At 44.2% G+C, this 288,358-nt stretch overlaps 1 protein-coding gene across 1 annotated transcript; it reads left to right on the plus strand.

The window, feature by feature from the left end:
• The first annotated feature begins 18,085 nt into the window (after positions 1-18,085).
• UQCC1 (ubiquinol-cytochrome c reductase complex assembly factor 1) lies at positions 18,086-168,764 on the plus strand. The gene is made up of 10 exons (XM_073683536.1): positions 18,086-18,232; positions 22,340-22,441; positions 45,211-45,312; positions 61,461-61,568; positions 66,349-66,421; positions 67,476-67,533; positions 88,690-88,798; positions 145,429-145,506; positions 148,345-148,458; positions 167,591-168,764. Exons 1-10 carry the CDS (start codon positions 18,119-18,121, stop codon positions 167,723-167,725), a joined length of 993 nt encoding a protein of 330 aa, XP_073539637.1. The 5' UTR covers positions 18,086-18,118; the 3' UTR covers positions 167,726-168,764.
• The last annotated feature ends 119,594 nt before the right edge of the window (positions 168,765-288,358 follow it).

The raw sequence follows: 288,358 nt of genomic DNA on the forward strand, positions 1-288,358 counted from the left end.
CCTCCGTGGGGCGTACAACCTGGTCCGTATCCGTCAAGGGGATGAATGGAAGACTGCATTCAACACCCGGGACGGCCACTATGAATATCTGGTAATGCCCTTTGGTCTCTGTAACGCTCCTGCCGTCTTTCAAGAGTTGGTCAATGACATCTTCCGGGACCTTCTCTACTCCTGCGTAGTGGTGTACCTGGACGACATCTTGGTCTTCTCTCCGGATCTCCAGACTCACCGGAGGGACGTTCGTCAGGTCCTGCTCAGGCTCAGGCAGAACCACCTCTTCGCTAAATATGAGAAGTGCCTCTTTGAGCAGACCTCGCTTTCGTTTTTGGGCTACATTATTTCTCAGACTGGCCTACGTATGGATGCAGAGAAACTGTCTGCCATCGAGAAATGGCCCCAACCGGAGGGGTTGAAGGCCATTCAGCGGTTCCTGGGCTTCGCCAACTACTACCGCCTCTTCATACCGCACTTCTCTTCCCGGACTGCCCCAATTTCCGCGCTCACCCATAAGGGTACTAATCCCAAAGAGTGGCCGCCCGAAGCAGAGGAGGCCTTTCTTTCCTTAAAACAGGCCTTCTCTTCCGCCCCGGTGCTGCATCGTCCGGACGGCAACAAGCAGTTCTTTCTGGAGGTTGACGCCTCCTCCTCTGGAGCCGGAGCTGTACTTACTCAAAAATCTTCTTCCGGGAGGATGGTAACTTGCGGCTTCTTCTCCAAACTCTTCTCCTCTTCTGAGCGCAATTATTCCATAGGAGACCGAGAGTTATTGGCCATCAAGCTGGCATTGGAGGAGTGGCGTTACCTACTCGAGGGGGCTCTTCATCCGGTAATAATTTACACTGACCACAAGAACTTGGCTTATCTCCAGCATGCCCAGAGACTTAATCCGCGCCAAGCCCGGTGGTCCTTGTTTTTTGCTCGCTTTGATTTTGTTCTACATTTTCGCCCGGCTGACAAGAACATCAAAGCAGACGCCTTGTCCCGATCCTTTCTGGTATCTGATCTCGAGGAAGAACCTAAACATATCATCGATCCCGCCAGAGTAATGCAGGTGGCTCCCGTGAGTCTAAATCGTCTCCCTCCCGGTAAGACGTTCGTATCGGTACCTGATCGGGAGAAGATCCTACACTGGGGTCATTCGTCTAAACTAGCTGGCCACGCCGGTCAGAAAAAGACCCTCCAGCTTATTTCCCGGCACTACTGGTGGCCTAACCTGCGCAAGGATGTAATAGACTTTGTTTCTGCCTGTGTGTCCTGTGCCCGCAACAAAGTTCCGAGACACCTGCCAGCCGGTCGCCTTCTTCCTCTGCCAGTACCTGCTGCCCCCTGGCAGCATATATCGATGGACTTCATAACTGATCTTCCCGTCTCTACCGGTTGTACGGTCATTGACCGCTTTTCCAAGATGGCTCACTTCATTCCCCTGCCAGGCCTCCCGTCTGCACCCGAGCTGGCTAAAGACTTTATCCGCCACATCTTCCGTCTTCATGGCCTGCCCCGTCACATCGTGTCGGATCGTGGGGTACAGTTCACTTCTCGTTTCTGGAGAGCCACTTGTAAATTGCTAGACGTCACCCTGGACTTCTCCTCCGCTTACCACCCACAGTCTAATGGTCAAGTGGAGCGGATCAATCAGATCCTGACCTGTTACCTCCGGCACTTCGTTAATGCCCACCATTCTGACTGGGTGGATCTCCTGCCATGGGCCGAATTCTCGTACAACAATCACGAGAGCGAATCTTCCTCCAAATCCCCGTTTTTTGTAGTCTTCGGTCAGCATCCTCGGATCCCGTTTCCCGTCTCCACCTCGGTGGACAATCCGGCTGCGGAATCTCTTGTTAACAAATTTTCCTCCACATGGGAGAGTACCCGGTCCGCACTCCTTCTGTCATCCGAGCGTATGAAAAGACATGCTGACAAAAAACGTCTGGATCCTCCTCAATTCCGTCCAGGGGATAAGGTCTGGCTCTCGTCCAAGTATGTCCGGCTCAAGATTCCTTCCTATAAGTTAGGGCCTCGGTTCATCGGTCCTCTGGAGGTCATCAGTCAGATCAACCCGGTGGCCTATAAATTGAAACTCCCGGCCAACTTGCGGATCCCTAACTCCTTCCATGTATCTCTCCTCAAACCTGTGGTACTTAACTCTTTTTCCAAGTCTACAGGCACGCCTCCTGCTCCGGTTTCCGCTGTAAACGAATTTGAGGTAGAGAACATTCTGGCCACCAAAAGGGTAAGAGGGAGGACCTTTTTTCTAGTAGATTGGAAGGGGTTTGGTCCTGAAGAGAGAACGTGGGAGCCCCGGGAGAACATCCATGCCCCGCTCATCCTTGCTAAATTTCTGTCTGGCCTAAAAAAGGGGGGGCCTAAAGGGGGGGTACTGTAGCGTCGGCGTCCCTGCCCTCTGCTAGGCAGGGACGCTGTTCCCCTCACCTCTCTGCTCCGAGCCCGGCGTCCTCCGCCCGCTCTGCTGGCAGCTCCTTCCCGGCCACTGTGCTTAGGGCGCGCGCGCTCCCTCCCTCTTAAAGGGGCCGCGCGCGCCGTCCTAAGGAGTCCCCGGCCAATGGCCGGAGGACTTCACCATATATAAGGCACCTCCTCCAAAATGGAGGTGCCCGAGCAATGTTGTTGCACTGTTCACTACTCTGCTTCAGCCCTCAGGTCCCGTTGCCAGTTACCTGCCTGATTCCTGCCAGTTTGCTGTCTGTTTCCTGCCTGATATTCCTGCTACTGCTTGCTAGCCTGAGGTCCGACGGTCTGCCTTCCTACTCCTGTCAGTCTGTCTATGGACCAGCTTGGCCGCTCACCTGGGAGCGCACATCTGCTACCTGCCTGCTAGCCTTCCTGGAGGCTCTGCCGTCACGTGCTGTGACCACCTGCTATTCCAGAGACTCCTGCCCGCTCACCTGGGAGCGCACATCTGCTACCTGCCTGCTAGCCTTCCTGGAGGCTCCGCCGTCACGTGCTGTGACCACCTGCTATTCCAGAGACTCTTGCCCGCTCACCTGGGAGCGCTCATCTGCTACCTGTCTGTTGGACTTCCTGGAGGCTCCGCCGTCACATGCTGTGACCACCCGATTATCCAGAGACCCTCGCCTGCTCACCTGGGAGCTCACGTCTATCATCTGCCGCCACAGGTCGTACCAATCCTTTACTCAGAGACTGCCCCGGTCACTTGCCGTGACCTCCTGCCCGTTCATCCAGAGACTGCCCCGGTCACTTGCCGTGACCTCCTGCCCGTTCATCCAGAGACTGCCCCGGTCACTTGCCGTGACCTCCTGCCCGTTCATCCAGAGACTGCCCCGGTCACTTGCCGTGACCTCCTGCCCGTTCATCCAGAGACTGCCCCAGTCACTTGCCGTGACCTCCTGCCCGTTCATCCAGAGACTGCCCCGGTCACTTGCCGTGACCTCCTGTCCGTTCATTCAGAGACTGTCCCGGTCACCTGCTGTGACTGCCTGCCCGTCTACCCTGGTCGCCACCCGCTCCCTTACAAGGACCGCCCCCTTGTATAGTAGCTCAGAGGTTCCGCCTCCCAGACCCGTTACACAAGGCTTCATCTGTTCCGGGTAGCACAGTGAAGTCTCACCGAACACCAGTCCTTCGGTGTTGCTCTCTGGCTTCAACCAACACAGCCTGGAGACTTCCCTCTCCAGACCACACACTCCAGAAACAAACAGTTACTGAGAATTTAAACTCGCTCAGTCACACGGAGCCTGCCGTGTGCTGCAAGAGTTGTGCTGTGTGTGGAGAGAGCTCCTGGGAAGGGAGGAGAGCCAGGCGGAGGTGACCGAGCGGACCGGGAGGACCAGTAGGAGGCGACCGGAGGGACGAGCGCAAGAGAGCGCTGTGGCAGCGTGCAGTGCTGGCCGGCGGAGGGTGCCAGGTGGTGGTGACCAGGAGGTGATCAGGAGGACCGGTAAGAGGCGACCGGAGGGTCGAGCGCGCTGTGATAGCGAGCAGCGTCCCTAGAGGAGGTGAGTGAGGGGCAGGAGGCCGCGATTAGCGGCCCTACTGAACCCAAGTGTGTACTGTACTGTATTGTATTTGTATCTGTATTGTAATTGTATTGTATTCCCTAGTCCATATTTAATTGATTACCCCCCCGTCCATATTTAATTGATCACCCCCGTCCATATTTAAATTGATTCCCCTGAACACCCCCGCCCATATTTAACTGATCCCTCTGACCACATTAAATTGACCCCCCGTCCTCATTTAATTGATCCCCGACCACCCCCCGTCCATATTAAAGTGATCCCCCTGACCACATTTAAATGATTGACCCCCCAGCCCATAATTGATTGATCCCCCTTCTCCTATTTAATAGATTCCCCTTGTCCACTTTTACTCATCCCCAGTCCCTATCTATTTGCCTTATCCCCCACCATATTTAATTAACCCCTGTCCATAATTAATTGATTGATTCCCCAGACCACAATTAATTATTTCCCCAGTCCATATTTATTGATATTATTGATACTTATTGATCCCCAGTCCTTAGTTAATTGACCCACCGTCCATACCTATTTATTTGCTTTACCCCCCATCCTATTTAATTAAACCCCCTGTCCATAATTAATTGATTGATTCCCTAGTCCACAATTAATTATTTCCCCAGTCCATACTTATTGATCCCAGTCCATAGTTAATTGACACACCGTCCATACTTAATTAATCCACCTGACCCACTCAGCTGATCCCCCGTCCACACTTAATTGATACTTAATTAATCCCCCGTCCATACTTAACGGATCCCGCGTCGATATCTAATCGATACACTTGCACATCCCTAATTGATCCCCGTCCATACACCTATATATAAATAATTGTGTTTTGTACTTGTACATATATACTGACTGTATCCCCATATTTAGAATGACGTCCATGTTGGCCGGAGCCGTGCAGTGTACATCTTGCGCAATGTATGCATTCCCTGAGCTACCGCTCAGGGATCCATACTGCTGCGAGAGATGTGAGCATATCGTGCACTTGGAAGCCCAAATCCTGGATCTAAGTGCTCAGATAGCGGTACTGAGGAGCATCGACAACAGGGAACGGAGTTTGCTGCTCACCGAGCAGACACTCAATGGGTCAACAATGGGGGTGGAGCTTAGTGGGGAAGCGCAGGCTGAACAGGCAGGGAGCTGGGTAACAGTTAGAAGGGATAGAGGGAAGAAGTATAGGAAGGCTGGTTCAGAACCGGCATTATTGGAGCACGACAGATCCTCTGACCGCCGGGGGAGTGTATGCTCCAGTAATGAGGGGGAGGGGGGAAGTGTAGGGCAGGCTAGACAGGTCCTGGTAGTGGGTGACTTTATTATTAGGGGGACAGACAGGGCAATCTGTCACAAAGACCGGGATCGCCGAACGGTGTGCTGCCTCCCTGGCGCTCGAGTACGGTACATCGCGGATCGGGTTGACAGGTTACTGGGTGGGGCTGGCGAAGACCCAGCGGTCATGGTCCACATTGGCACCAATGACAAAGTGAGTGGTAGATGGAGGGTCCTTAAAAATGATTTCAGGGATCTAGGTAGGAAGCTTAGGGCAAGGACCTCCAAGGTAGTTTTCTCAGAAATATTACCAATCCCGCGAGCCACACAGGAGCGCCAACGGGAGGTTAGGGAGGTGAATAAGTGGCTAAAGAGTTGGTGCAAGGCAGAAGGGTTTGGGTTCATGGAGAACTGGGCCGACTTCGCTGTCGGCTACAGGCTCTACCGTAGGGACGGGCTGCACCTCAATGGGGAGGGTGCAGCGGTGCTGGGGAAGAAGATGGCTAATAGGTTGGAGGAGTTTTTAAACTAGAGACGGGGGGGGGAAACCAAGGAAATAGGTGGGATGTGAGGCAAGCAAGGGGGAAGGGGAGAAGTGAATATAATGAGGGTGGAGAGGGGGGTGGGGATAGTACAGTTAGATCGTTAGAGAAGAATAGGATGCTAAATAACCCCAAAGTTTTATCTTGCATGCTGACCAACGCAAGAAGCCTGACCAATAAGGCGGATGAGCTGCAGGCGCTTTTATCGGAGGAGAGGTATGACATCGTAGGTATAACAGAGACTTGGCTAGATGATAGCTACGACTGGGCGGTAAATTTAACAGATTATAGTTTATTTAGAAGGGACCGGAAACAGGGGAAGGGCGGAGGAGTCTGCTTATATGTAAAGTCACGTCTAAAGCCCAGACTAAGGGAAGATATAGGAGAGGGAGAAGAGGGGGTCGAGTCCATGTGGGTAGAGATAGAGGGGGCAAAAAATAATAATAAAATATTACTGGGGGTCTGCTATAAGCCACCCAATATAACAGAGGAGAATGAGAAACTGCTATTAGGACAAATAGACAAAGTAGCAAAACATAATGAGGTGATTGTAATGGGGGACTTCAACTACCCGGATATTGACTGGGAAACAGAAACCTGTAGATCGCAGAAAGGAAAAAGGTTCTTGACAAATATCAAGGATAATTATCTCTCCCAACTAGTGCAGGAACCAACGAGAGGGAAGGCCGTGTTGGACTTAATATTGACTAATAGGCCTGATAGAATAACTGAGGTACAGATAGGGGGGCACCTAGGTAATAGCGATCATAATATTATCAATTTCAAAATGCCCTTCAGTAGGGTTATCAATAAGGGAACAACTAAAACATTAAACTTTAGGAGGGCGAAGTTTGATCAGCTGAAAGAAAACCTTCAACTTATAGACTGGGACAAAGTTCTTAATCAAAGGAATACGAATAGTAAATGGGAAACCTTCAAAATAATTCTGAATACTCAGTGCGAGAGGTATATACCGTATGGGAATAAAAGGGCCAGAAATAAGAGGAAACCAATATGGTTGAACAAGAACGTAAAAGGGGCGTTAAATAGCAAAAAAGAGGCATTCAAGAGATTAAAACAGGAAAACAGTAAGGAGGCACTAATGTGTTACAAGGAAAAAACGAGAACCTGCAAAAAACAAATAAAAATAGCGAAGGAGGAAACAGAGAGACGTATTGCTAGGGAAAGTAGATCAAATCCCAAACTGTTCTTTACGTATATAAATAGTAAAAGGATTAAATCGGATAATATTGGACCGATAAAAAGTGATGAAGGCAAAATCATAGAGAAAGATGAGGATAAAGCTAATCTATTAAATAAATTTTTTTCGTCAACTTTCACAAAGGAAAAAGAACTAACAGGAGAAATGAGAAGTGACAAGCTTAATCCTCCACTAAGTATGACAAATCTAACCCAAGCTGGGGTACAGAAACGCCTCAGTAACATTAAAATAAACAAATCACCAGGACCTGATGGCATACACCCACGGGTACTAAGGGAACTAAGTAATGTGATAGACAGACCGTTATATCTTATATTTAAGGACTCTGTTGAGACTGGGTCTGTACCACTTGATTGGCGACAGGCGAATGTAGTGCCAATATTCAAAAAGGGAGCGAAAAGTGACGCCGGAAACTATCGGCCGGTGAGTCTGACGTCCGTTGTGGGCAAAATTTTTGAAGGCTTTATTAAGAGGCAATCATGGAGCATCTTGATGCTAATAATCTATTAACCCCGAACCAACATGGATTCATGAGGAATCGCTCCTGCCAAACAAACCTGATTGACTTCTACGAGGAGGTTAGCTCTCGAGTAGATCAGGGGGAACCAGTGGATGTCGTGTATCTCGACTGCTCAAAAGCGTTCGATAGCGTGCCATATAATAGGTTGGTATACAAAATGAGAATGATGGGGCTAGGGGAAAATGTCTGCAAGTGGGTAGCTAACTGGCTAAAGGATAGAAGGCAGAGGGTGGTTATAAATGGAATATACTCAGATTGGGTAAGCGTCACTAGTGGGGTACCACAGGGGTCTGTACTAGGCCCAATGTTATTTAATATCTTTATTAACGACATAGTCAACGGGATAAATAGTAAAATATCAATATTTGCAGATGACACAAAGTTATGTAAAACAATTAATACAAAAGAGGACAGTGCAGACCTACAGAGGGATTTGGATAAGCTGGGTAGGTGGAGCATTAAATGGCAAATGAGGTTTAACGAGGAGAAATGTAAGGTCATACATATGGGAAGGAAAAATGGAAGTCACCAGTACTCACTGAATGGGAAATCATTGGGGAATTCAGAGATGGAGAAGGACTTGGGCATCTTGATTGATAGCAAACTAAATTGGAGTGCCCAAAGTCAGGCGGCTGCTGTAAGGGCAAACAGGGTAATGGGATGTATCAGAAGAGGTATAGCTGCAAAGGATGAGAACATTGTTCTTCCACTGTACAAAGCACTGGTCAGACCACACTTGGAATACTGTGCTCAGTTATGGGCCCCAATATATAGAAAGGATAGAAATGAGCTTGAAAAGGTACAAAGGAGGGCAACAAAATTAATAAAGGGAATGGAGGGACTGCAATACCCAGAGAGGTTGGCAAAACTAGGACTATTCAGCCTGGAAAAGAGAAGGTTGAGGGGAGACATAATAAATGTGTACAAATATGTTAAGGGACAGTATAGAGACCTTGCCCGGGATTTGTTCAAAAGGAGGAATATTACGGTAACAAGAGGGCACTCACTAAGACTGGAAGAGAAAAGGTTTCAGCACCAGCATAGGAAGGGGTTCTTTACGGTAAGAGCAGTGAGAATATGGAATTCACTGAGTGAGGAGACGGTAATGTCGGATTCACTACACCAGTTCAAGCGGGGACTGGATGCATTTCTAGATACCAGGCAGATTTCAGCATATACTTAAAAATAAAATAAAATAGTAGGTTGATACAGGGATTTATTCTGACTGCTGGTTTCAGAGTCGGGAGGGAATTTTTCCTCAGGTGAAGATTGGCCAAATCATTTGGGGTTTTTGCCCTCCTCTGGATCAACTTTAGCAATTACAGAACTAACAGGTCGAACTTGATGGACGCAAGTCTTTATTCGGCTTTACTAACTATGTAATACCCTGAGGGGAGGTAGTGTGAATGGCTTCCCACCCTCTTTGCCATTCACAAAAAACTACACCCATTAAGTGAGTTAACCCCCAGCATATAACATGCTGGCAGAAAGTTTGTAGATTTCAGTTCACACAGGCTAGCAGCCGGTGTGACACATACCTCCCCTCATATATAACACCAGTGACTCTGTCACATATCCCCCCCCTCTGCCCAAAGCCACGGGTTTGGGCACCTTCAGATACCAGACAAGGAATTCTAGAGAGGGTATCAGTGTTTCCGTGTAACTTCCCTGGCCTATGCTCCACGTGAAAGTTAAAGTCCTGAAGACCTAGGAACCTTCTAGTTACCCTGGCATTTTTACCCCTCTTTTCCCTCACCCATCTCAAAGGGGCACGGTCTGACACCAATTTAAACTTCCGGCCTAGTAGTTAAGATTTTAGTGTATCTATGGTCCACTTTATGGCTAAACACTCTTTTTCTACTATTGTGTAGGTCTTCTCGCAGGACAAAAGCTTCCGGCTCAGATAGAGAATGGGATGTTCTTCCCCATTTATCTCTTGAGAGAGTACGGCTCCTAGACCAACCTCTGAAGCGTCTATGTGGACCACAAACTCTTTCTCAAAATTTGGTGCGACCAGGACCGGCTGCTTACACAGTGCTAGCTTCAACTGTTAAAACGCGGACTCTGTTTCCTCCGTCCACTTCACCATGGTTGATCTGGTGCCTTTCAGTAGATCCATCTGTGGCGTGGCCATCATGGAAAAATTTGGGATAAACCGCTGGTAATATCCCACCATTCCCAGGAACACTCTCACCTGCTTCTTGGAGAGCGGTTGCAGCCAAATCTGGATTGCCTCCACTTTATTGACTTGTGGCTTTATTTCGCCTCTCCCAACAACAAAGCCCAAGTACTTGGCCTCCACTTTTCCAATGGCACATTTCTTCAGATTTATAGTAAATCCCGCCTTCCTCAGAGCATCCAGAACGGCCTGTAGTTTAGGTAGATGACTAGCCCAGTCTGGGCTAAAGACTACAATGTCGTCAAGGTAGGCTGCAGCATACTTCTTATGTGGGGCTAGGATCCGATCCATAGACCTCTGGAAGGTGGATAGGGCCCTCTGTAGTCCGAAAGGCATCCGAGTGTCTTGAAAGCACCCATCAGGTGTCGAGAAAGCCGTCTTCTCCTTGGCTGTCTGGGAAATGGGGATCTGCCAATAGCCCTTCGTCAGGTCAAGGGTGGTGATATACCTCGCTGGTATATGAGCTAGTCGACTCGGGGCATCGGGTATGTGTCGCACTTGGACACCTCATTCAGCCGGCAATAGTTGTTACAAAACCTCCACTCTCCGTTGGGTTGTGGCACGAGGACGATTGGGCTCGACCAGCCACTCTTTGACTCCTCTATCACACCGAGGTCTAAAATCATCTTTCACCTTGTCCGAGATCACTTCCCGGCATGCTTCGGGAATCCGGTAAGGCTTCAGATTCACTCTTACATGTGGCTCTGTTAGCACGTCATGCTCTACCACCTGAGTATGTCCCGGCAACTCTGAGAACAGGTCACGATTCTGCTCTAGCAGTTCTTGACACTGTTGCTTCTGGGCCGGAGATAGAGTCTCTGCTATAGTGACCTCTTCCACCTTGCCTTCGGGAGCGGCTCCCAGACAAGGAGTTTGCACAGGTTCGAGGTCCCGCCACGGCTTGAGCAAGTTCACATGGTACACTTGGTGCGGATTTCTTCGGCCAGCCTGGTGGACTTTATAATTAATTTTGCTGACTTTCTCCACCACCTCGTACGGACCTTGCCATTTGGCCAGGAACTTGCTCTCGACGGTAGGGATTAGCACCAAAACATGGTCCCCAGGCTGGAACTGCCTCAGCCTCGCTGATCGGTTATAGACCCTTGCCTGAGCTTCCTGCGCCTGGAGGAGATGCGTTTTAATGATCGGCATCACTTTCGCTATTCTTTCCTGCATCAGGGCGCCATGTTCAATGATGCTCCAGTGTGGCGTAACCTCGGATTCCCAGGTTTCCTTAGCAATATCCAGGAGCCCTCGCGGATGTCGTCCATAATATAGCTCAAACGGAGAAAAGCCCGTAGAGGCTTGTGGGACCTCCCTTACCAAGAAGTGCAGGAATGGCAGAAGGTAGTCCCATTCACATCCATCCTTCTCTACGACCTTCTTGAGCATCGCTTTCAGGGTCTTATTAAAGCGCTCTAATAGGCCGTCTGTCTGCGGATGGTAAACAGAGGTTCAAAGCTGGGTGATCAGGAGGACCTTGCACTGCTCCTTCATTACCTTGCTCATGAACGGGGTCCCTTGATCCATTAGGATTTCCTTCGGCAGACCGGTCCTGGCAAATATATGGACAAGATCCCTGGCTATGCATTTGCTCGATGAGTTCCTTAGCGGTACCGCTTCCGGATACCGGGTCGCATAGTCCATGATCACCAGAATGTATTGGTGGCCTCGGGCTGATTTGACTAAGGGCCCTACTAGGTCCATAGCAATCCTCTCAAAGGGGACCTCTATCACCAGTAGTGGAACTAATGGACTACGAAAGTGGGAAGAGAGAGCGGTTATTTGGCAGGTGGGGCAGGACCTACAATAGTCTAGAATTTCTCGGTAACACCCTGGCCAATAAAACCTTCTCAATATCCTCTCCAGTTTTCTCGACCCCTAGGTGTCCCCCCAGAACATGTGAATGGGCCATATCTAGTACCTTCCGTCTGTATGGCCCCGGCACTAGCAGCTGTTCCACTATCTCACCGCCCCTTAGTTTGGCCACCCGATATAACAACTCCCCCTGAACTGCAAAGTAGGGGAACCTGGTGTCAGCCCCCGGCTCTTGAGCAACCCTATTACATACGGTGACCTGGTCAAACGCCCCCTTTAAGGACAGGTCTCAAACTTGAGCAGTCCGAAAGTTCTCTCCGGACACATCTAACTCAGGAAGGTCAGCCTCCTCGGTCATCGTCTCACCCTCATCGCCGGCTAGGACGCACAGAGGGAACTCATCCACTTGAGACTGCATTGGGGGTTCTTCCCCAGGGACCTGGCTTTTTGCCACGCTACTTAGTCCGGATCCCTTTCCCCACAAGTCCCAAAACAAAGCAAAATCATGGCCCAGTATGACGGGATGAATCAGGTCCTTAACCACCCCGACCTCGTGGGACTGGGCACCACAGTCTGTTCCACTGTCACTGTGGCCATGGGGTAGTCCTTGGCGTCCCCATAGATGCACTGAACGCCCACAGTTTTGTAAGGGACCAACTGGTGGGGAAGGGTAGCTCTGATGAAGGTCACCAGACTCCCAGAGTCTAACAGTCCAAGCACCCTTACTCCATTAATGGAGACGGCACACGCTTTCGGCCCCTCACTGGGTCGACAGTCCACACTGCTGGCTGGATAAGCAAAATAGGAACACCGTCTGCCTAGACTGCAGTCCATGGGCTCAAGAGACATATGACACCGGGCGGCTACGTGTCCAGGGTTGTGACACCGCCATCAAACTACACTGTGTGCAGAATTATTAGGCAAGTTGTATTTTAGTGGATTATTTTTATTATTGATCAACAACTATGTTCTCAATCAACCCAAAAGACTCATAAATATCCAAGCTTAATATTTTTGGAAGTTGGAGTGTTTTTTTTTTTAGATTTGGCTATCTTAGGAGGATATCTGTTTGTGCAGGTAACTATTACTGTGCTAAATTATTAGGCAACTTAATAAAAACCAAATATAATCCCATCTCCCTTGTTTATTTTCACCAGGTAAACCAATATCAGTGCACAAAATTTAGAAATAAACATTTCTGACATGCAAAAACAAAAACCAAAAAAATTAGTGATCAATATAGCCACCTTTCTTTATGATGACACTCAACAGCCTTACATCCATAGATTCTGTCAGTTGCTTGATGTGTTTTCGATCAACATTGCGTGCAGCAGCCACCACAGCCTCCAAGACACTGTTCCGAGAGGTGTACTATTTTCCCTCCCTGTAGATCTCACATTTTATGATGGACCACAGGTTCTCTATGGGGTTCAGATCAGGTGAACAAGGGGGTCATGTCATTATTTTTTCTTCCTTTAGACCTTAACTGGCCAGCCACGCTGTGGAGTAGTTGGATGCATGTGATGGAGCATTGTCCTGCATGAAAATCATGTTTTTCTTGAACGATACCGACTTCTTCCCGTACCACTGCTTGAAGAAGTTGTCTTCCAGAAACTGGCAGTAGGTCTGGGAGTTGAGCTTCACTCCTTCCTCAACCCAAAAAGGTCCCACAAGTTCATCTTTGATGATACCAGCCCATACCAGTACCCCACCTCCACCTTGCTGGCTTCTGAGTCGGAGTGGAGCTCTCTGCCCTTTACTGATCCAGCCTCTGGCCCATCTGGCCCCACAAGAGTCACTCTCATTTCATCAGTCCATAAAACCTTTGAAAAATCAGTCTTAAGATATTTCTTGGCCCATTCTTGACGTTTTATTTTATGTTTCTTGTTCAAAGGTGGTCATTTTTCAGCCTTCCTTACCTTGGCCATGTCCCTGAGTATTGCACACCTTGTGCTTTTTGATACTCCAGTAACGTTGCAGCTCTGAAATATGGCAAAACTGGTAGCAAATGGCATCTTGGCAGCTTCACGCTTGATTTTCCTCAATTCATGGGCAGTTATTTTGCGCCTTTTTTGGCCAACACGCTTCTTGCGACCCTGTTGGCTATTTGCATGAAACGCTTGATTGTTTGGTGATCACGCTTCAAAAGTTTGGAAATTTCAAGACTGCTGCATCCCTCTGCAAGACATCTCACAATTTTATTAGTTGCCTAATAATTAAGCACACCTTATATAGGGTGTTGATGTCATTAGTCAACATCCCTCCTCATTACAGAGATGCACATCACCAGATTTACTTAATTGGTAGTTGGCTCTCAAGCCTATGAAGCTTGGAGTAGGACAACATGTATAAAAAGCATCATGTGATCAAAATACTCATTTGCCTAATAATTCGGCACACAGTGTATATCCTTAACAACAGTCCTTGCAGCACCTTCAGTGGAAGTGGGACGCCCCCCAGTTATGGCTCTAAACCCCTTCCGCGGTGAACCTGCCCCCTTTTGGGTATCCCAGTATGGGGAAGTAACTATATCCGGTTTCTCCAGGGATTTCTCAACCACCTGGTACCTCTCTATCAGGCCGATGAAGTCGTCTACATTCTGGGGATCGTCCTGGGCAACCCAAGTCTGTACCGACTTGGGAAGGGAGTGCATGAATCTATCAATCACCACCCGCTCAACCATCTGGGCCAGAGTGGAGGACTCTGGCTGCAACCACTTCTGAACGAGATGCAGTAGGTCAAACATCTGCGAACGAGGGGATTTGTCACCGGCATACGCCCAGTGGTGGACTCGTTGGGCTCTCAACTCCATATTCACTCCTAGGCATGCCAAGATATGTTTTTAGTTTGGCATATTCCTTGGCATCCTGCAGAGCCATAATGCCAGTCATAATATGCCTTTTGGGGTTCACCCGACAAATATGGAGCTAGAACTTCTGCCCACTGTTCTCTCCCGATCAGCCACCCTCTCAAAGACTGTCAGAAAGGCTTCAACATCATCCCCGGGGGTCATCTTCAGCATGGCCCGTCATACTGCCTTCCTGACGTGTGAGTCATCAGTCGGCCCTGGGGGTGAGGCGGTTGCTCTGCCCTAGATGGCGTCCGCTAGAATCTGCATCTGCTGTTGCTGCTCCTGCTGGTGCGCCTTTTGCTGCAACTGGATCTATTGCAGCAAAAGTTTGGTTGTTTCCTGATGCGGCTGCTGCATGCTCGGCTGACTCTGAAAGTGTTGTTGGTGCTGCGCTTGTTGGCTTTCAAGCAGGTGTTTGAGGAGCTCCTCCATGCTGCAGGACATCTCTGGCTGGCTGACGGCCTTCACCCAGGACACCAACTGTTCTCTGTAGCAGGTACATGTGTTCCTGGAATCTTGCCAGCACTCTCACACCAACTGTGGTAAAGCGACTTGCTCGGCTCTCGCAGAGGCAGACACAGGACACACGTCTCGGGTTAACTTCCTGCTGGTTTATTTAAACGGGATAAGCTCCAGCAGAGTTCCACAAAAATAAACAGGCCATCTCCGGGGTAATGGAAAACAAAAAGATAAAGTATAACAGAGTCAATTAGCGAGCGAGGCTTCGCCCGGTTAGCACAATGAAGTCTCGCCGAAAACCAGTCCTTCGGTGTTGCTCTCTGGCTTCAACCAACACAGCCTGGAGACTTCCCTCTCCAAACCACACACTCCAGAAACAAACAGTGACTGAGCATTTAAACTCGCTCAGCCACACCCTGAGGGGAGGTAGTGTGAATGGCTTCCCACCCTCTTTGCCATTCACAAAAAAACACCCCTTTAAGTGAGTTAGCCCCAGCATATAACATGCTATCAGAAAGTTTGTAGGTTTCAATTCACACAGGCTAGCAGCCGGAGTGACACATACCTCCCCTCCTATATAACACCAGTGACGCTGTCACAGTACATATAGCACTTTATTGACAAGTCCAGCAATACCATTACATGGCCAGTGTGTTTGTTCTGTACAGAGAAATCAGCAATTGAATTGATATGCAAATGAGGCTGTAGATCTGAAGCCTCTGTCACTCCAGCTCTATCACCTGCCTCCTCCAGCTTGACTAAAAGCCTCTAAACTGGGCTGTAAATAGAGCTGGAGTGACAGAGGCTTCAGATCTACAGCCTCATTTGCATATCAATTCAAATGCTGATTTCTCAGTAACCGAGAAATGGACTGGCCATGTAAAGGTATTACTGGACTTGTCTTTGAAAAAGTTACATCTGCATATAGTTTGGGATGTGTATTAAGAGATTTGTCTTAATACTTTCTAAGGGGAGGCACTAAGGTTCCATTATTTGTTTGAATGGGGAAATATTACTGGGTTAAGGGTTGCAATACTTGCTATGCCCCAGGTAACCCATGCTACGCCACTGTCCTGGAGCTGTCATGATGCCATTGCAGCAATCATTGTTAAAGGGAAGCTGTCAGCAGGTTTTTGCTACCTCATACGAGAGCAGCCTGATATAGGCAAAAATACCCTGAATCCAACAATGTATCATTTAGATTATTGGGTGCAGCCGTTCTCATATAATCAGAGCTTTTAGATTTAGAGTGAAGCAGAGCTGAGAAAGCTAACCCCGCCCACACCAGGCTCTCTGTATGTAAAAGGTCTATAAACAGTGAGCTGCTTATCACAGGAGGGGGTGTGTCGAACCAGAGCTCACTCAGCAGCTAGTCACAGCGATGATAAGCTACTGGTGCTAAAACAATCATTGCAAGCAAACAAATTATCGGAGCTTGATGAGAGGCATCGCTGAAATCTACGTTTTAACCCCTACAGCATGCTGTCTTCAGATTACATAGCAAAAACCTGCTGACAGATTTCCTTTAAAGCACACATCAAACTCTGGCCTGCAGGGTGAGAATATTTGGCCCATGAAGCCAGGCGGGGCCATTCTTATTTATCGAGAAGTATGTGGGGCCATTATACTGTATGGAGCACTATGTGGGGCCATTATACTGTATGGAAGGCAATGCAGGGCCCATTATACTCTATAGATGAGAGGGGACATTATACTGTATAGAAGACAATGCAGGGCCCATTATACTATATGGAGGACTCTTTGGTGCCCATTATACTGTATGGAGGACTTTGTGGGGTCCATTATACTATATGGAGGACTATGTGGGACCCATTATTCTGTATGGAAGAATATGTGTGGCCCATTATACTGTATGGAGGACTTTGTGGGGTCCATTATACTGTATGGAGGGCTGTGTGGGGATTACAGTTGGAGAATCATACTGTCATGGGGTAACCATACTTTGCCAGGTGGTTGGTGGGGGTACACTAGGGTCATCACACTGTGCGTGTGGAGTGTACTGTGGGAGAATTCATTGTGGGAGTGTCTTACGTTGTTTGGGGGGCATTTTTGTTGGCATCATACTTTATTATCTGTATTATTCAAGGTTTTTTAGCCTTTATTATTAGTTATTTAAATTAGGCCATATGCTTTTTACTGCTCTTGCATAACAAATTATATTATTCCAATATGCTAAGATCTATTAATTAAAATGTACTTTGTTAGTGGGACAACCCCTTTACGTTTATTTCCATATGAAAAGGTTCATCATATTTGATGATAAGGAAAAACATCATCAATTGTAGACATTTTTTAATAAACATCAAGGTTGGCCTGCGACTTTGTATAAATTTTTAATTTTGTCCCTTTGTTTATTCGAATTTAACATTCCTGCTTTAAAGAGTTTGTCCCTCTTTGGACAAAAGTCTGCAGTCTCTCTATGTGACAGCAGACTCTTGACAGCATGCAGTGCTCACACTGTTACGATTCCCTGATATTCCTGATGTGAGCGAGCGGTTATATGGCCTCTTCTTTGCGGTTTGCATACTGGCGGTCACATGGCCTCTTTTTTTGCGGTTTGCATACTGGCGGTCACATGGCCTCTTCTTTGCGGTTTGCATACTGGCGGTCACATGACCTCTTCTTTGCGGTTTGCATACTGGCGGTCACTTGACCTCTTGTTTGCGGTTTGCATACTGGCGGTCACATGACCTCTTGTTTGCGGTTTTCATACTGGCGGTCACATGCCAAATTGTGTCACCCGGCTTCTCTCAATAGAAGAGGACAAAGAGTAGCACTGGAGACAAGTGGTCACAAGTATGCAAATCGCATTCACCTGGTCACGTGACCGCTCGCTTGCAGTGGGAATACCAGGGAAGTGTGACAGTGTGAGCACTAACACTATTCTGCATTTCCATAGAGAGAATGAAAATGTTTGTCCAATGCCTGAAATGCTATCCAAAGCCTGGACAACCCCTTTAAGGAAATGCCATGCATTAGGGGAATGACACTGTTAAGGGCTACAAAAAGGGAAGTGTGCCCGCAAACAGCACAAGCTGCTCCCTATATATTATGATTGTACTTGTTTCAGTCAGGGCAAACATCGAATAGCATTACCTCAGTCACTACCATGTCCAGCAGCTGCAGTCTCACATTGTATTCACATACTACCAGCAGCTCCTATGTCAAACACATTGCCAACCACAAGATGGCGGCCGCAGTCTCGTCCTCAACCTACACCACAGAGGTGGAGGCGGATGCAGCGCAGCTCACCTCGGAAGTGTTTAGATTCAGCATGGAATGAAGAGACCGGGGCTGTAGCCACAAGTAAACTCCCTGTTGTCACTATGGCAGCGCTCGTCAGATTAGGAGTAAGTAGTTGTGTGCTGAATACCCCCCAGCGGGGTTACTGAGTGGTATAGTCTGCTATATCTGCAGTGCTGTTAGTCGGGGCATATTAGACAAGACGGGGGTGGTCTGGTGCACATATAGAGATTTAAAGGTAGAGTGTGACACAAGGTGACCTCGTGCTCCTGTGTCCATCAGTCAGCTCTGAGATTCTACACTGGATATCTTATCTATCCTATCAAGCTGCTACTTGTAGTAATAGAATATGATATTATATAACATCTTATGTAACATACACTATAATCTACAGTTACATAATACAGGACGGACATTATTATATATGTTGTGTGTTTCTGTTTCCAAACCTTGCTAGACAGTGTTATATTCTCCTCCCCTAGATGCACGTTTCTTAGATATGCTCTGTATGGTCGCTGTCACCTCTCATTGTCCTTTTATATTCTGTGGACGTTTAGTCGTGCACGCAGGCATATTACGGGGTCCGTCCCGCATGCAGGCACAACACGGCTGCCATATTGTGCCTTTTAGATTGATACATAATTTTTCTTTCCACAGTCCGTTCTGGTCAGTGACTGATCAGGAAGTTTTCTGTTCTGCTGTACAATAATCTTTATTTTTATATAGCAGCAACATATTCTGCAGCGCTTTACATACATTGTCATGGCTGTCCCCATTGGGGCTCACAATCTAAATTCCCTATCAGTATGTCTTTGTAGTGTGGGAGGAAACCAGAGAAAACCCCCGCAAACACGGGAAGAACATACAAACTCCTTGCAGATGTCCTTGGTGGGATTTGAACCCAGGACCCCAGCGCTGCTAGGTTGCAGTACTAACCACTGAGCCACTGTGCTGCCCATGCCACTATATTGTGGCCCGTCGCTTTGGCGTATGTGACTAGCGCCCTACACAAACCTTATCTGTGTGCAGTTATAATACTGGGCAACCACCCCCTCCATGAGTGGTTGATGTGCGAGTGGTTGTTTCATCACTATTTTCCTCCTGTGTTGCTCCCTCCTCCACCTCGCTTTTTGGGCCGTCTGTGGCTGGCCCGCCGCTTTGGGGAATTACCTTTCTGCAGTATACGTAGTACTTTCACAACTTGCGCTGACATCTGCATTTCTACCATTATTACAATTCATAGCTTTTTCTTTTCATTTAACTTGAGAGGTGTGAAGATTTTTTGATGTTTCTAAGAAAAATGTTAATGGTATGACATCTTACTTAGAGCTATACTGCTAAAGGGCAAGTGTCCTGCATGATCTTGAGCCAAGATATGGAAACAATAGTGTTATTCTTTAAGCACAATTACGTAGTACTTAAAACTGTTAAAGGAGTTGTCCAGTACTTACATTAGTGGCCTATCCTTAGAATAGGTAATCAATATCTGATTTGTGAGGGTGCTGTTCCTGGTGCCGACCAGAAGCTCTCAGTTGGGGGGCTGCACAGCACAGCTCTGTTAACTGAACAGTGGTCCCGGCCAGGTACTGCACCTCTGCCCACTACTATGAAGGTGACGGAACTGTGCTGTTCAACTCCCCAACTGAGAGCTTTTGGTCGGCATCGGGAACAGCTGATTGGCGGGGGTGCTGGGTGTGGTACACTCACTGATCAGTTTTGGTGATCTATCCTAAGGGCACAGTCAGAAGGCTGTATAAATCGGACTGCAATGCACAGACTGGCCGGTGGCTCTACCTACCCGAGTGTGACGGCGTCATATATTTTTATGCAGCTGTCACACTTGGGTTGGGAGAGCTGCGGCCAGTCTAAGCATTTCGGTCCGATCTTGGTCTGATATATGTGGTCTTCTGACTACGCACTAAAGATATGCCATCAATGTAATAGTCCAGGACACCCACTCTAAGTTTAAGCTTGGGTTTAGGGGGTTTACAGAGTATTCTGCTCTACTATCAAACCAGTCTCCAGTGGGCCCCTAATGATTGGTGCTGAAAGTCATCATTACCATCATTTAAAAGGTTTTTTTTTTTAGGGAAAGAAAAAGGATCAAAGGGAGAAATTACATAAGTTAATAAAAGACGCATCACTGCCCTGATAAATCTTTTGGCATGCAGCGCCACTATTCCGGTGCTACCACCAGTTTTTGGTTACTGAAGTGCCATGATGCGTTCCCGGACCACCCGTGTGACCACTACAGGAACATTGGCCTCAGTGATGGGGTAGTGATGAGTACATATGTTCCCGAAGAGTCTTTCTTTTCTTAACATTGAATTTTTAAAAAAAAAAAACTCTTTAAAGCCACATGACATGAGGTTCTCATTCATCTAAATTGTACATGTTGCGTTTTTTTTTTTTTTAATAAAAGGATTCTGTGTAGCATTAGTGATGTGTTAATAAAATAATGAAAAGCTTTTATGCCTCGATGATCTCCGAATGCACATAAAGACTTGTCCAGGCTTCTACATGAATATAAGAAGAGCCTTGGGCCCTAATGTGACACTTCGATTGTTGGTTTATTAACACGCCATTTATGCATGATTGCTCAATAAAGAAAAGAACAGAGCGGCACGTATCAGAAGAGAGCAGTGCAAGAACTGGGACGTGAAGCCATCGAACTGTATATTTTTTGCCTTGATCACATATATGAGCGGATACAAAAACTGCCTATTTTGTGGAGCTGTTAATCTTGGCAATTTACTTAGGTGACTTGCACAGGGGTTTTCACCCAGCTCTCAGCACATCGCCCTGATCTTCTGTCTTAGCAGCTACATAACTCCACAGTTTTGTGCCATGAGCTTCCTGCGGTCCATCAGCTGGTGTAAGGCTATGTTCATAAAGATTTTTGAGGGACTTTTTTTGTAGCAGATTGTCTCCAAAATCCTCCTCAAAAACTGCTTCAATACCTCTAGGAAAACTGTTTCAATTCATTTTTATAACAAACTCACTTTACTGTTCATATAACGACTTTTTCTTTGGTTCTTTTTTTCTGAAGAGGTTTTGAAAACTCCTGCTGGGGGAAAAAAGTTTATCACTTCTTTGAAGTGGATTCCGAGGGAAACTTGGCAGTGTAAGTGTTCTCTGTCTGGTAGGCCTTAGGTAGCGTTCACACAGGCAATGCAGTTTTGGTTCAAACACATGCAGTTTTATTGCTTTCCACAGGTTGCTCAGCACCAAAACCAAATCATAAACATAAAACCCTGGCCATGGCCAGGCTCTAATTAACAGAACAGACCCTGGCTACTCATACAAGGATGAGCTAGCCCTGATACTGGCGATTCTCTGCATTTGGCCTGTGCATTTAATCATGATCACTTGTGTCAGTGCGGGCTCACCCGAACAGACAGTCCTTTCTCCCGGAGCAGACTTCATACACAATCTCACCATTTGCTATATCTCCTTCAACCTGAGCTCCGACAGCTTCCAGCGCCAAATAGAAGTGTTCAACTCCGGGCTAAGTTCACATTTTGGCTGATCACTCACCAGCAGCAAACTTAACTGCTTCATCCAGCAGACTGACACACCTCAGGAGACTGGCACTCCAAGACGCTACTTCATGCTTCTTAGAAAAATCCTGCAGGTGCATCTAATCAAGACACTGCAGAGCTGGGATTTAACCCTGTCCTTCCCAGCTATGCTACAGCAGTGTCTAATAAAAGGAGTGCATAAAACACCTAAAAGGCACCTGATAGCTGATGCATTCTGATCCATACTCTGAAACGCTGTGATGGTTCAGAGAGGAAATACTTTACAAACTACACGGGAGACTAGTTAGTTATACAGGTGGGTCCCTGGCAGCATCTCCTCATTTGCTCCCTTTGAGTGACAAGTCTCTCCCTGTATGTTTGTATAGGGAGAGACATGTCAGTTATTGGGAGAAGCCAACAGGGACCCGCTTGTCCTACTTGTCCCTCATGTGGCTCGGTCAATCATACAGAGCTGAAATCATGCAGCCATATATCAGCTGTCAGGTTCTCTTTTAGTGTTTTATGCAGCCTTTTGATTGTGTAGTGCATAGTTTCTCTCTCGAGCCTCTTCAAAGAAGTGACAAGTACTTTCTTTTTTTTTTGCTAAACTTTACCATAAGTAGATAAAACTCATAAACTTCTCATTTTTAGAAAACCGTCTATTTACCTTTTTATTTTTGTGTGTTTTTCTAGAACTTACAGGTACGAATATGTTCCCAGATTGCGGCTTGCAGTGCACTACAACACAGCGCAATACAAAATCTGTGGCCCAGATCATGTCCCAACACAAAAAAGGTGAGTGCATGGAAGAGTGCAAGACTGTTTGTTTGAAACACCTAGCAGTAGACTCCATGGGAATACCTTTGATTTCTCTTATAAATAAATGTTCTTATATTAAGCAAACAGAAATATTTTTTATTTATTTTAAACTCTTTGAACACCATTTTATAGTTTAAGTAAAAATGGTAAGGCTGTCCTATAAACAAGACCTGTGTTCTGCTCGAAACGCGTAGGTAATTTTTTTCACACATTTTCGGGTCTGTACCCACGATGCGTTTTTCAAGCATTTTTGCTGCGGAATTTTTGCAGCGTAAACGCTTGTAAAACGCTTGGTAATCCTTCTCCCATGGTCCCCAATGTAAATCCACGGAATTTTCCGCAGTGTTTTTGATGTGCTGAAAATTCCGCAGCATGTCCATTATTTGTGCGTTTACGCATGCGGAATTGCCTTCTCAATGCATTAGCAAACGCAAGGCAATTCCGCATGTGCAAAACGCTTCAAAAACGCGTGTCAAATTCCGCACGCGTTTTTCCGGGCAAGGACATGCAGACATGAAGCGGAAATTTCCCGCTTCATTTCTGCATCGTGGGCACATAGCTTTAAAGTTTGCCAATTTATGTGTCTTCGGAAGATGTAAATAAAGTATTGGAAGCTTTTAATCTCAAGTGCTGGGCTTTTGCTTCTCTAAGGCCTTGTGCAGATTAACATCAAGTGTTCGCAACTGTCCAGAAATTCATGGACAGTCTGTAAAAATTTTTTTTCTTTTTTTGAGTCTGATATTGAGCAGGTAAAAAATGAATGTAATTATCATTTTTCAGCTTACAGTGAATACAGGTAATACGCTCTTAATATCATTGTATTAATCTAGATACATGTGTTACTTAGAATCTTGATCATTCATTATGGCTTTTCAGTAGGTGTGAAAAAAAACAAAACGTCTGTCCGTGATTTGTTGCCCAAAAACGAGAACACTTTAGGTTGACAAATCTGCTTCCATCGTGAACAGAAGCAATGCCTGTTGGACAACATATTTAAGTAGCGTCCAGAGGACTATATTGGCTTATATTAGGGTTTGTCTTAGCTCCGTTGCGACTTCTTTAGTGTTGACATAAATAATAACTCTCTACGCTGCTCTTTTTTTTGTCGACAAAACTGTCAGAACCCCAGAAGGAAGGTCCCCATGGCACTGTCACCAGAGCACAACGCTGTAAACTGTTACTCCTATTTGACTTGAAGTCTATTAAGTTGTATAGTTAGTGGTCCTCCGAATTTGCATTCACAGTTATGCAGACTGCTGAGCTCATGTGCCGCTGAATCCCTTGCTTTTTAGTGCCCCTACATATATTCTGTTGGTGATTCACATTCTGAATAGTGTAGGCACTGTAGAGTTATTTTATGTAGAAAGACTTAAATATTCCAGAATACATCGTATACACTAAATAAAAACATTCAAAATTCACCAGATTGCACAAATACTGAGTACATACATAACAAATAGATCTCTTAGATCTGATTAGACTGGTGTACTTACTTTGAAAGTTCATGTCAGAATGGCATTATTATCCTTATATGAAAGTGTTCATTTAATGAGTCCATGTGTATTCAATTTCCATCAACTCCTCCTGACTGGCAGCTGCAGCTTGTGTTGAACAGTGTGAGATCTCAGCAGCCAGAGGGACACCGAGGAGCTTTCAATCGGGCTAGCTGGGCCGAGATTAAAAGTATTATATAGCTATGGAATTTCTGGAAATTCCATGGCTATATAATCCTGGAATCTCAAGTTAAGTTCACTAGTGTCAACATATCTAAGAGAATTTATACATATACTCTAAAATCTGGTAATGGACCCACTTTAAATTGTACGAGGTATGTCTCTTGATAAGCTTGTTGAGTTATTCTAGTATTGTCCCTCAGAAATCTGAATGGGGCTGTGAACTATTTTAAAAGCAGTTATTTGAGATAAGTAATGCAAAGTATATAAATTTGAATATTTAATTTTTTTATGTTAACATGTCTTCTTACATACTTTAAAGAATAATATATAAGGACATTTTGATAAATGGTACATGTCATAAAGTGATGCAACAGCACTAGGATAGGCAATCGCTGCATTTTCGGTGGGCTTCAAACGTCAGGAACTTCTACCAATTTTGAGAAAGTATGGGTCTTAGCATTGATTCATCACTGCAATCCCTTCACAGTTTTTTTCTCTGCACATTTTATGCGGGCAACTTGACAATTAGATGTACTTGTGCTGCTGTTCCCCTGTACTGTAGGTGGCCTTGCACCACTGTACAGGAAATGACTGCGGGCCTTTCATTTTCATGGTCCCATTAGGTAAGGTCCTCACCAATCAAGGGATCATTTTGAAATTGGACTACCCCTATATTTAATATCCCACAAGTCTAGTGGGTCCATAGATGCTGTTAAGAGAAAACAGGCTGACGGTCATCAGTGGAATACAGGTTGCCATTTCAAAGCCCACTTCTGAATATTGAATCATGTACTACTTTGCAGGTTATTATTATCCTGTAGTCATTCATGGTATTTTTCTCAAGGTTGTAAACTTGCTGTCACCCGTTCCCAAAATACACTGATCTCAAATGTCTCAGTATGGTGCTTCTTGCATATATGCCCTCTTTAACTAGGCATCTTTACTTGCCCAATGTGCCAGCTCTTTTACTTAATAAGACACTCTGATACATGCGATCGTATAGAAAATGGCAAGAGATTCCCAGCTGTGTTTATTGTAGAGCACTAGCTGAGATCCTGGTGGAAGTATGGCTGTGGCATAATGCCTCAATGATCCCCAGATGTTTTTCAAATGACACTTAATCAGCCAAAGGTACATAAATACAGGAGAAAATGTTTCATAAATCACTGTAAAAGTCAGCTGCAAAATTTCAGCATTGAAGTTATTTTAGAGGAAATTCCAGTCCCCGTTGTTTATAAAATTATCCTATGTTAGTAATGTAAATTATCTCCAAAAGTGCAGGAGCGTAATGCAAGTGAGCCATCGAAGCATGAAAATTCCGAGAGTGCACAATACACGCAGCATGGTGCAATCAGTGCTTGCCAACGTTCTGGCACTTGAAGCCAGCGCAGACAGTAATGTAGTGGACGGTGACCTATATATCATGGGTTGCTGTGCTGCGAGCTTACCAGGTACCCACAGAGAGTGTTTTGATATTGAAAGGCTTGTTGGCAGCAGTTGGGGCACGGCATGCAACTATGGAACAGTCTACCATTGTGGCAGCTATTCATTTTTTACAGACGCTGTCTTCCACATTTAAACCACAGACCGTAAAGAGACCTGGCAGCGAGGATACTGGCTGGATCTCTGCTATTTCAATGTACCGTCTGTGGTTCACAAAGCAGATATGGATTTGCTACTTTTAATATTTGATGCCCTTATTTTTCTGTCTTGCACATTGCTCACAGAGATGGGGAAACCATGGCCTTTTATCTATTTATTCTCAGTTTCCAGAGCTTCACTGGATTGTTAGCTGAAAAGAAGCAAATTCTTACATGCATGAGCCATAGTCCGTTAATTAAGCCCTTCCCTTTTGTGATGCCATGAATTTTATGGTGCATTTTTTTTACCTACTAGTTTGTAAAGTGGGCATATGGATTAAGATTTTGAAAAAGTGGGCACGTGAATGTAGGAGACAAAATTAAAAAATAAAAATCCTGGAAGAACAGTGGTGAGATGTGAGTGTTTGCACGGTCAGACACAGCCATTATACAGTAGACAGCAGGGACACATTTTTATTTAAACACATCCAATTGTGAAAGTTATTATTATTTCAAGATTTAATTATTAAAATTTACTTTTGTTTGTGGGAAAACCCCTTTAACTATGAAAATTTTTGTAAAATTATGTGTAGAGAGACCCTGTGGTGAGGGAGTCGTCTGAGAAATCAGAAGAATTGTGGAAATTTAGTGTATGACCACCTTCTGCCATCTTCTATTCGCCAAGCAGGATGCGGCAGACCCCCATGATAAAGGCGGGGGCAACACAGGTGCTCGCAACCCACGCCAAGGGTCATCATAATTTGAGAGTCCCTACGCTAAAATTAAAAACATCTCACAGAAATGCACCACACCTATCTGTGTGACTCGCATATCTGCCAATTCATGGAGGCGGTGGCTGTCACATCAGTATTTCGCTTCTGTGCAGCCCCTGCCTTTATCATGGGGGTCTGCCACATCCTGCTTGTGCTTTGGTAATCTGACCTGGTGTTGGTAAGGCTGTTCTTTTCTGTGATGTTTTTTTGAATTCTTGACCTTTTCTGTGAGATGTTTTTAATTTTAGCGTAGGGACTCTCAAGTTATGACGACCCTTGGCGTGGGTTGCAAGCTTGTATATTTTGGCCAAAATATCAACCAATACCTCATGTAATATATTTATCTTATACATTATTTTTCATCATTTTATTGCACATTTTCCATTTTTTGCAAGATGCGGCCAGGCCCTTTATTGTTGGTTGGGTGAAGTGGGGTGCATATATATAGTGCCGTGCAGCCCGCTCAATTTAAAATTATGGGCGTCATTAATAGGCTGTAAGCCAGACACTGTGCACCACACCTATCTGTGTGACCGGTGTCCGATACAAGCTGCAGTTGTGTGCATTATAATACTACACAGCCACTCACATATCTGCCAATTAATGGAGGGGGGTGGCTGTCGCATCAGTATTTTGCACCTGTGCTGCCCCTCCTTTATTATGGGGGTCTGCTGCATCCTGCTTGTGCTTTGGTAATCAGACCTGGTGTTTGGGAAGGCTGTTTTTTTCTGTGATTTTTTTTTTTTTTTTTTTAATTCTTGCCCTTCTCTGTGAGACATCTTTTATTGGCCAGTGGTAATATAGAGCGGGGAGGCGGATTAGACTGTTCTTCTCTACTAGTAGGCAATCATTTCAGACCACTGCTATCACATATGTTCATTAAATGGACAGGGGCAGTGGCTAATAAACTGTACCCGTCCATGTGTTAATAGGGATGGGCATTCATTTGACTGGCTGTATGTAATGCTACATCTTTTCTGTAGTACCTGCTGCAGGGTAAATGGTCAGCCAGCAGCTAAGGAGCTGTGGTGACACCTAAGGAGCTGTGGTGACACCTAAGGAGCTGTGGTGACACCTTTGCTATCCTCACATTCATTCTGTGCTCTACGCTGAGCATGTGCTTCTAACTTTCTGTCTAAATCCACAGAAAATCGAATTCATTTGGCCTTCATTCTAGTCGTGTCTGTATTTTAGGCGTACATAAAAGCATAACCTACAACGCTGTTCTGTCCACCTAAAAAATCTGCCTCATTGTACTGAATGGTTTAATCTGAATCCCATTTTTTAGATTTAGATGGAAACTCAGATGCAATGCTCAGTAAAGAGCACTACAGTGCCTTGAAAAAGTATCCATACCTCGTGAACTTTTCCACATTTTGCTTTGTTACAAATGTAAGTGGATTTTATGTGATATACCAACACTAAGCAGCAAGTATTTGTGAAGTGTAAGGGAAATGATGCATGGTTTTCTAAATATTTTAAAAATATAAACCTGAAAATTGTAACGTGCATTTGTATTCAGCCCCCCCCCCAATACTTTCTCTGCAATTACTGATGAAAATCTTTTGAGGTAAGTCTCTACCTGCTTTGCACATCTGTAAGCTGAAATTTTTGCCCATTATTCATTCCACACTAGCTCTAGCTTGGTGAGATTGGATGGAGGCATCTTTGAACAACAATTTTCTGAGTCATTCACACACATAAATATGCTTTAATCTAAACCATTCCATTGTAGCTTTTGCAGTATGTTTATGTCGGTGTCCTGCTTGAAGGTGAACCTATGCCCCAGATTTTCTTCTAGGATTGCCCTGTGTTTAGCTCCATCTATCTTCCCATTATCTCTGACCAGCTTCCCTGTCTCTTCTGAAGAAAAGCATCCTGACAGCATGATGCTACCACCACCATGTTTGACTGTGGGGACGGTGTTTTCAGGGTGATGTGCAGTGTTTTCTGCAACACGTAGCACCTGAAGAATGAGCATGTCCCTTCTCTTAACAAGTTCAGGGTTTCAAATGCTTAAGTGGTTAAAAGAAGTGACATAAGACAGAGCATCAGCACATCAATGTAATTTTGACATTGCTGTGCACAATGTTCATATTATGGTCTGCTGTTGCAGAGCTTTTTCATGTGGATTCTTGGCAGAATCTGCCTGAAAAAGACAACATGTGCACATAGCCTAAATGAGAATGAAATGGCTTGGATTTTTGTCTTTCTGTATGTGCCATTAATGCTCCACTGAATGCATTACATGTTAACCCAAATGGAAGCACATGCAGATTTTGGTGAGAAATTATTCAAATTTGTAGGGATCTTTTGTTTATAAACAGAGCTTCAGTCCATTAATTTTTTTATATTATTTGTGATCTCAGCTGTCAATCATTTTATTAGTCCTGTGACTAATAAAAGCATTGATCACCACATCTGTTATTGGAAAACCTACATAGTGCAGACACTACAAAAAAAGTTTGCACTTACACATCGTAAATGGGTTGTCCAGAATTAGAAATACAGCACCACACTTGACCTGTTTGTTTTTGTCTGATATTGCTACTGAGCTGCAATGCCGCATACAACCTAAGCAAAACCGAAATCATGGGCCAGCATACATGCTAGTATAAGTGCAATTTGTAGGTGGACATTCACACCTTGGCCATTAACAGACAAAACCTAGAATAAAAAACAATGAATAGCTATCCTACAGTAAGTAAATAAATAGTAGTACTAGTACAAACACAAACAGGGTATAAGTTGACACTATTTTGATCAAAAGAGTGTAAAATCCATCCCTCCATGACAAGGCGTACCCAATCAGGATAGTCCCTACTCTAGTTACTCGCCTTGCTATGTGCCAGCAGGCCTCAACATAGATGAGGGCAGAGCAGGGCCTAGAATTGACCATTTTACACCTACCTGTCTATTTTGAGGCCTAGTGGAACATAGAGAGGTAAGTTACTAGAGTAGTGACTATCCTGATTGGGTACACCTTGTCACAGTGGGATGGCTTTTACGCTCTTTTGATCAAAATGGTGTCAACTAAGTACCCTATGTTTTTTTTTTCACATGTATTACCTTGGTGTAAGTAAATAAGTAGTAGTATCTGTTCATTGTTTTTTTTCTATCTTTTGCCACTCACAACCAGCAAATGAGGCACTGTTTGGGGAAGAAAGCAGCCATGTTTCTCTAATTCTGTATAACCCCTTTAAGGTGCCAAGATTCTCTTTCAGGCCTTATCCTGATAAAGGTTCAAGAATCTATAAATGGATACATGACAGCCTAACTAATTGAAAAGGGAAATTTCATATTGCTAGCTTGTGCCCATGGGTCGACTGAAGTTTTGCTAAAGCACACAACTCAAAAAATGTGTTTTGCACGTTCAGTAAAATGAAATTCAATGGTTGGCCTTCGGTAGACAAAAAGGAATCATGATAGACTGAATGCATGTCAAATAAAAGGAAAAACCTTAAAGTAAATTTTGCTGAAGAACCTGTGCCAAGTAAGACTTGGCAACCTTCTTTTCGGTAAAGGAAGTCAAACCATAAACAGAAATGCAGAAATTGATTTATCCTGTATCACTGAGTCAATAAACACCTCCGACTTGATAGTCGACCAGCTGCCTGTAGCACTAACATAGTCTGCTTCTGTTACAATATTCCTTATTCACTTGCTTCTTGCAGTTTGGAAGACTTTTTTTTTACAGTCATATGAAAAAGTTTGGGCACCCCTATTAATCTTAAGCTTAATGTTTTATAAAAATTGGTGTTTTTGCAACAGCTATTTCAGTTTGATATATGTAATAACTGTTGGACACAGTAATGTTTCTGCCTTGAAATGAGGTTTATTGTGCTAACAGAAAATGTGCAATCTGCATTCAAACAAAATTTCACAGGTGCATAAGTATGGGCACCCTTATCATTTTCTTGTTTTAAATACTCCTACCTAGTTTTTACTGACTTACTAAAGCACTTTTTTTGGTTTTGTAACCTCATTGAGCTTTGAACTTCATAGCCAGGTGTATGCAATCATGAGAAAAGCTACTTAAAGTGGCCACTTGCAAGTTGTTCTCCTGTTTGAATCTCCTCTGAAGAGTGGCATGATGGGCTCCTCAAAACAACTGTCAAATGATCTGAAAACAAAGATTATTCAACATAGTTGTTCAGGGGAAGGATACAAAAAGCTGTCTCAGAGATTTAACCTGTCAGTTTCCACTGTGAGGAACATAGTAAGGAAATGGAAGAACACAGGGACAGTTCTTGTTAAGGCCAGAAGTGGCAGGCCAAGAAAAACATCAGAAAGGCAGAGAAGAAGAATGGTGAGATCAGTCAAGGACAATCCTCAGACCACCTCCAGAGAGCTGCAGCATCAACTTGCTGCAGATGGTGTCACTGTGCATCGGTCAACTATACAACGCACTTTGCACAAGGAGAAGCTGTATGGGAGAGTGATGCGAAAGAAGCCGTTTCTGCAAGCACGCCACAAACAGAGTCGGCTGAGGTATGCAAAAGCACATTTGGAGAAGCCAATTTATTTTTGGAAGAAGGTCCTGTGTACTGATGAAACCAAGATTGAGTTGTTTGGTCATACAAAAAGGCGTTATGCATGGCGGCAAAAAAAAACAGCATTCCAAGAAAAACACTTGCTACCCACAGTAAAATTTGGTGGAGGTTCCATCATGCTTTGGGGCTGTGTGGCCAATGCCGGCACTGGGAATCTTGTTAAAGTTGAGGGACGCATGGATTCCACTCAGTATCAGCAGATTCTTGACAATAATGTTCAAGAATCAGTGATAAAGTTGAAGTTACGCAGGGGATGGATCTTTCAGCAAGACAATGATCCAAAACACTGCTCCAAATCTACTCAGGCATTCATGCAGAGGAACAATTACAATGTTCTGGAATGGCCATCCCAGTCCCCAGACCTGAATATCATTGAACATCTGTGGGATCATTTGAAGAGGGCTGTCCATGCTCGGCGACCATCAAACTTAACTGAACTGGAATTGTTTTGTAAAGAGGAATGGTCAAAAATACCTTCATCCAGGATCCAGGAACTCATTAAAAGCTACAGGAAGCGACTAGAGGCTGTTATTTTTGCAAAAGGAGGATCTACTAAATATTAATGTCACTTTTCTGGTGAGGTGCCCATACTTATGCACCTGTCAAATTTTGTTTGAATGCAGATTGCACATTTTCTGTTAGTACAATAAACCTCATTTCAAGGCAGAAACATTACTGTGTCCAACAGTTATTACATATATCAAACTGAAATAGCTGTTGCAAAAACACCAATTTTTATAAAACATTAAGCTTAAGATTAATAGGGGTGCCCAAACTTTTTCATATGACTGTATATGGCAAGTAAAATTAAAAAATGCCATACACTATAGGGCATCCATAGTACATTTATAGACCAGTTATACCATGTACCCGACTCATCTTTTTATTTTTTATTGCCAACTGATACCCAGCTTTCAGTTGAGCTTTTCTCCTGTTGTTGACTTTCTAAGTGCAACAATGGTTCCTACATTATATTTTTAAAGGAGATGTGCAGTGAAAACAAGTTAATCACCTTTCTGCAGGATAAGTGAAAATGTGCTGATCAGTGGGGTTCCAACCGCTGGGACCTACACCGATCAGCAGTGTGGGGAATTTCTATCCCTCATGGGGCACTTTTATCCATGTTCCAATATGGAGTGGCAGGTCAGATGCCCGATCACCGCTCCATTTATTCTCTTGTGCTACTGGAAAAAGCAGGGCTCAGCTGTTCCTTTAGGAATGACTGGAGATGCGGTTGAGTATGCGCACTGGCACTCATTTTAACAGGGGTAAAAGTGCCACATAATACCGATTGGTGGGGGTCTTAATGGTCGGACCCCCACTGATCAACAAGACAGTCCATTTAAGCTTTGGATAGATTGGTTCAAAATATGGAAAACCATTCTTTTTCAGTTTGTAAATATAGCCTGTGACAATAAACCACATGACTAGTGAGATCTGCAAGAGGTGAGATTAGGACTTTGTGATTTTCACCAGCATGTTTCGGTAGCATCTTAAGATTACCATGACAATGTCCATGTCATTTTAGGGGGGTTTAACGCACACAAAAAATGCATAAAGGTTATGGACACTTTGCCAAGGCAACAATCGTTTTCAGACCGCCTGATATGCAGTTTGCAGCCTGATCAAATTCAAGTTTAAAATGTTTCTCTTTTGGGAGTGTCCCTCCCAGTAATATAGGCTGGATGTGAGGTCTTTGTTTATCCAGAATACAGCTGTTTTCACTGCTCATATATCAGCACAGATCCACAACCTCACCTCACAACCTCCCCCCTACTCACCTTCTCATCCCTGTCCTCCTCACCTGACACCCATGTCCAGCAAATGGTACACCCCCGCAGAAACCTTGCACATCTAGACACCCACACACTCTCTGACTCTATTCTACCACTGACATCCATATCTTCACTCCACAACACAGACAGCGCCACTGCTTTCTACAATGACACTCTTGCATCATCTATTGACTCGGTCGCCCCTCTTGTGCATGGCAGAACGCGGCGAGTCAATAGGCAACCCTGGCACAACAACCTCACTAAACAGCTTCGACAAGCGTCCAGGGTTGCGGAGCAGCGTTGAAAGAAAACACATTCTCAAGATGACTTCACTGCGTTCAAACAAGCAACACTCACATTCAAATCAGCCCTCACCTCTGCTAAACAGGCCTACTTCACAACCCTCATATCTTTCCTATCCTACAACCCCAAACAGCTATTCAACACTTTTAACTCTCTCCTCCGCCCTCCACTGCCCCCTCCGACCTCCGTCCTCTCTGCTGAGGAATTTGCCACACACTTCAAAAACAAGATTGACCAAATAAGGCAAGTCTTTACTGTCTGACCACCACAAATCCTTTGTTTTCCAGACCATTGCCCTTCCCCCATAACCTCCCTTCCCAACATCACGGAAAGAGACCTTACTCGTCTCCTCTCAAAATCACACCTCACCACTGTGCACTCGACCCCACACTCATCCCATCCCTAACCCATCTCTTCAACCTATCACTAACTTCTGGTACCTTCCCCTTCTTCTTGACCTGTCCTCTGCTTTCGACACAGTTGACCACTGCCTCCTACTACAGATCCTCTCTTCCTTTGGCATCAAAAACCTTGCCCTATCTTGGATCTCCTTATACCTTTCTAACCGCACATTTAGCGTCTCCCACTCCCACACTACCTCCTCACCCCGCCCCTCTCTGTTGGAGTTCCTCAAGGCTCTGTCCTAGGACCCCTACTCTTCTCAATCTATACCCTTGGCCTGGGACAGCTCATAAAATCCAATGGCTTCCAGTACCATCTGTACGCTGATGACACCCAGATCTACCTCTCTAGCCCAGACGTCACCTCTCTGCTGTCCAGAATCCCAGCATGTCTAGCAGCCATATCCCCCTTCTTCTCCTCCCGCTTCCTCAAGCTCAATGTGGACAAAACTGAACTCATCATCTTTCCCCCATCTCGCATATCTTCCCCACCTGATCTTTCTATCACAATAAATGACATCACACTTTCCCCTGTACCGGCAATCCGCTGCCTTGGAGTAACCCTTGACTCTGCCCTGTCCTTCAAACCCTACATTCTAAGCTCTCACCACCTCCTGTCGCCTCCACCTCAAAAATATTTCCAGAATCCATCCTTTCCTCAACCCTCACTCTACTAAACTGCTTGTGCATGTCCTCATCATCTCCCGCCTCGACTACTGCAACATCCTCCTCTTTGGTATACCAGCTAACACTCTCGCACCCCTCCAGTCCATCCTTAACTCTGCTGCCCGACTGGTTCATCGCTTGCCACGCTACTTCTCTGCTACCCCCCTTTGCAAATCCCTCCACTGGCTCCCAATTGCCCAGCGTATCCAGTTCAAACTACTAACACTGACCTACAAAACCGTCCATAACCTCTCTACTCCGTACATCTCTGAGCTAATCTCCCGATACATTCCCTTACGTAATCTCTGGTCCTCCCAAGACCTCCTTCTCTCCTTTATACTTATTCGTTTCTCACCCAATCGCCTCCAAGATTTCTCCCGAATATCCCCCATCCTATGGTATTCTGTGCCTCAACATGTCCGATTATCCGCCACATTTGGATCCTTCAGACGGAACCTGAAAACCCATCTCTTCAAACGAGCTTACAGCCTGCCATGACCTTGCTTGCTGCCACCTCAACAACAATGGAGCTACTGCAATCCCCCCAACCTACTGTCTCCTTCCCCGTTTATGTAAAATGTAAACCCGCAAGGGCAGGGTCCTCTTCCCTCTGTACCAGCCTATCATTGTTAGTTCATTTACTGTAAGTGATATCTGTATTTGGTATGTAACCCCTTCTTATGTACAGCACCATGGAATCAATGGCGCTATATAAATAAATAATAATAATTCAATACATAAGCACATTTCTTCTTCAGAAATTTTCTCGTTTTTTTTGTAGAATCTTTTCTTGGCCCTACCTGAGATCCTTTTTCACCTCTCCTCTGCAGATCTGTATTCAACCCCTTCCCTCCTGCTATTTCTAACACTGAGGAAAGGGAGAGGAGAGAGAGCAATGAGAATTGATCAGGTACTCTGATGGATTTGTGACATTTTTGGCGATCACTACGCTAGGTAAAGGACTTACAGACACTCTGCAGTAACAAGATGGTAGAAAAGTTTTTAATGAAGACTACTTTGCTTAACTTTTGTATTTGGGAAGAAAATAATTAAAAAAATAAAATTATATGCAAAGATGTACATAACCTTTCAAATAGCACTAAATAAAAAAACAATATTTTCTGCATTCTCTTGATTCTACGCTGTTTCCGGCAATTCAGTGTAAATTCAGTAAACCTGAGAACACAAGTTTCAATATCGACCCTTTAACGAGCCTTGCCATGTGTTATCCTAAGTCAAGGCTCGTTAAACGGTTGATATTGAATTTTATGATTGATACTTCCAATAGGTGGCACTAGAGCTCAAGTCATCTTCTTTCTGAAGAGGAAATTTTCATATTTAATTTCCCAGAGGAACATGCAAGGCGTATAAGTCTCCTCACTCTGACTTGCCAGGCCTGGCTTGTCACTCTCCACAAGGAGAAACATTACCCCTTAGATCTGTGTCCTGTATAATACATTCCGTAAAGAAGTGGTCACCTTATGAGTCTGTATACTAGTATGTCCTGTATACTACATGCAGTGGTTATCTTATGAGTCTGCGCCCCGTATACTACATGCAATAAGGAGGTGGTCATCTCATGTCTCTGTGTCTTGTATACTACATCACTAATATAATACAGAGGGCAGTTATAAATGGTATTCCCATCTTAGTAAGTGATGGCATTTTGCTAAGCTATGCCATCACTTAATGAATTATCAGGGCCTGACCTTCGGGACTCTCAATGATTCTGTACATGAAATGGTTAAGCTCCGATTGTCCCCAAGCACTGTGTATGGAAAAGCTGTAAAGGGGATGCACCATTGAAAGAGCACTGCACCCCTTTATTCTCAGGATCAGTGACATTCCCAGAAATCAACTCCTCAGACATCATTAATTGATGGGATATCCTAGCCATACTGAGACAAGAATACGTTATCAGATAAGAAAACCCCTTTAAGTAAACTTAATTAGGAATCTGTTACTTGTGGGGTACCACAGGGGTCTGTACAAAGATGTATTATTTTTGAATACACAGTATGTGACACATTTTGTACAGGGATTGCACAGATAAAGGGTTTTTTCCTATAATCGTAAGATATCTCCTATCCATGGCATAGGGTATAACTTGTGAATCACTGGAACCTCCCTGCAATCTTGAGTTTGAGGCTCTGGAACCTCAGGAACGGTATTCTGCTGCACTGTCTTAATGTAGTGGCGGTGTGCATGCTCGGCTATGGGACTGTATTTCCTGCAGTCCCATAGGCAATGCATGGAGCAGAGGCCAAGTATGTGCACTTCTCCTATGTTCAAGACAGTGTAGAACAGGGGTCCTCAAACTTTTTAAACAGGGGGCCAGTTCATGGTCCCTCAGACCATTGGAGGGCCGGAATATAGTTTTTTAAAAAAACTATGAACAAATTACTATGCACACTGCACATATCTTATTTTGTAGTAAAAAAAGCAATACAGGAACAAATACAATATTTAAAATGAAGAACAAGTAAAGTTAAATCAACCAGTATTTCAATAGGTAGGTAACTGTACCCAATAGGCAGCATAGGTCCTCAATAGGCAGGTAAATGTTCCCAATAGGCAGGCTGTTTCCCCCTTATAATGCCATATGCAGGCGGTTCCACCCCTTATAATGCCCCATGCAGGCTGTTCCCCCCCCTTATAATGCCCCATGCAGCATGTCACCCCCCCTTTATAATGCCCCATGCAGCATGTCACCACCCCCATATAATGCCCCATGCAGCATGTCACCCCCCCTTTATAATGCCCCATGCAGCATGTCACCACCCCCATATAATGCCCCATGCAGCATGTCACCCCCCCATATAATGCCCCATGCAGCATGTCACCCCCCCCATATAATGCCCCATGCAGCATGTCACCCCCCCCCCATATAATGCCCCATGCAGGATGTCACCCCCCCATATTATGCACCATGCAGCATGTCACCCCCCCCCATATAATGCCCCATGCAGGATGTCACCCCCCATATAATGCCCCATGCAGGATGTCACCCCCCATATAATGCCCCATGCAGGATGTCACCCCCCCATATAATGCCCCATGCAGGATGTCACCCCCCCATATAATGCCCCATGCAGGATGTCACCCCCCATATAATGCCCCATGCAGGATATCACTCCCCTGTCTTTATAATGCCCCATGCAGGATATCACTCCCCTGTCTTTATAATGCCCCATGCAGCATGTCACCCCCCCCATATAATGCCCCATGCAGCATGTCACCCCCCCATATAATGCCACATGCAGCATGTCACCCCCCATATAATGCCACATGCAGCATGTCACCCCCCATATAATGCCACATGCAGCATGTCACCCCCCCCATATAATGCCCCATGCAGCATGTCACCCCCCCATATAATGCCCCATGCAGCATGTCACCCCCCCATATAATGCCCCATGCAGCATGTCACCCCCCCATATAATGCCCCATGCAGCATGTCACCCCCCCATATAATGCCCCATGCAGCATGTCACCCCCCCATATAATGCCCCATGCAGCATGTCACCCCCCCCCCATATAATGCCCCATGCAGCATGTCACCCCCCCCCCCATATTATACCCCTTGCAGGATGTCACCCCCCCATATAATGACCTATGCCTCCATACATTAAAAAAAAAAAAATCCAATACTCACCTCACTCCTCCTCACCTGCTGCCGCTGCTCTACTCTGGTCTGGACTCCAGCGTCACGGCGGCGTTGTCCTGCTCTGCGCTGCCTGTGACGGCACTCGGGAGGGCACGGTGTAAAGACGTCACCGCACCCTCTGACCTGAGACGTCACAGGAAGCGCAGAGCAGGAAGACAGCGGATCTGTAGAGGCACGGGGAGAGGTAAGTATCCGCCTCCCGGGGCCCTGAGCAAGCGGGGGAGAAGGGCGGGCGCTGACACCGCTCCCCTCTGCTCCGCCCATAGCCTGGCGGGCCGGATAAAAGTCCTCGGCGGGCCGCATGTGGCCCGCGGGCCGTAGTTTGAGGACCCCTGGTGTAGAAGAGCCCTGTTCTCAGGGTTTCAGATGTCGCAATATCGGGATCATTGGGGGTCCCAGCAGTTGGACCCTAATATATTAACAAGTTATGCCCTATGCCATGGATAGGGGCTCATTTGTGCTTGAAAATAACTCTTTTTAAAGATTAATTTTGCATATGATATATAACCATGTAAAATAAGTCACAAAAAAGACTACAGTATTTTGTCACAAATTGATCTGGTTTTGTTGGAGGTTTGGAGAAAAAGTGTCAAATGAGGTTTAAACTGGTAAATGTAGGGTCAGTCAGATAAGAAAATACATGCCAAGACTACATACCTAAAGAGGTTGTCTACTACTCGGACAACCTCTTCTCAATTGCTGCACTACATTGACGCTGGGTTTCCCGGTACATCGTCACGTGAGCCTTGCAGCAAATCAGTGGCCGCTTCACTCTTCCTTCAGACGAAACGGTCACCCAGCAGAAGTGAAAACTGCTGCTGCTTTCTCATTTCCTCCGGATGTCAGTTACCTTCATTGTTATGCCGCGTCAGCCCTGCAGCCAACGTCACGGGAGACCCGGCACTGACAGCGCAGGAATGGCATCGGGGGTGAGTACAGGCTGTTTTTACTTTTTACAGGGGAATAAAGCCATTGAGAAGAGTTTTTCCGAATAGAGGAAAACACTTTAATGAAAAATCTCTGTGTTAAGTCGACTAAATTAATTTTAGTGACATAGTATGGTTGAAATAAAAGCACATATCCATCATGTTCACGGAGGGGTGGTAAGGGGTTTGGGTACATTCATAATGCATGAAGCAGTCTACTCTAAAGGTTTTTCCTTCCTGATCCCAAGTGTCAATCGACTAAATCAACATTCAGAACAAAAATTTTATACATTTCTTTAGTAATAGTTTTTTTTTTTTTTTCTTCTAAAAACATCCAAGCCTGGGGGGGCGTGGCCTAGCTCTTGATGTGAGAGGTCGGGTGGCAGTGCCTCTCCACCACCATTAGCTTCAATTATCCTGCACAGAGCCCGAACCAGCCAAATCCCTTATCAGGAACTACTGTCTGAGGGTCCCGGGAGTCAGAGGCGAGCTTCTGCCAGACTCAGAGAGTCCAACATGGGCCGCAAAAGGCAGAAGGATGCCGGGGCCTGCAGCAGTGCCTCAGCCCAAGATGGCACCGAGACAGAGGAAGAGGCGGGAAGGAGGAACACAGCCTATGCACGGAGGCTGGAGGCTTCAGCACGGCTGCACAGGTATGCGAGGGGCATGAAGGCAGATGAAGAAGGAAGTGAAGGCAGTGAGAAGCATGGAGATGAGGAGGAAGATGGTGAGGAGATGCCTGTGCCGGTGCTACATAATGAACAGCAGGAGGAGGGGGATGGTGACACTGTGCTGGCAGCTGAAAGTTCAGATGAGGCAGAGCCGACTCTGCGAGATGTATTCCAGGCTGTCTTATACTGCAAGACTGCTTTAACTGCTCTGACAAAGCAGGTGAATGGTCTGAAAGCCGACATGGGAGGCATTGAGGCTTCTATGCAGAAAGTTACAGCCAGATTGACTGAGGTGGAGGGCAGAGTTGGTGTAACAGAAGATCATTTAACCTCAGTGCAAAAGACGCAGCAACAGCACACTCAGAGGATCACGGTAGTGGCTAACAAAAACGATGACCTGGAAAACCGGTCACGCAGGAACAATTTGCGTATTGTGGGCATCCCTGAAAGAGCTGAGGGTGCTGACCCCACGACCTTTGTTGAAACCTGGCTGCTGGGAAAGTTTGGGTCTAATATCCTGTCGAGGGTGTTTGCTGTGGAGCGTGCCCATCGAGTGCCCATGAGACCCCCAGTGCCTGGAGAGTGCCCTCGTACGATGTTAGCCAGAATCCTGAACTGCAGAGACCGGGACACTATCTTACGTAAGGCCAGAAAATTGACAGATCTTACCCTGGAGGGCAAACGCATTGAAATATACCCGGATTACTCGGCTGAGGTGCAAAAGCTGCGGCTACGGTATGGTGAAGTGAAGAAACAGCTCCGCTCTTTGAATGTGAAATACTCTACAATTTATCCTGCCAAATTAAGAGTGGAAGCCTTTGGAAAGGTCAATTTTTTCCCGTCACCGGTAGAGGCCGCCTCGTGGTTGGAGCGGAACCGAAGCAAATTGAGAGAAGCTGAGGACTCGGCACGGTGAATGCACGACCCTGCTATCCTGACCACTGGACAGGGTTGTGTCTCTGCATTGCTCTGCGAAACCGCAGAGGAGGGGGAGAAACCCCCGCTGGGATCTACGTTTTATAGTTTTATAGTTAATTTGTTTGATTAATGGTTCGGGACTATGCATACTATTGATTATGTGGTGGAGAGACTGCCAATGCTGGAGGAGGACACGGCGCATGTTGATATGCGGTATACTACGATGTTGCTCAGGTTCTTTGAGCTCCCACTCTCACGTTGGGAAGAGAGTGACAAGAGAAGGGTGGGGGGGGGGTGGATGGGTTGGATTTGCGGGAAAATGGGGTTGCTTATGCTGTTTGACCTGGTATGCTTGGGAACAAAATGGAAAGATGTTACTTGATGATGGTGGATTGTTTTTTCTAATGCACAATGAGTAACCGTACGGTTCGGATTTTAAGTTGGAATGTACGTGGTATATCTGACAGGATTAAGAGGGCAGCAGTTCTGAATCACATCAGATCTTGTGATCCTATGATTGCGTGCTTACAGGAGACCCATCTCACTAGAGATACTAGGCACTGGCTATCGAGAGGGTGGATGTTAAAGACATATCATTCCACTTATTCCTTGTACTCCAGGGGGGTGTCAGTCCTAATACACAAAAACGCACATTATGAAGAGCTGGCAGTGCAAGTAGACAGTGAAGGGCAGTATGTATGGATTGCGTGCAGATTGTATGGATACAAAATGATTTTAGTGGCTTTATATATCCCTCCGCCTTATTCTAAAAAGGAACTTCAAGCAGTAACGGACTTGACGGCCAGATGGGGGGAGGCTCCGATGTTGATTATGGGAGATGTTAACAACACCATGAATGATTACTGGGATAAAGTACGTCCGGCAGGTATGGAAGCTGGACGGGACGGAATGACTGCATTTGGCACCTACGTGGGGGAGCTGGGGCTGGTGGATCTGTGGAGAGTACGAAATGAGGGTAAGAGGACCTTCTCGTGTCACTCGGCTACACACGGAACACTGTCAAGGATAGACCTGGCTTTTGGGGATACTGCTATGGATGGGATGGTTGGGGAGGTGGAATACCTACAGAGGACTCTATCGGATCATAGTCCTATGGTTGTCACGCTTCTAGTGGGATCTGCTCAGGGTCAGAGGGGAGGTTGGCGTCTTCACCCGACGTGGCTTAAAGTGGTGGATATGGGTGGCATAACCAAAGAACTAGAGCACTTCTTCCAAGTGAATGAAGGGAGTGCTGAGGCCACAGTGGTGTGGGAGGCTATGAAGGCATTTACGAGGGGACTCTTTATAAGTGAGATCTCACGGTGTAAGACCAAAACTAAATTGGCAGATCAACAAATAAAGGATGACTTGACAAGGGCAGAGGCAGACATGATTTTGGCGCCAACGAGTGTAGCTCACAATAGACTAAAATTGGCACAGGAGGCAGTTAATAAACTGCACATGATGCAAGCTGAGAGGAAAAGGGCATTTCAGCAAGCCCAATTCTTTGAGGAAGGAGAGAGAGTGGGTCACTTGTTGGCGGTGATATCTGCGGCACAGAGGGAGTCTTCCAGGGTGTACAGGTTGAGAGACCAAACGGGGACGACTCTGACAGACACAAAGGACATATTGGAGGTCTTCAAGGAATATTACATGGCACTGTACAATTCAAGAGTACGGGACACGGAGGGGGCCGTAGAGGAACTTTTGGAAGGCATCTCACTGTCTAAATTGTCTGAGGAAGATAGGATGAGGTTGGATGAACCTGTGAGTGTGGAGGAGGTGGAATGTGCAATTCTGTCTATGCCCAATAACAAATCACCGGGTTCTGATGGTCTACCTGGGGAGGTGTACAGGGAGCTGGTGGAACTGCTAGCTCCAAAATTGAAATCTGTGTTTGATGAGGCTTTGGTGAAGGGGGCGTTACCGAGATCAATGGAGGAAGCGGTGATAGTGGTTCTGCCAAAGGAGGGGAAAGATCCCATGGATGCGGAGTCATATAGGCCCATATCGTTGTTGACAACGGATGTCAAAATACTCGCTAAGATCCTGGCCACCCGGCTCACCGGGGTTGCGCATACTGTTATTCACGAGGACCAGTCGGGCTTTATGCCCAAACGCTCCACGGCTGTTAACTTGAGAAGATTATTTCTTAATATGCAGCTGCCTGCTGATAATGGTGGCGGGAGAATAGTGATGTCATTGGACGCTAGAAAAGCATTTGATAGCGTGGAATGGAAATATTTATGGAAAATCATGGAAATAATGGGATTTGGCCCCGCATTCATGGCCTGGGTGAAGTTATTGTACTCATCCCCAAGGGCGGTAGTTAAGGTGAATGGTGAACGGTCCGGGATGTTTGACTTACATAGGGGCACAAGGCAGGGGTGCCCGCTGTCCCCGCTATTGTTTGCGGTGGCAGTGGAGCCCCTGGCGGCCAAAATAAGAGCTGAGAGAGGAGTGGTCGGATTTAAATTTGGGAGGCTGGAAGAAAAAATATCACTGTATGCCGATGACATCCTGTTATTTCTGGAAAATGCAGGAGAGACATTGGGGTGCACGATGGATGTAATTAAACACTTTGGGAGCATTTCGGGACTGGAGATAAACTGGCACAAGTCTTATGTCATGGCTGTAGATAGACCAATAAAAGCGGAGGAGATAGATGAGAGGGGGAAGCAGCTCCAGCTGGTTTCACAATTTAAATACCTTGGGATATGGGTGGCGCTTCCATTGACACGATTCACGGATCTGAATTTAGTTCCTCTGCTAGAGAAATTTAAAAAGAAAATAGGCGCATGGTGCCAATTGGCTTTGACGGTGACGGGTAGAACTAACCTGATTAAGATGGTCCTTATGCCACAACTAATGTACGTTTTGCACAACTCACCGATATGGCTACCAAAAAAACGGTTTCAGGGTATTGATTCTATCTTCAGATCCTTGATATGGGGCAAGAGGCAGGCAAGGTTATAATTGGGAACGCTGCAAAATGGGAAGGAGGAGGGAGGATTGGCCGCACCCAATCCCTGGGTCTATTTCTTGGCAGTACAGGGCCAGCATGTCAGGGGATGGAGAGAACCCGATTGTGGAGGGGCAGCTTGCCGGGTGCTGGTACATGTGTCGGGGAGACGCCCACTGGCCCAGGCGTTAGAGGATGGTACCTTTAAGAAATTGGGAGCAATATATCCTACCTTAGGCTTGACTCAGAAGGTATGGGACACTATTAAAAAGATCAGGGGGGTGGACGGGCTGACTAAGTACTCACCGGTGTTGGGCAATGAACATCTGCCGGAACTTAATAAGCTGTGTCAAATGGGCAATTGGAAGGCGCAAGGAGTGAGATATGTGTGCCAGCTGCAGAGTGGAACGGACCTGAAGACCTTTGAGAAATTGAGAGAAGAATTTGATTTGCCTTTGGTATGGGGATTTCAATACTATAGGCTTCGACATGCTTGGAGGGCACAGTGTGGATTGGGAGCCATGACGGTTCAGGGTGACATTGTACTAGACTCTGTGTGTATGAAGGGAGGGACGAGGGGAGTCATATCGAACTTATATCATGACCTACTGCACTCCTATCTGGGGGGAAATCACTTCATTGCAAAGAGTAAATGGGAAAGGGAGGTGGGTACCCTCACAACAGAACAATGGGAGGCAATTCTAGAATATGTCCCGAAGATCTCTCTAAGCGAGCAGGCACGGATCTCCCAATTATACATAATACATAGGACATACAAAACACCGCTGCGCCTGTACAAGGCGGGCTTGAGGGGAGATTCCAGTTGCCCTAGATGTGGCACGGACCAGGCCGGACTGCTACACATGCTATGGTCATGCCCGCGGCTAGTGGCTTATTGGTTGGTCGTTGTTAGCAAAATTGAGAGGGCTTATACATGTACAATTGACAGAAACCCGGTGCTGTGTGTTTTGGGGGAGGTGGATGGAATACCTGTCTCAGAACATTACAAAGTGGCGATAGCGCGATTGCTATATGTGGCACGCAAACTAATAGCACGAAAATGGACAGATTCGGAACCCCCCACTTGGAGGGAATTTATTGCTCAGACACGTACGGTAATGCATTTAGAGGAAAGCATTTACAGGCGGAGGCATGGAGAGAGAACTTTTGGGAAAATATGGTCCGCATGGATGGCGGTAATATGATTGTCAATGTTCCCAGGTATGCCCGGCATAAGGAGTATTGGCGGGAGGGGGGAGAGGGTTTTGACTGTATTACTACACGTTATGTGAATTGTTATATGTATATTGATAACTGTTTGCTGTAAATTTTTGAAACCTAAATAAAAATAATTGGTTTAAAAAACATCCAAGCCTATTTTGAACTTTTCAACAGTTCCCGCTGTGACCACCTCCTGAGGTAGACTATTCCACAGATCAATAGATCTCATGGTAAAGAAGCCGTGTCTCCTCTGGAGAGTGAACCTTTTTTTCTTCAAGTGAAGGGAATGCCTTTTCAGGAGGTTTTGCATGAATCAGCTTTTTGATTGCATTTTTTGGATTGGCCATTTAAGTTTATCATGTCCCCCTCCTTAGTTGTCATTCTGTTAAGACTATATAAACTGTAAACTGTGTCAGGCAGCTGCTGTCAAAGCAATTAAGTTCATGTTCATGGGGTACATCAAAAGGAGGGAGGCACCTCATCCCTCTTTGCTATATTTGTTTCATACGGTAAGATGGTTCTCCTTGAACCATCTTACCATGGACTATTGGTTCTCAATGGTCAACATTGGTATGATGTGTGATCAGTCATCTTGGGAGTATGGATAGAAAAAAGTTTTTCATGCTGATTTTTTTTTTTTTTCCTCCTTTTAGAATCTTTGTACTTTTACCACGGGACTGAAGGGTGAACACAAAGGACTACTGCAGACGATTGCTGGGAAACAAATATGGAAGACCATGCACACAACACAAAGCGTAAGACCCAAGTTATTGTGCTCCTCAACATGACTATAATATAATCATATATAATCAAATACTGTATATAATTTTCCAAAGACCTGTAAAGAGATTTTTTTTTCTAAATGTTACAATGTTATCATGTGAGTAGTATTGTCACATCACACTACTTGGAGGATACAAACATAATTGCTAGTACACTATTTGGGAAGAGGACCTGTTACTAGGTCAAACTGACCAGTTTTCATTTGTCGTTCCTTTTTTATTTTCGGTGCTCCCCTGAGTATTCCCTGCTGTTTTATTTTTTTTTAATCTGCCATATAGTTTATTATTTTTGTGCTACTTTTTTGTGCTACTTTTTAAGGTCTTTTCCAGGAGGGTGGTGGTCATAGAGTAAATATGCAAAGGATCCTAAACACACCCCCATCTTTCCTTACCCGGGAATCCGGTGAACAAAACCCCGTAGGTAAAGACCATAAAAATTAGCCTATCCCTATCTCTGGAACTGTTTTGATATAAAAAAAAAAAATACAAGAACTGCATTAGAAACCGGATGTACCCCATTGATTTAACAATATCCATGAAATCCTTCATTCTGAGAATAGGGAAGTTTCCCGGTATTCCGAACTTAACCAGTAAGCGATGCCATACCCCATGAATATGCCCTTAGTTAGTATGGGGCTAAACCCCTTTAAGTGCATGTTCTTTCAGGTGGCCAAAAAGTCAATTTTTCAAGTGGAATACCTCTGCCAGATGTTTTGGGTGCTTTTCTACCATTTTTTAGGCTTCTTTTGTACAGGCTTTTTCTGGAGGTTTTTTTAAACTGCGTTCAACACTAGCGGGTTTTTTTTGAAGCAAGAACACTGACAAAACGCTGAAAAAGATGCCTGGACTTTGTCATTGTGTCTTTTGAGCCTTCCTATTGACTTGTATTATAAAATATAGAGCGTCTTCACAGCAGAAGATACCTGAAGAATGGTTGCTCACTTCTTTTAACCGCTTGGGATCTTTTGAAACCTGAAGCAGTTAAACGCTGAAAAGACTGAACTTATGAACAAGTCGTTTTTACATAGAAATGTACTGTATGTGTTCGTTTTTTTGATCATTTTTTTAGCTATTTTTCAAGCGTTTTTTGGAGTGGAAAAAAAAAATGTGTGTGAACATACCCTAGTGGCTTATCCAACTGGAAAATGATTTTGGATCTTTGTATGACTCCGGGATAATTTGCTCTGACTGCTCCTCTTTGCATGGGGCACGCATGCTATGTGGCGTTGATGCGAAACGTTAGACCTACAAGTACATATGGCATCTAGAGATTATATACACATGTTGCCTAGAAAGGCCCCTTGTTGTCAGTATAGACGTCTTTATTTCACCCTGCTTTTGGATTCATGTAATAAAACATTGTGGTTTACCTCTGATATTAGAATATTTAGCCAGGGCACGTGCCAATGTTGCCTGTTTATTTTCTGATCTTCTTCTGTAACTATATATAAAGAGGTTTGTTGACCCATCTGCTTCGCCCCCGGTCTTTATAGCTACTTCTGTAAAGAGCCTGCAACCTCCAAACCCCAAGACTCTAAGACAAACACACTGCGGTGTAGTTGTGGTGATATTTATGCCAAACTGAAGTGTTTAGTCAGTTTATGTGACGTGAAAAACATTATTAAAAAAATATACGGGATTAAATAAAGATAATGAAACAACTTTAATGTTTTTAGAGTTTTTGTTAATTGATGAAACTATAAGAAAATATGTCATTAGCAAATTAGATGATTTCCCTCAGTATTAGGGCGCAGTCAGGCAGCCGTATAAATCAAACGGAGATCGGAACGCAGTGCATGGACTGGCCGGCGGTTCTCCCCACCCAAGCATGACAGCTTCATGTATTTCTATGCAGCTGACACGCTCAGGTCGGGAGAGCCGCTGGCCAGTCCGTGCACTGCATTGCAATCTTGTTCCAATTTATACGGCTGTCTGACTTCGCCCTTAAATAGATAAAGGTTTTACTTTATTTTACAAAAGTGAGCCTAAAATCTGTTGAGATTCCCATTTCTGGGAGTTATATAGTAAGTAAATGGAGTCTTGTACTCACATCTAGTCAGCGATCGAGTGAACACATCAATTCACCTGTTTCGCAGACTCACTTGTCCATAGAATACTGTAGAATAATCGATTCACCTACAGTAGTACTTGAAAGTTTGCGAACCCGTCAGAATTTTCCATATTTCTGCATAGATCTGACCGAACACTTCATCGAATCCTAAAAGTAGGGAAGAGAACCAAATCTAACAAATGGGTCAAAAATATTAGATTTGTTTGTTTTTTTTACTGAGGAAAATGATCCAATAATCCATGTCTATGAGTTGAAAAAAATAAGTGAACCCTTGCTTTCAGTTCTTGTGTGACCCCCCCCCCCCCTCCCCCCTTGTGCAGCAATAACTGCATGTAATATTTCTGGTAATTGTTGATTAGTCCTGCAATTCGGCTTAGAGGAATTTTAGCCTATTGCTCCCTGCACAACAGTGTATTCTATGTTATATTGGTGGTTTTCTCCCATGAACTGCTTGCTTCAGGTCCTTCCACAACAATTTTATGGGATTAAGGTCATGATTTTGACTTGGAAATTCCTAAACTTCTAAATGTATTCTTTTCTAACTATTCTTTTGTTAAACGACATTGTGTGCTTTGGGTTGTTTTCTGCATTAGCCACGTTCTCTTGATATTCAGCTCATGGATAGATGTCCTGACATTTTTCTGTAGAATATGTTGGTATAATTCATAATTCATCAGTGATGGCAAGCCGTCCTGGTCAACATACATCAAAACGGGTCCAAATCATGATACTACCACCATTGTGTTTCACAGATGGTGTGAGATTTTTTTTATGTTGTAATGCAGTGTTTTTCTTCCTCCAAACATAACTCTTATTTAAATAAAAAGCTCTATTTTAATCTTGTCCATCTACAAAAAAAATTCTAATATCTTTCTGGCTTGTCCAGGTAATCTTTAGCAAACCACCAATGGCCAGGAGTGCCTTTCTTCTTGCAATCCTAACATGCACACCATTGTTGTTTGGTGGCCTTCTGATGGTGGAATCATTAACATTAGCTATTGTGAGACAGGCCCTTAGTTTCCTAGAGGTTACCTTTGGTTCCTTTGTAACTTTGTGAACTATTATACACCTTGCTGTTGGAGTGATCTTTGTTTTTTGACCACTGGTTGGGAGGCTAACCATTTGTACAGTCTGTCTGACTGGATTGGTGGGAGTCCAAGGTCTTTAGCAATCTTTTTCAGCCTAATGAGCATCTATAACTTTTCTGAGGCCTTCAGAAAACGCTCATTTTCATGGTATTGTACACTTATGCAAAAGGATTGGATTTTGATAGATACATGTTCTTCAAATAAAGCAGGTCACCAGCTCATAGCTGATTGTCATCCCATTGAAAAGACCAGTCTCTAATTTCACCTTCAGATTATCTGCTAATACTAAAGGTTCACGTACATTTGACACTCAGATGGGAGGGCTGGGCCGGAGGGCAGAGGGTCAAATGCCTCTTCCCCCGGCCGGTCCTCCTGCAGCTGTTTTAGGCTGCCCGGCCATCTGCTTCTTCAGAAGACAGATGCCTGCACTGCACTTTAGAGTTGTACAAGTGCCGGCCCTGACATCCCAGTATTTCAGACACTCCCACACTGCACGATGTGTGGGTGGGCATGTCTGCTGATCTCGCATGCGCACCGATAGGGTGCCTCCATGGAGAGGAGCTTCTGAGAGAAAGTCAGCACTGCAGAGCAGTGTGCGCCAGGGGGCCGGGACAGGAGGTTTCTGACCTGGTCGGCTATTGTCTTGTTGTCGTGTCTGCATTCGCTCTGAGGCACAGTGAGATTATTTATTGCCCAGCTTGAACCTTGACACAGATAAGGTTGCGCTGTCAGTGGGAGTCATCTGCTCCAGTAGACCCAAACTACAAAAGTTCAAGATGCAGCAATAACTCACAGTGCGCCTCTGAGCGCCTGCAGACACTGGTATACAGAATTTTACACTGACTGCTCCTGAGCCTGACTCCAGGACATCATACATTACATATCAGATATAATCAGGGCCAAATTTGCCACAAGTCACCTGAGAGCGGGTGCCTAGGGAGGCAAGTTGAGGGGGGCTGAGTAAAATAACAAAAAAATATATATATTATTTTTTAAAATTTGCTTCCTCTTCTTTGATGGACAAAGTGTCAATACCGCCATTTTAATTTTGGCGATGGAAGGGGTAAGATGATTGAGGTTCAAGAGCTGAGTACTGCATGGGCAGAGAAGTAATCAAATCTCTGACGGAAGATGTTGAATCCTAAAGGGGAAGGTCCTGTGACATCATGCCCATGTAACTCGTATGGGAGGAGCCATCCTAGAGATTACAGGAAGTGAAGTGTTTTCCCAGCAGGAAGCAGCAGCTGGAGAAAATGGAGGTACTCATGGTACAGGCTTACATGGGGAGCATTCTGTATATAGGGGGGTGCAATCTGTATATGGAGGTACGCAGATTGTATGTGGGGGTGCAGTCTGTATATGAGAGGGGTGCAGGATGTATAAGGGGGTGTAGTCTTCATCTAGGGGATTCATGGGGTACAGGCTGCATATTGAGAGGCATAGAGGTTGTTTATAGGGTGCAAGCTTTATGGGGTACATGGGGTGAAGGCTTTGTGTGATAGGGTGCAACAAAGGAGGGGAAGGTAAGGGCTTTTTAGTGGAATTGAAGATTCAGTAACGGCACATTTTGGGAGGCAGTATACAAAAGGAGAAGCATTGTGTAGGTACAATATGGATGTAGTACAGTGTGGGGAGGGGCACTGAAAATGGGGACAGTGTGGAGGCTAGAGTTCATAACTTAGGTGCAGTGTGTAGGAGGTACTAGATTATCGGCCAGTGTAAATGCACCTTAAAGAGTAATTAAACTGATGGAAGATTTTTTTAAAAAGGTTTAGGAACTTTAATTCGGAGCAGATCGGTTGGGAACCCGGTCCTGAGACCCCTACCAATCACTCAAAAGGTGTGTTAAAAGTGTGCAGTTCAGTAGACAAGAGCACACTTACCTAGCGGAGTACAGATGCAGTAGAAAGTCAGGCTTCTGAGTCCTAAGCTTCACATTTCTAAGAGGTTTTTTGAGCAATTGGTGGGGGTCTCCGGACCCAGACCCCACCAATCTGCTCAGAATTAAAGTTTAAAACATGAAAAAAATCTACCAAAATTTAAGTTACTCTTTAAATGTTTAATAGTGCTACCAGAGGCAGATTAAGAGTAGCCTGGACCCCCAGGCAGTTTAGAGAGCGTGGGCTCCCACACCACCTGATGTATTACATGACATGTCACATGATATCCTTTGAGAGATCGTGTGATAGGTCACGTGATTAACACACAGGTGCTCTGGTGCACATCTGAAGGTGCAAAATGACAGAGACAGTTTTTTACCCTTATGTACAGAACAAATAACCTATCACTATACATAATAGAGGATACTATTTAATAAGTAATGGTGCTATATAATACAGGGGAGGTCCAAAACTAAATTTTATGTTTATCCTAAACCTTTTTTAATGTCATGATCTAATCTTTTTTTTTATGTACTTTTAATTAAAAATTCCCTATCCATCTTTCAGTACACTAGCTAACTGCTTCACTTTTTTCTGCTACTTCCTTTTGATGATTTGTTTGAGAATGCCAGTGCATGCTGGAATACTCAAAGAGTCGTCAGGGGCAGAGGCTGCTGTCACTGCCGCAGCCTCTGCCCCCTCCCTGGAACGAAGCATCATCAGTGACCTCTGTTTCAGGGGCTGGGCTAGTTCCTGCTCTACTAAGCATGCGTCCCTTGTCAATTCCGATGTATGCTCAGTAGATTCCTGTCACTGTGCTTCTCTGTGCACAGTGACAGTGCGCTCTCTCACCGGCTCTGATAAGAAGTCACGAGCCGACAGCAAAGCACACAGTTTAAGTAAAGGAATGAGCAGAGACCAGCCCTGTCCCCGCAAGAGACATCACTTCTGATCAGAGCTTGCGAGAGAGCGGACTGTCACTGTGCATATTGCACAGTGAGAGGAATCTACTGAGCATCCTTTGGAATTGACAACCTGCACATGTTCAGTACAACAGGGGCTAGCCCCACTGCTGTGCACTTCCTACTCCCCAAATTCATTGTAATTACATGCTGTGAAGAATATTCAAGATAATTCCATGTTGTGAAGAATATTCAAGATAATTCCATGTCTATCATTGTGCCCTCTTTGGCGGGGGATTATAGAGTCCTACAAATGCAAAACTGAAACCTGACAATTCAGCAGCAAGAAGGGAGGAGGCTGAGAGATACAGTGAGTGCCAAAACCCCCCACCCTCAGCTGTGGAGCTGCCACAGGAAGACCCCCTGTGGCTTCCAAGCCATGAGGCATGTTCTTTGTGTCAGATATTATAATTCAACAACGAGTTATGGGAATATGATACATCCCAGTGATGCACCAAATAGATTTTTGGAAACGCAAGGGAATGGGGTATGTCACCCTGGCTTTCAGCACAGTCCAGCGCGTAGGGAAAGGGAGATACACGGCACAGCCTTGAGGGGGCCCCTAGGGCACCGGTGCTTGGTATCCACGTGTAGCAGGGGCCTGGCTGGATTCGGTAACACCAGATCCAGCTCCCTAGGACCGTCCATTAAGGAAGTATAGCCCATTCTAGTTTTGGAGTTTTTAGCTGAGAGGCCATAGGTGGAGAGTTAGGTTCAGCCAGGAGGCCGGAGGGGAATTTACCCAAAGGGGTTAAGAGCTCCAGCAGCCGCTGGCTCAGTGTCTTTTTCCCTGAGAGGTTGCGAGGTTACATCGTGTGGGAGAAGTCCTGCAACAAAGAGAGCCCCACAAGCCTCCCATGTGGCAGCCCCTACCCCACAAGCCAGGCCTTCCATCTGACTGGTAACTGACTCTTAATAACTGCTTTATATCTTTTGTACCACTACTATTGTGTTTGCATCTCTGACCATTATGTATGTATAACTCTTACGTATATAGTGTAATGTCTAATGTGCCCTTACGGCTATTAAATATATAATTTAACCTTGGGCTGCTGTATTATCTCGATCCACGAAGCCACACGTCCGTTGTTCGGCTTAATCCTTATGCTACCAGGGCGGGTTTCTGGCCTGATATAATTCCCGTTAACCGACCGGGGACTTATATCTAATAGAAGCACGTGGCTGCTCTCCCAGACTGACAAAGTTCTGTTTGACTGGTGCTAGTGAAGGGGCCTCTCGGTCTGTCAGGGGTGTGAGCGAGTGTGGTGCCATGTCAGTGACTGAGTGGACCACCTCTTCTCACTCCCAGTGCCTTCCCGTACCCTTGTGGACACCGGGTGTCTGTGTAGAACTGTACCGATCTGGCCTTACGCGTCCCCGAGGGGGTGTGGAACGTCGCGTTGGTGCAAAGGGCAGATCTGTATCACGTGATCCGTCTGACGTAATTGTGATGTCAGACGGGTGGCGAGGTGTGGATTCACCACAAGTGGTGGCAGCGGTGGGATTCTGTGGGGTCTTTCTGCTGCAATTGTGCACATTAGTGGCACCGGTGGGATTCTGCGGGATCTCTCTGCTGCCATTTCTTCACATTGGTGGCAGCGGTGGGATTCTGTGGTGTCTCTTTGCTGCTATTTCTTTACATTCATCAGTTGCGACATGACCCGGGTCCGCCGGTCGGTGAGCATTTCCTGGGGAAAACCCACTCGAGAGAAAATCTCCAGTAAGGCGGTGGCCACCTTGTCTTCCCGAATGGACGACAAGGCTACCGGTACTGGGTGGCATAGTCTACTACCGTCAGTATGAAGCGTTTCCCGGAGCTGCTGAGAGTGGCCATCGGGCCAACCAAATCCACAACCACTCTCCTGAAAGACTCTTCAATGATGGACAGAGTTAGCAATGGGGCTTTGAGGTGCCGCCCCGCCTTCCCCACCCTCTGACAGGTGTCACTCGACCGGCAGTAGGCAGTCACCTCGTCCCCATCCTTGGCCAATATAAATGCTGCGCAAGCCTTGCCTTGGTCTTAGTGATCCCTAGATGTCTGGCCATCGGAATCTCGTGCACCATCCGCAACATCTCTGCCCTGAATGGATAGGGTACCACTAACTGTCGGTCCCTGGCCACACCTCCAGTGAACCTCGCTGGACCGTTACCTGGTACAGCCGTCCTTGGTCCCAGACCACCCGCTCGAGATCTGAGTCCAAGGGAGGCTGTGCTGCTTGCTCCTTGAGAGCTTTCAAGCTGTCGTCAGTCTCCAACACCGCTTGAAACCCTTGGCTGGACATGTCCAGAATAGACGAAACTGCCACTTCTTCTGTCAGTTTCCCGGGACCTGACTCCTGGCCTCCGTTTGACCCGGCAGCCACTTGGTCGGAAAGGGAGATGCCGTCTTACTCCCTAGGGGCCCAGGTGCCACCACTGCACGTGACAGCGGCCACCGGCGCTGTGACCACGGGTAGTGCCCGCTTCTCCTCTGTTTCTGAGCAAGCCTGCAGTCTAAAAGGACTACCCTGGCCCTCTGACATCCCGGTTGTGGAGGAACCCTGCCATGCGATCTCACCTGGGAGCCCTACCTCTCCTGGGACTGCCCTTCCCCGTCTGGCTCCTCTGTGACAATCTCACAGGACAAACTGTTCCAGCCTGCCAACTGGCCACACTCTAAGGCCTTATCACAGCTGACTTGATTGCTCTCCTCCCCCCTGAGGGGAGAGGGACACAGTACATCACCCACCCCCACATTCCCATAAGTAGGCATGTTAATAACATTGGCATCAATAGGGGTAGACATGACGTTGTCTGGAGAGTCAGGCCTCGGGGGTTTTGTGGCCACATAGTGGGACACTAGTCGCCCCAAGTCTGTCTCAAGTAAAACACTCAAGGGAATGTTTGGAGTTACCCCCACCTCCCTCCCCTCCCGATGCTTCAGTCCAAATATACCTTGGCGATGGGCAGCGCCGGCTCGACGCCTCCAATCCCGGAGACCGCTAGAGTTTTCCCAGGTATCAACTCCTGGGACAACACCAGTTCAAGCCTCACAAGAGTCATCTCAGCGCCGGTGTCTCGCAGACCCATGGTCCTGGCGTGGCCTATGATGAGTGTCTGTCTGACGGTTGTCAAGGGACCTCCCACCACCCCCACTCACCCACAAAACAGTGGACGGTTTCTGGGACGGGGACGGGACCTTCTGGCGCTGGGGACACGTGGCTTTGAAGTGGCCCGGCTGTCTGCAAAGGTGACACAGTCGGGGTTTCCCTACCGGCGTGGAGAGGAAAGCATGGGTGGGTGGCCCCTTGGGCCTGGGGGCAGGGACAGCTTGCACTGCTTTTGTCTTACTCCCTCTCCAGCCAGCAAGTTTCTTGGCCTCTGGAGTCCTGTTGTTGGAGTACTCGTCAACAAGTGTTGCTGTTGCAGAGGCCCGCTTTGGCTTCTGGTCATGGAGGTACTGTTGGAGGTCCACCGGGCAGTTCCATAGAAACTGCTCAGTCACAATGAGCTTCTTCAGCTGCTTAGATGGTGGTGAGGTCCAGGCCTGTGGTCCATTGATCAACAGCTCTCAGTAGGGCTCGCATGTGATCGACCCAGCTGTCTGCAGGACCCCTCTGTATACCCCGGAGCTTCTTCCAGTGCGTCTCAGGGGTCAAGTTGTACAGCCAGACCAGAGCCTGCTTGATGTCCTCATAGCTCAGGGTGGTCTGACTGGGCAGGTACCCAAAGATTTCCACTTCCTTACCCCTAAGGCGAGAGATTAAGAACCGGTCCCACTGGTCCTCAGGCAGATGGTACTGACGGCAGGTTTTTTCAAATGCCAGCAAGAACATGTCCAAGTTCCCTCCTTTATCCAGCAGGGGGAAGTCCTCCACCTGTAGCTTTGGGACTTGGATCTTAGGGGGCTCTGGACTGGCTGGGTCATGCAGCCGGAGCTGGAGCCGCAGTGTATTTTCCTGGTGCTCGCGCATCCACTGACGTTCTGCTGCGGCTGTTGCCTCGCGACGTGTGGCTGCTGGCCAGGGCAGTTTGCACAAGTTCATCCAAGCCTGCCTGGCTGGGGGGGTGGGCAGGTGGTGGGTGGCCCACTGCGGGACCGACCGCCGGCGACTCTCTCTCTGTACTCCCCTTCCTCTGGAGCGACATCGTCTTCATCCTCCTCCCTACCATCCAGAGCATTGGACATCTCCTTGGTTCTGCCCCTGGTGCCACTGGCCATCCTTGTACTCTATGGTCACTGACCCCAAACTGCAACCTGATGCACCAACACACCTTACAAGTATTTGCACTCTGACTGTCTATTGCTGAGCTGATCTTAAGACCCCAGCAGCAAAAGCTACTACTGGCAGTCCTTGGTGTCTGTGAGTATGCGTTCCACACTCGCACACTATTATCTCGATCCCACATCGCTTGCCACCAATGGGAAGAAATGCAGCAGAGAGACCCCGCAGAATCCCACCGCTGCAACCACTTGTGATGAATCCACACCTCGCCACCCGCCTGACATCACAATTACGTCAGACGGATCACGTGATACAGATCTGCCCTTTGCACCAACGTGACGTTCCACACCCTCTCGGGGACGCGTAAGGTCGGATTGGTACAGTTCTACACAGACACCCTGTTCGTGGATCGAGATAAAAGAGCAGCCCAAGGTTAAATTATATATTTAATTGCCAAAGGGCACACTAGACATCATACTATATACGTAAGGGTTATACATACATAATGGTCAGAGATGCAAACACAATAGTACAAATGATATAAAGCAGTTATTAAGAGTCAATTACCAGTCAGATGGAAGGCCTGGCTTGTGGGGTAGGGGCTGCCACATGGGAGGCTTGTGGGGCTCTCTCTTTGTTGCAGGACTTCTCCCACACGATGTATCCTCACGACCTCCCAGGGAAAAAGACACTGAGCTAGCTGCTGCTGGAGCTCTTAATCCCTCTGGGTCACTTCCCCTCCGGCCTCCTGGCTGAACCTAACTCTCCACCCCTGGCCTCTCTCAGCTAAAAACTCCAAAACTAGAATGGGCTATACTTCCTTAATGGATGGTCCTAGGGAGCCGGTGTCATAAGATCCAGCTGGGCCCCTGCTACGCATGGATACCAAGCACCAGGCCCTAGGGGCCCCCTTCAAGGCTGTGCCATGTATCTTCCTTTCCCTATGCGCTGGACTGTGCTGAAAGCCAGGGTGACATTCCCCATTCCCTTGGGTTTCCAAAAATCTATTTGGTGCATCACTGGGATGTATCGTATTCCCATAACTCGTTGAATTATAATATCTGACACAAAGAACATGCCTCATGGTTTGGAAGCCACAGGGGGTTTTCCTGTGGCAGCTCCACAGCAGAGGGTGGAGAGTTTTGTCACTCACTGTGTCTCTCAGCCCCCTCCCTTCTTTTTGCTGCTGAATTGTCAGGTTTCAATTTTGCCTTTGTAGACCTCTAGAATGCCCCACCAAACAGGGCACATTGATAGACATGGGATTATCTTGAATATTCTTCACACATTTCATTATATCATGTCCCCCCCCCACCACCACCACCACCACCCTCAATTCACCATATTTATCAGTGTAAAAGTATAATAGAAACTAGTCCACCTGCATTTTTCACCCACTCCTGATTTTGGCTTACAAATACTGAGGTTAAATAATAAATACTGAACATGTGGTTTTAGTCTGACTCGCCAGTAGGGGGCGTGACCACTTGAAAGTGTCTAGGGCAGTATGAGTGCCATACATTATACATGTCCTATAGCCAGGTCCAGGAGTGATCAGTCGGTGTACAAGAGAATATGTCACTGACATATCCTATACTATATATACACACATCATATTTCATACACAAGACACTCTGTAATCATAGTATAATGTGTATCATCACATATTATCTTGTGTATGACATCGGATGTCTATACACATAGTATAGGATATGTTAGTGATATAATTTACTGTGTGCACTGGCATCCAATGTTATATACAGGATACTCTGTGACTTGTGTACTATCTGATGTCTGTCTCACAGTGTAATATATACTATAACCTATTATCCAGTATGTAACACTTAATGTCTGTGCATAGCATAATATGCTGTATATCAGTCACATATTCTCCTGTATACTGTATATAATATACTATGTACATAGACATCAGATGTTATATGCAGTATAATATGTAACCGGTATATTATATACTGTGCCTACAGACATTAGATGTTAAACTAAGAGTACAGAACATCAGATTTTATATCATCACGTTACTCTGTATATGACATATGTTGTCTGTATACATAGTATATGATGTATCAGTGACAGATACTCCTGTATACTGTATGTAATATACTATGTGCACAGACATCCAATGTTATATACAGGATAATAGCTGATGTTCTATAGTCACAGTATATCCTATACGAGTCATGTATTCTTCTGTATACTTTATGTAATATACTGTGTGCACAGACATCAGATGGTATATATGGCACAGAATAATATGTCACTGATAGAACATATACCACTCACATATTATCCTGTCTTCATATTTCTAAATGTAACCAGGTCTACTACAAAGAAATGATATAACTAGATGTCACTTATATTCTGCTTTAAAGAAGCATTCCTTTAACTTTTTTCCCTTAATCCTGTGTTCGTGTAGTGTCAATGAGATAACATACTCGCCTACCGCCGCCTTCTTTGGGATCCATCACTTTTCTGCTCCTCTTCTCAGTGACGTCACCACTCTTCAGACTCTCCGGATCACATTGCGCTCTGAGTGTCCTGGAAGTCTCTTTTACAATGTAAATCTATAGAATCTCATTTTAACGCTCCATAAACTTACATTATAAAAGCCACTTCTGGATCACATAGAGCGCAGTGTGACCCAGAGACTCTGAATATCCATCAGGTGACTCCGAAGAGGAGCGGAACGGAGCAGGATACCCGAGAAGACTCCGATCAGTGAGTATATTTACACACTGACACAACACGACACTAGCATTTCCAAACCTTTAGAGAAAAAAATGTTAATGGGGGCTCCATTAGATGGACTGTTTCATCTATTTTTCAATGGAGGCGAGTATATATAAATCAATTCTAAAAGGACAACATGCAATTTACAAGCCACACACTCTTTTTTTCTCCCCCCCCCCCCCCAACATTGTTTTCCAGGGTCTAGACAAATTTCTGTAGTCGCGCCCTCACTGCAGACTGATGAATTGTGATAGAGCGCTATGCACACACTGTCACGATTCCTCTGTATTTCCAGCTTAGTGATCGCAAGTATGTGATTTGCATAGTTATGGTCATGTGTCGACTAGAGTCAGACGCCTCTCTCAGTAGCTCCTCACTGATAGAAGGGGATGAGAATCTAGTCTGCATTTGGCCACAATTATCCTGTTATTACTCCGGCTTTATCTTTTTAGGCTGTGTGCACACTGTACATTTTTGGTGCGTTTTCACTACTTTTTTTCCGCGCGGAAAAGGGAATCCTTCTGCCACCTAATGAAATGAGAATCCTAAAATGCTATGCACATTATCAGGAATTTTCCTGTCAGGATTTGCTTTGCATTTAAATCTGCAGCATGTCAATTCTTTATGCGTTTTTTGCTGCGTTTTTCATCCAATGACTTCAATTGAGTCAGTCAAATTCGCAGCAAAAACACAGGTTTAAAAATATTTGCGGATTTGCTGCGGATTTTTGCTGCTTATTTGACTGACTCAATTGAAGTCAATGGATCAAAAACGCACAAAGAATTGACCGCAGGTCACAGGCATCGGCTGACGAGAGACTACTCCTCCCATCAGCCTATGGCTGCTGCCGCTAATAGCAGGCGCCGCTGATGGGAGCTGTCATCAGCTGGCGCCTGTGCTCACAGTGAAAAAAAAAAGTTAAAATCGATATTAAAATAAAAAACGCATTATACTCACCTATCCGCCGTAATCGTGAGTGTCCCACGGCGAACGGATCACCCAGCAACACTCTATACACTGACAGGAGTGTGATCGCTCCCCGCAGTGTATAGTGCTGAGCTGCCGGGAGAGAGGTCACATAAGTTCATCAGTTGATGAGCTCCGGTGACCTCACTTACTGCACCGCTGCATGAGAATTTTCTCACGCAGCGGTGGTGCAGTAAGTGAGGTCACCAGAGCTCATCAGCTGATGAACTCTGGTGACCTCTTTCTTGGCAGCTCAGTGGTATGCACTGACAAAGGAGTGATTACACTCCTGTGTCAGTGTGTAGCCTGCTGTCCTCTAGAGCAGTCACACCAATGATTGCTGATGTGACTTCTCTAGAAGTGAGCCAGATCTTCGTAGGACACTGTGGATTATATCATCACGGTGGACAAATGAGGGATATGGTTGTTTTTTATTTTTGTTTCTTTTACAGGTAACAATGGCTTCAGTGGATTAGGCGTTAAATGAGTATACTGTTTTTTAATCATTTATTTAAAAATAAAAACTGTGTGGACTTTTATTTCAAATAAAGGATTTTTTTTCAGGCTGTGTGTTTATTTAAAAACCTTTACTATTCATCTTATAGACGCTCTCCATTACTAACCTGGGCTTCATGTCAGCTGTCAATACAAGGCTGACATAAACCCTAACCCTATTACCCCACTTCCCATCGCACCAGGGCAAGTGCGAAGAGCGAGGCGAAGTGCCAGATTTGATGCATTTATGGATGTGCCATTTCTGGGGTAGCTGAGGACTGATATTATTAGCCTCAGAGGGGGCCAGCATCCATGACCCTTTTCCTGGCTATTAATATCAGCTCACAGCTGTCTGTTTAGCCTTTGCTGGTTAGATTTTATAGGGGGACCCTACTTCAATTTTTTTCAGGGGTCCCCCTGTAATCTAACCAGTAAACGCTAAGCAAACAGCTGTGGGCTATTAATAGCCAGGGAACATTTTTGGCTAATGGCCCCTTCCCCGGCTAGTAATATCAGCCCCCAGTGTTGACTTTCCCTCTGCTGGTTATGAAAATGACGCGGGAGCCCACGCCATTTTTTTTAATTCTTCATTTTATTTCATAAACTCACCCACAGATTTTGACCAATTGAAATGTCATTACATGCAGTGGATCCACATGTACTGACAAAACAAGTGCGACATTAGGAGTAATGGGATTAGGGGTAATGGGTTAAGGGTGTCTGACACCAAGCCATAGCTTTAGTATGGAAGAGGTGTCAGCCAGATACCCTCATTACTAAATGGAGAATGAGCCTGCACCACCTCCTAAATGCATAATGACCGCACCTGAATCTTAACGGCAAATACACATCGTATAAACTTGCGTTGCTAGCTTTAAAATGCAGAAACAATAGTCCAATAGAGAGAAGATGATGAAAAGCTGCACTCACCGTTTAGGTAAAAATAAGAATCCTTTTATTTCATATTCAAATAAAATGAATGGAAAGCAGGGAATGCGGGGAGGAGGTGGACGACAGCTGTTTCACGCTCCGACTAGCGCTTCTGCAGGTACATCTGCATGGACCCGCAGATGGACCCACTGCCCAGATAGAAATGGAATATATAGTTGCTTCTTAAGGGTTAATCTAAGCGGAGGAAATGGCTCCTTTTTAAGGGGTAATCCACTAGAAGGAAATATGTGCTTGTAAACCTATTAATCGACTATTGAGGAACAGCGCTGCTTCTAAAGGGTAATTTATAGTCTCTCGCCACATAAACAGAGAACCCACAGCCACAACACACTGAAGAGACGCTGTATCAGGTTATATCTCTATAGCTGTTTCTCCTAGTCTCCTTCTGGTACTGCTCTGTAATACACAGGAATCCATCTTACATTGCTTTATAGATCACTCAGCATGAACAGCAGCACAAATTTCCCTTGTTTTTACATAGTGCAATATCTTCCCCTACACAGCGGTATGTTCCAGCTCAGAGGCAGGAAGTCTCACATAGCTGTCAAGATGGTGAGACAGCAGAGCGCTCAACTTCATTCAGTCTCTTCTATAAATGGGCCAGAGCTTTTATACTAAATTAATGACGACGTTTTTTTTTTGTTTTTTTTTTACTTTTCCTAATTACATATATTTGAGAAACCATTATATTGTGGAATTTTTTTTACTGCATTGCGATTCATGTGTGTTTTATGACTTTCTTTTTCCTGCTCTAGAGCTTTTCCACAAAAGATGAACTTCGACCCTCAGAGGGAGAGATTGGAACATTTACCAAGATAATCGAGGCCATGGGCTTTACGGGACCACTGAAATATAACAAATGGGTAAGGAAAAAAAATTTTTTTTCTTGTAAAAGGGCTGATTTTACAGTTCCTTCTTAAAGGGAATCTGTCAGCAGGTTTTTGCTATGTAAGCTGAAGACTGCATGCTGTAGGGGGTTTAAACACAGATTTCAGTGATGCTTCTCTTATCAAGCTGCTTGCTGTTTCCTTGCAATGATTGTTTTAGCACCAGGAGTTTATCATTGCTGGACTAGAGCAGCTTGTGCCTCCTCGTCCGACACGCCCCTTCCTTTGAAAGGCACCTCACTGTTTATGGACATTGTATATAGAAAGCTTGGTGTGGGCAGGGTTAGCTTTCTCAGCTCTGCTTCATTCTAAATCTAAAACCTCTGTGTCAGAACGGCTGCACCCAGTAATCTAAGTGATATATTGTTAGATTCAGATTCTCTTGGTCTACATCATGCTGCTCTCAGATGAGGTAGCAAAAACCTGCTGACAGATTTTTTTTTTTTTAATTCTTATGTGCAGTGTCAAGATTGGGACCTAAAGTAGGATGCAAGTGTTCAGCTTTGATCTTGACTTATTGTTAGGTATGCAGTTGATTGAAGGCTCTTGCAGAGTTCTGAAAAATCTAAATGCTATCATTTTAACTCAACAAGGTAATTATTGGTGCCAACTCAAAAAACTGAGCCATGCTATCTCCTCTGAGACTAAAAAACGAAGCAATCACAGATAGATTAAAGTAAATTCATGCTCAACGTCTCAATAAGTTGAACACAAAATCCCCCACTGCTGTAAACCCCATAATTGAGGAGTAATTTGTGGAGATCCCTATGATGTCTCATGTTGCCTATTTTCAGGAGCACACTGCTTTCCTACCTCCCGTCTTCCTGTTTACTGGGTGGAAGTGGGGGATTTGTTTCTCAAGATTGACAGTTTTTGCCGGCGGCATGGTTGAACTACTGGTCCGAGCTGTCCGCTGTTCCGTGCTGCTGAGACACACAGCATTGTCCTCGCACTTCTCCCATATTGCAGAGGCCATGTGCTTTCCGGATCTAGCAATTCTGTCGGCTTTGCTCTGCAGGCTGTATAGCTGTCACTGTTAGGTGGCTGGTAACTTTGGCAAAGAGATGTACAGTATGAAATGAAAAATCCCTTTGTTATTAAGAGCTGAGAGGATTTTTAATAAGAGATAGATTGCAAAGTTACTTGTTCTTGAAGCACTTTGCAATTCTAGCTATTTAATTAGATGAGACAACCCCTTTGCACATTACACAGCGCCCATTCACATCAATATGTGCCTGTGTAACGCATGACAGGGCAGGTCATCCAGAGCGAGAGACACTCCTTGTAACTTCCATCCACTCTGGCTAAGACATAAGGATTCCCGATAGAGAAAATTAAAAATTGGTTTTGCTGAACATATTTCACAGCTCCTGAAACAAGATGAATGTTGCTTCTTTCTCCATTTTTAATTTTGAACAATGAAAGCCTGTATATAGAAAGGGAACATATGCCAAAGCCTAGACATAAATAGAGCTAACTAAGCCTAATGTTGTGGATATTCTTTCCCTCAAAGTCAATGCAGTAAAACAAAATAAAGGAACTTTTTTTTTTTCTTCCAATGACTTCTGAACACTTGACAACTTTTATTTTGGCAAAGTAAACTAAAATGAGACAACTCGACGCACATCATTTAATGAAAGTCTGCACAAACGTTTATTCGAAAATAAAGCAAATATCAGTTTCAGGTCCCCCCCCCCCCTTTTTTTTTTTAAGCGACGCTTAATGAAGTATGCAGTGTGTAAGCTGTGTAGGACATCTGTTCTTTGTGGTTTTGTGGCATCTGGCATCCTCTAAATGCTGACATTTTAACTCCTTTTAAATAAAGGTTAAGTGATTTAATAAAAACTTTGGGTACAGATTTTGCCATTTTGGGTGCATTGAATCAGACTTTGTGTGTTTTACTCCCCTTAAACCGTTCGGAGGAACTTTCCTTCCAGATTTACATATTGAGTCTAAATTCTACAAGGTGTGCGGTAGTGTATTAGGATCTCTGCAGGATTACCTCTCTAGTTTCTGGGATTAATGGCATGACTTTTTATTGCCATGTTCCTAAATGTAATGGATTTATTTTAAAATAATTACCTAGAAGGGATGTTTCCAAGACTACTTCTTGTTAAATATTCAGGGAAGGTTGAGGATTTCCAGACTGGGACTCGCAATTTTTCTCCATCCAGCCTGGTTTTTGGCACTGACACTGAAGAATAACTGAGATCCACTCAAAACAATGGCTTCCCCTTCATTTCAGTGTGCGACATACAGTGATTTATTTTCCTGCCATGCCCATTGCATTCATTTGGGAAATATGTAATCAGAAAATTACCTATTGTTTAAATCAAGTTTTTAGGTTTATGTATATATTTTGTTTAACATTTTCCATATAACTATATTTAAAAATAAAATCTAGAAATCGTGCACTTTTTCCTCTGGCCACAGAGTCAAATAGGCTGACATTTCCTGTTCTGTAGAGATCACTATTCAGTAGTCATCTCATTGTCATCACAGACAGAATTACAATGAAATGTTACATATAGCGAACACCAGATCTACTATTCACAATATAAGATTGTCACACTCCTCTTCCCCTCTCTGCACAATGACCTCTGCACAGGTGACAGAGCATGCTTAGAACACTGTCCCATAGAAGTCAGTGAACATCACCAAACTCCACCTCCATGTATATGCTGTAAAGCATTTCTTTGAATGCTGCCAACAGCTTCGATAATATGATTGTCCCAATAATCATTCACATTAGACTAACACAAATTTACAATTAGGAAATGAAAAAAAGAGAATATCACTTGCTTTAAGTTCCTCGCTCACACTGTATGACGGCCCCCGCAGTCCCTCGCTCACACTGTATGACGGCCCCCGCAGTCCCTCGCTCACACTGTATGACGGCCCCCGCAGTCCCTCTCTCACACTGTATGACGGCCCCCGCAGTCCCTCGCTCACACTGTATGACAGCCCCCGCAGTCCCTCGCTCACACTGTATGACGGCCCCCGCAGTCCCTCGCTCACACTGTATGACGGCCCCCGCAGTCCCTCCGCTCACACTGTATGACGGCCCCCGCAGTCCCTCCGCTCACACTGTATGATGGCCCCCGCAGTCCCTCCGCTCACACTGTATGACGGCCCCCGCAGCCCCTCGCTCACACTGTATGACGGCCCCCGCAGTCCCTCGCTCACACTGTATGACAGCCCCCGCAGTCCCTCGCTCACACTGTATGACGGCCCCCGCAGTCCCTCCGCTCACACTGTATGACGGCCCCTGCAGTCCCTCCGCTCACACTGTATGACGGCCCCCGCAGCCCCTCCGCTCTCACTGTATGACGGCCCCCGCAGTCCCTCCGCTCACACTGTATGACGGCCCCCGCAGTCCCTCCGCTCACACTGTATGACGGCCCCCGCAGCCCCTCCGCTCACACTGTATGACGGCCCCCGCAGCCCCTCCGCTCTCACTGTATGACGGCTCCCACAGCCCCTCCGCTCTCACTGTATGACGGCCCCCGCATGCCCTCCGCTCACACTGTATGACGGCCCCCGCATGCCCTCCGCTCACACTGTATGACAGCCCCTGCAGCCCCTCCGCTCACACTGTATGACGGCCCCCACATGCCCTCCGCTCACACTGTATGACGGCCCCTGCAGCCCCTCCGCTCACACTGTATGACGGCCCCCGCAGCCCCTCCGCTCACACTGTATGACGGCCCCCGCAGCCCCTCCGCTCACACTGTATGACGGCCCCCGCAGCCCCTCCGCTCACACTGTATGACGGCCCCCGCAGCCCCTCCGCTCACACTGTATGACGGCCCCCGCAGCCCCTCCGCTCACACTGTATGACGGCCCCCGCAGCCCCTCGCTCACACTGTATGACGGCCCCCGCAGTCCCTCCGCTCACACTGTATGACGGCCCCCGCAGTCCCTCCGCTCACACTGTATGACGGCCCCCGCAGCCCCTCCGCTCACAGTGTATGACGGCCCCCGCAGCCCCTCCGCTCACACTATATGACGGCCCCCGCAGCCCCTCCGCTCACACTATATGACGGCCCCCGCAGCCCCTCCGCTCACACTGTATGACGGCCCCCGCAGCCCCTCCACTCACACTGTATGACGGCCCCCGCATGCCCCCCGCTCACACTGTATGACGGCCCCCGCAGCCCCTCCGCTCACACTGTATGACTGCCCCCGCAGTCCTCCCACTCAGTTTCCCCCACGAGAGCTGATGAGAATAAAAAAATGCTTCTTAGTCCCATTTTCCAGATTCACTGCTCTGGTCAGACTGCGGCTCCGCACAGCAGGTGCGATCTAATGACGTCATCGCGCCTGCTGTACAGAGACATACAAGATGAATGGTAGAACAGTGAGCCGATGGCGCCATCCTTCATCATTATCTTCTATTGTATCTATATCATGAAGATCCAGATGTCATGGAAATAGAGATACCGGACTGGAGTACCGTGGTACCATTCATCTCCAGGCTCCCAAATTCACTGGTGGAACGCCATTGACTCCAGCCTTTTGGATGTTCTGGTCTGTGGGCTGGAAAGGAACAGACAAAGGACCGGATATGGCCCACGCGCTGCAGTTTGCTGTGCTACTAATAGGAATCACCATACCTTTGTGGGGATTTGGATATAATGTAATTTGATGTATTTATTAGAAACTATTTTAGAAGATTACAAATTTATTTTCCATACAAGTTTGCCTGAATGTACTTGAGTTCTGAAATTGACATTTGTATCTTTCTCCTTCACAGAAAATTAAAATTGCTGCTCTACGCATGTATACTTGTTGTGTGGAACGAATAGATTATGATGAATTCTTTGAAAGTAAGTATCGTATGTCTTTTATGTTCTGTTTTTGATCTATTTCCTGACAAGAACACACATTTTAAGGAAATGAGTCAGCTGCGGAAAGACTTTTAAACTTTATGCCTGAAATATTGGGGCATTCCAAACAAAAAATATTTGGAAGCACGTCCAGGGGCGAGATGGCTAATCCAAGAGGCAGGTCCCTACCGGCTTATTCAGAGGCTCCTTAGAATACAGCGGCAACAGTGTGCATTCCGGATAAAAAAAAAAAATCCGCTGTGTTTGTAGGAATCCTATATAGATATTGCAAAATATATGCGCAACGTATGATGTGAAATCCATAACATGTCAATTATTGCTGTATATGTCACGGTTTGTCACTCTTTACACTACAAAGGGTTAAATGGGCACCTTAACCGCACCATTTGCACAATTACACAGCTGCAGAATTTGTTCTGGGGTATACTCATAAGTTGAGTATTTTTTGCAGATTTTAGTTCCAGATTTGTGTGTGGAAAATCTTAAGTGCAATACAGGGCCAGCAAAGTAAATTTCAACACATCTCATGTACATGTTGCGGAAAATTTCTGCAAAGAAATTGTCGTGCGGTGCAGATATTAAAATCTGTTGTGAATTCTTTATTAGGAATTTATTGCAGATTTCTTCCTTTGCGATATACAGGGTGAAATGTGCTCTAAATCCACAGCAAAAATAAGCACATAACACACCTGTTTCATGTGAACATTTTGTAGGGTGAATAAATGCAGATCTTCTACAGCGGATTTGCGCACCGTTGCACCGTTTCAGGTTTTAAATCCACAACATGTCCGTCTATGCGTTGCCGGAGTGAATTGTGCGGTAATGCAACTGCAAATCCAAAGCTTTTTTTTTTCCTTTTTGCAGCTGCAGATCTTGCTTCACATGGGTCCATACACTGAAAATAAAGATCCAAAATTGATTTTATTGCATAACAAAGTGCAGACGCTGTAGTTATGAATAAATATCTATGAATTTCTGCACTATACTGGGATAGTCACTATATCTAATATTATTGTCCCATTTTGTTTTCCAGAATGCAATCTGCCTGATACATTGAATTCCTGGTTCCTTGTGACACAGCTACATGTGTGGTAAGTGACAGGCATCGAAGTGTTCTGAGTACATCATGAAGAATTGTATCTGCCCAAATTTAGCAAGGATGACCAGTAGAAAGATTTTTCTCCTGGAGTGTATAGTGGGTTATGTATGGATTCAATACACAATATTTTTTGACATTTAAGAGTCAGATGATGACTTCTGTAGACTTAATTTGTGATTCTAAACTCTTTTTATTTTAACGAGATTTACCTGAATTTGGGATATAAAGGCATCTCCATAAGACCTCCACAGCATGTGTAAATAAGTCAGCATGCCACCCAAATGCTTGTTTCATTGGTTTACATATTGGTCTACAGATCTTGCTGGTTACAGAGAGTCATGATGCATTGATGCCTTACCTGTGTAAAGAAGGGAGCATGATGTTACCTCTGGGACATTAGGATCATTACAGTTTACAAGGCCTGGTGTGAATCTCCTTTCAAGTGGCACAGTTCTAAAGGTGGCATATTTTGGAGGGCCTTCTACACTATTTCTGCAAAATTTTCTATTGAATCACCAATTACAAACTTCCTGCAATAATTGGTTTATGTTTTGCTAGTCTAAGGCTATGTTCACACATGTTGGGTTTTTCAGCGTCACAAATCTGCAGCAAAACCTAATCTCTGGCAGGAAATCAGCTGGGTCAAAAACGCAGGTTTTGCTACGCATTTTTGATGCATTTTTTTGTGCATTTTTTTCACTGTCCCCGTCTCTTTTTATGCATGTACATAAAGTTCTGTGAAAAAAAGAACCCCATTCCATTTTGCCATCAAAAACGCTGATTCAAATTTTAGTTTGTTTTTGGTGCCTTTTTTCAGCAATTTTTTCATCACCCATTACTTCCTATGGGTGAAAAAATGCTGAAAAAAGTGACATGCTCTATTTTCCCAAAACCCAACTAAGGCACAAAATACGCAATAACAAAATACATGATGTGTGGACAGAGAATTCTGGTTTCTCCTAGACTTTGCTGGTACTGCAAAACGCAGCTGAAAATTTGCATGAAAATCTGCAGCAAAAAAACGCTGAAAAACCCAACTTGTGTGAACATAGCCTAAGAGTTTGCTATCCTTTACAACCTTTAGTCGTTCTGTTTGATATTTGGTTGGTCTGTATTAAATATAGAGAGGACAGAAGAATATCTCTTATTTTCTTTATTGTTACATGGTTTGCCATGAACTGTGCTTCTAAGGCAGTCATGGAAAAAGGGAGTTCTAGGACTTGATGTCAAGACCGATATAGAAACTTAGGCGGCCTAAATGGTGGGGAAGGTCAAATAAACATCAATTTGGTGTAGGTCAGCCTATTAATATTAAAGGGAGCCTATTACCTCCAAAAAAACATTGTTAGCTGCAGTTACAGTGGTAATCTGCTAGTACATAGTGTGTAAACCATGTCAGGCTTAACATACTGGAGCAGTGGCTACAGGGAGAAAATGAAGTTATATTCTCCCTGCAGTCGCTCGCTTCCAGTCATTGGGGCGGTGCAGGAAGCTGCAACAGTCACCTACACAGTAGGTGTGGCTGTAATCGCTCCCCCTGCACCCTGAGTAACAGTCTGCTCTACAGTTTGTGCGCAGAGCTGACCATTAGTCAAGGTGCAGGGGGAGTATTTACAGCTGAGATCACTGTGGTCAGCGGAGAATGTTACAGCTCAGTGCACCGTCTCGAAGACTGGAGGCAAGTGATTGCAGGGAGAATGTAACTTCATTCTCTTCCTATAGTTGCTGCTCCAGAAAGGCAGCAGAACATTATTTCATCGTTATGGACCTGCAGATTACCACTATATATGCAAGTAAATAGCATTTCTGAAGGTGACAGATTCCTTTTCAGGCCCCCTTACAGAGGTCTACAGTGGGCAAAATAAGTATTTGATACACTGTTGATTTTGCAAGTTTTCCCACCCACAAAGAATGGAGAGGTCTGTCATTTTTATCGTAGGTACACTTCAACTGTGAGAGACGGAATCTAAAAGGAAAAAAACAGAAAATCACATTGTATGATTTGTAAATAATTAAATTGCATTTTATTGCATGAAATAAGAATTTGATCACCTACCAACCAGCAAGAATTCTGGCTCTCACAAGCTGTTAGTTTTTCTTTAAGAAGCCCTCCTACTCTCCACTCATTACCTGTATTAATTGCACCTGTTTGAATTTGTTACCTGTATAAAAGACACCTGTCCACACAATCAATCACACTCCAACCTCTCCACCATGGCCAAGACCAAAGAGCTGTCTAAGGACACCAGGGACAAAATTGTAGACCTGCACATGGCTGGGATGGTCTACAGGACAATAGGCAAGCAGCTTGTTGAGAAGACAACAACTGTTGGCGCAATTATTAGAAAATGGAAGAAAAACAAGATGACTGTCAATCTTCCTCGGTCTGGGGCTCCATGGAGGATCTCGCCTCGTGGTGTAAAGATGATTCTGAGAAAGGTCAGGAATAAGCCCAGAACTACACGGGAGGACCTGGTCAACGACCCAAAGAGAGCTGGGACCACAGTCTCACACATTACCATTAGTAACACACTACTCCGTCATGGATTAAAATCCTGCAGGGCAAGCAAGGTCCCCCTGCTCACGCCAGCACATGTCCAGGCCCGTTTAAAGTTTGCCAGTGACCATCTGGATGGTCCAGAGGAGGCATGGGAGAAGGTCAAGTGGTCAGGTGAGACTAAAATAGAACTTTTTGGTATCAACTCCACTCGCGATGTTTGGAGGAAGAAGGATGAGTACAACCCCTAGAACACCGTCCCAACCATGGGGGAAACGTCATACTGTGGGTGTGCTTTTCTGCAAAGGGGACAGGACAACTGCACCGTATTGAAGGGAGGTTGCATGGGGTCATGTATCGTGAGATTTTGGCCAACAACCTCCTTCCCTCAGTAAGAGCATTAAAGATGGGTTGTGGCTGGGTCTTCCAGTATTATTATTATTATTATTTATTATAGCGCCATTTATTCCATGGCACTTTACATGTGAAGAAGGGGTATACATACAAGAACAATTACAATAATCTTGAACACAATGTGACGGCGACTGGTACAGGAGGAGCGAGGACCCTGCCTGGGAGGGCTCACAGTCTACAAGGGATGGGTGAGGATGCAGTAGGTGAGGGTAGAGCTGGTCGTGCAGCAGTATTGGTGGAGTGGTGGTTACTGCAGGTTGTAGGCTTGTCGGAAGAGGTGGGTCTTCAGGCTGTTTTTGAAGGTTTCCACGGTCGATGAGAGTCTGATGTGTTGGGGTAGAGAGTTCCAGAGTAGGGGGGTGAAGCACGGGAGAAATATTGTATGCGATTGTGGGAAGAGGAGATTAGAGGGGAGTAGAGAAGGAGATCTTGTGAGGATCGGAGGTTGCATGTGGGTATGTAGCGGGAGACTAGGTCAGAGATATATGGAGGAGACAGGTTGTGAATGGCTTTGTATGTCATGGTTAGGGTTTTGAACTGGAGTCTCTGGGCAATGGGGAGCCAGTGAAGAGATTGACAGAGAGGAGAGGCCGGGGAATAGCTGGGTGACAGGTGGATTAGTCGGGCAGCAGAGTTTAGGATGGATTGGAGGGGTGCGAGAGTGTTAGAAGGGAGGGCACATAGCAGGAGGTTGCAGTAATCAAGGCGGGAGATGATGAGGGCGTGCACTAGTGTTTTTGCAGACTCATGGTTGAGGAATGGGCGGATCCGGGAGATATTTTTGAGTTGGAGTCGGCAGGAAGTGGAAAGGGCTTGAATATATGGTTTGAAGGAGAGTTCAGAGTCCAGGGTTACCTCAAGGCAGCGAGCCTGAGGGACTTGGGGAGAGTGGGCAGCCATTGACGTTGATGGATAGGTCAGTTGGGGGGGTTGAATGAGATGGCGGAAAGATGATGAATTCTGTTTTGTCCATGTTAAGTTTTAGAAATCTAGCAGAGAAGAAGGATGAAATAGCAGACATACATTGTGGGATTTTAGTTAGTAAGGAGGTGATATCAGGTCCAGAGAGGTAGATCTGTGTGTCATCAGCATAGAGGTGATAATGAAAGCCATGAGACTCTATGAGCTGTCCCAGGCCTAAGGTATAGATGGAGAAGAGCAGGGGTCCTAGAACTGAACCTTGGGGGACACCAACAGATAGGGGGCGAGATGAGGAGGTGGTCTGTGAGTGAGAGACACTGAATGTCCTGTCTGTTAGGTATGAGGAGATCCAGGATAGGGCCAAGTCTGTGATGCTAAGAGATGAGAGAGTTTGTAGTAAGAGGGAATGGTCCACTGTGTCGAAGGCAGATGACCGGTCTAGGAGGAGGAGGACAGAGTAGTGTCGCTTAGATTTGGCAGTTAGTAGGTCGTTGGTGACTTTAGTCAGTGCAGTTTCAGTAGAATGGTGCGGTCGGAAACCAGATTGTAGGTGGTCGAAGAGGGAGTAGGAGGAGAGGTGGGAGGACAGCTCAGAATGGACGTGTTGTTCCAGTAGTTTTGAGGCATAGGAGAGAAGTGATATGGGGCAATAGCTAGACAGAGAGGATGGGTCAAGGGAGGGCTTTTTGAGGATTGGTGTGATTGAGGCATGTTTGAAGCATGAGAGGAAGACACCAGTTGTTAGTGACAGGTTGAAGAGGTGGGCTAGGGGTGGGATGAAGATAGTGGTAAGGTTTGGGATGAGGTGGGACGGGATTGGGTCAAGTTTACAGGTGGTGAGGTGTGATTTGGAGAGTAAAGAGGAAAGTTGATCTTCTATAATGGTGGAGAATGTGGTTTTGGAGGAGGAGGGTTGAGTAGGTGTGGTGAGGGGCTGTGGGGGCTTTAGGCTAAAGCTTTGTCTGATGGTGTCAATCTTCTGCTTGAAGAATGAGGCAAAGTCTTCGGCTGAAATAAGAGGAGAGGGAGGAGGCACTGGGGGACGGAGGAGAAAATTGAAGGTGTTGAATAGTTGTTTTGGGTTGTGAGAAAGGGAGGATATGAGAGATGAGAAGTATGTTTGTTTTGCTGCAGTGAGTGTGGACTTGAAGGTAGTGAGGGACTGTTTGAATGCAATGAAGTGCTCATTGGAGTGGGACCTTTTCCATCTACGCTCAGCAACCCTGGAGGCCCGTCGCAGTTCTTTAGTTTTGCTGGTGTGCCAGGGTTGTCTGATTGTGCGAGCTTTGGTATGTGTGAGGGGGGGCGACTGAATCGAGAGCTGCAGCAGTTGAGGTGTTGTATAAAGTGGCAGCAACATCTGCATCATGTAAGGAACTAATGTCTGAGAACACTGTCAATATATACAATTTTACATTATTCACATGTCCGCCATTTAGACTATACTCCTATAGATATGACATGAAAACTATATTGTTTAAAACATAGCATTTATTAATAGAATAATTAAAATTGCATAAAAATCACAAAAGAGAAAAGGGAAGAGGCCCACATAACAGAGAAGATCAGTCTCAGGGGTATAAAAAGATAAATACAGTCAGAAAATTGTCCTAAAAGCACCATGTGTTTGGTTACCTTTGACAAACGTTATTAGTAACGATATATCACTGTACCACAGAATAAAGCATTATATGGCTCTCATGGACAGAGGGGGAGAGAGTATAAGTCTATAAGGTGCATATGCTAAGTGCAAAATATCCCCGTCAAAGCCAGTGGCGAAACGCGCGTCGGATCCGATCAGCACTCAGGGGTCAGTATTCACATCATGTATCCTTATTTCACCTTTTCTATATACTGTATGTGCCCATGATAATAATAGTTAATGTGACTGGTTAATCGATGACAATTGTTCTATCTCTATTAAGTTCTTTATATGTACCACAGTTCTTTATGTTGGAGGTTTTTGGAGAGAGGTGGAGAGTGGGTCTGGACGCACTAGGCACTTAGCACTTTATGCATATGCACCTTATAGACTTATACTCTCTCCCCCTCTGTCCATGAGAGCCATATAATGCTTTATTCTGTGGTACAGTGATATATCGTTACTAATAATGTTTGTCAAAGGTAACCAAACACATGGTGCTTTTAGGACAATTTTCTGACTGTATTTATCTTTTTATACCCCTGAGACTGATCTTCTCTGTTATGTGGGCCTCTTCCCTTTTCTCTTGTGATTTTTATGTAATTTTAATTATTCTATTAATAAATGCTATGTTTTAAAGGAACTAATATCTATAAGAGGGAGAAGGGATTCTGAGAGTGAGTGTAGGTCAAGGTGTTTAAGATTTCTGCGAGGGTATGCAAGTTTGTGGAGTGGGGATTGTTGCCCTGGAGAGGAGAGGGTGGAGAATGTAAGTAGGTTGTGGTCAGAGAGAGAGAGAGGTGAGTTAGAGAGGTTAGATAGGGAACAGGCGGGTGAAGATGAGGTCCAGCGTGTGGCAGTCTTTGTGGGTGGGTGTGGAAGACCACTGGGTAAGACCGAAGGAGGAAGTGAGGGATAGAAGCTTAGAGGCAGCTGAGAGGGAAGTATCAATGGGGATGTTGAAGTCGCCCATGAGGATATTGGGGATGTCAATGGAGAGGCAATTAAGTAGCCAAGTGGTCAAAGAAAGTGGTGGCTGATCCTGGGGGGCGGTAGATGACAGCCAGTTGGAGGTTGGAGGGGGAGTAGATGCGCACGCAGTGCACTTCAAAAGAGGGGAGAGTAATTGAGGGTGGCAGTGGGATATGGGTGAAGGAGCAGTTATCGGAGAGGAGGAAACCTATTCCTCCACCATGCTTGCTGGTGGGGCGGGGGGTATGGGAGAGGTGGAATCCGCCATACGAAAGTGCAGCAGGAGAGGCCGTGTCGGAGGGGGTAAGCCAGGTTTCAGTGATGCCAAGAAAGGAAAGCTTGTTAGTGATGAAGAGATCGTGAATGTAGGAAAGTTTGTTGCAGACAGAGCGAGCGTTCCATAGAGCTCCTGTTAGGGAGACTGGGGAGGCAGGGGCTGGGCGGATGGGTATAAGGTTAGAAGGGTTACGAGAGTTTGGGATAGATCGTGGGTAGGAGGTAGAAGTGATTGTAGGGATGTGGTGAGGAGGGCCGGGATGTGGAGAGATGTCGCCTGCAGTGAGGAGGAGCAGAGAAAGTGTTAGTAGGTGGGAGCAGGAGAGGGCATGAGGTGGCTGTCTGTGTTTGGAGACAAAGGATTGTATGTTGAGGAATAGCTCTGAGGAAGAGGTGAGATGGGTGGGGAGAATGGAGAGATGAAGAATTCGTTACCAGGTGTAAGGATTAGGGGTGGTTGGAAAAGGTGAAGGATTAAGGGGGTGAGAGTGAAAACAAACACAAACATTGTTTACTGTGACTTAGTATCCAGTTACCTTCAGTTCCCTTCAGGTTCAATTCAGGATTAATTCATGTTTCTCACACTTCAGCTAATGGCCACACTTAAGGTGATGGACACAGACTAAAGTCTGACACATAAAGTATGACAATGACCCGAAACACACAGTCAGGGCAACTAAGGAGTGGCTGCGTAAGAAGCATTTCAAGGTCCTGGAGTGACCTAGCCAGACCTGAACTCAATAGAAAATCTTTGGAGGGGCTGACACTCAATGTTGTCAATTGACAGCCCCGGAACCTGAAAGATCTGGAGAAGATCTGTATGGAGGAGTGGGCCAAAATCCCTGCTGCCGTGTGTGCAAACTTGGTCAAGAACTATAGGAATCGTCTGAGCTCTGTAATTGCAAACAAAGGTTTCTGTACCAAATATTAAGTTCTGTTTTTCTATTGTATCAAATACTTATTTCATGCAATAAAATGAAAATTATGTAAAAATGATACAATGTGATTTTCTGGATTTTTTTTTAGACTCTGTCTCTAACAGTTGAAGCATACCTACGATAAAAATTACAGACCTCTCCATTCTTTGTAGGTGGGAAAACTTGCAAAATCGGCAGTGTATCAAATACTTATTTCCCCCACTGTATAAACTTTCCATTTAGCATTCATAAGTGTTTCTTTGTTTGCTTGTGTAAATAAACCACCGATCAACTGCTGAACCATCAATATGCTCATTTGTCGGTGTATTGGATTGCTTGTGTAGGGCCATAAATTAGTGTGGTCACCAGCATATCTCCCTGTGTTTCTGATGTGGCAGGTGCAGAAGAGTGCGTTTTCGGTCCAAGTGCAATCCGTCAAAACAACTCAGACCAGTGTTAGCCTATAGGGCCGTTTTTTCCTCGGACAGAGACTATCCAAGGACAAAATCGTTACATGCCCAAGTTTGATCCGATATTCTTATTGCACTTGGCTATGCAGGTCAATAAGTGCGTTGAAAACATCGGACTGCGCTCGGATGACATTTGAGTGCTGTCTGATTTCCACAGACTGACACAATGGAGAAGATGGAGAAATTTTTTTCTCCATCTTCTACTCATCTGAGAAAATCGGAGCACACTATAATGATTGACTTGTTTAATTGGTGATAACACTCATTGTGGTCAAATATCTCCTTGTACAAACCCAGCTTTGTTTTTGTCTTGTCTAGGAGAAAACAACATTTTTTTTGTAAAAACAGGCAATTCAGTGCAAAAGAAAGCATTGGCCCCGATTCATCAAATTCTTTACGCATCGAAAAGAGGCAACATTTTTGCTCAACATGGAGTTGCGCCTCTTAATGAATCAGGAGTATCTAACTCCAAAAGGCCCCCTAATCAAGACCTTGATGAATCGGAGCCATTGATTTTAATGGGAATTATGTAATGCCTCATTCACCATGTGATGGCACTGCATGATTGGTGAACACTGTCTGGCAGGTTTACATACAAATTTATGAACCCTTTTATTAAAATTATTTTTTTTTAAAGGGGACTTATCACCAGATTTCACAATTCAAATCTTATACGTTATGTAGGGGTTCACTCATCTCTCGGATAGCTGCGTGGAACATGATGCCACATGTTTTTTTATGTTACACATGGAATAGTGTTTATTTTCACTGGTTGCACAGTACCATAAGCATAATTATAAACATAATATCCCTTGCCTTGTCCAGGCGCTAACTAAACAATATAGACCCTGGCTATTCACACACGGCTGAGCTAGTCCCAGTTCGGTCACACAAAATGGCTACGTCCATAGCAACAGTGATACTTGCAGCTTAGTGCACACGGCCTGTGCAGTCTCCTCCCAGAGAGATTCTGGATTGTTTCTCTGTAGCTCCAACACAAATCCACTCTGGTCAACTTCCTCAGCTGACTGACCAGTGAACACATGGCCTGGCTCTAGTTATAGCTTTCCAGGTGCTCCTAATCAGGGCCTGCAGTGATAGGATTTAATCCTAGCCTACCTGGCTTTCCTACAATTATAAGACCTGCCTTGCTTTAATAATCCATGTCAAACTGACTGTACAATTATTTTTGAAAGTTTTCAAATGCACATCCTCTTATTAGGATTAAACAGGTGTGCTGAATAGGATTTGTAAAGTAAGTACACCAGCCTCATCAGGTCTGAGATCTATTTACTAATGTATGCAGTCTGTATTGTGAAATCCGATGATGGATCCTCTGTGTTCCCAGACTGAGAAGCACTGAAATATTAGGATTGATAGACAGACAGATGACATCCTAAAATAACTTTAAGTTACTTTAAAAGTAATTTAGCTGAAATGTCCCTGCTGGGATTCTCTCTGCGATGTCGGTAGAATGGACTATAAGAGTTATTACACTGACATTTATGTTACACCTAAAAAATACACACACAATTTTCCTAAATTGCAGATTTGTTGCTTGTGAAAATATTTAACACCCAGGTAATATTTTTCCTTTTCATCTGAGGAGTAAATAGCCAAAAAAAAATATTGTTTAATCTAGCATTATTGAAAAGGTCAGCGTATGTTGTGACAAGGGAAAAGGTATATATCTTAACGTGTAACAGGAACCGGGCCGAAGTACATTCAAACATTTGCTAACATGCCGGCAAGAGCTAACACATCATAAATTGAGCTGATTACTGGGGTTGTCTTTAGCTGAAATGTATGGGGCCTTATTTAAACCCGGCAGTATTTTTAATGTCCTAGGTCGCCAAACTGTTTCCTTCTGGGCTGGAATCCCCCTGTCCAGCCGCAGAGATGGAATGCAGCGGTTTTCTGTTCATTTATCCCACTGCCGGGGTTATGATGTGATATTTGGAAATTCATTTTGACCTTGAAGATTTTGATGGACTTAGTGGAGTTAACATTTATATATGCCGAGGATTTCCAAAATATATTCCATCCTTATAATTGCCTAATTCTGCTGATCCAGTTTTACCATCCACAATTTATTCTGAGATGCAATTTTTGAACCTTTGATACTTTTTCTCCTAAGGAGCAATGAGTGTATACTTATAAAAATAGAGGACAACCCCTTTCATGTTGATAACTTATCCAACGCCTTATTTCTGGACTCAGAGAGGTGAAAAAAATGAAAAATTGATACTCCACTCCCAGATTGGCCACGTTCTTCTGTAGGTAACAGATCTGCGGGCATCAACATCTAGTGGGGGTTGTCACAATGTAATCGCTGCAGCCAGTCAAGAGCCACAACTGGTGGAGACGTCATATGACCGTTGCAGCCAATCAGTGGCCGCCTATTGGCTACAGTGTTCCCAGGTTGCCCAAGCCGAGCAGACTGACTGTAAACACAGTGGCCGCTGATTGCCCGAAGCTCATCTGTTCTGTTTTGTCCACTGTTTACGTCCAGCCACAGTCAGATGTGATAAAAGCTGACCAGCAGGTTGTGCCAGGGGTCAGATCCCACCGGTGGGCGTGATGTGTGTTGAAACCCCACCGATCTTATGTTGATGACTTACTCTTAGGACAGTCATCAGTAATACTTCAGGGCTGTGGAGTTTGTATAAAATGTATTGACTCCTAAAATATATAATAAATTGGATATAGTAGTACAATGCAGGATGTGCTGTAAATGTTTCTATAAGAATTTGGGAAGGTTATGAAAGTCCTATAAATGTCTGTTCTGTTCCTGATCTAAGGATCTCGGCTTTTAGTTGAGATGAATCTGTGCTGCACTTTATGTACACGCTCAGTAGTGAGGCAGTGAAATGAATCTGTGCTGCACTTTATGTACACGCTCAGTAGTGAGGCAGTGAGATGAATCTGTGCTGCACTTTATGTACATGCTCAGTAGTGAGGCAGTGAGATGAATCTGTGCTGCACTTTATGTACACGCTCAGTAGTGAGGCAGTGAGATGAATCTGTGCTGCACTTTATGTACATGCTCAGTAGTGAGGCCGTGAGATGAATCTGTGCTGCACTTTATGTACATGCTCAGTAGTGAGGCAGTGAGATGAATCTGTGCTGCACTTTATGTACACACTCAGTAGTGAGATGAATCTGTGCTGCACTTTATGTACATGCTCAGTAGTGAGGCAGTGAGATGAATCTGTGCTGCACTTTATGTACACGCTCAGTAGTGAGGCAGTGAGATGAGTCTGTGCTGCACTTTATGTACATGCTCAGTAGTGAGGCAGTGAGATGAATCTGTGCTGCACTTTATGTACACGCTCAGTAGTGAGATAAATCTGTGCTGCACTTTATGTACACGCTCAGTAGTGAGGCAGTGAGATGAATCTGTGCTGCACTTTATGTACATGCTCAGTAGTGAGGCAGTGAGATGAATCTGTGCTGCACTTTATGTACACGCTCAGTAGTGAGGCAGTGAGATGAATCTGTGCTGCACTTTATATACATGCTCAGTAGTGAGGCAGTGAGATTAATCTGTGCTGCACTTTATGTACACGCTCAGTAGTGAGGCAGTGAGATGAATCTGTGCTGCACTTTATGTACACGCTCAGTAGTGAGGTAGTGAGATGAATCTGTGCTGCACTTTATGTACACGCTCAGTAGTGAGGCAGTGAGATGAATCTGTGCTGCACTTTATGTACACGGTCAGTAGTGAGATGAATCTGTGCTGCACTTTATGTACATGCTCAGTAGTGAGGCAGTGAGATGAATCTGTGCTGCACTTTATGTACACGCTCAGTAGTGAGGCAGTGAGATGAATCTGTGCTGCACTTTATGTACACGCTCAGTAGTGAGGCAGTGAGCTGAATCTGTGCTGCACTTTATGTACACGCTCAGTAGTGAGGCAGTGAGATGAATCTGTGCTGCACTTTATGTACATGCTCAGTAGTGAGGCAGTGAGATGAATCTGTGCTGCACTTTATGTACACGCTCAGTAGTGAGGCAGTGAGATGAATCTGTGCTGCACTTTATGTACACGCTCAGTAGTGAGGCAGTGAGATGATTCTGTGCTGCACTTTATGTACATGCTCAGTAGTGAGGCAGTGAGATGAATCTGTGCTGCACGTTATGTACATGCTCAGTAGTGAGGCAGTGAGATGAATCTGTGCTGCACGTTATGTACACGCTCAGTAGTGAGGCAGTGAGATGAATCTGTGCTGCACTTTATGTACACGCTCAGTAGTGAGGCAGTGAGCTGAATCTGTGCTGCACTTTATGTATACGCTCAGTAGTGAGGCAGTGAGATGAATCTGTGCTGCACTTTATGTACACGCTCAGTAGTGAGGCAGTGAGATGAATCTGTGCTGCACTTTATGTACACGCTCAGTAGTGAGGCAGTGAGATGATTCTGTGCTGCACTTTATGTACACGCTCAGTAGTGAGGCAGTGAGCTGAATCTGTGCTGCACTTTATGTACACGCTCAGTAGTGAGGCAGTGAGATGAATCTGTGCTGCACTTTATGTACATGCTCAGTAGTGAGGCAGTGAGATGAATCTGTGCTGCACGTTATGTACATGCTCAGTAGTGAGGCAGTGAGATGAATCTGTGCTGCACGTTATGTACACGCTCAGTAGTGAGGCAGTGAGATGAATCTGTGCTGCACTTTATGTACATGTTCAGTAGTGAGGCAGTGAGATGAATCTGTGCTGCACTTTATGTACACGCTCAGTAGTGAGGCAGTGAGATGAATCTGTGCTGCACTTTATGTACATGCTCAGTAGTGAGGCAGTGAGATGAATCTGTGCTGCACTTTATGTACATGCTCAGTAGTGAGGCAGTGAGATGAATCTGTGCTGCACTTTATGTGCATGCTCAGTAGTGAGGCAGTGAGATGAATCTGTGCTGCACTTTATGTACATGCTCAGTAGTGAGGCAGTGAGATGAATCTGTGCTGCACTTTATGTACATGCTCAGTAGTGAGGCAGTGAGATGAATCTGTGCTGCACCTTATGTACACGCTCAGTAGTGAGGCAGTGAGATGAATCTGTGCTGCACTTTATGTACATGCTTAGTAGTGAGATGAATCTGTGCTGCACTTTATGTACAGGCTCAGTAGTGAGGCAGTGAGATGATTCTGTGCTGCACTTTATGTACATGCTCAGTAGTGAGGCAGTGAGATGAATCTGTGCTGCACGTTATGTACATGCTCAGTAGTGAGGCAGTGAGATGAATCTGTGCTGCACGTTATGTACACGCTCAGTAGTGAGGCAGTGAGATGAATCTGTGCTGCACTTTATGTACATGCTCAGTAGTGAGGCAGTGAGATGAATCTGTGCTGCACTTTATGTACATGCTCAGTAGTGAGGCAGTGAGATGAATCTGTGCTGCACTTTATGTACATGCTCAGTAGTGAGGCAGTGAGATGAATCTGTGCTGCACTTTATGTACATGCTCAGTAGTGAGGCAGTGAGATGAATCTGTGCTGCACTTTATGTGCATGCTCAGTAGTGAGGCAGTGAGATGAATCTGTGCTGCACTTTATGTACATGCTCAGTAGTGAGGCAGTGAGATGAATCTGTGCTGCACTTTATGTACATGCTCAGTAGTGAGGCAGTGAGATGAATCTGTGCTGCACCTTATGTACACGCTCAGTAGTGAGGCAGTGAGATGAATCTGTGCTGCACTTTATGTACATGCTTAGTAGTGAGATGAATCTGTGCTGCACTTTATGTACAGGCTCAGTAGTGAGGCAGTGAGATGATTCTGTGCTGCACTTTATGTACATGCTCAGTAGTGAGGCAGTGAGATGAATCTGTGCTGCACGTTATGTACATGCTCAGTAGTGAGGCAGTGAGATGAATCTGTGCTGCACGTTATGTACACGCTCAGTAGTGAGGCAGTGAGATGAATCTGTGCTGCACTTTATGTACACGCTCAGTAGTGAGGCAGTGAGCTGAATCTGTGCTGCACTTTATGTACACGCTCAGTAGTGAGGCAGTGAGATGAATCTGTGCTGCACTTTATGTACATGCTCAGTAGTGAGGCAGTGAGATGAATCTGTGCTGCACTTTATGTACACGCTCAGTAGTGAGGCAGTGAGATGAATCTGTGCTGCACTTTATGTACATGTTCAGTAGTGAGGCAGTGAGATGAATCTGTGCTGCACTTTATGTACACGCTCAGTAGTGAGGCAGTGAGATGAATCTGTGCTGCACTTTATGTACATGCTCAGTAGTGAGGCAGTGAGATGAATCTGTGCTGCACTTTATGTACATGCTCAGTAGTGAGGCAGTGAGATGAATCTGTGCTGCACTTTATGTACATGCTCAGTAGTGAGGCAGTGAGATGAATCTGTGCTGCACTTTATGTACATGCTCAGTAGTGAGGCAGTGAGATGAATCTGTGCTGCACTTTATGTGCATGCTCAGTAGTGAGGCAGTGAGATGAATCTGTGCTGCACTTTATGTACATGCTCAGTAGTGAGGCAGTGAGATGAATCTGTGCTGCACTTTATGTACATGCTCAGTAGTGAGGCAGTGAGATGAATCTGTGCTGCACCTTATGTACACGCTCAGTAGTGAGGCAGTGAGATGAATCTGTGCTGCACTTTATGTACATGCTCAGTAGTGAGATGAATCTGTGCTGCACTTTATGTACAGGCTCAGTAGTGAGGCAGTGAGATGAATCTGTGCTGCACTTTATGTACATGCTCAGTAGTGAGGCAGTGAGATGAATCTGTGCTGCACTTTATGTACATGCTCAGTAGTGAGGCAGTGAGATGAATCTGTGCTGCACTTTATGTACACGCTCAGTAGTGAGGCAGTGAGATGAATCTGTGCTGCACTTTATGTACATGCTCAGTAGTGAGGCAGTGAGATGAATCTGTGCTGCACTTTATGTACATGCTCAGTAGTGAGGCAGTGAGATGAATCTGTGCTGCACTTTATGTACACGCTCAGTAGTGAGGCAGTGAGATGAATCTGTGCTGCACTTTATGTACACGCTCAGTAGTGAGGCAGTGAGATGAATCTGTGCTGCACTTTATGTACACACTCAGTAGAGAGGCAGTGAGATGAATCTGTGCTGCACTATGTACATGCTCAGTAGTGAGGCAGTGAGATGAATCTGTGCTGCACTTTATGTACATGCTCAGTAGTGAGGCAGTGTGATGAATCTGTGCTGCACTTTATGTACACACTCAGTAGTTTAATAAGCCCCGATTGACAGTATTACAAGTTCAGCGCTCTTTCACTGGCCTGCTTACACGGGCTGACTAACAATGTTGGTGATGGATTGATCGATAATATGGTTGTTCTATGCCTATATATAGTTTTTTTTTTTTATGTTATGTTATCGCCAGCACATAGCCTGTTCAAAAAGATCAATGTGCTACTGAGTAAAAAAATATATATATATATTTTTTTTTGCTTACATGCTCATTCCTCAGGTGCCATGTTTACATAATTGATAATGGGGACGAGCGTTCCCCAATTATCCACTTGTCTTAAAGGGAATCTGTCAGCAGGTTTTTGTTAGCTCATCTGAGAGCAGCATAATGTAGTTAGAGACCCCAAGTCCAACGATATACAGTTCTGCTCACCGTTATTGGCACCCCTTCAATTTTTTCATAGACTGTACAATATCTTCAGAAATAAATGGAAATGTACCCAAGTTATATCCTCAGGATTTTTAATTAGTGTTCCAAAGTAATACAACAATAAAATATTGTTTTTCAACTTCCATGTTGCAATTTCAAAGAAAATAACAGAATAAACAGCATGTGCAGCAATAAAGGCACCCCTAATTTATACTTTGTTGCACACCCTTTGGCATTGCTGACAGACTCCAAACATTTCTTGTAGCCATCTATAAGCTTCTGCCACTTCTCAGCTGGAATTTTCCCCCACTCTTCCTTTGCAGTTTGTTCATGCTCTTGAATGTTTGCAGGGTTCTTTTTCCTAATGGCAGATTTCAGCTCACCCCAAAGATTTTTCCATGGAATTGAGGTCAGGACTCATTGCTGGCCATTTTAAAACAGTCCTTTTTTATTTTTCAACCATTCCTGTGTACTTTTGGATGTGTGCTTTGGGTCATTGTCTTGCTGGAGGACCCATGATCTTCGACTCAAACCAAGGTTTCTTACACTGGGTAGGACATTTCGCTCTAAAATCTCTTGATAAATCTCTGATTTCATGACTCCTGTGATACGGTCAAGGCCACTAGTACCAGACACAGTAAAGCAACCCCACGGTATTATGGATCCTCCACCATGCTAAACAGTTGGTAAGGTGTTCTTTTCCTTATAAGCTCATTGCGCCGTCTATAAACAAACTGTTGCTTAGCATTGCCAAAAAGCTCTATTTTTGTTTCATTTGTCCACAGAACATTTTCCCAGAAGAATTGTGGTTTGTCAAGGTACTCTTTGGCAAAGATCAGTCGTTCCTTTTTATGTCTTTTCTTCAGCAATGGCTTCTTCCTTGGCCTTCGTCCAAAAAACTCTACTTAGTTTAGTGTGCCTAGTATGATACTTGTTGAAACCATGACAGCAGACTGTTCCAGGTTGGCCTTCAGGTCTTTGGATGTTTGACGTGGTGTCTTTTCCACCGTTCGCACCAACCTTTGAAGGCATCTCTTGTCAATTTTCCTCTTTCCCCCATGTCCAGGGAGGTTCTTGACGGTTCCATGGTTGGCAAACTTCTTAATAACATTGCGCACTGTTGAAACTGGTATACCAAGGTCTTTGGAGATGGCCTTATATACTTTGGAAGTCTTGTGTTTGATAATAATAGCAGTTCTCAGCTCCTTTGTCTTCACCATTGTGTAAAAGGAACAGGGCCTACCATGTGGCTTTTTAAAACACTGAAGTTCTCATTCATTGGCTACTTCATGTCACAGGGGCTCCGACAATTAATCACAGGTGAATCTCTTTTGTGATTTACCATAGGGGAGTCAAAATGTGTTTCCATACTAAATTAATACAAACCGTGTCATTGTTTTTTGTTCTAAATTATTGTTCATCATTTACTCTTTTGTGTTTAACACGAGCGCTCTAAACAAAAACTGTTTCATTTGATTCTTTTTTTTTTTTTGGCGATATTTCACATTATGTACTTAAACTTCATGGGTGCCAATAGCATGAGCAGGACTGTATCACTTAGTTTACTGGGTGCAGCATTTGTGATACAATTCGACTTTTTAGATGTAGCAGAGCTCGGAACGTTAACCCCGATCACATCCCTGATGAGCAGTTTTTTGTGTGTGCATTATTTGACAGTAAACTGCTAATCAGTTTTGGGGTGGCGTTGGACCAGGGCTCACGTGGGCCCCAGTCCGGGCAGTGAAAAGCTCCTGCTGATAAAACACAGCACACAGCCTCATAAGTGACACATCGCTGAAATCAGTGTCTCAGCCCCTACCTCATGCTGCCCTCAGATTGCATAGCAAAAACCTGCTGACAGATTTCCTTTAAGTGACTGTTCAGTCCCATGACTGGAAAGTCTCTCATATGGTACAATATTGCTAAAATATAACCAATTACATACAAATGTACCATGTCTCCTTGTTGTTGTGTTACCCCTGGTCGCTGTTAGTGTGGACTGGATGGGCAGACTGGTGTTAGCTACCAGCCTGTGCCCGTGTCTGTAAAAGTGTATTTTTTCGATTAATGATGGGTGAATGTCTACAAAATCTGGTAACCACCCTCAGTCATATTCATTATATATCCATATCCATTCGTTCTGAATGATCATTACACAATAGCTCCAGCTCGACCACATCTAACATTACCATAATACACGGCCAGAGATATTCGCAGCCCCGTCTCCCTCATTCTAATGTATTCTTACCTCCCTGTCATTCTATGTCACTTTGATGTGATATTTCTATCGTGTTGCTTTTTGTATTTAGCGTTTAGACTGCTGACGTAACTAGGTTAAATCGAAGTCTCCTTTTGCATATGGAAAAAATTGCTAATCCGACTGGCGAGGAACTGCGATTGACTTTATTAAAATGTTGTAAACAGGAATGCAATGTTACCTTTGTGGTTTGACAATGATGAGTCAGACTTTTAATGCGCAGCAGGTCTTGCGTTACAAACAGCACTGATTATAGTCAGGGAATTTTATGGACTAAGAAAATAGACGTCTTTTATAATCCAGATTGCAGGTGTAGTTTAAAATGCCATTTTTTCGCATACACACACACAAAAAAATACGAGTTCATAAAAGTTTGTAAATTGGAACATTATGATACATCAATCATAGAAATTGAGTTAGTTTGGGAAAGGTATAATCTGCTGTGGACTTTCACTTTATTCACTCTCAGCTTCACAGTATTCCATTGAATGGTTTGGAAGAGTCGGACATAAGTCAGTGATTGTCCAAAAAGTTACTTGTCGGGAGTCTGAGATTTCTTTCTAATTAGGAATTCCATTAACAATTGAGGGCCAGTAGGCTGTGATATAGAATATTTTTCTATGAAAATGTAAAGGACTTGATATGGTTCACTTAGTTATTACATTTTTTAGTAATGTCTGTCTTATAGCTTTGTACTAAGAACCAAATTAAATGCGGAGGTTGTAGAAGAACTTTTCCCATAGGTCATACTAATGCGGTTAAAGCAGTGACTTTGCAGTTCTTAAAGAGAATTAGTCACAAGGTTTTTGCCATCTAATCTGAATTTATTTACAGAGACCCTGATTCCAGCGATGTGTCACTTAATGGGCCACTTGCTGTAGTTTCAATAAAATCACAGTTTTATCAGAAGTAGTTTACTAGAGGACTAATAAACCTGCTGCCATGTAGTCCTCCATATTCATGATCTCTGTATAACCTCGCCCCAACCACTGATTGGCAGCTTTCTGAGTAAATCATGCATAGACAGAAAGCTGGCAATCAATAGAGGGATGGGGTTATACGGAGATCATGAATATGAAGGACTACATGGCAGCAGATAAAACAGTAATTTTATCAAAACTGCAGCAAGCAGCCACTGGAATGAAAGTAGTGCAGCACCCCTTTAAATGTTACCATTACCAATAAATAACACAATCACGGTGGATGTATATTAGAAGTAGTGCAACTAGAAATGTGTCTGGCTTTCACGTACTGTATATTTTTTCCTTCCCTCTGCTGATTTCTTTACATACGCACTTTCCCATTCCATGCCCACTGAGAGGACAGCTTTTCCAAAAGCCTTGCTGTGGAGCTGCTGCCATCCCTTGCTGCACTCCTCTCTCAGCATGCCCTAACAGAATTCATTAAATGTCAAATTTAAGAACTGTTACCTATAGTGAGACTAGGATTCAAGCCCATAGACTTGCTGGAATCAGGGTCTCTGCCTCTAGATCATGCTGCTTTCGGATAGGGTAGTAAAAACATGGTAGCAGATTCCCTTTACGGTCTCCATACCCATTAGATAGCTGTCAAAACGATCAATCAGCCACAGTGATCTCTCTGGGGTCCTCCATACACAAGAGTGCCTGGCTCAGCCAAGGGTTCCTGTGCTTCTATGGCAGTGCCTTATCACCAGAGGGAATGAAAAGGTCAGCCACTGAAATTCAGCAGGCCGGATTATTTTCTTTTCCAAAATCATCTAATCTCAGTGCAAGAGTGTATGCCGTCTACACTGTTATTAGTTATCCTCTAGACCTGTAGCATGTCGTATCGAAGCTTAACTGTGGGGCAATCATTTTGCCCTTCTTCCCTTGCCACAAGAATATGGCTATGAGAAGGCTTATGGATTGGCTGCTTCTGCATGTGTACTGCTGGTCTATCCTCTATGCCACAAACTTGGCTATATGGAACGCTGCCCTCTGCTATTTTCGTCCGTGTCAAAGACTTAAGGCCCCTATATACATTAGACATTAAGTGATCTGAACACTGATTTAGGCAGGAACAGTTGAACCTTTAATCTCTATGGTGGCTTCCCAACTGTGACGTGATGGACAATCGCCCAATCCTTTTTGTTCTGCAAGAAAATAAGCCGCTGCCAGATGATTCTGGCAGTGGGTCTTTCTTAGAGAACTCAGGAATGGCTCAGTGGATCAGACTGTGATCATTTGGCCAACAGCTGTCTAATGTGCATGGCACGCTCTAGGGTGTAGTGGCACGGTACATGCACGACTGGCCACTCCTTCTAACCCTTCTTGGTTGCGGTTTTGCTGCCATGGGTGATTGATAGATCCGAATCCCCTGATCACCTTTGGGGCACCGACCAATCTAACAGTTATCATCTATCCAGTGGATAGGTGATCATTTATGGAGACCGAAATACTCCTTTAAGGAATGTGAGCTTTAAGTAATGGTTGTACGTTGCATAATATTAGTCATCGATTGTCTAGAACAATATTGCGTATAAATTTAAACAAATCTTGGTAATGTCTGAGGACTTTGAGGAAATGCAAGGGTAGAATTTGGGTTGTAACTTGTGTTGGTTGTATGTACAGTCTAGAAGGTACTATAGGTTTCTGGTGTTGTTTTAATATATTTCTGGTAAGTTGGACTTCTTTTGCACTATCTTCTCTCTACCTATTCCTTTGAGAAATCTAAAACTATTCTCCATCAGTGCCAACAGCTTTCTCCTATGGTATTACTGAATGTGCCAAGGGTATACATACATTTCTGATCTTCTCTCGATCACTTTAAAGCGCGCGTCTGCACCCCATTCTGCAGGTCTCCTATACGACAAGGAAAAAATGTAGCCTTGAGTACTAGCATACTAAATAAATGATCCACTTCCTAGCGTGGACCTTTGTATAATCACAGGGCTCCGCTGTGATGGGTAATAGCATGCATTTCTTGGAACCAGGTCAGATTTTACTCATAAAGTCTTTTGATGTTGGGAACAAAAAAATGCAAACTGTTTACAGTGCATCAGTATTAGATGAATGCTACTGTAGTGATTCTGCAGTTTTACAATGCGTCCTATAATGATGTCACCCATTGTTGACCGAGTGAAACCATAAATGGATTATAATAAAGACTGGACATTGAAGACCACTGGATTGACGTTAATTTGTTTTTATAGGATGTGCATGGTCCGAATGAAGCAGGAAGGACGAGCTGGAAAATACATGTGCAGGTTCATAGTGTACTCTATGTGGGAAGATGTTGAGCAGCGAGGGAAAGTCATGGGGGTGAGTTTTGTGATATCTAATGTACACTGTTCTTTGTGGAATAAGGATGCACTTTGTATGTAAAGTGAACCTTACAAATGATGCGCACTGCCCCATTCATGGGAAGCATGTATCAGACAGTGGATGTATGATCTCAGCCAGGTACGTTTGACTCTGAAACTCTGCTGCGTCTCAGAGAATAACATCATTTAAAAGCTTCTTTTAAAGGCTTCTCACTGCCTTGGAGTGACAGGTCTCTCCCTATACGAGTACGTAGGCAGAGACCTGTCAGTCCAGGGCAGCGGGCGGGAGAAGCTGCCGGGGACTAGCCTGTCCAACTAGTCTCCAGGGTGGCTTGTGTAGAATGTTTCTCTCTGAAATGCTGAAGCGTTTCCAAGTCAAACATACCTGGCAGAGATCATATAGCCAGTTCCTGATACATGCTGCTCATGGATTAGGCAGCATATATCTTCAGTCGGACTCACTTTAAGGCTATGTTCACCCATGTTGGGTTTTTCAGCCTCACAAATCTGCAGCATAACCTAATTTCTGGCAGGAAATCAACTGCGTCAAAAACGCAGGTTTTGCTGCATTTTTTTGACGCGTTTTTTTTTCACTGTCCTTCTGTCTCTATTTATGCATGCACACATGTACATAAAGTTCTGTGAAAAAAAAGAACTCCATTCTATTTTGCCATCAAAAACGCTGAAAAAAAGTGAAAAAAAAAATGCTGTTGCAAATTTTAGTGCGTTTTTGATGCGTTTTTTTCAACTTTTTTTTCACCACCCATTACTTCCTATGGGTGAAAAAACGCTGAAAGAAGTGACATGCTCTATTTTCCAAAAACCCAACAAAGGCACAAAATACGCAGCAAAAAAAAAAATGTGTGAACAGAGATTTCTGGTTTCTCATAGACTTTGCTGGTACTGCAAAATGCAGCTGAAAATTTGCATAAAAATCTGCACCAAAAAAACGCTGAAAAACCCAATATGTGTGAACATAGCCTAAGAGAGTTACATATATTTTACCATTTAGTGTTGTGGAAGCTGCTTACTTAAATGGGTTCCCCAGGAATAGAAAAAAAAAAATTCCGATAGAAAATCTAATTATAAATAAATTCCTAAATATCTATTTATCAAATCACACTCATTTTGTTTATGAAGGTGACCACTATAGTACATTAAAATGGCAACCATCTTGGTACATTGACAGAAACTTGTCTTAGCATATTAATCAGGAATTTGCTTGTGAGCATGTGCCGTAGGAAGCTCACCCTCTCACTTCATGTGTAGAAAAATTGACCAAGTGGATATTCTGATCTAATACTGTAGATACCAGGGGTGATGAGGTGAGAAGAAGCTGCTCACACTGCTGTCCATGTTTTTCTAATCTAATACTCGCAATACCAGGGGTCAACATGGTGTACAGCAGTGTGTGCAGCCTCATCTTATCTCACCTCCCTTGGTATCTCCAGTATTAGGCAAAATGTAGAATCAAAATGAATTTCTTTTCAAAATTAATTTTATTGGAGCGACCAAGATGCTGGTGCGGTGAAGATGCCGTGTCATAGCATGCTAGTGCATCCCAGAGACGCACTAGCGTGCTAGGACACACCATCTTCCATCGCACCAGCAACTTGCTTATGAGCACCGACGAACACATTGAAAGATGACCTTAATAAAGGCCAAACAGGTCGAAGTGTTGGGCATACACTGTGTTCCAAATTATTATGCAAATAACATTTTCTCAGATTTTCCCAAATTACCTATATGAATTGCAGTCATTGTAATTTTCCAGTCAAATAACTATTAGAGTACAATTGAAAGGTTTTTGCACAAACTGCCTATGATAACAGTATATTTTTAAAAAAATAAAATACTCAAACTTCACTCAAAATGCATGTTCCAAATTATTATGCACAGCAGAGTTTTCAACCTTTTCATTTTAATAAAGAACAAAAAAAATGGTCATTTTTGCAGTTATAAGCGTTAGCAGGTTATTACAAACTGAAATCAAACAGTTTTCACCTCAAAACTTTATTTTAGGTGATGTTACATTTGCACATAGGACCCCTTGTTTGAAAGGAGCTTCTGAACTCTCTCGTCCATTGAATTTGTCAGGTTTTGGATGGTTTCTGCTTCAATTGTTTTGCATGAGGACAGAATACCCTCCCAGAGCTGTTGCTTAGATGTGAACTGCCTCCCGCCATCATAGACACTCCTTTTGATGATGCTTTAGAGGTTCTCAATGGGGTTGAGGTCGGGAGCATGGGGGCCACACCATAAGTTTGTCCCCTTTTATGCCCACTCCATCCATCTGGACCATCGAACTGTTTTGTTCACCGATGAGTGCCGTGCAACGCTCGATGGTCCAGATGGATGGAGTGGAGGATGGCTGGTTGATGGACACCCCATGCAAACACGGCTACGGTGCCAACAAGGAGAAGGTAGAGTAATGTTTTGGGCTGGAATCATGAGGAGAGAGATTGTCGGCCCCTTTAGGATCCCTGAAGGGGTAAAGATGAACTCCATAATGTATGTTGAGTTTCTCAAACAGCACTTCCTGCCATGGTTCAAGAAGAAGAACCGTGCATTCCGCAGCAAGATCATTTTCATGCATGATAATGCCCCGTCTCATGCTGCACATAACACATCTGCATCTCTGGCTGCTATGGGCATAATAGGGGACAAACTTATGGTGTGGCCCCCATGCTCCCCTGACCTCAACCCCATTGAGAACCTCTGGAGCATCATCAAAAGGAGTGTCTATGATGGCGGGAGGCAGTTCACATCTAAGCAACAGCTCTGGGAGGGTATTCTGTCCTCATTTAAAACAATTGAAGCAGAAACCATCCAAAACCTGACAAATTCAATGGACGAGAGAGTTCAGAAGCTCCTTTCGGACAAGGGGTCCTATGTGCAAATGTAACATCACCTAGAATAAAGTTTTGAGTTGAAAACTGTTTGATTTCAGTTTGTAATAACCTGCTAATGCTTATAATTTCAAAAATGACCATTTTTTTGTTCTTTATAAAAATGAAAAGGTTGAAAACTCTGCTGTGCATAATAATTTGGAACATGCAGTTTGAGTGCAGTTTGAGTGTTTTATTTTTTTTTAAATATACTGTTATCATAGGCAGTTTGTACAAAAACCTTTCAATTGTACTCTAATAGTTATTTGACTGGAAAATTACAATGACTGCAATTCATATAGGTAATTTGGGAGATTCTGAGAAAATATTATTTGCATAATAATTTGGAACACAGTGTAATATCTGTCTTTTACTGGTCGCTCTAATAAAATTAATTTTGAAAAGAACTTCATTTTGCTTCTCCATTGTGCCAAAGGTTATTTTTTTCACTAATATATACAATTTTCCTTCTGAGCACTGAACTAGTTTGGCTGTACGAGCCTCTATTTTTATATATAATCTCCAGTATTAGATCAGACAGACATGGTGGACAGCAGTGTGTGCAGACTCTTCTTACCTCACTTCCCCTGGTATCTCCAGTATTGCATTAGATAGACAGGGTGGACAGCATTGTGAGCAGCCTCTTCTTACCTTATCACACCTCATTTCTCCAGTTTTAGGCAAGAATATCCATTGGCACATCTTCTTTCATATATTAATATAGGATGTGGAGCTTCCTAATGCACATGTTCACAGGCACCTGTCCTGTTAAAGGGAATATGTCAATAGGCTCTACCCTCCAAAGCCTTTTATGTGGGCGTATAGGTCATTTGAAAGTTGAATAAAATGATACCTTTATATATGAGATCCGATGTCTTATTCCAGAGGAGTCTGTTTTCATGAATCTAATATATATAATCGTCTTATCCCATCTGTCTGTCTGTCTTTCTGTCTGTCCAGGAAATCCCGCGTCGCTGATTGGTCCGGCCGCGGCCAATCAGCGACGCGGGATTTCAGAAAAAGATGGCGGCCATTAGCGGCTCATCTGCCGGACGGAGGTCAGCGGCGATGCAGTCGGGAGATGAGCGGCGCTAGCCGCTCATCTCCCAGCAGCTGGCAGCACAAGTACCCCAACCGGCGGCGCCGCTGAACTCCATGCGGCTACCGTCGGGAGATCAGCAGCGTGGCCCGCTGATCTCCCGACGGCAAGTGTGAAGGGAGGACCGGGGAGCGACTAATCAGCGATTTTGGCGCCAAATTTAAACACGCTCTCCAGTCCTCACTAACATGGTTCGCTGATTGGTCGTGGCCGCCGCCTGCGACCAATCACCGATATTGTCGCCAAATTTAAACACCTCTTTGCTGATTGGTCGCAACTAATCAGCGATTTTGGCGCCAAATTTAAACACGCTCTCATGCGGCTACCGTCGGGAGATCAGCGGCTTGGCCCACTGATCTCCCGACGGCAAGTGTGAAGGGAGGACCGGGGAGCGACTAATCAGCGCTTTTGGCGCCAAATTTAAACACCGCTCTGCTGATTGCGCCCGGTCGGCCGCATACATATTCTAGAATACCCGATGCGTAAGAATCGGGCCACCATCTAGTATGTAAATAAGCTGTTAAGATCTGTGGACTTGACACAGCTCTCCCCGAGAATCTGCCTCCAGAGCTTATTTTAAATGAAATGAGGCATTACCAATTTGAGACATGTAAATCAGTACAGCAGACGGTCAGTCATTATATGGTATTTGGTAAAAAATGGGTTTTATTTGCTACTTTACAAGTATTTAAGAATTTATTTGTAATGTCATTTCCTGTAGTTACTTTCTTTTTTCTATATTCCCAGATGACTACTGTTTTAAATATTTGTTTGGCTTACATGTAGAGCGAAAAAAAACGTTTTTATGCAACACGTTTTCTTTGCTTCAGCCAGAATAGCCATATCGGCCAAATTGCCCTTGCAGGGACCAAAAGAGGAAAGCCAAACAGCCTCATAAAGTAGAGTCCTGACCTCTGTAATATTGATTAGTGTTGAGCGATACCTTCCGATATCAGGAAATATCGTATCGGATTGGATCGGACCGATACCCAAAAAGTATCGGATATCGCCGATTCCGATACCGGAAACCAATGCAAGTCAATGGGACACAAATATCGGAATGAAAATAAACCCTTTCTTTCCTTGTAGGTTAATTCTACATGAAGTAAAACAACTAAGAATAATGTAGAATGTATTACGCGAAAAGCCGGCAATTCATCAGCGGCATACACTGGTACCCGACAATTTACAACAGAAAGAATAGAGTATCACACATAGATTAGATAGATAGATAGAAACATGTCAATCACATATATAATAAGTACAGTGATAGTGTTGGTTACTGTACTTGTCATTTAGTGTAAAGGATTTATTTAAAAATATAATAGTGTTTTCATGCACTGTCTCTTTAAAAAAGCCGGCCGGCAATTCAGCATCTGTACCCGACAATTTAGAATAGAAGGAATAGAGAATCATACATAGATTAGATAGATAGAAACATGTCAGTCACATATATATATGAAGTACAGTGACAGTGTTGATTACTGTACTTGTCATTTAGTGTTAAAATAAAGGATTTATTTAAAAAAAAATTGGCGTGGGGTTCCCCTTAATTTTAAGCTCTAGCGGAGTTTAAGCAGACAGCTGGGGCAGATGTTTGAAGCCTGGGAAGGGGGTAATACCCACGGAGCTTCCCAGGCTACTAATATGAGCCCCCAGCTGAATACCTAGCCTTTACTAGCTATTAAAATGGGGGACCCCCTCAAAAAAATGACGTGGGGTCCCCCCTAATTTAATAGCTAGCAAAGGCTAGACAGACAGCTGGGGGCTGATATTAATAGCCCAGGAAGGGTGCCATGAATATTGGCCCCCTCCCAGGCTAGAAACACCAGCCGTCAGCCGCCCCAGAAATGGCGCATCCATAGGATGCGCCAATTCTGGCACTTAGCCTCGCTCTTCCCACTGCCCTGTAGCGGGGGCAGTGGGGTAATAGGGTTGGGGTTGATGTCAGCTTATAATGCCAGCTGACATCAAGCCCAGGTTAGTAATGGAGAGGCGTCTATAAGACACCCCCATTACTAACCCCATAGTCAAAGTTAAAAAAAAACCACAAACACCCAGATTAAAGTCCTTTAATTGAAATAAACACACAATTCTTTATTGTTCTAAATTAAACTCTGCTTACCATCACGCCCATTCCAGCTGAAGCCGACGATCTCCTGCAATAAAAGAAAAATAATAAAGCAACCTCATCCTTACCTTTCCATGGTTCCCACGACAGCTTCAGCTCTGCTACATCGAGATGACAGGCTGGACCGCAGCAGAACGCTGCCATCCAGCCTGTCATCCCGCAGACACTGAGAAGCGCAGGCATGCTTGCGCTCCTCAGTGTCTCTCTGTGACGGCATCCAGATGAGCCGAGTTCATGTCCAATGAACTCAGCTCACCTCATGCACGTCACTGACAGCGTGGGAGAATTCTCACGCTGAAGCGCTGAGTGCAGGAGAATTTTCCCACGCTGTCAGTGACGTGCATGAGGTGAGCCGAGTTCATTGGACATGACCTCGGCTCATCTTTATGCCGTCACAGAGAGACACTGAGGAGCGCAAGCAAGCCTGCGCTTCTCAGTGTCTGCGGGATGACAGGCTGGATGGCAGCGTTCTGCTGCGGTCCAGCCTGTCATCTCGATGTAGCAGAGCTGAAGCTGTCGTGGGAACCATGGAAAGGTAAGGATGAGGTTGCTTTATTATTTTTCTTTTATTGCAGGAGATCGTTGGCTTCAGCTGGAATGGGCGTGATGATAAGTATAGTTTAATTTAGAACAATAAAGAATTGTGTGTTTATGTCAATTAAAGGACTTTTTTCTGGGTGTTGTGTTTTTTTAAAATACTTTACTAGAAATTCATGGTGGTCATGTCTAATATTGGCGTGACCCCATGAATTTCGGGCTTAGGGCCAGCTGATAATGCCAAGCTGGCCTTAACCCCTTTATTACCCAGTGAGCCACCGCACCAGGGCCCTGGATGAGTTGGGTACAGCGCCAGAAGATGGCGCTTCTATGAACGCGCGATTTTCCGGGGTGGCTGCGGACTGCAATTTGCAGCGGGTGGGGCCCAGAAAGCTTGGGCCTCCCTACGCTGCGGATTCCAGACCCCAGCTGCCTAGTTGTACCTGGCTGGACACAAAAATTGGGCGAAGCCCCACGTATTTTTTTTTTTAATTATTTCATGAAATTCATGAAATAATTAAGAAAAAAAGGGCTTCCCTATATTGTTGTGTCCAACCAGGTACAAATAGGCAGCTGGTGGTTGGGGGCAGCCCGTTCCTGCCTGCTGTACCTGGCTGGACACAAATATAGTGCGAAGCCCCACGTCAATTTTTTTTTAATTATTTCATGAAATAATTTTTTAAAAAAAGGGCTTCCCTATATTGTTGTGTCCGGCCAGGTACAAATAGGCAGCTGGTGGTTGGGCGCAGCCCGTTCCTGCCTGCTGTACCTGGCTGGACGCAAATATAGGGCGAAGCCCCACATCAATTTTTTTTAATTATTTCATGAATTTCCTGAAATAATTAAAAAAAAATTGACGTGGGACTTCGCACTATATTTGTGTCCAGCCAGGTACAGCAGGCAGGAACGGGGGTGCTTTACGGCCCCATCATTCTAGCGGCGGCAGCGGTTCAGAGCGGTCACATTCTATGTGGCTGCTCTAAACTGGAGATCATCGTGGGACACTCGTGGACTACTACGGAGGGGTAAGGATAAGGTTGTGGTTTATTATTTTATATTTTATTACAGGAGATCGATGGCTTCGGGGAATTAGGTGTCTAGGTGAGTATAGGTGTAGTTTTTTATTTTTTACTTTATTTTAGGTGGCGATCGGCGGGGACAGGTAATGTATGAACTAATTTATTGTAGGTAACCACTGGCCACCAATGACATGTATTTAAAATTTATTGGGGAAACAGTAGGGCAATTTAAATAACAGGATCAGGCTGATGGGAACTACTGCTCCCATCGAGCTGATCCTGCTGGCACGAGTGGACGGGGGACAGACATAGGCCGATGGGAGAAGTAGTGTCACATCGGCCTATGTCTGCCTGCACGCACACACTCGCAGACATCGCACAGACACCGCACAGACACCGCACACACTCTCAGACATCGCACAGACACCGCGCACACCCGTACACATCGCACAGACACCCCGCACACACTCGCAGACACACGCACAGACACCCCGCACACACGCACAGACACCCACACACACCAATCATGACGGGCTGATCGTCTGGGAGGTGAGGCTGACCTGTGCGGCCGTGGGAAAGTTCATGTGAGTCAAGCATGAACTCACGTGAACCCTCTGAGGGCACCGCGGCTACTTCAAATGAACAGCTGATCAGCATCACCTGATACCTCAGCTGTTCATTTGAAATAACCGGCGGGAAAGCGCAGCACAGAACGGGAAAGCCGGCGGTGAAGTCTTTTCACTGCCGGCTTCCCCGCCCGGGTCCTTCGCTCCCTGCTCCTTGGTGCTGCGCTCCCCGCCCAGTCCTAACTTACGATCGGGATGGGAGGTGGCGAGGGGAGCGGAGGATCGGGGTGGGAGGCTGCGGGGAAGCAGTATGGGGCTGTGTGATTGTTTAAAAGCCGGCCGCTTTTTACCGCCCGCCGGCTTTTAAACGATCAGGAGAATTCTCCCACGCTGGGATGGCATTCTGATGACAGGCTGGATCGCAGCTGAGCGCTGCCATCCAGCTTGTCATCCTTCAGAGACACTGCAGAGCGCAGGCATTATGGGAACTTCCGATTCCGGTATTCGATATTGTAAAAGTATCGGAATTAAGTATCGGAATTCCGATACCACGAATATCGGCCGATACCCGATATTTCAGTATCGGAATGCTCAACACTAATATTGATATGTTCCAAGTGGATATGAAGAATGACTGAAACAGGAAAGGAAATACATTGTTGGCCTGAAAGTTTATATGGTCACTGCACTTTAAGTCAGTAAATCACTTTATTGAAAAACAATGTCTTACCCTTACAACCCTTAGTACCGGCCACTATGGGTCCTTTACTCCCTAACTTGCTGTGCACTGCCTGTTGTCAAGTCTAATCCGTCTCTAAAAGTAGGAAAGCCAAGACAGAATTATTTGAAGTGTCAGTGTCTTTGTCTATGCTCTTGCACTCCTTTCTTTTAAAGCACCACTCCAGCGTTTTCTTTTTTTTCATCGTTGGAGTGGCGCTTTAACCCCTTCGGATTTTCCGTTTTTGCATTTTCGTTTTTTGCTCCTCTTGTTCCCAGAGCCATAGCGTTTTTATTTTTTGGTCAATCTGGCCATGTGAGGGCTTAATTTTTGCGGGACGAGATGTACTCTTAAACGGCATTACTAGTTTTACCATATCATGTTCTGGAAAACGGGGAAAAAAATTCCAAGTGTGATGAAATTGCTAAAAAAAATGCAATTCCACAGTTGTTTTTTTTTTTTTTTTTCCTTTCCACGTTCACTGAATGCTAAAACTGACCTGCCATTATTATTCTTCAGGTCATTACGAGTTCGTAGACACCAAACATGAATAGGTTCTTTTTTATTTAAGTGATGAAAAAAATCCAAAGTTTGCTAAAAAAAAAAAATTGCTCCATTTTCTGAGACCCGTCGCATCTCCATTTTTCGTGATCTGGGGCCGGGTGAGGGCCTATTTTTTGCGCGCTGGGCTGACGTTTTTATTGATACCATTTTGGGATAGATACGATGTTTTGATCGCCCGTTATTGCATTTTATTGCGATGTTGTTGTGACCAAAAAAACGTAATTCTGGCGTTTGGAATTTTTTTCTTGTTACGCCGTTTACCAATCGGATTAATTCTTTTTTTATATTGATAGATGGGCCATTCTGAATGGCGCAATACCAAATATGTGTATGTGGGGTTTATTTTTTATTTTATTTTGAATGGGGCAAAAGGGGGGTGATTTAAACTTTTATATTTTTTAATAGTTTTAAAAACATTTTTTTTTAACTTTTTGCATGCTTCACTAGTCTCCATAGGAGACTAAAAGCAGCAACTGTCCGATCACCTCTGCTACATAGAGGTGATCAGCAGATCACCTCGATGTAGCAGAAATGCTCCTGTACTTTGAGCTCCGACCACTAGGTGGCACTCATAGTAATCTTTACATGACAACCACTGGAGTCTGCTGCAGACCCAGGGTTGTCATGACCACCCATCGGTGACCCGCGATCACGTGATGGGGTCACCGATGGGCGGGGCTAATACCGCGCTTCTGGCGCGGCGATGTTAAATGCCGCTGTCAGAGATTGACAGCGGCATTTAACATGTTAACAGCCACGGGTGGATCGCGATTCCCCCCGCGGCTGTTGCGGGCACATGTCTGCTGTAACAATCAGCTGACATGTGCTCGGTTCAGTGCGGGCTCCCCACTGGAGCCCTCACTGAACCGGGGGTGATGGCCTGGGGCGTACTAATAATCCCCAGGCCAGTAAGGGGTTAAATGTAAGTCCCCTGCCCCAAGTCATATACTTACCCTACTACATCTTCACTGTTTTTCGGGACGACTCCTGTGCCACTGCGCCATCTTGTAAGCACAGCTTCTGACTGTCCGGAAGTCAGAAGTTACATCACTAGCTCTGAATGCAAGACTACGAGAGCCAGAACGAGGCTTTCATAGACTTGTATTGAAAAGTGACCTTCACATGAACCTCCACAGTGACCTCCATGAAACACTGGAGCTGCCGGCAAGTCACTTTTCACCGCAGACCGACTGGAGCAATGCTGGAAAAGGATGAAGGTGGCAGGTGAGCATGAGACAGGAGGCAGGGGAATTACATTTCAAGCACCACTCCAGCGGTGCAATAAAAAAACCTTCAGGAGTGCTGCTTTAAACTGCACACAGAAATGAGAAGTGAATTTTCAGGTCAGGGCAGGCAAGACAATGGCGGGTGCAATGCATGCTGGAAAATTAGGGAAAGGAAGTTCCTGCACCTTTTAGTATTGACTTGAATAATGATGAAGAGGAACCACCCACTGAAAAAAATGGGGCATTACAAAAACGGAGCATGACCGTTCTTGGGCATATTAGACTGGTATATGCAACAAATGTAGTTCATACTTTTTGGGATGAGGACAGCAAGATCATGCTTTTTTACTGGTTTTATGTCAAAGGACAGGCACACTTTAGGTTCTTAAGTTTTTAATATTTTTTTACATCACTTTTGGATTTTGGGTGACATCACTATTAACTGCTTTTCAGTTCACACCGTTATTTTTGATCACAGACCCTGTTTGCCACATACATTTTGTCTACATAAATTTTTACATTTTTGATGCTCAGATACCGTATATCTTCTTCCTGTACCAAAACGATAGAGGTTAGATGACCACTCTTTGTGGATCAAAACAATAAAATGTTAATGGGTCTTTCTCAAAATGGCAAGTTATTCCATATATTAAGAATTAATAATACTTTTTTATTTTCTATAGCGCCAACATATTCTATAGCGCCAACATATGCTGGTGATCAGTTTATTGTAGTTAAAGGGAACCTGTCATGTCCTATCTACTATCTACACTGCCCCATAGTGTTGTTAGTGATGCAATGTGCATCACTAACAAGCTTTTTTACATAAAAAAAAAATGATTTTATAACATTATATACACTTTGTCCTACCTGCTCGTATTCAGTCAAATTCAGTGATTTTTTTTTTGAGGCCCTCACTCCAGCAACTACGATGTAGTCTCCTCAGCAGTGAAGCGTCTAGATCGGAGTGGCTCAAGTGAGGACAAAAAATCACCTCTGATCTAGACGCAACCTTGCCGGAGCACTATTCAAATACATGGGTGGCGCCAGCAGTGACTGGATGTCGTGCTGCCCATGACTGAATATGAGAATCACACCCCTATGACTGAATACGAGCAGGTAGGACAAAGTGCATATAATGTTATAAAATCACTATACTACAACCGATTTTAATGAAAAAAAGCTTGTTAGTGACGCACATTGCATCACTAACAACGCTATATGGCAGTGTAGATAGTACTAGACAGGTTCCCTTTAAAGAAGTCAGTCACCTGCCAATCAGCTGGGAAGCTTAGTTTTGTAAAAGTTTTGTCCAGATGGATCTCTGCCTACCTACGCGGAGTCGGCTGTCAATCAGCATGACGTCAGCAGTTTCGCCTGTCGACAGAGCAGCCCGGAAGAAGAAGAGCTGCTCTGTTGACAATGAACAGCTGAATCGCCGGCAGGAGCGGTCAGTGACCTCTCTGAGCTGGTGCCTGATAGAACAGGCAGGTAGTTATCAACTACATACCTGTTTAGTTTTTAGGCCTATAGTAAAAAAAAAAAAAAAAACTAGTCCTGGACATTTTCCTGCCCATTGGTTGCAGCTCATGTGAGAGTTACAGGTATAGTGACAGCAATATTGGTTGTCACACTGCTTTCAATAAAAAAAACAGGAATACCGGACAGATGAAGACTTTAAAATGACTATAGACAGTAGGGGGGTGATCAACCTCCAATTCATGTTGCAAAGAAGAGATTGGGTGTTTATTCCAATGGAGCAGGCCACATTACGCCCTACTTCTTCAGAAAATTAATATTGTATAAAGGAATAGCACATCAAGAAAAGGCACAAAAGGAATGTTTTTTTATTATTATTATTTTAATTTTCCACGATAATATCCAAAAAATATGAATGAACTTCAGAGTGAAGTATAGCAATGTTTCAAGTAATGTATCCTTCGTCAGGCTGTGAATAGGGTTTGTGCAGAATGTCTTTCTTGGGCGAAAAAAATGCAAAAACTCCATTTGTATGCTTATACAAAGAGAAAGAATCACTGGGCTGTGTAGGGATCCAGAGGGAGTGGAAATTACTTTTGCCCATTGGAGAAGGAACCCAGGGGTACAACCTACAGTGGATATAGAGGGCTTAAATTGATAGTTGACTTTCTTAAAAGCCATGAGTCCACTTGATTGATCGAGCAGTAATTTTTAAAGCTCCCAGGAATATATTGCTTCATTAGCCAAGCAAAGTTGAAACCACAAGAACGATTCAAGAACGAGGTGCATTTCTTTGAGGCAGATAGAAGGAGGTGGAGGAACAGAACGTGGAAAGTAGAGGAACTGCAATCAGCCAGCATCATTAAATAAAGAATATAATTATCACAAATGAATAGCAGAGTGTAAGTGCTTTACCAAATCACCGGCCAAAATACACGGACTCCCTTCTTCTTTACTTAGTACCAAAACGCAGCTCAGTGCAAATAAATGAATTGAGTTTTTCCTAAATCTGGCAGCGAAAAAGCTATGAGTAGAACCGTGTTTTTTTGCAAAAGATTAAGGAAAATTGGCAGAATTATGGGTAATCATATACTATGTTGTCATTTTTGGCTGCTTATGCAGTAGAAAACGAGTCATATTTGTATCTTTTACTCTTCTTGGCCCTTTCATGTAATTCTTTTTTTTTTTTCTTTGAAATTAGCTTTTATCTTCATTTTTAAATATATTTTCTTAGGACGTTCATCCACAATAAACCGTGACAACTTGGGAAGTTTCCATGATTAAGGGCTTGTCTGTTTCAATTTTCAAAAAAGCTTGACACTGCTACCTTATTACTCCACTGTGTATTTTTTTTCCATTTTTTTCCTATCCCGTCCTCCACCCCCCCCCCCTTTCCTAACATATGGGGGCAGAAACAGGGCAAAGTAATAATTTTTATTCACTTCTGAAAAGTTGCAGTAATAAAGAGAGCCTTGTTAACCTCCGAGAGCCCAGCAGCCAGAAGTTTTCATAGGCCTATCATTGTTTGTTTTATCTGTCATTTGGAACCTCCTGAACTCTTAAAGGATTTTCTTGCCAATGTTTTAACTGTTGGCCCGCTTCACCCCATGTACACAACCTGTTCTTGGAGCAAGTGTTCCTTTCACAGAGGGGATACTGTGCTGTCTTGTTTAGTGTGCAGCATTTTGGGATAAGGCTATGGGTATATGGACATAGATGAGGAGTAGTCGAAGTTACACTGTAATGTAAATATTGTCTATAGACCACGTAGACGTCGATGATGATGATAATTTTATTTATATAGTGCCAACATATAATCCGCAGCACTTTACAAATTAAGTGGGGACATGTACAGACAATCAAGACACCACAAAGTAACACATAGTTGTACAGTTCCAGGAGGAGTGAGTATCCTACCCGCAAGCTTACAATCTATATGGATCTAGTGGGTGGACACAATAAGTAAAAAGTGCTTGTCGTGTACGGTCCAGCCATCATTATAATAAATAGGGCATTTCAAATAAGCTGCATGATCCAAGTACAGTTACCAAGTGGTATTGGGTGCATGGAAGATGTGGAGGCAGATGAATAGGCACCATGAATAAGTACCAGATTCAGAGGGAAATTTAGAAAGAGGGAGCAGGGAAGAGTTAGATTAGTGAAGTGAGGTGACTCCTGTCTAAGAGATGTGTTTAACAACCCCTTCATGACCTTTGACGTACATGTACGTCATAAGTTGTGTCTCTGCCTTTGATGCAGGCTCGCATGCCGAGCCCACATCTTTCCTGGAAGCTGCTGGCTGATTTAATCAGCCACCATGTTCCTTTAGCAGCCGCTGTCAATCTCTGACAGCGGCATTTAACACGCTTCGGCACTGAGCTCGTCGTCCCACGCTCCCATTGGCATGCCCGTAAAGTGATAGTGAGGAGCTGGTGGTTTGCTATGACAGCCGGAGGTCTGTTGAAGATCCCACGTGCTTGTCATTACAGAGCTGCTGTGAAAGCTAGCGTTTAGCCGGTGTTCATAGGAGATCGTGATTTTTGCTATACATAGCAGTGCTGGTGCGCTGCTATGTTTAGCACAAGCAGATGATCGCCGGTTCAAGTCCCCTAAGGGGACTATTAAACATAGTTTTTAAAAATATTAAATCACCCCCTTTTTGCTCCATTAAAAATGTAAAAAATACACGTTTGGTATTGCAGCGTTTGTAAAAGTCCAATCTGTCAAAATATAAAATGAAATAATCTAATCAGTAAATGGTGTAACGAAAAAATATCTAAAAGTCACAATTACATTTTTTTGGCCCCGGCAACATTACAATAAGAGGCGATCAAAACATCATATGTACCCAAAATGGTATCGGTAAAAAGTGTCAGCTCAGAGCGCAAACAATGAGCTCTCACACAGCCCCATATCCTGGGTCTCAGGAAAATGGCGGCACAGGCAAAAATTATTATTTATTTATTTATTTTTTTACAAGTTTCCAACAATTTTTTAACCACTTAAAAAATAATAATAATAATAATAATAATAATAAAACCTACTGTAAAACAGATGTGGAATTGCACTTTTTTGCAATTTCATCGCACTTGGAATTTTTTCTTGCTTTCTAGTGCATCATATGATAAAATAAATGATGTCATTCAAAAGCACAACTCGTCCCACAAAAAAACAAGCCCTCATACAACTATGTGGATGGACAAAGAAAAAAGTTATGACTCTTGGAAGAAGTGAAGGAAAAAATGAAAACAAAAAAATGGAAAATCGCACAGGGGGTGAAAAGGTTAAAGGACGCTTAAAAAAAATGTTTGGGCTAGGTCGATGAATAGTGTTCGCCCCATCAAGATCCCACTCTATGACCAAGAGCGAAGAGCCTGTATGCTCCAATGTTAAAGAGGTTGTTTTTGATAGGAGAGCTCCTTTCAAAGGACTTCTGCAGTCATTTTTCGTATTCATCCAGTGCATCCAATTTACTAATGAAGCAAAATGTCTTTGGGCAATCAAAGATGGAAGTCGGTTTGCCATTCCTATTGTGTAATGGTATGTTCAAATATTGCGGATTTGCAACCAATCCTGACAACCTTTTTTGTAAGCTGACATGAATAAAGGACTTTAATACACCTGAATGTATTTATAAATAAATGCACAAAATCTGAAAGTATCCATAGGGATGTTCATAGTCATAGATCTGCGCCAAATCCTACAGATCTTGTCGCCAATTTTACAGTCATTAAAGAAAAAATAAGAAAATCAAAAACAATATGCTGTAAGTTTTCAGAATTTTTCCCCAAAATTTAAGACTTGCTGATCATGCTGGCGAATGCGGAAAAATATGTTGAGTTCCCCCTATTTACTCCACAATATAAATTGACATACAGTTGATAAAAAAAATGCTCTCAGCGGGTTAATTTCTGAAAATAACCGCAGTGTTTTAATAAGAGTTTTGAATTCACATCTACTTTGCAGCTATTGTAAAACACTGCAGATTTTCCACTTGAAATTCAGGAATAAAATTCTGTCTTTTAGGTTCATTTTTCTAGTGCATGTGACCAGAGGTTCAGATTGACAGGTCTTGTTGAGAATGCACTCATCAGATCCGGAGAAATCCTGATTGGTAATTGTCAATGTAGCGTGAGTGCTCTCTGAGCCAAACACAAAAAATAAAACAATTCTCCCACTCCATGGTTTCCAGGCTGATGGATCTTGCGTACATGGAAATATTTAAAGGGGCATTCTGGTTATAAAAAATTATCATCTATCAACAGGATGCGTAATAATTCTAGATTGATGGAGCGTCTGACCGCTGAGACCTTCCAAAGAGAATAAATGGAGCGGTGGTTAAGCAGGAGCACTGCCACTCCATTAAGACAGGGGGCAAAAATGTGGATAAGTAATAACTTCTTGTAGCCCGAATATTCCGCTAATGAAGCAGTGGTCACACGTGTGCACTACTGCTCTACTTATTGTCTATGGGACTTGCTGGCTATCTTTGCAAGACCCATAGAACTTGAGTGGAGAAAAAGTGTGCGTGCGTGACCACTGTGACTTTCAAACCGTGAACATTAGAATCCCATTCTCATGATGGATGGGGGCCCCAGCCATGAGACCCTTAGCATCATTATTCGGTGGATAGGGGATAAATGTTGTTCATTCGCCAATATCTTAAAAAAAAATAAAAATAAAGCGATCAATGAAAACACAAAATACAGTAGGAAGTTTCCTGGTTTCATTCTAATACCTCTAGTTTACATAAGACTAAAATCTATCTCCAGTTACGTATAAACTACACTGTGTAGTCCCAGCCAAAGGAAGTAATTTGGTTGGATCATTAAGTGTTGCTCCAGTCACTTAGGTCGGTTCTACCATGTGCAGCTGAGAACTTGACCGAAACAAACCAAAGTCTCACCTTACAAGCTTCTGTGCAGGTAAAACATCTGACAGCTGCCATATAAATCTGTGCCCTGGTCTCTCCTGCAGTGTCTCTCTGAAAGAGTATCTGAAGCTACACTTAAAATTATCCAGCCACTGTGCTTCTTTAGGCTAGATCTATTTTTTGTCACCCTTTTTTCAAGTGACTGTTTTTCACTAATCCCCCTCCCAGTTTTGTTAATGCAAGCCTCTCTCGGATATTCTTCTTTCCTTATGCGTTATTATGCCACAGTACAACATTTTTTCAGTCCTGTAGGAGGTCATGCACTGGATCATCTCTCCAACGTTACTTAAAGAGTTTGTCCAGGCTTTTTTCCTATTCTGTGTGTGTATGTAGGCTGCAGAATGCTGATAGTTTGTAATATACACCCTGTCAGCATTCTGCGCTGTTGCCTAGATACCACACTTTGGAGTGTAACCCGCTCTCACCTGATTCTGGAGGAGCTGGTCTCATCCCATCTAGCCTGGCTGAGATTGAACAAAACGTCACAACAGACATTAGGGTCACATGACAGCCTCATGTGACTGGAAGAAAGAAAGAAGCTGCTGCAGAACCCCAGAAAGGAAAAGACTTCTACATAGGTGAGTATAATGCGCTGTGTGTGTATCTATATATATTTATCTATATATCTATCCAGCTATCTTATATTTATCTAACTTAAATTCAAAAGAAGTTTTAGTGGCAGGACTAAATACACATTCGTTTTGCTAAAGCAAGTGTACAATAGGGATAGGGACTGTGGGGATAACGAGTAGGTACTGTGGGAACGATGGATGGGGGCACATCCAGGGTGGGGGCTATGAAAATCCAAGGCATATCATAGTTCTTTCTCGCAACCTATGGCATGCTCTGACATACTGTGTTGCTCTGTCCGCTGCAATCTCTTCTTCCCCCAGCAGGATATATGTTTTCTCTTACTCGTTCATGGAGCTGAAATCCTGGAAGAGATCAGAGTCTCCTGAAGGGAGTGTCCCTTACTGCTGAGTATTTGGTGCAGTGTAGTAATGTTATACAATTCTGTGAAGCACCTGTGGGTGCAAGTTGCTCATTACACCTCTAGATAAATTCCTCGAGGGGTTTAGTTTCCAAAATGAGGTCACTTGTGGGGAGTTTCCACTGTTTAGACACATCAGGGGCTCTGCAAACATGATGTGGCGTCCGTTATCTATTCCAGACAATTTTGCACTCCAAAGGTCAAATGGTGCTCCTTACGAGCTCTGCCATGTGCCAAAACAGTAGTTTTCCACCACCTATGAGGTATCTGTGTACTCAGGAGAAATTACACAACAAATTGTACTGTCCATTTTCTCCTGTTACCCTTGTGAAAATGAAATATTTGAGGCTAAAGCAACATTTTTGTGGGGAAAAATTTATTTTTTCACAGCTCAACGTTGTAAACTTCTGTGAAGCACCTGTGGGTTCAAGGTGCTCACCACACCTCGAGATAAATTCCATGAGAGATGTAGTTTCCAAAATGGGTTTACTTGTCATGGGTTTACACTGTTTAGGCAAATCTGGAGCTCTTCAAACATGACCTGGTGTCCGCTATCTATTCCAGACAATTTTGCGCACCAAAAGTCAAATGGCACTCCTTCCCTTCCAAGCCCTGCCGTGCACCCAAACAGTAGTTTTCCTCTATATATTGGGTATCGGCTTGCTCAGGATAAATTGCACAACAAATTGTAAGGTTCATTTTGTCCTGTTACCCTTATAAAAATGTGAAATGTGGGGCTAAATAAACATTTTTGTGGGAAAAATTGTTAATTTTTTTCTTCCACAGTGCTTTAATTCCTGTGAAGTACGTAAATGGTTAATAAAATTATTGAATATGATTTTGAGCACTTTAAGGGGTGCAGTTTTTAAACTGTCACATTTGGCTATTTTCTGTCACATATCCCCTTAAAGTCACTTCAAACGCGAGGTGGTTCCTAAACAAATGGTTTTGTAAATTTTGTTGGAAAATGAGAATTTGCTGATAAACTTTTAACCCTTCTAACTTTGTTTCAAAAATGATGTTGATGTACAGAACACATGTGGGAAATGTTGTTTATACATTTTGTACAGCATGACTAACTTGTTTAAGGGTCTAAAAATTGAAAGTTTGAAAATTGCGAAATTTCCAAATTTTTCACAAACTCCAACTCAAACAATTTCGACCTAAACTTACCACCAACATAAAGTACTACATGTCCCAAAAAAACAGTCTCAGAATCACTGGGATTTGTTGCAGCATTCCAGAGTCATTACCACATAAAGTGACACTGGTCAGTATTGTAAAATTTGGTCAGGGAGGTGAAAACGGGCTTCAGGGCAACGGGGTTAAGCATTCGATATATATAGATATATATATGTTTGTGTGTGTATATAGATATATACACATGCACATTGTATGGTCTTTTGTAAAAACAATGACCTCTACGCAACCAGGCAATATTTTTTACAATCTATTGCAGACATCGTGCTCGTAAATAGAATATATCCTTGAAGCTGGGAGGAGCAAAGAAATCTGGAGCGATGTTATCTCATCACTAAAATCAGAATAACGTAATGGCACGAAAAGTTTATAAAAGCCTCGTGAATAGTACAGGAACATATAGTAGTTGGAAAAGGATTGCTATTAATTGGGTGATGAAACAATGAAAGCAGTCTTACAGCTGTGCTGGGGAGTGGCATTCTACCAGTCTGCGGCACAGCCCTCTGAAAGAAAATGGATATGTCAATGCCGCAACGTTTGTACAGGTGCAGCGCGGGAAACAATGAGTCACTGTACATCTGGAGCTTTCCACCGAGGTCCAAACTTATGGAAACGTAATGGCAGGGCTTCATTTCTGAAGGCTCTCGGCAAAGTTCCAGTACTTGCTTTAAGTCTTCCATAAAAAAAAAAAACTAGAATGCTGGGACTTTTTCAGTGTAAATGTGGGTATGTGTTTGTGTGTGTGTGTGTGTATGTATATATATATATATATATATATATATATATATATATATATATATATATATATATATATATATATAATACATTATAATACACAGATGCATTCATTTATAATTTATTGTTATAAGCACAAAATCTGCATCTTTGTAGGTTGCCAGATTTAAAATGATGAGGTGCTGAACTCACGGTTATGCAGTTTACTGATATGATTTGGTATTGTCATGTAAAAAAGCTGTTCCGTAGTGGCCTGTTCTGTTGGGAAAACCTTTCAATAGAAGACATTGCAGTGCTTATATTCATGATCTGTACAAAATTGGGTGACGTTTAAAATATTTATATATATATATATATAATATACTGTATATGTATGCAGTTCTCTCTCCTTGTCCTGCACCCATTATTTCTTGCTGCCAAATCAGTCTTAACTGTAGTTCTGTTGTTCTATTCATCATTGTAAGATAAGTGTTGTCATAGTGGTTCAGGTGTCAAACTCTTACAATGTATGGACACTTTTCAGAATAGGCACTGGTGCACCCACACTTCTTGTTTTCTGTTACTCACTCTCCAGCTTTGCTGTAGAAACTAGAACAGTGTGAGTTTTAACAAATACGAAATGGGTACAGCTCATTCAGACATCAGTATTTCAACAAGTATGAATTCTGTCCATGTTTTACACTGATAGAACTTGTACCCATTATGGCTATTTGCATGTCCGATTTTCATTCAAGTCACTGATCAAACTCGCCAATGCAAGTCTATGGGTCTGCGAAAAAATCAGATAGCACTCTGATACCATCCATGTACCTTTAGAATGAAACAAATGGATAAGCAGTGGGTTATAATTATATACCAAATATAAAAAATCTTACTAATAAGTGAGTGTGTCTTCTAGTCCAGAGGCAGCTTCCTGTGATGGAGAACACTAAGACAGCGTCTTTCCCAACAATTGAGAGAACTACTTTCTCTTCTTCTGCTCCACACTGATCTATGTGATTGGTGCAGAGCAGAAGAAGCTACCAGGTCCTGCACAAAGGATCCACATCCTGAGCAGCTAAAGGACCTTTCACCTGACTAGTTCCACCTCCATGACCTTTCATGTCCTGTGGTCAGTCACATGAGCGGGAATAAACTGCAATATGGCATAATGTATACACAGCATGTGTGTATATAAATGTGCATATGTAGGAGAGCTCTGTGTATGTAAAGGTCCATATGTAGCAGAGCTTTTTGTATGTAAAGTTACATGTGTAGCAGTGCTGTGTGTGTATGTACATGTGTATATGTAACAGTTCTGAGTGCAGAGTGTTCATTGATGTCCCTGCTGTGAAGCTATGTGTATATAAAACACTTGGTGCAGAAAAACACTAACAATTAGATTTATTACCTCCCTATTCTACACTATGGCATTAAAATTAGTGATAATGACTCCTCCACTTTACACCACCAGAGAGTTTTAATTAGTAGGAAAAAATATTTTCCCTATTTTCTGCTGTCTAAACCTGAGGTGCGTCTTATGATAAGGTGCATCTTATAGTCCGATAAACATGGTAATTGTTTAGGTAAAAACATATCCATTTAGTAGAAATTTAGCTATAAAGTGGCCATTGTTTTAACCTTGATTTATTTATTTTGTAGCTGCCATAAAGTGCTCACACACCCCGCTGTACTGTCTATACAAACAATACAAGAAAGAAGTGTATGCTTGCAGTAAAATAATATAAATAGCTATAACATTTGAAAAAAATTAACACAATGGGCGCTCTGTCCGCTAGCGGAGACCGCATGGACCAGGGCTCATCCCACTGAACGTCCGCTCTCCTTTCCCGTGGGCATAATACTACTCTGACAACACAGGGTGAGGGTAAAACAGTGTGGCAATACTTTATTGAACCAGTAGCAGACAAAACATATAGAACAGTCCCAGGAACTACTCAAGATGGTGCATATTACAGAGTCTCACCCTTCCACTGATTCGCCGGGATTAGAACTGCTGCGACTTCTAGGCTTCCATGGCCGACTACCCCCACCAGTGGCACCCTGCTTTTGGCGGGCACCCACAGAGAGGAGGTAATGACAAGCTGAGGAAGTGGACAGTCCATTGAGGTACATGACCAGGTGACTGAAGAGTCCCAGCCTTGCTTCTCTGATCATCGCCATGGGGCCAGATGACTGGAGGGTCCCAACCTGGCTTCTCCAAACGTCTCCATGGGGCCAGGTGACCGGAGGGTCCCAACCTGGCTTCCTCAAACATCTCCATGAGTTCAGTGATGCTCAATGGAACAGATTTGTATTTCTCCAGCTGGGGCTGAGGTTCAATAGGCTGGCATCCTGTAGAATGTCAAATCTGTGTGTCCCTCTTGATGGATCCATGTTATCCTGCCTGCTGTTCTGTAGAGTCTTTGTGCAGAAGGCTATAGATCCCTTTTTATACCCACATCTATGATTCAGGCCATCATCCACAGGTCAGAGGAAGGGAGGGATGAGCTTAACTGTCATTGTTTGAGTATTAATCAATCTGCATAGTTTGGCCTTCACTGTTTTTCAAGTCAACAAGCTACATGGACTTATACAATGTGTAATCAACATATTGGCAAACATTGATTGTTTAATGACCCTGCGTCCCTGTCCTCCAAAGATAGCAACACCATCACCTGTAGGAGCTGATATAATAGGTAAACAGCAGCCATGCAGCAATTCACAAACCTCAATTCAAGAGTCAACATTGAGACACATATGAACAATAGTCTGTCTCCTGCCTTACTGAAAATATATGTCTGGCATAATTAAGATTAAATGCTGTGTAGTCACAGGCCCAATTCAAGAATTCTTTAAAGGTCACAACATTTTTTGTGTAATACGAAACTTTACAAAAACTTTACTACTTTTGGTATTTTCATGCTGAAGATGGTTCCTACTTCATTGGCCATATGTTTGGGGTTGTTGTCCTGCTGCATAAAAAATTTGAAGCAAAGCAGATGCCTCTCTGGTGGTATTGTGCAATAAGTATTTGCCAGTATTTCTTCTCTTTGAGGACACCAAGAAATGTGCACTGTTAACGATTGTAGGCACAGTGGTCAGTCAAGGAAACCTAGTGCAGCTGATGAAATATGCATCATGCTTACTTCATTTCAAAATTGGAAGATGTCCAGCAGTGCCATCAGCTCAGGACTATCTGCAACTAGTGCGAACCCTTATACTGTTCGTAGAAGTCTGGCTAGAAGTGGTGTTCATGGAAGAATTGCAGCCAAAATCATACATTCGACATGGAAACAATGCCAATTGGCTCAACTATGCACAAAAACATAGGAACTGGGGTACAGAAAAATGGCAGGTAGTGCTCTTGATTGAAAACAACAAGTGAAATATGTGGCTGCAACAGAAGGCGGTTTGTTTGCTGAAGGCCTGGAGAGCCCAGTGGGGGGAGATTCCTTAAAAGTTTAGGGCAGCATTTCAGCAAATTGAGTTGGGGATTTGGTCAGGATTAATGATGTTCTCAATGCTGAATAATACAAGCAGATACTTACCCATTATGTGTTGCCATCAGGGAGGCTTGTGATTGGCTGCAAATTTCTTCTGCACCAGGAGAAACATACAGCCAATGTCAGTAAGAACTATCTTCTGCATAAAGAACATTGATTCTTGGAAGTGATTATATAGCCCCTGATTTCAGTATCCTCAAATCTGTCTGGGATTACATGAAGAGACCGAAGGATTTGCACAGGACTACATCAACAGAAGATCTGTGGTTAGTTCTCTAAGATGTTTGGAATAACCTCCCTGCTGAGTTCCTTTACAAACTGAGTTCAAGTGTACCTAGAAGAACTGATGCTCTTTGAAAGCAAACGACAGTCACACCAAATATTAATTTTATTTAGATTTATTGTTCATTCATGTTGCTAATTGATAAAGAAACTATAAACACTTCAATTCTTAAAGCATTCTTACTTTGTGATATTTTTTTCACATCTGCCTAAAACCTTTGCAGAGTAGTGTGTGTGAGGATGAGCGTAAGATATATTTATTATATAAAATTAGTGTGTAAATATAAAAATATTTATTATATAAATGTTCTTCCCGTGTTTGTGTGGGTTTCCTCCGGGTACTCTGGTTTCTTCCCACACTCCAAAGACATACTGATAGGGAATGTAGATTGTGAGCCCCAATGGGGACAGTGCCGATAATGTCTGTAAAGCGCTGTGAATATGATGGCGCTATATAAGTGACTAAAATAAAACTCTATTTATTTTAAAGCAACATGTATGTGTTGTTGTAATACAATAATGCAAGAGTTAATCCCCATTAAAAAAAAAAAAAAATGCAAGTTGTTTTTTCGGTTCAGGTATATAGAGTGAAGTACTTCAATTAATGGAGCCAGAGTTTATTTTTCTTGCCTCTTTACATTTACCTGATGTAAGTTTTGTAATAAGTGTTAAGCAATTCTCAGGGTAACAATTTTACTATGCCATAAAAAGAGCGTAGCAAATATATCGTAAGTCGCAGAGTTTGTTTATTTAAAAACGGAGAGGTAATTTATGGAGTGTGCTACATGTAACCGGGTCTGCCTTATTAAAGCCAAGTAATCCTAATTTACAATGTATTCCACTGAGAAAAAACATGTCCCGTGACTCGCAGCGAACAGCTCGCTCCCATTGGCCAGACGTGACCTCATTGTTTGTGAGCACTATAAAATATAATTGAACCATCAGTTGAATTGTAATCATACTATGAACCTTCTAATGTGTCTCTGTTAGTTTATCAAGCCTTATTAAATATTGTAATAACCAGATGTAAGTGGCACCATGATTCTTTAGGCAGGTGTTTACAGCCTACAAACCCGAGCAATCCACTTGCTGCTTTTATACGCTGGAAAATGGATGGCTTTATATACCGGGTTTAATTACTAGCTTGTTAGAATAGAAAAAAGTTCTTCAGCTTCTATAATTCATGGATTTGTCGCAGAACTCTTTGAGCCCCGTTCCTTACTATTAACTCTTTATGGTACCTGATTGCATTTTATGTGTTTTATAAAAAAAATCTTCTTATCTCTCCACTATAAGCCTTTGTTCTGAAGGCAATGCTTTTTATGCACTAAGCACATCACTTTCTTACTAATTGTTATATACACCATAGTTGCAGCGTGAGGGTCTTTCCACACATTATTTATTTATTTGGTTTTACTCACTTATATAGCGCCATTAATTACACAGCGCTTTAAAGACATTATGGGCACTGTCCCCATTGGGGCTCACAATCTAAATAATAATAATCTTTATTTTTATATAGCGCTAACATATTCCGCAGCGCTTTACATACATTATCGTCACTGTCCCCATCGGGGCTCACAATCTAGATTAACCTATCAGTATATCTTTGGAGTGTGGGAGGAAACTGGAGAACCTAGAGGAGACCCACACAAGCATTGGGAGAACATACAAACTCCTTGCAGATGTTGTCCTTGGTGGGATTTGAACCCAGGACCCCAGCGCTGCAAGGCTGCAATGCTAACCACTGAGCCATCTTGCTGCCCAACAGCAACATTGTTGTGTATCTTTGGGTACAATTTTTGTGTCCTAATCATTGTCCTTATTTTTCTTTTTCTTAAACTTCTCCAAATCTCTTGTATGGACATAACTTTAAAGGGAATCTGTTAGCAGGTTTTTGCTATGTATTCTGAGGACAACATGAAGTATGGGTTAAAACACTGAATTCGGCTGTTTCATTTATCAGGCTGTGTGCTGTTGTTTACTTATAATGAAGGTTTTATCACTAGGACATTATCATTGCCCATACTAGCTGCCTCATGCCAAGTCGTCCGACCACGCCCTCTGCTGTGATAAGCAGCTCACTGTCAATAGACAGTGTACATAGAGAGCTTGGGTGGGGGTGGTTTAGCTTTCTCAGCTTTGCTTCATGCAGCATCTAAGAACTCTGTGTCACAACTGCTGCACCCAGTAAACTAAGTGATACGTCTCTGGAATCGGGGTCTCTTTTCATACATTATGCTGCTCTCAAGTGAGGTAGGGATTCTTCTATATGCTGTTTTACAATGTATTTTGGCCTCAAAACCATTTTTACAATTGGGTTTCATTAACAATTTTTCATTGTTTGCCTTCTATAACCTCTGTGTTGCCCTGTCAATGTTGGCTACAGAATGAGTTAACTGAAAATCAATCCATCATCTCATTCTGACTGAGAATTTGTACCTTCTTTATCTGTCCTTTACTTGGCTCATCTGTACTAATTTTTGATCACGGGTCACATCAAAGTTGAGCTCAACTTTCATGTGGTCATAAATTACCTCAGAGGAGTTCAGAAAAAAAGGCAGGGAAAAGAGTTGCAAACTCTAAGTTAATTCAGATGCCAAGCCTACCAAGGTTATTTAAAGGGGTATTCTCAAATTTGGAAGTTATCACCTATCCATAGTATCGGGGATAACATCTTGATCGCTGGGGGCCAGACTGCTGAGACCCCACACCGATCCTAAGAACCTGGGTTCTGGTTGATCATATGCACATCCGCTTCATTCATTCTTCATGCGACCGCCAGATACAGCCAAACTCCGATTCTTGGCATCTGTAGGGATCCCAGCAGTCAGACCCCTTTGGATAGTATATAACTTCCAAATTTGAGATTACTTCTTTAATCACTTAATTGCCACTATCAAAAACATCGGGCAGTCAAATTCAAGTGGTGCGATCCACTGCGGGGCCATTTTGCTGACCATTGCTTTTCCTCACCTGTGTGATGCGATTACTGTTGCCAGTGGGTTGCTGTGGCAGCCAGGACCCTACTGGCAGGCCCCGCAGCTGCCATCATCTTGCTCAGCCAATGTTTAGGCTTCATAAGAGTTAATTACAATACTGATGTTTTGTAATTAATAATGCATGCGATTAAACAATTGCAGGTTCCCATACTGAGACTATAAAATAAAAAAAAAATTGGAAAAAATTTCTCGCTAGATGTCGGTAACAACCCATCCAAGCCACACAGTCAAAGAAATCAAACCATAGGTGTCCATAAATTAAGTTATGTGTAATAATGAGAAATGACACAGGGAAAAATTATTGAACACATGAACAGAGGTGTAAAAAGCCATGGAAAGTCACAACACCAGCTGAAATCTATCAGTAATTAGAAAACAATCCTGCCACTTAGTGAAAAATATCAGCGGATTCAACTGATGGCCTATAAAAAGGTGTCTTATTACTAAGGTGCTACTCAAGAAACAACTCATGATTGGTAAAACCAGTGAGCTGTCTCAAGACCTTCACAACATTGTTGCAAAACATACTGATGGCATTGGTTACAGAAGGATTTCTAAACTACTGAAGGTTCCAATGAGCACGGTTGGAGCCATAATCCGGAAGTGGGAAAAAAATAATTTCACCATAAATCAGCCACGACCAGGTGCTTCCCACAAGATTTCAGACAGAGGAGTGAAAAGAATTATCAGAAGAGTGGTCCAAGAGACCAAGACCACCTGTAGAGAGCTATAGAAAGACCTGGAATCAGCAGGTACAATTGTTTCAAAGAAAACAATAAGTAATGCACTGAACCTCCATGGCCTGTATGCACGCTCACCACGCAAGACTCCATTGCTGAGCAAAAAGAATTATCAGAAGAGTAGTCCAAGAGACCAAGATCAGTATATGGCACTGGCAAGTGTCATATAATTGAAGGAATGATGGATGGACAAATGTATTCTGACATTCTTGATAAAAATCTGCTCCCTTCTACCAAGATGATGAAGTTGACAAGACAATGATCCCAAAAAGCAGCTAAGTAAACTTTCAAATGGTTTAATAGAAAGAAAATAAAGCTGCTAGAATGGCCCAGCCAATCACCTGACCTGAATCCGTTAGAAAATTTATGGAGTAACTAAAGCCCAGAGTTCATAGAAGGAACCCACGGGACCTTCAGGATGTGAAGTGTTTGTGTAGCAGAAAGGGCCAAAACCACACCTGAGCAATGCATGCAACTAGTTTCTCCATACAGGAAGCGACTTGAACCTGTCATCACCAACAAAGGCTTTTGTACAAAGTATTAAATAAATTTCAGTAAGCGTGTTCAATACTTTTTCCCTGTGTTATTTCTCATTATTGCACATAGCTTCATTTATGGACTTCTATGGTGTGATTTCTTTACCTGTGTGGATTGGATGGGTTGTTATCGACTTTTGCACTCGCACCACATGCTATGAGGATTCAGAAGTCTGCAGTCACATAGTGACTGTAGACTTTTAGCAAAAGACCGAACAACCCCTTTAATTGTACTAACCTGAATATCATGGTGACTGGTCAATTTTACACTTCACTAAACACTGTAAAAACAAAACTTCAAAAAACAAATGGGAAAATTACTTTTTTTTCACTCTTTCACATTTTTTGGAAAAAGAAATACAAGTGTAGTTAAAATCTAAGTATTTTAGCCTCTGCGTTCAGTGAATTTTTTGATGCCTGCTGTAATTTTGTTTTCCAGTATATTTTCCTATTTTTAAAATGCCATTTAGTAAATTGAAACATACGGTAACTCCTAGTGCATATAGCAAAAATAAGGTCTAGCAGTTTGCGAATGATTGTTACAAATCAAGGTAAGCAGCTGAATGTACCAACCATCACTATATCAACTTTTTGGCTTGATCAGTAGGTAGATCAGTGTTAATTGGCCTTAACTATTGAGAAAAACCATGTAGACTTTGATGTCCGTGCTGATAAATATGCCACAACATCTTATTATAGTCATACTACCATTATCTGATCCATTTGGAGCAGTTTCTGTATATTTTCATTAATATTTAAAGATCATTAGAAAAGGGCTTAAATGAGGTTTTTATGTTGAATATAGTTTTTAAGATTTTTTTTTTATTTTACATGTCACCATTAATACTAAAAATAAATCCTGAAATCCTGTTCTGTAGAGATTACTTTTAAATAGTCATCTCATCTTCACAGGCAGGATTACAATGAAATATAACATCTATATATACATAACACAGGATTCGCCATTTACAGTATAATGGTCACAGCTCATCTTCTTCCCTCCCTGCATAATGATCTCTGCACAGATGACTGAGCATGACTAAATACAATCCAATAGAAGTGGGATCATTATTGTTTGATCTGGTCCATGTAGCTACTGTAAAACAGATCTCTGAATGCTGTTAGAGGCAGCGCAGATATTAAGGTGGTTCCTTTAATCACAGGTTTCTAAATCCATGTTCATTGTTAAAGGGAATCTGTCACCAGGTTTTTACCACCTAAACTGAGGGCAGCATAATGTAGGACCAGAGACCCTGATTCCAGCAATGCATCACTTACTGGGCTGCTTAGTCTAGTTTGATAAAATTACTGTTTTATCAGCAGGAGATTATCACTAGAGGACGAGTAAACCCGTTACCAGGAAGTCAAGCATATTCATGAGCTCTGTATAACCCCACACCGACCACTGACTGGCAGTTTTCAGTGTACACTGTTCATGGGCAGAAAGCTGCCGGTCAGTGACGCGGGTGGGGTTATACTGAGATCAACATTTAGATAACTGGTAGATCTGCAGCAGATAAAACACTGATTTTATCAAAATGACAGCAAGAAGCTCCGTAAGTAACACTGCTGGAATCAGGGTCTCTGCCCCTACATTATGCTGGTCTCAGATGGGCTAGCAAAAGCCCGGTGACAGATTCCCTTTAATACTAGATAGTCTGATGAGGGGCCGTTATTGATTTGAAACATTGCAAAATTACAGTACTACTATTGAGACTTTTTACTGTTATTGCGTTTTCACCTTGTCAAAAATTGTGAGTCCATTTACAGTGAGGCTCGGACTTGCACCCAGCAACTCCTGTTTGCCCACTAGGGAGCGTGTCATTGGACCCACATTGACCTCCATACATGCAGGCCATAATGTCTATACGGCAGTTATCACTTCTCTTAACACTGGCCATCTCCAGCTGATCGTCGGCAGTGGAAACTCATTTTTACCCATTTTTCGCTCGCTTACACTTTGTTCTTACTAGGTCAGATCTTAAAGGTGCTGAGTTACTGTGCATTTTCCTCATGTGTCACCGGGACTATTTTTGTTGGATGCGGGTATGCTTGACTACTAAGTTTCGGATTAGTGGGGTTTAACTGTATAGGGTTTTTATTGTTTTATGATATATGTTGGAGTGGTCATCTAGGTGTTGCCAATGAAAGCAGTTTGTGTAATACATATGGACACAAGTGCGCGATGTGTGTATTGATTTATATAGAATGCATTTATGTAATGTGCGCATTCACAACACTGAAAATCCTCAAATGTACTTGAAAAAGTTGAGAGTTGGCCAAGGCTTCTTTGTAGCTACAAAGCATGGCTCTGTCTTGCCTTCACCATATATCTTTCCTTGTAACAAATCTATACAAGCCACAGGAAGTGCGCTATATAAAGTGCTTCTGTTTTACAGTCTTGGCCAGATATTATATATTACCAAAAGGAAGGAAATTCATACCGCCGTGACACAATCCATTGCCCATAGCAGCATGAGTATGATTAGAGAGCTCGGTTCTCCCGCAGTTCCTAAGTCACTGAAGGGTAAAACTGTGTGTTTTTCATCTTTCCTCTTCTGAAGTTTCAATGAAAATGCTATATATTATTATGGCACCATGTCTTTTTTTTTAATGCATCTCAGAGAAAGGGAGTTAATTCTATGTAGTTCTGCTTCAAAGAAACCACTGAACGTAGATCGTTCTCATGACATTACCACTATGAGCCCCTATGATCTTCTGTATCTCCTATTTCTGTACCCATACGGGGTGAAACTAAGCTTTTCACAAAGTATATATGCCATAGAACTAAGAATGGTGTAGTTGTAGTTACATTCACTTCCACTGATTTCTACTCCTTATAAGTTCTAGCATTCTGGTGGTGTATTAGTAACACTATGAGTAAAATGGTTCTTGGAACTATAACGTGGATTGCCTATCCTTGGGATAAGCCATGAATGTTAGATCATTTGAGGCTAAACTTTCAAGACTCCTCATGATCAGACCAGTTAAGTGGCCATCTCTCTTCATTATTTGCTTATGCACATGTAGACAATGACGAGAACTTATTTTTGGTACACAGTCAATATTATATCACTGGAGAAAAAAATACCCTTCTAAGGAAATCTGTCTGCACAAAATGACTGTTCAAATCAATTCCAGGCTCTTGGTGCACTCTTGACATGGCCAAATAGTTAAGTGCATCTTCTCACCTGCTTGTTTTCCGTCTAACTCCGCTCTCCTTTTCTTTGATTGACAGCTTTGACTTTACAGAAGCCAGAGGAGGGCAGAGATAGATGAAAAACAATTAGGTGGTAAGGTGCACTAAACTATTTGGTCGCGCCAAGGGTGCACCAAGCATCTGTACTTGGTTTGGGTAGTCATACAAAAAGTTCTAATAACGAATTTACAAAACCATTGGGCATCTATGGTGCTGTGAGTTCATTTTGTTACAACTAAGGAGCGAAGCCAAGCATCTGTACACTTCTCTTGTCTGAAGAAGACCACATTCTCTGGAGATATTTCAGTCGGTTCCATTTACAATTTTTTTCTGTCTGGAATTTGTCTCCTGAATGTCCATTTTCCACATGAACTACCAATTTTTCATCCAGTCCCTAAATGTTCTGTAGTTGCTTATTCTATTGTCTCTCCATTCCTTTTTACACATTTTGGATGTAAATCTGGTGGAGAATCATGACATGCAATAACAAAACCTCAGCTTGGCTGGTTGTCATCTCTTCACCTCCAATATAAACTGCCATGTTGTTTGATAACCCAGTAATGTGTGACATATCATTATTCGATCTCGAATTTTCAGTTTTAAATTACGTAACATTGTAAATAACTATAATAGTTGATAGTAAATTGTAAACCTTCTACCCATCCTCTGGTTGTCAGGCAGTACAAAGTGGGCAAATCAGCATGTTCCAATGAAGAACATATAACAAATCACTCAGTGAAAGTCAAGACTGTTGGTCTAAAGTCAGTAGAGTATCTCTTGTTTGATCAAGATTTCAAGTAAGAGATCATGTTTAATTAATTTTAGCTTTAGCAAGTCTAAGTTGTAGTTCAGTGGGTACTACATTCTGTATAGGGTGGGTATTGTGCCTATTTTAATCACTTTACGACTGCAATCATACATGTGTGGTGAAGGTGCGCCACCACTGCATGGAGCAGGTTTAGAAATTTATCCCACTGATGCTGGCTGTGTTTCCCAGCTGCCACCTGAGGGTAATTGCTGAAATCAGAGCTAGCTTTGATCGCAGGAGTTAATCATCTTAAATGCCGCTGTCAAGCGTGAAGGTGACATTTGAAACTTCTCCAACTTGGCACCGTCATTCCGGAGCTCATTAGCCTCTGGCATGATGCGACCACAGGGTGCTGATTGGTTGTCGTGGCAGTAAGAGGCATTATGAAGGCCTTGGTGTTTTGCCATACTACTCCTATGGGTTGGCTTTATAGGAGACCACAACAGTATAGTATAGTATTACACTGCATGATATAGGCAATCTAGAGGACAGGTTCAAGTTCAAGCGGACTAATAAAAATATATGTAAAAAAAAATATTAAAACTTGTGTATATATAAAAAATATTAATTAAAATATTTGCTGTGTATTAGTTTGTGATTGTTCAAACTAATAAAATATTAAAATAGTAATCCCATAAAGTGAATGTTCAAACATAAAATAGAAGTATGCAATATCAAAAACAGTTTTTGTTATTTTTGCATACCCCCCCAAAAATGGAATAAAAAAAGTTCAGAAAGTAGTTAACAAAAAAAACCTTACTATAGACAACAATGATGGTCCTAGCTTAGATAAATTAGACTAGATTCAGTGATTATATTATGGTACCATTTTTTTCTAAACTTTCATTTATCGACACATTTCAGATCTACAATGTTAGTTATAAAAGAATCTAACAGACGACCATTTTTATTTAGATCTAGATTTTGAATAAAAGACAGCTTAGCCAATCATCCAGCCCCAACCCAACTTTTGCTGGACAAGAATTTTCTTGTCTCACAAAATCAAACTAGTTGAATGTAAACTGAAACCATGAATGGCTGTGGATAGATGTGAGCACAGCCTAAGCAATGGGAAGGAAATGTGCCACTAGCATTGTTTCCATATGTACATATAGAATTCAATAAGCTGCTTAAAGAGAAATTGTCATTAAAAATGTGAATACTTGACCAGTTCAGGAGATCTCACTCCATTCCTGACACATTTTCAGGTTTTATCATTCATGCACTGTTAACGGCTCGACAAAATGTTCTCGTACGATATTCAAATAATTTTTACCTCTTTATTTTTGTGATATATTAGGGATTCATTTTTATGTCATTTTTATATTCCTTTCTTTTATGCTGATATTGGGAGGATTGTAAAAAAAAAAAAAATAGGACACGCTTGACTATTTTTCAAATTTTTTTTTAATTTTGTTTTATGACCACAAAAGATTGAATAAAAACATTTTAAATTGCGTTCTCTTTTCCATAGAAATTATTTTATATATTGGACTTATTTTTTAAAAGGGGCAGGACAAGAAACAGTGATTCAGACTGGCAGTATAATTTTTTTCCCGTTTTTGTTTTATTTATTTTTTATTTTTTTACATTTATTTCTTAATTTATTTCAGACGCTGTGCCCCACCCATGATCTCTTAAAAGACCTTTGGGGGGCATATTATTACTTTTTTATTAATGCCGATTTCCCCTGTAACTGGAGCTGGTATATTAGACCAAGTAGTACTGTAGGTGAAATGTAGCCTCCTGGCTGCATAGAAGTGCTGACTGGGTTTCCTAGGACCCAGCAACACTGTTCCCGCCCTAACCAAGCAATCACAAGATTGCTGTGTCTGGAGGAGGAAGCACTGTCAGTGCTTCCTAATCTGTATACACAAGTAGTGGCTCAGCTCTGTGTATACAAAGATTGAGAAGGTAGAGATTGTAATAAACCATGATTATGTCTCTAAAGCACTGTGGAATATGATGGGGCTATATGAGTAAGTACAGTGGTGGCCAAAAGTATTGGCACCCCTGCAATTCTGTCAGATAATACTCAGTTTCTTCCTGAAAATGATTGCAATCACAAATTCTTTGGTATTATTCTCTTCATTTAATTTGCTTGCAAGGAAAAAACACAAAAGAGAATGAAGCAAAAATCAAATCATTGATCATTTCACACAAAACTCCAAAAAAGGGCCGGACAAAAGTATTGGCACCCTCAGCCTAATACTTGGTTGCACAACCTTTAGCCAAAATAACTGCGAACAACCGCTTCCGGTAACCATCAATGAGTTTCTTACAATGCTCTGCTGGAATTGTAGACCATTCTTCTTTGGCAAACTGCTCCAGGTCCCTGATATTTGAAGGGTGCCTTCTCCAAACTGCCATTTTGAGATCTCTCCACAGGTGTTCTATGGGATTCAGGTCTGGACTCATTGCTGCCCACCTTAGAAGTCTCCAGTGCTTTCTCTCAAACCATTTTATAGTGCTTTTGAAAGTGTGTTTTGGGTCATTGTCCTGCTGGAAGACCCATGACCTCTGAGGGAGACCCAGCTTTCTCACACTGGGCCCTACATTTTGCTGCAAAATTTGTTGGTAGTCTTCAGACTTCATAATGCCATGCACACGGTCAAGCAGTCCAGTGCCAGAGGCAGCAAAGCAACCCCAAAACATCAGGGAACCTCCGCCATGTTTGACTGTAGGGACCGTGTTCTTTTCTTTGAATGCCTCTTTTTTTTTCCTGTACACTCTATGTTGATGCTTTTTCCCAAAAAGCTCTACTTTTGTCTCATCTGACCAGAGAACATTCTTCCAAAACGTTTTAGGCTTTCTCAGGTAAGTTTTGGCAAACTCCAGCCTTGCTTTTTTATGTCTCGAGGTAAGAAGTGGGGTCTTCCTGGGTATCCTACCATACAGTCCCTTTTCATTCAGACGCCGACGGATAGCACGGGTTGACACTGTTGTACCCTCGGACTGCAGGGCAGCTTGAACTTGTTTGGATGTTAGTCGAGGTTCTTTATCCACCATCCGCACAATCTTGCGTTGAAATCTCTCGTCAATTTTTCTTTTCCGTCCACATCTAGGGAGGTTAGCCACAGTGCCATGGGCTTTAAACTTCTTGATGACACTGCGCACGGAAGACACAGGAACATTCAGGTCTTTGGAGATGGACTTGTAGCGTTGAGATTGCTCATGCTTCCTCACAATTTGGTTTCTCAAGTCCTCAGACAGTTCTTTGGTGTTCTTTCTTTTCTCCATGCTCAATGTGGTACACACAAGGACACAGGACAGAGGTTGAGTCAACTTTAATCCATGTTAACTGGCTGCAAGTGTGATTTAGTTGTTGCCAACACCTGTTAGGTGCCACAGGTAAGTTACAGGTGCTGTTAATTACACGAATTAGAGAAGCATCACATGATTTTTCAAACAGTGCCAATACTTTTGTCCACCCCCTTTTTTAGGTTTGGTGTGGAATTATATCCAATTTGGCTTTAGGACAATTCTTTTTGTGTTTTTTCATTGAAGACAAATTAAATGAAGATAATAATACCAAAGAATTTGTGATTGCAATCATTTTCAGGAAGAAACTGAGTATTATCTGACAGAATTGCAGGGGTGCCAATACTTTTGGCCACCACTGTAAAATGTTTAATCCCCAAAAGCTACATGATCATGTATAAGCTGATTAGACTGCCTTCAGTGCAGAGTAAAGTGTGGACTGCTCCGGCGTTTATAGTCTATGGGCAGTCCGGAAGTAGTCAATCACCCACAGCATGCTATAGGGCTCATAAATGCCTTTCTAGATGTCCCTATGTTCAAATCATTGCTTTAATATTTAGAAAGACATTTAGCTTATAAAAGAGCCCCACTCCGCTCTCACTAGTCATTTGCGCTCTGCTGCAACAGTGACTACTTATGGTCTCCACTATGCCTAGATTGATGCTTAGTGCAGCATGTAAGTTCAGCGCTCTTGGCTAATAGTAAGGAGACAATGACTAGTTATAACTGCAGCTCCACCCAAATAATTATAGAGTAGAGATGAACAATTAGATCTGTGCTGCCCCAGTCCCGCGTCCAGTCTGCCCCTCCGTGGCAGCCAGTTTTCACTTCTGTGCCCAACCTTCTTGGCCCTGTATGCTAGAGCTACTCTGGCACTTATTAGGCCCTTGACGTCTCTGCATGATGCACATCATGATATCATAGGATCTCGTAAGTGCCAGAGTCACCGATCAGGCTACCACAGAGGATCAAACTTAACTCCAGACCAGAGCATCGTGCCTCAAATTGCTCATTTTTACTAGAGAGAGCTGCAATAGGCAGTTTTAAAAGATTTAATTCCTCCCATCTTTATAAAAGCAGCTTTTTAGGCATGGGAATGTCTGGAAAGGTATTTAAGAGCCCTGTACAAATGGCCATAAGAAAGGACTAAAACATGGTATGTGTCTGACACTTGGGTCTTTTAAAAAATATTGTTTTTTTTTTTACTATTTTTTTTTTTAAATTGGAATTTTGGAGAACTCTGTAGTGTGCTTGTGGTGGTTTAATAACCAGATTTTTCATGAGAGGTTCGCCTTAAAAGCAATTTGTCACCAGATTTTTGCCATCAATTCTGAGAGCAGCATAATGTAGAGACAGAAACCCTGATTCCAACAATGTGTCACTTTCTCGACTGCTTGATGTCGTTTTGATAATTCCTGGCTGATAGAAAAGTCTTATCACTAGAGGACTAGTAAACCTGCTATATACTATATTTTTCGGACTAGAAGATGCACCGGACCATAAGACGCACCTAGGTTTCAGAGGAGGAAAATAGAAAAAAAAATGTGGCCATGATGCACTGTTAAGAGGGTCTGCTGCTGACACTGTTATAGGGGTAATGTCCCCCAATTCTGTTAATATCCCCCATCCTGATATATATGGCCCCCCACTTCTTATTATACGTTGCCCCCATCCTGGTATGCATGGCACCCCTCATCCCCACTCCTGGTATGCATGGCACCCCTCATCCCCATCCTGGTATGCATGGCACCTTTATCCTGGTATGCATGGCACCCCTGATCCCCATCCTGGTATGCATAGCCCCTCTCATCCTGATATGCGTGGTACCCCTCATCCTGGTATGCATGGCACCTCTCCATCCTGGTATGCATGGCAACCCTGATCTCCATCCTGGTATGCATGGCACCCTCATCCTTATCCTGGTATGCATGGCACCCCTCATCCTTATCCTGGTATGCATGGCACCCCTCATCCTTATCCTGGTATGCATGGCACCCCTCATCCCTATCCTGGTATGCATGGCACCCCTCATCCCTATCCTGGTATGCTATGCACCCCTCATCCCTATCCTGGTATGCTATGCACCCCTCATCCCTATCCTGGTATGCATGGCCCCCCTCATCCCTCTTCCTGATATGCATGGCCCCCCTAATCCCCATCATGCTGCACATAAAAAAAAAATAAACACTTCTACACACCTTTCTTCTCTCTGCTCCAGCGCTGTGTCCTGCTCTTCTGCCAGCACTGATCTCACTGTGTGAGCCACGCATGACCTCTTTCCCATGCGCCCTCACAAGGTGAGATCAGCTGCGGGAATAGTCACTGCTCCCCACGCCTGGACTGTGCGTGTGGGAAGCAGTGACTTCATTCTCCTCAATAGCCGGCACACAGTGTAGCCGCAACACGGCTCGTGCTGCTGCCGGGTGATCGCCTTTGCCCGCTATTAAAGAGCATGAATATTCACCCCTCTCCACTCCCATGGGCGTGGAGAGGGGTGAATATGCATGCCCTTTAATAGCGGGCACATACGATCGCCCAGCAGCAGCAGGAGCCGCGCTGCGGCTACACTTTGTGCCAGCTATTAAGGAGAATGAATATTCAGTGCTCCATACACCCATGGGCATGGGGAGCAGTGAATATTCATTTTATTTAACAGTGGGCACAGTATAGGTTGCAGCAGGCGGCTGCTGCCTCCTATGCCCCGCTCCTCCGCCACTACCGCTCCCCCCACACTCCCCACCAGCCACATTTTGTGTGTGTGTGTGTATATATATATATATATATATATATATATATATATATATATATATATATATATATATATATACACACACCACATTCAGACTATAAGATGCACCCCCACTTTCCTCCAAAATTTTGGAGGAAAAAAGTGCGTCCTATAGTTCGTAAAATACGGTAGTTCTCCATATTCATGAGCACTGTATAACCCCGCCTCTATCACCCATTAGCAGCTTTCTGCCTATGCACAGTGTACACCGAAAGCTGTCAATCAGCGATGTGGGCGGGATTATACAGAGCTCAGCATTCAGAGTAATGGTGGACCTGCAGCAGATACATCTATTATTAAAAATAACACATATAGCCCAGTAAGTGACACATCCCTGGAATCTGGGTCCCTGCCCCACACTATGCTGCTCTCAGGGAGGATGGAAAATACATAGTGACAGATTCCCTTTATAGAAAGTTAACACAAAACTGCATTAAAAACACAGTATGTTTTTTTTTTTGGAACTGCAAAAAATACACATTTCTATTTTTTTAATTCATTTTTCATAGGGTCACTAAAGGCCAGAAAAAGAAACCTGTGTGCATACATCCTTAATAACGTTATACACCTTGCTGATGCAGCATTACAACAGAATGAAGTGGAAAGAAAGTGTTTAATAAAGAGCGGATTCATATAAATATTTTTTGGGAATAATAAAGGGAGCCTGATTTACAAGATGTTGATACCAAATAAAAAAAAATGTAAATAGCATGCCATTGTAGCATGCACACACATATATTGAAATTTGGTATATTTATAAGGTGTGGAAGTGCAGTCTGTGTACAGTCACATAATAGATTAAAGTGCCTGAGTGTAGCAAAAGGTAAGAAATTATCCCCCCTTCCCATTTGGAGCCAGATGTATTGAAAGGCATTTGGGTGACCTACAAAAAAATGACTTCATTATTTAGCTTTCCTTCCCAATACGCCTATAATGTTTAAATTTTATGTAATTTTTTTTGTCAAGAAAGCGTGTGTTGGAGGGGAGGATTTTAGCTCTCAGCGAGCGGGAGAGAATAAGTCGTCTCTTTTTTGTGATTGACACTCTGCTAGTCATCAGTAGCAGAGAAGGCCCCTGCTGTTTTGAAGGCCCTGTTTGGATGACAGCCCAGTCGAGGTCTGCCTCTCAGACCTCCGCTCTGCCGACCTGCTCTTGAGTGTCTCTAGATAGAAGGGCTTCCAAAATATGTCTGCATTCTAAGACAAAATTGGCTCAGAATAGCCCAGAAAGAGTTCTCATGGGGGTGAGAGAAGGCGCCACTACAGCTGAGACCTGTGTTTTGAACTTTTGTTTTTCAGACCATTACCACCTTTCAGAAATTGTTTCTTTAGTTTATAATATATATTTTCCAACTTTTACAGAGTGTTTTGAGTGAAAACACAAAAGACCTCTGTCCTTTCATACAGACCTTGTCTTTGTACCTGGATTAGATTAATGCAAAATTGATCCCCATGCTCGTAGCCGCTAGTAGCCACTGCTGTGACATATCCTAAAAGTATTCATCTCAGTACATTCTCTCATTACATTTATATTTAATATTATAATGGCAGCTATTGCATTAATGATGCCTTAATATGAAAATTATATGTTTAGCCCGGAATATTTTTCCATTTTTAATGATAACTGCAAAATGTGAACACGCCTTAATTGGTAGCAATCACCAGACAGTTGATTTATGGTTCAAATTTTTTTTTACATGTGTATAAAGGAGTATTCCCTTCACAAATACACCTCCACACCTCTAGGACCCACACTTTCTCAATAATGGGTCCCCTACATGTGCCGCTGTGATTAGAGATGGATGCACATGTGCGGCTCTCCCAACTACTGCTATGGGAGCTAATAAAGTAGCTGAGTATGTACAGCCAGCTTTTCCAGCTGTGAGAGACATGATCCCATTCTTGAGATGGATACAAGATTAACAACTGTCATACATGGCTCTGTTATAAAGGCCATTGATGTCTGAGGTTGGAGTGCCCCTTAAAAGGTTTTTTGTTTTTTTTTCTATTGGGCTAAGAGCTGACAGGCTAGTAGTTCCTGACTACCTGCCGGTTCTGCACGGCGCTCACTTAGAGCGATCACAGTCCACTCCTTCCGGTGATTCTGCTGCTTTACATCAACAAAGCAGCTCTTTCTCTTCTGGGCCGCTCCATCGACAGGGCTTCAGTGCCAACGACATGCTGATTGACAGCCGACTCCCTTCAGCCAGCAAGTCGGTCATCAATCAGCAGGACATTGGCAGTCAAGCCCTGTCAACAGCGCAGCACGGAAGAGAAGCTGCTGCTCTGTCAACGTGACTTCACCATAAGCCACATAATTGGCGGTAAGAGGGGTCTGTGTCCACTCTCAGCTGACAGAGATCGGCACCGAGCACAACAGGCAGGTAGTTAGCGAAGAAGATGTAAATGAAATAGTCCTGGATAACCCCTTTAAACAGATGGTTCAAAAACTTATTTACTAAGTATCTAGCGATTGCTTCAAGTTACATAGTTGTTTTTCCATAGTTTAGGGACACACTGCAAGCACACAGTATGAAACAAGATACCTTTTAATCTAGGGCAAATTATAATACATATATACAGTGTGTGTGTGTGTATATATATATATATATATATATATATATATATATATATATTATTTATTTTTTTATTTAAATACTGTACATCTTTGCATTGATTTTTTATTTGTTGTTCATTTGCTATATAAATGCAAAAGGAAGCAAAATTCTCCATGAAAAATTCCTTACCATTTGCTGTAGTAGTGTATATGCAACACCTTCTAACTAGCTGGTCCGCAAAATTTGACACAAATCTGCTCCTGGCTCCGACTGCTCTCCCCAGCGAGGAGAGGGGAGGAAAGCATTCAGGTTCTAAAGATTGGACAGCAATTTTGTATCAAAGTGAAAAAAAAATTGTGAAAAGAAAAAAAAAAAGCGCACAGCAATATTACTGGCTAAATGTGTGACCCAAACAGAAAATAAGAAACCTCACACCTCTTTACAATAAAATCTTAACATGTATAGAGTACATAAATGTCACTTAGGCCTTTTACTACATTTTACATACTTTTATGAAATCATCAGAATAGGGAAAAAAATAAAATCTAGTTTATCTTTTCACGACATATTGTACTTTACATTAATAGTAAATTTAAATAGATATGTTTTGAAATTATTAAAAGATTTTTTTTTTTTTTTTAAATAGCACTTTTCAAAATTAATTGTTTATGCAACACAAAATATTTCCAGATGACATTTGCCATGTTTGCTTTATTTTGGCATAGTTTTTAATATGTCCATTTATTTTTGGAGTCATCAGTTGGCTTATAAGTTTAAAAGCAATTTTTCAAACTTTTAAGAAACTTACAGAAACTAATTTTTTGGAGACCAATTTCGTTCTGTTTTTTGAAGGGCCTATATAATATTACCCATTCCCACCCACACACAAATTACACCCAATTTAAAAAATGCATCCCCTTATAATAGTCAAAATTTAGTAAGTTTGTTAACCTCTCGGGTACTTCACATAATCTAACACAAAGTGTAATGAATAAATGAAAAATTATTTATTTTTACATTAAAATATATATATATATAAGTAGTCCCATTTTTTTTCATTTTCATATGGGGGAATAGAAGAAAAAAACACCTCACAATTTCTTCCAACTATGGAAATACCTTATATGTGGTCATGTTCAATGGTTTGGGCACCAGGTACGGCCCCAGAAAGAAAGGAACACCATCTGGAGCTTTAATTTTGCTCTAATGGCTTCCTGTTAACGTATTGCGTTTGCAGAGCCCCTGAGGTATAAGTTCAGAGGAAACATCCACCCTCCCCCAGAAGTGATCCCATTTTTGGAAAATATACCCCTCAAGTCATTTTTCATTTACTATTTTGACCCCAAAAGTGTTTTCAAGAAATGTGTGTGTGGTAGATGGCATAAAGTGAAAACTTATTTTTTTTTTTTCCCAAATAGGGTATTTTTTTATCACCATTAACTGTGTGTCAGAAGTGACACTTTCCTTTTTATGTGGGTCAGTACAATTTGCGCGATACAAAATGTATATTGTTCTATTTATATTTATCATATGTTTGCACATTAAAAATATTTTTGTCACCATACTCTGGGAGACTACCATTTTTGCAGTATATGTGACTTTTTGATTACTTTTTATGCTATCTTTTAAGGTGACCTAAAAATAGCAATTTTAGCTTTTTTTTCTGGGGCTAGAACAGAGTTTACTAGGTGGGATAAATAACGTGCTCATTTTATAGTTTGCGTCTTTACAGTCACAAAGACACCACATATGTATTGTATATTTACCAAAGCTACACAGCAGGTGATTTAATCATAAAATATAGCTTTTATTAAATATATAATTAAGAAAAAAGTACACCACATAATATGGCAAAAACAGTGCGAGACATACATATCTAAAATACCATCATGCTCAATGGACATAGAGGTCCACATATAAGACACCCACAAGGACTATAATCATAGACTCTAATGCACCTAATCAACAGATCTCTAATATATATAACCAGTTAGTGTGTATCTAGTGATCAACTCGTTCAGCCTAACTGTATGGCAGTATAACAATGTAGTTGACCACTTATTACAATAATAAAATCTACCTGAACTGAGGGGATGCTCACATGTGGACCACGCGTCCACCCCGACGCGCGTTTCGGCGTTACCTTCTTCAGGTAATAAGTGGTCAACTACATTGTTATACTGCCATACAGTTAGGCTGAACGAGTTGATCACTAGATAAACACTAACTGGTTATATATATTAGAGATCTGTTGATTAGGTGCATTAGGGTCTATGATTATAGTCCTTGTGGGTGTCTTATATGTGGACCTCTATGTCCATTGAGCATGATGGTATTTTAGATATGTATGTCTCGCACTGTTTTTGCCATATTATGTGGTGTACTTTTTTCTTAATTATATATTTAATAAAAGCTATATTTTATGATTAAATCACCTGCTGTGTGTAACATACCTGGCGGCGTCCTTGCATGGTGGTCCATCTCCCACTGTGCGAGAGGGCGCACTTGATCTCCTGTCCAGAATGTCTCTCTGGCTTCCCTCCATGCTGTCTGTTTGTGTCTGTCTCTGCTGCTTAAGGGCGGCGCCCGATCACTTCCTGTCTTTTGTACCTGCTGTGGGTCACACCCCTTGTGCGTCCTCAGCCTATTGCTGTCTGACACTTGGTATATAGCTCAGCAGCTCCCTTCTATCCCTGCCTGTGCATATGTGTTTCTTTCAGTGTGTGCTTGCACTCTGAAGTTGCCAGGTCCCGTTCCTGTTTCCCTGTCCGCCTTTCCTGGAGGCTGTATTTCCAGGCCTGTCTGAACTGTGTCCTGTATTTCTCCTGCCTTGCGGTGTCAGCTCCCGTGTCTGAACTGTGTCCTGTTTGTCTCCTGCTTTACGGTATTAGTTCCCGTGTCTGAACTAAGTCCTGTATTTCTCCTGCCTTGCGGTGTCAGCTCCCGTGTCTGAACTGTGTCCTGTATGTCTCCTGCTTTGCGGTATTAGTTCCCGTGTCTGAACTTAGTCTTTTCTGTGTTCTCTTGTCTGTCCTGTCTGAACACGCTCCTAGCCTGTTCCTCCCGCCTTCTAGGGGCCGATTACCTAGACCCGCTCCTGTATCCCGCTGCAGTGTCGGTCTCCTCCGTACACTCAGTTCCAGTCTGAACTCTCTCCTATCCTTTACCTGTTTTGTCTATGTCCATTCCCTTCCTTTTCCTGCAGAGTCTGAACTCGTACCTAACTCCTGCCAGTTGTCTCTGTACTTGAGTTTGTGGTCCACTCGCTACTTCACTGCAAGTACCCTGTGGGTGTCTGGCTCTGTCTTTCCCTTCCTGTCTGTTCTGTGTGAACAGAGTCCTGTCCTGCCCTGCTTCTGCCCGCTGCTCCGGCAGTCCTGTCCTGCCCTGCTTCTGCCCGCTGCTCCGGCAGTCCTGTCCTGCCCTGCCTGTACCCCTCTGCCTGTAATGTTCCTGAGTCCCAGTGTGTACTGGGCCCTATCCTGCCTGTATTGTTCCTGAGTCCCAGTGTGTACTGGGCCCTATCCTGCCTGTATTGTTCCTGAGTCCCGGTGTGTACTGGGTTCTATCCCGCCTGTGTTCCTACCTGCTAGTGCCTCCTGTCTGCACTCTAGCTGTGCTTGCCTTTACCCCCCTGCCTGCATACCCGCCTGCCTGCATACCAGTCGTGCCTGCCTATACCCTCCAGTCTGTGTGCCAGCCTACCAGCCTGTTCCTGTATTCCCTGTGTGGGTCAACAGCCGTGTCCGGGGTCTGTCCTGGAGTAGCACCTGGTCCCTCTGCTCGGTTCCTCCTTGGTGCACTGGCGTCGTATGCCGTCGTGCGACCCTGGTCGGATCGGGTGAATACTTAGTCACGCCCCTCCAGGCATTCACTCTCCGGCACGGTCCAGTGGAATCACTACCAATCCCACGCACACGCCGCTTAGCCCGGGCGTGTGCATAACAGCATGCTCAGGCCATGGTTCCCGTTGAGCCCCACGGCCTTCGCTCTTTGAGAAGTTTTCCAGCGAATATATGCATTAAAATAAATAAATAAATTTTTTTTCCCTTAGCTGAGTTCCAGGCGAATTACGCACCGTCCAGATGGATCTATCAGCTCTCGTTCCTGCGGATCCGCCACGTTACTATGGGGATCCAAGACAGTGTCGTGCATTTGTGGAGCAATGCATGCTACACTTTAAGGCCTACCCTCTTTATTTTCCTTCCGATTGGGCTAAAGTGGCCTTTATGATGTCTTACCTGGCGGGGGATGCCTTGGAATGGATCAACCCCCTATATGAGACACAGGATCCGATCCTCCGGGACCTAATGGCCTTCCTGGTGGCCTTTCTAATGGTCTTCGATGATCCTAACCCGGAGGCTCCTGCTGAAGCTTCACTTCCCAATATCCCGGAGCAGCCCCAATGGGTAATGTGTGTGGGTAGCGTAATAGTTCTCCAGCCCAATGAGACTACTGCCCACCCAGAATCCTCACAGGGTGACTACGCTTTCCGGAATACTTCTCCCAACCTCAAGAGGCAGTCCAGACGTGCTAGACTTAGAGGCAAGCAGTCACGCCTGGGTCTGTCCTCCCTGAGACCTCCTGAACCCTTCGGGGTGCTACCTGGTAACGAAAGGACAGAGACTCTCCTATACTCTGTACCTGATACCTCGCTCGCTTCGTCCAGTGAGTCCAACCTAGTGTACTCCGAAGCAGAGGTTACTCCCGAGTCTCTACACCCCTCCGACCAGGCGGAGGACCTCCAGTTGTGTTCAGAACCCTTCGGGGTGCCACCTGGTGGTGAATGGACAGAGACTTTCCTATACTCGGTACCCGATACCTCGCCTGCTTCCTCCAGTGAGTCCGACCTAGTGTTCTCCGAAGCAGAAGTTACTCCCGAGTCTCTACACCCCTCCGACCAGGCGGAGGACCTCCAGTTGTGTTTAGAACCCTTCGGGGTGCCACCTGGTGGTGAATGGACAGAGACTTTCCTATTTCCTGTACCTGATACCTCGCCTGCTTCCTCCAGTGAGTCCGACCTAGTGTTCTCCGAAGCAGAAGTTACTCCCGAGTCTCTACACCCCTCCGACCAGGCGGAGGACCTCCAGTTGTGTTTAGAACCCTTCGGGGTGCCACCTGGTGGTGAATGGACAGAGACTTTCCTATTTCCTGTACCTGATACCTCGCCGGCTTCCTCCAGTGAGTCCGACCTAGTGTACTCTGAAGCAGATGTTTTCTCTGAGCCTCTGTACTCTTCTGACCCGGCGGAGGACCTCCAGTTGTTTCCTGAATCCTCCGGGGTACCACCAGATAACAAAGAGACAGTGACTTTTCCTCATTATGTACCTGATAACCCGTCTATTTCTTCCTGTGAGCTTGACAAGATGTACCTCGAAGCAGAGATTACCCTCAAGTCTCTGTTCCCCTCCAACCCAGTGAACGACTGGTCCTCGAATTCCCTGCGGAAGATTCTGGCAGGCCTGAAGAAGAGGGGGCGTAAGGGGGGAGGTACTGTAACATACCTGGCGGCGTCCTTGCATGGTGGTCCATCTCCCACTGTGCAAGAGGGCGCACTTGATCTCCTGTCCAGAATGTCTCTCTGGCTTCCCTCCATGCTGTCTGTTTGTGTCTGTCTCTGCTGCTTAAGGGCGGCGCCCGATCACTTCCTGTCTTTTGTACCTGCTGTGGGTCACACCCCTTGTGCGTCCTCAGCCTATTGCTGTCTGACACTTGGTATATAGCTCAGCAGCTCCCTTCTATCCCTGCCTGTGCATATGTGTTTCTTTCAGTGTGTGCTTGCACTCTGAAGTTGCCAGGTCCCGTTCCTGTTTCCCTGTCCGCCTTTCCTGGAGGCTGTATTTCCAGGCCTGTCTGAACTGTGTCCTGTATTTCTCCTGCCTTGCGGTGTCAGCTCCCGTGTCTGAACTGTGTCCTGTTTGTCTCCTGCTTTACGGTATTAGTTCCCGTGTCTGAACTAAGTCCTGTATGTCTCCTGCTTTACGGTATTAGTTCCCGTGTCTGAACTAAGTCCTGTATTTCTCCTGCCTTGCGGTGTCAGCTCCCGTGTCTGAACTGTGTCCTGTATGTCTCCTGCTTTGCGGTATTAGTTCCCGTGTCTGAACTTAGTCTTTTCTGTGTTCTCTTGTCTGTCCTGTCTGAACACGCTCCTAGCCTGTTCCTCCCGCCTTCTAGGGGCCGATTACCTAGACCCGCTCCTGTATCCCGCTGCAGTGTCGGTCTCCTCCGTACACTCAGTTCCAGTCTGAACTCTCTCCTATCCTTTACCTGTTTTGTCTATGTCCATTCCCTTCCTTTTCCTGCAGAGTCTGAACTCGTACCTAACTCCTGCCAGTTGTCTCTGTACTTGAGTTTGTGGTCCACTCGCTACTTCACTGCAAGTACCCTGTGGGTGTCTGGCTCTGTCTTTCCCTTCCTGTCTGTTCCGTGTGAACAGAGTCCTGTCCTGCCCTGCTTCTGCCCGCTGCTCCGGCAGTCCTGTCCTGCCCTGCTTCTGCCCGCTGCTCCGGCAGTCCTGTCCTGCCCTGCCTGTACCCCTCTGCCTGTAATGTTCCTGAGTCCCAGTGTGTACTGGGCCCTATCCTGCCTGTATTGTTCCTGAGTCCCAGTGTGTACTGGGCCCTATCCTGCCTGTATTGTTCCTGAGTCCCAGTGTGTACTGGGCCCTATCCTGCCTGTATTGTTCCTGAGTCCCGGTGTGTACTGGGTTCTATCCCGCCTGTGTTCCTACCTGCTAGTGCCTCCTGTCTGCACTCTAGCTGTGCTTGCCTTTACCCCCCTGCCTGCATACCCGCCTGCCTGCATACCAGTCGTGCCTGCCTATACCCTCCAGTCTGTGTGCCAGCCTACCAGCCTGTTCCTGTATTCCCTGTGTGGGTCAACAGCCGTGTCCGGGGTCTGTCCTGGAGTAGCACCTGGTCCCTCTGCTCGGTTCCTCCTTGGTGCACTGGCGTCGTATGCCGTCGTGCGACCCTGGTCGGATCGGGTGAATACTTAGTCACGCCCCTCCAGGCATTCACTCTCCGGCACGGTCCAGTGGAATCACTACCAATCCCACGCACACGCCGCTTAGCCCGGGCGTGTGCATAACACTGTGTAGCTTTGATCGTATCTTTCCCTTCGCTGTATATCTATGATTGGCGATTTGTCTACAGTAAATGTCATTAGGTGCTAGCTATGGAGCTTTAATTATTATTTAATATGCACCTGTTGAGAAACTTTGATTGTATTGTATATTTACCGTATGTTATTACGTCGATGAAATCCAATTTAAAATAAAATTCATGTTTTTATGTGTTGCCATATTGTAAAAGCCGTATCTTTTTTCATTGACAGAGCTGTTTAAGGACTTATTTTTTGCAAGGTGACCTGTAGTATTTATTGGTAACATTTAGGGATGCATGAGACTGTTATTTTTTTTATTCATTTTTTAAGTGAAATTGTCATAAATCTGCAGTTCTAGTATTGTTCTTTTCCGTAAATAACATGCTCATTTTATAGTTTAGATCATTGTGGACACGTGATACCAAATATGTACTATTTATTTATACTTGAAAAATTGTTGCCATATACTGAAAGTCATAACTTTTTTATTTTTTTGGGCTATGGGAGTACATTAGGGCTTGTTATTTTTTTGCAGGATGAACTGTAGTATCAGTTGGTATAATTTTTGGGCTTATGTTATGACTTTTTAATTGCTTTTTATTCAATGCAAAGGGACCAAAAATTGCAATTTTTGCTCTCACCAGGAGCGCTAAATGACAACCTGGATGCATAGTTAGGTCATTTCAGACACAACCGTGTCAAACAAGTGCAGGGTGTTTTTCAATAATAGAGGACTTAAAAACAGTCTGTCAGCACAGAATAACAGTTTGAACCAAGTACAGTCGCTTGTTGCACCCTTGGTGTGGCCAAAGATTTAAGTGCACCTTCTCACCTGGTGGTTTTCCCTCTATCTCCAACCACCCCACCCATCTTCTTTGATTGACATCTCTGGCTTCATAGAGCCACAGAAGGGCAGAGATAGAGGGAAAACAAGTAGGTGGGAAGGTGCACTTAAATGTTTGGTCCCGCCATAACAAAATAAAAGAAAACATTTCTCAATCCTACAAACTTATCTCCTGAGCTACATCCTGCAAGGAAGCATGAGATATGTCCTTGACAGGGAAACGATTAAATGCCTGTTCAAGTTGGGAAGTGAATTTCACGGATGCATCACTAGAAACCAGTTGGACCATATAGTCAAGGAAGCAGCAGCTGAGGACTTTTTAATTCAGCCTATCTAGGACATAATATCTATATAGTAGCATTAAAAAGTATGTGCAGATAACCAGGTAATTCACACTTTGTGAGTAGTGGTAAATGTTTTAAATAGAACCTGTCATCAGAATTTTATACCCCAAACTAATGGTATATATGCAAAGGCACTTTAATGTTGATTCAATTCTTACCTTTCTTGTAGAAATCAGCTTTACGGTTATAGAGAAATCCATAGTTGAAATTGTATGCTAATGAGTTGCAAGTGCAGTGGGCGGACACTGCACTTACAGCGTTCATGCGTCTCTGCCTGCTGTCTGCCTCCTGACTGTTTCTGACAGGTCATTGTCGGGAGTTGACGGCCAGTCCAAGCATTGCGTTGCGATCCTCATCAGAGTTATACATCCATCTGACTCTTGCCTAAGGATAACTCCTCAATATCATAACACTAGACAAGCCCTTTAATGAAGGGTTTTGTTAACTGAAGTTCTACTTTGTAGCCACTTGACCTTTATAAGGCAAGCATGCGATTACCAACCCTCTTAGGCATTTTTCCAACCTTTCTTTCAAAACACATGGTTTTGCGTCTTTAAAGAAAGGTTGGAAATGCCTAAGATAGTTATTAATAGCATGTTTGCCTTATATAAATCAAGTGGCTCCAAAGTAGAACTCCAGTTAATAAGACACTTCATTAAAGGGCTTGTCTAGTGTTATGATATTGATGAGTTATCCTTAGGGAAGAGTCAGATGAGGATCGCAATGCAATGCTCAGACTGGCTGTCGGCTCTCCCAACCCGAGTGTGACCGCTTCATGTATTTCACGTCTGGCTCTTCCCTTAGGATAGATCATCAATATTAGAATTAGAGGGGTCTGGAACCCTGCCAGAGATCAGCTGTTTTCAGCTCCGGTGCCAGCCGGATTTTAGAAAAGACGGAAAAGCATGGCTCCGTTCACTGCAAGCTCAGCTCTTATCCTCTTGCAGCTCGGCTTCAATAAGAGGTAATCAGCAGGTTTTTGCAACTACCACTACACCGTGAACATAGCCATACTGTTTACATCTGTCTGATACCTGAGATGGTGACAGCTGATCGGAGATCGTAGCTCATCAATATCATAAGTCTGGACAAAACCTTTAAGAATTTTATACACAGCCACAGGGAAGGAAGGCTCGGATTTGATTCCTTTTAGGCACTGTTTCATAAAGTACGTTTTTGACTTCACTAAGTAGTATTGCAGAGATGTGATACTGTTCTGCCACTAGTTTGTACCAAATTGACGGTCAGTATGTAGACGGAATATAAAGGTTACAAGAATAAAGTCTGTATTGACTGTACTTCATTAGACAATTTAAATGGATCAAACAAAATATAAAAGAGTAAGGAAAAAGCTAGTTATTCTTATAGAATTTCAAGTCACTACAACATTTAAAGAAAAATAAACTTTGTTGTCAACCCAAATCTGAAGCAAAGTGCTTTTGGAGCAGAGCTCAAGTGTCCTGGCTTTCACAATGAAATGACTTGGTATCTTTTTACCATCAGATTGACAGAAAAGCCTCAAGACTAAAGTCACAACTCCAGCATTAAACTATATTTTTCCCCTTTTTTATCCAGTAGGGAAAAGGAATAGATGGCTGAAGAAGTAGATTATTCGTGTAATGTGCTGAACTCAATGACTGCAGCCAAAATAACCTTATATATGAAATGGCACAACTTTCAGTTGATGAAGAAAATGTCATTAAACGTGCTCTAATTTAATATAGGGATTGCGGTATGGTTGGCTATGCTGACCTCACTTGTGCAAGCTAGCACATCCAAAAGCTCTGTGCTCTGGCTGCTGTCATTCACACAGTCCGTCTAGAAGACAGCAGCTTGACTGGAATCCAAGAATGGCTGATGCTTTTTAAGTCGAGCATATTGCTGAAAGGACAAGGGACATGGAAAAGAATATTTACCTAAACGTGGCAAACTTTGGGCAGCTTCACTGTAGCTGTTCTGTAAACAGTACGTTTCAAAAAAGTTTTCATAAATCATTTACACTTGCATAAATACAGATGTTGGATTTAAATGTAACAATAGACTTTACTTAAAGGGATTTACCACATCTGGGCACCTGAGCAATTTTTGACAAACCAGAGGGACCATTTTGACACTTAAGTTCTTTTATAATATGAAAAACCTGATACAGCTCCAGGCATTAAAATAGGGTTGGAAATTCATAACTTCTTTACCCAATACTTAATATTTTTCATATTTAAAGCTGGAAAGGATCAGAACCACGTGTGTGACCTGTTGGATCACTACCGACCCCTGCCACATATGTCCTGGCACCTGACTGAGACTTGCAACCAAAATTAATATTAAAGAAGCACTCCTCCCATCAAAGTTATTATCCTCTTAATATATTGCAGTCATCATTATATAGCACTGTGTACTTACAATTGCTTATTTTGCCTTTCTACCCAGATAATTCTTCTGTTTTCTCTGTGCTATGTAGAAACAGGAAGTCTCTTGTCCCTGCATTTATCATTCCCCTCTTCAACTCTTGTCCCAGCTGCTTCCTCCTCCCCCCTGCCATAGACTTTTGCAGTGACTTATGACTCGTGCAGAGAAAATTGACCTCCTGTTTCTACAAAAAGCTTAAAAAGATTCAGCTAGTCAGTTGTTATCACAGGATGTCATAGACCTAATGGAAAAGAGAAGAATTAGCTGGGTAAAAGGGCAAAATGAGCAATTGTAAGTACACAGCTGTATATAATATCATGACAGCAATATATTAATAGGATAAAAATTGATGCGAGTGCTTCTTTAAAAAGGTTGTCTTCAGGAGCATACCGCTTCTCAGCCTCTTGGCTCCATGCTTGTCGGTGGTTGTCCTACCCTGATTGATTGACAGCTTCAGTCAGCGACATGGTTGTGCCTTTGGCCCAAACTGTGCGCTCCCCGATAAGTAGCAGAGCAGGGGCAGTGAAGCTGGCCAGATCCAGCAATGTGGCAAACTTCAGAGTTGCACTTTTAAAGGGCTTGCAAGCGTGCTCTCCCTGCCAAGGAGACTAGCCACCAGTAGCATAACCTAAAACGCTGTATTCAAAAAGCAGGCAAAATTGGTATATAAATTACTTTATTGATTTAATTATATGAGAACAATAGAGCTGAAAACAACATGAAACAAGACACATGATTAAAAATGTCTAAGAGGGGGAGAAATGTGCCATGATTGAAAATCACAAAGCTGGATGATAAATAGTATTATAAATAACAGATATCAAAGTGTGTTGTACAAACAAATAAATTCATGCAAATAATTCATATCAATAAATTAAATATAAAAATTACTGATAATGATAAATAATGAACGAAAATACATATAAATGTGTAGTGACCAGAGGATAAATATAATAGATCCAGATATAAATCAATGTTTATTTCATAGTGCCAGATAGAAAAGCCCAAAACAATGAGGTAGTATGTCAGGGTGAACACATATTAATAACCATGGGGGGCATGCCACAGCCACCTCATACCACTCCAACGCTGTATCGCTATAGCTTTGTCAGGGAGTCTGTGGTATTCGTGGGCTGTAATTTATATATTTTGAATATTTTGGGATTTCCATCTTATGTTGGTTTTTGGTCATAACATGACAACATGTGCAAGGAGTTTGTATGTTCTCCCCATGTTTGCGTGGGTTTCCTCCAGGTTCTCCGGTTTCCTCCCACACTCCAAAGACATACTGATAGGGAATTTAGATTGTAAGCCCCAATGGGGACAGTGCCCATAATGTCTGTAAAGCGCTGTGGAATTAATGTCGCTATATAAGTGAGTAAAATAAATAAATTTATAGTAGACTGCAGAGGTGACCAGTACCCTAGGCAACAAGCAGTAAACAATATACCATATTTTTCGGACCATAAGACAAACTTTTTTCCCCAAAAGTTGGAAAGAAAATGGGGGGTGCGTCTTATGGTCCGAGCGTTACTTTACCGGTGGTGGTGGTGGAGCGGGGATCGCAGGGTCCTTTCGGCGGTGGCAGAGGTGAGATGCAGCTGGAGCCGGGGACTGTACCTGTGCTGGAGTGGCTGGTGTCGGGTGGTGAAGCAGAGGAGCCGGGGCCTGTTCCGGGCTGTGAGTGGCATCTGGCGGTGAGGCAGAGGAGTCAGGGCCTGTGCCGGGCTGTGAGCGGTGTGCGGCTTCCCGTGGCCGCTTCCATCTTCCTGAGGCTGTGATCTACAGGAAAATGGCCGCCTGAGCCGGCGCATGCGCCGACCGGGAGCTCTGGTGACCATTTTCCTGCAGATCACGGCCTCAGGAAGATGGCCGCGGCCATCGGAAGCCGCACACGCTGCTCTGCCTCATCGCCGGACGCCGCTCACAGCCCGGCACAGTCCCCTGCTCCTCTGCTTCACCGCCGGACGCGGCTCGCTGGTCCACAGGCCCTAGGCAAGTCACAGGCCTCAGCCGGTCCACAGGCCCCAGCCAGACACTAGCATCTCACCTCTTCTGCTGCCGCCGGGTTCCTGAGGCAGGGAACGGAGGGACCTGCGATCCTGCTCCACCTTCTCCGCAACTCACAGCTGCTCGAGCATCGGCTTCATGTATCCAGGGTCCGCAGCATTCCTCCACTTCTGCCGGGACGGTTTCCTGAAGGACCCTGCCTCCTGCTCCACCACCCCCCCCAGGTAAGATACCTAATCAGACTATAAGATGGACCCCCATCTTATAAAAAATATTTTTTTTCCTATTTTCCAACCCAAAATTTGGGGTGCGTCTTATGGTCCGGTGCGCCTTATAGTCCGAAAAATACGGTAATTTAAAAATCCCTTTCCTGAGCTACAACAGTAAAAAATAAATTGTAAAGTTGCTTGTTCTTAAAAGCAAATTGCAACTTTACCCATTTAATATTATGAAAAAAAAAGTTAATATCACTTTTAAAGCTGTGTTATTTACTTATTGAATAACACATTTATTAGGTTACTTTTTATAGAGCTGTTATTTGGTCACTGTCAGTTGGCATTATTGTATGGCACATTATATTTTGATGTTATGTGGCACTTCTTCTTGGGCAGAATGACTATATCATTCTTTCAGTTACTTACAGAACACCATTGTTATTTAGACAACAATATGAAAGTGTTATCTGACACTGTTATAGGAGACTATACAATGCTATTAAGTAGCCACAATTTGGTGTTATCATTTGAACACCATATGGCCGTAGACTAGATAAGGACATTAGTAGAAGCTACTGCATAGAGAATGATCCAATGAATGACACACTCCAAAAGGACATCTAGTGCTTATCAAGTGTTCTAAAGAAAGGTCAAAGTTTTTGCAAGTTTAATCAAAAACCGAAAGAAACCTAAATTGTAAAATTGGAAGAAATAATGAAATATTTGCTCATGTCTTTTTTTTTTTTTCTTGCCTCACTATCAGAGAAAAAATCCATTTTCCAAAGATATTAAAGGAGTTATCCCACAAACACAGTTCATTTTAATAAATAGATCTTGGAATAAAAATAAATTTCCAATTGGATGTGTTAAAATAAAAAAAATATTTCTGTGCTGAGATAATCTTATAAATGTGCCCCTGCTGTGTACTGTGTAATGGCTGTGTCTGACTGTACAGGAACATGGTCTGATCATACCACAGCTCCTGGGCAGGGGAGGAAGCAAAAGAGAGTATACAGATATTACAGCCGGGGATCACAGCTGATTCTTTGTTTTGAGGTAAAACGTTGTTTAAAAGCAGGCAGTGAAATGTTTTACCTCAAAACAAAGAATCAGCTGTGATCTCTGCTGAAATGTCTGTATCCTCTCTTGTGTGTCCCCCCCCCCTGCCCAGGAGATGTGGTATGATCAGACCATGTTCCTGCACGGTCAGACACAGCCATTACACAGTACACAGCAGGGGCACATTTATAAGATTATCTCAGCACAGGAACATTTTATTAAACACATCCAATTGTGGAAGTTATTATTATTCCAATATCTGTTAAATAAAATGCACTTTGTTCTTATGACAAACCCTTTAAGCTGATAAGTGGCTAACTTTTTGAATCTGTATTTTGACATGTGTCTCATTAAGTTCTTTTATACGTTATTTGTAGACATGAGATAAATAAAGAATGTGAACATAGTTTGTCGGTCAATGGAAGGAAAACGTAGGACATTATTCTATAAAGCAGGGGTAGGGAACCTCCGGCCCATGGCCCGCGATGACCTTTTCTGCGGCCCCCGGGCAGATTCCCGGGGACCGCAGTGCTCTGGCCGACAGCTTCATTTTGCCGGCCGCTAGTTCTTTAAACCCCTCCTTGCACTTCGAGCAAGCGCACGATCCCTTACTGAACGCTGCAGTGCGTGTAATGAAGGATTATGTACTGACCTTGACCAGTGCAAGCGTCAGTATGTAATTTGTGGGCATAGTTAGCGCGCATTGCACTTCATGCCCATAGATGAAGACAGAAGCTGCAGCCCCTGTGTCTCCTGTGATGTACTCCAGCCCCAAGTCTCCTATCATGTCCTCCAGCACCAGTGTCTTCTGTTATGTGCCCCAGCCTTCAGCCCCATGTCTTCTGTTATGTGCTCGCTTCAGCCCCGTGTCTCCTGTTATGTACTCCAGCCTGCAGCCCCAATGTCTCCTTTTAAGCATATACTTGAGCGCCAGCGTCAACTATGATGTATATGCTTCAACCCCAGAGTCTCCTTTTTTATGTATACACAGCAGTCCTAGCATGTCCTATGTGATGTATATATAGCAGACCCAGCGTCTCCTATGTGATGTATATGCAGCGGCCCCAGCGTGTTCTATATGATGTATATTATTCTTTAAAGCAGGGGTGGGAAACCTCCAGCCCGTGGCCCGCGATGACCTTTTCTGTTGCGGTTGTCCTGAAAAATAAGTTTTATCAACTTCAAAACGTATCTAGAATAAAACCGCATAGACACTCTGATACTGCATATTGGACCTTTATTTTGGATACAAAATCAGTAACGCAGATAACCCATTTTTTCTACTACTTTAATAAAGTGCTTATATTTATTCCATTATGTACTCCAGCTCAGTGTGACAGGCCATAGAAGTGGCAGGCCTTTGGTTTTAGGTGGTCATTATAGGTGAATAGTGGTGTAGGATTTATAGGATGTGCTTTTGGCAATGCTAATCCACTAAGCGTTTTCTATGTATTATCGTATATCGCTAGTTAAGTTAGATCTGGTTAAAACATGAATCCAGCTTCCATATAATGTCTCTGGTACCAGAGACAATAGCTCTAATTATGTGAAAAATAAACCGTTTATGCAATCCTTGGTATATGCAAATGTACCTGACTAGTCCTGGAGAAGGAAGGTTGCTTTACTTTACTCAGTGCAATCCGGCTTTACATGCTGAGACCACACCCACCAGGGCATGATTGACATCCTCCTGACTTGCTGTATCTACACATCCGAGCTTAAAGTCTGGAACATGAGCCCGATGTTCACAGAAGAGCAGAAGCAGCGAGACAGGAGGATGTCAATAATGTCCTGAGTCAATCAGCACTCACTTTTGAGCCCATTTCAATTTAAAAATTGTGAGCAGTTATTTTAGGATGTTTTACCATTACATGCATAATAAAATTAGATTTTTTTTTTCAGATTGATTCAGTGACAATGAAGAACACAACGAAAGCGTTAACAGAAATATTTTATGCATCCATATTTGGATATGATGAGGTATGATCTAGCGCCAACAGATGGCAGAATAATAATTTTAATTCACCCTGTTGTGTACCATGCCATGACTTACACGTATATTATGGAATGCCGGGCATTGAGGCGCCATTCTGCGTATGTCAATCATTGTGATCACACAGGCAAGAATCCTTACCCATGCCATTAATAGCAGATTTCCTGTTGCTAGGATCAGAGCAATCATCTATCAAAGAAAGGAACCCCCTTCCCCCCCACCTAAATAAAATGTAAAATACTTTTATTTGTATGCATTAAAAGTTCATAACACTACAAAGGAAAAATTGAGAATCCCACAGGTGAATGGGCAACTAATCAATCAACAGGGTGGGGGTAGGGAGGTATAGCTGGATCTCCACTACAAAATCCTTATTAGGCCCTGAGTATCGGCCCTGCCTGGCTGCGGAGGTTGGCACCCTAAAAGGCAACTCAAGATATGGCACCCCTGCTCCTCATCTTTTCGCCTTATTGACCTGACAAACACACACTGAAAAACCACAAACCTTCTCTAAGGATTTTTTTGGTTATGACCTCTTTAATGCATACCAATAAAAGTATTTTACATTTTATTTAGGGTTTATTGTCCTTTCTGTGTTAGACTGTTTAGATGAATACCTGAACTAATCAATAATTACTGTTAGCTTGGGATCAGAAAAATCTGTTGCCCCAGCTCTGAAACCCATTACAAGGCCGCAAAGGTGTTTATAAGATGGATATGATGCTTGGCTGTTTTTAAGCCCCTATAGACATGAATAGAGAGAGCGCATTTGTGGCTACCTCTCTGGTCAAAATGGATGGAGGGGGGTCCTGGAGATAGGTTCCTGCAGGTCCCTGAGGCTTAGTGCCCACGATGCAGAAATGAAGCAGAAATTTTCCTGAGCATTTCTGCATTTCCTTGGCAGAAAAACGCATGCGGTTTTTACATGCGTTTTTGACGCGGATTTGACTCGTATTTGTCATGCGTTTTTCCAATGCATTGTATAGGCAAATACGCATGCAGAAACGCACAAGAATTGGTCATGTCCGTATTTTTTCTGCGAGTAAAATCTGCGCAGAAAAAATCCTGACCATGTGCACAGAACTTGCAGAATGTCATAGGAAGTCATGGGATAAGGTATGCAATGCGTTTCTGGAGCGTTTACGCGCTGCAAATACGCACAAAAAAACGCACCAAAAACGCATCGTGGGCACACAGCCTAAGGTAGGGGGAAACTGCTTATCTCAGACATTTATAGCAATGCCTGTAGATATGAAAGATGTAAGAGCGACTCGGCACTCGACTTTTACAGTAAAGTGAACAAAAGTTTAATGTTAATACAAAACAATATTATGAAGTTTCGGTCCCAATCCAGACCTTCGTCACCTCTGATTGCCGCAGTGCAGGGGGTCATATGTGGATAAAGCCGTGCTGTAGAATTGCGTCCTAGGTCTGTGTGGTAGAGTGCTATATTGCACTGCAGCAATGGGACCTAAACTTCATAATATTGTTTTGGATTGACATTAAACTTTTGTTCACTTTACTGCAAAAGTCGAAAGCAGAGTCTCTCTTACACATTATATGGACTGGACCCCTACTCAAGCACCACATTCTCCTATAAACCGAGTGGCGTATATATCTACAGCATATTCTATAGAAATGTCAAGGATAGGGATACCCCTTTGATGACTGTCAATATGGCTTTTGTAATGAATAAGGGATTGTGTCTTGTTTTTCTGTCGCCATAGGATAAGCCCCGCCTGGTTGTCCTTGATAGCTTTTTCCCTTCTCTAAAGCTGCACATACACAGATGGATAATCGTAAAGGATCATTCTTAAAAATGTGCGATACACTGAAAATAATTGTGAAAATTGCCAAGCACCCTATGAACGAGTAAAAAGCTCGTTCATCAGGTGTAATGATTTTTTGCACAGCGCAAAAGATCGTCATTCTTTGCAGGACATCATCCTGAGCCTATGCACATTGAGCAATCTACTACAGGTCGCTCAGGGCGCATCGTTTACTTTGCTCTACATGTGTACACAGACTATTAAATGCTCACCGATCGGTAAAAGTTTACCAATTGTTGGTTGTATTGTGTTGCCGGTTTGTCCATAAATGGACCCTAAGGGTATGTGCACACGTTGAGTATTTTGTGTGCAGAAATTTCTACACCATTTCTGCATCTCTTAGCAGGAAAACACAGCCTCCAAAACATTGCAATTTTGCCGCGTTTTTACCACGTTTTCTGCACCAAATCTGCAAGTCAAAAATACTCATTTCAGGTTTCTCATTCACTTTGCTGTCGTCAGGTTTTGCTTAAGGTTTTGTTAACAAATCGCAGCAAAAACGCACCATGTGCACATGGCCTAATAGGATTAGAAGACTCTGGTCATTTAACCCCTTGAAAGCAAATAAATGCCTCCCCTGTGACTATTACCATTTCGTATTGCACTTTGTTCGGGAGCACAATGTGCATATATATTGACAATTTTCACTTTATTACCATCGGCTTATTGATATGCATTTTGAAATTTAGTGATGCATGGAATGGATTTTCATATATTTAAGTTGCCCTTGGATTCTCCTTATATTCCCGTTATATATTGATGTGCTTTTCTGCTCTGAGCCATTTTGGACTTGAGTGCTCTATTTTCTCCTTTGTGATTTCAGCATCAATTAGTCCTCTTTTTTTTTTCTTATGAATGTTATTTGTGATGAAGAATGATTATGAAATATGATTTATAAATTCTGGTGCTGCTGATTTTTGTAGGTATAAAATATTCCTTGATTAACATTATTAGCTTGGTGGTGACTGCAGTTTTAATAATTTTTGTCTGTTTTAGGGGATTATATCTGATGATCGAGTCCTGTCTTCTGCACTTTGGCGTAATCTTTTCAACATGAAGTGTGACGATCCCCGACAACTGGAACTAATGGTTGAATACGTGCGCAAACAGGTAAATCGCTCAAATCCTCTTAAATTTTTCCAGAGGTGATTTTAACTGGGGTATGACTCAAAGTTTTGTAAAACAATATGTGCACATTCGCAAGCCACTTTTTTTTTTCATAGGCCATGTTTTCAAGGCAAAAATGTTGCGTATTTTTTGCACGTGTCTTACAGCACAGTATGCGCTAGCAGTCTCCTCTGGTTATTATATTTTTGTTGCTTTTTTATGCTTCCCCTCCCCCCTTTTTTATGCATTTTGTTGCACATTTGACACAACTTTATTTTTCTGTATTATCTTAGTGCAGAACTGATGGAATTCTGCAATTAAAAGCACATTTTAATTTTTTACATGCTTTTTCTCAGGCTCCCTATAGTCCACAGGGGAAAAAAAAGCAACAAAAAACGCACAGCACTACAGCATTTTTACATGAGCCATGGGCATGAGTTTTCATGAATCACATCCACTAAGATTAGAACTATTAAATGCAATAGATTTTCTGCACACACAAAAAAAATGCAGCGCTAACACTGTGTGAGAATATGGCATTAAAATGAAGAAACTTTACAAATGGTCTTGATTCCAAATTTCCTATAGGTTTTGGGTCTACAGCTCCTATACAGAATTGTTTGCCTCCCTGGTAATAGACATGGTAACATACTTAGCTGGCTTTCACGGGGGAAATTTTGTGTCTCCATACATTTAATACAAATTATCTATTATAGATTGGTCATAAATGGGACTTGTCACGCTGCCGTCCATATAGAGCAGATGGACAAGGGTTGTCTTTTAAACAATCACTTTGAGAAACATGAAAACAGAATTTCTACTTCCGAATATAACATTACTGTGCAAGACGCTTTCCTTGGATCACGGTTGGGGTTGACATTACAGGAAGGGCACAAATTGACACAGATACATTGGAGGTTCCATCATATTTCCCAGAAGAAAGATTTAAAAGTAAAAACTGACTAACCACATTATACAGATGCGGCAAACTTTAACTTGACCTATTTTATGATACTATGATGAAGCAAACATTTTCAATGTTTCTTGCTGTGTTAAATGACAAGTTAAGGTTTGCGACATCGCGAGATCCATTGGACAAAGGTGTCCAGCGGTGTCCACTATGTTGTCCATTATGTAACGGATTTGGCCTGCCATCAATATTTTTTTGTTCTCCTAAGAGCCAACAAAACAACAGATTTGATGGCTTCATGGGGATTCTGATCATTCATTGAGCTTCCTACTAAGGATGGATCTACCACACCAGGAAAAGATTTGCCAAAATTTTTGTATGATATTATGCATTTCTGGTTGTCAAAAGCATATAGCATAACCAGCTAAGCTGCGTGATTCTTGCACAATTACAATAAGCAAGGCAAAAATATGAGATATGGACTGCTTTATTATATATGGCTTTATAAATAGCTAGATTAGAAGTCTGAGGCCGGATTTAGACAGGTGTAGTTCACGGTCTGTATACAGACTGCAATTATCCAACCGCGGGTTTCCCCACCCAAACTTACAGTTTTGTAGTCACATGTGGTACTATAAGTTGTGGCTGGGAGACCCGCAGATACTTTAGTTGGGAAATACAGTTGATATACGGACCATAAGATACGCCCGTCAGAACCTGGCCTAAAATAGATGTCAATGTTTATATAAATGTGAGTTCATCTTTTAAAGGGAATCTGTCAGTAGGATCAACCTTTCTAAGCCGTCTATATGACCATGCAGGTCATAGAAATTTGAATAAAATGATATCTTGATAGCTGCAATCCAATACCTTTTTCCAGAGGAATCCACATTTTTCTTTATATGTAAATGAGCTGTTCAGATCTAGGGGTGGGAAATCGATCTCCCTTTTTCCCTAAGAATCTGCCTCTAGAGTTTATTCTATATGAATGGGGGCGTTACCAGTGTGAGACATGTCGATCAGGAGAGCAGACTGTCAGTCATTACATGTCTCACACTAGTAATGCCTCCTTTAATTTAAATTAATCTCTGGAGGTAGATCCTCAGGGAGATCCGTGCCCGGCCCATAGATCTTAACAGTTCATTTCATATTACGAAACATGAATTTCTCTTCTCTGGAATAATACATCGGATCACAGATATCAAGGTATAATGTAATTCAGCTTCCAATGACCTACATGCCCATATAGACTGCTTAGGAGGGTTGATCCTACTGACAGATTCCCTTTAAAGCCCTTTTCCAACTAAGAATTTTGGAAGAGGATGGGTGACTATAATACTGATTGTAGTGTGAACAAATCTAACAAACTTTTCATTCTTTGTTCAGATGGATGTCTTTTCAAGGATTGTTTTACAAGTAAAGTAGTTCAGTGTTGCTGGAAGCAGGGATGCTGTTGTGACAAGCCCACATTTTCATCAATCATAGTCATGATCCTTATTCATAAATTAAATATTCTTGTTTTTTGAGTATTATGTAGTCTTTTTTGATAGATCAGATCACAATTTAAAACAGCTGGTAAATTTAGAAAGCATGATCAAAACTATTATTAATTTTGTTTGTTTTTAATAATAATTATAACTTTTTTAGTCTTATTTATCTATGGTATATTATTTCATATGCAGTGCCTACAAGTAGTATTCAACCCCCTGCAGATTTAGCTGGTTGACACATGCGGAATTAACTTGGCATTGTGACATTTGTACTGTAGATCAGCCTGGAAGTGGGAAATGCACTGCAGCAAATTTTGTTTTTGTTTTTTGTTTTTTTGTTTTTTTTAAAAACGTTAAAAGTTAATTCAGAGTGTCATTTATTATTCAACCCCTCAAACCACAAGAATTCTGTTTGGTCCCCCTAAAGTATTAAGAAGTAGTTCAGGCACCAAGAATAATGAGCTTCACATGTGTGGATTAAAGATCTCTTTTGCCAGCCTTTTCTGACTATTTAAGACCCTCCCCAAACTTGTGAACAACACTCAGACATGGTCAACATGGGAAAAACAAAGGAGCATTCCAAGGCCATCAGAGACAAGATCGTGGAGGGTCACAAGGCTGGCAAGGGGTACAAAACCCTTTCCAAGGAGTTGGGCCTACCTGTCTCCACTGTTGGGAGCATCATCCGTAAGTGGAAGGCTTATGGAACTACTGTTAGCCTTCCATGGCCTGGACAGCCTTTGAAAGTGTCCTCCCGTGCCGAGGCCAGGCTTGTCCGAAGAGTCAAGGCTAACGCAAGGACAACAAGGAAGGAGCTCTGGGAAGATCTCATGGCAGTGGGGACATTGGTTTCAGTCAATACCATAAGTAACGTACTCCACCGCAATGGTCTCCGTTCCAGATGAGCCTGTATGGTACCTTTACTTTCAAAGCGTCATGTCAAGGCTCGTCTACAGTTTGCTCATGATCACTTGGAGGACTCTGAGACAGACTGGTTCAAGGTTCTATGGTCTGATGAGACCAAGATCGAGATCTTTGGTGCCAACCACACACGTGACGTTTGGAGACTGGATGGCACTGCATACGACCCCAAGAATACCATCCCTACAGTCAAGCATGGTGGTGGCAGCATCATGCTGTGGGGCTGTTTCTCAGCCAAGGGGCCTGGCCATCTGGTCCGCATCCATGGGAAGATGGATAGCACGGCCTATCTGGAGATTTGGGCCAAGAACCTCCGCTTCTCCATCAAGGATCTTAAGATGGGTCGTAATTTCATCTTCCAACAAGACAACGACCCAAAGCACACAGCCAAGAAAACCAAGGCCTGGTTCAAGAGGGCAAAAGTCAAGGTGTTGGAGTGGCCTAGTCAGTCTCCTGACCTTAACCCAATTGAAAACTTGTGGAAGGAGCTCAAGAATAAAGTCCACATGAGACACCCAAAGAACCTAGATAACTTGGAGAAGATCTGCATGGAGGAGTGGGCCAAGATAACTCCACAGACCTGTGCCGGCCTGATCAGGTCATATAAAAGACGATTATTAGCTGTAATTGCAAACAAGGGTTATTCCACAAAATATTAAACATAGGGGTTGTATAATAATTGACCCACACTTTTATGTTTAAAATTTAATAAAATTCAACTGAGCAACATAACTTTTTGGTTTGTAAGATTTATGCTTCTGTTCATAAAACCTACTCTCGTTTGCAGTTTGAAGGCTCTAACTTATTTGCATCTTATCAAACCAGCTAAATCTGCAGGGGGTTGAATACTACTTGTAGGCACTGTAAGTACCCAAATACAATACTAATACCATAGCATGGTTCAGAGCAGTGTTAAAGGGGTTTCCTCGTCATCATAAATGGACAACATTGCATAGTGCTTGTAAAAACAAGCAACTTTGCACTTTACCTCTTAATAAAAAATGTTCTCTGTTTTCAAAAACTGAAGGTTTTTTTAATTTTATTTTTTTATTTGTCCTTGCCTAAATTACAGGCCACCTTTTTATTCTATTAGCAGTGGCCAAATTCCTAGGCAAGGACCGCAGTTCAAACACTTCGGGCCAGCTGTGCAGCCATGCCACTAGGGTGCACTGTCAATCAATCAAGAGCGCACTGCCATCAGCAAGCAGGAAGTTTGAATGTGCATTCCTGATTGACTTGGGGCTGCCCCTATAAGATGCTCACTTTCAATATGAGATAATCTTGCATCAGAAGCGCACATATTGGCTTCTTATCCTGGTAGCTAACGATGAGAGACATTTGTTAAGTCTGTTTATCACGTTTTAATATAAAGCAGCTGGTCACACTCACAGTGGTGTATTAGATAGATCTTAAGTCTTTCTCTATGTTTTATTGTGCAGACACATTACACATAAAGTTGGCATGCAGTAAACAACCCACTAGGGGTATTTCTTAATAATGTCTAGTGTGTTATTGCTTGCATATGGATGTGCTGGGGACACAGGGGAGGCTCGTGTGCTACCCTCACCGAATTTTTGCGGAGCAAAGTTTGAGTTTCCAACATCAGTGTCTTCTGTGGTTTGGTCTTTGTAGCTAGACTGAAACTTGTTAAACGAAATAAACACCACTGTGACATGCTTAATAATCCTTCAATTCCAAAGAATGTTTTAGTGTTTAGTCTCATGTGGATTTTGTAGGTCCTTCTAAGGTTTGGTTTTAATGATGTCTTTTTCTGCATGGACTGAACTGTACTGGTCTGCAGAAACACCTGTGAGTTACGTAATCCTTTCCCAAATGACTCCATCCTCCTTTCATGGATTCTGTGAGATATTTACCAAATATATAAGTAGTTTGAAGGTGTAACTCTAGTTAACCCTCCTTATTCAAAGTCACGACAAGTGGCCATCAGATCTTCCCCCAGCATCTAGAAGAGCTGGAATCATTTAGTACTTTTAATAAGATTTTTAAAATTTGTTTTTGTAAATCCATTCCGAAAAAAAAATGCTAAGTTTTAATTTCCAAAGTTTTTTTTTTTTTTTTTTTTCTTAACACAAGGTATTCATTATGGATTATGTGAGATTGGGCTTGAACAGCGGTGTTAACAAGTACGGGACAGGCAGGATCTTGAGAGTAGATTGAAATTTTTTTTTTTCAACCTTCTCTGTAACATGTCATTGTTTATTCAGCTGCTCCGTGTTCCTGCCACTCTGCGAACTGGTGCTTTTGCTGGCTGAACACAGGCCAAGCATGGTGAAAACAGTTCCCAGACCTTCGGGACACTCAATGTATGCTAAGCAGTGTTATTCTACCAGACGTCTTCCAGAGACATAGTGTAGTTCGTGCGCACCTTGCGGACTTGAGTTATTGAGTTGGTTGGGTGATAGTTGATTCCAGTAGAGTTGCCACCAGTCTATACTTTGCCTAGAGAAACACAAAGTGATATTCTAATCGGGGTATGTTCATATTTATACAGTGGATACGGAAAGTATTCAGTCCCCTTTACATTTTTCACTCTTTGTTTCATTGCAGCCATTTGCTAAAAAGTTCATTTTTTTCCCATTAAAGTACACGCTGCACCCCATCTTGACTGAAAAAAAACAGAAATGTAGAAATTTTTGCAAATTTATTTAAAAAAGAAAAACTGAAATATCACATGGTCATAAGTATTCAGACCCTTTGCTCAGTATTGAGTAGAAGCACCCTTTTGGGCTAGTACAGCCATGAGACTTCTTGGGAATGATGCAGCAAGTTTTTCACACTTGGATTTGGGGATCCTCTGCCATTCTTCCTTGCAGATCCTCTCTAGTTCCGTCAGGTTGGATGGTGAACGTTGGTGGACAGCCATTTTCAGGTCTCTCCAGAGATGCTCAATTGGGTTTAGGTCGGCTCTGGCTGGGCCAGTCAAGAATGGTCACAGAGTTGTTCTGAAGCCACTCCTTTGTTATTTTAGCTGTGTGCTTAGGGTCATTGTCTTGTTGGAAGGTGAACCTTCGGCCAAGTCTGAGGTCCAGAGCACTCTGGAAGAGGTTTTTATCCAGGATAGGGTGCAGAGTGGACTTTAATGAGAAAAAAATGAACTTTTTACAATTTACCAAAAGGCTGCAATGAAACAAAGAGTGAAAAATTTAAAGGGGTCTGAATACTTTCCATACCCACTGTACGTGACATTTCTGGATAATGGGCTAGTAGTAGAAATCTGTAGCAGAAGAGCAATAAAACTGTATCTACAAAATTACAACTTATGTTTGCTTATCACTGATATTTTTTGAAGCTACTTTTAAAGGTCTACAAAGCAACTTTTTTTGTCCTATATGCAAGTAGTGCAGCGAAACCACAGAAAATCTAAACATATCGGAACATCCTGTAATAATTGGGTCATAATAAAGTTCAAAGCAGATATCCCCAACCTTTTGTAGGTCACAAGCCACTTTTATGTACAGCTGATGGTGTTGAGCCACTTTGCATGTTATACAGGAACGGTTATGATCAAATTATAAAGGCTCTTACATCAGTGATTTGCCAGTGTAGACTAATGACATCACTAGTGCACAAAATGTTCTGAAGCTGCCAAATGTTGGGGAGTGAAATGTAGTGATCCCAAGAACCATATGTGGCTTAAAAGCCACTGGTTGGGCAACACTTGTGTACAGAATGGAATATCGTTCCTTGTGACTTCTAAGTTTCTTAAAGAAGCTGTCCAGTTTCAAAATGACCCAAAAGCTTCATCTTTTTGTAAATAACAATATCGATGTTACCATCACTTTAGCCGCACCTCTCCACTACTCCCCGCTTGTCTTTGTTGATATATCTGCTGTGGGGATGTCCTGTCTAAGGCTCTGTGGCTGCTACAGCCAATCATTGGGCTCATTGGTTTTGAAGTAATTGGTACAAGACCAGTGATGGACCTGCATTCGGTCAAATGCTGTAGACGGGAAATTAGCAGTGCAGCCATGTCAACAAAGATTGGTGGGGAGCATTGAAGAGGCGACACCGGAGCTGCAGTAGATAAGTAATTCTGATTTGTTATTTTCAACCAGATCTACCCTTTGGGTCATTTTACTTTGCAGTAAGACATCTCTTTTAAACTAAGAGTAGACTGTATCGAGCTACTAATTGTCATTTTTAACTGTTGAAAGTGCAATCCAAGCTGCCGACACCATTTTTAAGAAAAGATTCAGTCAAACTACTAATTTATTAATTTAAACCTCTGTTCATTCGGGGTTTAAGAGTCCAGTGGGTGGTCTTACTTAGTGGTTGACCAGTATCTCTCTATGCAGTCATGTGTTTTATAAGGAAGGGTGTCATTCACTGAGTAGGACCGCCAATGGACACTTAAGTCCAGTATGAACAGAGGTTTAAATGAATGAATTACCTGTACTAGTTCTACTAAATCTTTTCCCACAAATTCACATATTGTCATCTCTTACTTTTAAAGCATGCTGCAAACTGAACTCCATGTTAAATGTGATTGATTGGTTGCTTTACTTTAGAGCTTTTATGGATATTTGATGAGTTACCTCACATTTTTATTGTAACGGGTCTGGGAGGTGGAACCTCTGAGCAACTATACAAAGGGGCAGTCCTTGTAAGGAAGCTGGTGGCTCCCAGGGAAGGCGAGCAGGTAGTCACAGCAAGTGACAGGAACAGTCTCTGGGTAGAAGGGCAGGAGGTCACGGCAAGTGACGGGGACAGTCTCTAGACAGGCGGATGGTCACGGCAAGTGACAGCAGGGAAAGAGTCTCTAGATAGGCTAGCAGGCAGGTAGCAGGTGAGCGCTCCCAGGTGAGCGGGCAAGAGTCTCTGGACAGGCAGGTGGTCACGGCAAGTGACGGCAGAGCCTCCAGGTAGGCTAGCAGGCAGGTAGCAGGTGAGCGCTCCCAGGTGAGCGGGCATGAGTCTCTGGACAGGCAGGTGGTCACGGCAAGTGACGGCAGAGCCTCCAGGTAGGCTAGCAGGTAGGTGAGCGCTCCCAGGTCAGCGGGCAAGAGTCTCTGGACAGGCAGGTGGTCACGGCAAGTGACGGCAGAGCCTCCAGGTGGGCTAGCAGGCAGGTAGCAGGTGAGCGGGCAAGAGTCTCTGGACAGGCAGGCTGGTATCTGGCAGGTACTTCCTGGTCCGCAGGCGGACTGATCCATAGACAGACTGGCAGGTGCTGGTAGGCAGACTGTCGGACCACAGGATAGCAAGCAGGTAAGCAGATATCAGGCAGGTATCAAACAGGAATCTGGCAGGTAACTGGTAACGGGACCTGAGGGCTGAAGCAGAGTTGAAAGGCTTTGCAACAGCATTGCTCGGGCACCTCCATTTTGGAGGAGGTGCCTTATATATGGTGTGGTCCTCCGGCCATTGGCCGGGGACTCCTTAGGACGGCGCGCGCGGTCCCTTTAAGAGAGGGGGAGCGCGCGCCCTAAGCACAGAGGCCGGGAAGCAGCGCGCGCTGCCAGCAGAGCGGGAGGAAGACGCCGGGCAAGGAGCGGAGAGGTGAGGGGAACGGCGTCCCTGCCTAGCAGGAGGCAGGGACGCCGACGCTACAGTACCCCCCCTTTTAGGCCCCCCCTTTTTTAGGCCAGACAGGAATTTATCAAGGATGAGCGGGGCATGGATGTTCTCCCGGGGCTCCCATGTTCTCTCCTCAGGACCAAACCCCTTCCAATCCACTAGAAAAGAGGTCCTTCCTCTTACCCTTTTGGTGGCCAGAATGTTCTCTACCTCAAACTTGTTTTCAGTGGAAACCGGAGCAGGAGGCGTACCTGTAGACTTGGAAAAAGAGTTAAGTATCACGGGTTTGAGTAGAGATACATGGAAGGAGTTGGGAATCCGCAAATTGGCCGGGAGTGTTCAATTTATAGGCCACCGGGTTGATTTGTTTGATAACTTCCAGTGGGCCGATGAACCGAGGCCCTAACTTGTAAGAAGGAATCTTGAGCCGGACATATTTGGACGAGAGCCAGACTTTATCTCCAGGACGGATTTGTGGTGGATCCAGACGTCTCTTGTCAGCCTGTTTTTTCATCCGCTCGGATGACTGAAGAAGTGCGGATCTGGTACTTTCCCAAATGGAGGAAAATTCGTTAACGAGAGATTCCGCAGCCGGATTGTCCACCGAGGCGGAGACGGGAAACGGGATCTGAGGATGCTGACCGAAGACTACACAAAACGGGGATTTGGAGGAAGATTCGCTCTCGTGATTATTGTAAGAAAATTCAGCCCACGGTAAAAGATCCACCCAGTCGGAATGGTGAGCATTAACAAAGTGCCGGAGGTAACTGGTTAAAATTTGGTTGATCCGTTCTACTTGGCCATTGGACTGTGGGTGATAAGCGGAAGAAAAGTCCAAGGTGACCCCCAGCAGTTTACACATGGCTCGCCAAAAACGAGAGGTGAACTGAACCCCTCGGTCGGATACGATGTGGAGAGGAAGACCATGAAGACCGAAGACATGATGGATAAAGTCTTTAGCTAACTCTGATGCAGATGGGAGACCCGGCAGGGGAATAAAGTGAGCCATTTTGGAAAAGCGGTCAGCGACCACCCATATGACCGTACAACCGACAGAGACAGGGAGGTCCGTTATAAAGTCCATAGCTATATGCTGCCACGGGGCAGCAGGTACAGGAAGTGGAAGGAGACGGCTGGCTGGCAGATCAGATGTCTCGGAACCTTGTTGCGGGCGCAGGACACACAGGCTGAAACAAAGTCTATTACGTCCTTGTGCAGGGTAGGCCACCAGTAATGCCGGGTAATAAGCTGGAGGGTCTTTTTCTGACCAGCGTGGCCAGCTAGCTTGGACGAGTGTCCCCAGTGTAGAACCTTCTCACGATCAGGAACAGTTACGAACGTCTTACCGGGTGGAAGACGATTTAGATTCACGGGGGCCACCTGCATTACTTTGGCGGGGTCGATGATGTGTTTAGGCTCCTCTTCAAGATCAGAGACCAAAAAGGATCGGGATAAGGCATCAGCTTTGATGTTTTTGTCAGCCGGGCGAAAATGAAGAATGAAATTAAAGCGGGCGAAGAACAAGGACCACCGGGCTTGGCGCGGGTTAAGTCTCTGGGCACTCTGGAGGTAAGCCAAGTTCTTGTGGTCCGTGTAAATTATTACCGGGTGAAGAGCCCCCTCGAGCAGGTAACGCCACTCCTCCAGTGCCAGCTTAATGGCCAACAATTCTCGGTCTCCTATAGAATAATTGCGCTCAGAGGAGGAGAAGAGTTTGGAGAAGAAGCCGCAAGTTACCATTCTTCCGGAAGACTACTTTTGGGTAAGTACTGCTCCGGCTCCGGAGGAGGAAGCTTCAACTTCTAGAAAGAATTGTTTGTTGCCGTCCGGACGATGCAGCACAGGGGCGGAGGAAAAAGCTTGTTTTAAGGAAAGGAAGGCCTCCTCTGCTTCGGGCGGCCATTCTCTGGGATTAGCGCCCTTACGGGTGAGCGCCGAGATAGGGGCAGTCCAGGAAGAGAAGTGCGGAATGAAGAGGCGGTAGTAGTTGGCGAAGCCCAGGAACCGCTGAATAGCCTTCAACCCCCTCTGGTCGGGGCCACTTCTGGATGGCAGACAGTTTCTCAGGATCCATTTGTAGGCCGGTCTGAGAGATTATGTAGCCCAGAAACGGAAGCGAGGTCTGCTCAAAGAGGCACTTCTCTTATTTAGCGTAGAGGTGGTTCTGCCTGAGCCTGAGCAGGACCTGACGAACGTCCCTCCGGTGAGTGAGAAGATCCGGAGAGAAGACCAAGATGTCGTCCAGGTACACCACCACGCAGGAGTAGAGAAGGGCACGGAAGATGTCATTGACCAACTCTTGAAAGACGGCGGAAGCGTTACAGAGACCGAAGGGCATTGCAAGATATTCCTAGTGGCCATCCCGGGTGTTGAATGCCGTCTTCCATTCATCCCCCTGACGGATACGGACCAGATTATACGCCCCATGGAGGTCCAGCTTGGTGAAGATTCTAGCCCCCCTCAGACGATCAAATAATTCAGGAATGAGCGGAAGGGGGTATTTATTCTTCACTGTGATCTGGTTAAGGCCTCTATAGTCTATACAGGGACGGAGTGAACCGTCCTTCTTTTTGACGAAGAAGAAGCCTGCTCCCGCCGGGGAGGTAGATTTCCGGATAAATCCCCGGGCCAGATTCTCCTCAATATATTCAGACATGGACCGGGTCTCAGCAGCGGACAAAGGGTAAATACGCCCACTGGGAGGAGTAGCGCCGGGCATCAGGTCAATTGGGCAGTCTTATAGTCTATGAGGGGGTAATGTCTCTGCTTCTCTTTTATTAAAGACGTCCGCAAAAGAACAATAGGGAGCCGGTAGGCCGGGTAGATTGGCTGGGGTAGGAGAAGGACGAGCAGGATGAACGGGAACTAAACAAGTCTTATGGCAGTCCTGTCCCCAACGAAGAACTTCTCCGGTCTGCCAATCAAGCACGGGTGCGTGTCTCTGGAGCCAAGGTAGGCCTAGCAAGAGGGCGTGAGAGAGTCCAGGCAGAACATGGAAGAAGATGCTCTCAGAGTGCAGCATTCCCACCTGCAGAATTATGGATTCGGTGATGAATTGGATGGGATGAGGTAAGAGGCCCCCATCCACGGCGGCGACAGATAAGGGTACAGCCAGAGGTTTGGTGGGAATGCGGTATCTCTCTACCAGGGACTGAGAAATGAGATTTCCGGCAGCTCCAGAGTCAAGTTGAGCCAGTTCAAAATAACGGTTCTCCCCGCAGATGATAGAGACCGACAGCATTAGAGATGGAGAGGGTTTATTTCTGTCTAGGGCGACCTCTCTGAACGATCCTAGACACAGGCGTTTCCCGACCTCTCCAGACAGGAACGGATCCGGTGCTCCTTACTGCCACAGTAGAAGCCGCTCCCCTCGGCACGGCGTAATTCTTGACGGGTCTTGACCATCTTGGTCTGGTCGACCTGCATAGGCTCGGGTGAGTGCGCCGGGGGAGTAACGGAGGAGGTGACGGGGCTCTGGAAGGTAGGGACAAGGCGTGGAAACCTCCTCTCACGGGTGACCTCTTTGGTGCGCTCCTGGAACCGGATGTCAATCCGGGTGGCAAGTGTAATTAAGTCGTCGAGAGTGGTAGGAATGTCCCGACCGGCGAGTTCATCTTTAATACGTCCGGACAGACCCTCCCAGAAGACTGACACCAGGGCGTTGTTATCCCAGGCAAGCTCCGAAGCAAGGGTACGGAACCGTATGGCATATTGGGCCACGGTGAGACTTCCTTGGCGGAGGCGTAGCAGAGATGAGGCGGATGAGGTCCTCCGTCCTGGTTCGTCGAAGACCTTCCGAAAAGCCGTGAGAAAGGCTGGCAGATTGGACACCAGGGGGTCTCCTCTCTCCCATAGAGGATTTAGCCAAGCCAGTGCCTCCCCCGTGAGATGGGACATGATGAAGGCTACTTTGGCTCGGTCGGTGGAAAACTGGTGTGCCAACAGTTCGAAGTGCAGAGTGCACAGGTTAATGAAGCCCCGTGCCTGACCGGGATCTCCGCCAAAACGAGGCGAGGCGGGGACCGGGAAGAGATGCCATGGAATTGATGGGCAGCGACGCTGCCGGGGTAGGAGTCGTGCGACTGGAAGCAGGTCCCGAAGAGGTAGTCAGTGTGTCCAGGCGGGAGTTAACACTACGCAGGTGGCTCAGGATGGACTCCTGTTGGGACCTCTGACGGGAAATTTCATGACATAGGTCCCAGAGATAGGGAGCTTGGGTGCCACCGGGTTCCATGGCAGGAGCAAACTGTAACGGGTCTGGGAGGTGGAACCTCTGAGCAACTATACAAAGGGGCAGTCCTTGTAAGGAAGCGGGTGGCTCCCAGGGAAGGCAGGCAGGTAGTCACGGCAAGTGACAGGGACAGTCTCTGGGTAGAAGGGCAGGAGGTCACGGCAAGTGACGGGGACAGTCTCTAGACAGGCGGATGGTCACGGCAAGTGACAGCAGGGTAAGAGTCTCTAGATAGGCTAGCAGGCAGGTAGCAGGTGAGCGCTCCCAGGTGAGCGGGCAAGAGTCTCTGGACAGGCAGGTGGTCACGGCAAGTGACGGCAGAGCCTCCAGGTAGGCTAGCAGGCAGGTAGCAGGTGAGCGCTCCCAGGTGAGCGGGCAAGAGTCTCTGGACAGGCAGGTGGTCACGGCAAGTGACGGCAGAGCCTCCAGGTAGGCTAGCAGGCAGGTAGCAGGTGAGCGCTCCCAGGTGAGCAGGCAAGAGTCTCTGGACAGGCAGGCAGGTATCAGGCAGGTATCTGGCAGGTACTTCCTGGTCCGCAGGCGGACTGATCCATAGACAGACTGGCAGGTGCTGGTAGGCAGACTGTCGGACCACAGGATAGCAAGCAGGTAAGCAGATATCAGGCAGGTATCAAACAGGAATCTGGCAGGTGACTGGCAGGTAACTGGTAACGGGACCTGAGGGCTGAAGCAGAGGTGAAAGGCTTTGCAACAACATTGCTCGGGCACCTCAATTTTGGAGGAGGTGCCTTATATATGGTGAGGTCCTCCGGCCATTGCCCTAAGCACAGAGGCCGGGAAGCAGCGCGCGCTGCCAGCAGAGCGGGAGGAAGACGCCGGGCACGGAGCGGAGTGGTGAGGGGAACGGCGTCCCTGCCTAGCAGGAGGCAGGGACGCCGACGCTACATTTATGTTTCATAACATTTGTATAATTACGCAATGAAACGGCTAAATAAATTAGGATAGTACTGCACACATGGAAATATATTGACCTGGCCTCTCAATTTAGGCATAAAGCATTTTGAAGCCGATAATACAAAAAATTTGAGCGTAGCTACAAAATAGTTACTGAGAACATGAGTGTACATGTCGCACGTTTTCTCCTGTGCCCCTTGGAAATGCTTAGATCTCCTGAAAGATAAATATGATCTAAAGGAGCCATGAGTAGTTAAAGCTTTATTTGTCAAGTGGATGGGAGTTGGATGGAAAACAAGTTGCTCAGAGTCATGGAGATATGACCTTAGCTGCTAGCTTCTTTTCAAAAAGACAAATTACATAAAACGCCTTTAGTTTTCTTAATAAATTTATCCAAACGAACTATCCACCTGAAGGAAGTCAAACTCCTACCACCCAGCCCAGACTCCCATTTGAAGACATATGTTCCTTCCCCTCACTCCCCCTTGTAAGTAGAGCAGGGTACTGGACAACCAGATGAGATCTCTTTGGGGCAGCTCTGGTGGGGTAATGGTTCTAACTAAATAAATGCGATAGTTTTCTTCCTTCTAGAGGAGAGCTACCGAACTTCATAGAAGGAATCTCATCCAGCAAATCCGTACCTTGCTCTTTACTGATGAAACGGCTGTCTATAGATAAGTGTCTAGTTTATATGGGTATTAATTGTTTTTCTTTCTTACATGTATCAAAAATCTGCCAAATTAGTCAGTGAAATATTATTTCTTCGGATGGATTTTCCAACTTTTAAAGGACACCTGTCAGTAGGATGAACCTTCTTAAGCCGTCTAGATCAGCATGCAGGTCATGGAAAGGTGTATAAATTGAGACCTTGAAATCTGTAATCCGATGTCTTATTCCAGAGAAACCCACATTGTTTTTATATGTAAATAAGCTGTTAAGATCTATTGTCCGGACACAGATCTCCCTCAGAATCTACCTCCATAAATAAATAAAAGGAGGAGTTACCAGTGTGAGGTGTAATGGTTATTACCAGTGTGAGGTGTAATGGTTACCAGTGTGATGTGTAATGGCCGCTCTCCTGATCTCACTGCAGGGCTGTGTGTGATTATACCGGACACATCTGCAGGTTCCTCTCAGCTTCAGCCTCCAGCTCACAGGCAGACCGGGCTGCAATACAGCAGAGCTGTAAGAGCTGCTGCAAATGTGTTTTTAAGGAGACAAAGTTCAGTTCTACTGTTCTGTGATAGTTACATGTCTCACACTGGTATCATCCCCTTTATTAAACATAAGTTCTGGAGGCAGATTCTGGTGCAGATCAGTGTCCGGCCCATAGATCTCAACAGCTCATTTACATATAAGAAAAACATGAATTACTCTGGAACAAGATATCAGATTGCAGATATCAAGGTCTCACTTTACTCAGCTTTCTGTGACCTACATGCCCATATAGACTGCTTAGGAGGGTTGATCCTACTGACAAATGCCCTTTAAAGCAACCCCTCTCACCAACATTAAATGTGACTATAGATTTATACTGTGTAACCACCTTAATGAATTCTCTTTAACAATATTCACAAAAAATAATCCTATATTCTGAATACACTATCCATTTGGCAACTCATTCAGTTAGATGTATTTTTCTATGTCATTTTATAGTTTGTACCTTTTACAATTCTACACGTTGCCACCTAGAAACCAAGCACTGACAGAATTGTGATAGCTTAGCTAGTAACATATCATGCTATATCTATTGTAAAGTGATTTCTCAATATCGAACTACTACTGTAAATACAAAAAAAAAAGCACAATGCAGGAAATTCCCTGTGCAGGACACAGGGAGATGTCAGATTAACCTAAAACCATCAGATAACGCTCTTATCTGATATATCAGCCTGAGGCCCTTTAAACCTTAAAGGATACTTTTCATGTTATATATTTTTATGTGTGTTTCCCCCTTTCAAGACACTAAAGATTAGTGGGCTTCTGGGTCCTGAGACACCCAACAATAGCTCAAAAGACTGCTCACAAGTGGTCAGCTCCTACATGAGCATGCACATTAACCCATAGACACTTCTGAGCCCATACACTGCTCTGTATATGTGACCTGTATGTCAGATCTTTTAGTGTAATTCCAAGAAATGTGAAATGGTTTATAATACCCGTCTTTTATGCAAACATCAGCTGTTAATCTGCCACTTAACAATACAAAGTGAATGTATCAGTAAATAGATCTTTACACCTGATGAGGCTCATGTACTTACTTTGAAAGTCTAAGCCAGAATTGTTGTATAATCCCATTATTAAGATGAGTACAACTGGAGATGAATTCCTAAAATACTAATTTCAATATCCGTCAGGAAACCTTTCATAAAAGAACTAATCATCTTTTCTGATGTGAATGTTCAAAGTACATAGGCTTTATCAGATCTCAAATATCCGTGTAATAATGTAGGCAAATAATAAAGGATGGTGGTGCTAGTAGGTCTGCCTTGGTATACCTACCGCAAGTAAGACAACTACCACAGGTTGTTGAGGTTGGTAATGTGAAATAATCAGATAAGACTTGCGCTAGTAAGGTTAAGGCTTTAGTTAGTAAAATAAACTGATAGTGGATGCCAGGAGATATAAGAAAGATAATTTTATTAGAGGTTAAAACAATTTGGGGGAGTTTATTTTACTAGCTTAAGCCTTACCTTACCAGAGCAAGTCTTTTCTGATTATTTCCTAATAATGTATGCAGTTTGCATTGTGAAATCCCTGGACAGATCTGCTTTAATGTCACTGAATAGAGACTCAAGTTGCTCATTTAAAGGGAGTCTGTCACCAATTTTGATTAAAAACTGTTTTCTCTGCTGCAGATCTTTCAGTTCTCTGAATGCTGAGCTCTGTATAACCCCGCCCACACCACTGATTGGCAGCTTTCTGCCTATGCACAATGTACACAGAAAACTGCCAATCAGCAGTAGGGGCGGGGTTATACAGAGCTCGTGAATATGGAGGACTACATGGCAACATGTTTACTAGCCCTCTAGTGATAATCTCCTGCTGATAAAACAATGATTTTATTAAAAAAAACTACAGCAAGCAACCCAGTGACACACCGCTGGAATCAGGGTCTCTGCCCCTAGATCATACTGCTCTCAGATGGGGCAAATAAAAATCTCCATCCACATGAATGTGCATATACTGAGTAGCTGAAATAGCGGCTGATAAGCACTATTAGTGTGTGTCTCTCTCTCTCTATATACAGTTGTGCTCAAAAATGTACATACCTTGACAGAATTTTTCCTTTCTTGGCCTTGTTTCAGAGAATATGAATGATAACAAAGACTTTTTCTCCACTCATGGTTATTGGTTGGGTGAAGCCATTTATTTAGTCAAACTACCGTGTTTTCTCTTTTTAAATCGTAATGACAACCAAAAATATCCAAATGACCCTGATCAAAAGTTCACATACCCTGGTGATTTCGGCCTGATAACTTGCACAGAATTTGACACAAATGGGTTTGAATGGCTACTAAAGGTAACATCCTCACCTGTGATCTGTTTGCTTGTAATCAGTGTGTGTGCATAAAAGCTGAGTGAGTTTCTGGAATCCAGACAGACTCTTGCATCTTTCATCCAGCCACTGACCGTTCTGGATTGTGAGTCATGGGGAAAGCAAAAGAATTGTCAACGGATCTACGGGAAAAGGTAGTTGAACTGTATAACACAGGAAAGGGATACAAAAAAATATCCAAGGAATTGATAATGCCAGTCAGCAGCATTCAAACTGTGATTAACAAATGGGAAATCAGGGCCTCTGTAAAAACCAAACCACGGTCAGGTAGACCAACAAAGATTTCGGACACAACTGCCAGGGAAATTGTTCGGTATGCAAAGATAAACCCACAAATAACATCAGCTAAAATTCAGGAGACTCTGAAAACCTGCGGTGTGGCTGTTTCAAGATGCACAATAAGGAGGCACTTGAAGAAAAATGGGCTGCATGGTTGAGTCGCAAGAAGAAAGCCATTACTGCGCAAATGCCACAAAGTATCTCGCCTTCAATACGCCAAACAGCACAGAGACAAGCCTCAAATCTTCTGGAACAAGGTAATTTAGAGTGATGAGATCAAAATTGAACTTTCTGGACACAACCATAAACGTTATATTTGGAGAGAGGTCAACAAGGCCTATGATGAAAGGAACACCATTCCTACAGTAAAGCATGGAGGTGGATCACTGATGTTTTGGGGATATGTGAGCTACAACGGCACAGTAAACTTGGTAAAAGTTGAAGGAAAGATGAATGCAGCACGTTATCAGCAAATACTGGAGGCACTCATCAGCCCAGAAGCTGCGCATGGGACGTACTTGGACGCTCCAACATGACAACGATCCAAAACTCAAGGCCAAGTCGACCTGTCATTGGCTACAGCAGAACAAAGTGAAGGTTCTGGAGTGGCCATCTCAGTCTCCTGACCTCAATATCATTGATTCACTCTGGGGAGATCTCAAGCGCGCAGTTCATGCTAGACAGCCCAGGAATTTACAGGAACTGGAGGCTTTTTGCCAAGAAGAATAGGCAGCTTTACCATCAGAGAAAATAAAGAACCTCATCCACAACTACCACAAAAGACTTCAAGCTGTCATTGATGTTAGAGGGGGCAATACAAGGTATTAAGAACTGGGGTATGTGAACTTTTGATCAGGGTCATTTCTATGTTTTTGGTTGTCATTAAGATTTAAAAAGAGAAAACACAGTAGTTTGACAATAAATGGCTTCACCCAACCAATAACCATGAGTGGAGAAAAAGTTTTTTTGTTATCATTCATATTCTCTGAAACAAGACCAAGAAAGGAAAAATGCTGCCGAGGTATGTACATTTTTGAGCACAACTGTGTGTGTGTGTGTGTGTGTGTGTGTGTGTGTGTGTGTGTGTATATATATATATATATATATCAATGTATTGCGTGTTCCTTGCTGAGATATTTTATATTTTTTTTATATTTTTTGGGGGGGGATCTCTTTTCATTTTGGCAAAATTTTTACAGTTCAACATTAATGATAATTTCAGTTGCAGATGATGAAGCACTTTATCTGATACTTTAACTCTTTATTCACCTATTTTAACCTTTACTTTTTAGATGCAATATCTGGATTCGCTAAACGGAGAAGATCTTCTCTTAACTGGTGAAGTATCTTGGCGCCCCCTTGTGGAGAGTGATCCTCAAAGCATCCTAAAGCCATCTCCCCCAACATACAATGATGAAGGACTTTAAAAATGGTTGACGATAATACGAATCTCTTGAAGATAGCACGAGGTGTATCTAGCCCTAAAGACCGAATATGCTTTGTGGGAAACTGTTAAAAACACAGACAGAAAGTATTTTTTTTTTACACTCTGTGGATTGGTTTACATAATTTTCAGGGACTAGGTAAAAATGTTATGGACTCGACTACTGAGCCCTTTCTTGCCAGGAGAATCAGTGTTTGGTATACTATGCAATCTACACGTGGCCCAATGGTATTAAAGGGGTTGGCCACTTTATCTTCATTTTAATAAATGTGTTGGTGACAGTATTTTTTGGAACTTACTAATATATAAGTATTACTGGTTCTCCACTCCCCTGTTAGTACAACCTTCTCACAGAGACTGCGCACCTCTGTTCTCATAATGGCTGCTGATGGAGGAGCAGGTGACCAGACCTGTCCATCAGTCTCCTCCAATTAAAAAAAGCTTTCCCCATGTGAAGTGCATTCATTTGGAGGAGGCTGATGGCCCGGGCTGGTCAGATGCTCCTTCACCAGTAGCCATGATGAGAACAGCAGAGCTGTGCAGTCAGTGAGGGAAGGGTGTACTAAAAAGAGGGAGAAGAACCTGTAAAATTATGTATTAGTGCAACAGAACCCTGTCCCCAGTACATTTGCTATAATAAAAGTAAAGTGGCCAACCCCTTTAAATATTCTGCCAAATTTCTGCACGCCATGGCACTGTGACCATGATCCAGTTATTACTCTTAATCCAGAACTGACAGATACCATGAGAACATCATAGAGTATTCAGTTGGCCTATTTGGAGTGGGAATGGGTGGGAGAGCTTTAAATGCTGATCTTTGTGTTATGTTGAACTAGAATATTGGTTTCTACTGATGGAATAAATTTTATTGTTTAGATGTTTTATCACTTATTTTTTTGAGACTTCTTCTACGTTGAGGACAAGGTCTGATCGTTTGTTTTTCTCTGAATCATGAGTAATCTCCAAGTTTATTTGCACAGGCATAGTGTAAAGCCCCCGTCTCACATAGCGAGATCGCTGCTGTGTCACGGTTTTGGTGACGCAACAGCGACCTCACCAGCGATGTCACTATGTGTGACACTTTGCAGCGATCAGGCCACTGCTGTGAGGTCGCTGATCGCTGCAAAGTGTCCTGGACCATTTTTTGGTCGTTGCCCTCCCGCTGGTCAGCACACATCGCTGTGTGTGACCAGCGGGAGCAGCGATCAGGCTGGTAACTATGGTAAACATCGGGTTACTAGGGGCACACGCGCTCCTAGTATCCCGCTGTTTATCATGGTTACGAGCCTGCTAAAGTGAGCGGTAACCTCCCGCTCACTGTAGCAGAGTGGTAACCATGATAAACAACGGGTTACTAGGAGCGCGTGTGCCCCTAGTAACCCGATGTTTACCATAGTTACCAGCCTGCTCCTGCTTCAGCAGGCTCGTAACCAGGAGCAGGACATCGTGGAAAGATCGTATCGTTGTCGGGATCGTTGCAGCGTCGCTAAGTGTGACGGGGCCTTAAGGGTCCCGAAACTGAATTGTTACTCGGATCTTCACCGTTGTCACGTGCGAATTCTAGTTGCACTATTGTCTTATGCTGCAAAGGGGTCAATTGATGTCCTCAAGGATGACGACCTAGAACAAATGCAACCTCTGCACCATTAATGGTTATGTTAATGTCTTTGGGTATGAACAGGGTAATCATTCATTTTCACCTCTATAAGACAAAATTTTGGGGTAATCTGTACTGCTAAAACTAAATGTTTCTAATTCCCCAAGATGGTTTTATCAACCAAACTGCATGACCAATCTCTATAGAGAAAGCTTGGACCTGTCAGACAAGGTAGAGCTAGTTGTATGTTGTTTAACCTTCTCTTCTTCTGGAGCCCTAAATGTTTCATGGATGTGGTACTCTATTGTTACTCTATTGTTGTTAGAAGTTAATAGAATTGTATTATCTGCCACTTGGAGAAGCTAATGTCTTACCTATACACATACCTGCTCTCTTAGTGTCTGGATGAAGACGCCTTCTGCCTTTCTGTATGCTGTAGAGCAATGGTCCCGGACCTCTAGCTCTCCAGCTGTTATCTATCCAATCCTTGATTTTTGTGCATGAATTGAATCTGTTAATCACCATTTACATGAAAACTGTGAACAAGTGCATCAAAGAGATTGTCAGCAGGTTTTTGCTATTCATTCTGAGAGCATCATGTTATAGGGCAGAGATCCTGATTCCTGCTATGTCTGACTATTGTTTCAATAAAATCACTGTTTTATTAGCAGGAGATTATCACTAGAGGACTAGTTATCTTGTGCCATGTTGTCCACTTGCTTTTTATAACCTCACCACTGATTGGCAACTTTCTGCCTATGCAGAGGTAGTGTACACGTAAAGTTGCCAATCGGAGGCTGTGTTATACAAAGTACAGCATTCAGAAAACTGCTAAATATGCAGCAGAGAAAACTGTGATTCTGTCAAAACTGCACCAGCAGAGCAGTAAGTGACAGATCACTAGAATCTGCTTCTGTTATTACATCATGCTGCTATCAGATAACATAGCAAAAACCTAGGGACAGATTACCTTTAAAGATGTTCACTGGTATAAGAAAAATCTTATATCTAGAAGTAATAACCCCAAAGGGAAGGGAGTTTCCTCACTAGAATAAGAGCATCTTAAAGGTGCCATAATAAAAGGACAATAAATGGCCAATTAAGAGACAATTGAAAGGTGGCAAGGGTATAAATGGGAGATGCATTACAACCTGTTCCCAAGTCTGATGCACTTAGCCCTCTTGATCATTTCTTGTAATTTCTGAGTAAGCTGGTATAATGAGAAATGACAGAATGTGATACATGGTTGTCACTTCAGGTGGCTACTAAGTATATGTTTGGGCTTCCTATAGGTGCCAAGTGATCTCATACACAATAGATGTTTGACTCCATAGGTAATGTTTGTGATCTCGGGTCAGCTTTCATGGCCATAGCAAGATGTCTTTATAGAGTGAACAGAACCCTTTGGTGCTTCTCAGAGATTTCTATTACTGAAAAATCCATACAATTTTCTAAGTGCACTGCCAATGAATTGAATAGAGATTGCTCAGAAGAGCTGCCATATTTCCAGAAAAGCCTTTTGGGAGTCCAATGTGAAGAAAACATTACTGGAAATGTTTGCTGCCTTTTTATGATGGTGAAAATGCCTTTTTTTGCATACGCCATATTGCACATATTTAGGCTTGCTGTTGTATGCTTACAATTATCCTGCTTTACATGAACACATACATTTGCAAAAACAAAGCCTTTAAAAGTCGAATTAATTTTATCATAAATCTTAAAGGATCTATGGTTTCAAAGTTAAGTGGCCATTGCTTCCACAATTTTATATACATTGATCGGATATTTGAAACTTTATCATATATCTTCTCAGATTACAGCTGCCTATTGAAGTCTATGGAGAGGGGATGGAGGAGCAGAATGAAAAATTGAGACAGATGCTCACAAGCTGGTGTTGCTGGATTCACAGCTACACTGCTGTATAATGTCTTCCATACTGTTTCAGCTTTGGAACATGTGCTACATAGAGACAGGAGAGCAGGAATCCCTCATGTCTCTTTGTGTTGTGTATAGAAGACCTCGTAGCTGCTAGTCTTCATCCACTAGCTCAGAGACAACTGAGCTCCTCCCCTGAGCTCCATATACAACATGTTACCCCTGCAGACAATTACTGGGCTTGGTAGTCATGTGCTGTCTTCCTCTGCGTGACTTCTGAGCCCAGTAAATGTAAGCTGTGTCATCAAAGACATCAGGGAGCAGCCAAAAGGAGACACTGCAGAGACCGTAATTCTGATTTTGTTATTTTTAAAGTAGTTCAAGTCTTTGGACAATGTAACTGGGAAACCAGAAAACCCCTTTAAGTGCCCCCACCTCCTGTCAGAATGCCATGTATAACCACTATCTATGAGCCATGTCCACTATAATCTGTACAGAGAATCCATGGAGCTTTCCTATTGAAAAACCTACTATTTAAAAGGGTTGTCCACTACTATTCAAAATAGCCCAATGTGTTTTTATGATGAAAAGAAGCTTCTTTGTAATTACCTTCATCTGCTGTTTCTGCCTGTGAGCGGCGCAATCACTGGCCGCTCACAGGCAGCACATGACCCCCCCAGCTGACGTCACGTCCAGTGGGGTCCCCGCGGTGGCTGCTGGGTTGTAGGCGGGGAGCGCGCCGTGGATGCCGGGTGTGATGCTCGGGGTAACCCCGTCCACAACCCAGCAGCCACCGTGGAACGCAGAAGAGGGACCCTCGACTGCATCCGGAATCTTGACGTGACATCAGCGGATGTCAGAGCCGGCTGCAGTCGGGGGTCACGTGATGCCTGTGAGCAGCCACCGATAGCGCCGCTCACAGACAGAAAAGGCAGAGGGAGGTAATTAGAAAGAAGCTTCTTTTCATCATAAAAACACATTGGGCTATTTTGAATAGAAGTGGACAGCCCCTTTAAGGCCAGCTCTTCTCATGGCTTTTGCCGGTAGACCTGCAATAAACACGGATTAATAGACACAGGGTAGTGAGTTAAAATAGCTATCAAAATTATTATACTGTGAAATAACCAGACTTCTTTTTTGTGGGATAATTCATGAACCCATAGAAGTGATACATTCCCACCGTCTAATTAACAAATAAAAGATTTCAAGCTTTTTCTTTTCTTTTTTAAATAAATTTATGGCCTTTGTGCTTTATATTAAAAGTGCTTATCAGATATAGAATCAAATATTTTGCCCAGAATTGGAAAAACCTGTCTGTATATTTTCTAGAAACGGCATCACACCTGTCAAAAGTTGTGTCTGTTATTGCTGCTATATTAAGGTGAGTGTGATGGAGCTGCAGTGCTATAGACAACCTGTGCACCGGTGGGCCAGTGATTGTGCAAGAAAGCCGTCATATATTCTAATTCAGGACAACCCCTCTAAGGATGAATTAGGCACTTGCTCAGTTCTTATAATATAGATGCAATCTAGGTCTCAGAGCTGAAATCATGGAGACCGTGGTTTCAGGAGGACCTCTCAGCTTCCCTTAGAAGTTTTACTAAATCCTTCCATTCCCCATAAAATAACCATTCTGGAGCATCTTTTCCTAGCTTCTGTGTTGTGCTCTTCCTCTGTGACACCTACTAGAACTTTATGAATAATTTGACAGTGGGTTTTACAAGTTAGCCAGTGTCCCTCTACCATCTGACCTTGTCCAATGTTGACCATAAGGAGAATAGTGACACCCATTAGTCAGTTTATTCATAAATTACAGCAGAACTGCAAAACACAGAGTTATGGGAAAAGATGCTTCAGAATTTTTATTTTAAGGGAAAATTTAATTTAGGTTGTCTTCAAACATTCAGCTTTTCTACAACGTTGATGATTTTTTGCATGTTAGTTAAAGGTACTGGCGCTGCGTTTTGGGGTCTAAAAGCATGGCACATCTGACATTTTGGTGATGGTTCTTCCTCATTGTCTTCAGCTGGAGCTCGGGGGGGGGTACCTGGCTCTGATTGAAGAGACCCAACTTAGTATGGAGACTTATTTTTAAGGCAATGCTCCAGGGTGGGAAACAATATGCAAAGTAGCTGATAGCAGTCAAACCAAAGACTTATCTATTCAGCAATGTTTTAGGGTTCTTGTCTCTCGTCAGATCAGAGTACTTCTGGTCTCTCGTCAGATCAGAGTACTTCTGGTCTCTCGTCAGATCAGAGTACTTCTGGTCTCTCTTCAGGTCAGAGTACTTCTGGTCTCTCGGCAGTTCAGAGTACTTCTGGTCTCTCGGCAGATCAGAGTACTTCTGGTCTCTCGGCAGATCAGAGTACTTCTGGTCTCTCGGCAGATCAGAGTACTTCTGGTCTCTCGGCAGATCAGAGTACTTCTGGTCTCTCGGCAGATCAGAGTACTTCTGGTCTCTCGGCAGATCAGAGTACTTCTGGTCTCTCGGCAGATCAGAGTACTTCTGGTCTCTCGGCAGATCAGAGTACTTCTGGTCTCTCGGCAGATCAGAGTACTTCTGGTCTCTCGGCAGATCAGAGTACTTCTGGTCTCTCGGCAGATCAGAGTACTTCTGGTCTCTCGGCAGATCAGAGTACTTCTGGTCTCTCGGCAGATCAGAGTACTTCTGGTCTCTCGGCAGATCAGAGTACTTCTGGTCTCTTGGCAGTTCAGAGTACTTCTGGTCTCTCGGCAGATCAGAGTATTAGTTGACGGAATGTGATGCCTAAGGGAGTAGTCAGACAGACATATAATTTGGACCAAGGTTGGAACTCATAGAAATAAATGAAGCTGTCATGCTCTGATCTGGGGAGCTTCCAGTTAGTCCGAGTACTTCTGGTCTCTCGGCAGATCAGAGTACTTCTGGTCTCTTGGCAGTTCAGAGTACTTCTGGTCTCTCGGCAGATCAGAGTATTAGTTGACGGAATGTGATGCCTAAGGGAGTAGTCAGACAGACATATAATTTGGACCAAGGTTGGAACTCATAGAAATAAATGAAGCTGTCATGCTCTGATCTGGGGAGCTTCCAGTTAGTCCGAGTACTTCTGGTCTCTCGGCAGATCAGAGTACTTCTGGTCTCTTGGCAGTTCAGAGTACTTCTGGTCTCTCGGCAGATCAGAGTATTAGTTGACGGAATGTGATGCCTAAGGGAGTAGTCAGACAGACATATAATTTGGACCAAGGTTGGAACTCATAGAAATAAATGAAGCTGTCATGCTCTGATCTGGGGAGCTTCCAGTTAGTCCGTGTACTGCGTTACGATCTCTGTCCGAGTAATACAGCTGTCTGGCTGCGCCCTAAGGCTAAGTACACAGGGTGTCTTTTACAAGTGGATATCGTCTGGAACTTGCCTGAAAAAGCATTAAAAACAATGAATATATATAAAGCAATGCCAAAACGATTTACTATGCATATGTTCCGCTTTTTGTAACTTTTTGACAATTCAGGCGTCGAAAGCCATGAAGTATTAAAAAGAACTGACTTGATCATTCTTCAGGCAGCTTCTGCTTGACAGGTGTTCACTATCTCATATATACATTTTTTTTTTAAAAAAAGACACTGGCAGCAAAGCCACCACAAAACAGAAAAGATGACAAAAAGAACACTGCAGCGTCCTGAAGCGTCGTCTGGTTCAAAAGTGGTGTCTAAAAGACATTGTGTGCACATAGCCTTAGGCTTCATTCACACATCAGTTTCCAGTTTACATCCCTGAAAAATGGACTGTTCCTCTTGTGCCGTCCGTTTTACGTCCGTGTTTCATTAATATTCTTCTCATCCTTTTTAAAAATTGAAGTAGGTTAATATTCAGAATTTTTTTTTTATCAATTTACTTTTAGCAATGAATCATTTAAAAATCGATGAAACACAGATGGAAAAAAAGGGAAGTAAAAACTATGGGCCCTATTCATCAAACCTTCTACACCAGTATTCTGCCGTAAAATTATTAGAAAAGTCGCAAAATTTTGTTGCAACTCAAAGTTGAGGTGGAATGAGGGTGTGGCTGCCTCTGCTCTCCAATTCATGATGAGCGGCGGAGCTCACTACACTTTAAATCTTACTCCAGCAGGAACTAGAGTAGGATTTGTGTTGAGGTGCTCAAGCAGGTGCACGCCACTTGTCCATCAATCTTGACTCATTAAGATCCATGCGCTATGTAACGATTCAGGCACTTCTGACGCCAGTACGCCCCCTCAACAAAACGGGCGTAAACAACACCGGTCTTAATGAATAGAAGCCCAAGTCTTATTTTTTTAACGGATCCCAATAGACTTTTTAGTGGCTGATTATGATCTGCTAAATGGATCAGAATAGGACTTCTCTTCTTCTGTGAATTTCCCGGATCATACATATGGATCCGTTTTTAAAAATGATGTGTGTATGGATCAATGAAACTTTATGGGTTCATATGCTGTCTGCTTAAAATAATTGGACAGCACAGGAACGGATGTATAAGACAACACTGAAGGTGGATGCTGACTCTCATTGAAAGGACCTAGCTCGTAGTTTGCATATTTTTTCCCATGAAGCATTGCCTTGAAAATAAGTCTTCATACTGAAATGAGAGCCAGTATTCCCTCTAAGCTTCATCTCTGGCATCTCATTCATCCAACCAGTATCTCGCTATATACTAATGAGTGGAAAGAACAGATGGGTCTCTGGTTTGGCTGGTTAGAGCTACTTTTGCATATTTTTAGCTGGAAAATTTCAACCATCGAAGAAATCTAATCCATAAATGAATTTTTGGAATAATTCCCAAAACCCACAAAATCAGTGCGTCTACACTATTACAGCCATTTCCCATGACTACATTGGTCCTAGTTCACGATCAAGGAGCATAGTAATGTTGATAATACAACGGCTTCCGCGATACTTCAGGACAGAATCCCTTTAATGTGAACATTTAAAACTAGGGAATAACTATAAACAGATCGAACCTAGAATAGCAATAAGGAATAGCAGAAAAGAATTCTGTATTTTTTCCATGAAAGATATATTCTGTTACGCCTAAAATATACTGATAGGGTACAGCACCAAGGAATTAATTGTGCTTTAAAAATAAATAGGGAATTCAGATTGTGAGCCACAATGGGGACAGTGATGATGATGTCTGTAAAGCGCTGTGGAAATGAATGGCACTAAATAAGCAGGTAAAATAGTAGGCTCACCTGTTGTTTGAACCAGGATGATACAAATGATCTGATGGGTCACTATGAGCTAACTCAACTTGTCATTGCTTTAGTGTATATATATATATATATATATATATATATATATATATATATTATAATATAATTTCATTATTCTTTTCGTTTTCTAATATCAAGTGCAAATGTACTCTTATTGTCTGTATATCTATATTTTCTTTGTCTAGTAGATGTTATAGAAACAAAAAATTTGGTTATTGAATAACTTATATGTAATTATTCTGTAGAATAATAAGGGGTAAAGTATGGTATATAAACTATATATAACATTATTTTTAAAAAGAGATGTACACTATAGTTTGGAAAGTTAATATTTGAAGTATTTGTACATGTTCATTAAATACTTGTAGATACCATGTCTATGTGGTGATTACATATGATCATTTATTGCAAGCTAAAGTTAACCCTCTACTGGAAGAATTACTGATCGAGCATCGCTTTATATGTGCCTCTAATACATGTTTGTCATTCAAAATGCTCTTCTCTTAGCTACACTACCAAGCCTTGAGACGGAGGAGCTCCAGAACAAGGTTGGGGCTGGAGGGGGAGTTCCAGTCAGGGCCTGCGTGCGCTCCCAGGCAAGTGCCGGGGGCCGGGCCCTGAGCAAGCGGGGGGCCCACTCGCTGACGGGGACACCGGCACACTATGGGGCCCGTGAGTTGGGAGAGCCCAGTGCCAGGGTCTGCAAGTGGGCCCCCCTCTTGCTCTGGGCAACGGCATTTGCAGTACTTACCGCTCCCTGTTCCACCACAGCTCCAGCATCTTATGACTCTGTGACATCTCAGGGCGGAGGGCGCAATGATGTTACTACAGCCTGCCCTCTGCTGTGAGCAGTCACAGTGCAGAGAGCCGGAAGGCGGCGATGCTGAAGAGTCCGGAGCAGCCACCATCGAGGAGAGGTTAGTATTTGATTTTTTTTTATGTATGGAGCCCATACTGTATGGAGCATTATATGGGGCCCATTATTCTGTATCGAGCATTATATGGGGCCCATTATTCTGTATTGAGCATTATATGGGGCCCATTATTCTGCATGAAGCCATATATGGGGCTCATTATACTGTATGGAGCATTATATGGGGCCCATTATTCTGCATGAAGCCATATATGGGGCCCATTATACTGTATGGAGCATTATATGGGGCCCATTATTCTGTATCAAGCATTGTATGGGGCCCATTATTCTGTATCTAGCATTATATGGGGCCCATTATTCTGCATGAAGCCATATACAGTGGTGGCCAAAAGTATTGGCACCCCTGCAATTCTGTCAGATAATACTCAGTTTCTTCCTGAAAATGATTGCAATCACAAATTCTTTGGTCTTATTATCTTCATTTAATTTGCTTGCAAGGAAAAACACAAAAGAGAATGAAGCAAAAAATCTAATTATTGATCATTTCACACAAAACTCCAAAAATGGGCCAGACAAAAGTATTGGCACCCTCAGCCTAATACTTGGTTGCACAACCTTTAGTCAAAATAACTGCGAACAACCGCTTCCGGTAACCATCAATGAGTTTCTTACAATGCTCTGCTGGAATTGTAGACCATTCTTCATTGGCAAACTGCTCCAGGTCCCTGATATTTTAAGGGTGCATTCACCAAACTGCCATTTTGAGATCTCTCCACAGGTGTTCTATGGGATTCAGGTCTGGACTCATTGCTGGCCACCTTAGAAGTCTCCAGTGCTTTCTCTCAAACCATTTTATAGTGCTTTTGGAAGTGTGTTTTGGGTCATTGTCCTGCTGGAAGACCCATGACCTCTGAGGGAGACCCAGCTTTCTCACACTGGGCCCTACATTATGCTGCAAAATTTGTTGGTAGTCTTCAGCCTTCATAATGCCATGCACACGGTCAAGCAGTCCAGTGCCAGAGGCAGCAAAGCAACCCCAAAACATCAGGGAACCTCCGCCATGTTTGACTGTAGGGACCGTGTTCTTTTCTTTGAATGCCTCTTTTTTTTTCCTGTACAGTCTATGTTGATGCTTTTTCCCAAAAAGCTCTACTTTTGTCTCATCTGACCAGAGAACATTCTTCCAAAACGTTTTTGGCTTTCTCAGGTAAGTTTTGGCAAACTCTAGCCTGGCTTTTTTATGTCTCGGGGTAAGACGTGTGGTCTTCCTGGGTATCCTACCATACAGTCCCTTTTCATTCAGACGCCGACGGATAGTACGGGTTGACACTGTTGTACCCTCGGACTGCAGGGCAGCTTCAACTTGTTTGGATGTTAGTCGAGGTTCTTTATCCACCATCCGCACAATCTTGCGTTGAAATCTCTCGTCAATTTTTCTTTTCCGTCCACATCTAGGGAGGTTAGCCACAGTGCCATGGGCTTTAAACTTCTTGATGACACTGCGCACGGAAGACGCAGGAACATTCAGGTCTTTGGAGATGGACTTGTAGCCTTGAGATTGCTCATGCTTCCTCACAATTTGGTTTCTCAAGTCCTCAGACAGTTCTTTGGTCTTCTTTCTTTTCTCCATGCTCAATGTGGCACACACAAGGACACAGGACAGAGGTTGAGTCAACTTTAATCCATGTTAACTGGCTGCAAGTGTGATTTAGTTATTGCCAACACCTGTTAGGTGCCACAGGTAAGTTACAGGTGCTGTTAATTACACGAATTAGAGAAGCATCACATGGTTTTTCAAACAGTGCCAATACTTTTGTCCACCCCCTTTTTTAGGTTTGGTGTGGAATTATATCCAATTTGGCTTTAGGACAATTCTTTTTGTGTTTTTTCATTGAAGACAAATTAAATGAAGATAATAATACCAAAGAATTTGTGATTGCAATCATTTTCAGGAAGAAACTGAGTATTATCTGACAGAATTGCAGGGGTGCCAATACTTTTGGCCACCTCTGTATGGGGCTCATTATACTGTATGGAGGACTATGTGGTGCTCATAATACAGTATGGAGGACTATACTGTCCAGTCTAAAATGAAAACTTTTGAATCCCCCCAGCACACGCACTGTGAGGATTCGCCGGTTTCTGAGCTATTGTAGAATTGACAATAGACTCATGTAATGTAAGAAGTGAAATCTTCGGCATTGTACTATACCTATATTTCTTTGCCGTATCTGTGCATCATGAATCGTGGTATGTGTTAAAGGGGCCCACTGAGACTATTTCGCCCGGGGCCCAGGAAAATCTAGAACCGGCCCTGGTTCCAGTGGTGGGGTAATGAGCAATCTTACATTTATCCCTTTAAAGGGAATCTGTTAGCATGTTTTGCTATGTAATCTGAGAGCAGCACAATGTAGGGACTGAGAGCCCAATTCCAGCAATTTATCGGTTAACTGTAATGTGTTGCTGTTTCAATAAAATCAGTGTTTTATCAACAGTAGATTATCACTACAGGACTAGGTGTCTCATGCCTCCTAGTCAACTGCTCTGTGTAACCCTGCCCCCACCACTGATTAGCAACTTTCTGCCTATGCACAGTGTACACAGAAAGCTGCCAATCAGTTAAGTGGGTGGGGTTATACAGGGCTCAGCAATCAGAGAACTAGTAGATCTGCAGAGAAAACAGTGATTGTATTAAAATGACAGCATGCAGACCAGCAAGTGACACATCGCTGAAATCAGGGTCTCAGCCCCTACATCATGCTGCTCTTTAATTACATTGCAAAAACCTGGGGACAGATTTCCTTTAAAGGGGTTGTCAGTGACTTTAACACTGATGGCCTATTCTTGGGATAGATCATCAATGTCTGATCAGTGGGGATGTGACACCCGGCACTCCCGCCAATCAGCTGTTCCCGGTGTCGGCGATGGCCGGAACTTCTCAGTTACAGAGCTGCACAGCACAGCTCCATCAACAGAATAGTGACCACGGCCGGGTACTGCAGTATCCTGCTGCGGCCACTATTCCGTCGGAAGATCTGTGCTGTTCAGCTCTGTAACTGAGCAGTTCCAGACGACTCCGGTAACACCTGATCGGCGGGGGTGCCGGATTTCAAACCCCCCCACTGATCAGACATTGATGTCCTTTCCTAAGGATAGGCCTTCAGTGTTAAAGTCCAGGACGACCCCTTTAAACATTTGCTTGGCACATGGGTGTCTCATCCCTTTATGGTGGTTTCTAAAGGATCAAATCTAATGACCAGCGCCGTCTTGCCATCACTACCACATTGCTTTTCTTTTATGTGTTAGTGGAACTTTTGCACCTCCCAAGTCATAGAGACTCAAAGGCAATTGAAGCCCCATAGCGATACCATTTATCTGAGCAGAGTTTATATGTAATATGGAGATGAATCCTTGTTTATCTTTGCTCATGAGATACAAGAAACTGTTTCACTTATTGCTAAAAGTGCACACATCCTTAAAGTATGGTATATTGATGTCAGCATATCCCAAAATGACTGATCTTGGAGACCTTCCAGATGTAGAAGCAATAAACACTCTTATGTTCATTACCCTAGTGTTTCTACAGGATGAAACTACTTGTACAGTAAAGAGAATGACTTTTTAAATGCACAATTTGCAGTTGTGTAATTGTAACATCCTGAATTCACAAGCTGGCTCTATGTTAGTATAGTTTTTTTCTAATCATTTATTGATTAACATTAATGAGCTGCTCTCGATTGTTTAGCAGATGATGTAATTCATTTTACAGTAGGAACTTCAAAGAATTGGGTCATCTATAGTGTCAGATCACCTTTGCAGAGATTTATTACATGAATTTCTACCAATTTTTCCTTAGCACCTGGAGAAACTGATGTATTTTGGATTTCATTAGAATGAGCTCTTAAATGAATCCAAAACTCCCAACTTTGTGGCTATGTTATCAGACAGATGTACAAGTTAGATCTTCAAGTCCAGACACGTAGCGGCTGATTCATCAAATATGCAGCAGAATTTCAGCACAAAAACACTTAAAATGTTTCAAAATTTTTGTAAAACTTGTAGTTCCGCAAAAATCTTTCGACCTTTGGCGATTTTATGCTGATCTCGGACAGCGTTTTGAAAAGTGGGTAGGACTTGGCAAGAAGGAGGCTTGGCCCAGTGCGGCTGGTGAATGCACCATAATTTACACAGCAGCTGAAAGAGCCGCTAAATGTATTAATGCATTTATCACATCTTTCTCCAGCACACTGTTCATCAAGAATATTGAGCAAGATGCCAACCTTGAGGAACTTGGCATTAGGCTCTTCTCTCATCTGTTTTAGGTGCCTCTGTGACATATTCCATATTTTCAACTAGAAGATATAGGGCAATGGCTGCACTATTTTTCCAGTAAAATTATTCATACCAGACGGATGCCAATTTGGTCAAAAGTTTGTTGTGTTCAGTTGTGACCCATCTGTCCCTCTACAACAGAACATAATAAAGGGGTTCCCAACACATGTGTACAGATCCTTAGATAAGTTCAGAAATTCTCTTCTGTGCATTATTTCCTGTCAGAACAGTACCTTGTGCCATGTTTACTCGTAACTACTGAAACCTATAATGCACATTAGAAGAACGGTTTTTGGTCACCCTATCACTTAAAGCACCACTCCAGTGTTTTGTTTTGTTTTTTCAGCCCTGAAGTGATGCAACTAATCTGAGTTCCCTGCACCTAACATTATACTCACTTCATCTGTTATCGGCACTGCTCCGGTCGTCTTCAGCAGGGTGATGGTGGTGAGAGCTCACAGGGGCTGATCAGCTGATCTTCAGCTGATGAACCCTAGTGACCTCCTGCACAGCAATGTACACTGACAGGAGTGATTGCTGATGTCACGGCTGGAGAAGGGACCCAGATCACAGATGGACAATTGTTGGCGGTACGTGGACTGCGTCGTGACGGTGGACAGGTGAGGAATATTGTTTTTGTTTTTTTTTTACTTTTTTTTTTCAGAAGATCAATGGCTTCGCGGACCGAGTACAATAAAAAAAATTAAAAACCGTGTGTTTTTTATTTCATTAAAATACTTTATTCTGGCCGTGTATTTATTGAAAAAGTGGAGACCATTTTACTACGCAATTAGTAATGGGGGCGTCTTATAGACGCTCTCCATTACTAACCTGGGCTTCACATCAGCTGCCAGTACAAGGCTGACATGAACCCCGAACCCCATACCCATTACCCCACTCGCCACCGCTAAAGGGCAATAGGAAGAGCAGAGGCTAAGCGCCATTTCTGGGACTGCTGAGGAGTGATATTAAAAGCCACGGAGGGGGCTAGTATTCATGGCCCCTTTCCTGGCTATTAATATCAGCCCGCAGCTGTCTAGTTTAGCCTTTTCTGGTTAGATTTTATAGGGGGACCCATGTCAATTTTTTTTTCTGAGGTCCCCCTGTAATCTAGCCAGTAAAGGCTAAACAAACAGCTGTGGGCTGATATTAATAGCCAGTGAACATTTTTGGCTAATGGCCCCTTCCCCAGCTACTAATATCAGCCCCCCCCCACAGTCGGCTTTCCCTCTGCTGGTTCTAAAAATGACGCAGGACCCCACGCCATTTTTTTTTTTAAATTTTAGGCTGTGTGCCCACGATTCAGACTTGGCAGCGCTTTGGATGCATATTTTTCCTGCGTCCAAAACACATGTGTTGACTGAACCATGCGTATTTACCGCATTCAGTACATTCTAGTGGTCAAATTTCTATTGCGGAGACTAGCGACTCCGCAAGAGAATTTGACATGCTGCGGTCCTGAAAGACGCGCCGCATGTCAGTGTCTGCGGGTGATTCACAGCCTCTCATGCACGCATAGTAGATATGGGATTTCTAGAGATCTCATCCACTATGCTGTAACATCTGGACGCTAAATCTATAAATTCCATACATTCCGTAAATTATGTCCCGTGGACTTATAGTCAACAGGTACATAAAAACTCCAACCATAGGATGAACAAGAACAAAGATAAAGAGGAGAGAAAGTGTGCAATTGAAATATTTTAATCGAATGAATGATACATTTTAAATTTTAAACACAGCTTCTTTCTGGAACCAGAAGTAGGTGCAAACAAGGGGGGAGTCAATGCATGGCACACACAATTGCATAATCAAATATTAAACCATAAGTCCATACATGCTTTCTACAATACAATGATATATTCTGCAGAGCAAGATAATGGTATAATATCATGCTAAATAATCAGCATAAAAGCACACTAGCATCAATCCACATCGGATATATAATGTTCTAATAACAAGTGAGTATGTGTGACTATAGTTCACTGCAATAACAAGATATCATGCTGCAAAAAGACAATAATGAACAATCACAAGAATAATAAACTGGGATGTTGCTAATACACAGAGTAGTGCAAGAATATCATGCCCTGCTTACGCATGGTGTGGCAACATGCTAGAGCCCCAAAGTGGAAAGATCCCCCACTTACAAACCCCAACGTACGTGTCTTCTATTAAGTTATAGCTTCATCAGGGGTAGTATGATGTGCCCCAGACCGCGGCCTCGTTATATACCCTGTGGCGTTTGTATAATGCCAGGCTGCGTGACTTCCTGTCTCTCACCTCCAAACCGGAAGTACACCCACGTCATCGCTGCAAGAGCGCGCGCACGTCCGGGAGTAGAGACACGTGGGGTGACGATCACAGAAAAGGGGCAAAACTAAGAGATTCATTTAAACCCCCAGGGGTCATTGTCCCCAGGGTTACAATCCAGCGTGTTTCACGTTGGGCAAGAATCCTTCTAATGTTGCCACCGTGGATCCCACCATGAACGCCCTCGATCCCCCTAATTTTAAGCTCGTAGGTCCAGAAATTTGCGCGACATACTTGTTCAGAGCCACTATGTACCCCAGACACCATCTTTGTTTGGATCCAGTGGATCCTTGAGGGGTTGTTTCCAATGTGGACACTGTCTGGCCTGTAGCAGTGTCTTTCTCATTGCATCCTTTACGTCAGTGGATGGTACTAAAACATACGACATTAAGGAATATGTGAACTGTGGCACCTGCAATGTGGTGTATTATGCCACTTACGGGTGCCAACTTATATATGTCGGCTTAACATCTAGAGAGTTACGCAGACAGGTGAGGGAGCATGTGAGGGACATTGTTGCAGCCTGGACGGTGGAGGATCCCTCTTTGCTAAAAACCTGGCCCCGTCATTTTATGACCCATCATGATTGCGACCCTGCCTCCCTCAAAATTAGTGGGATCCGCGGTGGCAACATTACACTGTGTTCCAAATTATTATGCAAATAAATGAAATGATCTTGCTGCGGAATACACGGTTCTTCTTCTTGAACCATGGAAGGAAGTGCTGTTTGAGAAACTCAACATACATTATGGAGTTCATCTTTACCCCTTCAGGGATCCTAAAAGGGCTGACAATCTCTCTCCCCATGATTCCAGCCCAAAACATTACTCCACCTCCTCCTTGTTAGCGCCGTAGCCGTGTTTGCATGGGGTGTCCATCAACCAGCCATCCTCCACTCCATCCATCTGGACCATCGAGATCATTTCATGCATGATAATGCCCCGTCTCATGCTAACACATCTGCATCTCTGGCTGCTATGGGCATAAAAGGGGACAAACTTATGGTGTGGCACCCATGCTCCCCTGACCTCAACCCCATTGAGAACCTCTGGAGCATCATCAAAAGGAGTGTCTATGATGGCGGGAGGCAGTTCACATCTAAGCAACAGCTCTGGGAGAGTATTCTGTCCTCATGCAAAACAATTGAAGCAGAAACCATCCAAAACCTGACAAATTCAATGGACGAGAGAGTTCAGAAGCTCCTTTCGAACAAGGGGTCCTATGTGCAAATGTAACATCACCTAGAATAAAGTTTTGAGTTGAAAACTGTTTGATTTCAGTTTGTAATAACCTGCTAATGCTTATAATTTCAAAAATTACCATTTTTTTGTTCTTTATTAAAATGAAAAGGTTGAAAACTCTGCTGTGCATAATAATTTGAAACATGCATTTTGAGTGCAGTCTGAGCTTTTTATTTTTTAAAAAATATACTGTTATCATAGGCAGTTTGTACAAAAACCTTTCAATTGTACTTTAATAGTTATTTGACTGGAAAATTACAATGACTGCAATTCATATAGGTAATTTGGGAAAATCTGAGAAAATATTATTTGCATAATAATTTGGAACACAGTGTAGAAGGATCCTTGCCCAACGTGAAACACGCTGGATTGTAACCCTGGGGACAATGACCCCTGGGGGTTTAAATGAATCTCTTAGTTTTGCCCCTTTTCTGTGATTGTCGCCCCCCCCCCGTGTCTTCTATTCTATGCACCTATATAATTATTTTTATTAAATAACTTTATTTCCTTTTTTAACAGTATTTTGTTCGTTTGATGTTGCCTCTCTCCTTGTCCTCGGCATGATGCATGTGGAAGGATTTTTCTGGACGACATTTGGCATGGGCTGAAAATTTTGATTTTCATCATGATTGGATCATTATGACTGTATTTGGACTTTTACATAATCAGTATTTTGGTTCAGATTGTTTCTTTTGGGCTAATATTAGTGCCATTATTGAGCCTGGCTTAGAAGGGATTCAATTTTACCTCTGTCCTATCCATCTGCTGTGATTGCGCTCCTTCACTTCCTTCTCCCTCCTCTGGGAGACACTGCGTTTCAGATCGCGAGTGCGCATGTCCAGTAGTCATGGTGACACGTCTCTACTCCCGGACGTGCACGCGCTCTTGCAGCGATGACGTGGGTGTACTTCCAGTTTGGAGATGAGAGACAGGAAGTGACGCAGCGCCGCAGAGTGTCCGGCGCCTTGCATTATACAAACGCCACAGGGTATATAATGAGGCCGCGGTCTGGGGCACATCATACTCCCCCTGATGAAGCTATAACTTAATAGAAGAAACGTACGTTGGGGTTTGTAAGTGGGGGATCATTCCACTGTGGGGCTCTTGCATGTTGCCACACCATGCGTAAGCAGGGCATGATATTCTTGCACTACTCTGTGTATTTGCAACATCACAGTTTATTATTCTTGTGATTTTTCATTATCGTCTTTTTGCAGCATGATATCTTGTTATTTCAGTGAACTATAGTCACACATACTCACTTGTTATTACAACATTATATATCCGATGTGGATTGATGCTAGTGTGCTTTAATGCTGATTATTTAGCATGATGTTATACCATTATCTTGCTCTGCAGAATATATCATTGTATTGTAGAAATCATGTATGGACTTATGGTTTAATATTTGATTATGCAATTGTGTGTGCCATGCATTGACTCCCCCCTTGTTTGCACCTACTTCTGGTTCCAGAAAGAAGCTGTGTTTAAAATTTAAAAAGCATCATTCATTCGATTTAAATATTTCAATTGCACACTTTCTCTCTTCTTTCTCTTTGTTCTTGAACATCTGGACACTGCGGATTTGACGCTTTATAAACATGCATCGCCAAACCTGCAGCGGCTCCTGATCGTGGCGACGTACCCAAACTCTCCCGCAGCATGTAAATTTCTGTAGTGGACAGAAATACTGATGCAAATACAGATGCAACAAAAATACTCTGTGTCCAAAGCGTTGCCGAGTGCTGATCGGGGAGACCTAGTGGCTAACAAACCAGCTGTGAGCTGTTAATTATAGCCAGGGGCCATGTTTGCAAATGGCACCATCCCAGGCAAAATATAGCAGCTCACAGCTGCATGAATAGAAATGCTAATGAGATTGGGCGAATGGGATCAGTTGACACCTAGCTATTTTGTTTGGTGATGAGAAGGTGTCAAGACCTTTTCATGACCAAACCTAATTAAAGTAAAGAGAAAAATAAACCGACAGACACAGAGCAAACACTTTATTTGAAATACAATAGACACATTATTTAAATTAACCAATACATTCACCCCAGTTCTGATGGTAATCCAAGGTTTTAAGCAGTGTCCCACCAAATAACTTGATTTAGCTCCAAAAAGCATTCACTGATGTACAAAAACGCTTCAATAAACGCATCAAACCCGCTCGGAATTTCCGCAGCGTTTTCCCTGCCAAGGAGATGCAGAAATGCTTAGGAAATTTCTGCTTCAAATCCTGATCGTGCGCACATAGCCTTAGCAGGAGGGCGGAAAAGTGCTATTGTAATAAACCTCAGTTTTCTTTGTTTTGAAGTACTATCGAAACACTAGGCGTGTTTTTCCATTAGTTGGAAGAAAAAGTAACTGAACCCTTCGGAATTGCTTTGATTTTTGCAATTATTTCTAATAAATGTGGTCTGGCTGATAACTCACAATTGTCAACAAACACAATATAATTAAACTAGTAACAAAAAACAGTTGTACTGTTCATGTCTATTATTGAGCACACCGGCTAAATAACTACTGTGCAGGGAAAAAAAGTAAGTGAACCTGTAGATCCCACCTCAGCAGCAATCACCTTTTCCATGTGTTTCCTGTAACTGCAAATAAGATTTACACAATATTGAGGAGGAACGTTGGACAATTTCTCCCTGCAAATGTATTTCAACTAGTTAATATTTTTGGGTTGCCTTGAGTGTACAGCTCTCTTAAGATCATGCCACAGCATTTTTTTTTTTTTTGGGGGGGGGGGGATCATATAAAGAGTCCAAAACAGAAATCCTCTTCATTTATTAGTAATCAGCTCAGAAATTAGCTAATTCAATTCACTTACTTTTCCTTACAACTGTTCTTTTTTGCCAAACCACCTTAAAGTGAGATGAAGAAGAAATAAAAAGTTTGCCTCCAGAAACATTTGATATCTAAAAGTAATTTTTTTTTATTTGTACCCTTTTAGATTGCAATTGGAAACAGGAAAGGAGAAGTGTGATGTAAATATCACATATGACAAATTTTCGTAATAGTTAATTCTTTAAAGGGAACCTGTCAAGTGAAAAAATGCTATTAACCTGCAGATCTGCAAGTTAATAGCGTTCTGAACATGCCCTGCCCCCGTATTTATAGCCCCGCTGCCGGGAGGAAATTAACTTTATTCCTCCTGGCAACATTTGTGTTTTAGTCACGATGGTGGGTCACGGCGCGGGTTCAGTCACTGCTCTGTGTATAGAAAGTTGACTGAAAGTAGCTCAACATTAGAGTCAGCTGTCAGTCAGGGCCGGAGGGCACAGTTACAACCACCGCCCTCTATACAAAGAGTGGTGACTGAAACCGCGCTGGCAGCGCCCCTGAGTCCCGAACATTTCCAGGAGGAATAAAGTTAATGTCATCCTAGCAGCTCTAAGTGTGGGCATCAGGACACTATTAACTTGCAGATTAACCCCATATCTGCAGGTTGATAGCATTTTTTTCACGTGACAGGTTCCCTTTAAAGCGTATCTACATTTTTGATCTCCCTCCTAATTTGACTCCAGGAGCGGAGAGACTCTCCTGCATGCTGGATACTACAGTGGCCATGAGAACTTTATCACACCTGGCAACTATCACACATGGGTACATTTCTCAGTATTGGACGTGTATAATATCTTCCTGCAATGTCTGCCCAGCATGCATGAATGCTTTTCAATGCCCATTGCCAGGTGGGGCGGATAATCAAAAGTGTAGGAATTTCTGGTCATTGTAAGACTTGTATCAAAGACCTTTCAGCAGTTTTCCCCCCTAGTGTAGACATTATTTTTAATTACTAGTTTTCCTGCAGTTCTAGTATGGACAGAGACTTGCTGCTATATTGTCTCCCATATATAGCAGAAGCAACAGCATGGAGGAAACTTTACAGTAGCACTGAGCAGTGTTGGTGCATTTACACTAAACGATCGTGACCATTAAATGACGACCAATTAACACAATCCTTCTGTGCACATAGAATACTATTGTTCTCAGCAGCTCAGTTCTTGTTTACACAGGGCGATGTGCTGCCCAGAACAATGATTTTGTTTATTGGTCGGGTGATTGGCAGCCGATTTACACTGGCCTATTATTGAAATGCTCATTCCCTATAGTCGGCCACTCTAAATGTACCGTTAGGGCAGGAGCAGATGACCATAGATTCTCTCATCCGAGAAAATCTGGTTGATTATGCATATGACGTGATCAAACGTTCATCAGAGATTGATCAGAGTGTGATCACAGTGTGACCCGATTCTCTTGGACGGGGACAAGATGAAGAAATATTTTTCTCCATCTTGTCCTATTCCGAGAGAATCAGATCACACTATGATCACACTTCTTTATTCTTTCAGTCTGATGTTATCCGAGTGCAGTCCAATGGTTTCCACGGACTCTTTAACTTGCATGGTCGAATGTAATCCGAGTTTTTGATCAAACTCGAGCATGCAGCGATTTTTTTACTTGGACAGACTCAGTTTGAGGAAAATATCAGACATGTGCATGGCCCCATAGACGAACATACGTCCTAGTGTGATCCGTGAAAATATGGTCGTCTGCCCCTGCTCTTGCTGTGAGTCAAGCTCTTGTAAAAGCACCAGTCTGCGTGTGTGCGCGTCTCTCTCTCTCTCTCCCTGCAACTGCTTCTTCCTCCTTTCTTTATAGACTTCTATGCATAGCAGCTGTAACCTGATCATTCAGTGAAGCTGACAATTGTCATCTCTGCCTCAGTGAGGACAGATTTTTATCAGTGAAATGAGCGTCAATGATCAGGGCAGGAGAAAGAAGTTGTCTTTTAAGTGTAGGAAGAAACATTTTTAGTAATAAGATTTATTACAATTCCTTATCTTAGATTGTATAAATAATTTAAAGAAAAAATGTAAAAAAAATAGTGCAAATAAGAATTATTTTTCCTTGCTAACTAACAAGACTATTCTGATCTTTGGCGTAATCATATAGTTTACATATTGTATATAATATGTTTGTTTTATTAAATTGACTCAACATGAAATATTGTGTTTTTTTAACCTTTTTAAATATTAACTTGTGAGCTGAAATTTTGTGCCTTTCCCAGGGCACATTTTTAATTTCACAGTATATCTTTCCTTTGAGAACACAGCACATTTAGAAATATCTGTGTGAACATTTGTCGACCACCGTGGATTTTTTTTCTTTCTGAGCACACAGAAACAGGTTGGTTTTGAGTCGACAGAACGCAATTTTGTTAATTCTGTTTTCCAAGCCAAACTTCCTCACTTTAACATCTTATAAAATGAGTCATATAAAGAAACTTTATAAGTGTAAGGTATATCCCACTTCTTTCAAAACATTACAAAGCAAACATTATTTTCTCAGTTTATTTAACATGCTTTTGTTGCAAGGGTAGCTGCAGAGAACCTACTTATGTGTAAAGCATTCTAAAGTAAATTTCGAGCAATCTCACCTTGTAATGTATTACAGCTGTGTTATATTTACAGAAAGAGGGCTTAACTGTGTAGGAATTTGCTGATTAATTTATTTTTAATGGGAGAAAAGTACATCAGTGCCCAAAATAAACTTAGCTCTGTGTATTTTGCCATTTCTATTATATATGGAAAAATTAATGATAGCCACTCTGGCATATTTTACCGCATATAGAAATGTGTTATTTAATCCCTAAGGTTTTATGGACGACGCACTTCCCTTCTCGTTTTTCCCCTCCATTTCTATTTATTGCTTTCGGTAATTTTAACTTATGTTGGTAAATAGAAAGATATTCAGGATGTTTAACCTACTAAATAGTCAGCTTGGAGTGTACTGATGAGTGTTTAGCAATCTTTCCATATGTGCTGTACAATTGGGTTAGGGTGGATATTATTCCCAAAATGTGGAGCGCCCAAGTCTGTACTCAACTACATTATACTCAGTCTTACAACTCAATAGAATTTAGTGTGCTAAAATTAAGGATCTACATTTTGAGACTGGGATTTTATTTTTCCCTCCAAGAGCCATAACTTTTTGTTTTTGCGTCATTGTGGCAATATGACGGCTTGTTTTTCTGCAGAATGAGCTGTAGTTTTGAAAGATACCATTCACGTTACCATATAATGTACTAAAAAAGGGAGAAAAATTTCAAGTAAGGTCATATGTGGAACAAAAATCCAATTCAGCCATTATTGCTGGGGCTTTGTTTTGACGGCATTCATTGTGCAATAAAAATGACCTGGCGACATGATTACGGAGATACCAAACTTCTATAGTATTTGTTTAACTTTTTTTTTAACCACTAAAATATAAACTATTTTCTGAGACCCATAACTTTTCCTTCTTCTGTCGGAGGAGATGTGTAAGGGATTTTTTCTTGTGATTTTATTGGCAACATCCTGGGGTGCATGTAATATTTTGATCTTTTGTTGTTGCATTTTCTTGGGGAGGAACTGTGACCTTAAAACAGCAATACGTCCCCAGCTGCCACGGCAACAGATCAGCACTCCATGAACATGTTGCGGAGGGGCAATGGGCACTGGAAAGAAAGAGCACACACTAGCCACAAAACCATTTAAGTACTGCTGTCCATTATTCACAGTGCCATCTACATGGATAAACCTCAGCGATTGAAGCTAGCTCGAGATATTGCTGTTTGAGACATGAGCTGGCTGCATAAATCAGCCGGCATCTGCAGTCTAAGGAGTAAAATAAATCCACACCCTTAAGCTGATATACATGTTCGTCAGGGTGTACAAAGGGGCTACATTTATATTTAAACAGCATTATATACAGTTGAAACCAGTAGTTTACATACACTATATAAAAATACACATATGCATGTTTTTCTCAATATCTGACATGAAATCAGAATAAACCTTTCCCGTTTTAAGTCAATTAGGATTACCATAATTTTTAATATTTGCCAAATGCTAGAATAATGAGAGAATGTTATTTTTTTTACTTACTGCAAAGTCAAAAGTTTACATACACTAAGATTACTATGCCTTTAAACAATTCTGGACTGCCCATATGATGATGTCATGTGTTTGGAGGCTTCTGATTTTTTGGCAACATCTGAGTTAATTAGAGACACACCTGTGGATGTATTTTAATGCACACCTGAAACACATTGCTTCTTTGTGTAGCATCATGGGAAAGTCTAAAGAAATTAGCCAAGATATCAGGAAGAGAATTGTGGACTTGCACAAGTCTGGCTCATCCTTGGGTACAATTTCAAGATACCTGAAGGTGCCTCGTTCATCTGTACAAACAATTATACGCAAGTACAAACAAGATGGGAATGTTCAGCTATCATACCGCTCAGGAAGGAGGCGGGTTCTGTGTCCCAGAAATGGACGTGCTTTGGTCCGACATGTGCATATCAACCCAAGGACAAAAGCAAAAGACCTTGTGAAGATGATGGCAGAAGCTGGTAAGATTGTGTCAATATCCACAGTGAAACGAGTACTGTATCAACATGGTCTGAAAGACCACTGTCAGGAATAAGCTGAAAAAGAGAATTGACAGCACCTCCAAAAACATACGTTGATCTAATGCCTCTCGGCAAAAATATATAAAACTGAACATGAGGTTCTTAGTTTAACATTCTGATCAGACTGTATGAAGCCCACTGCCACGTCACGGCAAACCTCGTAGTGGGTCCTAACATTTCTTGCCTGAACGGAAGCGGAGCCGTGCGCCAACCACCACCGCAGTGACAATGCACCAGCAGATTAATGTTTGCAAATGCACACAGGAGCAAAGACCTTGATTTTTGGAGACATGTCCTGTGGTCTGATGAAACTAAAATTTAACTTTTTAGGGCATAATGACCATCGTTACATTTGGAGGAAAAAGGGAGAAGCTTGGAAACCTAAAAACACCATCCCAACTGTGAAACACGGGGGTGGCTGCATCATGTTGTGGGGTTGTTTTTCTGCAGGAGGGACTGGTGCACTTCACAAAATAGATGGCATCATAAGAAAAGAAGAATATGTGGCAATTCTGAAGAAACATCTCAAGACATCAGTCAGAAAGTTAAAGCTTGGGTGAAAATGGGTCTTCCAAATGGACAATGACTCAAAGAATACTAACAAAATGATAACAAAGTGGCTTAAGGATAACAAAGTCAATGTTTTGGAGTGGCCATCAGAAAACCCTGATCACAATCCTATTGAAAATTTATGGGCAAAGCTGAAAAGGCAGGTGCAAGCAAGGCGACCTAGAAACCTGGATCAGTTACACCAGTTTTGTCAGGAGGAATGGGCCCAAATTCCGACCAACTATTGTGAGAAGCTTGTGAAAGGATATCCCAAACGTCTGACTCAAGTCATTCAGTTTAAGGGCAATGGTACCAAATATCAATGAAATGTATGTAAACTTTTGACTTTGCAGTAAGTAATAAAAATGCCTTAAAACATTCTCTCTCATTATTCTGGCATTTGGCAAATATTAAAAATTACGGAAAAAAAACGGGAAAGATTTATTCTGATTTCATGTCAGATATTGAGAAAAATATGCGTATGTGTCTTTTTATATAGTGTATGTAAACTTCTGGTTTCAACTGTATATAACAAACTATTGAAACAAGAGAATGCGTCACCTCCAACATTGACTAAAATGGAGGACCAACATACAAATGATGAAGCAATATACAGACATGGCTGAAAGTGTTGGCACCCTTGAAATTGTTCCAGAAAATGAAGTATTTCTCCCAGAAAATTATAGCAATTACACATTGTTATACACATGTTTATTTCTGTTACGGGTCCGGGTGGTGGAACCTCTGTGCCAAGGTGCAAGGAGGGACCCAGAGGGGCATGACTAAGTATCCACCCGAACCGACCCTGGTCGTACGGCAGCTAACGACACCGTGACCAGGGAGGATCCGGGCTGAGGGACCAGGTGCTACTCTGGGGACGACCTTGTAAGAGAGCAGGTGGCTCCCACGGGTCAGATGGCTGGGACTGACCGGTATGGCGGATGGACACGGCAAGCAGGCGGAAGTCTCTGATAGCCGACAGGTGGTCACAGTTCGAGAAAGCAGGGCAAGTAGTAGTCTTTAGGTTTACCAAGAAGGTGGTCACAGCAAGTGACGGCAGGGTCTCCAGGCAGGCTGGCAGGAAACAGGCAGGTGCTCCCAGGTGAGCGGGCAGACAGACGAGGCGGGTAACTGACAGGTAACTGGTGGGCGCTCCCAGGTGAGCGGGCTGACGGACACCGCAGGTAACAGGCAGGTAACTGGTGGACGCTCACAGGTGAGCAGGCAGACAGACGAGACAAGTAACAGGCAGGTAACTGGTGGACGCTCCCAGGTGAGCGGTCTGACAGAGAGGCAGGTAACAGGCTGGCAGGCAGGACGAGAAGTCAGGCTAGCAGCGGGACCTGAGGGCTGAAGCACAGATCAGACACAGTGCAAACAACTTTGCTCGGGCACCTCCATTTTGGAGGAGGTGCCTTAAATGTGGGAAGTCCTCTGGCCATTGACCGGGGACTCTTTAGGAAGACGCGCGCTGTCCCTTTAAGAGGGGGGGAGTGCGCGCGCGCGCCCTAAGCACTCTGCTGGAGGAGGAACGCGCGCCAGCCACAGCAGGGAACAGAGCGCAGGGAGAAGCCGCGCCAGGGGCCGGGGGGCGAGAGAGACGGTGTCCCTGTCTGACATGGGGCAGGGACGCCGCTGCGCCGACAGAGACAGGAGCGCTGGAGGGACCCATGTGAAGAGCGCGGAGGTGAGAGGGACGGCGTCCCTGCCTAGCAGAGGGCAGGGATGCCGATGCGACAATTTCCTTCTGTGTGTATTGGAAAAACACAAAAAAAAACTAAAAAAAGGCCAATTGGACAAATGTTTGCTATGTATACCCCTTTTCACATGTTAAGCGCCATGTCGCTATAATAATAATAAATAATAATAATTTCACTTTAAACCCCAAAAATGTACTGGACAAAATTGTAGGCACCTTTCTAAAAATGTGGGTAAAAAACTTTGTTTCAAGCATGTGATGCTCGTTCAAACTCACATGTGGCAAGTAACAAGTGTGGACAATGTGAAGATCACACCTGAAAGGTAAAGTAGTGGAGAAGTTGACTCAATCTTTACAATGTGTGTCAGTGTGTGCCACACTAAGCCATGGAGAACAGAAAGAGGATTAAGAGAACTGTCTGAGAACTTGAGATCCAAAATTGTTGAAAAATATCAACAATCTGGAGGTTGCAAGTCCATCTCCAAAGATCTTGATGTTCCTTTGTCCACGGTGTGCAATATAATCAATAAGTTTACAACTGTTGCTAATCTCCCTAGACATGGAAGGCAGAGAAAAATTGCTGAAAGTTTGCAACGCAGGATAGTCCGGATGGTGGATAAGTAGCCCCAATAAAGTTCCAAAGAAATTCAAGCTGTCCTGCAGGCTCAGGGTGCATCAGTGACAACGTTAACTATCCATCGACATTTAAATTAAATGAAACACTATGGCAGGAGATATAGGAGGACCCCACTGCTGAAACAGAGACATAAAATAAAATAGACTGCAGATTGCCAAAGTGTACATGAGTAAGCCAAAATCCTTTTGAAAAAGCATCTTGTGGACAGATGAGACCAAGATAGATATTGTCGGTAAAGCACATCATTCTACTGTTTACTGAAAACGGAATGAGGCCTACAAAGAAAAGAACACAGTAATTACAGTCAAATATGGGGGAGGTTCAAAGATGCTTTGGGGTTGTTTTGCTGCCTGTGGCACTAGATGCCTTGCCTGTGTTCAAGACATCATGAAATCTGCAGATTACCAAAGGATTTTAGGGTGCAATGTAGTGCCCAGTGTCAGAAAGCTGGGTTTGCATCCTAGGTCATGGATCCAGGACAGCAGGACATTGACTCCAAACATACTTCAAGAAGAAACTCAGAAATGGAAGGAAACAAAGTGCTGTAGAGTTCTGAAGTGACCAGCAATGAGTCTGGATCTAAATCCCATTTAACACCTGTGGAGAGATCTTAAAATTGCTGTTGGGAGAAGGCGCCCTTCAAATATGAGAAACCTAGAGCAGTTTGCAAAAGAAGAGTGGTCCAAAATTCCAGTTGAGAGGTACAGTGGGGAAAATTAAGTATTTGATGCACCCTCCGATTTTGCAAGTTTTCACACCTACAAAGAATGGAGAGGTCTGTCATTTTTATCGTAGGTACACTTCAACTGTGAGAGACATAATCTTAAAAAAAATCCAGAAAATCACATTGTATGATTTTCACATAATTTGCATTTTATTGCATGAAATAAGTATTTGATACAATAGAAAAACAGAATTTGATACAGAAACCTTGTTTGCAATTACAGAGGTCAAACGTTTCCTGTAGTTCTTGACCAAGTTTGCACACACTGCAGCAGGGAATTTGATCCACTCCTCCATACAGATCTTCTCCAGATCTTTCAGGTTTCGGGGCTGTCACTGGGCAGCATTGAGTTTCAGCTCCCTCCATAGATTTTCTATTGGTTTCAGGTCTGGAGACTGGCTAGGCCAGGACCTTGAAATACTTCTTAAGGAGCCACTCCTTAGTTTCCATGGCTGTGTCTTTCGGGTCATTGTCATGCTGGAAGACCCAGCCATGACTAATCTTCAATGCTCTTACTGAGGGAAGAAAATTGTTGGCCAAAATCTCGCAATACATGACCCCATCCATCCTCCCTTCAATACGGTACAGTCATCCTGTCCTCTTTTCAGAAAAGCACCTCCTAAGTATGCCTCCTCCATGCTTCATTTGTTGGGACGGTGCTCTAGGGGTTGTACTCATCCTTCTTCTTACTCCAAACATGGCGAGTGGAGTTGATACCAAAAAGTTCTATTTTGGTCTTATCTGACCACATGACCTTATCCCTTGCCTCCTCTGGATCATCCTGGTGGTCATTGGCAAACTTCAAACGGGCCCGGACATGAGAAGGTGGACCTTGCATGCCCTGCAGGATTTTAATCCATGATGGCATACTGTGTTATTAATGGTAATGTTTGAGACTGTTGTCCCCACACTCTTCAGGTCATTGACCAGGTCCTCTTGTGTAGTTCTGGGCTGATTCCTGACCTTTCTCAGAATCATCCTTATCCTACGAGGCGAGATTTTGCATGGAGCCCCAGACCGAGGTGGATTGACAGTCATCTTGTGTTTCTTCCATTTTCTAATAATTGTGCCAACAGTGGTTGCCTTCTCACCAAGCTGCTTGCTTATTGTCCTGTTGCCCATCCCATCCTTGTGCAGGTCTACAATTTTGCCCTTGGTGTCCTTAGACAGCACTTTGGTCTTGGCCATGGTGGTGAGGTTGGAGTGTGATTGATTGTTTGAACAAGTGTCTTTTATACAGATAACAAGTTAAAACAGGTGCAATTAATACAGGTAATGGGTGCAGAGTAGGAGGGCTTCTTAAAGAAAAACTAACCAGTCTGTGCAAGCCAGAATTCTTGCTGGTTGGTAGGTGATCAAATACTTATTAAATGCAATAAAATGCAATTTAATCATTTAGAAATCATACAATGTGATTTTCTGTTTTTTTCTTTTTAGATTCTGTCTCTCACAGTTGGTGTACCTACGATAAAAATTACAGACCTCTCCATTCTTTGTAGGTGGGAAAACCTGCAAAATCGGCAGTGTATCAAATACTTATTTTCCTTACTGTATAAGAAGCTTGTTGATGGTTATAGAAAGCGATTGATTGCAGTTATTTTTCCCAAACGGTATGCAACCAAATATTAACAATTTTGTCCGGCTCATTTTTGGAGTTGTGTGTGAAATTATGTCCAGTTTGTCTTTCTTCTTTGTTGTTGTGTGGTTCCAATACGCACAAAAGAAATAAACGTGTGTATAACAAAACATGTATAATTGCAATAATTTTCTGGGAAACATACATCATTATCTGGAACAATTTCAAGTGTGCCAACACTTTCAGCCATGACTGTATACACCATACTACAAAATAGTAAGTGTGAGCCATTGATTGCAAACAAGATTTGTTATTTTGCATATCCAAAAAAGGAATTTTCCTAACAAATTAATTCAAAACCATGTTAAAAAAATGAGTACGCCCCAATGAATGTCTTAGTAGCGAAGCTAATGTTTAGACTACACAATTTTAATTAACAAAAATTCAACCTCCATTCTAACACTCTCGCACCCCTCCAATTTATCCTAAACTCTGCTGCCCAACTAATTCACCTGTTCCCCTGCTATTCCCCGGCCTCTCCCCTCTGTCAATCCCTTCACTGGCTCCCCATTGCCCCGAGACTCCAGTTCAAAGCCCTAACCATGGCATATAAAGCCATCCACAACCTGTCTCCTCCATACATCTGTGACCTAGTCTCCCGGTACTTACCTGCATGCAACCTCCGATCCTCACAAGATCTCTTTCTCTACTCCCCTCTTATTCTCTTCCCACAATCGCATACAAGATTTCTCCCGTGCATCCCCCCTACTCTGGAACTCTCTACCCCAACATATCAGACTCTTGCCTACCGTGGAAACCTTCAAAAGGAACCTGAAGACCCACCTCTTTCGACAAGCCTACAACCTGCAGTAACCCTCGCCGCTATATCAGTTTGATATATGTAATAACTGTTGGACACAGTAATGTTTCTGTCTTGAAATTAGGTTTATTGTACTAACAGAAAATGTGCAATCTGTTAGAACTCTCCTGTTAGGTTTTTTTTAGTTTGCTGGTCACATGACCATTTTTGCCTATTTAATCCGGCTCCGCCCTCCTGGTCTTGCTGGACTTCATTGTATTTACTACTCTTGAGCTAGCTTGGTGCTCTGTTGCCGTTCTCTGTTAGTTTTGCTAGGTCTTCTGACCTCTATGCTTTTTGTTGTGTGTTTGTCTTTGACTGCTACTATTTCTGCTAGGAGGTGTCCAAACTTATCCCAGTCCCTAGTTCTTGTAGGGATCCCTCTCTCACATCTATAGGTCTTCGTTCAGACTAGCCGAGGACTTTAGCGGGTCTGATCGCAGGATCAGGTTCCCCGTTACATCGTAGGGATCTAGTTTAGTTCTATTGTAGGGACAGTTCTCCTGTCTTTCCTTAGTCCCTGTAGCAGATCACAACAGAAAGTCCAGCCCTAAAAGAAAAAAAAAAAATTTCTCTAAGGAAAGACCTCCAGTTTTCCATCATGGTCTCGGTTCAAGATTTGGCTCAACGCTTGCAGGGACTCTCTCTGGAGGTGGCCAAGCTCCAACAACACGTGAGTAGCTGTTCTGGAGCACATTTTGTGGAACCAAAGGTACTGCCTGATTTATTTTTTGGCGAACAACAAGATTTTTTTTCTTTTAACAATGCTTGTTTATTGTATTTTCGTTTGAGACCCGGATCCTCTGGTGATGAATCACAGCGCATAGGGTTCATAATGTCACTTTTGCGCAAAGATCCTCAGGGATGGGCCTTCTCTCTCCAACCTAGTGATCCGTGCTTTAGATCAGTGGATAGTTTTTTTCTGCTTTGGGTTTGTTGTACGATGATCCTGATCGTGTCTCATCTGCTGAGTCTGAATTGAGACGTTTGAGGCAGGGATCAGGTAATGTGGAAAAATATTGTTCTCACTTCCGTCGGTGGTCTGCCCAGGTGGGGTGGAACGATTCAGCTTTGAAAAGCTTGTTTCTTGGAGGGCTAGGTGAAAGGGTTAAGGATTTACTGATTGCTTATCCCACACCTGGAAACTTGCAGGAGGCAATGCAATTAGCTATACGGGTGGACAGGAGACTGCGTGCAAGGGTTAATGAGAGCAAATCCTCTGCTATGTCAGCTCCGAGTCTTGAGAGGGTCTGTGCTGACAATGGAGAGCCAATGGAGATTGGGGCGATGGCACCCCGCTCTCAGGAAAAAGATCGCAGGCTTTCTGAAGGCTTGTGCTTCTATTGCGGAAATTCTGGTCATTTTATTAAGAACTGTGTGCTTCGTTTGAAGAAAGAAAAAAAAATGGTCAGTTATGCCCGTATTGCCTGTTTAAATTCTAAGGGAGTATTCCTATCTGCCACTACTGCTGCTCAGGATGAATTAATTGAATTTCGGGTATTTGTGGATTGTGGTTCTACTCTGAATGTGATTGATGGGGGATTCTTGGAAAAACTTAGATTAGAACCTAAAACTTTGTCATCCCCTATTGCTGTGGTTTCTGTTGATGGCTCTCCCTTGAAGAGTGTTACTCATAAGGTCTGTGAATTTCCCCTCACTATTAATGGTATTCACCAAGAAAATTTGGATTTGGTGGTATTGGATAATTTGCCTTCTCCAGTAATATTGGGGTTACCCTGGTTAAAATTGCACAATCCTGTACTGGATTGGTCTACCAATGAAATTAAGTCCTGGAGCCCTAAGTGTTATGACAAGTGTTGTAACGGATGTATTGCTGCTGTGGATAAAGGGGAATTGCCTGTACCTATTCAGGATTTTTGGAGAGTTTTTTCTGAGGAGGAGTCACAAATTTTGCCTCCCCATAGAGACTATGATTGTACCATTGAATTTGTCCCTGGAGCGACTCTTCCTAAAAGTCGTTTATTTAATCTTACTATTCCTGAGAGAAAGGCTTTGGAGAAATACATACAGACAAGCTTGGCCGCCGGTCACATTAGGCCTTCCAAGTCTCCTGTGGCTGTTGGATTTTTTTTTGTAAAAAAAAAAGATGGCGGTTTACGTCCTTGTCTGGACTTTCGTGAGATTAATAAAATTACTGTACGCAATCCTTACCCACTGCCATTGATTCCTGATTTATTTAACCAGTTAGTGGGGGCCAAGTGGTTCTCTAAAATTGATCTCCGGGGGGCATACAATTTGTTGCGCATGAAGGAGGGTGATGAATGGAAGACTGCTTTTAACACTCCTGTGGGTCATTTTGAGAATCTGGTTATGCCTTTTGGTCTTACCAATGCTCCAGCATTTTTTCAGAATCTTATTAATGACATCCTTAGACCTTTAATCGGCAAAAATGTGGTTGTGTATTTGGATGACATTCTGATTTATTCGCCTGATCTGGAGTCTCATTGGCGGAGCGTACGTGAGGTATTACAGTTATTAATGGACAATTTGCTTTTTGCTAAGCTGGAGAAATGTGAGTTCGCTGTACAGAGAATTAGTTTTTTGGGCTACATTATCTCCAGTGAAGGTTTTGAGATGGACCCGGTTAAAGTTCAAGCTGTGCAGGAATGGCCTAGGCCTATTGGTTTGAAATCGATACAGAGGTTTTTGGGTTTCGCCAATTATTACAGAAAATTCATAAAAAAATTTTCTATTATTGTCAAACCGCTGACCGATCTCACCAGGAAAGGTGCTAATGCTGTTCAGTGGACTTCTGAGGCCATTGAAGCTTTTGTGTTTCTAAAGGAGAGGTTCACCTCTGCTCCCATCCTTATGCAGCCTGATGTGACTAAGCCGTTTTTGGTTGAGGTTGATGCTTCTTCGGTGGGGGTCGGTGCGGTGTTGTCTCAGGAAAACAAGGATAGAGTACATCCCTGTGCCTTTTTTTCAAAAAAATTTCTGAGACTGAACTTAATTACGATATTGGTAATCGGGAATTGCTGGCGATTAAACTCGCATTTGAACACTGGCGTCACCTCTTGGAAGGTGCTGAATTTCCCATTCAGGTTTTCACTGATCATAAAAATCTGATCTATCTTGATGCTGCCAAGCGCTTGAATGCCCGTCAGGCTAGGTGGGCACTTTTTTTCTCGCGGTTTAATTTTTCCGTTACTTACATCCCGGGTACCAAGAATGTTAAAGCGGATGCTTTGTCTCGCAGCTTTTCTCCCATGGTCGGTGTTGAGGAGGAAGAGGAGAGCATTTTACAAGAAGGTGTTGTGATTGCTGCTTTGGACTCCGTTTTGGAGGATGAGATTCTTAAAGCTCAGGAGAATGCCCCATCTAACACTCCCCATGGGAGGTTGTTTGTGCCTAGGACCTTTAGGAGAGATTTGTTTGTTGAGTGTCATGAGTCTCGGTTGGCAGGTCATCCAGGAATTTCTGAGACCAAGAGACTTGTGGGTCGCAGTTTTTGGTGGCCTGGATGGCAGAAGGAAGTAATTAAGTGGGTGCGCCAATGTACTGTGTGTGCTAGATCCAAGTCTTCGCATGCTCCTGCTGCGGGGTTGCTTTGCCCTCTGGAGGTTCCTAGTGCACCTTGGACACATATGGCTATGGACTTTATTACTGACCTTCCCCCCTCTGAAGGTTTCACGGTCATCTGGGTGGTCGTGGACCGTTTTAGCAAGATGTGTCACTTGGTTCCCTTCATCAAACTGCCTTGCGCTAAGACACTCGCTAAGGCCTTTGTCAAGGAAATTGTCAGACTACATGGTGTTCCTACTGACATTGTTTCTGATAGGGGACCTCAGTTCGTGGCTCGTTTTTGGCGTGCCTTTTGTGACAGGTTGGGAGTTCATTTGTCGTTTTCATCTGGATATCATCCTGAGTCTAATGGCCAGACAGAAAGGAAGAACCAGGATGTTGAGCAGTTCTTGCGTTGTATTGTGGCAGACAATCAAGAGAGGTGGTCTGAGTTTCTGCCACTTGCTGAATTTGCTCTTAACAACCATACATCCTCTTCTGCTGGGTGTTCGCCTTTTTTTTTGTTGTTCTGGGAGACATCCGTCTTTTGGGTCATTCTTCAAATTGGTTTCGGCTGTGCCTGAGGAGGAGAGCTTTTCCGGTGATTTGGAGAGAGTTTGGACGGATGTGCGTGGTAATCTTCAGGAGGCTAACAAAAAATCTAAGAGGTACTTTGATAGGAAACGGCAAGAGGTTTTGTTTGCTGTTGGTGACATGGTTTGGTTGTCCTCTAAGAATCTGCGATTGAGGATTCCTTCTAAAAAATTGGGTCCCAAGTTCGTAGGGCCCTTTAAGGTGCTTCAGATAGTTAACCAATCTGCTGTTAGGTTGGAGGTTCCTACGTCCTGGAAGATTAACCCGGTGTTTCATGTTTCTCTGTTGAAAAAAGCTGATGTGTCTGATGGTGACGCCTCTGCCACTGTTCCTCCGGTGGTGGAGGACGGGGAATATGAAATTTCCCGCATCCTAAATTCTAGACGGTATAGAGGGAGTTTGCAGTATCTCGTCGCTTGGAAGGGTTTCGGACCTGAGGATAACTCATCCTCCTGTTATTTTTTTTTTACTTTGCTGGTCACATGACCATTTTTGCCTATTTAATCCGGCTCCGCCCTCCTGGTCTTGCTGGACTTCATTGTATTTACTACTCTTGAGCTAGCTTGGTGCTCTGTTGCCGTTCTCTGTTAGTTTTGCTAGGTCTTCTGACCTCTATGCTTTTTGTTGTGTGTTTGTCTTTGACTGCTACTATTTCTGCTAGGAGGTGTCCAAACTTATCCCAGTCCCTAGTTCTTGTAGGGATCCCTCCCTCACATCTATAGGTATTCGTTCAGACTAGCCGAGGACTTTAGCGGGTCTGATCGCAGGATCAGGTTCCCCGTTACATCGTAGGGATCTAGTTTAGTTCTATTGTAGGGACAGTTCTCCTGTCTTTCCTTAGTCCCTGTAGCAGATCATAACACAATCTGCATTCAAACAAAATTTGACAGGTGCATAAGTATGGGCACCCTTATCATTTTCTTGTTTTAAATACTCCTACCTACTTTTTACTGACCTACTAAAGCACTTTTTTTGGTTTTGTAACCTCATTGAGCTTTGAACTTCATAGCCAGGTGTATGCAATCATGAGAAAAGCTACTTAAAGTGGCCACTTGCAAGTTGTTCTCCTGTTTGAATCTCCTCTGAAGAGTGGCATCATGGGCTCCTCAAAATAACTGTCAAATGATCTGAAAACAAAGGTTATTCAACATAGTTGTTCAGGGGAAGGATACAAAAAGCTGTCTCAGCGATTTAACCAGTCAGTTTCCACTGTGAGGAACATAGTAAGGAAATGGAAGAACACAGGGACAGTTCTTGTTAAGGCCAGAAGTGGCAGGCCAAGAAAAACATCAAAAAGGCAGAGAAGAAGAATGGTGAGATCAGTCAAGGACAATCCTCAGACCACCTCCAGAGAGCTGCAGCATCAACTTGCTGCAGATGGTGTCACTGTGCATCGGTCAACTATACAACGCACTTTGCACAAAGAGAAGCTGTATGGGAGAGTGATGCAAAAGAAGCCGTTTCTGCAAGCACGCCACAAACAGAGTCGGCTGCGGTATGCAAAAGCACATTTGGAGAAGCCAATTTCTTTTTGGAAGAAGGTCCTGTGGACAGATGAAACCAAAATTGAGTTGTTTGGTCATACAAAAAGGTGTTACGCATGGCGGCAAAAAAACACAGCATTCCAAGAAAAACACTTGCTACCCACAGTAAAATTTGGTGGAGGTTCCATCATGCTTTGGGGCTGTGTGGCCAATGCCGGCACCGGGAATCTTGTTAAAGTTGAGGGACGCATGGATTCCACTCAGTATCAGCAGATTCTTGAAAATAATGTTCAAGAATCAGTGACCAAGTTGAAGTTACGCAGGGGATGGATCTTTCAGCAAGACAATGATCCAAAACACCGCTCCAAATCTACTCAGGCATTCATGCAGAGGAACAATTACAATGTTCTGGAATGGCCATCCCAGTCCCCAGACCTGAATATCATAGAACATCTGTGGGATCATTTGAAGAGGGCTGTCCATGCTCGGCGACCATCAAACTTAACTGAACTGGAATTGTTTTGTAAAGAGGAATGGTCAAAAATACCTTCATCCAGGATCCAGGAAATCATTAAAAGCTACAGGAAACGACTAGAGGCTGTTATTTTTGCAAAAGGAGGATCTACTAAATATTAATGTCACTTTTCTGGTGAGGTGCCCATACTTATGCACCTGTCAAATTTTGTTTGAATGCAGATTGCACATTTTCTGTTAGTACAATAAACCTCATTTCAAGGCAGAAACATTACTGTGTCCAACAGTTATTACATATATCAAACTGAAATAGCTGTTGCAAAAACACCAATTTTTATAAAACATTAAGCTTAAGATTAATAGGGGTGCCCAAACTTTTTCATATAACTGTATATTAGGTGGTGAACTTTGATTTTTGCCTTGTTGTAAGGTCCCTGGAACAGACGGTTTGTTGGTGAACATGGATGAAAAGTGCCTGTTTAATATCTCAGCCTTTTCTTTGTCCTCTACAATTATCTTGTTATTATCGTCTTTTAAGGTGCCGATACTATCAATTTTTTTCTTTTTGGCAGTGATGTATTTATAACATTTTTGGGGATTTATCTTAATGTCGCTAGTGATTTGTTTCTCTGTAGATAACTTTGATAGCTTGATTTATTTTTTACATTTCTTATTTAGGTCTTTATACTCCTGAAATGCTATTTCTGTATTCTCGGCCTTCAAGATTTTGAATGCCCTTTGTTTTTGTCTTATTAAACATTGTACTGTCTTATTTATCCATAATGGTTTCTTTTTATTCCTGTACATTTTATTACCAGAGGGTATAAATTTTCTACAGAAATCTAGTAGTATTTCCTTAAACATGCCCCATTTACATTCGGTATCCCCAGTTACCATGACATGGTCCCAGTCTACATGATTAAGCTCTTCCTTTAATTTGTTGAAATCAGCCTTCCTAAAGTTCCAGGTTTTTGCATTTCCTTTTTGAAAATGTTTTATTGAATATTACATTGAAACTTACCATATTATGGTCGCTGTTTCCCAAATGCTCCCGGACCTGTTGATCTGAAACAATATTTGGTCTATTTGACAGAACCAGATCCAGCTGATTACCTCCCCTGGTCGGTTCATCTACCAGCTGAGAGAGGTAATTGTCCTGAACTGTGGATAAGAACTTTCAATTTTTAGTGCAACTGGACGATTCTATGTCCCATTAGATATCTGGATAGTTAAAATCCCCCTTAATAAGGACCCTATTATTATTTGCTGCCTTTTTAATTTGTTCCAGCATTTCGTCCTCTACCAGCTATATTAGTCCTCTACCAGCTATATTAGGAGACTTGTAGCAAACTCCAATTTAAAGCTTTCCATTATGGCCATCCCAATGTACATTAACCCAGACTGACTCTACATTGTCCCAGCTCCCCCCAATGTTGTCATTGATCACAGGTTTTAAGTTGGATCTTATGAAAATACACACCCCTCCACCTTTTTTGTCTTTCCTGTCCTTTCTAAATGTAATGAAATCCTCCATGTTTGTCACCAGTCATGGCTTTCATGGCGCCAGGTTTCCGTAATACCCACCACATCATATTCCGTGACCGACATGAGAGTCTCCAGTTTAGCCATTTTGTTTGCGAGACTTCTTGCATTTGCCAGCAAACATTTAATACCATTAGCACATTTGTTACTCCTACTCAGCTCCTTACTTTCCTTGCATATCCCAGCCCGTCCTGGATCCTCTATAACCCCTACTGTCCCACTCTCTCTGTCTACTCTATCTATCCCCTTATTAGCACGAATACCCTACCCCCAGATCCTAGTTTAAAAGCTCCTCCATCTTTCTGACCATTTTTTCCCCCAGCATAGCTGCACCCTCCCCATTGAGATGCAGCCCATCCCTCCCTACTGTAGAGCCTGTAGCCGACAGCAAAGTCGGCCCAGTTCTCCATGAAACCAATCCCTTCCTTCATGCACCAATTTTTGAGCCACTTATTTATCTCCCTAAGCTCCCGCTGTCTATCTAGTGATGCTCGTGGCACCAGCAGTATTTCTGAAAACACCTTGTAAGTCCTGGTCTTCAACTTCTCTCCTAGTTCCCTGTACTCATTTTTAAGGACCTTCCACCTCCCTCTAACTTTGTCATTGGTACCGATGTGTACCATGACCGCTGGGTTTTCCCCAGCCCCACCCAGCAATTTGTCTATCTGATCCTCAATATGTCGAACCCGAGCACCCGGCAAACAACACACTGTTCGGCATTCACGGTCTCGGCGGCATTCACGGTCTCTAATTATAGAGTCCCCTACCACCAGCATTTGTCTGGCCTTTGCTGCACTCCCATTTCCCTTCTTCCTACAGCAGTCGTCTTCCTGGGTGCTAGGAGAAATGTTACAGTATGTCGGCAACTAGTTAATTACATGCCTAGAACACTTGGTGCTGTCCTTAAAAATCATGGAGGTCATGCAAAATACTAGATGAAGTTGTCTTTGATGTGGGGTGTATTCATTTGTAAAACTGAAGATTTTGTAATGAAAGTTATATTATTAACCTTACTTTCATGCTATGCATTAAGCGAACCTTCTATGAAGCTCAGTGTTGTCAAAACTTTGGAAATTCTTCTTGCGTTCTATAAGATATTGATTAAAATCTTATTTTTCAAAGGAGGTGTACTTATGTATGCTGAGCACTGTATATATTGTGGGGATTCACTCTGGTAGGCAAAGGCAAGGACGTAGTAAAGAGGCACTTGCAGGTTTTCAGTCCAAGCTCACTGTTTTATTCACAGTGACAGCAGAAAACAAATACAGTCTTACTTCAGACAGAACAAAAGTCCAGCTTGTTACTATAGCATAGGTTCAGGATCCAGACGTGCCACCCTGTTCAAGTCTGATTGATGTTGCCACAAAACACCCCTCAGCTCTTTCCCACCCACCAACAAACACTGCGGAGTTCTGCCTGTCTATTTAGCTGTGTAATCTGGGCGTTACCCCAAAAACCTGGTATACCAGAGAAGATCCAGGCTATGGCTTACTTCCTTCCCTGTTGTTCACCACTGCAAGAGGCACTTACTGTCAGGAATAAATCTCCCATCCAACACTATACCTCGTTAGCCCCATACCACTCTACAAGGTCCACCATTTGGAGCAAATTACTATGGCACGCCTGTCCGACCCAACGCTGGAGGGGGTGTGGTAAGGCCCTCTACAATGTATCAGCCACTATGCAGTCCACCATGGCAGTGGGAGACAGTACTTTGGGCTGTAACCACTTTTGTATCAGGTGCAGCAAGTCATAATACTGGGACCTCACCGGTTTGGAAGGGTTAAATTCCCACTGATGCACCCGTTGGGCCCGTACCAATATATTTACACCAAGTTGTGCCAAGATCTCACCCTTGACGATTGAGTAGTCCTCTGCTTGCTCAGCTGTTACGTCACAATAGGCCTTCTGGGGTTCTGATGCCAGAAATGAAGCAATGACTTCCACCCTTGGTCCCAGAGAAGATCTTCCCTCTCGGCCAGTGTCTCAAACATGTCCAGGTAAGTCTCGATTTCATGTGAGGATTCCATCTTGGAAATTGCCGCACGGACCACTTTCTGGACATCGTGGACTGCCCGCGGAGCTCCTGCTGTCTGTAGCGCCATCACGTGCCATACTAGCAGCCAGTTGGTTTCCTGTTGTTGATTAAATATTTGTGGCTGCCGGGTGGCTTCCAGGAGCGCTTTCACCACTGTCTCCATCTCTGCAGGAATCCCCGTCTGAGTTTGCGACAGTCCTTTCACCCACGACATACACTGCCCGATAGCCAGAAAAGGAGAAAATAAAAACCGTCCGATTTTAGCGCCGGCCTCACTGCGTGTGCCCGCTTCAAGCCCCCGAATGTGGGGATTCACTTTGGTAGGTAAAGGCAGAGACATAGTAAAGAGGCACATGCAGGTTTTCAGACCAAGCTCACTGTTTTACTCACAGTGACTGCAGAAAACAAATACAGTCTTACTTCAGATTAACGAAATTTGCATATATATATATATATATATATATATATATATATATATATATATATATATATACACATGTATATATATATATATATATATATATATATATATATATATACACACATGTATATATATAAACACACATACACAACGTCGGACTGGAGTACTTTGGGCCCACCAGAGAAAAATTATTCTTGGGGCTCACCATGCAGTTTTATAGAAATAAAACAAGGCCACCAATTCTGTTGCACAATGGGGTAATATCATTGTATAATATCAAAGTGTTTATTAACCACCAAATAAACCAATTAAACTTAATGAATAAATAAGCTAAAGAGACATACTGGCAAAAGGGAAACAATTAAATTTCGTTTAGGGCCTGTGATAAAGTGGCATAACGCAACAATAAATACCTTCAACGTATATTTTCTTAAAGTAAAAGTCCCACAAATGGAATCTGCATATATTTTGAGGACAGGGGCCCGTCACATACGGCTGTAAATGGTGAGGTAGACAGAATTCTGGCCATCTCTCCACTAACAGCTAAACTGATGCATGTCCCATTTGTGAGACCACATCTACTATTATGGCACACCTTGGGAATATGCCATTAATACGCAATATGAGAATACCCCTTTGTAGAAGACCTATCAATGACAAAAAATTAGTATTATTTAACCCCTTTCTGATGTGAGACGTATATCTATACGTCCCTGTGCCCTGGGCCTTAATGACCAGGTACGTATAGATACGTCTCGGCGATCGCACCCACGATCGCCACCTGGTGTCAGCTGATTTTGACAGCTGACACCCGACATTCAGTGCCCAGCACTTTAACCCCCTAAAGCAGCATTTAACGAGCGAGCAGAGAGACAAATGCTCCTCTGCTCTTGGATCGGAGACCCCACAACACAATCGCGGGGTTTCAATCATTGACATGGTTACCTGATGTCGTCATGACAACATCCAGGTCACCAGGCACTATCAAGGTAGTTAGATCATGCGCAGTGCGTGGTTTAACTACCTTGTGTCTGCAGGGCTGACAGCTATAAGGTATAGCAGTGATCTTGCACTGCTATACCTTATAACTGCGATCAGACTTCAGAAAGTAAAAGTCCCATAGTGGGACTAAGTAAAAAAGTGAAAAAAAAGTTGTAAAAATATTTTTTTAAAAATCACAAAATAATAAAAAAAATATATATATATTGTACCCATAAATAAATATTATTATGAAAAAAAAATAAACAATAAAAGTACACATATTTGGTATCGCCACGTCCGGAACGACCTGACCTATAAAACTGTCCCACTAGTTAACCCCTTTAGTGACCACGGTAAAAAAACAAAACAAGCAAAACACGGTGCTTTATCATACCGCCAAACAAAAAGTAGAATAAAATGTGATCAAAAAGACAAATATAAATAAAAATGGTACCACTGAAAACGTCATCTTGTCCCGCAAAAAACAAGCCACCATATGGCTCCATCAACTGAAAAATAAAAAAGTTATAGTTCTCAGAATAAAGCAATGCAAAACAAAATCTTTTTTCTATAAAATAGTTTTTATTGTGTAAAAGCGCCAAAACATAAAAAAGCGATATAAATGTAGTATCACTGTAAAATACTGACCTGAAAAATAAAGCTGCCTTATCAATTTTACCACACGCGGAACAGCATAAAAAAAAACAAAAAAAAAAACAATTCCTGAATTGTTGGTTTATGTTTATTCTGCCTCCTAAAAATCAGAATAGAAAACGATCAAAAAATGTCACATGTCCGAAAATGGTACCAATAAAAACATCAACTTGTCCCGCAAAAAACAAGTCCTTACATGACTCTGTTGGCCGAAATATAGAAAAATTGTAGCTCTCAAAATATGGCGATGCAAAAACTAGTCTTTGCAAGAAAAAGCTTTTTTTAGTGTGTGACAGCTGTCAATTATAAAAACCCGATATTAATCTGGTATCGCTGTAAATTGCACCGACCCAAGAATAAAGTCGTCGAATCACTTATACCGTACAAGGAACGGCATAAAAAATAAATAAAACCAATTCTTCACCTGCTGCTGAATTATTCATTCTGCCTCCCAAAGATCACAGTATGGCTCAATCCACATTTATCCTGCGCTAGGCTTTAAGCACTTACACCGGGTTTTCAGTGTAAATCTCTGAAATACGTGATTCAGACAGAACCCCTGGCGGAAGATTGCAAAAAGTGGACAGTAGAAGATTGGTAATGGGTGATTTGGAGCGATGAGACGAAAGTCAATATACTAGGCTCTGATGGGTGCAAATGGGTCTGAAAGAAACAAATGAAAAAGTGGCCAACAGATTGAAAAATTAAAGGAACTGTCAAGTTTGGTGGAGAAAGCCTGATAATATGGGGTTATTTCACAGCTAAAGGTGTTGGATACTTGACCAGGATCAATGGTGGTTTAAATGCTGAGCTATATGTGAGTATCCTACAAGACACGTTACTTTGTACACTCGAGTACTATGAGTATGAAAAGGACGACATAGTGTTCCAGCAGTTCAACGACCCGAAGCATACGTTGTGATAGGTAAAGAAATGGTTCAATGACAATGAAGTAGAGATACTGGATTGGCCCCCTCCATCCCCAGACCTCAACCCAATCGAACACTTGAAGGTAAAGTTGAAGATAAAGCTGTATATATACCCAAGTGAGTCAACCAGTATGTACCAACTTTGGGAACGTGTAGAAGAGACATGGGATTAGATTTCGGTCGAGACATGCTTGAATCTGATCGAAAGCATGTTCAGGCAGTGTTGAAAACCAAAGGTGGATTTACAAAATACTAACAAAATAGTAAAAATTTAAATTTAGATTTTTAGGAGCAAAACAGTCTGCTCCTCGATTAAAACCAGTGACCTTTCGCTTGGGAATATACCTAATAACACACTGAGCTATTAGGGAATGTGAGAACATTTTGTAATTTGTAGTATACAGGAAGAAAAAGATTTTTTCACCACCAGGAGCAAAACAGTAATAATGCAGTGACATGACAAAAATCTACATAACTAATCATATGCAGAATAGTTGCAAATCAAATTTATGAATGAGATAGCCAAGATGATTGTCTATAAAATGATGGTAGTCTCACGTTCGAAGCAGTGCCTGTTTAATATCTCATCCTTTTCTTTGTCCTCTATAATTATCTTATTATTATCATCTTTTAAGGGGTCGAAAACATCAGTTTTTTTCTTTTTGGCATTGATGCATTCTTAAATTTTTGGGAAATTATTTTAATGTCAATTTTTGTTTCAGTAGCTAACTTGCTAGCTTGATTTCTTTTTTACATTTTTTATTGAGATCTTTATATTCCTGAAATACTTTTTCTGTATTCTTGGCCTTCAAGATTTTGAATGGTCTTTGTTTTTGTCTTATTTAACTTTGTACTGTCTTATCTTAAATTCCCCCATATTAAGGACCCTATTATTATTTGATGCCTTTTTAATTTGTTGCAATATTTCATCCTCTACCTGTACAGCTATATTAGGAGGCTTATATCTGCAATTAGCAGATTTCCATTATTGCCATCTTCATGTACATTTACCCACACTGACTCTACATTGTCACTGCTCCCCCCAATTTCATCATTGAGCACAGATCTTAAAGGGAAGGTGCCGTGATTTAACATTTTGTATTAATAATTATTGATTATGTCATCAATTATTCTTAATACAAAATTAAATGTAAAACTTTTTTTAGTTTTTTATTTATTAATTTTTACATTGGCCACTGGGGGCTGCCATTTTTATTTGGGGTGTGTGTAAGAAGCTAAGCAGCACTCTTACACACCCCACCTACGGCAGCCCTGGCCATAAGAGTCAGTAGTCGGTCACCGACCCCATCTCTTACATTAATGGCCGCTCCTCCTGCCTCTAGCTGCGACCTGGGCACGCACCCTGGGCTGTCCTGGTCGCAGCCGTGGGAGGAGATCACAGCCATCTTTGTGGAGCCCGCAGTGTAAGCTGTGAGCTGCACATTTCCCCTGTCATCGCACGCACTGCTCAGTAAGTCCGTGCCTTGACAGGAGCTGCCAGGAAAGAAGTGCCTGGGAGCGGAGGTCCGGGTGAGTATCTGCGGCGGCGGGGTGCTGTGATCTGAGCCTTTCAGCTGTTATCACCGCTCACTGCCGACATCTTCAGAGCACACAGACACAGCCCTGCGTGGGAGCGTGGAAGGTGAGTAGACGTGTTTATTGTTTTTTTCCCCTTTGCATTGAATATATGGGGGCATATATGTACCCAGGATGGAAGGAGGAGCATAAACCTACCCAGGATGGATGGAGGAGCATATATGTACCCAGGATGGATGGAGGGGCATATATACGTACCCAGGATGGATGGAGGAGCATATACGTACCCAGGATGGATGGAGGGGCATATACGTACCCAGGATGGATGGAGGGGCATATACGTACCCAGGATGGATGGAGGAGCATATACGTACCCTGGATGGATGGAGGGGCATATACGTACCCAGGATGGATGGAGGGGCATATACCTACCCAGGATGGATGGAGGGGCATATATGTACCCAGGATGGATGGAGGGGCATATACCTACCCAGGATGGCTGGAGGGGCATATACGTACCCAGGATGGATGGAGGAGCATATACGTACCCAGGATGGATGGAGGAGCATATACGTACCCTGGATGGATGGAGGGGCATATACGTACCCAGGATGGATGGAGGGGCATATACCTACCCAGGATGGATGGAGGGGCATATATGTACCCAGGATGGATGGAGGGGCATATACCTACCCAGGATGGCTGGAGGGGCATATACGTACCCAGGATGGATGGAGGGGCATATGCGCACCCAGGATGGATGGAGGGGCATATACCCAGGATGGGGACCATATTCCATATACCAAGATGGAGGCCATATACAAGGATTGTGGGGCATATACTATGGGGCATATATGGGGCCATTTCGCTGTAGTGCAATATATGGGACCATTCCGCTGTAGTTCAATATATGGGGCCATTATGCTGTAGTGCAATATATGGGGCCATTACGCTGTAGTGCAATATATGGGGGCCATTAAGCTGTGGTTCACTATATGGGGCCATTACGCTGTGGTTCACTATATGGAGCCATTACGCTGTGGCTCATTATATGGGGCCATTACGCTGTGGCTCACTATATGGGACCATTACGCTGTGGCTCACTATATGGGGCCATTACGCTGTGGCTCACTATATGGGGCCATTACGCTGTGGCTCACTATATGGGGCCATTATGCTGTGGCTCACTATATGGGGCCATTACGCTGTGGCTCACTATATGGGGCCATTACGCTGTGGCTCACTATATGGGGCCATTATGCTGTGGCTCATTCTATGGGGCCATTACGCTGTGGCTCACTATATGGGGCCATTGCGCTGTAGTGCAATATATGGGGGTCATTATGCTGTGGTTCACTATATGGGGCCATTACGCTGTGGTTCACCATATGGGGCCATTACATGGTGGGGCACCATATGGGACCATTAGGCTGTGGTGCACCATATGGGGCCATTAGACTGTGGTGCACCATATGGGGCCATTAGACTGTGGTGCACCATTTGGGGCCATTAGACTGTGGTGCACCATATTGGGCCATTAGACTGTGGGGCACTATATGGGGCCATTATACAGAGGGCTCAGCGACTCTGATGAGCAGTGTAGTTACTGAGATCACTGCTCATCACAACCGCCGGGGCTCGTGGAGCGCTGCAGGACACGGATTTGGGGATAGTTGTGGAACGTCATGGACTACATTGGGCCTGCTTGGGATTTTTTTTTCAAAAATAAATTGATGAACCTGGGAAAGTGTTGGGGAGTCTTTGTTCAAATAACATTTATTTTTCTGTTTTTTTTTTCATTAGTGGGTTAGTAGTGGGGGTGTCTGATAGACCTCTCTCCATTGCTAACCACAGGGCTTAATGCCAGATGTGAATTTTGACAATCCACAGCTGTAATCAACCCCAACTATCATTACCCCGATTGCCACCACACCAGGGCAATCGGGAAGGGGCAGACAAAGCGCAATCTAATGTGATGCACCAATTCTAGGGCAGCTGTGGGCTGGTATTATTAGGCTGGGAAGGGCCCACTAACCAGGGACCTTTGCAGCCTGATAATATCAGCTCACAGCTGTCTGCTTTACCTTGCCTGGTTACGAAAAATAGGGGGGGACCCCACATCTGTTTTTTTTTCATTTAAACACCCTTTAGTGCCACATAAAAGGCACTAAAGGGTGCAAGTTTATTATATGTAGTATGTATTATTGTGAAATTCTATATCTACTGGACGTTTATTCTATTACAACTCTGCTCCCTTAGAAATGGACAGAGCAAGGTTACACATTTCTAAGGGAATAGTGGTATAATGTGTGACCCCACTTCTATGGGAGTAGTAATATGGTGGATGGAGCGTGGGTCACACATTACACCACTGCTCCAATAGAAGTGGATGGAGTGGTGTCACCAGAAGCGTAGCTGGGATTTTGGTTTGGGATGGTGAAACTTCTGAGTGGGCCCCTAACCAGGTAACCCTGATTACAACTGCGGTGGTGCACCCTAATAGTACATGTAGGAGAACCTCAGCAGATGACAGCGCTGTTACTAAAAATATAAAATACTCCATAGAGTATGACGCACTCCCCATAGGCCTCCATACAGTATAATGCAGTCCCCTTAGGCCTCCATACAGTATGATTCACTCCCCATCTGCCTCCACACAGTATAATGCACTCCCCATCCGCCTTCATATAGTAGAATGCACTCCCCATAGGCCTCCATACAGTAGAATGCACTCCCCATAGGCCTCCATACAGTATAATGCACTCCCCATCGGCCTCTATATAGTAGAATGCACCCCCCCATCAGCCTCCATACAGTAGAATGCCCTCCCCATCGGCCTCCATATAGCATAATGCACTCCCCATCGTCCTCCATACAGCTTAATGCACTCCCCATTGGCATCCATACAGCAGAATGCGCTCCCCATCGGCCTACATACAGTAGAATAACCTGCACCGCCGTGGTCCTGGTCCGGCGTCTTCCGTCACTCCTGCTGCTGTGGCGCGCATCGCGCGCAGCTTCCTGGGCATTGTGCTTAGCCCTTAGGTCCCGCTGCCAGTCAGTCCTGCCCGCCAGTCTGTCTAACAGTCCAGCCCGCCAGTCTGTCTACAGTCCAGCCCGCCAGTCTGTCTACAGTCCAGCCTGCCAGTCTGTCTAATAGTTCTGCTCGCCAGTCTGCCAGTTACCTGCCGTGTCCGCCAGCTTGCCTACCTGGAGCACCTGCCAGTTACTTGTCGTGCCCGCCATCTTGCCTACCTGGAGCACCTGCCAGTTATCTGTTGTGCCTGCCAGCCTGCCTACCTGGAGCACCTGCCAGTTACCTGTCATGCCCGCAAGTCTGCCTACCTCGAGCACCTGCCAGTTACCTGCTGTGCCCGCCAGCGTGCCTACCCGGAGCACCTGTCTGGTTATCCACCGTACATGCCTGCTGACCTACCCGGATCACCCGCCAGCCTTCCTGCCGTGCTCATCTGCTGTTCCGGTCAGTTCCTGTCATCTGACCCGTGGGAGTCACCTTCTCTCACACATAGTCACCTGCTCTCACACATAGTCGGTCCCAGAGTGACACCTGGTTCACCTGCCCGGTCGACTAAGCCGCCGTGTGACCTGGGTCAGGCCGAGTAGGCACTTAGTCACGCCCCTCTGGTCCCTCCTTGCACCGAAGCACAGAGGTTCCACCACCCGGACCAGTAACATAAATAAATAAAAAGCAAGTGCATTTATATAAAATAGGGTTCTTAGTAACATTGTTTTTGATCAAAAATACACTGTGTTCCAAATTATTATGCAAATAATATTTTCTCAGATTTTCCCAAATTACCTATATGAATTGCAGTCATTGTAATTTTCCAGTCAAATAACTATTAAAGTACAATTGAAAGGTTTTTGTACAAACTGCCTATTGTGATGTAGCAGACATCCCTTTAATAGTTCAGTGTGTTTTGAATGACCATGTACCTTCCCCTTTAACTGACTGGTCACATGACCGTGACATCACACAGGTCCTTATGCACACAGAGGGTCTGGACACATGACTGTGACATCAGTCAAGGTCCTATCTGTGGGTGTGTGTGTGTGCTGCAGTATATATAAACCCTGTGTGTTCCTGTGGGGGTGTGTTCCGGTGTGTAGGAGTTTCTGGGTGTTGGGAGCTCCTGTGTGGGCACCGTGTGAGAGGCACGAGGCTGTTCCCTGTGTGTGGGGGAACACCGCTCGTGTGAGGCCTGGTAAGGCCTGGTGGACTCCTGGGAGGTGAAGCCTGGATCCCTGTGTGAAAGTGTGGGGGATGCCAGTAAGCCTCGGAGTGCCACACAAGCGTCCTGGAAGGTGAAGCCTGGGTATGATATGTGTAATATGCCAGTAAGCCTTAAAGGGAGTGATGGCTGGAGACTACGTGTGGTAAGCCGTAGAGCCACAGTGATGGCGTATGAAAAGGACTATAACAGCTGAAGTCGGCAAAGGTAATACTCTTGTGTTATGGACATTTATATGGACATTGTTTTAGTATTACCTTGCGGAAGGCTGTAATTAGAGCCAAGTGGGCCAGTCTGCCACTTGGGCTTGTGGACTTTATCAGTGTGTCGGCGGGCCACGGAGTTGGACCCGGAAAGAAACTGTTTATGAAGTGTAATAAACTCCTGAGCATTGTTGAAAAACGGAAAGCGTATCATATGTGAGTTGATTGATGCAGCGAAGCGAGTATCCCCCAGGATAATGACAAGCGATGCCTTACACTATGATAACAGTATATTTTACAAAAAATAAAAAACTCAAACTGCACTCAAAATGCATGTTCCAAATTATTATGCACAGCAGAGTTTTCAACCTTTTCATTTTAATAAAGAACAAAAAAAATGGTCATTTTTGAAATTATAAGCATTAGCAGGTTATTACAAACTGAAATCAAACAGTTTTCAACTCAAAACTTTATTCTAGGTGATGTTACATTTGCACATAGGACCCCTTGTTCAAAAGGAGCTTCTGAACTCTCTCGTCCATTGAATTTGTCAGGTTTTGGATGGTTTCTGCTTTAATTGTTTTGCATGAGGACTGAATACCCTCCCAGAGCTGTTGCTTAGATGTGAACTGCCTCCCGCCATCATAGACACTCCTTTTGATGATGCTCCAGAGGTTCTCAATGGGGTTGAGGTCAGGGGAGCATGGGTGCCACACCATAAGTTTGTCCTCTTTTATGCCCATAGCAGCCAGAGATGCAGATGTGTTATGTGCAGCATGAGACAGGGAATTATCATGCATGAAATGATCTCGATGGTCCAGATGGATGGAGTGGAGGATGGCTGGTTGATGGACACCCCATGCAAACACGGCTACGGCACTAACAAGGAGGAGGTGGAGTAATGTTTTGGGCTGGAATCATGGGGAGAGAGATTGTCGGCCCTTTTAGGATCCCTGAAGAGGTAAAGATGAACTCCATAATGTATGTTGAGTTTCTCAAACAGCACTTCCTTCCATGGTTCAAGAAGAAGAACCGTGTATTCCGCAGCAAGATCATTTTCATGCATGATAATGCCCCGTCTCATGCTGCACATAACACATCTGCATCTCTGGCTGCTATCGGCATAAAAGGGGACAAACTTATGGTGTGGCACCCATGCTCCCCTGACCTCAACCCCATTGAGAACCTCTGGAGCATCATCAAAAGGAGTGTCTATGATGGCGGGAGGCAGTTCACATCTAAGCAACAGCTCTGGGAGGGTATTCTGTCCTCATGCAAAACAATTGAAGCAGAAACCATCCAAAACCTGACAAATTCAATGGACGAGAGAGTTCAGAAGCTCCTTTCGAACAAGGGGTCCTATATGCAAATGTAACATCACCTAGAATAAAGTTTTGAGTTGAAAACTGTTTGATTTCAGTTTGTAATAACCTGCTAATGCTTATAATTTCAAAAATGACCATTTTTTTGTTCTTTATTAAAATGAAAAGGTCGAAAACTCTGCTGTGCATAATAATTTGGAAAATGCTTTTTGAGTGCAGTTTGAGTTTTTTATTTTTTTTAAAATATACTGTTATCATAGGCAGTTTGTACAAAAACCTTTCAATTGTACTCTAATAGTTATTTGACTGGAAAATTACAATGACTGCAATTCATATAGGTAATTTGGGAAAATCTGAGAAAATATTATTTGCATAATAATTTGGAACACAGTGTAGTATATAAGCCACCCCACCATTGACAAGGTGAACCCACTAGGGACGGTCCTACACTGTCTAATATTAAAAACTGTAATGCATACGCCCGGGCTAAGTGGCGTGTGCGTGTGATTCCACTGGACCGTGCCGGAGAGTGAATGCCTGGAGGGGCGTAACTAGGTATTCACCCGATCCGACCAGGGTCGCATGACGGCATACGACGCCAGTGCACCAAGGAGGAACCGAGCAGAGGGACCAGGTGCTACTCCAGGACAGACCCCGGACACGGCTGTTGACCCACACAGGGGAATACAGGAACAGACAGGTTAGGCTGGCACACAGACTGGAGGGTATAGGCAGGCACGACTGGTATGCAAACAGGCGGGTATGCAGACAGGGGGGTACAGGCAAGCACGGCTAGAGTACAGACAGGGAGGCACTAGCAGGTAGGAACACAGGCGGGATAGGACCCAGTACACACTGGAACTCAGGAACAGAACCACAGATGTGGCGGACAAACACAGCAGAGTAAGGCTGCCCACAGTGGTGAGCGAGAGCAGGGCAAGACAAGGCCGCCTAGAGCGGTGAGCGAGAGTAGAGTAGGACGAGGCCGCCTGGAGTGGTGAGCGAGGGTAGAGCAGGACGAGGCCGCCTGGAGCGGTGAGCAAGAATAGAGCAGGACGAGGCCGCCTGGAGCGGTGAGCAAGAGTAGAGCAGGACGAGGCCGCCTGGAGCAGTGAGCAAGAGTAGAGCAGGACGAGGCCACCTGGAGCGGTGAGCAAGAGTAGAGCAGGACTAGGCCGTCTGGAGCGGTGAGCAAGAGTAGAGCAGGACAAGGCCGTCTGGAGCGGTGAGCAAGAGTAGAGCAGGACAAGGCCGCCTGGAGCAGTGAGCAAAGGGTCCGAGCTGAGCGAGACTGCCGGAGCAGTGAGCAAGGAGTCAGAGCAGAGCCAGACTGCCGGGGCAGTGAGCAAAAGAGTCAGAGCAGAGCGAGACTGCCGGAGCAGTGAGCAAAGGGTCAGAGCGGAGCGAGACTGCCGGAGCGGTGAGCTAGGCAGAGCAGGCTAGAACCGCCGGAGCGGTGAGCAAGGCAGAGCAGGGGGGACAGGGCTCTGTACACACGGAGCAGGCAGGAAGGGAAAGACAGAACCAGATACCCACAGGGTACTTGCAGTGAAGTAGCGAGTGGACCACAAACTCACAAACGGAAGTACAGTGACAACGAGCAGGAGTTAGGTACGAGTTCAGACTCTGCAGAAAAAGGAAAGGTACGGACATAGAGAAACAGGCGAGAAGAGTATACAGACAAGAACAGACACAGTAGCAAGATACAGGAGCAGGTCTAGGTATGCAGCCCCTAGAAGGCGGGAGGAACAGGCTAGGAGCGTGTTCAGACAGGACAGACAAGATACAGGAGCGGGTCTAGGTATGCGGCCCCTAGAAGGCGGAATGAACAGGCAAGGAGCGTGTTCAGACAGGACTGGAAATACAGCCTACAAGAAAGGCAAGCAAGCAAACACAGAAAGGGACCTGGCACATTCAGAGTGAGAGAGCACACTGAATGAAACACAATGCTCAGGCATGGGTTAATTGGAGCAGCTGGGTTAAATACCAGGTGACAGATAGCAATAGGCTGAGGACGCACAAGGGGTGTGCCTGCAGCAGGTACAAAAAGCAGGAAGTGATCGGGCGCCGCCCTAAAGCAGCAGAAACCGAATCAAACAGACAGCATGGAGGGAAGCCAGAGAGACATTCTGGATTGGAGATCAAGTGCGCGCTCTTGCACAGTGGGAGATGGACCACTATGCAAGGATGCCGCCAGGTATGTTACAAAAACCTTACCATGTTTCAAAGTTGACCTCAGTGTGTGAATAAGGGTAGACGAAGAACTGAGTCCCAAACTGGGAACACCAGCCTAGGGAAGCTTTAAATGTATTATCCAGCTCTAGGAAGGGAGGCCACACCCAGGTTTGCACAGAATGCAAAAAATACAAAGAAAAAACACAAAATTTCAGCTTGGTTAAGTTGGTATACATGCAGCACATAAACGCATGTTTCCTTCTGTGCAAACCTGGGAGTGACCTCCCTTCCTAGAGCTGGATAATACATTTAAAGCTTCCCTAGGCTGGTGTTCCCAGTTTGGGACTCAGTCCTTTGTCTGCCCTTATTCACACACTGAGGTCAACTTTGACACATGGTAAGGTTTTTAATATTAGACAGTGTAGGACCGTCCCGAGCGGCTTCACCTTGTCAATGGTGGGATAGTTTAGATACTATTTTTGATCAAAAACACTGTTACTAAGAACCCTATTTTATTTAAATGCACTTGCTTTTTATTTATTTACAGCAGGGTTCATGTTTATTTTGCTTCTTGTGGGTTTTTCTGATTCATGGCCATTGTGGAACATGCATTTATGTGATGCATGTATACCATCTTAACCAAGCTCAAATTTTGTGTTTTTACATACAGTAGAATGCCCTCCCCATTGGCCTCCATACAGTAGAATGCACTCCCCATTGGCCTCCATACAGTAGAATGCACTCCCCATCGGCCTCCATACAGTAGAATGCACTCCCCATCGGCCTCCTTACAGTAGAATGCACTCCTCATAGACCTCCATACAGTAGAATGCACTCCCCATAGGCCTCCATACAGTAGATTGCACTCCTCCTTGTTCTCCCATTGCTCCGGTCTCTGTAGTGAGCACCCGCACATCTCAGCAGTGGGCTCCATGTAGTGACGTCATCGCACCCGCTGTCAGTGTCTGCATCAGTGATGTCAGATGTAGAGGGGGATTGATGGGAGTGTCATGCTCCCTCACTCAACATTGCTTTCAAATGCTTTGGCAACCAGTCGATACAGTTGAATTTGCGAGAACGGGCCGGGGGCCCGGAGCTGGGCCCCTCCCCTACCCGGCTCACGGGCCCCACATCGGCTGCATGGCAGTGCAGGGAGATAATGTCCCCCCTACTCTGCCGCAGAGTTTAACTGCATCGGCGTAAGTCTATACAGTTTACAGTAACGTAGCTCTGGGTGGGCTGCTCAGGGCGTGGGCCCAAGGCATCCTCCCACTCTGCCCCCCTACTGGTTGTCACACATTACACCACTGCTCCCATAGAAGTGGACAGAATGGGGTCACATCTTAGGTTAGATACTGCGCAATCCCATCCTGTGTGATACACTGCGCTGAGCTTAATATCTAATCCCATAATGTGATACACTACATTGAGCCCTGTATCTAATCCCAGCGTGTTACTCTATCTAATCACACACATGATACACTCCGCGTGTCTAACCCCAGTTTATGATACTGGGAGCAGCACCATCTAACAGAATCTGTGCTGCCGGCCTTCCTCAGTGACACTCTACTTGTCAGTATCACTGACAGTCACCAACAAAATAGCTCCACACTGTGATCCTAAACTTCATCCTTTCTTATCCTGTTACAAACATCCAGAAGGGGAGGAGAGGAGCGACATCACACCCATGTGAGCAGATTCAGCCCACATTTACTGCAGTCGTAATGTGAGCTAGTTGTACACTAGGTTTTCATGGCAAATTTCAGCAGCTGCTTCCCCTAGTGTTTAAAAGTGTAAATACCAAACCTTTTTAAATTATTTTTAATATTTTACTTCATTAAAAACAAATGATAATATTTCTTAAAAAAATTAAAACATTAATACTTTCAATTTTTTCAATTGTTGCAAAAAAAATTTTTTTTGATGCCACCTTCCCTTTAAGTTGGATTTAACGAAAATACACACCACTCCACCTTTTATGTCTTTCTTGTCTTTTCTGAATGTAGTGTAACCCTCTACGTTTGTCACCCAGTCATGTTTTTTGTCCAGCCAGGTTTCTGTAATGCCCACCACATTGTAATCTGTGACTTACATAAGAGTCTCCAATTCATTCATTTTGTTTGCAAGAATTATTGCATTTGCCAGCAGACATGTAATACTATTAGCACATTTATTACTCCTACTCACATTCCTACTTTCTCTGCATGTTCCAGTTCCCCCTAAATCCTCATTAATCCATACTGTCTCACTATCTCTGTCTACTCTATCTATCCCATTATTTTCACAATTACCCTCCCTCCCCCAGATCCTACTTTAAAGGCTCCTCCCCTCCATATGTCTGATAATTTTCCCCCAGCACAGCTGCACCCTCACCATTGAATTGCAGCCCGTCCCTACCATAGAGCCTGTAGCCGACAGAGAAGTTGGCCCTGTTCTCCATGAACCCAAACCCTTCTTTCCTGCACCAATTTCTAAGCCACTTATTTAACTCTCTAAGCTCCCGTTGTCTTTCTAGTGATGCCTGCGGCATCGGCAGTATTTCAGAAAACACCACCTCAGAGGTTCTGGACTCCAGCTTCTCTCCTAGTTCCCTGTAATCATTATTAAGGACCTTCCACCTCCCTCTAACTTTTTCATTGGTACCAATGTGTACCATGACCACTGGGTTTTTCCTAGCCCCACCCAGCAATCTGTCTCTCCGATCTGTAATGTGACATACCAGAGCACCAGGCAGACAACACACTGTTCGGCATTCACTGTCTTGGCGGTAGATGACCCTTTCGGTCCACATAATTATAGAGTCCCCTGCCACCATCATCTGTTTGACCTTCGCTGCACTCCTATTTCCCTCCTTCCTACAGAAGTCACCTTTCTGGTTGTTAGGAGCAATGTCCTGCTGCAGTGATCCCAGCCCTGGGCTTGCAGTCCTAATATAAGCCAAACAGGCATATTTACTAGTTTGTTTCAGATCAGGACTGGGCTCCCTGGCACTTTCCCCCTACCCCTTCTTCTGTTACCCAGCTATCTACATCTGGGTCCTGATCTTCCCCACGTCCACCCTCCTCCATATCACTGGCCCCAGCCAGAGAATGCTCAGTGAGCTCTAAACTCCTCTCCAAAGCTACTGAGTGTTGCAAGCTGCATATTTAGATCCATTACCTGGGCTTCCAAACATGTAATTCGCTGACATAGAACGCAGATATATTCACCCTCAAACGGCTGTTCAAGGCATGCATACATCTCACAAGATGCACACCTGGTAGCATTGTCCATGGAGCACATATTAAATGGGGATAAACAGTACAGATAAAAGCAGAAAAAAAATGGAAAACTAGTAAGGAAAACACCAAACTATGCTCGTATGTTAAACTATGATAATATGTTTAACTATGCACTTATTTGCAGTTTCGCAGTTAAAATGCAGCCCCCATTCCACTCATCAGCCTCGGTTAGAGTCTGTGGAACTTGTAGCTCTCGAAAAGGCAAGGATCTGCGATTTGATGTCTTATTCCAGAGAAATTCATGTTTCTCTCATATGTAAATGACCTCTTTCAGGCTATGGGGAGGATGTTGGCTGGAAGACAACTCTGCTTCCAGAGCTTATTTTACATAAAGTGATAAAAGATGATTTCTCAACAAGTCATCTGATATGAGACAGACAGGTATCACTCTTTTCAGCAGTCTATAACCTGTATGCCCATATTAATAGTTTAGATAGGTCAAATATGGTGACAGATTCCCTTTAAGTTTATGACATTTGAGTGCATACATATGCATAATGAAGGTGAAAGCATTTTTCATAAATAAAATATAATCAATCATGTGTCACTTTGAGGTTTCTATGTACACTTTTGTTACTTGCTCATAAATTGCTGGTGATGATATGTTTGAAAAAAGTTTCAGTTTGAAGACAAATATATTTGCATTTCCTTCACAGGGAAGTGCACTCCTTCTTTATCAGAGTACAAGAATAAATATTTGGCTTGAAAAAAAAGGAGGCAGTGGTCATTGTCAGTGTATACAAAAAAAAGCAAAAAACGGAAAAAACATAATATGAAGTAAATGAAAGACATGAAACAGGCCTTAGCTGATGTGATACCAAACACAAGATGTAGCATCGGTTGCGTCCAGCTCAGGCACTGAACAACCAACTGGATGCAACTGGCCAGCTTTACAAGATTTTTGTGATTTTGTGGTGTTGGATAATGGGGTCTATCTATTTTTCATTTCAAAGGAGGGCATTTATCCTTTGTGCACTATATATTCACTTTTTAAAAAGTGATACTACCACCTACCGCTCACCCCCCCCCCAAAAAAAAATAAAATAAACTGTATTTACATAAAACACAAAGAATAGTTTAACTTATCTTCTTATCGATACAATAGTTCCCTCTTGTGGGGACATGTGTAACTTCACTCATTTCCATTGATTGCTTTTCTAAAGAAACAGCTAATGACAACTTTTTCATTTTCATAGCAGTTTGTTTTTGTATTATCAATCCAAACAATATATATCAGAATATGCATGTGTGTTAACTCCAAGAACTTTGTTGCTGTCGATGCTAGTCTGATTTAGGTTCTTTTCCCTTAACTATATAGTACAAAAATAGTGGTAAAAATGTATCATGTTTTCTGCTATTACTATTGGATTTCTAACCCATATCATATTACAGTTGATATATAGTCAAAGTGTATTTTGGGGCAATTTTTATTTTTTTAGCCTAAATAAATCTCTGTGATTTTCTTTAATCCTATTAAGGATAAGCAAATATAACAGCAAGAGTCATCTGTATTCTAAGCATACAAAGTTTTTGTCTATCCAGATATGTCACATTATTCGAGGTTTACACATAACACAAAAGCCTAATACAAACAATAGGTCATTCTTTAATGACAGCTTCCCTTTAAGCTGCTATAGACATTGGCTTTCACAATGTTTGCCTGACGTGATCTGATTAAATATTTCTTTTAGAATGAAACAAAACCAGATTCAAGTTAAATATGATTCATCATTAAAAGTAAATACATAAATAAGATATTAAAATATCCTTGCAGTCTATTAGAGAAAAACAGATACAGATAAAGTATTAAAGTATTATACTGTTCCAAGTATGGTTACTTGGCTTGGAGTGGAAGGTATGAAGGCCCCAACACTGTTTCAGGGTCCCCCACAGTAACCCCCACATTGCATGAGGGTCTCCCATTGTTTATGATGCCTCCATAGTCCACCACAAGTTTTAATCAAAACAAAAAACATCATATGCTCACCTAATCCAGGATCCTGACGAGTCCACTGACAAAGCGAGGGCGCCCCAACACATGCACAGGACTTCAGAGGGTTTAAGTATATTGGCATGCAGCGCCCAGCAATACAGTAAAGAGTGGAGGTAGTTCTGGGTGAACCCTTCTGAGTGACGTCACCTTCTGCAATGCTCTTGCTTCCAGTTAAAGAGGACATGTCACCAGTTTGAGCATGTTAAACTGGCCATATAATAGAATAAACTCTGCAGAACTGAATAAAACAAAATTTTATTTTTTAATTTCTCCTCTCCATTGTGGAGATGTTATCTTATAAAGTTTGGGTTGTAATTTATGATAAACCCAACTGTGCATTACCAGAGATTTGTTCTCTGGTGGGCGTGCATGTATTCCCCTGCATAAGGTTGACCAATCAAAAGCAGGCAGAGATACACAGGGGGAAAAAAGAAAATGTCCCCACAATAACTTAGAATAGGCTTTCACCTGTGTGAGGCACATAATGAAACTGTTTGCTTTCCTCACTGCAAAGCATTTACAACTGCTGGGAGTAGAGCAGAGATAAGACTGATTACAAACACCCTTCAGTTCTCATCTTCACAGCAGTCAGTGTAGAGTGAGGGGGATACATCAGAGCTGAAACTAGAGCTGCAACTGCAGAAGTGTTTGCAATGAGATAAAGCTATGTTGTACTGCCCCTCCCCACACTGACTGCAGTGAGATGAAAACTGAAATGTGTTTGTAATCACACTCCCTGCTCTACTCTCGACACTTTGTAATCATACATAGCTCTGCTGTGAGACCAGTGAGAGCAAGGCTGTCTGTCATTACATGTCTCACACAGGAAAAAGTCTGTTGTAAGCAATTGTGGGGGGCATGTTATTTTTTACCTGTATGTTGTTCATTTTCATACAGGGGGAAAAAGTACACACTCCCAGCAACAAATCTCTGGTAATGCCCCCTTGGACATTTCCTAAATTATAACCTAAACGTTATAAGCCAATGTCTCTGCAACAAAGGTGAGACATTAAAAAAATATCTTTTATTCAGCTCTGTAGCCATTTAATCATGATGTGGCCAGGCTAATATGCTCAAACTAATGAAAGGTCCTCTTTAAGCTGCTTTACACATTAGTGATCACTGATTACAATGGTGATATAGTGATTGTACATGGTTTGAGCAATTGAATTCCAATTCACTATTTGCAGATTAGTGCAAAGCTGAGCATCTAAATCTGAACATTCTATTGACAGCTTTCCAAGACTAGTTGGATACATGCACACAGCAAGAGCAGGAGGGGGGTGTAGCTGAACATAATTTTTATACAAATTGCAGTAGTGTTTAGGGTTAATACAGGGATCGTAAAAAAATGGCATTAGGAGGCTGATGAAGAGCTCCTAAATCTTACTATCAGGTTACCTTTAAACATATAAAATTATTTTGCCTTATGATAAATCTACCACCAGTTATACACTGCCTTTTTTAAGGGCAATAGGTAGTTGCAGGGGCGAAAATTTCCATTTGTCTTACTTTTTTTCATGTTGTAATTTTCATAAAACCACGGTTTTTCAATTGCAACACAAACTAAGCACAGAGCCCAGAATATTTGTCAGTGGATGGCTCCTTCTGTCTGATACTGAAAGGGGTGTGTGAAGACCTGGGATCTTCCATGGGCAGAACACTACTCAGACAACACAGGGTGAGGGTTAAACAGTGTGGAAATACTTTATTGAACCGCAAAACGGACAATAAACACACAGAACAGTCCCATCAAATACCCATGATGGTACAACATTACACAGCCTCACCCTTCCGCTGACCCACCTGGGATAGAACAGCTGCAACTTTGGGGCTTCCAGGACCAACTACTTCAACCAGTGGCCCCCCGCTTCTGGTGGACCCCCACAGAGAGAGGGTAGCAGCAAGCTTAGGAAGCTAGAAGTCCATCGAGATACAAGGCCAGGAGACCTGGGGATCCCACTCTGGCCTCTCCGAGAGTTTCCATGGGCCAGATGACTGGCTGGTCCCAATCTTGCTTCTCTGAATGTCTCCATGGGTTCCAGGCGACCAGAGGGTCCCACATGGCAACCCCAAACAATATATCCATGGGGCCAGGTGACTTCATTGTCCCAACCTGGTCTCCCCAAATGTATCCATGGACTCTCTGATGGTCAATGAAGCAGATCCGTATCTTTCCAGTCAGGGCCATATACCCTTAGGAAGGAATCATATAGAATCAAAATGTGTGTCTCTTAGGTTAAAGCCATGCTTCCAAGCTGATGGTCTGAGAGAGTCTGTGTGTCTTTTGCTTCTCCTTGATTCTCTTTGCTGTAGGATAGAAAAACCCTTTTTATATTTACATATGTGGCTAAGGTCATCAGTCACTGGTTTGGAGGAAAGGGCAGTGCTCAGGTGTCATTGTTTGAGCATTTAATGAATTTGAGTAGTTTGTCCTCCTGTCTTGTGAGTCAACAAGCCACAGGGTCCACACAAAGCTTAATCAACATATTTAGCAAATATTCATTGTTCCACGCTGAGTCACTGTCCTTCTTTACCAGCCACAGAAATACACATACATTTACAAGTCAACATAAACACAATAGTGTATTGGCTTATCAAATCTAACCGTCTGGCTGATTAAGATTATAAACTGTGTCGTCACAGTAACATATTGCAAGCTTTCGAGACTACTCAGGTCTCTTCATCAGGCATAGCATACTTTTTTTTCTGGTAATTTATTTATGATCATTTATTGTTGTGAAACTAATTTCACTATTTGAAAAGTAAGAATGTTTTATGTGTGATTGTAAAGATACATTTTACAGTAATTCTGGAATTTGCATAACAGATTATATCTTATTTCTGCTCCAGTGAGCTTGTGACATATGCCTCATTCCATAAGATATCTGCAAACAATCAAATTAATCATCACAGTGATAAAGTAAAGCTAAAGCACTTTAATAATATTGACAGAAGATAGGAGGATAATAGGTTATTGATATTCACTGCAGAAACCAATAAAAATTAAACCAACAGAAACTTATGATCTATTGAAACTAGTAACAATACAACTATTAAAGGGAAAACTGTTAATAAATTAATGCTGACTGAACCATGAGCAACATGAATCCGAGCCTTGCTGCATGACTGCTGTCAGGCTTGTCTCTCTCTGAAACACTGTGGCATTTCAGAGAAAACATATTTGGAAAGCCAGCCGAGAACCATAGGGAAAAATGTGACTGGTCTGCTGCGGGCTCATTTCAGATTCTCCCTGTCCAGTCAGGAGCAAGCCTTGCCTAAACTCAATCCCTGTCTCTCAGCATGGGCGTGGGTGCACTTTGATCTCTAAAGCCACCAAAAACTGTTCTAAAGAATCAGCGTAGGGTGTTACTTTCACTATTTACAAATTGCCATGAGGCTAATAAACCCTAACTAAAGATTCCTAAAATATAACCTTTATTTATTCCATTAATATAGGGCTAATGTGCAATATTAAAATCACATAAGTATGTGGCGGTCAATATTATTGGAAAACTTTTATGACTGATTTCTGCTGAAATACGTATTCAGACCTTTAAATATGTGGTGAGGGACCAGTCACTTATAGAGTGACTCAGCCTGGATATTCAGAAGGTGAGGATAATAACTTGTCCCTTTATGGGAACAGTTACCTATATGACATTAAATTCATTTTAATATCCCTTCACTTCTGGGATACAGTTTAAGAGGTTATTATGTCTAATTCTCACAGTATTCCACTTGAAAGGGACAGTCTGCTCCATTATGTTCAAAACCATATCTATAAGTCATAGAAGTTTAGAAATTCTGTTCTGTGGAGCAATGAAACAAAACTTTTCATATCTATCTGTAAGGGTAAATGTAATATTAGGATATAAGTTTGACATCCACATTATTAAATCTGTATAAAGGACCATTAACATTTTTAACTTTTATTGCAGGCTATGCCACGTAGATATCACAGAAACTAATGCTGAGGGAGGTAATTTCTTGGAAGAGAGAGGGCCATTCTTAACTCTTAGGACTGGTTGGAGCAAGCTTCAAAAGATGGGCAGACATATGTTATCTAAACTTGAACTGTTTAATATTAATTGCACTTGCCACATTATTATAAATCCATAGTCAAATGAAAGGCAGTCCTGGAGACGAGACCTGAGCCCAACACTGGTGATATAAAAAGAAAATTTCGACAATTGAAAGGTGTTCATCTGTTGGGGGTCAGCCAGGTCTAAGCCTGTTCCATCATTCTCCTACCCTTAGGGAAACAGAAGAGCATCTATAGACTGAAACCTTTAGGTATTTTCTGTAATTTCTCATTTTTTTAGAACTGTTCTGCATATTTGTATGTAGCTTTATTTTTGTTTCTTTTACTAATCTTTTTTTCTAATAAGCGATGTACTTTTTATATTAAAACCTAAAACCTATAATAATAGTAATAATAATATAATATAATATAATAAGTTTGGACCTTGTATGCTTTAAAAAAATCAAGGGCATTTATGAGAGTGTTTGGCATTTTGATTCATTTGATTTGACAGTATTGTGTATTTTTCGGGATTCATCATCCCATTTGTTTGGTCAGTGGCGGCAGCGTGTTGTGTATCTTTGTTATGTAGGTAGCCTGTTCTGGGGTGTGATTTATGTTAAATTTGCAGCCTGATTGGCAGGAAAGTGCAAGATTCAGTGAATAGAGATAGGTTAACTTCTTGCAGTGACACCCACATAAGTTGCAGAAAAATGTATACATGACAACCTGGCAGCAATGGTAAAATAGCAAAGATCCCAACCATCTCAGATTCAGCGAGATTGTCACACACTTCTACTCATTCTCTTTCTTCTCTCCAGCATCTTCATTGCTCCATATTTCCTCCTCTGAAATGAGGTTGGCATCTCTGCACACACTTACAATTGATTAAATAAACAAATATCTTCTTTTCTTATGATTTGGTCTCCCTAGGAATCAAATCCACAACTTGTAGCTTTGCAGGCAGTAGGTAAAGCTATAAGCCACAGCCTGCACTGATAAAGATAGCAGGATTTTGTATACCTGAAGTTGCATTGGAGGCAGAGAATCCACAGGCAGATTATACTGGTATATAGAGATACATCTGTACATAGCAGTGTATTTCTATGTCCCTGTATACTAGAGGTGAAAAAAGTCATATTTTTTGTTCCTATCAAACTACTAAACAAATAAGGAAAAATAATTCCAAAAATATAATTTTCTCTTTTTTAGTGAGATCTGGTTTAATCTGGGATTTGAACCCACAGCCTCTATCACTGCAGACAGCAGCAAAATTGTGAGCTACAGCTTACACTGACAGGTAAGGGAGGGTTTTCTCTACTTGAAGCTACATTGCAAACTTTGAACCCACAAGCAGATAATACTGGTACATAGAGATACAAGTGCTTCTCACTAAATTAGAATATCATCAAGAGTAGAGTCATTACAAACAGAGTGATCTATTTCAAGTGTTTATTTCTGTTAATGTTGATGACTATGGCTTACAGCCAATGAAAACACAAAAGTCATTATCTCTGTAAATACTTTATAACAACAGCTTGAAAAATCATTTTAAAATCCGAAATGTTGGCCTACTGAAATGTATGTTCAGTAAATGCACTCAATACTTGGTCGGGGCTCCTTTTGCATCAATTACTACATCAATGCAGCGTGGCATGGAGGCGATCAGCCTGTGGCACTGCTGAGGTGTTATGGAAGCCCAGGCTGCTTTGAAAGCAGCCTTCAGCTCATCTGCATTGTTGGGTCTGGTGTCTCTCATCTTCCTCTTGACAATACCCCATAGATTCTCTAAGGCGTTAGGTCAGGTGAGTTTGCTGGCCAATCCAGCACAGTCATGCTGTTGTTTTTAAACCAGGTATTGGTACTTTTGGCAGTGTGGACTGGTGCCAAGTCCTGCTGGAGAATGAAATTTCCATCTCCAAAAAGCTTGTCGGCAGTGGGAAGCATGAAGTGCTCTAAAATTTCCTGGTAGACAGCTGCGCTGACTTTGGTCTTGATAAAACACAGTGGACCTACACCAGCAGATGACATGGCTCCCCAAACCATCACTGATTGTGGAAACTTCACTCTAGACCTCAAGCAGCTTGGATTGTGTGCCTCTCCACGCTTCCTCCAGACTCTGGGACCTTAATTTCCAAATGAAATACAAAATTGACTTTCATCTGAAAACAACACCTTGGACCACTGAGCAACAGTCCAGGCCCAGGTAAGTCGCTTCTGGCATTGTCTATTCGTCATGAGTGGCTTGACACAAGGAATGCGACACTTGTAGCCCATGTCCTGGATACGTCTGTGTGTGGTGGCTCTTGAAGCAATGACTCCAACAGCAGTCCACTCCTTGCGAATCTCCCCCAAATTTTTGAGTGGCCTTTTCTTAACAATCCTTTCAAGGCTGCGGTTATCCCGGTTGCTTGTGCACCATTTTCTTCCACACTTTTTCCATCCACTCAACTTTCCAGTAATATGCTTGGATACAGTACTCTGTGAACAGCCAGCTTCTTTAGCAATGACCTTTTGTGGCTTACCCTCCTTGTGGAGTGTGTCAATGACTGCCTTCTGGACATCTGTCAAGTCAGCAGTCTTCCCCATGATTGTGGAGCCAACTGAAACAGACTAAGGGACCTTTTTAAATGCATCTGAAGCCTTTGCAGGTGTTTTATGTTAATTTTTCTTATTTACTGAGATAATGACTTTTGTGTTTTCATTGGCTGTAAGCCATAATCATCATCATTAACAGAAATAGACACTTGAAATAGATCACTCTGTTTGTAATGACTCTATATAATATATGAGTTTTACTTTTTGTATTGAAGAACTGAAATAAATTAGCTTTTTGATGTTATTCTAATTTAGTGAGAAGCACTTGTACACTGCTCAAAAAAATAAAGAGAACACTCAAATAACACATCCTAGATCTGAATGAATGAAATATTCTCATTGAATACTTTGTTCTGTACAAAGTTGAATGTGCTGACATCAAAATCACACAAAAATCATCAATGGAAATCACATTTATTAACCAATGGAGGCCTGGATTTGGAATCACCCCCAAAATTAAAGTGGAAAAACACACTACAGGCTGATCCAACTTTGATGTAATGTCCTTAAAACAAGTCAAAATGAGGCTCAGTATTGTGTGTGGCCTCCACGTGCCTGTATGACCTCCCTACAACGCCTGGGCATTCTCCTGATGAGGTTGAGGATGGTCTCCTGTGGGATCTCCTCCCAGACATGGACTAAAGCATCCGCCAACTCCTGGACAGTCTGTAGTGCAACGTGACATTGGTGGATGGTGCGAGACATGATGTCCCAGATGTGCTCAATCGGATTCAGGTCTGGTGAACAGACGGGCCAGTCCATAGCTTCAATGTCTTCATCTTGCAGGAACTGCTGACACACTCCAGCCACATGACGTCTGGCATTGTCCTGCATTAGGAGTAACCCAGGGCCAACCGTACCAGCATATGGTTTCACAAGGGGTCTGAGGATCTCACCTCGGTACCTAATGGCAGTCAGGCTACCTCTGACGAGCACATGGAGGGCTGTGCGGCCCTCCAAAGAAATGCCACCCCACACCATTACTCACCCACTGCCAAACCGGTTATGCTGAAGGATGTTGCAGGCAGCAAATCGCTCTCCACGGCGTCTCCAGATACTGTCACGTCTGTCACATGTGCTCAGTGTGAACCTGCTTTCATCAGTGAAGAGCACAGGGCGCCAGTGGCGACTTTGTCAATCCTGGTGTTCTGTGGCAAATGCCAAGCGTCCTGCACGATGTTGAGCTGTGAGCACAACCCCCATCAGCGGACGTTATACCACCCTCATGGAGTCGGTTTCTAACCATTTGTGCAGACACATGCACATTTGTGGCCTGCTGGAGGTCATTTTGCAGGGCTCTGGCAGTGCTCCTCCTGTTCCTCCTTGCACAAAGGCGGAGGTAGCGGTCCTGCTGCTGGGTTGTTGCCCTCCTACGGCCCCCTCCACATCTCCTGGTGTACTGGCCTGTCTCCTGGTAGCGCCTCCAGCCTCTGGACACTACGCTGACAGACACAGCAAACCTTCTTGCCACAGCTCACATTGATGTGCCATCCTGGATGAGCTGCACTACCTGAGCAACTTCTGTGAGTTGTAGAGTCCGTCTCATGCTACCACGAGTGTGAAAGCACAACCAACATTCAAAAGTGACCAAAACATCAGCCAGAAAGCATTGGTACTGAGATGTGGTCTGTGGTCCCCACCTGCAGAACCACTCCTTTATTGAGTGTGTCTTGATAATTGCCAATAATTTCCATCTATTGTCTATTCCATTTGCACAAGAGCATGTGAAATTGATTGTCAATCAGTGTTGCTTCCTAAGTGGACAGTTTGATTTCACAGAAGTTTGATCTACTTGGAGTTATATTCTGTTGTTTTAGTGTTCCCTTTATTTTTTGAGCAGTGTACATTGTAAATAGCAGTGTATTTCTATGTCCTTGTATTCTAGAGGTGAAGAAAAAGTCAGATTTTTTGTTATTATAAAACGACTAAAAAATAATGAAAAACAATTAAAACAATGTAATTTTGAATGCGCTTTTTGAAAAATAATAAACATCACGAATCAGCAAATAACAGATATATCTGCTGTCCCTGTAATCGTAAGGCTGCGTGCCCACTATGTGTTTTTCAAGCGTTTTTTCCGAGGAATTTCCACACCGAAAACGCTTAAAAAATGCTTGGTAATACGTGCCCCATGGTCTCCAATGATAATCCGCATGTGCTGTGCACATGCTGCGGAAATTTCCGCTGCGGATTATCATTGCGGAAAAATACGCAGCATGTCCATTAATTTTGCGGACACGCAGCGTAATCGCCGCCATTGACTTGCATTGCACCGCGTGACATCCGCATCACTGCATCTGCACAAGCGGATATCACACGGATCAATGTGCGGATGGTACCCAGGTCTGGAGGAGAGGAGACTCTCATCCAGACCTGGTTACCATAGAAACTGTTAAAAAAAGAATTTAAAATAAAGATTATACTCACCTTCCGATGTCCTCCCAGTGTTTTCTCCCCTTCGTCTGGTCTGCTGTATGGGTCGCGTTGTTGTGAAGGACCTGCCATGACGTCATTGAGTCACGTGACCTGACACGTCCTTCACTCCACCGCGAGCCGCCCAAGACACCGGACGCAGCAGAGAAAACACTGTGAGGACATCGGAAGGTGAGTATAATCTTTATTTTTTACCATTCTTATTCTTTTTTTTTTTACTAACTTGGTCACACTACTATGGATTGCATGGATTTATATAGTGTGAACAAGTTGTCAAGCACTTTTCCAAGTGATGCTAAAATCGCTTGTCAACCCACATGCGGAAATGCATGCAAAAACGCTTCACAAACGCTTCTACCTGGCGGGAAAAACGCATGTAAAATCCGCATACGTTTTTCCTGCCAGGGAGAAGCGGAAAAAATATGCAGCATTTCTGCATCGTGGGCACATAGCCTAACAAGCCACACAACACGGTGCTCAGATTATTTATAGTGATCGGTAAATGGCATAAAAAATGGTGTGACTGATTTTTTTTCTACTAAACCCATAAAAAAATGTAATAAAAGTGTAACACTGAGGTCGTGTTCACAGGTAATGTAAATGCTGCGGTTTTTGCACTGCTTGTTTTCTGCAGGTGTCTGCACCACACGACGCAATAACAATCTTCTCCGTTTATTGTGTATTTGCTATGTTTCTTTTATGCATTTCCCCGCTTATTTAATGCATTTTTGGTGCAAATGTGAAGCAGCATTTATAAAGGTTTTTTAATAGTACAGAAAAACTTTGATTCTGCTCTTAAAAATGCAACAATGTTGTTTTTTTGCAAGAGTTTTTTTTCAAGTTCCACATAGAAGCCTATAGAGAAAAAAAGCACTAAAACCGCACAGTACAACAGGATCTTTAGACACACTGAAGACGGAGATTTCATGAAATCACATCCACTTTGTTTGGACATTTGAACTGTGTTCACATGCTGCATTTTTTCTGCTGCTTTTTTTTTTGCACAGAAATTCTGTTCTGTTTAATTGTCCAAGCAAAGTGGATGTGATTTCATTTTCACTCACTATGCATCTAAAGACACTGCTGAACTGTGCAGTTTTGGTGCTTTTCTTCTTTCTGTCTTCGATGTGTAGCCGAAAAAACACATGTAAAAAACTGCAGTTACCTTTTTAAGTGCAGAATCAAAGCTTTTCTGTACTATAAAAAAAACACTGCCGCTTCACATCTGCACCGAAAATGCATCAAATAATGGTGAAAAGGCATAAAAAATGCAGCAACAGCAACAATCAAAGAAGGCTGTTTTTACTTAGTTTGGTGCGGACACCTGCAGAAAACAAAAAATACAGTATTTATGTAACATGTGAACACAGCCTTACAGACACAAAAAGGCCAGATAATGTAAATGTAGACAGCGTCCAATCCAGGGTGTTCAGCCACAAGATCAAGTTTATTCCCTCATCAATATATAAAATGTTTTGACCTATTGCAGGTCTTACTAAAGTACAAACAGTGAAGTATAGGCTGGGTTTATATAGTGTGGTTTACAGACATACACCAATCACTACAAAGGCCCAACCCCCTCCTATAAAATACATTAAATCCATATGAATTTTACTTCAAAATACAAAATCTCAGCTCACAATAGAAACCAGGAGCAAAAACTGGAGTAAATAAATGAAAAACTCCCCATATAAAGTGACCTAATCATAAAATAATTGAAATAGAATACAATATTCTGCCAATGTTAAGCAGACATCAATGTTCTCATGGTCACAATCCACCAATTGATGAATAGTCGGTCATGTATACATAATTTATTCCCTCCCATGATTCAATCACATGACATCTAGAAAACGCGCCAAATTCACTCAAACGGATGACAACATACTGCGTCTGGAGGTGTGTCTGCACTCGTCCAATTATGTCAAAGCATTCGGGTTGTCGCAGCAACCAACCACCTATCACAATAGGGTAGTAGCAGAGTGTGCATGCGCAAACGGTGCATTTTGCAAGACGAAGATGTGGCGCCCCTGCAGGTTCAGTCGCCACAGAGGTACTGCATCTCACCCAGTGGTGTGGTACCTACCCACTCTCAGGTAAGAATAGAGTGCTGCCCGGGACCCTAACACCAGCATCCAACACACCACTCCAGGCCAGCAGGAGGGGCAAGATGCCTCTGGTTCTTGCTGAGCCCCTTTCCTGGCTGGAGTGGAGGGGAACCAAGTGAGGGGGAACCATGTAGTGGGTGCGGGTGGAGGACGTAGATCAGGGGAGCACTTCAGTAGCTGTATAAAGAGGTGAGCCATCTTAGAAGGACAAGCCAGTCAGAGAAGGAAAGTGAGGGGAGCAGAGGTGGGCCTAGTGAGAGGCCCAGGACTGAGAGAGGAGAGGGAGCAGGAGAAGGGCTCCAGGACCAGAAGGGATCCCAGGGGTACGGGAAGTGCTGGAGGCCACCCGTACACCCGAATCTGCCAGGCGGTGGAGGGATCGAGCCGCAGAGGGGACCGGTCCCTGAACTAGTGGAGAACTACAAGGCTCAGCTAGGAACCGGAGGCTGCTGTACTTGCAAGGTGCAGTGGCCACAACCGCAATTATATCGCCAAGAAGGTGGCCACATAGGGTCCAGGGGACTGCAGGTCGCCCGACAAGACCCAAGGCTACCGGATTGGGACACTGATTGCGAGGCGCAGGGCAGGAGGGTGAGAGCCAGCGCAGGAAGACGACTGAGGAAGAAACATTGAAAGGGGTCCTGTCAGGCACTCTTGAATTACCTGAGGGATTGCTGAACCCCTGCCTGGTGAACGCAGCACGACGTGGGAGGCTGTAATCTGTACAGTGCAACCTGAGGAACTTAAGAACTGTGAGTAAACTCGGAAGACTGCACCCCACTGTCTCTGTGATTATTATCTGCGCCATCACCCCTGCACTACAACGCCCAGCATCACCTATAACATCTACACTGCCCTGGAGCTAAGCTTTACCTGTGGAGAACCATACCAGCTTTGCTGCACTAACATTAGCTCCAGAGGACCTGTTCCGCAGCGGAGGCTCCCTTTAGCCGCATACCACAGGTGGCGTCACGAACTTTGTACATAAATCCCCTATACAAATCCCCCTTTTTGAATGACCGCCCTGGGTCACGGACCGGGTCACCGCCACTGTGACATCCCCCAGCATCTACCGGCCCAGCACCGGGTACGCCACGGCCCAGGGGGCGAGTCAAAGATTCTCCATGTCACTCAGGAAGCGGTCACATGACTGCCATCCAGGTGACATCAGGCACAGCGCCCACCCACAGAGGTCAGCCAATCCTGGCTGTGACCTCATTGCCATGGTAACAAGAGACTTACAATCAGTCATTCAAAACAAACATCTTCAAAAGCTAGGGAAAAGAAGGGGATAGGAGAAGGGAGAAGACACAGGATAATATAAGCAACAATAATACTCGTATTAAATATATAATAAAACAATGTTCCACAGCTGTTTCATGTAACCCATGTCAACCTCCATCCCCATGACTTCATCCACCTTGCAACATGAGGAAAAAAGACTAAAAAAACAAGAGCAGACATGAAAATTAAAACCACATACTGATAATGTACATATAGTAAGAGATCAAGCAGACAACTATGTAAATTAAACTCAATGTTCAACCCTCTGGGCTGAAGACTTTCTAATTCAAATATCCACCTCAGCCCTTTCTTTTTTAAGAGTTTAAGTCTGTCCTTACCTCTTCTCTGCATAGGAACACTATCTATAACCCTATATCTCAATTGGTTTACCGAATGCCTATTTTTTTATGAAATGCTTGGCATAAGTAAATTAATGAGTCCAGTCCTAACGGTACTTTTATTCTTGGAGATACGAGCCCGTATCTCCATCGCGGTCTCCCCCACGTAAATTAGCCCACATGAGAAGGAAATAACATACACAACATAACTTGATTAGCACGTGTATTGAATACTGTTTCCCAGTACGAGAAAGTTTCGACCCCGTCTATAAGAAAGAAAAAGCCAAGATTCAAAGTCATATATCAGAGGTAGAACCCTATGTAATATGGGCCAATGTTTGTTCACAATTCTCGCAAGCCATCCGCTAGAGGGGCAAATGTCGAAACAAAAGAGATTCTTTTTTTGTTCTGTTTAGGGCGTGTACCCCTCAAGAAGTCCTCACATTCACATTCCACCGCCCTCTGTTTGAATTACGTATTTCAGTATTCAGGTATTCCCTGGATCTACATTTTTGGCATATCTTCTCCAATCTCCCTTCCAGTCTTTCCTCACATGAAACTATCCGCCTGACCCTGATCAGCTGACTTCTACGCGGATGATTACTATCAAAATGTGGTAAACTATTCCTGTCAGTATGTTTTACAAACAAATCAGTATTCAAGTTACCATTATCATTATATACCAGAGTATTTAGGAACTGCAACCCGGTCATGGAGTAAGTCAACATAAACTGTAGCTCCGGATAGACATGATTGATCTCACTCTAAAAGGCAAGAAGCTCATCAACATTACCTTCTACAGGAAAACACCATCAATATACTGCCACCAGGCCCAAGCATGGTGCCAGGAGGTGGAACTATATACGTGCCTCGATTACCTCAGATGTTAGTGTAAGTGGGTGCCACGTTGGACCCCATGGCGGTACCCCAGTGCTGCAGGAAGTAATCCTCACAGAAGAGAAAGAAATTCCTCTCCAGGATGAACCCCAGCAGTGTCAGAGCAAGCCGTGCACAATTAGGCGTCATGCTATAGCCTGATAGCATATCAGACACAGCTCAAAATCCCTTTGCGTGCTCAAAGGATGTATATAAAGAAACTATGTCATAGCATGCTAAAATTGTAGAATCCATTACCCTGATGTCTTTAATTTTATTCAAAAAGTCATTAGTATCCCTAATGTAGGAACGAGCATTCAACGCAAAATCAAGTAAAACACGATCTAGAAAGATAGCTGTCTTACTAAACATTGAACTTCTTTCTGAGACGATCGGGCGTCCAGGGGGTCCTCAAGATTTTTATGTATCTTGAGGAGTATATATAGTACAGGAACACTATGGGAATCCACAATGAGCTATTCAGTCAACTTGAGGTCGATGTATCCAAGGGAGTCATTGACGACAAGCTGTAGCTCAGACTGAAACCGGGAAGAGGGTGTAGCGCAGGCATCCCTGCACACTGCCTCCCTCCCTCGGCATGGACGCTGAATAACTCACCGCCGCGGCCCCTGTCCCGCATTTCCTTCCTCCTCTCCTGCCGTCCGGGGTACTCGCACGGTGAGCAGATCCCAGGCACTGTACTATGGGCACGAGCTCTCCCTCCTTCTTAAAGGGGCCACGCGCGCTATCCTAAAGTGTCCCCAGCCAATGGCTGGGAGACACTTACTATTTAAGGCATCTCCACCTGCATGGAGGTGCCTGTGCAACTTTGTTTGTCTGTTCCTAAACATGCTTGCTAGTTCTCAGGCACTCAGTGCTCATATCTCAGTATACCTGTCCTGTATATCCACTCCTGCGTGCCTGCCTGTGTTAGTTATATTTTCCAGCTCACCTGCCTGCCTGCATATCAGCTGTGCCCACCAGCACCTGCCTGCTTCTGTACGAGCCATGCCTGCCTGCCTGTATATCTGCCAGTCCCGTCCACACCTGCAATGCCCATCAGCATATCTTCCGTAGCCGCCTGCACCTGTCATGCCAATCTTCATATCAGCCAGACATGTCGGCACTTGCCGTGCCAGTCTGTATATCAGCCGGATCTGCCTGCACCAGTCTTACCAGTCTGTGTATCAGCCGGACTCATCTGCATCTGTAGTTCCTGCAATGCCTGCCTGCATCAGCTGTACTCTCCTACTGGGCCGTTCCAGCTACCTGTCCCTTGGGGGTCAGCTGCCCTGTACACGAGGTCAGTCCAATGGGAGAGAGGGGATCCTCTTGTGTCGAATCTCCAGTCTTTTCTAGAAGCCTTCCGTAAAGTCTTCCATGAGCCCGGCCATGAGTCTTCAGCAACATCTTCTCGCCTCTGACTGCGCCAGGGAAACCTCACAGTGTTCCAGTACGCTGTATGTTTCCGCACCATGTCATCTGAACTAACCTGGAATAATGAGACTCTGGTAGCCACTCTCTGACAGGCATTTCTGGGTAAATCAAGGATGACCTGGCCTTTCGTGATATACCCACCTCACTGAATGACCTGGTGTCTCTGGCAACATAGATAGACATCGGGTTTCAGGAGTGTTCTAAGGAGGTGACCCATGGGAGAAGACCTGTATGCCTGGCTCCTACCTTTCAAAGACCGGTCATGCAGCAAGCCTCAGCTCTGGCACCTTCTCCAGAGTCCATGTAGGTAGACCAGGTGAAGATGACCAAGCATCGTCTGAAGGCTCGTCGTGTCAAGGGAAGGTGCTTCTATTGTGGCAGTCCTGAGCATCTAATCCGCTCCTGGCCAGAGAGACCGAGAAACTCCAGAGCCTAGGGTCTATTGGAGAGGTTATTCTGGGCAAGAATCGCTCTTCTCCATCGCTGACTCTTGTCAGTGTCCGTGTCCTGTGGCAGCATCCGTTTTGTAGAGTCGACCTATCTGGACTCCGTTCCACAGGTAATCTCATTGAACAGGCCATTGTGGAGCGACATCAAATCCCGATCCAACGTCTTCTGGATCTGTTGATGGTTTATTCAGTGGGTGGAAAACCTCTTTCCGAAACCATACTTTTCGTGACCGAGCCTGTGGAACTTCAAGAAGGAATGCTATACTCGGAGAAGATTAATCTCTATATGCTTCCTGACTAAACTGCAGACAGCGGTGAAATGCGTTGAGGTGTACAGCAGCCCTGTTTTCATGTTCTATGGTTAACTATGGCTTCAGGTAATATTGCATTTATCTGCTGATGTATATTTCATCGATACCTTACTACACTCCTATTGTGCTTGAATCATGTCTTTATTAGTGATGAGAGAGCACTGAAATGCTAGGGTACTCGTTGCTCGAGTCGAGCAAATTGGAATGCTCGAGTGCTCGGTCCAAGCAACGAGCTCAATGTAAGTCTATGGGAAACTCGAGCATTTATCCGGCGCCCCCCCTGGAGGTCTGCAGGGGGCCTAAAAATTGCGGGAATCGATGAGAACACTGCTGAAATGACATGGGAAGAGCATGGGGAAGACCCCCGGAAGCATCTCTGACTACCAGGTCACTGCTGTGAACAATGTTGTCAGAGTATTACGCCACTTTTACGGACTCACAATAAAACATACAAAAACAAAAACAAAATGGATTTTCCTGGGAAAAATGTTAAGGAACATCCTTTCCAGGGTAATGACTTGTATATAAGGCAAAATAAATAACCAAAAAAAAAATACTCCTCCACACTTAGTGCTATGTTCCCACGTAGCGTTTTTGATGCGTTTTTGCACTTTTGCATTGCTTTCAACGGTGAAAAATACATTCACCGGTAAATGTTATTTTAACATTTTACAACCTTATCTGGCCATGTGGTGTGTGAAACATGATCAGACACATCCATACAGTGCTGAAAAGACATGGGAACAGCATGGGGAAGACCCCTGGAAGCATCTGACTCCCAGGTCACTGCCTAAAACCGTGTTCATTAGACGTGATCCTATATTACTGCGGTAATAATACAGACATTTTTGGCAACGTGAAAAATATTAAACTCTATTTAAAATGGGCAAGGGACAGGGAAGTAGACTTAATGGTGATGGTGACGGTGCACGCAGAGGCCGAGGCCGTGGGCAAGATGAAACTGTGCCTGCTGAGGGAGCACAACAAACACCCACATCATGTCGAACTACCTTCCTGTCCCAATTTCTAGGGGGCTACGGAACACCACTCTTGAAGATAGAGCAGTGCGAAAAGGTTGTTGGTTGGATAGCAGATAATGAGATAATGCTTCCAGTCAGTTTGCCACCATTACCTCCCTGTTTTCCACACGGTCCAGTCTCAGTAGCCATGATTCTGCACCACATTATTATTATTACTTTAGAGCCATTTATTCCATGGCGCTTTACATGTGAAAAAGCGGTATACATCGCAAAAACAATTACAATAATCTTGAACAAAAATATGACAGTGACTGCTTCAGGAGAGGAGAGGACCCTGCCTGTGAGGGCTCACAGTGTTATGATCTGCTACAAGCACTAAGGAAAGACAGGAGATCTGTCCCTACAATAGAACTAAGCTGGATCCCTACGATGTAACGGGGAACCTGATCCTGCGATCAGACCCGCTAAAGTCCTCGGCTAGTCTGAACGAAGACCTATAGATGTGAGGAAGGGATCCCTACCAGAACTAGGGACTGGGAGAAAGATGGACACCTCCTAGCAGAAATTGTAGCAGAAATAAGACAAACAAACAACATAGAACATAGAGGTCCGAAGACCTAGCAAAACTGACTGAGAAAGGTAACAGAGCACCAAGCTAGCTCAAGAGTAGAAATTACAATGAAGTCCAGCAAGGCCAGGAGGGCGGAGCAGGATTAAATAGGCAAAAAAGGTCATGTGAGCAGCAAACTAGAAAAAACCTAACAGGAGAGTTCTAACAGTACCCCCTCTTCTAAGAGGATCCTCCGGATCCCCTAGGCCCGGGCTTATCAGGAAACCTCCTGTGAAACGCTCTGACAAGTCTGGAAGCAGAAACATCATCCGCCCTTACCCATGAGTTATCCTAGGGTCCGAAACTCTTCCAAGCGACGAGATACTGCAAACTCCCTCTATACCGTCTAGAATTTAGGATGTGGGAAATTTCATATTCCCCGTCCTCCACCACCGGAGGAACAGTGGCAGAGGCGTCACCATCCGACACATCAGCTCTTTTCAACAGAGAAACATGAAACACCGGATTAATCTTCCAGGAGGTAGGAACCTCCAACCTAACAGCAGATTGGTTAACTATCTGAAGCACCTTAAAGGGCCCTACAAACTTGGGACCCAATTTTTTAGAAGGAATCCTCAATCGCAGATTCTTAGAGGACAACCAAACCATGTCACCAATAGCAAACAAAACCTCTTGCCGTTTCCTATCAAAGTACCTCTTAGATTTTTGTTAGCCTCCTGAAGATTACCACGCACATCCGTCCAAACTCTCTCCAAATCACTGGAAAAACTCTCCTCCTCAGGCACAGCCGATACCAATTTGGAGAATGACCCAAAAGACGGATGTCTCCCAGAACAACAAAAAAAAGGCGAACACCCAGCAGAAGAGGATGTATGGTTGTTAAGAGCAAATTCAGCAAGTGGCAGAGACTCAGACCTCCCCTCTTGATTGTCTGCCACAAAACAACGCAAGAACTGCTCAACATCCTGGTTCTTTCTTTCTGTCTGGCCATTAGACTCAGGATGATATCCGGATGAAAACGACAAATGAACTCCCAACCTGTCACAAAAGGCACGCCAAAAACGAGCCACGAACTGAGGTCCCCTATCAGAAACAATGCCAGTAGGAACGCCATGTAGTCTGACAATTTCCTTGACAAAGGCCTTTGCGAGTGTCTTAGCGCAGGGCAGTTTGATGAAGGGAACCAAGTGACACATCTTGCTAAAACGGTCCACGACCACCCAGATGACCGTGAAACCCTCAGAGGGGGGAAGGTCAGTAATAAAGTCCATAGCCAGATGTGTCCAAGGTGCACTAGGAACCTCCAGAGGGCAAAGCAACCCCGCAGCAGGAGCATGCGAAGACTTAGATCTAGCACACACAGTACATTGACGCACCCACTTAATGACTTCCTTCTGCCATCCAGGCCACCAAAAACTGCGACCCACAAGTCTCTTGGTCTCAGAAATTCCTGGATGACCTGCCAACCGAGACTCATGACACTTAACAAACAAATCTCTCCTAAAGGTCCTAGGCACAAACAACCTCCCATGGGGAGTGTTAGATGGGGCATTCTCCTGCGCTTTAAGAATCTCATCCTCCAAAACGGAGTCCAAAGCAGCAATCACAACACCTTCTTGTAAAATGCTCTCTGTAACATACCTGGCGGCGTCCTTGCATGGTGGTCCATCTCCCACTGTGCAAGAGGGCGCACTTGATCTCCTGTCCAGAATGTCTCTCTGGCTTCCCTCCATGCTGTCTGTTTGTGTCTGTTTCTGCTGCTTAAGGGCGGCGCCCGATCACTTCCTGCCTTTTGTACCTGCTGTGGGTCACACCCCTTGTGCGTCCTCAGCCTATTGCTGTCTGTCACTTGGTATATAGCTCAGCAGCTCCCTTCTATCCCTGCCTGAGCATAGTGTTTCCTTCAGTGTGTGCTTGCACTCTGAAGGTGCCAGGTCCCGTCTCTTGTCTCCTGCTTTTTGTATCAGTTCCCGTGTCTGAACTGAGTCCTGTATGTCTCCTGCTTTGCAGTATCAGCTCCCGTGTCTGAACTGTGTCCTGTATGTCTCCTGCTTTGCGGTATCAGCTCCCGTGTCTGAACTGAGTCCTGTATGTCTCCTGCTTTGCGGTATCAGCTCCCGTGTCTGAACTGAGTCCTTTCTGTGCTCTCTTGTCTGTCCTGTCTGAACACGCTCCTAGCCTGTTCCTCTCGCCTTCTAGTGGCCGATTTCCTAGACCCGCTCCTGCGTCTGGTCTGTCCTGTCTGAACACGCTCCCTGCCTGTTCGTTCCGCCTCTCTGGGGGCCGTATTCCCAGACCCGCTCCTGTATCCCTCTGCAGTGTCGGTCTCCTCCGTACACTCAGTTCCAGTCTGAACTCTCTCCTGTCCTTTACCTGTTTTGCCTCTATGTCCGTTCCCTTCCTTTTTCTGCAGAGTCTGAACTCGTACCTAACTCCTGCTTGTTGTCTCTGCAAGTACTGTGTGAGTATCTGGCTCTGTCTTTCCCTTCCTGTCTGTTCCGTGTGAACAGAGCCCTGTCCTCCCTGCTCAGCCTTGTCTGCACTCTAGCTGTGCTTGCCTGTAACCCTCTGCCTGTATTGTTCCTGAGTCCCGGTGTGTACTGGGTCCTATCCCGCCTGTGTTCCTACCTGCTAGTGCCTCCCTGTCTGCACTCTAGCTGTGCTTGCCTTTACCCCCCTGCCTGCATACCCGCCTGCCTGCATACCAGTCGTGCCTGCCTATACCCACCAGTCTGTGTGCCAGCCTACCAGCCTGTTCCTGTATTCCCCTGTGTGGGTCAACAGCCGTGTCCGGGGTCTGTCCTGGAGTAGCACCTGGTCCCTCTGCTCGGTTCCTCCTTGGTGCACTGGCGTCGTATGCCGTCGTGCGACCCTGGTCGGATCGGGTGAATACTTAGTCACGCCCCTCCAGGCATTCACTCTCCGGCACGGTCCAGTGGAATCACTACCAATCACACGCACACGCCGCTTAGCCCGGGCGTGTGCATAACAGCATGCTCAGGCCATGGTTCCCGTTGAGCCCCACGGCCTTCGCTCTTTGAGAAGTTTTTCCAGCGAATACATGCATTAAAATAAAATAAATAAATTTTTTCCCCCCTTTAGCTGAGTTCCAGGCGAGTTACGCACCCGTCCAGATGGATCTATCAGCCCTCGTTCCTGCGGATCCGCCACGTTACTATGGGGATCCAAGACAGTGTCGTGCATTTGTGGAGCAATGCATGCTACACTTTAAGGCCTACCCTCTCTATTTTCCTTCCGATTGGGCTAAAGTGGCCTTTATGATTGACTACCTAGCGGGTGATGCCTTGAAATGGGTCACCCCCCTATGGGAAGCATGGGATCCTGTCATCCTTGACCTGCAGGCCTTCCTGGTGGCCTTTCGTATGGTCTTCGAGGACCCTAACTCTGAGGCCCCTGCTGAAGCTTCACTTCCCAGTATCCCGGAGCAGCCCCGACGGGTAATGTGTGTGGGTAGCACAATAGTCCTCCAGCCCAATGAGACTACTGCCCACCCAGAATCCTCACAGGGTGACTACGCTTTCCGGAATACTTCTCTCAACCTCAAGAGGCAGTCCAGACGTGCTAGACTTGGAGGCAAGCCGTCACGCCAGGGTCTGTCCTCCCTGAGACCTCCTGACCCCAACCTTGAGGTCCCTACTGAAGCTTCATCTCCCTGTATCCCGGAGAAACCCCAATGGGTAATGTGCGTGGGTAGTGCACCAGTTCTCCTGGCCGAAGAGACTTCTGCCCATCCAGACTCCACACAGGAGAACTTCCTGCACCCGGCATCAGATGCTTCTTTCTCTTTAACCGGTGTGCATGTCCAAGGATGCTCCAAAGCTGTGGTTACCTCAGAGTCTGTGCACCTCTACTACCTGGCGGAGGATCCCCTGTTGCCTCCTGAACCCTCCGGGATACCACTCGATGACAAATGGAGAGAGACTTCTCTACACCCGGTACTCAATACTTTGTCCGCTTCGTCCTGTGAGCCTGACAATGGGTACCCCAAAGTGGTAGTTACCTCCGAGTCTCTACACCCCTCCGACCAGGCGGAGGATCTCCAGTTGTCTCCTGAACCCTTCGGGGTGCTACCTGGTAGCGAAAGGACAGAGACTCTCCTATACTCTGTACCTGATACCTCGCTCGCTTCGTCCAGTGAGTCCAACTTAGTGTACTCCGAAGCAGAGGTTACTCCTGAGTCTCTACACCCCTCCGACCAGGCGGAGGACCTCCAGTTGTGTTCAGAATCCTTCGGGGTGCCACCTGGTGGTGAATGGACAGAGACTTTCCTATATCCTGGATCTGATACCTCGCTTGCTTCGTCCAGTGAGTCCGACCTAGTGTACTCTGAAGCAGAGGTTACCCGTGAGTCTCTACACCCCTCTGACCAGGCGGAGGACCGCCAGCTGTCTCCAGAACCCTTCGGGGTGCCACCTGGTGGTGAATGGACAGAGACTTTCCTATACTCGGTACCCGATACCTCGCCTGCTTCCTCCAGTGAGTCCGACCTAGTGTACTCTGAAGCAGAGGTTACCCGTGAGTCTCTACATCCCTCTGACCAGGCGGAGGACCGCCAGCTGTCTCCAGAACCCTTCGGGGTGCCACCTGGTGGTGAATGGACAGAGACTTTCCTATACTCGGTACCCGATACCTCGCCTGCTTCCTCCAGTGAGTCCGACCTAGTGTACTCTGAAGCAGTTGTTTTCTCTGAGCCTCTGCACTCTTCTGACCCGGCGGAGGACCTCCAGTTGTTTCCTGAATCCTCCGGGATACCACCAGATAACAAAGAGACAGTGACTTTTCCTCATTATGTACCTGATAACCCGTCTATTTCTTCCTGTGAGCTTGACAAGATGTACCTCGAAGCAGAGATTACCCTTAAGTCTCTGTCCCCCTCCAACCCAGTGAACGACTGGCCCTCGAATTCCCTGCGGAAGATTCTGGCAGGCCTGAAGAAGAGGGGGCGTAAGGGGGGAGGTACTGTAACATACCTGGCGGCGTCCTTGCATGGTGGTCCATCTCCCACTGTGCAAGAGGGCGCACTTGATCTCCTGTCCAGAATGTCTCTCTGGCTTCCCTCCATGCTGTCTGTTTGTGTCTGTTTCTGCTGCTTAAGGGCGGCGCCCGATCACTTCCTGCCTTTTGTACCTGCTGTGGGTCACACCCCTTGTGCGTCCTCAGCCTATTGCTGTCTGTCACTTGGTATATAGCTCAGCAGCTCCCTTCTATCCCTGCCTGAGCATAGTGTTTCCTTCAGTGTGTGCTTGCACTCTGAAGGTGCCAGGTCCCGTCTCTTGTCTCCTGCTTTTTGTATCAGTTCCCGTGTCTGAACTGAGTCCTGTATGTCTCCTGCTTTGCGGTATCAGCTCCCGTGTCTGAACTGTGTCCTGTATGTCTCCTGCTTTGCGGTATCAGCTCCCGTGTCTGAACTGAGTCCTGTATGTCTCCTGCTTTGCGGTATCAGCTCCCGTGTCTGAACTGAGTCCTTTCTGTGCTCTCTTGTCTGTCCTGTCTGAACACGCTCCTAGCCTGTTCCTCTCGCCTTCTAGTGGCCGATTTCCTAGACCCGCTCCTGCGTCTGGTCTGTCCTGTCTGAACACGCTCCCTGCCTGTTCGTTCCGCCTCTCTGGGGGCCGTATTCCCAGACCCGCTCCTGTATCCCTCTGCAGTGTCGGTCTCCTCCGTACACTCAGTTCCAGTCTGAACTCTCTCCTGTCCTTTACCTGTTTTGCCTCTATGTCCGTTCCCTTCCTTTTTCTGCAGAGTCTGAACTCGTACCTAACTCCTGCTTGTTGTCTCTGCAAGTACTGTGTGAGTATGAGTATCTGGCTCTGTCTTTCCCTTCCTGTCTGTTCCGTGTGAACAGAGCCCTGTCCTCCCTGCTCAGCCTTGTCTGCACTCTAGCTGTGCTTGCCTGTAACCCTCTGCCTGTATTGTTCCTGAGTCCCGGTGTGTACTGGGTCCTATCCCGCCTGTGTTCCTACCTGCTAGTGCCTCCCTGTCTGCACTCTAGCTTTGCTTGCCTTTACCCCCCTGCCTGCATACCCGCCTGCCTGCATACCAGTCGTGCCTGCCTATACCCACCAGTCTGTGTGCCAGCCTACCAGCCTGTTCCTGTATTCCCCTGTGTGGGTCAACAGCCGTGTCCGGGGTCTGTCCTGGAGTAGCACCTGGTCCCTCTGCTCGGTTCCTCCTTGGTGCACTGGCGTCGTATGCCGTCGTGCGACCCTGGTCGGATCGGGTGAATACTTAGTCACGCCCCTCCAGGCATTCACTCTCCGGCACGGTCCAGTGGAATCACTACCAATCACACGCACACGCCGCTTAGCCCGGGCGTGTGCATAACACTCTCCTCCTCCTCAGCACCGACCATGGGACAAAAGCTGCGAGACAAAGCATCAGCTTTAACATTCTTGGTACCCGGGATGTAAGTAACGGAAAAATTAAACCGCGAGAAAAAAAGTGCCCACTTAGCCTGACGGGCATTCAAGCGCTTGGCAGCATCAAGATAGATCAGATTTTTATGGTCAGTGAAAACCTGAATGGGAAATTCAGCACCTTCCAAGAGATGACGCCAGTGTTCAAATGCGAGTTTAATAGCCAGCTATTCCCGATTACCAATATCGTAATTAAGTTCAGTCTCAGAAATTTTTTTTTAAAAAAAGGCACAGGGATGTACTCCATCCTTGTTTTCCTGAGACCACACCGCACCGACCCCCACAGAAGAAGCATCAACCTCAACCAAAAACGGCTTAGTCACATCAGGCTGCATAAGGATGGGAGCAGAGGTGAACCTCTCCTTAAGAAACACAAAAGCTTCAATGGCCTCAGAAGTCCACTGAACCGTATTAGCACCTTTCCTGGTGAGATCGGTCAGTGGTTTGACAATAATAGAAACATTTTTTATGAATTTTCTGTAATAATTGGCAAAACCCAAAAACCTCTGTATCGATTTCAAACCAATAGGCCTAGGCCATTCCTGCACAGCTTGAACTTTCACCGGGTCCATCTCAAAGCCCTTGCTGGAGATAATGTAGCCCAAAAAGCTAATTCTCTGAACAGCGAACTCACATTTCTCCAGCTTAGCAAAAAGCGAATTGTCAATCAATAACTGCAATACCTCACGTACGCTCCGCCAATGAGACTCCAGATCCGGCGAATAAATCAAAATGTCATCCAAATACACAACCACATTTTTGCCGATCAAAGGTCTAAGGATGTCATTAATAAGATTCTGAAAAAATGCTGGAGCATTGGTAAGACCAAAAGGCATAACCAGATTCTCAAAATGACCCACAGGAGTGTTAAAAGCAGTCTTCCATTCATCACCCTCCTTCATGCGCAACAAATTGTATGCCCCCCGGAGATCAATTTTAGAGAACCACTTGGCCCCCACTAACTGGTTAAACAAATCAGGAATCAATGGCAGTGGGTAAGGATTGCGTGCAGTAATTTTATTAATCTCATGAAAGTCCAGACAAGGACGTAAACCGCCGTCCTTTTTTTTAACAAAAAAAAATCCAACAGCCACAGGAGACTTGGAAGGCCTAATGTGACCGGCGGCCAAGCTTGTCTGTATGTATTCCTCCAAAGCCTTTCTCTCAGGAATAGTAAGATTAAATAAACGACTTTTAGGAAGAGTCGCTCCAGGGACAAATTCAATGGTACAATCATAGTCTCTATGGGGAGGCAAAATTTGCGATTCCTTCTCAGAAAAAACTTTCCAAAAATCCTGAATAGGTACAGGTAATTCCCCTTTATCCACAGCAGCAATGCGCCCGTTACAACACTTGTCATAACACTTAGGGCTCCAGGACTTAATTTCATTGGTAGACCAATCCAGTACAGGATTGTGCAATTTTAACCAGGGTAACCCCAACACTACTGGAGAAGGCAAATTATTTAATACTACCAAATCCAAATTCTCTTGGTGAATACCATTAATAGTGAGGGGAAATTCACAGACCTTGTGAGTAACACTCTTTAAGGGAGAGCCATCGACAGAAACCACGGCAATAGGGGATGACAAAGGTTTGGGTTTTAATTTAAGTTTTTCAAAGAATCCCCCATCAATCACATTCAGAGTAGAACCACAATCCACAAATACCCGAAAGTCAATTAATTCTTCCTGAGCAGTGGTAGTAGCAGAAAGAAGTACACCCTTAGTATTTAAACAGGCTATACGGGCGTAACTGACCTTTTTTTTTTCTTTGTTCATACGAAGCACACAGTTCTTAATGAAATGGTCAGATCCACCGCAATAAAAGCACAAACCTTCAGAAAATCTGCGGTCTTTTTCCTGAGAGCGGGGTGACATCGCCTCAATCTCCATCGGCTCTCCAATGTCAGTACAGACCCTCTCAAGACTCGGAGCTGACATGGCAGAGGATTTACTCTCATTAACCCTTGCACGCAGTCTCCTGTCCACCCGTATAGCTAATTGCATTGCCTCCTGCAAGTTTCCAGGTGAAGGATAAGCAATCAGCAGATCCTTAACCCTTTCACCTAGCCCCGCAAGAAACAAACTTTTCAAAGCTGAATCATTCCACCCCACCTGAGCAGACCACCGACGGAAGTGAGTACAATAATTTTCCACATCACCTGATTCCTGCCTCAAACATCTTAATTCAGACTCAGCAGATGAGACACGATCAGGATCATCATACAACAACCCCAAAGCAGAAAAAAAACTATCCACTGATCTAAAGCACGGATCACTAGGTTGGAGAGAAAAGGCCCATCCCTGAGGTTCTTTGCGCAAAAGTGACATTATGAACCCTATGCGCTGTGATTCATCACCAGAGGATCTGGGCCTCAAACGAAAATACAGCAAACAAGCATTTTTAAAGGAAAAAAAATCTTGTTGTTCACCAAAAAATAGATCAGGCAGACGTACCTTTGGCTCCACAAAATGCGCTCCAGAACAGCTACTCACATGTTGTTGGAGCTCAGCCACCTCCAGAGAGAGTCCCTGCAAGCATTGAGCCAAATCTTGAACAGAGACCATGATGGAAACTGGAGGTCTTACCTTAGAGAAATTTTTTGGGCTGGACTTACTGTTATGATCTGCTACAAGCACTAAGGAAAGACAGGAGATCTGTCCCTACAATAGAACTAAGCTGGATCCCTACGATGTAACGGGGAACCTGATCCTGCGATCAGAGCCGCTAAAGTCCTCGGCTAGTCTGAACGAAGACCTATAGATGTGAGGAAGGGATCCCTACCAGAACTAGGGACTGTGAGAAAGATGGACACCTCCTAGCAGAAATTGTAGCAGAAATAAGACAAACAAACAACATAGAACATAGAGGTCCGAAGACCTAGCAAAACTGACTGAGAAAGGTAACAGAGCACCAAGCTAGCTCAAGAGTAGAAATTACAATGAAGTCCAGCAAGGCCAGGAGGGCGGAGCAGGATTAAATAGGCAAAAAAGGTCATGTGACCAGCAAACTAGAAAAAACCTAACAGGAGAGTTCTAACACACAGCCTACAAGGGATGGGTGAGGATAGAGTAGGTGAGGATAGAGCTGGTCGTGCAGCGGTATGGTGGAGCGAGGGTTACTGCAGGTTGTACGCATGTCGCAAGAGGTGGGTCTTCAGGTGCTTTTTGAAGGTTTCAACAGTAGGCGAGAGTCAGAAATGGTGGGGTAGAGAGTTCCAGAGAAGGGGGGATGCACGGGAGAAATCTTGTATGTGATTGTGGGAAGAGGAGATAAGAGGGGAGTAGAGAAGGAGATCTTGTGAGGATCGGGGTTTACGTGCAGGTAAGTACTGGGAGAATAGGTCACAGATGTATGGAGGAGACAGGTTGTGGATGACTTTGCATGCCAAAGTTAGGATTTTGAACTGGAGTCTCTGGGCAATGGGGAGCCAGTGAAGGGATTGACAGAGAGGAGAGGCCAGGGAATAGTGAGGGGACAAGTGGATTAGTCGGGCAACAGAGTTTAGGATAGATTGAAGGAATGCAAGAGTGTTAGAATGGAGGCCACAGAGCAGGAGGTTGCAGTTGTTGAGACGGGAGATGATGAGGGCGTGCACTAGTGTTTTTGTAGATTCGTGGTTGAGGAATGTGCGGATCCGGGAGATTTTTTTTACTTGGAGTCGGCATACTACTCACCCTGATCCTCCTTCCTCCCACCATTCCGAGTGTCCTGAGACAACTGATCCCACACTTGGGCACACCGAAGAGCTGTTTTGTTCATCTTTCCATTTAAAGATTCTGGCCTCTCGCTCGGTCCGCTTGGAAGTGGAAAGAGCTTGGATATGTGGTTTGAAGGAGAGATTAGACTCCAGGGTTACCCGAAGAGTTGTTCACTTTTCCATTGATAGATTCGGGCCTCTCGCCCAGCCAGCTTCAAGCAGGGCAACATAAGATTGCATGTAGCAATTTGAGCAGCCATGGTCACCCGAAGGTGATGGTGGGAAAGTGCAAATACTGTGGATAATGATGAAACGGACAGAAAGTCAGGAGGAGGACCAGGGTGCAGAAGTGGAAGACGAAGCGGTGGATGATGAACCTGGCAAGGAGACATGCACAGCAAGGACAGCAGCACACAGCTGTGGTGGCCACAGACACAAGGCGGGCAACCGTTCCCCGCCAGTACAACTGTTAGGTCTTCCCGAGCCTAGTTCTTTTTTAAAGACTGTTGTTTAGATAACCCCAAAAATGTCATTTGCAACATCTGCCAGGCCAGAATCATCAAGAACACCAAAACTACCAGCCTGACCACCAACAGCATGCTCTGGCACATGACAGCAAAGCACCCGACTAGCTGGGCCGAACGCCAAGGTCCAGAAACAGTGTCTACAGGTGACACCACTGCCTCTTCCGCTTCTGCCAATCCCCTGTCCATGGCACATGCAAAAATGCCTCCCACCCTGCACCTGTTGTTGCAGACTTGCAACCATCACCGTCCACGTCCTTGTCCCAGCGCAGCGTTCAGTTGTCCCTACCCCAGTCCTTGGAATGCAAGCGCAGGTATGCAGCCAACCACCCACCCACAGGCTGCAATACTAAACTGCCACATTTCTGTACTGCTTGCTTGCACTTGAAATGTTGCCTTTTAGGCCCGTGGAGGTGGAAACTTTCCACAACCTCATGGCGACGGTGGCCGGGTGTCCATACTCGGTCCCCAGCCACCACTATTTCTCCCGGTATCGTCTGCGCCTTGCACAAGCGCGGGTCCCAGAATATTACCCATGCCCTCCCTAGTGCACTTAGTGGGAAGGACCGCCTAACCACAAACACGTGGACAAGTGAATGTGGCTAGATATGGTACATCTCACTGACGCATTCCACTAGGTTAATATTGTGGGTCCAATCAGGGTTGCCACTACATTCTACTGCTCCTGCACTACCTCCTCCTCATCCTCGTCAGCCTCCATCTCCATCACTTGATTAATTTTTTCAGGAGATATTCCAGATTATGTACTTAAACTTCGTGTGTGCCAATAACAATAAGCAGGACTGTATGCTTTGCGACAAACTGCACACCGTTGCCGAGTTGTTGAAAACTGTATCAGAGAACCCGGTGGCGGCTCTGAAGCTAGGCAAGCTCGCGCACATACCATGCCTGGCCCATGTGCTCAACTTAGTGGTTCTGTGGTTTCTCAAACCCCACCGGGATCGGCTTGAGAAAGTACGCCACGTGTGTGCCCATTTCAGAAAGACAGCTACATCTTCCGCCGCCCTGGCTGGGCTTCAGCAGCGTTTACAGCTTCCAGCTCAACGATTGGTGTGCGATCTGACCACGTGTTGGAAATCAACGTTGCAGATGTTTAGAATGATTTTGAGCAGGAGAGAGCATTTGTTGAGTACCAACTTCAACACGTCCGTTGGCATTCAGGTCAGCCTCCGCACATAAGAGCTGATGAGTGGGCATGGATGTCTGACATCTGTGCCGTCCTCCAAAACTTTGAGGACTCCACCAAGATGGTGAGCGCCGATGACGCCATAATTAGCGTCACCATCCCGCTTCTCTGTCTACTGAAACGCTCGCTGCTCACAATTAAAGAGGAGGCATTGCAGGCGGAGCAAGGAACTATACAGGGTGATGCTACACAGCCCAGTCTCATCTCATCTCAACGCGGATTGGGTGATAATGAGGAGGCGGAGGAGGAAGAGAACATGGACAGTCGTCCTCTTGGTGAGAACAAGGAAGTCTTGGCTGTTGGCAGTCTGGCACACATGCATCTTGGGCATTACAGAAAACTGGCACGGCACAAGAGAATTCTTGGAGACGGAGGTGTGAGGTTCTGATTAAGGAGGATGTCAGTCTTAGATCAGTTGCTAAATAGAGGGCATGGGAGGGGTGATACACAGAAATGAGGGATGAGATATAGGGCTGTGCAGAACTGTGGAGAGCTTGGTGGGTGAGAGAGATGAGTTTGTATTGTATTCTGTAGTGATTGATTGTTTAACCCAACCAGTGCAATAACTGGCACAGGGTAGAGGCGTCGTTGAAGCAGCTTGATAGAAATACGACCCTGGCTGCTGCATTCAGAAGGGATTGGAGAGGAGACAGTTTGTTTAGAGGGAGACCAATTAGAAGAGAGTGCCAGTAGTGAATAACAGTAAGAGTTTTTGCAGTATCAAAGGTGAGATAAGGTCTAATTCTGGAGATGTTTTTAAGGTGCAGGTGACATGAGCAAGTGAGTGATTTTCTATGTTGAATAAAGGAAAGTTGTGTGTCAAATATTAATCCAAGACAGCAGGCGTGCCGAGTGGGAGTTATGGTGGCACCACCTAAAGGAAATTGCAAAGTCAGGTAGGAATTTCCTAGGAGTTCATTTTTGGAGATATTAAGTTCAAGCTCTTGTTGAAGAATTATAACAAAAAAATAATTCCCATCAGACAATACAGGCGGAAGAGGTCAAAGTCAGATGGGAATTATTTTTTTGTTATAATTCTTCAACAAGAGCCTGAACTTAATATCTCCAAAAATGAACTCCTTCTTTTTCCTCCCTCTACTAACCTACCTATACAGTTCATTGGACAACCAAGGATTACAATCGAGGGAAGCACAAACCAGAAGCGGCAGAGGCAAGAGAACGATGTCAAAGGTCTGGGACAGTTTTCTCAGACCCTCCCAGCATCCAGGCCCTGATACATGGGGTACTCTGACAAGGAGGGAAAAGTGTTAGAAGATGCTGAAGGACTACCTTGGCGACCATACCAGCGTCCTACATGATTCCTCTCTGTCTCTGTGCCTTACAACTGTTGGGTATCCAAGCTGGACACGTGGCATGAACTGTCTCTTTACGCCTTGGAGGTCATGGCCACTAGCATTTTGTCAAAGATGGTTTTTAGTGCCGCCGGGGGCATTATAACTGATAAAACTGATAGGCGCATCCACCTGTCAACTGAAAATGCTGATAGGCTAACTCTTATAAAAATGAACAAGGGCTGGATTGGGCCAGACTTCTTAACACCACCAGATGATAGCATCAAACATAAACTCAAATCCAGTGGTTATTTCTTTGGGGTCTATTCCCATGCACCCCTTCACACCCAGACATGGGTATACACTTCAGAAATTGTTCTATTTTATGTTGCCTTCCTCCTTCTTCTCATCCTCCACCACCATATCTCCAGGGTGACCGTGATGCAACACCCACATAATTTTTTTAAGGGTGTTTCTGATTTGAGACAAGCGAATATTTCAATATTTGTATTGGATTACAATCGTTGTTTTTGCAATATTCGCCAATGTAATTGTCAAATATTCCCCGAATATTGACAAACGCCATTGGATTCAATGGGTGCCAAAAATAAACTCATACACAACACCTTCAAATGGGATCAAAAGCTGCCAAAACACATCACTTTAGGGGCAGACACCAGGAAAGTGCCATCAATTGACCCTGAGTACAAGTAGTATAATTATTATTATTTATTGTTATAGTGCCATTTATTCCATTGCACTTTACATGTGAAAAGAGGTCACTGACTGGTACAAGAGCAGGGAGGACCCTGCCCGTGAGGGCGCACAAACAACAAACAGTCTAGAAGGGATGGGTGAGGATACAGTAGGTGAGGGTACATCTGGTCGTGCAGCGGTATGATGGAGCAAGGGTTACTGCAGGTTGTAGGCTTGTCGGAAGAGGTGGGTCTTCAGTTTCCTTTTAAAGGTTTCAACAGTAGGCGAGAGTCTGATATGTTGGGTTACAGAGTTCAAGAGTAGAAGGGATGCACGGGAAAAATCTTGCATGCGATTGGGGAAAGAGGAGATAAGACAGCAGTAGAGAAGGAGATCTTGTGAGGATCGGAGGTTGCGTGCAGGTATGTACCGGGAGCCTAGGTCACAGATATATGGAGGAGACAGGTTGTGGATGGCTTTACATGTCATGGTTACGGTTTTGAACTGAAATCTCTAGCCAATGGGGAGCCAGTGAAGAGATCTTATAGATTGCAATCTTATAGATTGCTGGTGCCAGTCCACAGTAAAAAAGCAGCCATAGAGTGTCCGGGAACCTTCCCACACACTTTTCTTAGCCAGGGTGTCACGCCAAGTGTGGGGAAGACTTAGTGCAACACAGAGGGAAAAGAGAAATGGAGCCCAGACACTAGGGAAAGGGGGAAGTGGAGACCTCCAAGTCTGGTCTAGCGTCACCCTGTCTCAACTATCGTCCCTATATTGCCTCCTCAGCAATCGCCGCACAAGTGCCTCATCCTACTCTCCCTGGCATATGGCTATGGCTAGGGATGGAAGGAGATGAGCACTAGTCAATCTCCACTAAACTCTATAGACAACAAGGGAGGACAAATCAGGGGAAATGGCTTAGCTTTAGATGAACTCCAAATAAGCACACGGCCTCAAGCTCCAGAGTGGACGAAGTACTGCGCCTGCTAAGCTTCACAAGTAGAAATGGATATAGCCGGCGACTCCCTCTCAGACACACCAGTTATATATACACCCAGGCCAGAGAGCTAATTAGCAAGAGAGAGGTAGCCGCTCAGTCCTAAAGACAGCCTCTTATCTGTCTGCAATGCCAAACATAGAGATCTCCTGCAACCCACTGCAGGGTGACTGTATTTCACCTCTGACACACCCGTGACACAGGGCTGCTTCTCGGCAGGGTTGGACGGGCCCACCAGAGAACTGGAAACTCCTCCGGTGGGTCCTGGCTTCTCCTTCAGGAGAGTTCATAGCGCAAACTTTGCAGGTCATGAATCATGATGATGATAGAGGCCACCATCTCCTTAGCTTGCTGATGGTGCTTTTCTGTGGGAATCAGCTTGCCTCCAACCAGCCTGGAATATTTCCAGTGGTTTGGTATTGGCACCAAGTACCAGAAGCGAATCCATCCCCAATTTCCTTCTCAGGAATTTTATTTGGTACACTGAGTGGCTGCCCAAATACATTAGTTTCTCACAAAGGAGCTGAAGATACAGAGTGGCAGTAGGTGCAAGTTTCTACAGCATGTTAGATATCAGAGGGATAACAGAGGGTAGCACAGTGGCTCAGTGGTTAGCACTGAAGCCTTGCAGCACTGGGGTCCTTGGTTCAAATCCCAGCAAGGACAACATCTGTAAGGATTTTGTATGTTCTCCCCATGTTTGAGTGGGTTTCCACCTCAGTAAAAAAGCTGCAATAGAGTGTCCAGGAACCTTCACACAGACTTTTCTTAGCCAGGGCTGCTTCTTGGCAGGGTTGGACGGGCCCACCAGAGAATCCTCAGGTGGGCTTTGGCTTCTTCATCAGGAGAGTTCATGATAGTGCAAATGTTGCAGCTGCTATGGGGCTCTTGAGCGGAAGAGATAGGTGGGCCCTCAGAATAAAATCCTCTGGTGGGCCCAATGTTTTTCAGTCTGACACTGCTTCTCGGTGAGAGTTATATTTCACCACAACCATATTCTTTAGCTCGGTGAAAGGACTGGCATAGAGGGAAACCGTATCTACTCTGGCTGTGTGTGTTCAGCGGTGAGAGCCACAGATCAGGCTGCTGTGTTACAGCTTTCAACAACTCAGCAGCAGTGGGCAGTTTGTCACCTAAGCATTAAGCATACTATCTTCACCACAGCCTGTTGCCGCTTGGCCAAGGCAGTACTGCAGTGCTTCCAGCTTGTGACTGATGTGGTCATTTCGGAGATGGAGGCCAAACAAGAGGAGGAGATGCAGGAGCTGAACAATGTGATTACATTGAGGTTACATTGGCGAGTCTGGTTTATATAGTAAAGAAAGATTGTACTGTGTTTTTATTTATTTATTTTTACGTCTCTTCAAATGTGTATTGGAGTGCGTCCTAATTTTTGGCAGCCCTTCAAATTGCTGCATACGCAATATCAGTATAGGAGACATGGTCCTTAATAATGGGAAGGACAATTCAAATAAATTCTATATTCTAGAATATTAACTGTGTTATTTGAAATTCTTTTACGGGTGAAATATCGCAGTATGGATAGCATATTACACCAATACAGCCAGGTATTATTACCTTATACAGCATGCTGCTGGTGCTGCCCAAAAAAAACTTAAAACCTATTCTATTCCCTATTGATAACGCTATTAGATGCATTTACAATAGGGACAGGTGGTGCTAGGTGGTATCATCACCAGCTACAGATGCGTGTTCATTCTGGTCGCATCAATGTCTTTTACAGTCTATAACTTCTTTTTTTTAATTCTTTGGCTTTATATACAAGTCATTATCCTGGAAAGAATGTTTCTTAGCATTTTTTCCATTTTAGCTTGTTTTTTGTATGTTTTTTTTTGTCATTCCGTAAAAGTGGCGTATACTCTGACAACATTGTTCACAGATATGCTACTTGTCAGCGGCCAACTATGAATAGATTTGAACCTACAACTGCAAGACTTTAAATGGAGTGTAATATTTGACACGCTCACAAAAATTGCTGGATTATTAGGGCAGTCATACGGGATAATGTCTGATGGCCATGGTTTCAGGCAGTCGCCTAATAGTATGGTATTTGTCAGCGACGAAGCGTCAATTGGTTCAACAAAACACATGTGGCTGACTTTAAATGGAGTGGAATATTTGGCACGCTCCACAAAATTTCTGTATTATTACGGCAGTCATATAGATCATGTGCGTCTGATCATTGAAAAAATTTCCTCTGCTTCCACAATACAGTAATGTGAATAAAAGTGAAAAAATCTGGCAGTATTCTGCGAAGAAGCAAACAGAGCAGTAAAATGGTGTACACTGACACACTGCAACAAAATGTAAATGGAGACCAGAAATGGCTGAATTTGGACTGCAGTTATATGTGATATGTTTGACAGACAACCACGGTTTTAAATAGCGGGCCCGTAGGGTACTATTCTTCACAGCAACCACATGTGAATAGCTTCACTGACACATGGCAACAAACTGTAAATGGAGGCCAATATTTTCCACGTTCACTACAAATTTCTTGATTTTTAAGCAAATAATCAGGATTAAGATAGAAAAAAAAATTAGCCCTTGCCTCTGATACCTGGGGCTATGTCTACAAATATCTGTAACAGCAGGAACAGTCAGAACGTGCAATGGACCCTCTTGTGCTGTATGCACTGCAGTCTTCTACATACCCTGCCTGCTTTGCTTTTTAAGCAAATAACCAGGATTAAGATAAAACAAAATTAGCCCTGGCCTCTGATATCTGGGGCTATGTCTACAAATATCTGTAACAGCAGGTGCACTGCAGTCTGCCACAAACCCTGCCTGCCTGCCTAACTCCTGCTATCACCACTGAATATATGCAGCTGGATTAGTCCTCAGAAGGACTGTTAGTTCAGATGGATATATAGATATGCTGTGGAATTGTTTTACGAACTATAAACAAGAAAATCTCTCCCTGACTCAGCAGCAGGTCTCCCTACTCTGCCTGTTTCCGGGGTAGACTGTGTTCTTAAACAGACCCAATGACGCTATGCGGCCAGCCAATAACTGTAATGCCACAACCAACATGGCTACGGCATTACAGTGCATAGCAAGCAATCCCTGCATGTTCATTGGCTAACTAAAGAGCGCCGAATATGCAGGACGGGGACCCGAGTTTCTGTCCGAGCAACCTGGAAATACTCGCCGAGCTTGTCGAGCACAGTGATGCTCGGGTGAGTACCGAGCAGTAGCGAGCACGTTCGCTCATCACTAGTCTTTATAGCTCTAATAAATCTGACCTTTATATGCAATACCATATGCGTATTATAGGAAATAGCCAAATATACTGAACCATTGATCAATGCATTGGTATATACAGTGGGTACGGAAAGTATTCAGACCCCTTTAAATTTTTCACTCTCTGTTTCATTGCAGCCATTTGGTAAATTCTAAAAAGTTCATTTATTTCTCATTAAAGTACACTCTGCACCTCATCTTGACTGAAAAAAAAACAGAAAGGTAGAAATTTTTGCAAATTTATTAAAAAACAAAAACTGAAATATCATATGGTAATAAGTATTCAGACTCTTTGCTCAGACACTCATATTTCAGTCACATGCTGTCCATTTCCTTGTGATCCTCCTTGAGATAGTTATACTCCTTCATTGGAGTCCAGCTGTGTTTAATTAAACTGATAGGACTTGATTTGGAAAGGCACACACCTGTCTATATAAGACCTCACAGCTCACAGTGCATGTCAGACCAAATGAGAATCATGAGCTCAAAGGAACTGCCCAAGGAGCTCAGAGACAGAATTGTGGCAAGACACAGATCTGGCAAAGGTTACAAAAGAATTTCTGCTTTACTCAAGGTTCCTAAGAGCACAGTGGCCTCTATAATCCTTAAATGGAAGAAGTTTGTGACCACCAGAAGTCTTCCTAGACCTGGCCGTCCAGCCAAACTGAGCAATCGTGGGAGAAGAGCCTTGGTAAGAGAGGTAAAGAAGAACCCCAAGATCACTGTGGCTGAGCTCCAGAGATGCAGTAGGGAGATGGGATAAAGTTCCACAAAGTCAACTATCACTGCAGCCCTCCACCAGTTGGGCCTTTATGGCAGAGTGGCCCAACGGAAGCCTCTCCTCAGTGCAAGACATATGAAAGCCCCCATGGAGTTTGCTCAAAAACACATGAAAGACTCCCAGACTATGAGAAATAAGATTCTCTGGTCTGATGAGACGAAGATAGAACTTTTTGGTGATAATTCTTAGCGGTATGTGTGGAGAAAACCAGGCACTACTCATCACCTGCCCAATACAATCCCAACAGTGAAACATGGTGGTGGCAGCATAATGCTATGGGGGTGTTTTTCAGCTGCAGGGATAGGACGACTGGTTGCAATTGAAGGAAACATGAATGTGGCCAAGTACAGAGATATCCTGGATGAAAACCTCTTCCAGAGTGCTCTGGACCTCAGACTTGGCTAAAGGTTCACCTTCCAACAAGACAATGACCCTAAGCACACAGGTAAAATAACAAAGGAGTGGCTTCAGAACAACTCTGTGACCATTCTTGACTGGCCCAGTCAGAGCCTTGACCTAAACCCAATTAAGCATCTCTGGAGAGACCTGAAAATGGCTGTCAACCAACGTTCACCATCCAACCTGACGGAACTGGAAAGGATCTGCAAGGAAGAATGGCAAAGGATCCGCAAATCCAGGTGTGAAAAACTTTTTGCATCATTCCCAAGGAGACTCGTGGCTGTACTAGCTCAAAAGGGTGCTTCTACTCAATACTGAACAAGGGGTCTAAATACTTATTACCATGTGATATTTCAGTTTTTCTTTTCTAATAAATTTGCAAAAATTTCTACATTTCTGTTTTTTTCAGTCAAGATGGGGTGCAGAATGTACTTTAATGAGAAAAAAAATGAACTTTTTAGAATTTACCAAATGACTGCAATGAAACAAAGAGTGAAAAATGTAAAGGGGTCGGAATACTTTCCATACCCACTGTAGTACTATAACACCCAACCTACCCATATAATGTGATTTTATTCATACATTTCAGTGCCTGTTTGGTATGGATGTATTTATATATTAATGTGCTTCTCTATGAAGTGTTTAATTAAGCCATAATACATAACATATTTTGATGAATTTATTATTTGTTCTGATACTTAATATACTATTGTCTTATAGGGCTGCCTTTCTGTGTTTTCTGTATCATGTTTTGTTACATATTCTATTTATGTATTTTAATATTTTTTGAATAAAATAATACTGTTTTATATATTTTTCTGGATCATGTGTTCCTTCAATATTCTCTGCAGGTTCACATAATCTCTATATGCTGTCTGCTCTGTCTCACCCTCTGCTTCTAGGTCTGTCATGGCTGCAAAAACATGAGCCTGTCTTAGATTGGAAATCCAGAGAAGTACTCCATTGGGGACAGGAATGCCCAAGAGATGTCTAGTTTCCATTCGTCCTGCTCGACCACCGGCTTCTCCATCTAATTTACCTGGCTTGCCTCCTGCATATTGAACATACGCCGACGTCTTTGATGAAATTACTCTGAGACACTACTACCTCATAGGCCATATGACTGCCCCATCGACCTTTTACCAGGCGCTTCCCCTCCACAAGGCCGAATCTATCCCCTGTCGCAGGCTGAGACCTGAGCTATTTCCGAGTATATTGAAGAGAATCTGGGGATTTATTTGGAAGTCTTCCTCTCTGGCTGGAGCAGGATTCTTCTTTGTGAAGAAAAAGGATGGTTCACTTCAACACTGTATCAATTATAGGGGTCTCATCCAAATTACAATCAAGAATAAATATCCTCTGCCTCTCATTTCCGAGTTCTTTGATTGTTTTAAAGGTTCCATTTCTTGGGTACATCATCTCCGAGACCGGCCTGAAAATGGATCCTGAGAAGGTGTCCGCCGTCTTCAAGTGGCCACATTCAGACGGTCTGAAAGCTATTTAGCGGTTTCTCGGATTCACAAATTACTACCACCAGTTCATTCCGCATTTCTCCTCTCCGACTGCTTCTATTTCCACCCAGACCCACAAGGGGGCCTTTCCTAAGATATGGACCCCAGCGGCAGCAAACGCCTTTCTGTCTTTAAAACAGTTCTCCTCAGCTCCTGTGCTGTATCGTCCAGACAATAACAAGCAGTTCTTTCTGGAGGTGGATGCTTCTTCCTCAGGGGCCGGAGCCATTCTTACCCAGAAGTGTTTTTCTGGTCGCTTGGTGACCTGCGGCTTCTTTTCCAAATCTTCTCAGCTCCAGAACACAACTACTTTATAGACTATCAAGAACTGTTAGCGATAAAACGGGCTCCGGAGGAGCGGTGATTCTTGCTTGAAGGAGCGTTGCATCCGGTGGTTATCTACACTGACCACAAAAATTTAGCCTATCTGCAGTCTGCACAGCGACATAATCCACGACAAGTCTAGTGGTCTCTGTTCTTCACCCTCTTCTACTTTACTCTCCATTTCCAGCGGCTGATAAGAACATGAAGGCGGACGCACTCTCTAGATCTTTCATGTCTTTCGACCAGGAGGAGGAGCCTCAACACATCATTGAGCCCTCCAAAATGATTACGCTCGCTATGTTGGATTTGCTCCCTTCCGGAAAGACGTTGCTGAACCAGATATGAAGCGGGTTCTTCTGTGGGGTCACTTGTCTAAGTTGGCTTGCCATGCCGGACAGAAGAAAATGGCTCTCCTCATTTCCCAACATTATTGGTGGCCGACCGTGCACAAGGATATTGCTGATTTCGTTTCTGCCTGTTCCTCTTGTGCCCAGAACAAAAGTCCGAAACAGCTTCCGACCTGTCGGCTACTTTCTTTGCCCGTATCATCTGCTCCCTGGCAGCATATTACAATGGATTTCAACAATGATCTTCAGCATCAGCCGGGCATACCTTACAAGGAGGTCTGTGGGGCAGTGATAATGTTGAAATGGATGGAAAAAATGCTGAATGGAAGGAGAACAGCATGGGAAAGACCTCTGCAAGCATCTCTGACTACCAGATCGCTGCTGAGAACAATGATGTCACACTTTTACTCCACTTTAAGGACTGACAATAAAACATTCAAAATTGACGAGAAATTGGAGTTTACAGGAAAAAATTTTTAAGAAACTTTCTTTCCTGTATAATGACTTGTGTATAAGGCAACATTTTAAAAGTATTTTTTCAAAAAAAAATTATTTAAGTAAACCAAAACTGATATTTTTATTAAGACATTGGAAATTTCAGTGTAATTTATGAAGGAAGCAAAAAGTGCCAAAAATTAGATGGAAGAGGGACTCGGTTACACCCTGTATTAGACATAGAGGAGGGCCTCATACATATTCTGTTCAAATTGTCATATAGTGGTACACTTAGACTCATGAAGGCTATGCACTAAGTGCAATGCCTGCCAAAAATTACAAGCAGTGTCATCCATACACCCTTGAAGGCATCAACTGTAGTACCTCATTCAAATATTGTGAAAAAAGCGTAGTTGTGGTATTTCTACACTCATAAAAGCTCTGCACACAGTGCAAAACCTGCCAAAAATTACAAGCAGGGTCATCCATGCAAACTTCAAGGCAAAAACTGTAGTGCCTCATAAAAAATTAAGAAAGTGTAGTTGTGACACTTCCACACTCATAAAAGCTCTGCACACTGTGCAAACCCAGGAAAAAATTATAAGGATGGTAATACAGTCATCCATAGACCCTTGAAGGCAACAACTTGCTGGCCTCATTAAAATATTTTGAAAGTGTAGTTGATTCACTCCCACACTCATAAAGGCTTTGTACAAAGTGCAAAGCCAGGATAAAATTACAAGTAGGGTCATCCAGTCATCCATAAACCCTTGAAGGCAACAACTGGCAGGCCTCATTCAAATATTGAAGATTAAAAACACTTTATGTGCTGCTGTCATCTGGTGGTGTGGAAAAGTCAAAGCTAATTCAAGCTTTGTTAATTCTTATCAGAATGAGCCTGTCAGCACTTTCTGTTGACAAGTGAAATCGCCTGTTTGTTATGACTCCACCGCTGGCACTAAAAACCCACTCAGACAAGATGCTAGCGGCAGGGTAGCACAACACCTCCAAGGCATAGGGGGATAGCTCATACCAGGTGTCCAGCTTTGAAACTCAATAGCTGAAGGTCACAGAGGAATTAGGGAGTATGCTGGTTTTGTCGGCCTGGTATTGCTTGACCATCTTTAAAAACTTTTCCCTCCTTGTCAAAAATACCCAGATCCTGGATACTGGAAGGGCATCATGAAATTAGCCCAGACCTTTGACAGTGTACCCCTACCTCTGCTATACCTGGTGTGTGTTTCCCTGGTCTCTCCTCTTTGTTGGGAAAGGAAGCTTGCCCCCCTTCTGCTAGCATTGTCTGAAGGGAATATTTTCAACATATTTTCCACAATGGCCTTCTTTATAGCACCATTTTAGTAGACCTCTCTGCCTCAGGAAGGAGAGATGCAAGGCTCTCCTTGTAGCTTGGGTCTAGCAGGGTGAAAACCAGCACTCTTTTTTGGCATAAAGTACATAAAGTCTGCCATATGTGCCATGTTCCCTACAGCCAACACTTCCTTGTCTCCAACATAATGACTACTCTCCATCTCCTCCTCCTCCTACATCTCTTCCACCTCATTCCACTCCTCAGCTAATCTACATAGGAGGGACAGGACAAAGCTCCTGTTCCTCCTCCTCTTCCTCAGCCTCCACCTCCTCATTATTACCCAATCCACACTGAGCAGATGAGATGAGGCTATGTATTATCTCCTTGTCTCATGTGTTCCTCCATCTGCCCCTGATCCGCATGCAAAGCTTCATGTTTAATTGTCAGCAGCGACTGTTTAAATAGGCACAGAAGCATAATCACCACTCACCATCTTTGTGGAGTCCTCAAAGTCTTGAAGAACCATACAAATGTCAGACATCCATGTTCACTCTTCAGTTGTTATGTGCAGAGGCTGACAAGAATACCGACGGGCGTGTTGGAACTGGTATTCCACAACTTGCTTTTGCTGTTCACAAAACCTTGCCAGCATGTGCAATGTGGAGTTCCAGAGTGTGGTAATGTCGCACACCAGTCAGTGAGCTGGCAGTTGCATGTGCTGCTGCAGCACTGCCAGAGCGGTGGCAGCTGTAGCTGACTTCCGGAAATGGGAGCTGACATGGCGTACCTTGACCAGAAGCTCTGGCAAATCTGGGTAGGTTTTCAGAAACCGCTGAACTACCAAGTTGAACATGTGGGCCAAGCATGGTATGTGTGTGAGCTTGCAAAGCTTCACAGCCACCACCATATTGCAGCCATTATCACACACGACCATGTCTGGTTGAAGGTTCAGCGGCCAGAGCCACAGATCTGTCTGGTCTGTTATTCCTTTCAACCACAGTGTGCGGTTTATCTCCTAGAAAAATTAGCTTTGGCAAAGCCTGTTGCCGCTTCATTGAGGCAGTGCTGCAGAGCTTCCAGCTGATGTGGACGACATCCTCTGAGATAGCACATCGGAGATGGAGGATGAGCAGTGGGGGTGCTGGAACTGGTGTAGGAGGTGGAGGAAATCCTGATAGAAGTAGGGCCAGCAATCCTCAGCGTCAGTAGCACATGTGCCGTGCCTGAGAGGGACTCGGCCCCTACCTCCACAATGTTCACCCAGTGTGCCGTCAGGGAAATGTAGCGTCCCTGGTCACAAACGCTTGTTTTTTATTTCAAACCAATAAAATTACGCATAAACCAAGTTCTACAGTATATATGACAATAGTCAATTTTTGAACAACTAAATTTGTACACCTGTATCCGGCCAATTTTTGTTTATATTTCAAACCAACAAAATTTCACACAAACCAAGTTCTACAGTATATATGACAACAGTCAATTTTTGAACAACCAAATCTGTACACCTGTAGCAGGTCAATTATTTTTTTAATTTCAAACCAACAAAATTTCACACAAAGCAGGTTCTACAGTATATATGACAATAGTCAATTTTTAAACAACTAAATTTGTACACCTGTAGCAGGCCAATTATGGTTTTTATTTCAAACCAACTAAATTTCACACAAACCATGTTCTACAGTATATATGACAATAGTCAATTTTTGAACAACTAAATTTGTGCACATGTAGCTGGCCAATTTTTGTTTTTATTTCGAAGCAACGAAATTTCACACAAACCAAGTTCTACAGTATATATGACAATAGTCAATTTTTCAAGAACCAAATTTGTACACCTGTATTAGGCCAATTTTGGTATTTATTTCAAACCAACAAAATTTCACACAAAGCACGTACTACAGTATATATCACAATAGTCAATTTTTGGAACTGTACCAGGCCAAGCGGTTTTTAAACATTTTAAACCTCTGTAATTTTACACAAAGCACATTAAACTGTATGGATGACTAATTGAATCCAGAAAAATGTTTTGAACGTAAATATATTGAAAGTGTAGTTGCCGTACTCCTACATTCATAAAGGATTTGCACAAAGTGCAAAGCCAGGAAAAAATTATAAGAAGAGTCATCCAGTCATCCATAGACCCCTGAAAGGCAACAACTAGCGGACCTAATTCAAATATTTTTAAAGTGTAGTTGCTGTACTCCCACACTCATAAGGGCTTTGCACAAAGCGCAAAGCCAGAAAAAAATTATAAGAGGGTAATATAGTAATCCTCTTCAGGTGTCCTCTTCTTCTTCTCCTTCCTTGGGAAGCTAGGGGGACTGCCTCCACCTGATTCCTGGAGCCCAATTCCTAGGTGCCTGGGCTGTAAGTGACCCAGCTTTGGTAGTGATGGAGCCCCCGACATGTATAAATGGGCGATAGCCCCCTGTGTCACCTGCACCATCTCCTGCTCCCGCAAAGCAGATGGGGAACCCCAAGGACAGTCCAATCTCTCAGGGGTGGTAGCCCGTCTCAAAGTGCCTCGAGTAGCTTCACCCAGGCCCATTCATTTCTCATGAAGGGTTCATCCTGCTCCCTTCCTTCTCTGATCACACCCACCGCATACCAGCAATGTTGCCCCTCCATTTTCAGGAATGTGACCCTGGTTCCAGCCATCAGCTCCTGTAGCCTTCGAGGCAAGTGTTCCCTCTCTACTGCCCTACTGCCCGCTAGTTGAACGAGATGTGATGACGGGTCCCAAATGCTTCTATGGCTCCCCATCTCTGCTGTCGGTCGTACGGAACGATCTCTCCGCCCCCGGGATGCCAACTGTCGGTACTTTGCAGCTAGCATTTCTCCAGCCCTAGTCCTGACTCGCCTAATTTTTTCTTCCGACCAGCCTAGATCGCGCAGTCTGCTCACCAGTTCCTGGATCCTGGCTCTCCCATCTGCAGTCCGTAAGAACCCCAGCGGTGAAGGTTGCGGCCTGGGTTCATGCCTTGGTGGTTCCGGGAAAGCGTCCGGTTCCGGACCACCGGCTCCTGCCACTTACGCTGTCGTACCAGCTTGGTCTGACGCCAATATTCCTCCGATCACTCCCATGGGAATCATATGGGATTCTGCCATCTTTGCCGCCTTGTCGCCCACTAAGCAGGTAATAGTCTGTAGATGACTAATTGAATCCAGAACCATTTTTCAATGCTTTGTTGGAGTGTTATATACTACCAAAATGTAAAAGAAAGCATTTAATACTCTATGGATGACTAATTGAATCCAGAAAAAAATTTCAATGCTTTTTTGGAATGTTATATATCACCGAAATTTAACAGAAAGCATGTAATACACTATGGATGACAATATAGTTAATTTTTAACCCCCCCAAAAAAAGAATGTGGTCACATATAGCAGATATATATTTAGCAATGGACTGCAAAGCCCTAAGCCCTGCCTAGAGGCTGTATTTTGCCTCTCTCCCTGCTCCTGCAACTGTCCTTCTCTAGGCTAAATGCAGAATGTATCTGGTACAAACAGCAAAGCACAAGATTAGCCCTTAAAAGGACTGTTAGTATGATGGCTCAGCGTCATCACCAGTATCAACACTACAGGACTCTGATTCATTAAACTGTGCACACACAGGCCTGGACAAGCACTCTCTCTCTCTCCAATAAGAACTGTCCCTGAGCTGTGCAATAGCATCAGTGTGCCGAACGTGGCGGTGCCTGTTCTTTAATTACCTCTGATGATGTAATGCGGCCAGCCAATCACAGTAATGCCACTACCAAGATGGCTACGGCATTAAAGTGACTTGCAGGCTATCCTCGCATGTTTTTTGGCTGTGTAAGAGGTGCCAAACATGCGGGGCGGGGAATCGAGCACCAGCTAATGCTCACCGAGTGCTGAGCACATCGGAGAACCCAGATACTCGAGTGATATCCGAGTATTACCAAGCATGTTCGCTCATCCCTATAATTTATATGTTTTTTTTCAGGAGATTGCGTTTATCTTCTTTTTTTGAGGGTAAAGATGTTCCTCATTCATCTGCTGAGAGTCCCACCTCTATGTTAACCTTACGTGATGTGGGGCTTTACAGCAAAAGTAATTTTCAACCATCTTCTAATAATCATTTTGTAGAGTCATACATACTTTAAGAACTATGTTGAATTATTGAAGAAAAATTTTTGTGTGAAATCTGAACAAAATTTGTCTGTCCTTGAAATAAAAGCTCTCACTTGTCTGGTTAATAACAAAGACATAACAATAAAGCCCGCCGATAAAGGTGGGGTGCTAGTAGTTATGGACAGCTGTAAATATAGAGCAGAAATATTACGCCAGCTGAATGATGGGTCAGTTTATGAGAAATTGTCCTGTGATCCCTCTTCCCGGTTTCAGTCTGAACTACAGCTTGTGGTCAATGGTTGCTTTCAAAGTGGACTCATTGACCTCAAGCTGGCTGAATATCTCATTGTGGATTCCCTTATTGTGCCTGTACTATATATCTTCCCCAAGATACATAAAAATCATGATGCCCGATCATCTCAGGAAGGGGTTCAATGTTTAGCAAGACAGCTATCTTTCTTGATCGTGTTTTACGTGATTTTGGGTTGAATGCTCATTCCTTCATTAGGGATATTAATGACTTTTTGAATAAAATTAAAGACATCAGGATTACAGAGTCTACAATTTTAGCATCCTTTGACTTAGTTTCTTTATATACATCCATTGAGAACGCAAAGGGAATTCGAGCTGTGTTCTGATGCGCCATCGGGCTCGAGCATGGCACATGATTGTGCATGGCTTGTCCTGATGCTGCTGGGGTTCATCCTGGAGAGGAATTTCTTTCTCCTTGATGATGATTACTTCCTGCGGCGCCGGTTTACCGCCATGGGGTCCAACATGGCACCCACTTACACTAACATCTACATGGTGGTATTTGAGGACAGGCACGTGTACAGTTCCACCTTCTGGCGCCATGCTTGGACCTAGTGGCGGTATATTGATGATAATTTCTTGCTGTGGGAAGGTAATGTTGATGAGCTTCTTGCTTTTCAGAGTGAGATCAATCATATCTATCTGGAGCTGCAGTTTACGTTGACTTAGTCCAGCTGCAGTCCCTAGATACTCTGGTATGTAAGGATAATAGTAACTTGAATAGTTTGTAAAACATACTGACAGGAATAGTTTACTACATTTTGATAGTAATCGTCTGAGTAGAATGATCAACTCTCTCCCTTGGAGTCAGTTGATCACGGTCAGACGGATAGTTTCATGTGAGGAAAAACTGGAAGGGAGGTTGGAGAAAATGTGCCACAAATTTAGATTCAGGTGATATCCAAATACTGAAATACATAGAGTCAAACAGAGGGCGGTGGAACTTGAACGTGAGGACTAGGCATTAGCAAACATTTCAGTGCTAGGTTCGGAAAAGTTTGCGAAACAAATTGATATTCGCCGAATTTATTCACCGAATGTTTGTCGAACATTTCCGAATCCCATAGGAGTCAATGGGGGGGGACCAAAAAAATGCATATACAACTCCTAGAAACGGGACCAAAAGCTGCCAAAACACATCAAATTAGGTGTTGACACCGAGGAAGTGCCATCAATTGACCCAGAGTACAAGTACTATAATTATTATTACTGTGACAGCGACATTTATTCAGTTGCGCTTTACATGTCAAAAGGGGTCACCGGCTGGTACAACAGGAGAGAGGACCCTGCCTGCGAGGGAACACTGTCACGGACGTGGTTTGTGGAACCACTGTGCCACGGACCCCGGAGAGCCTGGAGGGGCGTGACTAAGCGAGCACTGGACTGTTCACCAGAGCCTCTGATGGTGAGGTTAGACTTGGCTCCCGATGAACGCCAGGTGCCACTCCAGGACAGACCAATGGACGCGCAGCTGGACCTAGTAGGATAGACTAGATGGTGCAGCAGGCAGAGTCTGTATCAGAGTGCAGCAGGCAGAGTCTGTATCAGAGTGAAGCAGACAGAGTCTGTATCAGAGTGCAGCAGGCAGAGTCTGCATCAGTAGTGCAGCAGGCAGAGTCTGCATCAGGAGTGCAGCAGGCAGAGTCTGTATCAGAGTGCAGCAGGCAGAGTCGGCATCAGGAGTGCAGCAGGCAGAGTCTGTATCAGGAGTGCAGCAGGCAGAGTCTGTATCAGGAGTGCATCAGGCAGAGTCTGTATCAGAGTGCAGCAGGCAGAGTCTGTATCAGGAGTGCAGCAGGCAGAGTCTGTATCAGAGTGCAGCAGGCAGAGTCTGTATCAGAGTGTAGCAGGCAGAGTCTATATCAGAGTACAGCAGGCAGAGTCTATCAGGAGTGCAGCAGGCAGAGTCTGTATCAGGAGTGCAGCAGGCAGAGTCTGTATCACAGTGCAACAGGCAGAGTCTATATCAGGAGTGCAGCAGGCAGAATCTGTATCAGAAGTGCAGCAGGCAGAATCTGTATCAGGAGTGCAGCAGGCAGAGTGTGTATCAGGAGTGCAGCAGGCAGTCGGTATCAGGAGTGCAGCAGGCAGAGTCTGTATCAGAGTGCAGCAGGCAGAGTCTGTATCAGAGTGCAGCAGGCAGAGTCTGTATCAGAGTGCAGCAGGCAGAGTCTGTATCAGAGTGCAGCAGGCAGAGTCCGTATTATGAGAGCAGCAGGCAGAGTCTGTATCAGAGTGGAGCAGGCAGATCCTGTATCAGGAGTGCAGCAGGCAGAGTCTGTATCAGAGTGCGGCAGGCAGAGTCTGTATCAGGAGTGCAGTAGGCAGAGTCTGTATCAGGAGTGCAGCAGGCAGAGTCTGTATCAGTGTGCAGCAGGCAGAGTCTGTATCAGAAGTGCAGCAGATAGTCTGTATCAGGCATGCCTCAGGCAGAGTCTGCATCAGGAATGCCGCAGGCAGAGTCTGTAACAGGAGTGCAGCAGGTAGATTCTGTATCAGAGTGGAGCAGGCAGAGTCTGTATCAGTGTGCAGCAGGCAGAGTCTGTATCAGAGTGCAGCAGGCAGAGTCTGTATCAGAGTGGAGCAGGCAGAGTCTGCATCAGAGTGCAGCAGGCAGAGTCTGTATCAGGCATGAAGCAGGCAGAGTCTGTATCAGGAGTGCAGCAGGCAGAGTCTGTATCAGAGTGGAGCAGGCAGAGTCTGTATCAGTGTGCAGCAGGCAGAGTCTATATCAGAGTGCAGCAGGCAGAGTCTGTATCAGGAGTGCAGCAGGCAGAGTCTGTATCAGAGTGCAACAGGCAGAGTCTATATCAGGAGTGCAGCAGGCAGAGTCTGTATCAGGAGTGCAGCAGGCAGAGTCTGTAGCAGGAGTGCAGCAGGCAGAGTCTGTATCAGAGTGGAGCAGGCAGAGTCTGTATCAGTGTGCAGCAGGCAGAGTCTATATCAGAGTGCAGCAGGCAGAGTCTATCAGGAGTGCAGCAGGCAGAGTCTGTATCAGGAGTGCAGCAGGCAGAATCTGTATCAGGAGTGCAGCAGGCAGAATCTGTATCAGGAGTGCAGCAGGCAGAGTCTGTATCAGAGTGCAGCAGACAAAGTCTGTATCAGATAATGAAACAAGAACCGAACAACATGGTACAATTTCATAATAAGTCAAGATAAGGTACTCCTGCATAAATATTAGACCTAAAGAGAATAGGAGTAAGACACCCTATAAGAAATACAAAGAAATATAAGTGTATTTAACATAACATTTTATTAAATAGAAAAATAGATAAAAAATCATGTGACACTAAGAGAGAAGATCAAGGCAGGGTCGGAATACACACATAGCAGCCACGGCTATAGATTAGTGGGTCCCCCAAAGGGTTAAGTACAGAAATACATTGGTCAATAAATGATCCATAAAGTAACTAGACTAGTACCTATAGATGTAGTGACAAGGGTAGCCACAAAGCCGTGCTACAAGCCCCGACGCGCGTTTCGCGTGGCTTCCTCGGGGGGCTGTGACACGCGAAACGCGCGTCGGGGCTTGTAGCACGGCTTTGTGGCTACCCTTGTCCCCATGGGTGAGTTTTTAGGTTTGGATCCCGTTTACTTTTGGGATCATGTGACTTCTCCTGGTGTGTATTACACTATTTAGCCTGCTAGTCCTTCTTTTTACCGGTATTTTTTGGACTTATACATGGACGCTGTCACTACATCTATAGGTACTAGCCTAGTTACTTTATGGATCATTTATTGACCAATGTATTTCTGTACTTAACCCTTTGGGGGACCCACTAATCTATAGCCGTGGCTGCTATGTGTGTATTCCGACCCTGCCTTGATCTTCTCTCTTAGTGTCACATGATTTTTTATCTATTTTTCTATTTAATAAAATGTTATTTTAAATACACTTATATTTCTTTGTATTTCTTATAGGGTGTCTTACTCCTATTCTCTTTAGGTCTAAAAAGTCTGTATCAGAGTGCAGGAGGCAGAGTCTGTATCAAAGTGCAGCAGGCAGAGTCTGTATCAGGAGTGCAGCAGACAGAGTCTATATCAGAGTGCAGCAGGCAGAGTCTATCAGGAGTGCAGCAAGCAGAGTCTGTATCAGGAGTGCAGCAGGCAGAGTCTGTATCAGAGTGCAACAGTTAGAGTCTATATCAGGAGTGCAGCAGGCAGAATCTGTATCAGGAGTGCAGCAGGCAGAATCTGTATCAGGAGTGCAGCAGGCAGAGTGAGTATCAGGAGTGCAGCAGGCAGAGTTTGTATCAGAGTGCAGCAGGCAGAGTCTGTATCAGAGTGCAGCAGGCAGTGTCTGTATTACGAGTGCAGCAGGCAGAGTCTGTATAAGAGTGGAGCAGGCAGAGCCTGTATCAGGAGTGCAGCAGGCAGAGTCTGTATCAGCGTGCAGCAGGCAGAGTCTGTATCAGCGTGCAGCAGGCAGAGTCTGTATCAGGAGTGCAGCAGACAGAGTCTGTATCAGGAGTGCAGCAGGCAGAGTCTGTATCAGAAGTGCAGCAGATAGTCTGTATCAGGCATGCCGCAGGCAGAGTCTGTATCAGGCATGCCGCAGGCAGAGTCTGTATCAGGAGTGCAGTAGGTAGAGTATGTATCAGAGAGGAGCAGGCAGAGTCTGTATCAGTGTGCAGCAGGCAGAGTCTGTATCAGAGTGCAGCAGGCAGAGTCTGTATCAGAGTGGAGCAGGCAGAGTCTGTATCAGAGTGCAGCAGGCAGAGTCTGTATCAGGAGTGCAGCAGGCAGAGTCTGTATCAGGAGTGCAGCAGGCAGAGTCTGTATCAGAAGTGCAGCAGATAGTCTGTATCAGGCATGCCGCAGGCAGAGTCTGTATCAGGAGTGCAGCAGGCAGAGTCTGTATCAGGAGTGCAGCAGGCAGAGTCTGTATCAGAGTGGAGCAGGCAGAGTCTGTATCAGTGTGCAGCAGGCAGAGTCTATATCAGAGTGCAGCAGGCAGAGTCTATCAGGAGTGCAACAGGCAGAGTCTGTATCAGGAGAGCAGCTGGCAGAGTCTGTATCAGAGTGCAACAGGCAGAGTCTATATCAGGAGTGCAGCAGGCAGTATCTGTATCAGGAGTGCAGCAGGCAGAATCTGTATCAGGAGTGCAGCAGGCAGAGTCTGTATCAGAGTGCAGCAGGCAGAGTCTGTATCAGAGTGCAGCAGGCAAAGTCTGTATCAGAGTGCAGGAGGCAGAGTCTGTATCAAAGTGCAGCAGGCAGAGTCTGTATCAGGAGTGCAGCAGACAGAGTCTGTATCAGAGTGCAACAGGCAACGTCTGTATCAGGAGTGCAGCAGGCAGAGTCTGTATCAGAGTGCAGCAGGCAGAGTCTATCAGGAGTGCAGCAGGCAGAGTCTGCATCAGAGTGCAGAAGGCAGAGTCTATCAGGAGTGCAGCAGGCAGAGTCTGTATCAGGAGTGCAGCAGGCAGAGTCCGTATCAGGAGTGCAGCAGGCAGAGTCTGCATCAGAGTGCAGAAGGCAGAGTCTATCAGGAGTGCAGCAGGCAGAGTCTGTATCAGGAGTGCAGCAGGCAGAGTCTATATCAGAGTGGAGCAGGCAGAGCCTGCATCAGGAGAGCAGCAGGCAGAGTCTGTATCAGACTGGAGCAGGCGGAGTCTGTATCAGTGTGCAGCAGGCAGAGTCTGTATCAGAGTGCAGCAGGCAGAGTCTATATCAGAGTGCAGCAGGCAGAGTCTATCAGGAGTACAGCAGGCAGAGTCTGTATCTGGAGTGCAGCAGGCAGAGTATGTATCAGAGTGCAACAGGCTGAGTCTATATCAGGAGTGCAGCAGGCAGAATCTGTATCAGGAGTGCAGCAGGCAGAATCTGTATCAGGAGTGCAGCAGGCAGAGTCTGTATCAGGAGTGCACCAGGCAGAGTCTTTATAAGGAGTGCAGCAGGCAGTGTGTATCAGGAGTGCAGCAGGCAGAATCTGTATCAGCGTGCAGCAGGCAGAGTCTGTATCAGAGTGCAGCAGGCAGAGTCTGTATTACGAGTGCAGCAGGCAGAGTCTGTATAAGAGTGGAGCAGGCAGAGCCTGTATCAGGAGTGCAGCAGGCAGAGTCTGTATCAGAAGTGCAGCAGATAGTCTGTATCAGGCATGCCGCAGGCAGAGTCTGTATCAGGCATGCCGCAGGCAGAGTCTGTATCAGAAGTGCAGCAGATAGTCTGTATCAGGCATGCCGCAGGCAGAGTCTGTATCAGGAGTGCAGCAGGCAGAGTCTGTATCAGGAGTGCAGCAGGCAGAGTCTGTATCAGAGTGGAGCAGGCAGAGTCTGTATCAGTGTGCAGCAGGCAGAGTCTATATCAGAGTGCAGCAGGCAGAGTCTATCAGGAGTGCAACAGGCAGAGTCTGTATCAGGAGAGCAGCTGGCAGAGTCTGTATCAGAGTGCAGCAGGCAGAGTCTATATCAGGAGTGCAGCAGGCAGTATCTGTATCAGGAGTGCAGCAGGCAGAATCTGTATCAGGAGTGCAGCAGGCAGAGTCTGTATCAGAGTGCAGCAGGCAGAGTCTGTATCAGAGTGCAGCAGGCAAAGTCTGTATCAGAGTGCAGGAGGCAGAGTCTGTATCAAAGTGCAGCAGGCAGAGTCTGTATCAGGAGTGCAGCAGACAGAGTCTGTATCAGAGTGCAACAGGCAACGTCTGGAGCAGGAGTGCAGCAGGCAGAGTCTGTATCAGAGTGCAGCAGGCAGAGTCTATCAGGAGTGCAGCAGGCAGAGTCTGCATCAGAGTGCAGAAGGCAGAGTCTATCAGGAGTGCAGCAGGCAGAGTCTGTATCAGGAGTGCAGCAGGCAGAGTCCGTATCAGGAGTGCAGCAGGCAGAGTCTGCATCAGAGTGCAGAAGGCAGAGTCTATCAGGAGTGCAGCAGGCAGAGTCTGTATCAGGAGTGCAGCAGGCAGAGTCTATATCAGAGTGGAGCAGGCAGAGCCTGCATCAGGAGAGCAGCAGGCAGAGTCTGTATCAGACTGGAGCAGGCGGAGTCTGTATCAGTGTGCAGCAGGCAGAGTCTGTATCAGAGTGCAGCAGGCAGAGTCTATATCAGAGTGCAGCAGGCAGAGTCTATCAGGAGTACAGCAGGCAGAGTCTGTATCTGGAGTGCAGCAGGCAGAGTATGTATCAGAGTGCAACAGGCTGAGTCTATATCAGGAGTGCAGCAGGCAGAATCTGTATCAGGAGTGCAGCAGGCAGAATCTGTATCAGGAGTGCAGCAGGCAGAGTCTGTATCAGGAGTGCACCAGGCAGAGTCTTTATAAGGAGTGCAGCAGGCAGTGTGTATCAGGAGTGCAGCAGGCAGAGTCTGTATCAGCGTGCAGCAGGCAGAGTCTGTATCAGAGTGCAGCAGGCAGAGTCTGTATTACGAGTGCAGCAGGCAGAGTCTGTATAAGAGTGGAGCAGGCAGAGCCTGTATCAGGAGTGCAGCAGGCAGAGTCTGTATCAGAAGTGCAGCAGATAGTCTGTATCAGGCATGCCGCAGGCAGAGTCTGTATCAGGCATGCCGCAGGCAGAGTCTGTATCAGAGTGCAGCAGGCAGAGTCTGTATCAGAACTGCAGCAGATAGTCTGCATCAGGCATGCCGCAGGCAGAGTCTGTATCAGGAATGCAGCAGGCAGAGTCTGTATCAGAGTGGAGCAGGCAGAGTCTGTATCAGTGTGCAGCAGGCAGAGTCTGTATCAGAGTGCAGCAGGCAGAATCTGTATCAGGAGTGCAGCAGGCATAGTCTGTATCAGAGTGCAGCAGGCAAAGTCTGTATCAGAGTGCAGGAGGCAGAGTCTGTATCAAAGTGCAGCAGGCAGAGTCTGTATCAGGAGTGCAGCAGGCAGAGTCTGTATCAGAGTGCAACAGGCAGAGTTTGTATCAGGAGTGCAGCAGATAGTCTGTATCAGGCATGCCGCAGGCAGAGTCTGTATCAGGAGTGCAGCAGGCAGAGTCTGTATCAGGAGTGCAGCAGGCAGAGTCTGTATCAGAGTGGAGCAGGCAGAGTCTGTATCAGTGTGCAGCAGGCAGAGTCTATATCAGAGTGCAGCAGGCAGAGTCTATCAGGAGTGCAACAGGCAGAGTCTGTATCAGGAGAGCAGCTGGCAGAGTCTGTATCAGAGTGCAACAGGCAGAGTCTATATCAGGAGTGCAGCAGGCAGTATCTGTATCAGGAGTGCAGCAGGCAGAATATGTATCAGGAGTGCAGCAGGCAGAGTCTGTATCAGAGTGCAGCAGGCAGAGTCTGTATCAGAGTGCAGCAGGCAAAGTCTGTATCAGAGTGCAGGAGGCAGAGTCTGTATCAAAGTGCAGCAGGCAGAGTCTGTATCAGGAGTGCAGCAGACAGAGTCTGTATCAGAGTGCAACAGGCAACGTCTGTATCAGGAGTGCAGCAGGCAGAGTCTGTATCAGAGTGCAGCAGGCAGAGTCTATCAGGAGTGCAGCAGGCAGAGTCTGCATCAGAGTGCAGAAGGCAGAGTCTATCAGGAGTGCAGCAGGCAGAGTCTGTATCAGGAGTGCAGCAGGCAGAGTCCGTATCAGGAGTGCAGCAGGCAGAGTCTGCATCAGAGTGCAGAAGGCAGAGTCTATCAGGAGTGCAGCAGGCAGAGTCTGTATCAGGAGTGCAGCAGGCAGAGTCTATATCAGAGTGGAGCAGGCAGAGCCTGCATCAGGAGAGCAGCAGGCAGAGTCTGTATCAGACTGGAGCAGGCGGAGTCTGTATCAGTGTGCAGCAGGCAGAGTCTGTATCAGAGTGCAGCAGGCAGAGTCTATATCAGAGTGCAGCAGGCAGAGTCTATCAGGAGTACAGCAGGCAGAGTCTGTATCTGGAGTGCAGCAGGCAGAGTATGTATCAGAGTGCAACAGGCTGAGTCTATATCAGGAGTGCAGCAGGCAGAATCTGTATCAGGAGTGCAGCAGGCAGAATCTGTATCAGGAGTGCAGCAGGCAGAGTCTGTATCAGGAGTGCACCAGGCAGAGTCTTTATAAGGAGTGCAGCAGGCAGTGTGTATCAGGAGTGCAGCAGGCAGAGTCTGTATCAGCGTGCAGCAGGCAGAGTCTGTATCAGAGTGCAGCAGGCAGAGTCTGTATTACGAGTGCAGCAGGCAGAGTCTGTATAAGAGTGGAGCAGGCAGAGCCTGTATCAGGAGTGCAGCAGGCAGAGTCTGTATCAGAAGTGCAGCAGATAGTCTGTATCAGGCATGCCGCAGGCAGAGTCTGTATCAGGCATGCCGCAGGCAGAGTCTGTATCAGAGTGCAGCAGGCAGAGTCTGTATCAGAACTGCAGCAGATAGTCTGCATCAGGCATGCCGCAGGCAGAGTCTGTATCAGGAATGCAGCAGGCAGAGTCTGTATCAGAGTGGAGCAGGCAGAGTCTGTATCAGTGTGCAGCAGGCAGAGTCTGTATCACAGTGCAGCAGGCAGAATCTGTATCAGGAGTGCAGCAGGCATAGTCTGTATCAGAGTGCAGCAGGCAAAGTCTGTATCAGAGTGCAGGAGGCAGAGTCTGTATCAAAGTGCAGCAGGCAGAGTCTGTATCAGGAGTGCAGCAGGCAGAGTCTGTATCAGAGTGCAACAGGCAGAGTTTGTATCAGGAGTGCAGCAGGCAGGGTCTGTATCAGGAGTGCAGCAGGCAGAGTCTGTATCAGGAGTGCAGCAGGCAGAGTCTGTATAAGGAGTGCAGCAGGCAGTCTGTATCAGGAGTGCAGCAGGCAGTCTGTATCAGAGTGCAGCAGGCAGAGTCTGTATCAGAGTGCAGCAGGCAAAGTCTGTATCAGAGTGCAGGAGGCAGAGTCTGTATCAGAGTGCAGCAGGCAGAGTCTGTATCAGGAGTGCAGCAGGCAGAGTCTGTATCAGAGTGGAGCAGGCAGAGCCTGCATCAGGTGTGCAGCAGGCAGAGTCTGAATCAGAGTGCCGCAGGCAGAGTCTGTATCAGGAGTGCAACAGGCAGAGTCTGTATCAGGAGTGCAGCAGGCAGAGTCTGTATCAGGAGTGCAGCAGGCAGAATCTGTATCAGGAGTGCAGCAGGCAGAATCTGTATCAGGAGTGCAGCAGGCAGAGTCTGTATCAGAGTGCAGCAGTCAGAGTCTGTATCAGGAGTGCAGCAGGCAGAGTATGTATGAGAGTGAGCAGGCAGAGTATGTATCAGAGTGAGCAGGCAGAGTCTATGTCAGAGTGGAGAAGGCAGAGTCTGTATCAGTGTGCAGCAGGCAGAGTCTGTATCAGAGTGCAGCAGGCAGAGTCTGTATCAGGAGTGCAGCAGGCAGAGTCTGTAGCAGGAGTGCAGCAGGCAGAGTCTGTATCAGAGTGGAGCAGGCAGAGTCTGTATCAGTGTGCAGCAGGCAGAGTCTATATCAGAGTGCAGCAGGCAGAGTCTATCAGGAGTGCAGCAGGCAGAGTCTGTATCAGGAGTGCAGCAGGCAGAATCTGTATCAGGAGTGCAGCAGGCAGAATCTGTATCAGGAGTGCAGCAGGCAGAGTCTGTATCAGAGTGCAGCAGACAAAGTCTGTATCAGATAATGAAACAAGAACCGAACAACATGGTACAATTTCATAATAAGTCAAGATAAGGTACTCCTGCATAAATATTAGACCTAAAGAGAATAGGAGTAAGACACCCTATAAGAAATACAAAGAAATATAAGTGTATTTAACATAACATTTTATTAAATAGAAAAATAGATAAAAAATCATGTGACACTAAGAGAGAAGATCAAGGCAGGGTCGGAATACACACATAGCAGCCACGGCTATAGATTAGTGGGTCCCCCAAAGGGTTAAGTACAGAAATACATTGGTCAATAAATGATCCATAAAGTAACTAGGCTAGTACCTATAGATGAAAACAAAGCTGGCCAGATAAATACTATGGTGTAGAACATGGTGCTAAGACATGTTGTCCGGCACCAAGTTCAAATTGCCTACTCTCAAACAATATAGGAAAACCGGAGAAAACACGAGTAGTATAGCAAAGAACAAAATATATTTATTTATAATTAATCAACATGATAATAAAGGGTTATACAAAAGAGATAGTGATAAGGCAAGAGGATCTTAAAAGGCAGTGCCAGACACAGTGACCCATGGCAGTAAAACTGCGAGGCAGTCCCAGATAAAAGGGCATCATCAAGTGTACAAGCATCAGGACACACCAAATAACAGTACATAATAGCAGTACATGATTACAATAAATAACCCTCAATAGGGCACAAGTCAAAAGAAGGACCATATAACATACACAGGTCTCAAGAGGTAATAGCTATATATGGAAATAGTATAATGTCAGGAACAGAAGTGCTGACTGCTAGGCGCCCATAAAATGCATGGGAACACAGGGAAATGCCCAAAGAGATGGAGAGAATCACTCACCCAGATAAGTGACACCGGGTGACGGAAAGCCCGCAGACTGCCAGAGGGATCACAGAGGGTGCCGGCAGGTGAAAGCGCGCCCCGACGCGCGTTTTGCTCTTCTTTTTCAAGAGGCGCTGTTTAGTGTACCTGACAGGACCTGAATATATACGCCCACCGCTGGTCACATGATGGGTAGGGACGCAATTCATTGGTGTGGGACGGCGCGTGTGCCCGAAGCCGCGCCCCCCGCCGCACGCATCACAGCCACCAATACCCGAGCGCGCGCCCGGGGGCGTGCCTAGGAAACGCCCCCAGGAGCGCGCCCGGGGCATGAGGCAGCCAGATACGGGCGCAGGCAAGCCCAGGATCAGGGGACACGCGCACCACCAATGAATAAGTGAGGATAACAAGGTGGAATATGCATAAAAGACAGAGAGCATAAAATACAAAAAACATCAAATAGGGTAGAATACTCTCTGTCACAATACAGTAGATATAACAGATGACTGGGGCATCAATATACAAAGGATCCAAAAACAGTCACATGCGTGATTGAGAAAATTCCCAAAGTGGGTATAGATCACAGAGTATGTACATGGATACAATTCAACATAGAACCGCATTCCCCCAAAAAACAGAAAAGATGATAGTCATCAGAGGGCTCTTGAGAGATGCTCCAAGTTGTCAGCTGTAGGATATCTTGAGCAATAAATAAGACAAGGTCCATAAGGTGCACATAGTAAAGGGTTCATAGCCATAAGTCTAAAAGCATAAAAAAAGAAAAGTAAGGAAAACAGAATAAAAAACAGGCTAAAAACTGAGGCACAGACTACAGATCGGAGAAAGTCAGCGCTGAGGGAGAGCATCACAAAGCAAAAGGGCCCAATCATAAAAATGAAGAAAAATTCAAATTGTGCCTTGCACAAAAAGAGGCCAGATGGATCAGCATCCTGGATACCCTGGTACCGCGCAGCCTTAATGAAAATTTGAATTTTTCTTCTTCTCAAGATATCCTACAGCTGACAACTTGGAGCATCTCTCAAGAGCCCTCTGATGACTATCATCTTTTCTGTTTTTTGGGGGAATGCGGTTCTATGTTGAATTGTATCCATGTACATACTCTGTGATCTATACCCACTTTGGGAATTTTCTCAATCACGCATGTGACTGTTTTTGGATCCTTTGTATATTGATGCCCCAGTCATCTGTTATATCTACTGTATTGTGACAGAGAGTATTCTACCCTATTTGATGTTTTTTGTATTTTATGCTCTCTGTCTTTTATGCATATTCCACCTTGTTATCCTCACTTATTCATTGGTGGTGCGCGTGTCCCCTGATCCTGGGCTTGCCTGCGCCCGTATCTGGCTGCCTCATGCCCCGGGCGCGCTCCTGGGGGCGTTTCCTAGGCACGCCCCCGGGCGCGCGCTCGGGTATTGGTGGCTGTGATGCGTGCGGCGGGGGGCGCGGCTTCGGGCACACGCGCCGTCCCACACCAATGAATTGCGTCCCTACCCATCATGTGACCAGCGGTGGGCGTATATATTCAGGTCCTGTCAGGTACACTAAACAGCGCCTCTTGAAAAAGAAGAGCGAAACGCGCGTCGGGGCGCGCTTTCACCTGCCGGCACCCTCTGTGATCCCTCTGGCAGTCTGCGGGCTTTCCGTCACCCGGTGTCACTTATCTGGGTGAGTGATTCTCTCCATCTCTTTGGGCATTTCCCTGTGTTCCCATGCATTTTATGGGCGCCTAGCAGTCAGCACTTCTGTTCCTGACATTATACTATTTCCATATATAGCTATTACCTCTTGAGACCTGTGTATGTTATATGGTCCTTCTTTTGACTTGTGCCCTATTGAGGGTTATTTATTGTAATCATGTACTGCTATTATGTACTGTTATTTGGTGTGTCCTGATGCTTGTACACTTGATGATGCCCTTTTATCTGGGAATGCCTCGCAGTTTTACTGCCATGGGTCACTGTGTCTGGCACTGCCTTTTAAGATCCTCTTGCCTTATCACTATCTCTTTTGTATAACCCTTTATTATCATGTTGATTAATTATAAATAAATATATTTTGTTCTTTGCTATACTACTCGTGTTTTCTCCGGTTTTCCTAGTACCTATAGATGTAGTGACAAGGGTAGCCACAAAGCCGTGCTACAAGCCCCGACGCGCGTTTCGCGTGGCTTCCTCGGGGGGCTGTGACACGCGAAACGCGCGTCGGGGCTTGTAGCACGGCTTTGTGGCTACCCTTGTCCTCATGGGTGAGTTTTTAGGTTTGGATCCCGTTTACTTTTGGGATCATGTGACTTCTCCTGGTGTGTATTACACTATTTAGCCTGCTAGTCCTTCTTTTTACCGGTATTTTTTGGACTTATACATGGACGCTGTCACTACATCTATAGGTACTAGCCTAGTTACTTTATGGATCATTTATTGACCAATGTATTTCTGTACTTAACCCTTTGGGGGACCCACTAATCTATAGCCGTGGCTGCTATGTGTGTATTCCGACCCTGCCTTGATCTTCTCTCTTAGTGTCACATGATTTTTTATCTATTTTTCTATTTAATAAAATGTTATTTTAAATACACTTATATTTCTTTGTATTTCTTATAGGGTGTCTTACTCCTATTCTCTTTAGGTCTAAAAAGTCTGTATCAGAGTGCAGGAGGCAGAGTCTGTATCAAAGTGCAGCAGGCAGAGTCTGTATCAGGAGTGCAGCAGACAGAGTCTATATCAGAGTGCAGCAGGCAGAGTCTATCAGGAGTGCAGCAAGCAGAGTCTGTATCAGGAGTGCAGCAGGCAGAGTCTGTATCAGAGTGCAACAGTTAGAGTCTATATCAGGAGTGCAGCAGGCAGAATCTGTATCAGGAGTGCAGCAGGCAGAATCTGTATCAGGAGTGCAGCAGGCAGAGTGAGTATCAGGAGTGCAGCAGGCAGAGTTTGTATCAGAGTGCAGCAGGCAGAGTCTGTATCAGAGTGCAGCAGGCAGTGTCTGTATTACGAGTGCAGCAGGCAGAGTCTGTATAAGAGTGGAGCAGGCAGAGCCTGTATCAGGAGTGCAGCAGGCAGAGTCTGTATCAGAGTGCAGCAGGCAGAGTCTGTATCAGCGTGCAGCAGGCAGAGTCTGTATTAGGAGTGCAGCAGACAGAGTCTGTATCAGGAGTGCAGCAGGCAGAGTCTGTATCAGAAGTGCAGCAGATAGTCTGTATCAGGCATGCCGCAGGCAGAGTCTGTATCAGGCATGCCGCAGGCAGAGTCTGTATCAGGAGTGCAGTAGGTAGAGTATGTATCAGAGAGGAGCAGGCAGAGTCTGTATCAGTGTGCAGCAGGCAGAGTCTGTATCAGAGTGCAGCAGGCAGAGTCTGTATCAGAGTGGAGCAGGCAGAGTCTGTATCAGAGTGCAGCAGGCAGAGTCTGTATCAGGAGTGCAGCAGGCAGAGTCTGTATCAGGAGTGCAGCAGGCAGAGTCTGTATCAGAAGTGCAGCAGATAGTCTGTATCAGGCATGCCGCAGGCAGAGTCTGTATCAGGAGTGCAGCAGGCAGAGTCTGTATCAGGAGTGCAGCAGGCAGAGTCTGTATCAGAGTGGAGCAGGCAGAGTCTGTATCAGTGTGCAGCAGGCAGAGTCTATATCAGAGTGCAGCAGGCAGAGTCTATCAGGAGTGCAACAGGCAGAGTCTGTATAAGGAGAGCAGCTGGCAGAGTCTGTATCAGAGTGCAACAGGCAGAGTCTATATCAGGAGTGCAGCAGGCAGTATCTGTATCAGGAGTGCAGCAGGCAGAATCTGTATCAGGAGTGCAGCAGGCAGAGTCTGTATCAGAGTGCAGCAGGCAGAGTCTGTATCAGAGTGCAGCAGGCAAAGTCTGTATCAGAGTGCAGGAGGCAGAGTCTGTATCAAAGTGCAGTAGGCAGAGTCTGTATCAGGAGTGCAGCAGACAGAGTCTGTATCAGAGTGCAACAGGCAACGTCTGTATCAGGAGTGCAGCAGGCAGAGTCTGTATCAGAGTGCAGCAGGCAGAGTCCGTATCAGGAGTGCAGCAGGCAGAGTCTGCATCAGAGTGCAGCAGGCAGAGTCTATCAGGAGTGCAGCAGGCAGAGTCTGTATCAGGAGTGCAGCAGGCAGAGTCTATATCAGAGTGGAGCAGGCAGAGCCTGCATCAGGAGAGCAGCAGGCAGAGTCTGTATCAGACTGGAGCAGGCGGAGTCTGTATCAGTGTGCAGCAGGCAGAGTCTGTATCAGAGTGCAACAGGCAGAGTCTGTATCAGGTGTGCAGCAGGCAGAGCCTGTATCAGGAGTGCAGCAGGCAGAGTCTGTATCAGAGTGCAGCAGGCAGAGTCTGTATCAGGAGTGCAGCAGGCAGAGTCTGTAGCAGGAGTGCAGCAGGCAGAGTCTGTATCAGGTGTGCAGCAGGCAGAGCCTGTATCAGGAGTGCAGCAGGCAGAGTCTGTCTCAGGAGTGCAGCAGGCAGAGTCTGTATCATAGTGCAGCAGGCAGAGTCTGTATCAGGAATGCAGCAGGCAGAATCTGTATCAGGAGTGCAGGAGGCAGAGTCTGTATCAGGAGTCCAGCAGATAGTCTGTATCAGGCATGCCGCAGGCAGAGTCTGTATCAGGAGTGCAGCAGGCAGAGTCTGTATCAGAGTGGAGCAGGCAGAGTCTGTATCAGTGTGCAGCAGGCAGAGTCTGTATCAGAGTGCAGCAGGCAGAGTCTATATCAAAGTGCAGCAGGCAGAGTATATCAGGAGTGCAGCAGGCAGAATCTGTATAAGGAGTGCAGCAGGCAGTCTGTATTAGGAGTGCAGCAGGCAGAGTCTGTATCAGAGTGGAGCAGGCAGAGTCTGTATCAGTGTGCAGCAGGCAGAGTCTGTATCAGAGTGCAGCAGGCAGAGTCTATATCAAAGTGCAGCAGGCAGAGTATATCAGGAGTGCAGCAGGCAGAATCTGTATAAGGAGTGCAGCAGGCAGTCTGTATCAGGAGTGCAGCAGGCAGAGTCTGTCTCAGGAGTGCAGCAGGCAGAGTCTGTATCATAGTGCAGCAGGCAGAGTCTGTATCAGGAATGCAGCAGGCAGAATCTGTATCAGGAGTGCAGGAGGCAGAGTCTGTATCAGGAGTCCAGCAGATAGTCTGTATCAGGCATGCCGCAGGCAGAGTCTGTATCAGGAGTGCAGCAGGCAGAGTCTGTATCAGAGTGGAGCAGGCAGAGTCTGTATCAGAGTGCAGCAGGCAGAGTCTGTATCAGGAGTGCAGCAGGCAGAGTCTGTAGCAGGAGTGCAGCAGGCAGAGTCTGTATCAGGTGTGCAGCAGGCAGAGCCTGTATCAGGAGTGCAGCAGGTAGAGTCTGTCTCAGGAGTGCAGCAGGCAGAGTCTGTATCATAGTGCAGCAGGCAGAGTCTGTATCAGGAGTGCAGCAGGCAGAGTCTGTATCAGGAGTGCAGCAGGCAGAGTCTGTATCAGAGTGCAGGAGGCAGAGTCTGTATCAGAGTGCAGCAGGCAGAGTCTGTATAAGGAGTGCAGCAGGCAGAGTCTGTATCAGAGTGCAGCAGGCAGAGTCTGTATCAGAGTGCAGCAGGCAGAGTCTGTATAAGGAGTGCAGCAGGCAGTCTATATCAGGAGTGCAGCAGGCAGAGTCTGTATCAGAGTGCAGCAGGCAAAGTCTGTATCAGAGTGCAGGAGGCAGAGTCTGTATCAGAGTGCAGCAGGCAGAGTCTGTATCAGGAGTGCAGCAGGCAGAGTCTGTATCAGAGTGGAGCAGGCAGAGCCTGCATCAGGAGTGCAGCAGGCAGAGTCTGAATCAGAGTGCCGCAGGCAGAGTCTGTATCAGGAGTGCAACAGGCAGAGTCTGTATCAGGAGTGCA

Source organism: Phyllobates terribilis, unplaced genomic scaffold, assembly GCF_046119375.1.
Source record: "Phyllobates terribilis strain yellow unplaced genomic scaffold, ASM4611937v1 Scaffold_5__5_contigs__length_657084704, whole genome shotgun sequence".
In the NCBI taxonomy this organism is placed as follows: domain Eukaryota; kingdom Metazoa; phylum Chordata; class Amphibia; order Anura; family Dendrobatidae; genus Phyllobates; species Phyllobates terribilis.

Bases quoted from the DNA above. Each gene is read 5' to 3' on its own strand.
- UQCC1 (XM_073683536.1), top strand. From the start codon at position 18,119: ATGCAGCGCAGCTCACCTCGGAAGTGTTTAGATTCAGCATGGAATGAA. The intron at 22,442-45,210 runs GTGAGTGCATGG...TCCTCCTTTTAG, and splicing joins CATGTCCCAACACAAAAAAG to AATCTTTGTACTTTTACCAC. The intron at 61,569-66,348 runs GTAAGGAAAAAA...TCTCCTTCACAG, and splicing joins CACTGAAATATAACAAATGG to AAAATTAAAATTGCTGCTCT.